This window comes from Pelmatolapia mariae, linkage group LG4, assembly GCF_036321145.2.
Source record: "Pelmatolapia mariae isolate MD_Pm_ZW linkage group LG4, Pm_UMD_F_2, whole genome shotgun sequence".
NCBI classification, from domain to species: Eukaryota; Metazoa; Chordata; class Actinopteri; order Cichliformes; family Cichlidae; genus Pelmatolapia; species Pelmatolapia mariae.
Window position 1 is genome coordinate 11,811,935 of NC_086230.1, and position 269,412 is coordinate 12,081,346.

General features: G+C 40.0%; 3 protein-coding genes and 2 long non-coding RNA genes across 5 annotated transcripts; 3 read left to right on the forward strand and 2 right to left on the reverse strand.

Moving 5' to 3' along the window:
- Window positions 1–11,968: 11,968 nt before the first annotated feature.
- ccdc97 (coiled-coil domain containing 97) lies at window positions 11,969–16,706 on the reverse strand. The gene is made up of 7 exons (XM_063470559.1): window positions 16,308–16,706; window positions 16,011–16,187; window positions 14,794–14,953; window positions 14,523–14,611; window positions 14,242–14,434; window positions 13,988–14,111; window positions 11,969–12,381 (listed from the first exon to the last, which is right to left on the reverse strand). The coding sequence occupies exons 1-7, from the start codon at window positions 16,461–16,463 to the stop codon at window positions 12,258–12,260; spliced, it is 1,023 nt and encodes a 340-aa protein (XP_063326629.1). The 5' UTR covers window positions 16,464–16,706; the 3' UTR covers window positions 11,969–12,257.
- Window positions 16,707–25,898: 9,192 nt separating this feature from the next.
- Window positions 25,899–56,007, forward strand: LOC134625738 (myocardin-related transcription factor A-like). The gene is made up of 19 exons (XM_063470988.1): window positions 25,899–26,028; window positions 31,773–31,838; window positions 38,700–38,755; window positions 39,263–39,338; window positions 39,457–39,606; window positions 44,987–45,162; window positions 46,250–46,357; window positions 46,679–46,744; window positions 46,896–47,074; window positions 47,221–47,401; window positions 48,203–48,404; window positions 48,497–48,654; window positions 49,690–50,625; window positions 50,894–51,091; window positions 51,642–51,755; window positions 54,328–54,471; window positions 54,582–54,665; window positions 54,810–54,858; window positions 55,460–56,007. Exons 1-19 carry the CDS (start codon window positions 25,899–25,901, stop codon window positions 56,005–56,007), a joined length of 3,621 nt encoding a protein of 1,206 aa, XP_063327058.1.
- A 6,385-nt stretch (window positions 56,008–62,392) lies between these two features.
- Window positions 62,393–204,232, reverse strand: LOC134626017 (uncharacterized). Its single transcript, XR_010093785.1, has 3 exons — window positions 204,144–204,232; window positions 177,213–177,308; window positions 62,393–62,492 (listed from the first exon to the last, which is right to left on the reverse strand). It is a non-coding gene; the product is annotated as an uncharacterized LOC134626017 (long non-coding RNA).
- On the forward strand, window positions 110,415–229,701 carry LOC134626016 (protein shisa-8). The gene is made up of 5 exons (XM_063471469.1): window positions 110,415–112,560; window positions 112,984–113,623; window positions 156,430–156,545; window positions 207,225–207,341; window positions 223,778–229,701. The coding sequence occupies exons 2-5, from the start codon at window positions 113,058–113,060 to the stop codon at window positions 224,272–224,274; spliced, it is 1,296 nt and encodes a 431-aa protein (XP_063327539.1). The 5' UTR covers window positions 110,415–112,560; window positions 112,984–113,057; the 3' UTR covers window positions 224,275–229,701.
- Window positions 229,702–255,011: 25,310 nt separating this feature from the next.
- Window positions 255,012–256,517, forward strand: LOC134625334 (uncharacterized). The gene is made up of 3 exons (XR_010093715.1): window positions 255,012–255,406; window positions 255,778–255,872; window positions 256,464–256,517. It is a non-coding gene; the product is annotated as an uncharacterized LOC134625334 (long non-coding RNA).
- The last annotated feature ends 12,895 nt before the right edge of the window (window positions 256,518–269,412 follow it).

The following is a 269,412-nucleotide window of genomic DNA, read 5'->3' on the forward strand; positions in this document are numbered from 1 at the left end:
TGGCAAGTGCCACCGTAAAATGATCTCTTGCCACCCCAAGTGCCACCCTAGTTTTTCACATAACAGTGTTGTTTATAAAAATACACTTTGAGCGTAGTTACACTTAACAGTGAATATAAATGCTAAAACCGAATATATTGCATAATGTTTCCCCCTTCCACCATTAACAAATGGTTCAGCCCATAGGGCAGACCGGCTTTTTTCTTGTTTTCGGTAGCAAAGATGCTTATGATTGTGCCAGAGCACATTTTGAACAACACCATGGGAATTTCAGATTTCACACAGGTGACTGGTGGTTGGTTGTTACACTCTGGAAATGGAATGAAGGTGAGTGTTATTAGCAGTGTAGGGACTAACGCGTTATTCAGTAACGTGTTACAGTAGCGACTTTATTATTGTGGTAACGAGCACGGTAACTAGTTATTATGCCAAAATCAGGAACGCGTTACTCGTTACTGGGATTTAGATAGGGTCGTTATTCGTTACTTCGTGTGGTGGCTATCGCGGAGCTTCCACAGATTCAGTAACATTAGCAAGTGGTGGAGGCCAGCAGGTGGATGAGGGAAAGGGGAGGCAGGAGGAGCAGAGACCCGAGGCGGCCGCCGGTGTGAACTGAACTTCAGGTAAGAAGTTATGACCTGCAGTCTATCTGGATCAGATATAAACCAAGTTTAGGTGGAGTTTATTTTCGTTATGCTGACTTTTTCGTACTGTGTACTAGCTAGCATGACGGAGTTTCTATAGAGCTGGGTGGGTGCTATGATGTTACTGATGTTGAACTTTATTTTGTTCATAAGGTTAGTTATTAGAGTTGCCAACCGTCCTGTAAAAAACGGAATCGTCTCGTATTCAGAGAAAATATTACGCGTTTTGTATTGAGGTGAAAAGGAACACAGTTTGTTCCGTACTTAAGCTACAATGAAAAAGACACAAAGGTGGATTTATTCTGTGTTTGCTGCACAGCTGCCTCTTCTTCTCTCATTCTCTCCCCCTCCCTCTCCTGTTTCTACTTCAATCATGAAACTGATCAGTGATCAGCTGATCGGCTGATCACTGACCAGCAGTTTTTACAGCCACAGCTGTAAAAGCTGCTGGTCATGATATCAGTTTGGTTATCTGGTGAGAGGGAAACGTGAAGATGAAACCAGGAGATGCCCTTACTGAATCATCAGAGCTGAACAGGTGATGGAGAAACAGGTTTACCTTTTAGGTCACATGAATGAGTTGAAGGGAAGTTATGAATTGTTTCTGAGAGACAAATAACACCAGGATCCTTTTCTAAGTAGCTGACAGCTGGTAACTGTGCAGGGGCGGGTCTAGCAAAGTGTTGCCAGGGGGCCAGGTAGGGCATTAACAGGGAGAGGGGGGCACAAAGAAGTACTTTTCTTTCTTATTCTCATTTAAAATATCTAGCTTTTAAAAAATAATTATCTTAATCTTACAACAAACGATTGATAGATTGATGCATATATACCATCAAAACAGTGTACATCACTGTCACAACCAGTAGCGGTTTTAGATACGGGCGACACGGGCGGTTGCCCGGGGTGGCATCGTGGTGGGGGGCGGCATCACGGGCATCGAGAAAAAATAAAAAAGCTCGTACTCATGCTGCCCCGACATCATGCCAGCGCATATTGGGAATGGCATTTCTATCGCCCATTTGCTGGGAGTAAGGGCGCCCTCCGTTTGCGAGGTGCGCCTGCTGCTTGCGGCACAGGGAGGAGAGGGCGGGGCGGCGGGGGATTCTCTAGGTGGCTGGAGCAGCATCTAATAACCAACTTGCAAAATAAAACAAAATAAAAACAAACCAACAACACGAAAACAGCAGTATATAGAGAGACGAGACGACGAGGCTCCAGTTACAGCAGTGGAACTAAACAAACAATAAATATAAGAAGAGTAAGAAAATAAATGTACACTGTAGGATTAGGGGTAAAGGGATCAATAACAATTTAAAATGTATATTTTATATTTTGTTGATTTAAAGTCTCACACAACCCGTTTTTAAAGTTTAAAAAAAAAGAGAAAAGAAGAGGAGGAGTGTAGCGACTTCCACAGTCGCTAGATGCTGGGGATGGAGCCTGCCTATTTGCCTGACGCGCTGTCAACTCTACGCAATAATGCGAGAGGTGGAATTGTTTGCTTGTTTATTAAAGTGCTTGAAAAGTTTACAGAGCAATGTGATTGGCTCGCGATTCAAACTCTTAAAACATCACAGCTCTAATGCAACAAGGGGAAACTCGTTGTGCTGCGGTCAACAAAAACTACGGCTACCCAGCCCTCCTCTCTGTCAAAATCAAACCAGTGAAAAACAGACTGACAGCGCCCTCTTAATGTCACCACTAGCACCCACGTGAGAGGGCGTGTTCGCCCGGGGCGCCAAACAGGCTAGGACCGCCACTGGTCACAACAGCGTTTGTTTTCATTCAAAGGCTTTATGATTTTTCCTATAATGGCGGGCCGGTCTCTAGTCAAAATGCCCGGGATGATTTTTTGTCCCAGTCCAGAACTGTATGCAGCTCATCTGCAGTCTGGTGTTACCTACATTTTCCTATTCGGAAGGCAGAATTTCCGAGTTCTGAGTACAATCGAAAGCACCACGACTGCAGTTTTTGTGTTGGATGTAAAAAGCGCACATTACGCTGTGACATAGGCTAGAATCATGGAGGCGGTCAACGACGGTCCAGGTGTGGGATTTCTCTTGTGGAAATATGCACATTATCTTTTCCTTTCTGTTGTTAGGTGGCACAGTGCACTTATGGCAAGTAAGCAAGCTAGAAGACTGGCCATCTTGCTGGGTATCCAGTTACGGAAGCAACACATTAACAAGAGAATTCAGAGTAAAACCAAAGTTACTTTCCCTAGTAACTAGTTACCTTGAAAGTAATGAGTAACTTGAAGTAACTAGTAATGTAACTAAGTTACTAATTTAAAGTAACTTACCCAACACTGGTTATTAACCCTCTGGGGTCCACGGACACGCTGCACCTCCAAATCACATGACTGATTTAAGCTGACACAGCAACAAGCTGCAGCCACGCTGAGTCTCTATTTCAGCCCATGTTGAAAGTTCGGACTTCAAAGTATACACCGGTTTTTAAATTCTAATTACAGGCCAGTAAATCCAGAGTTATGATAAAAATATATATATAAGCCATGCTTTTTTCTAAATACTGTTGTCACGTGTGTGCGTGTGTGTGTGTGTGTGTGTGTGTGTGTGTGTGCGTGTGTGTGTGTTTAAAGCGTTTTCTAAGGACAGCACGAAAACAGTAAAGAAAGAAAAAAAGCCACCTTTTCCCTATCGGTGGAAAAATGTACCATGTCGACCAATTTAAAAAACAGTCACGTAGGATTTGGTTGTTTCGGAAGAGGGGGAAGTGTTGGGAGTGACGGTAACGTCAGCGAGACAGAGCTAGCGAGTTTTTTTTTTTTACTGTCCCACCTAATTTGTGGGGCATCTTATTGCAACACCTGATTGTTCTCTCATGTTAGTTTTAGTAATATTTTTTAAATGGTTGTACAAAATAAAATAAAAAACGGCAAGTGTATTGGCTGCATAGATAACTAGTTGTATATGTTTACAAAATGTGTGCATAAGTTTTCAAAATGTACAATTTATATTTGCATTTCAAGTTATAAAAATTATAATTGAATCAACATGTCTGTGGGGTTTTTTTTACAGTAAAAAAAATACTACTAGGATTTTAAGTTTTTTGTGTGATTTCAGATCAGTAATATTAATACAGTATGAAAAAGCAACTAAATTCAGGCACGTGAGGTTGAGCTGAAAAGAATGATACCAAACAAGGCAAGGGGAAAAAAAATAAAATGAAACAATTTGAGGGTGAAATACAAATGTAAAATCAGAAGGAGTCAAAAATGGCCAATTATATTTTGGACCTCAAAGGGTTAATCCAACAAATCATGAAAAATTAGGTTTAAAGTTTTGTGTTTGTAAATGAACCGCCCCATGTTGTGTAGCTTTCTGGATTTTATACTTATTGGGCTACATATTTATTATACACACTATACAGTACATAGAATCAAATGTTTTATGTAACTAAAGTGTTTAATTATGTGGGCTACAGAAAATAATTAAGTTATAGACTATATTTATATGAAAAACATGTATACTTACTGCATTGGAGTCATTTTAACCATATGTAACACCTGCATGTGTTTGAAAAAAAGGGCTTTGATTTTGCCACCCTAAGAAAATTTCTCTAGATCCGCACCTGGAAGTTGCCAAATTTTGCTTATCAATAATAGAGTCCTAAGCATCCTCTGGTATTGACATGTTGATAAAAACTGTTGATTTGGGTTTCTATGTCATGAGCAGCTCCTGTAGGAATAATGTGTAGGTGGACCAGAACCTTTGTCCTTATAGTGTATTTCACTTTTGACTTTTATTGTATTTACATTAAAGTGTTCACATTAAAGTAGACGTAAAGTGTTTAGTGTGTTGGCAGCAGTTCGTGTCATGTCTTCAGATCAAAAGTTGCAAGAGAAAAACAATAGATGTGCTTTTACTTTAAAGCATTGTGAGTAATATATCTATCATGTCTGTGACAGATGAATATAACTGTTTAAATCCTAAAGAAATAAGACAAAAACATTTGTTTTTCAACCATAATGACAAAGTATGAAATAAATAAAGGAGAGTTACAGTGCTGTGCAAAAGTCTTGAGCCAGGACACATCATGCAGAGATATGTTAAGTGTCCAGCTAATAGCTCTTTGGACATCAGTTGGTTTACAATAAAAACAAAAAAAACAAAAAAAAAAAAAACAATTCCTGTCAAACTGTGTTAGCTTTGGCATTTTTCATAGATTCAACTAAAGAAATTGGAAGAAATTGTATGTTTTTGTGACAGGCTGCTAGTAACAAAGTACCTAAAGATACTATTTAATACTGGTTCCTTGCTAAGTTATTTGTTATATATACAGTGATATTTAGACAACACTGCATAGTCCCTTGAGTTAGGTGTGTTTTTAATGCTTGAATGATTCATAGGTCAGTGTTAAGGGGCCTAACAATCTAAAAAAACATTTCTCTGAAATATTCAGATACAAGGATGGCACTGAAAACAACTGAAAAAGAAGCTAATCCAACCTGATCAGTTCTTTAAGTTAATTCGCAATTATATTGCACTAAGGAATTCAAATATAGTCAGTAAATCCCAGTGAAAAACAGAAGACATATCTATCTGTCATCTATCTGATCAATTCACTGACTTGAAAGTTACAATGAGTTTTGTCAAATGAAGTCTAAACTGAAATAAAACAAAACATGAAAACGTTGTCGTCAGATCACAATGACAAAACCTCAAAATGATAATGCTGAGAATTGTTTTCCTCAAGACCAAACTATTAGTATCAGTGTCATGAGCTGAACTCGAGATCTGTGCAGTGGTCGGCAAACATTTTTCGTCTCTCGCAAAACAAAAGATGAACAAAGAATTCAGTATTCAGGTGTGCTATTTCTTTTTATGATCGTGTCACTCGGGTAAGGGCTCACAAATGTTGTTTCGGGTGGAAAGACCTTTTGACACAAATCAGTGATAACCCTGAAATCTGTTTAGGAAGAGTATATTTTCAGTTTTGAAAAATAAATGGAGAGGAAAAGATCTGTGGAAGGGGAAGACCAAGAAGAATATAGATTAAGGAAAAGATGGAGAGTTGAATACAATGAAACTTCTGATGATGAAGATGAGGAGGAGGAGGAGGAAGAGGAGGAGAATCGAAAAACCTGGAAGACAGAAGGGATACGTAAGTCCTTAGTTGTCCACAATTTCTTTTAGATATTTGAATATGTTTCTCTAATTTTATGGCATGAAAATACATTCATAATATTTTATTATGGAGGCATTGTTATTATTATTGTTGTTGTTGTAATTTTTTTCCCAAAATTTAGAGTTTTTGCCTGTAATCTGTGGAACCACAGAGGGCATCCTTGATTGTGAGAAGCTGGAACAAAGTGAGCAAACACAATCATCTGAGAAGCATAAGCACATTTCATGTAAACTGTTAAACAAGAAAACACTTTATACTCTTTGAAACTGTGCCTACAAATAAAAATCACATATATAAAAAATGGAACTTAACTTTCTCTCCAGCTGAATGAATGCATGAATGGTTCATTGGTGATTCTGAATTGCCTTTCCCCCATCCCATGACAGCTGTGAAACATGATAGCTCTCCATCAGTCATTTGGGAAAAGTAAATACAAACCTACATTAAAATAATAAAAAATAACCTTAGACTGGATTGCAGATCAGGTGCGAATATTTAGAACTTCTTTAAAGATTGACAAGAAAATAAAAAGAAAGCATGTTCCTTGTGCTGTTCAAATATACAATTTTTTAACAATGTGCACTGTTTTAAAGAGGATCAAATGTTAACTTGTCAAAAGTTAGCTTTACTTTTTAAGTGTTCTTTTCTACTTTCATTTCAATTTTCCTGTGTGTTTGGATGATCAATTTAGGTAAGGCGTGTATTGAATATAAAGGTGAATGGTATAATCCACCTAGCTTTGAGATACTTGCAGGGAAAGGATCAAGTAAAAAATGGAAATCAACAATTCTCTACGAGAATCAACCTCTGGAGTATTGGATTAAGGTACTTTTTTCCCATTTCTATTAATCAAAGAAAATCAGATTTCACTAAATAAACTGTCAAACTAACTTTTTACAGAAAGGTTACCTAAAAACCGAGGGATACAGAAAAGGATGTTTCAAGACTAGAAAGGTAACTGAGCATGAGAGTACTGTAATTCTTATTTTCAAAAATGAATTAAAACAACACGATAATTAAAGGTCATTTTTCTTGAACCTTGAATCAAAAGGAAATACAATCATCCGGCTCTGAAGAAACTGAAGATGGTAATGCTGAAGGTAAAGACCAGCTTTCAAACAGTGAGGGAATGCTAGTGGAAACAGAGCAGAGAGAGTGGAAGCTGAAAGTGCTGGGAGTGAAGAAGATAACGAGAAGAGAAACACACAGACGGAGAAATAGAAGATGAGACTGTGTCTGTTGTTGCCCCTAAACATACTGACAAAAGTGTTATTAATTAAATGATGTTATTTCCTGTTGGCATGTAACTAGCCTAACAAAAAGTGTCTGTGTATGAAAATCACTCTTCTTTTTTCAGAGAGGACAACAAAACATACAATTTCAGCTGCTGCGAAACATGCACTAAGGGGGAAAGAAATAAAGATTATGGTCAACAGATTTTTTGAAGAAAGACAGGTATATATATATATATATATATTGTGTTCTTTTAAATTTTAATACACTTTACTGTCTGGTATTTTTGGTCCTCATGTGAATCTTAATAACTTAAGATTACCCTTATTTTTTATTTAGGCAATATCATCAGGTTGGAATTTTAATGTAAAAAACACAATATTACAAATCACTGGTTACTCTAACCAGTAACTATTCCATCAAAGTTTCATTTCCTTTTTGCCTATCAGTGAACCTCCATATTAACAATACAACCATACAAAAATAATGCATTAAATGCTGAAACTTGGGAAAAAAATTATATAAAATATATAGTACTATACAAAAGTTTTGAACAAGCCCTCATTTCTTTATATTTTGTTTGAAAAATGGTAAAAGGCGGCATCAATTTCTTGAAACGTGCAAAGAAATACACCAATATACAGTATAAAAGATTTGGTACGGCCCCCTTTATCCTTCAACACAATTCAAACTCTTAGGCAGCTTTCTTGTCATTTCTTTAAGTCGTCTTCAGGAATAGTTCTCCAGGTTTCTTGAAGGACATTCAAAGCTCTTCTTTGGATGTTGGCTGCTTTTTGTTCAGTTCTCTCAAGATGTACTGCTTCAATAAAGTGTTTTTGTGTGCATTTCTATTCAGGCATGCTTTTACTGCCCTGGCAGTGTGTTTGGGATCATTGCCATGCTGAAAAATAATCCCTTTGCCAAACGGATGCTTTTAAAAAAGTTTTGGATTTCTTTAAAACAGAAGAGTAATATATACCTTGGGACCAGTGCCGCTCTTTACCACTCAAAATTTTAGTTTTCAATATTTCACACCCTTTCCCAATCATACAAGACCATACAAGCAGCAATTAAAAGGAACATTAAAAACAGCAAATGTAAGTTGTCCATTATTTCAGAGGGGATTTGTCAGTTTCTGCCATGTCACTAATTTAGGACAAATAATTTAAAAATGACTAACTGTTGTTGTAAATGTAAATCTAATTTAAATGTTTAATTTTGCCTCAGGGAACAGGTGCTTATCACCCCGAGGGGATGGACCATCCAGGAGAGTGCAGCAGCTCAGCAAAAGTTAACACAACCACTGCAGCAGCGACGCTCATTGCTCCCTCACACATACATGACCTATCCATCAACGGGAGTGATGGGGAAGGCAGTGAAGACCAGTTAACACAAAGCAGTGAAAGAAAAGAACAGGAAGCTTCCACATCTTTGGGGATAGTGAATAAAACTGAATCCAGTGTCTTAAACTCTGGTATTAAAACAGTTTAATATCAAATAAACATTTAATAGCAATGTGCATTTTTTCATATATTTGATTAATTGACATTTTGACTTTTACCACGACGCAGGGATAGAGGACAGAGAAGACGGCCATTTAGCGCACTGTGGGAATGAGAAAGAACAAAACAGAGAAGATCCTCTTTATATGCTGAGATCTGAAGTTACTGGAAATACCAGAGATGTGGCAACACAAACTGTGCCGAAAGGGCTACTGAGTGAGTTGCATGTGTTTTGGCTTTCTTTTTTTGTGTTTTTGTAGAAGACATTTCTACTAATTTTACAAGTCTTACTTTTAACCTCTGATTGTGTTAGATGAGTTAGGGAATACAGCTGTTGTGGCTCAGTTCTCAAATGATAATTGTTCTAATAACATTCTAATAACAGTGTGTGAAATCCTTCATAAGACTGGTTTACTGCGCACAAATGAAGAGCTTTTCCCAGTGTTAGCATTTACAAATGTTCTAGGCACACAGCTAAACTGTCTGCTCTTTGAATAGTTGTAGATGTCTTTGCGATTAAAAGACATCAGGTGTCGTTTCAAATGAATAGTTTTTCTCTCCAAAGTACACAGATGATTCACTTAATTCAGTATACCTATTCCAATGTTCACTGATGTGAAGATCTAATCAGCCAGTCACGTGGGAGAAGCTCAACATGCATTTAAGAATGTAGACAAGGTCAATACCATCTGCTGAATTTCAAACTGAGCATCAGGCCAAAATTAAGCTTTTGAAACCAAGTCCAAGCCAAGAAACCAACCCATTTAAATGAGCTCTACCAATTCTGTGCTACCAATAATGAGTGGCGCAAGAGATTGAGCAGTTCATCTCCTAATCTGAAGTTTGTGGTTCAGTCCCTTGCTGCTCCAGTCTGCATACCAATCAAGATACTGAACCCCAAGTTGCTCAATGTTTTAAAGAAAGCGCTTAGATAGAAAAAGCATAGAGCAAAGTGCTTGGATAAATGAGGTATGTTGTATAAGTTGAGTAAAAAAAGTGCTAAATACAAAGAAGTCAAATTACCTAAGAGTCACAGACCTTATGTGGATTGGAGAAAGTGCAAAAAAAAATTCACACTAACAATTCTTGTTATTTAAAGTCATGGAAAATGTTTGATGTACAATCGTTTCAACCGGGAAAAACTACAGTCCATCATTCAAAGCACATAATTACCATGACATTCATGGTCATAATGAGTGCATGTAAACTTCTGACCACAACTGGAAGTGACTTTGAACATGCAGGGCTGTTGGTGCCAGTTACACCGGTCTGAATATTTCAGAATCTGCTACTCGGGTTTTCCCAAACAATCATCTGTAGAGTTTACAGGGAATGGTGCTAAAAAGAGAAAATATCAAGTGAGCAGCAGTTCTCTGGTGTAAAATGAGGTCAAACAAAAATGGCCAGATTGCTTTGTGCTGATAGAAAGACAGTAACAGTAACTCAAATAATGACTAACTGCAGGTACGCAGAAGAGCATCTCTGAACACCAAACCTTTAAACAGATGAACTATAATAGCAAAAGATCACACAGTTTAAGTGCTGCTAACTTCACAACTATTTTGAGAAACGATTTGATTCTAACTACTAATAGTAATTACAAATAATTAAGTGTACATACATAAATCTAATGCATTGTTATCCCTATCAAGAAGCAGAAATACAGCCTGCAGAAGAAACTGAGGGAGATATTGTTGAAGATAAGGACCAGTTTCTAAGCAGAGGGCAGCTGGCAGTGAAAACAGAGCAGAGAGCTGAAGAGAAGGTCGGGTCTGGACATGAAAGCAAGGTTCTAAACTCAGAAGATGCTGGGAATGAAGAAGAGGAAGATGAAATGGAAATGGGAGGAATGGAATCTGAAGCTGTACCTGCTGTTGCCTCTAACCACACTAACAAGTGTGTTATTAAAGGTGATATTTCCCACAATTTTCCTAATGGAAAATAGTAAATACTTTATTTATGGGTGTATTAATTTCACTTTTTGGTAACATTTTGTCTTTTGTAAAGAAGGCTCAGCAGACAGGGGAGATGCACAGTCAGCAAACTGTGAGAATGAGAAAGAAGCAAAAGGAGAAGATCCTCCTAACATGCCAAAATCTGAAGTCACTGTAAAAACCAGAGATGTGGAAAGAAACACACCAATCAAACAGCAGAATGTGGAGGAAAAACCGGAAGAGGAAATGAGTGAGTTGTTCAAAAACCGAAATCACTAGCATGATTTCTTGGATTTTTTTTTAAGAGAAAAAAATCCAAGTTCAAGTATTTATTTTATTTTTTATTATTATTTTTAATCTTTTCTGGTCTTTTTCCCCCCAATGTTTTCTAAATGTACAGGTCTTTCCTGCAAACCTCTGGCTGTGTCAGATGAGTATGAACATAAAGATGTCCACTGCTCTGGCCACAATCTAGCTGAATTACAATCCATGAGGCCAGAGAGGAGGTAGGATGTAGCTCTCCTATCATTTAGGCAAAGATTTTTAATTTATTCACAGTCTTAAAAGTTTTTTTAACAGCATTTATTTCTGCAAAAACAGCTCTACTTGAAATAAGCCCAATATTCCTCTTAAAAGTTTAATTTTTTCCACAGCTCATCTCAAGCAACTCAAACCTCTGTCGGCATTAATTTCTCACACGTGTCAGAGGCTCTGTCGCCTGGGCCCTCAGCCAGCTCTGGTTTGAATACAATGGATCTTGATCAACTGAAGAGGGAAAAACTAAAAATGCAGCTAACGGTTTTAAAGTTACAAGAAGAGTATTACACTTTGATAATAAAAGAACTTAAAAAATGAAGATTAATGCTTCTGTAAAGCTGACATTGAAAAATTGCTGCGGTATGTCCACAAATGGCATGCGTTATTTGGAGGTTTCTTTGGTTGTTACTTTTGAGAAAAGCAACAAAATCATAAAACTGTACTTTTTCTTTGCTATACTGAGTTTTCCTTTCACACCGCTGATTACCGTGTTTTACTTTGTTTTAAAAATTCCACATACAGCTGATATTTTCTTCTTGAAATTCTGAATAAACAACATTGATGCTTTTTATCTGTAAATTGTGCAGATGTTATCAAACTGTTTTGTTTGGACTTTGCCCAACCTGTAATAATCATTGTAGGGAACAGCAGTGTAATTAGAAGAAATACATTCCTTGAATTTTTTGAAGTGGCCTTGAGCAAAAGTTCTCCAGGTTTTCTTAAAGTCAGCCAACACTGGCTGCTTTGTCACTCATTTTCAGTCCACATTTTTAAATGTGTACGATGATTTGTAACTTTGTAAATCACTCATGTTTCAATCCACACATAAATACAAAGCAATCTGACACGCGTACATCTAAACCTAAATAAATACTGATTATTTACGCACAATTTATTAGATTCAGCTTCACAACTACGCGTGCAAATGTCTAAAACTACATGTACCATCACTCTCGCTCACTCACAAAGCCTAAAATACATGTGGACAAATCACCTGATACGCACAGATCACGTCCCGTGTGGGGTTTTGAGACAAATTTAATGCTGAAATAATATCATAATTAGTAACACAGCAAAATGCCTTGTTTGTTTCTGTTGAGTTCTGATCAAGAAAGTCATATTTATGCAAATTTTCAAAAGACCCAAAAACATGTTTATTACATCTTTTGTGTTCAGGTTTCAAACTAAAAAATAGAATGGAAACTCTTTTTGTACATTCATATTTACAGTTAAGTCATTTATTAATAACACGGGTACTATTCTGTCATATTTTCTTCCTCCTCTTCCTCTTCTTCGTCATCATCGTCATCAAAATATTTATCCTCTGCATCTCTGTTGACAATGTCCAAGTTGTCATAGTCTGGATTCTCATCCACCTCCCTGTAACACAAACACATGAACACCATAAGTCACTTTCAAAGCCCACAGTGTAGGATTTTTCTCATTTTCCACTGAACTTCGCAGTTTGTAACTTTTCCCCCTCCTCTGGAGTCTCTTTACTAACTTGTGTTAACATGTGTAATTTCACAACAGCTTGTAAAGCACAGTCTCAATATGAAACAGAAAACAGTTGTGAAAAAGTTCAGTTGTTAGTAATGTATTTTCAGTACGGAGCATACTTTGAGCATGTGTCACGCAACATGCCCAGACAAAGTGGCAAACATGTCACTATGGTAACCATAAAACTACAGATTCAAAATAATTAGTGAGCGTTGAATTTTAGGCCAAACCGTGATCGTTTTCTAAACTTAACCCTGCAGCTTTTAATTCCTAACACCAACCAAGTTATTTTTAGTGCCTGCACATAACCATGTAATGCATTTGGTATTGATAAAATGATTTTACATGTGGAAAGTACTGTGGAAAGAAAAATCTGTATATATGTGTCCGGACAGATGAAAAATCGTGATCCAGGACACAAATGAATAAAATACAGGTAATCTGTACCTCATGAACTGCCTTTAAACTGCGCTGAGCTTTAGCAAAAATAACTTTGGCAGATTACTGAGTTCTGTTATTCTGTGAACTGATAAATCTATGAGGAATGATCATCTCAAAGCTTTAATAACAAAACTAGTTATTTTTTTCAGCAACATTCTCAAAAAGCCTGCTTACTAATTTGAAAATCTTACATTACAAACACCTACAAACATACACTAAGGCTACGTTCACACTGCAGGCGAAAGCGCATCAAATCCGATTTTTTTGACCCTATGCGACACATATCCGATCATGGTATGACAGTGTGAACGGCACAAATCCGATATTTTCAAATCCGATCTGGGTCACTTTCGTATGTGGTACTGAATCCGATACATATCTGATGTTTTAGAAAGCGACTGCTGTTTGAATGGTCAGGTCGCATTAAATCCGTCTTTTACGTCACTGACACAAGACAGATGCCAATTATCAGCGCCGGAGAAGACATCGTGAACGCTTCCTGGCCATCCAGTGTAGATGTCAATGAAACTGTTGGGGAAGACAACGTTGGAGAAACGTGAACATTTTATTTGTACTGTATAATCTGCAGATTTTGACAGGAATCTGCAACTATCCTTTGAAGCACCGCTCCTCTCTAAAACAGCAATAAGAATAATTATTAGGTTATTTACATTATTATGTAAATAACAAAATAACTTAAAGCAAAAATTGGGAAACGTAAAGTCCGAAGTCTTTATATTAAGGGCCATCAGTCAAACAATATTGTTTGCTCTGGGTCTAAACAGAGCGCGTTGTGTGTGACGTCTTCTTTTGCGCACGTGGGCCGCTTTGAGCGTTCACACTAGAGCGTGTTTGCTGTCGCATTTTATGTGTAGTGTGAACAAGCAGACAAAAAAATCGGATTTGATCAAAAAATCGGAATTGAGCATTAAGACCTGCAGTGTGAACGTAGCCTGAGGAACTTGAGCTGTCAAAGGCAGCTTTAGGTTGGCTACAACGCGATGAAAAAGCCTTTGAACTGCTCCCTGTGTGCTGTGTGACTGACCTATAGTTGAAATCCTTGTCTTTGCCATCTAGAAAACGCTGGTGCATCTGACTGATGAACTCCTCTCTGAGAAGAGCCTTCTCCTCCGGGGTCGGCTCCCATTCCTTCTGCTGGTCTCTGTCATCTACAGTATGAAACACAGAGCAGAATAAGAAAAGATGGAGGGAAAAGAAGAAGAAAAGAAAAAAGCCTCAATTTTCTTCTTTGCTTAACTTCAGTGTGAAGTTTTTTCTTCAACCCGAACTCTGACTGACCGTAGTCGTCGTCCTCCTCTTCTTCCTCCAGTGCGCCGTCTTCCTTCTCCTGCTCCTCCTGCAGACGATTTTGGATGAGTCGTTCCTGGTAGGAGTTGAGGAGCAGATTAGCGAGTCCTCCTGTACCTTGCCCTGGCTCCCCGGCTCCCCCCTGTGCACCATCCAGCATGGCCTCCTGGGAGCGCTGTAGCACCTGCAGCGTTCATGAAGGTAATTAGAAAAATACTCTGAAATATACAAAACCATAATCACATATAAAACGCAAGATAAACAGAACTCACCTCTTCATCTGTCAGGTACTGGCCGATATACTGTTCGTACAGCAGCGGCTCCCTCATTCGCATCTGTTCTTCACTGAAGTACTGGCCGTCTAGAAGAAGAGGCATGGCACAAAAAGAAACAAAAAACCAAACCAGGCCGATGGCGAGTTAGAGAGAAAAACAGAAGTTGGTGGGTTGGCTGCAAGTATCTCAGTTGACATTATCAAAGACTAAAGCTATCTGCACAAATACTGCATGGGTGCATTGCATCATTAACTGCTGCTGCCCCTACCCTTCTGCAGAGCCCTGAGGGCAGCATAGCGCTGATTCCTGACTCTGGTCCTGTCGGTGTGTCCTGCAGCCCGTCTCTGTATCACCTTGCTGTAGTGCTGTGCTCGTGGGTCTGAGCTGACATGTGCAAATGCTGACAGATGCTGAGGCTTCAGGCAAGCCTAGAAATTGTAAGATTAAAAACAAAATATAATAATGGAATTCTTCACTTCTTTACCAACACTACAATATTTAGTTAACAATGTATTTTGAAACTGGATTTTTTGGAGACCTGTAATGTAAATGTCCCTGTCTTTAAAGAACTTTTGGGTCAGATTCTGTTATTTAATGTGTTATAGGTAGACGTAACAGTCAACACACAGTCACAGTGCATGTTTGAGGTACATCTTTTCATTTCTAAACAATAATAACAGTTTATTCAAAACAAATTAGTGCTCTGCAAACTAAACGCAGAGGACAGAAGTATCAGTCGTACCGCACTAGTACCAACCCAATACCAATGCCGGCACTGGTATCAAAATGATATTTAGATCAATAGGCCCACCTCTACAGTTGGGCTCAGAGGAAGATTTAGTACTTAAAAAAGATATATAGCTCAACAACCATCAGCCAATGCTGTACTTTGCAAAATATACAAGGAAATTATTCCCACTGAAAGTGAAATCAAGACACACTTCTTTCACTCCTTCAGGCAAAAATAACGCTAAGTACAGCCAGGCTAAGGAGGAGATGCTAACAGCTGATGATGTGCAACCCAAATATCAACAAACGACTCCACTGTGTCATTTGAGCACTCACTGGTTGCACTCCATATGACAGGAACACTAAAAGGGATGTGGGAATTACTGACACTTAAAGCAGATGGTTACAAGCTTAAGTTACAATGTTTACAAGGTTGCAAGGTTAAGTTGTTGAACTGAAGCAATAAGCCGTCATTTTATACTTTTTAATTAAAAATTCCAAGGAAAGCACTAACTAGGCTACTTTTGTGCTTAAATTTGATTCATGCTCTGTCACTACTATTGTACTACAATGCTGGCACCTTGTTCCAACAGAGTAACACATTAATTGATAAAGCGTGCCCTCAATGGCAGCACGTCACTGAGAAAGAAGTTTGCCTTCATTTACTTATGAATGTCGTTGCCTCTAAGCATCTATATTGGGCGATGTTGCCCTTCACTAACACACACACACACACGTTGAACTGTGGGCACATACATGGTACCTCTCCAGGAACACCAGCGGCCTGCTGCGGTACTGATGCAGCAGCTCCTGTCTGCGCTCCTGCACGGTCAGCTCAGCCTCTCCGATCTGCTGGCTCTTCACCAGAACGCCGCTCACAGCTATGGCCTCCATCATGGCATTCACACAGCTGGACTCGCTCAGGTTTATATTCTGTATGATGAGCAGAAAGAGTAAATCAGCGAGGCGTCATAATGGCAGACAGCACCTGACACTGTGGTTGAAAATATAAAAGAAAAAACAAACAAACGCTGTTGTCGCTGATTGGTTCACCTGGATGTCCTGCACCACCCGCTGGGTGTCTTCAGAGCTGCTGGAGTCACATCTCTGTCTCCGTGGCAGTATTATCTCTTCTATTTTCCTCTCGTCTTCAGTCTCACACAAGCTTGGCTGTGTTTTAACAGGAGGGTCGATCTCTCCCCACATCATTAACCGCGGTGTCACTTAGCCACCGTCTTCCCAGGAGCTAACGATGGTTCACTAAGAAAAGCTCAGCCTACTGCCGACTTCCCCTGTTTGTTTCTTTTAAACGACCAATTAGTTTTTACAATTTAATGTAAAACCTCTTGGATGAGAAAATCTCTTTCATGGAAACCTCGCGTGTTATTTTACCTTTCACTTATTTTGTATAACGTTTCATCGCCATAACGGTCCGTCATTTTTGTGTGTCCCCTTTTCTCTGTGCAACCGAAAGAATTGTTCCTCCCCCACAGCCTTTTCTTTGATATGTCTATGTCGCCACCTTGTGACAGACTTTAATGCTTATAACTTTTTCCAAGATAGAGAAATATTTTAGAAATAAATATTAAACATAAATTGCACATGGGTCACCTCAGCTTTCTTTTTTATTCTTTTATCAATTATTGCTTATATATCATACTGTGGTGTTTAATCACTGTATAGTCTATTATTTTAAATCTATGAAATCTATGATTTCAAATAATATGTTAGGTGATATGACCAGTATTTTTCAAATATTATCAAGGTCAGGTTGAATTGTTTTCACCTTGAGGCTCTGTGCATGGCTTTGTCTTGGTTGAAGTGCTCTTCAGCAAGACAATGAACCCTAAACTGCTTCTGTGTGCACATAAAGGACTGTTCAGCTTCAGAGAGATAAGTGATAGGTCACAGCTGTCCTCTGTCTGAGAGCCACTCTGGAGAGTAAGAGCCTCTTCTTACTCTCCAGACTTTCAGGTGTGACTGTGAAGCATGAAAATCAAAGAAGGGAGAAAAGGAAGAGGAGGTACAGCAGGATTTGGCATTCAAGGCCAGTCTTTGAAAACAAACAAACAAACATAGCTGCTCTTGTAATGGAAATAATGTGTCTTGTGTCAGGGTTGGAATTACTATGTTGCATTTTTGCATAAGTGCATTTTACTATTAAGAGCTGTTGGATGGATTCATGGTTTCACCTTTGCTGCAACTTCTGAGGGCTGATAGATGTACATCTTGTTGTGGTAGAACTGAGGAACAAAATATTAATTTACTTTAACACTAAATGTGTATTATGCCATTTCTCCAACTAGTAATACTAAGTAAAATAAAATAAAATAAAATCAAGGTCGATTGCTGCTGCTATTTGGGTTAAGAGTGAACATTCATTTTTTTTATTGGTGAATGCTATGAGATAATGCTTGCAGAGTTTTTCTCTGTGTTTGGCTAACACTTCTTGTGGAATTCATTTAAAATAAACTGTTGTATGATTTAAAGTGCACCTCCGACTTTAACCCATTGGTGGTATTGGAGTTCTTGAGCCATGGGCATAAAACTTGGTGGAAAGTATCAGAGGGTTATCATCAACCAGATTTCAAAATATTTTAGCATACAGTTTTTGGATCAACCATATACTTCAATGGCAGGAGAAGAGGAGGGAGATGGTTAAAGAAAAAGAATCAGCGTGGATAATGTTTAACCCATAGTATCACCTTCTTCTCTAGCCTTGTTTTGGTGTTTCAGAGGTGTTACAGTGAGCTCACAGTAATCTGACACAGCTGTTCAAATGACTGTACTATTTAGACAGGAGTATGCTGCGGGCCCCTTTTCTAAATGGCACGTCTCCACCAGCTGGACAGCAGAAGTACTACAACTCTCATTTCTGCAAGATAGAAACAAATACGAATCTATGGTGTCTGGTTAATGAACACAGTCCTATCTGCTCTCTCTAGACAAGTGTTACTCTCCATCATGTCCCATTTTTAAATCTCTAAATAACAGCACATGTATGTGTGTGTCTGTAATCCCAGCACCTGTGATAAAGAGGTCCTGCGTATATTGATGTGGCCAGCTGGTCCTGCTATTTAAACCCATGGCAGAGAGTAAAGTAGTTTAGAGGAAAGAGAGATGTAATATCAGAGGAGGCGTGGGGGAGATATGAGGGCTGAGTGTTGACAGAGGAAAAGGGTTAAACTTAGGGGCCAAGAAAAGAGCAAATCATTTTAAAGGAGACTAAACTCAGCTAAATATATAGAGTCAAATTAACATTTTTTTTAGCCTTAAATAGAAATTCTCTAGTCAAAATATGACTTTTATCAAAAGTATTTCATTATATCGATCTCTATTTACAGCACTATAGATGCATACGTTATACATTAGACTGGTATGTTAGAGAAAAGTGAAAGAAATGAGGTGAAATAGACCATCCACACAACCTTAAAAAACAAATCACAAAAAATTATGAGCTGACTAAAATATGGAAAGCAAACCGGTGAGCATAAAATGTTAGGAACCCAAAGTGCAGTTTTCACGGTGACAAAACTTTGTGCATCTTTCTGAGCTGTCAAAGTAAGGTCCCATTATTGTGAATAGTTTGCAAAAAAAACCCTGACTCTCTAATTCATTCTGTTTGCTTTCCATGCAGACTTCAGGTTGACTGACATGTGAATCAATAGTTAATAACTGTATTTTGGTTTTGCAGTCAATTATTTCTCAGGGGGGCCCAAAGGGAGAGAAAGAAAGATACAGGTAAACGTGCCAAAAATGGATACCACTGAGTCAACAGCTAATTAAAAATGTAATTGCTCAGTAACTTTGTTACAGGAGACAATGGAGTCTTTATTTGGAAAGCAGAAATAAATAGAAGGCAGAAGTGGTTATGGTGCAGTCATAATAACATAACAGTACCACCAGGGGGAAGAGCAGCAGTCTGGATGATGAAAATGTAGAAGAGGTTGATTTATGTGCGTAGTACAGTTTAGGTTTCAAAGATAAAATAGACTAGACCTGGTTTTATTTTTTAATCCATTTAAAGAGTTTGTGTGACATGATGATGAAATATTAGACTTGAAATAAATAAACAGCATCCATCGACTAGCTACCTGGATACATATTCTTTTGTGTACTGCAGCCTTTAATTTCCTGTATTCATTCGAGGTCTGTCAGTAGTATTGAGTCAGCTTCTAAATGAACGCACAGGATGACTCATTAGATTACTGCGACCGCTTCAAGGCAATGACTTTGACATCTTGTCTTATAATTTCCTCTTTGTGACACAGCAGAGAATCATTTTAATTGATCCGTGGACGACAGGTATTGATGAACACATTGTGTTTGACAGTGACGGAGAGCAGAGGGAAGAAGGTGGCTCAGTAATTACAACTGCGCTGGTTGTAAGCAGCGTTTGGTTTATTTATTACTTATTTGGACTGCCACTTTGTTATTTTAGGATCTTTACATAAAGCGCCTTGAGGCTGCAATACTGCTCAGCATGCAGAAACAGTCATCTGAGACTATGGTAAACATAACAGAGCACTGAGCAGCTAAAGGGTTGGTTGAAAAAACAGGCCAGAAAGAAAGGAAATATCACCAGGTGACCAAAAACGTATCTAAAATGAACTAACTTCTGACTATGTCACAATGTTAAATGATACCTTTGAACCATCTAATGAGAAAGGTTATCACAGTTTGCTTCCATGTGTGCAGGGCCCAATAACAAGTTATTGCAGATTTTAAGGGTCAGTGGAGTTGTGACATTTTCCTCAACTTTTTGTTAAGAGAAATGTATCTCTCATTGTACGTGCCAGCTAAAATCCTTTTATGTACGCCTTTACATTTGCCTTTACAGGTGATGCACACAGTACTGTGCGCAAGTTATGAGCTCCCCTCATTTCTTTATATTTTGCTTCCAAGGAGCCAGACTTTCTCGTGCTTTTTCAAAGCACTCTGTATAGTTCTCCAGGCTTTTTAAAGATCTTCTGTTGGCTGCTTTTTTCATCCATTTTAAGGCCAGCCTTTGTACCTGACCATTTTCAAGGAAGCATAAAATAGGCCTCTAACTCAAGAGATGATTCACGGTTGTGTTTAAAAGCGCCAGTTTCAAATTGTATTCTTAGGTACTTTGTATTTAGCAGCCTGTTGAACAAGAAGATCATTTGTTGCAGTTTCTTTAGTTTAATCTATAAAAAATGCAAAAGATAAGACAGTTTGACAGGCAATTAACTTGTTGCTATTTTTCCACCAATAAGGTAATTCCCAAAGTGCTATAAGCATAAGCATTTCAACATGATGTGCAGTTTGTCCTTAAAAAATTTGAGAAAACTGGACAAGTGGAGGAAAAAAGAAGGAGGAGCAGCCCTAAAAGAAAACTATCTGTAGCTGATTAGCAATATCTGAAAGTCACGAAGAGGAAAAAATCTGACACGGGACCTGACAGATGCATCTGAATGCCCTACTGATAAACCTACTGTTCACTAAAGCCTCACCAGAAATGGTCTCAGCAGAAGGTTGGCTGTCAAGAAGCCATTATTATGGAAGGGTAACAGAGAGGAAAGGCTGAGGCATGCCACATTAGAGAAGAACTGGAAATCAGTGGCAACAGGTCTGATGGAGTGATGAATCAAAATTTCTAATATTTGTTTCAAATATTTGTCAGTATCTACAACAGAGCTCAGCAGAGAGGTAAAACAATAAGCATCGAAAGCCATCTTTAAAAGGCAGTGGAGGCTTTGTCATCGTTTGGGGCTGTATTTCAGCCAAAAGTACCATCTGATTTAGATTCACTGACCAATACTATCTGGAAAGCATCTGATGGCAACACCGTCATTTGTCATCATGACAATGATCCCAAACACCCTCAGAATGGATACCCGGATAGAAAAACACACAATGGAACACTATTGTCTGTTCCTCGACACAAAGTGTGACCACCCATGACAATAGTGAGGTCATCATCTGGCCTCCTAAGAGCCTGGACCTCAACGTTTTTGAAGCAGCGTGGGATCATTTTGAAAGAGAACAGAACAAAAGCAGCCAACATCTAAAGAAGAGCTTTGAATGTCCTTCACCAGGTCTGGAGAACTATTCCTGAACACTACTTTAAGAAATTATAAGAAAGCTGCCAAAGAGATTTCAGGCAATGCTGAAGAATAAAGGTGGTCAAACCAGTTGTTGAAGAGCTTATTAGAATTGTACAGCAATGTTTTTGCCTTGTGTACTGTATTTCCATATGTGTTTGCATTGTTTTCAATAATTCACCTTCACCTATTTCCCATTTTCCCAGCTAAATATAAATAAATGAGACATGACTCAAGAGTGATGCATAGAACTGTATTTCAGCATGGAGTTTCATTACTGTCCTTCACAGCAGTCCTTCAGACAGATATCTCCCATGTTATTATGCTGGCTGAGTTGGCACAAGGATGAAGGTAACAGCTCAAAGCTTTTTAGTTGAGTGAGCTAATGTTTTGTTGCTGTCAAACGCTGTAAAGCAGCACCAGAACGGAGGCTTCCATAATAGTGCTTTGTTATACAGCACTTACCAAATATACTTTCAGATCCCCACAGCAATACATTTACGACACATTGAGAATCTTTGCCAGCACAATATATCAATGTCTGATCAATTTTGAGATTTGGGAGACTTCTGGCACAACTTCAACTACAAAGTTCATGGAGTATCGACTAAAATCTAAAGAGGTGCAATCTCCAGTGGCAATTTTAACATGTATTTAATACATTTCAGCTTGTGGGTTTCATAAAGCTCATTATAAGCTATTACAGAAAAAAATAGGTTAAATGTAGAGTAGAAAAAACTAAATGATTAATAATAGCTGTCTAATATACTGATCACAAATGAGACATTATTGGATAATATGTTCATGTGGTTTAAAGACAGTCATGCTTCCCTGGCACTAGATGAACTGGAGAAGTGCAATCTTTATGACAAGCCCAATGAGGCCACAAGCTGAAGTCAGTCAAACAATAAACTTGTGCTATATACTTTTATACTTTTTGCTGAAGCTTTATTCTCTTTAATTTCGCCAATTGTTGATACTTTTCACCAAACCCTATTCTTCAAATCACCCAGGCACCCTCAAATACCACTCTTACCTCTATGAGGCCCAATGGTGATTTGAAAATCTGTCGCTAAAACATTCATCCTGGTTGTTCCTTTGTTCAAATGGTCAAGAACTATGACTTCTTCAAGAACTACTCTGAGATCTGTTATGTTTGTTAATGTTTTTTAATCCACAGATTATCATCTGCAATTATCTGGAACAACAAGAGATAGTCCTCTGTGTGGGAGATTCACAATTCTCTTTGCTGGCTTTCATCTCAGTGTTTATAACTGATATCAGGACACGCACTTTGTGCAGTTTGTGACTAATTCAGATATAAAGCAATGTAAACATATTTAGTCTTAATAATAAGTCTTAATCTTGCACTTACATTGCTTATACAGATACATTAGTGTCGAGCAGAGTTAAACAGTTTGTGCATGTAGATAGACTCTTTGTGACAGGAAACAATTGCACACACAAAACACACAAGCACATGCAGCAGAGCAGGATTAGCCCTGGCAGCATTTTGGTTGGAGCCTTATCTGAAGTAATGGTGGATGAGAGTCTTGATTCATTTTCCCCTCTCCTGTCACACTGAGGAGTTCTTTGCCTGGGGACAACACTTCTCGCATAATAACACCCTCAGTATCAAGAACACACTTGGGAGTCATCCTGCATGTTTAACACAAATATGCAGATTCTCACTAGTGATGATCTTATCATTTACAAATCCACATGTTTTATCATGTGTTTTCATCTTCAGCTTGCTCTTTGTTTTTGAAGCACAGGCAATAATATATATATATATATTTTTTTTTTTACATAATGCAAACATGACAAGTACCATCGGCTCCTTGTAATGCTAACTGACAGATGAGAATAGAGCGCTTAGTTTTTTTCACCTTGAAAGGGCTCTCTTTTAATGTCATGTCATATTAGTTGATGTCACCTGGGACAGGGCGTTAATAATGGAGATGAATGGAACTGTCAGTGGAAGGGAACAGGTGTTTTATACTGACACGCAGGCACAGAGAGGAGAATACAGTCGTGCTGAAGGAAAGTGATAAAGGCAACATGAACGGCTGCAGGCAAGTATACTGTATACACTTTAATTAGGCACTGGGAGAAAACAGATCATCTTGGGAAAGAGATACACAGCTACATATTTTCCAAGAGGAGTGTACCACTACACTCTCCTGCTAAATGTAAAAACCAGAACTGAAGACCCTTCAGTTCACTAGATGGAAATACAAAATTGGCAGCAATATTGGAAACAATTACAATGTACTTTAACCTACTTTGATGCTCCATATTTTCGTTTTGCTCTGTAGTTCATTTGTGTGAAAATTTCACCTGGACTTGCTCTTTGTCTGTAGTCACCCTCTGAAGTGGTAGTGGTCCAACAGGGCAAGCAGGGCAAGCAGTGCTTGTACAGTGAAATCCAAACCAGAAATTTCAATAAGGAGAAATTCATTGGAAAAAAATGACTAGATTTATTGAAGTACAAAGCTTTTATCATATTATATTAACATTATTATATCCTATTTGGCAACTGGACTCTATGCTGAGGTAGCATAGCAGAGCAGAGGAGGAAGCGGGAGAAGACCTGTGCAGTCTAGATGCTTGTGGTAGTAGAAATGGAACAAGTGCAAGATTGATCTCTGCAGTGGAGATGGGGAAGAGCTGAAGAAGAAGAATTAATTTTGACAACATGGGAAAGAAGTGATTAAAATAATAGACTAAAGCCCAAATAGCTTGGGATACAGGCAGGCAAGTGCATACAGATCTTTGTTGTTGAAAGTATGCACAAGTTTATCAATTTGAAAGTTCAAGCTTGTCAAGCTGAGAGGACAGCAGCTGTTTCTGGTTGTTGCACATGTGCATTGCAGATAAATCTCTCGTCTTTGACGGGAAATTTATGGAACACTAGTGAACTAGACAAGCTACTGTTTGCTTTGCTTTCACTGCACTGAGATCAGTTGCTATTCTTTGCAACGTGTAGAAACAGAGCCAGTGTTAGCAAGTAAATGTGTTATCATCAAAGCCTGGATGATAGAGATGGGACATCAAATGCAAATCTGCTCTTCTGCAAAAGTCATCACATGCCATGGCTCTGGGTGTAGCTTGAGCAAAAGCCACATAAACAGCTTGTTCTCGTTTGATTTTAAAGCAGTTTATAGATGAAAAGCTGCCCTTTTCCTTTTCCTTCTCCTCCTTTTGTGATAGCTATTATAGTTTTGCATTTTTTAATTTCTATTTATTTTTATTTAATTTTACATTTTCAGTGCAGTTTAGTTTAAAGCCTAGGTTATACTCTGTTGTGGACACAGACATGGACAGATAGACCTCTGATAGTGGAATAGTCATTCTTTTTATACTTCTTTGACATCCACTCCAGGTCTGCCGTCTGGGGACCATGTCTAGTTGGTGCCCAAAAACAGGCAGGTGCACGAACATCCGCACGAACCATCATGCTAATCATCTGATAATATAATTTTTATGTCACTGGGTCCTGAGTGGACCCTAGCAGACTCATAAACATGGAAAGCATAATCCCTGCTTAGTTCATTTTTATCATTCAAAAATGTATTACATGTAATAGTCATTAGTCATTTTCTAGGGTGTAGTTTATAGTTTAGTTTATTTTCAAAGTAAACATTATCTTTTAAGTGACTTTATTTGCATTATCTAAGGTGAGGGTTTGGTATCTTTCCATCATTACTTTTCGATTTTTGGTTACTTTCCTAATCTAAACTCCAAATAAACTCTGTCAAACATTGTGAGCAGAAAAAGAGGAAATAAAAGTCAGACAGCTGGACAGAAAGACAAAAAATAAAAATAAAGCTGACAAAAAATGATGACGGGCACATGGAGTGGCAGCAGCTGTTGAGATGTTGGATGTATCACTGACACCACACTGAGCTCAGATCAGAAGTGCAAAGTGAGAGGAATTTGGTGAGGAGAACGCGTGTGCATGTATTTGTGTTCGGATGCGCCTGCTTGTGTCTATCAACGGCTGAGTGACTGAGTACAGCAACAGCTGTGACAGACCTCTCGAGCACAGCTTCACTGATATACGACACACATGAAGGCATGCACACACGACTTAGTCAGTCCTGTAGCAACAGCAAATCCAGGAGACGCTCTTCTAAAGCACAGTATTAGAGTTTGTATAGTTTGCATTCATCTACTCTCTTTTTTAAAAAAAACTCTATTAAGGATTTTCTTCTAGACACTCTCTCTTTTGTTTTTACTGAATCTAATCAAGGAGTTCTTCAAAAGAAGTGGTTGGAAATGGCTGTTTTGATGAGAACAAATCTCTTTTGATCATGACTGACACCAGAAATGTTGCAGATTTCTTCTTCTTTCACTTTTTTCTACTTTGAAGGATATTCCTTCATTTCAGTCACAACAATGGTCTCCCAGAGCTTGACTCTTTAAGCGGATTGCTTTGTTTTGGGGGGATTTCAAGGCTGCTGAAATCCAGCACCTGGACTAAACTGATGTCCACCATTGGCTGTCGTTCCTATTGTGGTGTTTTTGTGGATGACTCACTCAGGGGTAATTATCCAGTTTGCTAACGCTCGCCATGCTGGAGCACCCTCCATGTGTCCGGATTGACCCTGCCCCTTTCAGGCCTCAGCCAATCAGATGCAACATGGATAAGCGAGATATGCGTTTTGAGTTGGAGCGCCAAGCCTGTCAGAGTCTCAGACAAGGTGGGATACCTGTTTCTAGTCACGTTTCCAGTTCACATACAGCACATGAACACTTTTAGAGCGGCACTCACACAACACATGAGGATTTGAAAATGTGTGTAGCTCAGTTTGATTGTATTAATAGTTCTTTTTAAGTAAACATAAAGCAATTTTGTGAAAATGTACACTGAATATTTGTAGATATTACATCAACTGTTTTTAAAACTTTAGGCTTTCCCATCAAAGAATAGAGGTTTATTTTCTGGGCCGAGGTGTTAATGGGATCAAATATTCTGCAAATGGCTTGGTTACAGTTGGGGCACAGCCAGCCTGGGCACAGCACACATTGCCTTGAGCAGATGAACCGAGCAACCTGTTGGCTGGAGGTCCCTGGGCCTTGAACCAAAGTATCTGGACAGAGAGGAGTGTGGACCAATTTAGACAAGGACAAACTCCAAGAGGCTTTAGTTTCTTTTCATTAAAAATTTAAAGGCATGTTATGGTGCATTGCCACAGTTTCAGTTATTGAAAAATATGCAATAACTAATAAATAGCAGAATGACAGCTGCAGCTATGCCTAGCAGAGACTGCCCCTGCATCCTTTCACCACATCGCTTCTCACGTTTTCCCATCAGACCAAGTGTGCACAACCTTTTAAGCTGTCCTTACACTTTATGTACTTGTGTGCGAGTTGGCAGTTTACAGTAATGTTCCTCTTAATTCACACGGCTGTCTAGAGGGATTGGGTTTCGAGTGGTTACAGCATGGTCAGAAATAGAAAACTTGTGGGGCGGGGGAGAGAGGGGGGACACAGAGGCAGACCACAGGTTAGGGGCAGACAAGAGAATCTGAACTGCCCACTACATCGTGTTTACCATATAGAAGACTCCTTAGGAAACAAAAAAAGACTGATGGATAAATACACACTGTAACTGACTGTCTCTCCACAACTTTGAAATAGAAAAGGTGGTCCACAAATCCATGCACATTTAATTTAATGTAGAAAGCACTCTGACTGAACTGTTCACACAGAAGTGAACCAGATGTGATACATCAGCTAGTCATTATCACTGTCACACATGCAAAGCGGTCAAATATGTGAAAATAATTGTATTATTGTTATATATATTTGACAACCTCCTGTACTTGTACCTCTGTGTCCTTAATGAGTGTTTTGGACACCTCATCATGCATCAATTAAGATGTGAACTGACGATCATTAAACAGGTTCTGTCAGGGAGGCTGTGTGTCAGGCAGGAGTTGGATCCAAGATGCAGGACTCAAAGGACAGAAAGTAAACTAAAAAGCAACTTTAATGCTGAGCCTGAACAATGCACACAATATCAAAGACTAGAAATGAGGAAACCAAAGCTACAAATCTTCTAAGAAACCACATTGGCAGGGAGGACACATCCATGAGGGAGAATGTGACAAGAGTCAAGGAAATACTGAGACAATATATATAAACACAGAGGATAACGAGGGAACAGCCAACAGGTGGGAAAACAGCTGAAACTAATTACAGGTGACAAGACAGGGGAAATAGAGCTAAATACAAAGCAGAAGAGATGTGAGACCGCCAAAATAAAACAGGAAGAAACAGAGCACGGGAACTGAAACACAGATAAGACAGAAGGGTAAACAACCACAGAGACAGACTGTCTTCACAAAAATGCATGGGGAGCACAGGAGGAGTATGATTACAGAAAAAACATAGAATACAAGCAAAGTAGAACCAAGATAACAAAACTAAGAAGACATGAGGATACAAATAGTAAAAAACAAAAGAATTACAGCTATAATGAGAACCAAAACCTGGAATAACCATCTCAAACTCACTATATTCAATAAATAAGAATTCAAAAGTCCAAACACAGAAGATACTGGGTCAAAGACCTAGGATCATGACCACTTCTAGGATACCCTAGTTGTACAGGAGATCAGCCTCACTAATTTCTGATAAACACTCAGTCTTTTTGTTCTGGAAGAAGAGGTTTGTGACAGGTGAAAATAAGTTGTAGCACATGAAAGGTCTCGTTTTACCTACATTTTGATACCAGGCTCGTCTTCTAGCAGTGATGCCTTCTGTGTAAAAATGTTTTTTTAATATGCCCACGTAACTGGCTTATGGAGTGGCTATGAAATGGAGAAATAACACTGGTGTTCATATGTTGCTCAAACAACTTTAAGTCATGAAGAAATCTCTTAGGCTCAGTGCAGTCTTTGCAATTTGTTGCTTCACTGCCTGTTCAGCTTGTGACAATTTTAGTTTCGGATAATGCAATTCAATTCACCAAATCAAAAACAGTCGCCTGAATGCTTTGTATTGTAAGGTAAAGACCCTACAATAAAACAGAGAAAACCTCAACAGTCAAATAACCCCCTTTGACATAGATCCCATGTTTCATTTTACTCAATGAGCTCAATGGGCTCTTTTGCATTGTCAAATTGCACAAAGTGCTGTGTGCATAAACTCATAAACTGTTTATGACTAGGCTAAAGCGAGACTTCCTCTTATGTAGTAGCGTTTGACCAGTGAGTGCACATTCCAAGAATAGATACTTTCTCAATACATACAGTAGCATCACTTTGCAAATGTAAGTGTTTGTCAATGTGCGTGTTTATGTGTTGATGTGTGATTACACTATGCCACCATAAGTGGAGATTAAAATGTGCATCTGCACTGCAATGTATGTTTGCGTGCGTATGCAAATATTATCCATGCTTGTAATGAGTATCTGTGTTAGTGTTTGCTTAGTGTGGCTGCCCATGTTTCCCTGCAGGAGCCAGTTAAATCTTTCCTGCTGCCAAGGGGAGAAACTGCACCATCCCATGTCAGCCAAGTCCTCATCACAGAAATCAAAGCGATATGAATGTTTTTGTAGGTCGCTCATAAGAACTATCTGTAGATTCTAATGGGCCACAGTAACACAGCATGGTCCCATTTTTTCCAACTCAGGGAAGAAAATGTGGGCCACACTCAAATTTCTGAAAACATTCACCTTATCCTTATTAAGTAAGACTTTTTACAGGTACAAAGACAGAAGACATGAACCTGGGGGCAAAAGGCAGGAGATCGCATTTGGGGTTAGGCATTGGGGCTTAAGAGGTTAACCTGATTTCAGTTCTCTAACAAACTGGGCAATAATATGTCTATTATTTATCATATGCAAGCAATTAACCCATACTCCTAAGGTTTCAAATGTTGTTTTCTGAAATTATGGGCCCTTTGTTAGTCATTGGTGCTACTTTCGGTCATTACACAAATGTACTGTTTATAAAGTGGGGGAAACCTGCAGTCAGGTGAGACTGAAGAAGTCACTTGGATGAGAAAGGAAAAGTTTCTTCCTCTATAAACACTATGACCAGATGAACCAACTTTCTTTCTATTATTTGGTTAAATGTCCCTTGGCAAGTTTCACTTCAGCCAGCTTCTTTTGGTTGCCACCAAAAAGCTTCTGGCTTGAGACTGTCTGGATATTTGGCCATTCCTCGTGAAGGAATTGGTATGGTTTCTTTGCATGGACCTGGCTTTTAAAGAATAGTACACAAATTTTAATAGGTTTGAACTTGGGGATTTCGGAAGCCTATTCCAGAAAATGGAATGGTCAGGCTAAATGTTAGCCTGCTTTATTCAATAATCTTTATGGTCAGACGATGCAAATAAAGGTATGTTTGAAAGAGTGAAGGTAAAGAACACTGTCCCAGCCATCAAGCATGATAGTGGTACGCCATGCTCTTGTTGGACTGTCTTGCTACAAGTGGTACTGGTACATTGCAAAAAGTGGATGGAACAATGAAGAAGGGGAATAACCACCATATTCTTAACCTTCATTTCAAATCAGCATACATCCGATTTGAGGCAAAACTTGTATATTTGGAACACCCAGTTGTATCAACTATGATTGAAGCTAGGACACAGTTGAATGCCCCAACAGGATAAAGATCCCAAAGATTCAGCAAAACTGGTTTTGGAATAGCTGAAGGTTAACATTAAGCTTCTGAAACTGGCTTCTGAAAGCTCCAACCTCAACGCTTTTGAAAATTTGTGGCCCATCATTCAAAAAATAAATCTTAACCAGGAAACCAACCAATTTAAATGAACTAACAATTTTGTCAAGAAAAAGTGGTACGATGTCCAGCCCAAAGTTTATTGATGGCTACCATAGGGTTCTGGTCGAAGTGGTACATGCTGAGGGACATTTAACCAAATATTAATGGTGGTGTATCTACATTTGAGTCTATATGTATACTTTTAACCCCGTGTAGAGAAAATCCATAATAAATTCAAACTTTTTTTTTACCCAATTCTTGTTTTTTAACATTGTGTCCATAGTCAGTTCCCCCCTGGAAAAAACAATTCGAAGACAGCCCAAAATCACCTACATTTAACCAAACTGTATTTCTACATTAGTTTATTTCTTTTACTTGTCTAAAATTGATGAAGGGCTGATCAAGCATACCCACATGGGGTCTTAGCCCATGGTGGAGGAATACTCTGATGAGGAAAGATGAGCTACAGTTTGAATGTCACTGGGGTGATCAGCTTCAGCCCAGAAAGTACAGCAGTAAATTTTCACTTTATGGATATGTCCTTTCAAACCACTGATCAGATATTATGGCTCAGCACTGAGTACTGGATTTGTACTTACTGTAGAAGGTTAAATTTAAACATTTAATAGAACCTATTTAGGAAAATGAGAACAAAATGTGACCAGGCAAAAAACAAAAAGAAAGAATATTAAAACACAGATATTCTGTTGTGCATTTCCTCACTTTGTCATAAGATTTTCCCAAAAAAACTATCAAAAGCATATGCACGCGCTTCATTTGTGTTAAAAGAAACAAGCTAAACATAAATGTCTGGCTTTGCTACATGGGAACCAAAACCTGCAGCTGAGACCAAAAGTAATTTATTAATCCCACTCAGTCACCCCATCACATTGTCATATTGCCTGATCTGCTCTGAAAAGACCTGTGATTGTAGGTGAAGTTATTTCTTATTGGTAGTCACAACTTATAACACACTGTGCAACACCTCAGCCACACTTCTGTGGCAACTGTGTGTACTAATACAGTGGATGCAGAAAGTCAGAGTGCGTGAAAAAGACCTTCACACTCAAAAAGTTTCCAGGTACTACATTTTACTGCAACTCACTGCTCAGATCAAAGTGCTGATGTGCAGAAAATCCTTTCCTGCCAGTCCATATTTTTATATCATCTTGAAGTTCAGCCCTCAAAATTTTTTGCAGATATAAATAAAGTTGTGTGAACAAATTAATAATTTATAAAATACAATAACAAGCATCAAGTTCAATCCAGGTGCTCTCAAAATGAGCAGTCTGCTGTCTTTTTTTTTTTTCTCACACTCTGTGTGATCTTGTAATGTCACGAATGTGTGACTGTGGGCTGCCATTTCATCAAAAACGTGAAACAGGAAACTGCCAGTACGTGTGTTCATGTGTGTGTCTGACTTCCCTTTGTAGTGTGTTACATAACCTTTGTGCATCCGATCATAAAAGATCACAATTTTTGTAACAGCTAATAGTGTAGACAGAAAAGTCCTCATAGAGTAACTTGGAATTATCACGGCAGCATAACTGCTTCAATCTACTGCTTTCATTTTGCTCATGGGCATTTGCTTAGTAATGTCTCTACCTTTGTGGCGTTCGGTGGGTGAGAACTGAGATAAACATGCATACACACTCAGTCTGATGATGTTTTCCATTCATTCTGCTGCTACTGACTTGCATCTTGGTGTTCAGTTCTTCAGCTGAAGTTGCAACAGAGAAGGAGCAGAGAGGAGCTCGTCAGCCAGGGGATCATGCCACGTAAGTTACAACAAAACACTTTTAAGAAATATTTTGATATGAACTGTAAAATGAAGCTGATGTAAACTCTTACAATAACCTTGTTAGTAGATACAACCGGCACATCTAGTACTGCGCCAAAGTTTTGGGTTCCACCGTATGTTTTTTTATATTTTGCTGCCAAAGAGCCAGACTTTGTTGTATGTTTTTTTATTTGTCCTTTTGAAAGCACAAAGTTTTTCTTTGGGCACTGGCTGCTTTTTCACTGATTTTCAGTCCATTCCCTGTATCTCGCCATTTTCAGTAGAATGCTTTTTACTTGTTTGTTTGTTTGTTAAGCCACTAAACACTGACCGATCAATCATTCAAGCACTTAACTTAATAGATAAACCAGGGTTGTGTCTACACATAAGGGGCAACTTATCAAAGAAGTCATTTTAACTTAAATAGACTGTTTGTTACTGGCAGCCTATCACAAGAACATCTATTTTGTTCCCATTTTTTCAGTTGAATTTATCCAAAATGTCAAACGTAGCAAATTTTGATATAAATAAAACTGAATTTCACATCAAAAAGGCAATTCTGAAAGAGTTATTTGTCAGTTATTTGTCATGACATATCACAGCATGATGTACAGAGTCTGAACAGTATCTGAATGTCATCTCCTAGGAAATAGGAAAAACTCCAGTAACACAGGACCTTTAAAATTTTCTGAAATTGTCATCAACACATACTGAGGAGGTCAGGAGAGAAGTACAACCATGAGTATCTACAGCCGTCTGTACAACACTCTGTCATGGTTTGGGGATGCATTTTAGTGAGTGTTGTTGTGGATCTTGTCAAAATTGATGGAATCATGTACACAGAATTATGATTAGATTTTGACTGACCATGCAACACCATCTGGAATGATGAAAAAGATGAAAAAGATCCCAAACACACTACCAATGCAGTAAAAGGATAGAAAAAGAGACTTAGACTTTGAGACTTAGAGCTTTTTATTGTCATTGTGCAGTTTCTTGCACAGCCAGATTGGGTAGCTGGACCACAAAGGTGCAAAAGTAAAAAGAGAAAACAATATACAACGAGGGGGGGACAAATATATATATGTATACATATATATGAGTGAAAAACACACAGTGGAACACTATCAGTCATGGATTGGCCTCCCCCGGACCTCAACATTATTGAAGCACTGTGGGGTCATCTTGACAGAGATCAGCACAAACAGCAGAAACATCCAAAGCTTTAAAGCCTGGAGAACTATTCCTGAAGGCTACTTAAAGAAATGACAAGAAAGCTGCCTAAGAGAGTTCAGACTGAAGACTAAAGGTGGTCATACCAAATATTGACTTTCAAGCTTTTTAGAATTGTACAAACTCTATCTTACCTTATTGCCCACTTTATTTCCATGTATGTGTGCATGTTTCAGTAAATTGCTGCGCCTCTTTCCCATTTCCCTATCAAAATATAAAGAAGTGATTCAAGACTTCTGCATGGTATTACACTCATTTATTCATTGGTCCATTAGATTCACTAAAGGTATGACATAACATTTAAGCGTGTAGCAGATATTATATTATCTGAAAGGTCATTTATTAAATTTTTTAAAAAATGGGATTTAAATTTTTTAAATTTACATTTTTTTTTTACATTTTTTAAAATTAATTAATGTCAAATCATGAAAAATAAAGAAAATTATATGTGTATTTTGCTACAAAAGAAGGACTAGTTTTGTCTATAAGATGACACAAAATGAATCAGAATCAAATTATCTTTATTAAGTGCAGTCCCTGCGGTGTCAGGAGAAAAAGGTTTTAATATAATTACAAAAGAATAGTATAAAAAAGAGGAATAAAATAGTCTTTCAGTAATAATAAAAAGAATCTTATTGCACATAAACACTATTGCACAGGATGTTACAGGCTGTCATCCATTGCACAGTATTCGTCAGGTTGTATTGGAGGTGATTACTTGTAATTCAAAGCCCTAACAACTATAGGGGAGAACTGGCTATTTAGTCTATTAGTCTTTGTTCTGATGCTCCTGTATCTTTTGCCTGATGACAGCAGCTTGTACAGATTATGAGCAGGGTGTGAGGAGTCTTTTATGATATTTCCTGCTTTCCTGAGACAATGAGAGCAGTGCAGTTCATCCAGAGGGGGTAAAAAACAGAAAGTGATCCCTTGGGCGATCTTTACAATCACACACAGAGGCAGTAGCATAGGATGCTCTCTACTGAGCAATGATAGAAGGACACCAGCAGCTTTTGAGGGATGTTGTTTTCCCTGAGGATTCTCAGGAAATAAAGTCTCTCTTGAGCATCTTTCCCAGCTCCACTGTGTTCACACCCCAGAACAGGTCATCCTAGATGTGAACTCCCATGAAGCGGAAGTCTGACACCATCTCCACCCCATCCCCATTGATGTAAAGTGGTTTAATGTCCATAAAATCCACAACAGTCTTCTTCGTCTTGGTTGTGTTCAGGAGCAGGTTGTTGTCCCTGCACCACGCTGTCAGCCGCTCCACTTTGTCCCTGTAGGCAGACTCATCCCCCCCATATGTTATAGAAAGCTTGTGCCATGTGTTGCAGTTTGCTTCTTTTTCAGATGCTTACATTTGAGGATTGCATATAGGCTCATACAAAAAACATGAAAGCAGCACAAGAACCTGTAACATATAAATCAAGTAACACGCAACATTGAACAGAGAAAGATGCATTTCAGCATAACAGCTACATTAGTTGATGCAAGTTAGTAATGAAATTAAAACAGAAGCGTCTGAGTGCAGTCTGCCGTGCCATTTTAGGTTTATTCTAAAGAGATCTGGATTGCAGTTAAAATGTGTCATTGTCTCCTTTCAGTCTTTACAGTGAGTTACTCAAGATCATACTGCAGCTGCCATCATGCATATCCGTAGCTGCTTCTTATCAGATTGTGAGAGTTCCCCATCTGCCATCCAAGTTAGCTGCTACTTTTGGCTCAGTTTTTAAAAAAGGCACTTTTTTTCTGTTTGGTTTATAGAGTCTTAATTATTCTGTTAAACCATTGAATGCTACTTTAGGGAGCATAATATGTTGGTTTTTTTATGCTCAGTGTGGCTAACTTTAGCATTTCCCCACATTTTATTTTCTTCAGAAAATGAGGCTCAGTCTTCCTCTGACAATGATTCTCACAGTAGGTCTATAAGCACACAGTCTGACACAGGAAGTGTGAGACAGTGTGTTGTGTGTCTTATCTGCTAATGATTCTAATATTTACCTGCTCATGTGGTAGATGTTTAAACTGGGAGCCTGAAAACTATTCATATGGACTCTGTATGCAAGTGCTTTACTGCTGCTGAATGTATTCACCGTCACAAATATGCACTCACTATTTTCCCTCACTATAGGTACCATTTCTAATACAATAATGTCATCTTATCTTTGTGGGCAGACAAACAACTCTAAAATGGAATTATGTAAATGTTACCTTTGTTAACATGCTGGTACTGTTAAGTTTCCATTTTATTTATTGGCAGCATTTCGTGCGTACCACGCTAGTCGTGGTCATGTTAGGTGTGACCACAGGAGTCATCACAGTTCTTATCTGCTTTCACTCTCCTGCCGAACGTTTGAAAAAAAAAAAAACTGACGTGGAGATCAAAGATGAATGTTATGTGCACATGTTTTAATTCAGTTATCCCATGCCTCTCTTTGCTTCTTAACAAAAGGTGTGTAGCTTTGTTAGTTTTTTGCAGTAGTATTCAGGAACGTTGCAGTTGAGCCAGGGTAGAGACCGATTAACCCTGCACAAAATCAACTAGTTCTTTGTTTGAGAAAGCACCTGAAAGTTAGCTTTGTCACGTAAAAGCTGTATTGCAGCTCCCCTGAACTCTGTGGTGTGCTTGCTGTTGTCATGTTCTAATTGACTAGATTTATGTGGTGCCTGGGAACTACCTTTAAGAGAAAAAGAAACTCATAAGTCAGCCAAGTTTTGCAATAATGAGCATGCAAAACGGCATTGCATCTGCTTAATATGATGTGGTTACATATTTCATTTATTGTTCCTACATGTTAGTGACTTCATGACCGCAAGATGAGTATATATACAGAGCCAGTACAACAGACCAGTCTTTCTCCCTGGACCATTCGGCCCAGTATGCACTGCACTTCGCTTTAAGCCTCTTTCTAACCTTAGTAAGGTAAAAACCATGCTACAGCCATGTTGTTCTTGTGGGGAAACTTGACACAGCACTCAGTGTGATGCCTCACCTAGTCTGTAATTTTTACACTTCTCAGAAAAAAACACTAAAAATAGTTTGTGAGTTCACACTAACCTACATGTGATCAGGCTGAGTTAAACAAAGGAGGCGGGGACCTTTTTTATTTCTAAAGAATTGTTAACACAGTCGATATTATGAGCACAAACACAAGAAAGAGACTGAAAGCATTAATTAGTAAACCTGCCCTAGTTGCATGGAATTGCAATATTTACTTTTGCAGATGCTCCTCCACTGATTATGAGCTCTGTAAATATCTGAGTATTGCATGTATACTTGGTGCAGTATTTGCAAATGTATCACACTTTACACAGCTGACCTGCAGGACAGCTAAAGACATTAAAGAGGAAGTGCTAGACAGCAGGAGACTGAACATAAAATATAGTTGCTGTCAGAGGAAGTGATGTTGTTCAATATTAAAATGTTTAAAGACTGTTGCTTAGCTCTAGCAGGGTGGTAAGGAACCACTCGTGCACATAATGGGGTCTTTTCTCTCTGACCCCATCTCAGCACTCTCTGTTTCCTCCTCGTCTTTTGCCCTTTGGTCTGTTGTTCCATTTTTCTTCCAGCTGCCTCCTCTCATTTGTCATCTCTCCCCATCTTCTCTACATCTGTTTCATGATTCTTCATCTTCCTTAAATCTATTTTATCCTCTTCACTTTCACTCACACTTTTAACCCCCCCGTGTGCTCATCCAGCCATCCTTCCCTCGATCCCACCACTCATTTTCAATGTAGCTGACTGACAGGCAGGTTTATACACCCTCAAGGTGGACACATAACCTCCTTGTGGATGGGTGAGAGGTCTAAGAGGGCTGATGTCTCCAGGGTGTGTGAGAGTGAGTGCGTACCGGCAGTGTGACAGTGCTCAGTGACGTGAACTGAGGCTTGAGCAGGTACCAGCAGTTCTGCCCCGGGTTTGATAATGCAGCCATACTGTGTGTGTGTGAAGTACAGTACAGTAAGACATTTTTTTTGTTGTGCTAGCTTTGGCGCATGAGATTTGAAACTATACTGTGACTAGAAAATGACATGCAGCCCTCATCGCACACACTGACAGCTTCATACTTGGTTTAAGACACAAGTGATGTAAACACATTGGGCTAAAGTTGAGTCTAAGACTTTGAGTGCAAATAATTCCAGTGTCCTCACATACATGTAGTATGGATATGGGGACACTATATAATAAATGTGCTGCCTGTATGGTGGCCCTGAGAGGTCAAATACACTGCAACTTAAAAAAAAACAAAAAAACACCAGCAAATAGAAATATTTTACTGAGTGTATCTTTTTGTGAACCAGATAAGATGGCATGTAGTCCTACACAGTATTGTGATAGATTGAATTCTGGATAAATTGCCATCACTAGCAGTGAAGCTCCCCCAACACCATCACCCACCAGTATATGCTTGATGGTATCTACACATGGAAAGATCACAGACTGAATCACTAATCACACATTTTTGATCAAAGTCCAAATTTTCAAGTCATTGCAAGACATGTGACTACTTGGTCATCCACAGTGGTGTTTTTCTTTGCAGCAATTTAAACACCAAGGCCTAAATTTACTGACAGTTAATGTGAGAGTCCGATTGCCAAGAACATGACCGAACTAGAGTAATGGTGTCAGTGTTGAGTCTAATAGTATGGGGAAGAGGAAGTGATGTAAAGAATAGACTAGCAGCCTGAACATCCAGGAAAACAGGAAGATTAGTGGTTACAGATCTTCCTCATTGAGCTTTAACATAAGCTTTACTTGGCCAATTTGGAAATTTGACACCTGGACCATTGTATTTAAAGAGAAGGTAAAATAATAATTGTGCCACTTGGTGGAATTTTACAGACAGTTTCCAAAAACAAAAGTCAGATTTTGGTTATTGTTGAAACACATTAGAGTTGGCTGGTTTTGCAGGTATTGTCAAATACATTACCAAAATTTGCTATGTATCTGGAAATCCACTTGTTCTTAAAAGTTTGAAACATTTATTAGAATATTTAAACAAAATTCTTTGTCTGCTGCTAAATAATTTGGTTCTCACATGTAGAATATTTATTAGGTCAAGATTTAGATCCTCTTTTTTGTCTTAGACTGCTTAGAAGCAAAGCTATATTGTAATGGTTGAGCTGTTGCATTTAACTCAGTATCACGGTGTCATGATTACCTCGAAGGTTTCCATTACCACTAATCCCGAGGCTTTGCATAATCACAAACCTACACAAGTCCTTCTTAAGTCATCTTTGAATGCTGAACAGTTTCCAGGAAATCCACTGCTGTAGAGAAGCTCATTGGATCGAAGCAGTCAGACTTCATCCCTTTACATTTCTCCTTTGACTTTGTGATTTTTTTAAGCTTTTTACAGCAGCTGTTGTTGGGGGCCAGTATCCCAGCCATCATTGTACTTTATGCACTACATTGAACTGGTACTCAGGAAAAAGCTTTGACTGAGACCATCAATAGACTTGATATTGAACTAAAGAGGCAAAGATCCATGAAAAGCTCTTTTGCTAACCCCCCACCCCCCCTCCCCCCCACTAGCATCAATACACAAACCGCCATGTTAACACCCTATCTCTTTTTGCCTGAATTTTTTTTCTTTACTATGCCCTCTTTTTATCCTCTTAGCACTGAAAACTTCAGCTGCCTTCCATGAACAGAGAAGGAGCTTGGAACGAGCTCGGGTGAGTATGTCATCCTCAAATCAGTCACTGATGTCAAAACTGATGCAATTTAAGCTTTGAGAGTTTTTAAAACACGTGGCATCATTACAGAAGCATTCTGATTTGTCTTTTCCTGCTTTAATGTAAGCCAAAAAAAGAGTTGGGATAAGACCATTGGCTTAGACAAATAGACTTAGACTTGTACAAAGCAATGCGAAACTATCCACCAAATCAGTGCTTGCCCAAAGAGCAACATCATTGGTAGTTGTGAGTACGTGGGAAGATGGATGAGTAGGTTAAAGTAATTCTCCATTAGTAACTAGCTAAAATGATTAGATAAACACAGGCCCTTTAGTTAGCTTAGGAAAGCACGGTCTACATTGTTAAGAGAAGGGTTTGTGGAACTACACCTAAAGAAGGAGAGGAACCACATTGTTTAACAGTGTACAATAAAGGGTTTGTGAGTGCAAAACTGAGAGATTTTCCACTCCTTCTTCTTCTTCATCTTGTCTCTTGGTCTCTCTCCAGACGGAAGACTATCTCAAGAGAAAGATCAGGAGTCGACCAGAGAAATCTGAACTGATCAGGATGCACATCTTGGAGGGTAAACACTACACAGAGCCTCATACCTTTGGAACTTTGGTCAGTCTAACGGAAAAAGACCCATTAGATCCATGCACACTCGTAAAGAATTGCCATGCCTGGTTTGTGTGTCTATGCAGAGCCGTTCCTTCAGGTCAAGCAGCTACAGCTGAAGAAAGCATGCCTCGCTGTTGATTTGAATGATAAGATTGCCCAGAGGCCAGGGCCCATGGAGCTGATCCATAAAAACATTCTACCTGTTCACTCCAGTATTAAACAAGCCTTCATAGGTAAGTGAGAATTATTTTTAGGCAACAGTTTCAGTATAAATAAACAGGACTCAGCTTGCCCTTTACATCATGTTTTTGCAATTTCACCAAATTGTTTATTGGGTTGCTGCCATCTTCAGCTGGATCACCATAAACCCCTCTCAGGATTACTTCTGCTGAGTGGAGGAAATTATTAGCTTAAATGTTATAAGTGCAGAATTATTTATGGTTGATTGCAATAAGCTGACCACAGAGAAAAAACCCACAAACAAAGCGTTGAGAACAGATAGAATGATCTTAAGCAGATAGATGCAGTTATTGCGGACAACTTGTGTAAGCCTCTCAAGAGCTTATCTGTAAGTCTCTATTTTCCAGCCATCAATACACAAACCAATACCAATGTTTCTTCACACAGTCTCGATATGTAGGGCTGTTGCACAATAACACATTAGTCATGCCAACTTTAGAAGGCCTTACTTTGCAAATTTTGTTTTATTATTTCTGCCCCCTCAACAATCAACAAGTGTACCATTGCTATATAATTTCCTGCACACAGTCTGTGTGGAGGAAGGAAGTGTGATATAGATTTTCATCAAAACACACCCACACTGTGAGGCTCCTGACAGGACATCCCTCCTGGCCCCTTCCTCCACCTATCATGAACGTACTGATGTTTCCTCCCAGATCCCAGATGCTTCAGTTGTCCTCACCAGGCACCCATACCTGTCAACAAGAACCACCTAACATACAAATTCTCCACAAACAGCGCACTGACAGGCAAACAATTCAATAGATCAATTCTATGAGTTTGGAAAGGTTGGAGTAGGGTAATTGTAAATGATGCATGACCTCTGATTCCCATTTTAACAGACAAGGGACGAAGATGCTGCTTCCTTCTCTGTTCTCTGTTGGTTTTAAACAATCACAGTGCCTGTTAATAGAGAATCACTTGCTAATTGAAGAGGTGACATTTTAAAATAATGGGGACCTATTAAGCTTAATTCAATTGCATATTAATATTTTCAGAATAGATCACTAAAAAAATAATCCTTAGTTGTTTCACACTGGCCGTTAATGGAGCTTCCTCAGTTCATCTATAGTCTGAAATGAGCGCTTTTAGCTCTTTTCCAGTAATTTTTTTTGAGGTAATTTAATAGAAAAAAAGAATGCTTTATTCATAAATATACATTGATTAGTGCGCAACTACATCTTCCAACAAATAGATGCATTGTCATAAACTTAGAATCAACCCATTAAAAATACACAGCAACGAACGCAAATTTTGATTTGTGTCTTTAGCTATGTTAGCGATATTTTATCATCTGAAGAGGGGTCCACTTTACCAAAGAAGCAAAAATGCGAGTCAGAGCTGTAACACATGAAAGAGTCCATAAACATGCTTTTTTATTCTAATATTGTTGCAATTACTTATAGTCAGCAGATCAGATATGCCACCCTTCCATCTCTGGACAGCTGACAATGAGGCAACTAAACAACACAGTTAGCTGGTTATATGCTAATGTTGTGTCAACTAATGTGAGATGAGCATCTTAACAGTCACATTTCCCCTCTGACAAACAGGTTGATAACTTTCTCACATCATATGAGAGTTTATGAGACCAACAATGTTAGATTCACTTCAAAAAAAGTTTCACTTGTGCAGGCTAACAGCGGCAAAAATAGCAGTGCTTACTGACATAAAAGGATATCCTCAGCAAAAGAAGTGACTTTCACTTACTCATTGACTCGTGTTGAACTCCTTTCACAAAGTTTTACAGTCTCCTCCAGAGTAAATAGACATGAACACTTCTCATCTGGCATTCTGTAGCTATCAAAGACTCTAGTTCTTTTGCTATAGCTGTTATGGGGTCCGGTGTAAATGCAATGTTTTGATCTCTCTTGGCTATCTGGAACATGTTTGTCCTACAATGGCCACGGTACCTAGGATTATGAACTTAAATTAGGAGAATTAAAAAAAACAGAGTTCAGCTGACTGCAGTCTACTGACATATAGCAGTGAGATTTTACCCACCAAGGTCATTTTCTATATGTTTGGTTGCCCATCGTAGTCAAGAGATTTGCGCAGCACATGGATTTGAATTCTGTGTTTGAGTTGGCCATATCAAGTACATCTGCTCCAGCCCGTTCTCACTCCCGACGCGTGATATATCGATGATTTTTCACGTCCTGAGGCGTTCCATGGTGACCTTCCCCATTCCTATGCTACGCGGCAGATTGTGGATGAAATTGAATAGAAGGAAGCTCCCGTGGTAACACCTGTTCCAGCCCTGTATTCCAGCCCTAGGTGTTTTCCAAAGCGATTTAGGTAAAATAAACGTACATGTGTAGATTTATTCCAAACGGTTCTCATGTTTCCTCATTTTTCAGAACTCGTAATATAGGTGTGGGTGGCCAAAAGCGTAATATACCGATGATTTGTCACCTAGCCTTAAATATTACACTTTGGGAGTGAGAATGTGTTGTCTGCTTTCACTGGCATCATACAGCTCCAAGAATAAAAGAAACTTCCTGAAATAAGGATGAGGATCATCTAAGTGGGATTTGTATATAGAACACTTTTTTTTTCTTTGTACTGTGGGAGCAAGGAATCGGTGGGTCCAGCTGCTTGATTGATGTGTAGAGGAAGAAGGTTGAGATTTAATAACAGACTGTGTCAGTGGAATATCCATCTCTGTCACTGCTACACAATAAACACAATTACATTACCGCCACTTTTGGTAGGAGCACTAGAAACTAGCTAGATGAGGTTGACATATGAGCATACAAAGCATGATGCACTCTCACACCCACACACAGCACAGCTGTAAGCGAGTCATTACATTATTAAATCAGCACCGTGTTGTCTTTTCATCATTACCTGCTGATGGTAAATTAATGGACAGCAGTGTGTTCTAAATAGCAGTGGGCTACTGCCCATAGTACCTCCAGTAATTTAATAACTCAGTTCTATTATTTAAAAAAAGGCTCTACAGCAGCCTGGGGATCCTAGCGGGTACTTTTATTCCTTAAATCCCTGTGAAGACTCATAAGTCTGCATAATAATGAAATGATTATATGATATGGCGCATGGGAAAGCTGGCAGGCTTGGATTAAAGCTATGCTGTAAGATGTCTTAACCTTCCTGTGGCTGGCTAAGGAAAGTTTGGGCATGTGGTTGACAATTTTCTTTGCAGTTTTTTACATTGCTGTATCTGATTTACTATTATATCACGCTCAGCTGCATTTATCTGTTGCATACGAAACATATTTTAAAGATATTTTAAAGAGAATATTATTAGTATAGCAGGCATAAACAGGGGAAGCCGTCACATAAACAGTTCAAATATTCATCGCATAAATTACACAGACGATCCTTCAGAATCCTCAGCACAACGTCATCCTTAGAGAGACGCCATCTGTTACATAAAAACTGTTATGAAAGCCTCGTTTGGCTGTGTGGGAAATGAACATAGATGAATGAAAAGCAATCGCTTGACAAAAACCTGACTCATCACAGGTGCATCTAGGACTGGCTCTGGTGGACATGATATGACTACAGAAAAGTGTTTAAGTAGTTTAGACAGCTCTCTCGCTCTCTGTGTCAGTTGTTGACGAGACACTGGGGACGAGTGTCTTGTGTGTATTTTTGTAGGATATTGAACATTAACAAATGCGAGCCTTTGATGAGTCACCGATACTTGTGGAGGAGGCACCGGTGATAATTTGTCTGACTTTGGAGGCAGTAGCGGTTTTAGATACAGGCGACACGGGCGGTTGCCCGGGGCGGCATCGTGGTGGGGGGCGGCATCACGGGCATCGGCAAAAAAAAAAAAATTGCTCGTACTCATGCTGCCCCGACATCAGCAAGCGCATATTGGGAATGTCATAGGCACCGATCGGTTTTCTATCGCCCATTTGCTGAGAGTAAGGGCGCCCTCCGTTTGCGAGGTGCGCCTGCTGCTTGCGGCACAGGGAGGAGAGGGCGGGGCGGCGGGGGATTCTCTGGGTGGCTGGAGCAGCGTCTAATAACCAACTTGCAAAATAAAACAAAATAAAAACAAACCAACAACACGAAAACAGCAGACATCATGATACAGACTTATAATTTGCACCGACGTTTTTTCGAAATTCTATACGCGAAAAGTGAGCGCGAGAGCCCTCGGTGCGCCTGCTCGCTGCTGAAGTCAAAGTAAACTTTATTGTCATCTCCGCTACATACAGTCCAGTATATAGAGAGACAAGACGACGAGGCTCCAGTTACAACAGTGCAAGTAAACAAATAATAAATATAAGAAGAGTAAGAAAATAAATATACACTTTAAGACCAGGGGTAAAGGGATCAATAACAATTTAAAATGTATATTTTATATTTTGTTGATTTAAAGTCTCACACACAACCCGTTTTTAAAGTTTAAAAAAAAAGAGAAAAGAAGAGGAGGAGTTTAGCGACTTCCACAGTCGCTACAGGCCGGGGATGGAGCCTGCCTATTTGCCTGACGCGCTGTCAACTTTACGCAATAATGCGAGAGGTGGAATTGCTTGCTTGTTTATTAAAGTGCTTGAAAAGTTTACAGAGCAATGTGATCGGCTCGCGATTCAAACTCTTAAAACATCACAGCTCTAATGCAACAAGGGGAAACTCGTTGTGCTGCGGTCAACAAAAACTACGGCTACCCAGCCCTACTCTCTGTCACCCACGTGACTCCCGTTACACATCACCATAGCAACCAAACAAATGAAAACCCAGTGATCATTAAAATTCAATACATTTAATTATGGCTTCTACAAGGAGAAACGAGCAAAAGATACAGGTAAGCAGATGTGTCATTGGATAATGGCAGGTCATGTTTCCTAAAACATTAAGAATCAGAATACTTTCTTAATCCCTAAGGAAATTATGTGGGTTACAGTTCCTCCAAGAAGAAATGGTAAAAATAGTAACAGTAACAGACTAAACTCCAAACAATATATACAATAATATAATATTAATTAGTCAGTGTCAATTGTTGATTTGTCCTGTTCTCATTGTATGACGAATTATGATGTCTGTTTGGTAGCCGTTTGCATACTATGCATACTCTCTCTCTCTTCATATATAGGGTCATATATGTGTGTGTGCGTGTGTGTGTGTGTGTGGGGGGGGGGCGCCAGAGGGCGTGTTCGCCCGGGGCGCCAAACAGGCTAGGACCGCCACTGTTTGGAGGTGCCCACAAGGTGTTAGAGTCACAAGCAGAAGTCCAGTGGCTCAGCTGTTAATGCAAGTGATAGTGTTACACAGGCACACAGACTTGGGCAAGGACGTAGAATCACTGGGTAGTACATTTATTTTATGGTTTAATTTAACTAGATAATGTTTATTTCCTTCCCTCGTCTCCCCCACAATCCTCCCTTCTCCTCTCAGAGACGCAGTTTCAAAGAGCCTCGGGAGAGAACTCTTCATTTGATGAGGACACTAATGACAGTCTGTCTCCAGAGCAGTCCACGTCTGTCAGTGAGGAGGGTTGTTCGTTGAGCCTGGGACCTCTGCCCTCTCCAAAGGAAACACTGACAGGCCATGGCATCCCGTCTCCTACACAGGTAGGATCACTGCAGAGAGTGGGACTAAGATGATGTGCAGAATGTATGCAAGACTGTAAATCCACAGCTTAAAAGCAATGTAGAGGCTGTGAATTAGTGCATTTGTCTGTGTATATGTGACCTGCATCAGATTTACCACTGGTGGTGGTGTAGCACAGTGTGGGAGAGTTTATAGTGGGTGCAGTTCTCACAGAGGGGATAACCAGGCTGTGGTGAGGGGAAAATAACAACATTTTGAGCACCCACTCACTCACACACTAGCAAGTTTAGCATTTCGCTACATCAACCATCTGATGCATAGGTTTAATCCGTGGCATGGAAAAGTACTGTTTTGTATCATTTAATTACTGAATAAAAAGCAGTGAAAACTACCTGGAGATTTATTCACTGAATAAATTAAAATCCAGTTCTTCCCTCATTGAAGTGCACCAACAACAGTACTTCCAAACCAAGCATACTGCAGTAAATACAAGGCCAATGTTGCTAATGCCAGTACCGATACAAATATTTCCAACTTACAAAGGCAGCTTATGTAGGGGAGAGCGGTGTGTAATGACTCACTGGATTGTAAATGTTCCTGCCTCTAAAGCACTTTGGATCTTCTGTTGTTTAAATGAGCTATAAATAATATACTTGTGACAGTCAACATATGGTTGTAGTGCATGTTTGAAGTTTATTTTTTCAGCTTCCAAAAAAATAATGATTTAGCAAACAGTGAGTTAGAGCTTAGAGGATAGAAACAAAATATCCATCCAATACCAGTGTCGGTATCGAGAGTATTTATATTTGGATCGATCCACCAGCCTCTAAATAACAGCAGTGGATGCAGAGACTCCAGACATCTATGGGATGAGTTTGATTGTCGTATGGACATTTGCCATGCGTCTGGAGGGGGGACAAATTGAGCATTTGTGAACATTGTGCGTTTTGTATGTAAACCATTCCTGCTATGTAATTTTACATTTACCACAATCTTCGATGTTCACTACTTTAAAAAAATGAAGACCTTTTCAAATGGGATGATTCTTTTTGACGCCTTGCAGTTTAGCCATGAATGATCAGCCAGTGTTTCCATCCAACCAATCAGGTCCCACCTACAGCTCCTTCTCTCCTACCAACCTCTGGGTCACCCATTTCACTCAAGCTGACCAATGAGAAAGGGGCGTCATCTCTCCTGAGGACAGGTGCCAACAAGGTAACATCTGTCAGTTCAGCTCTGTTAGTTGTTAGACACGCATACATTAGACTGGACCGCTTCAGTCCTGTCACAATGACGACTAAATTATGAGCTTTCGTAAATGATTATTTTAGCTGTTAGTGCTAATTGCTAAAATTATCATTGAGAGCTGTTCAGAACTGCAGATGATGAAGTGAACACGGTCTCCATAGATCACCTCTGGTGGTAACAGGAAATCTCGCATGTGTTGTGGGTTTCTCATTTTGCTTCCCTCATATTGTGGTTTAAAGTTTCATTTTACTCTCATTAAAATTACTCATCTTTTTTTTTTTTTTTTAGCCACAACCCAAACCAAACTGTGACCGCTCTGGCCTGAGACACAAGAAAACCAAGGACAAACCAAAGGTAGAAACTTCTCCTTCTCTGAGGAAACTATTCTAATGCTGGCATTCCAAATAGCCAGTGTAGCTACAGCTAAGAGGAGGCAAATATTTGTCTAAAATGCTGTACTGTAGTGCTGAAATAATGACTCGCTGTTAATGGGGGTGCTTTCCAGATAAAAAAGTTAAAGTACCATCAGTACATCCCTCCTGATCAGAAGGGAGATAAAGAGCCTCCTCCTCATCTGGATTCATCCTATGCCAAGATCCTTCAGCAGCAGCAGCTCTTCTTGCAGCTCCAGATCCTCAGTCAGCAGCAGCAGCGCTACCACACCATCCTCCCTGCACCAACTAAGTAAGTCCAGATGCATGCTCTTCTGTGGAGTCTGAAGGATTGCACGTTCAAAGGCCGGAAGGAACATGGGACATAAACTTCTGTTTTCAGAACTCAAGAGCACCTGTTAAGATTTACTTTTGTGTCACTGTATTTTTGCCCAGCAGATCCCAGACAGCTCAGCAGCCATCTTCCTCCTCTAAGTCTATGCACACCTCCTCCTCCCCACCTCGACCTGCTGGTGCACCTTTAGACTTCTCTAAACATTTCGTCCACACCTGTCTAAGTTCTGTCCTGCTAGGTGGAACCAAACCAGTGTCTCTGCCTCCAAACCTCGATGAAATGAAGGTAAATTGCACAGCGACATGCACATCCCAGAGAAACCTTTCTTACCTTATGTGTCATTTTTATAATATGAGTAACATGCATGACTGCATACTAAGCATTCAGTAAAGAATTAAAAGTCTAAATAAATATCTGTCTGTGCTATGACCTGTCAGAACCAAGCTAGGTTTATAGCAGGAATGGACGATTTATCAATAAAGGCTGGAGTTAAGTGATGTATTAAAAGTGTGTAGTAATGGTAGGGCTAAGTGGGTGGCTGTGGCCAGGTGGGAGCCACAGCAGCAATATGTTCAGGGAATCCAGAGATTTCTCTTGAAAAATATAGTGGCAGGGGGGCTGGAGGAGAGGCTGGAGCTGGAGGAGAGGCAGGGTTAAACAAGCAGATTTGCAGATTAAGTCAAAAGGCTGGAATGAGACTGACTGGCTGTAGTAGCTGATTCTACAATCTGGAGTTGTAGTGGAGTTGAAGGTGATTGGTCCATTCAAATGGTACACCTGAAACCACTCCTGAACTGAGACTAAGGTAAAGAGAAGAGGGAGGCTGGAGCAGCTGGCCTGACATTCGTACCCTTTAGATGGAGTAAATGGGAGATGTGATGTGATGCATGGAAAGAAAATCCTCAAGGTTTCTTTCATTCGAAGGAGCCAACCAGCTCAGCAAAGTTAAACAATGAGACAGTGATGGATTACTTTTTCTTCTTGTTTTCGTTTTGATTTCCCTTTCAAATTTATCCTAATCTCTTTGCTTTCCCCGTTTCTCTTTCTTCTATCTCAATTCTTTTTTAAATGCTGTCTTTACATCAGGTTGCGGAACTGAAGTCCGAATTAAAGCTGCGTAACTTGCCTGTCTCCGGCACCAAAAACGACCTCATTGAGAGGCTGAGGACATATCAGGAATTAAGCCGAGGCAGTGACACTACCTCCTCTCCAACAGCAGGGTGTACCACAGGGCCAGGGGCTGAAGGAGCAGGAAAATCATCCAAGAGCGCTGCAATCATCATCACCAGTAACAATACACGCATAGAGGTGATCATAGAAAGAGTATATAAACTTTCTGTTAACTGTCTAATACCAGTCTTTCTGGACATTTTTGTGTAGCTGAAGCAGGCAGCAGTGGGAGCCTAAATGCAGCAAAACCTCAACAGTTCATGACCTGCAATGGGAGCCTTGCCTCTTCAGCTGTCTCCTTCATTCCCTCACCGACTGCCATGAGTCCAGAAGACACCAGTTTTAACAGTGACCTCTTAGGGGAGCTGGTAATACCTTTTTGTTGCTATAATAAACCTTAGAGGACTTCAGAAATTTACTGAAGAAAGGCATGCATTACATATATTTAAGTGTCACAGTGATATAAATTCACTTCCTCTCAGAACTTCCTTGTTTGACAAACTCAAGATAAACTCAAACCAAAAACTAAAACACCACAAAGTGTTGATAATGAGACACTTATATTGCTAATGAAGTTGACAAGTGGAAGATGACAGATAGATTTTGGTCCACATTGACATGACAGCGTCACACAGTTTTTCTGGATGCACATCCATGATGTGAATCTGATGTTCCACCATAAAAAATGAATGAACATGAAGTACATTTGTATGACGAATTAAAGGAAAACCCAATATACATGTCTTTGTGAGGTGTTAAACCAGCAGACCCCAAAATGTTTTGCGCCACGGATCAGTTTATATTTGACAATATTTTCACAGACCGGTCTTTAAGGTGTCGCAGATAAATACAACAAAATAAAACCAGTACCGGTACCAAAAAAAAGATTTATTCATAAAACACAGGAAAAGACCCAGGGAAACAGAGTTAACGATAAAAACGCTAAAAAAATAATGATAAAAACCCTGAAAACTATAAATTTCACACCCGAGCCTCAACTCTCGCAGCCCGGTACCAAACGACTCACGGAACGGTTCCGGTCTGTGGCCCGGGGGTTGGGGACCGCTATGTTAAACCATGACATGTCACCAAAATTAGTTCAATTCTGTAAAAATCCTACAGCACATGATTCCTCTTATTTTCGTACTCATCAACTGTTCAGCTGCCCCTCTGACACTATCAGCCTGGAAGAGTCCCCGCTGTCAGGCAGAAATATTTAATGACAGAATAAAGGTGATCGTTCAGATCCCACACTGTAACAGAGGCACTGGACCATAGGTATTCAAGTTTTTCCTTTAATTTGTCAGCTCCTTGTATATTGTAAGGTGAACCATTATATAATTAAAACTGCAGAGACACAGTTTGCTTTACACTTATAGATTACCTATTTCTTCTCTCAATAGATGAGTTCACCTCTCAACCAATTGAGCCTCCAGCCATCTTCAGTTGCTCAGCTCTCCACAAACGTTAAAGAGGAGCCTCGATGCTCGACTCCCGCTCCTTGTCAATACTCTTTAAAGTCTGCCTCTCTTCAAAGACGCTCCTCAGTATCTTCAGGTGTCCCAGCCACTACGAGCACAGCTCCTCTACTGAGTGTTGATAAAGACAGATTGCTGCAGGAGAAAGATAAGCAGATAGAGGCGCTGACCAGGATGTTGTGGCAGAAACAGAGATTGGTGGAGGTGCTAAAAATGCAGCTGGAAAATGGAGACAGAGGAAAGGCTCCAGAGCCAATCAGTACTCTCGGGGTAAAGGAAGAACCTCTCGATGAGCCTGATGTTGCCTTCTCAATGGACTTTGATCGATCTCCCTCGCAAAAATCACCTATTTCACAAGCGATGGATATTACCAAGGTAATTGTGAAACAGGAAGTAATCGAGGAAGAAGAAGTTAAACCTGAGAAAACTTTCCAGTCCCCAATCACTCATGGATTGCTGCAGTCCTCAACCCAAACACAGGAGGAGCAGCTGGCTCAACAACACACCATACAGAAAGTCCTGCTACAGCAGCAGCAGCAGCACAACATCCAGAATCAGACGCTGGAGAATCAGCACGACCTGCAGAAACTTTGTCAGCAGAGAAAGAAAAAATCTCAAAACCAGCAAAAGCAGCTCCTGCTGCAGTCACAACAGCAGCATCAGCAGTCAAAGCACGTGCAACAGATGCAGCTGAAGCAACAGCTTCTGCTGAAGCAACAAAAGTCGCACATGTTGCCACAGCAAATGAAGACTAAACAACAGACTAAACAACTACAGCAAATCCAGATTCAGACCAAAATACAGCTGAAGCAGCAACAGGTGCTCAAACAGCAGGTGAAGCAGCAGCAGCAGCCATCTAAGGTTAGGACTGGGTTTTATCTATAGTGTGTGGGGTTGGAGTTTTATTTAACTGCATTGCTTGTAAAGTTCTGCTGTTAAGAAGGATCCTGAACAATCAGCTCTGGTAAGAATTTAGAATATTGAGAATAATTGTAACAATCATCATCTAGCAAGCACTGAGTATGATGAATCAAAACGGAAGTTAATTTGTTGCCATGCTGGTATGCAGTGAAGTGTAGACTAGACTGTGTAGGATCTTCCCATAAAAGTTCTCTTTTCTGTTGAACAGGTGCCTCAAGCATACCTGAAACAGCAGTCAGGCTCAAGTGCCTCTTTCTCACTGGACCACCTTAAGATTGACTCCACCCCAACCCTGGTCACTGACACCAACGGTAACCATTTTCTGATCGCGCTGACCAATCACCTTACTGGAAACAAAATAAAGGACCCTGCTGAGGGAAAAGCAACCAATCACATTACACTGCAGGTACGTAAACTCAGTGTGCATGCAATCTTGTTGCTTTTTGAGCTACAGAATTACAATTATAGTTAAATGTAAAGAATATCAAACAGTACTGTAATACTCAACATAATGTTTAAGAAAATAAATTTTACTAAGTCTTACAATGATAGCATTAGTGTTAAAATGTAGAAAGACTGACTCACAAAAGCTTTGTCAGTCATATTTACATAGATTAATTTATTATATAAATATATAGTGTGATATAGTCTATACAGCATTAATGTTGGCCACACAGGCACTGATCTCTGCATTTCCCGCAAAAAAGTATCAAGCTCAACTCAGCAACTCAGGGCAAAGCTGTATTCAGATCCTACAGGTGGATGTTGCACTTAAGGCTGGCCTTTTTGTAGAAGCATCAGGAAGCCGAGTAGCTTTTAGGTTGGTGGTGTACAAAGGCAGACCAAAAACAGATAAGCAGATCATTGTTAATTGAGCTGGACCGCATGAAATTTGTTTCATTGCTTTGCTGTCTGTTCACTTCTTACATTGATAACTACCTCATTTGTTCCTATAGCGACTCCAGTCTACTCCAGCCAAACGTCCAGGCCACAACCCTGTTAAGCTGACCAGAGCTGATAGTAAAGCTCAACAAAGCATGCAAGTGAAGTTTGTGAAAAAGCACACTAAGGTGAGGATTAAAACAAGACATTTCTGATATGACTTTGTTGCCCAAACTTAGGTAGTGTATACAATGGGAGAAATGATTCTTTGATTCCCTGCTGAATTCATAAGTTTGCTCATGTACAAAGAAATGGAAAGCGTCTAAATTTTATGGTAGTTTAATTTTAACAGAGAGACAGAATATCAACCAAAACTCTAGAAAAAACACATTACATAAAAGTTTGAACTGAATTGCATGTCACTGAGTAAAATAAGTATTTGATCCCCTACAAATCAGCCAGAATTCTGGCTTCCACAGATGTGCTATGTGCCCACGTGGAACAAAGATCAATCAATCGATCAATCGGTCAATCAATCGGTCAATCGATCGGTCAATCGATCAATCAATCAATCAATCAATCAAAGATATCAACTCGTTATGTGCATAAAACACACCTGTCCACAGCATCACTTTCTTCCATTCTAACCTTTTACAATTTTATTTATATAGAGCCAAATCACAACAACAGTTTCCACTTTATATTCCAAGCTAAAGGCCCTAAAATACTACAGAAAAAAACAGAGGAAACTATGAACAATAATGAGAAGAAAAAACTCCCTTTTAACAGGACAAAACCTCCAGCAGAACCAGGTTCAGGGAGGGGCAGGCATCTGCCACGATTGGTTGGGGTGAAGGGATGAAGACAGGACAAAGACACACTGTGGAAGAGAGACAGAAATTAATAGTAACTAATAATTAACTGCAGAGAGGTGTATAAACACATAGTGAGTCAAAAAGGTGACAGAAGAAGAAACACTCAGGTCATGATGGGAACCCCCCAGCAACCTAAACCTACTGGAGCATGACTAAGGGAGAATTCAGGGTCACCTGATCCAGCCCTAACTATATGTTTTATCAAAACAGAAAGTGTTAGGCCTAATCTTTAAAAGTAGAGAGGCTGTCTGTCTCTCTCCACCTCTCCACCACCATAGGCAAAGAGTTGTCAAATGATGTCAATCTGCACAAGGCTGGAATCGATTACAAGACTTGGTGAGAAGGTAAGGATCTGTTGAGGCGCCATGGAAGAAATCTAAAACGATCATCAATCCCTCTTGGTCTGCCACTCCATGTAAGATCTTGCCTCATGGGGTGAGAATAATTATGAGAAAGGTGGTGGATCAGCCCAAATCTACACAGTCCTCCTGTGTAGATTTGGGCTGATCTACTGCTTGTTAATGGTCTAAAGGCAGTTGGGACCACAGTCACCAAGACGCACATTAAGGTCATGGAGTACCCTAGGCAGTTTTCCGACTTCAGTCTTATAGAAAATCTGTGGAGAGAGCTGAAGCTCTGAGTTGCCAAGAGCCATCGAAGAAACCAAAAGGATTTTAAGATTTCTTTAAAGATGGGGGGGGTCACCTGTGATGTGTGCAAACCTGGTGACCTTCTACAAGAAATGCCTTACTGCTGAGTTAACCAACAACAGATTCTCCACTTTGGGATCAAGTACTTATTTCGGTCATTAACATAAAAATCAATGTATATTTCTGGATTTTTGGTTTATATTCTGTCTCTCTCCATTGACACAAAACTACCATAAAAATTAGAGACTCTTCAACAGGGGGTCAACTATTTTTACCCCACTGTAACTATATTGAAAAACTTAAAGTGTTACATTTCACAGCTCTTACAGTAGATCAGTATGATCAATATGCCACTATGAGTGGGTTTTAGCTCAGAGCATATTTCTTTCGTAGCAAAATTTTGTAATAAAAAATTGCTGACTCTGAGGTATATAGATTATCTGTCATATCAAGGATCTCAAAAGGCACATCATCTTCAAGGCTTTAAGCAATTCTATTTTTAAATATCATTTATCTCTATTAGACTACAGTGAGAGGAGAAAAACCCAAATCCTTGGGATCTTTTTATTTGGTATCCATGAAGTTTCCGTATAAAAGATCTGAAGTAATTTTCTTAAATATTTGTACCATTTCTTTTTATATTTGATGAGTTATACAGTTTAATCTCAATGAAAACCACACACCCCCTGAGCCATCTCCAGTGCTGAAACAAAAGTCTGTTAATGCGCCACAAAGAGATAGAAAAACATGAGAGTGTGAGAGAACTGCTCTAGTGAGTGCAATCGCATCGAAAATTAATGATGTATGCTGTTTGAGACAATGACAGCGGTCCTTGATAAGTCTCTGACACTAGCCTGATGCTGATTATTATTGCTTTGCTAATTACTCCTACGACATCCTCCATTACGATGATTTACGGTGTTAATGGATGAAGAACAAAGACTCTATCGCATTTTGGCTAATTGAGATGCACAGTATATCCTGCCGAGTGCAGGTGTGCTGGAGCGCGTGGTCACTGGGCCAAAGCCTGCCTCAAACACGTCAGGATTTAGTGGAACACTGTATCCTGATTAGCAATTTTTCCGTGTCTCGTTATGCCTTCTGTGACACTTGATTTAGAACTTGTCTACATCTTATGAATAAATTTACTGGTAACTACATCAGTACTGCTGACTTTTATTACTTTTACGGTGCTTACAGACCTTTCCAATTTTGTTCTTTAATTGAAAAAACAGAATGGAGTACTTCAAGTGTCTGTAGAGAAACCACACCAGGGCACAGCTCAGTGTTTGTCAGCACCACCCAGTCTACAGCCATTCTTCAGGGACCAAGAGCCTGCTCTCTCAGGAAAAAACACCCCTTCATCTCCTTCTCAGAGTGTAAGTAATCCAGCATTGATGTGAATAATTTGTCATGGTGGGCCTGGAACAGGACTTGGAACTTTTTAGTTCTTCATTCATTTTCGCTCACTTCCTCTTATCTCTACCAGGAGGTGTGCCCAAATCTGGAGGACTTGTTTAGTCCTGTATCTCCGGCTTCTGTTCAGACAACAGCCTCATCTCCCGATGACAAAGTATGATGATTAAAAAAGACATTTCAGTTGCAAAATGTACCTTTTTTTAAACTATGTTTTTGATCATGGGCTTTCACATGAGGCATTTGTATAATATAGTAACACTATATGTAGTTTAAAACATAACATGTTGTTTCTCATCAGGACACAGATCATGAAGATGATTTCATTGACATCATCTTGCAGAGAGGAGGTAAGATCTCAAGATAGATAGATAGATAGATAGATAGATAGATAGATAGATAGATAGATAGATAGATAGATAGATCATGTTTGAGTTTTTTGCCCTCAACAACATGTTCATCACCATTTTCAACTCAACCTGGAGTAGCAGGGGCACTGAAAAAGCTCAAGAGGTCCAAAGTTGTTGTTTTTTTTCCCCATTAGCTTTTTGTCATCACATTTTCATCACATCTCATTTAAATGTTCAGCAATTCCATTATGGAATCATGGATTGGTAGTTATCAGCAAATAGTGTATATCAGCCAGTAATATTGGCCCGCTGATTGGTCAAGCTCTAAGCTATATTTAGTTACTCTGTAGGTTTCTGACTTAATCAGTGTTTTGATTTGTTGTCACTAATACCTGCTGGGTTCTGTGTGGGGTCATGCTGTTGGTTTCACTGCCTTTAGCCTTCCATGGAGATATGCTCCAGAACAGAGCGAGCCACTAAATATAAATTACTGCAGATGGAAATAGAGAGAGATGTAAATAATCTTCTTTTGCCCCTAATACTTGGTTTAGAGTTCTTTCTATTTTTGTTGTTTTAATGTTATCTTTGTGTTTCCTTTCAGAAACTTCCTGTAAGCCTCCACCAGACCTCTCTCTGAACCGCCTTAATCGAGACTCCTCCGCTTGTTCACTTCCTCCCTCGCCACTCCAGGTGTTGCTGCCCCCATCTCCCCCCATTCCCCCCAGCTGTGGCACTCCACACCCTGACCCCTCTTTGCAGCCTGAGCTTCAAACTGTGGCCGACACCACAGGACAGAAGCAACACCTTAGTCATGCTGAAAGTGGGCGCCTTGAGGACTTCCTCGAAAGCACCACTGGAAGGCCTCTTCTCGGGGTGGAGCCCGGAGGTCTACTTAGCTTGATTGATGACCTTCACAACCAAATGCTGTGCACTTCCAGCATTCTGAACCACCCCCTTTCTCCCATGGATACCTCAGACACGGCGTCATGGGAGCAAGGGCTAGACAGTATGGACTGGTTGAATCTTACCACAGAAAGAGATAGAGAAGAGGAAAGTCCATCACTGGCTCTCCAAACTCCCCCTAGTGTCTTTTCCACAGACTTCCTGGATAGTTCTGACCTGCACATACATTCGGAATTCTCCTTATAGCCTAGAGCTACTGGAAAACTGATATCCTATGTAGATGGGTGCAGTTACTCATTATCCAGTCACTTATACATAAAAAAATGCAACTGATTGCTGAGGTTTCAGTATTTGATTAGGGCACTTAGTCTCTATGTTCTCATACATTTGGATATTGGATCTTCAAGAGCTTTGACCTTTGTTTATTTGTTTATATTTTGCTGCACTGATTTTGATGCTCTTATTAGGCAGGTCCTATATCTGTTAGTGCATCTTTAGCAAAGGTCTTGTTGACACTTTTGTGCTTTTAACTCCAACATAATCCCCAAAAATGTAAATTACTCTTATCTTGTCTTACCATAGACACAGTGTTCAAGTAAAGAGGTATGAAAACTTACTTGATATTTGTCTAATGACAATGCAATCTCCTAGCTTGTAATTTAAATAGTAATCAATAACCAAAGTTAAAGGAGAAACTTTTAAGATTGATACCAATATTGGGTGAATTTAAAAATGAGATATTCTGATATATCGGCTGATATTTTTTTCTCCTTTCAGGCACACAAAACACAAACAGATTTCCTCGATAGTTGCTATGTGTAGTTATTTATTTACTTGTTTGTACATTGGCCAACTCTGCTTGGACTAGTTGGACACCAATGCAACACTGATGTTGCAAACACATTTACTGCCAAAAGGGAAGTTGCAAGTGCCCTTTGTTGGGCAAACTATGCAAATTCAAACCCACATAACATGGTTGAAGGGTGTTTCTCCCTTCTCTTCTTTACTTTAAAAATTTTCAGTCATCAGCCAATAAATATAGATACCGATAGATCATCAAATATCTAATGCTGGCTAATAATAGTGGGATTTACAATGACTGTCGCTCCATGTTATGGAAATAACTTTGGATATTTTGCAGGCTACATCCATGAAAGTGTTACTACTGTATTTAGCGCTAGTCAAACTTATACACATTATGTATGTGCTACTGCTCTGGAAGTTTTCTCTGGATTTTTCAAGGATTCATTCCCATGAAAAATCAAACTGTTGATAATTTACAAGCATTTTCATGCTGGTACAAGATACATGTATCTCCAGAATTAAGTACAAAAATCATCCAAGCACAACATCAAAACTTAGGTACACATTTAGCTTATGCAAAATGTTTGGAACAATCATGAATTATTCCATCGAAATCAACAGTGTTACAATAACGGGAGCTTAAAGGCTGTACTTGGCTTAAGTCTCACAGTATAGTGGGGGGAAAAAAACAATGACAGTGTTGGTATTAAATGTTGGTTTTATAAACCCAGACTGCACAGCACTGTTTGGGTTTGAATTTATAAAACTATACAAAGAAAAGAAAATTGAAAATTGATTGTGACAGGAGAGTTATGGAAAGAAACTACTGAAAATTGTTGATTGTTTCATTCACAGCCCAGCTTCTCCTAAAGAAATATTATATAGATTATATAGAAGATTAACTGTATGCCAAAGACAAATCCCTGGTTTTGTCAGTTTTGAATGTATATGGAATGTGAAAACTGATATGTGAGCTGCTGGTTCTTGAAAATAATGAGGAAATAAACAATATAATAACAATGCCCCAATTTATTTGGCACTTTTTCAAAAGAAAATGTTGAACTGATCAGTGTTTTTGACAATATAAAGTGTGATGCCCAGTGTTTTACTGTTTTCTTTGGGTTTATTTTAGAGTTCCAAAATTATATAAATGTAAATACATGAAACATTATTTTAAAAAACTCTGAGCATTTTATATTTCTGTTTAATGTGTGAATCTGTTGGTATGATATGCTCACAGTGCTTCATGTTTATATACTGTTTGGTATTTATGGTATATTAGTGATCCCCAAAAGGATTGGAAATTGCCTGTATTCAGCCGCCTTTATGTTTGCTCTTGTTATAAATGTTCAATGCACACGTGATGATGAAAGAGAATAAGATATGATATAAAAGGAGAAACTCTTGATGTCTGATTCACTTTTTTTGGAATTCAATTATTCTTAAAGGATTTTTGCAATTATTTTGTTTTTTACTTGTTTAGTTGTCCTGTAGTGTATCAGTACTCCTACTGATATTGAGAGCTTTTAGTGCTGTAATTTCACATTTCAGACACTGAACACTTAACATTTTAAAGCACATTTGTTTCTAATTTTCTTCTTTTCTTCTTGTGTAATTCAGGTTTCTTGGTGCTGTTTGATCACAAATTAATTTGTCTTGAGAATAACAACAACAAAAAAACATTTGAAGGCAATGTAGACAACTATGACGATATCCATGAACACATATGTTGAATTTACCATGCACATGCAATCTACATGTCATTACATTTTTCAGTGCGTTACTATTTATATTGTACTAAATGTGTAATGTTCTGGCTCCTATGAAAGAGCTGCTACTGCATTTTGAATTTGTTTTATGCAATACTAATATTTTATAAGTGTTGTGGAAACTGTCATAAGACCATGTTTCCCCTGTGGGAAAAAAATATTTCAGGCACTCTGTTGTAGGTGGAAGAAATATTTATTGCATCTTAGTGCCAAAGAAAGGACAGTCCCAAAGGCTACTCTTTTCTTTTTTAACTATTCATATGTTGCTCTTTGTTTACTATTCTTTTCAGATGAAGAACTCGCTTCGTCTGTGCTTCGTTTCAGCTTGTCTAATCTTCAGGTTTCTACTATGGAAGGAGAGTAGAAAGTGGACAGTGGTCCTAAGGTCACACATACAGTCAGAGGATGGTGATGCAAAGACCCTTTAGACCAGCGGTCCCCAACCTTTTTTGCACCAGGGACCGGTTTATGTCTGACAATATTTTCACGGACCGGCCTTTAAGGTGTCGCGGATAAATACAACAAAATAAAACCAGTACCGATACAAAAAAGGAAGATTTATTCATAACACATGGAAAAAGACCCAGTGAAACCGAGTTCATGAGAAAAACGATAAAAAAAATAACGATAAAAACCGATAGAAACCCTGAAAATCATAAATTTCACACCCGAGCCTCAACTCTCGTGGCCCGGTACCAAACAATTCCCCGGCGGGTTGGGGACCGCTGCTTTACACCACACCATATGAGGTGTAGTGCTGGGATTGTTACGCAAAACAAATATGTAATACACATTAATTACTCCCTGGAGAATGTAATATGTTACACTACTTATTACATTTCTTTTTTTTTCTTTTCTTTTTTTAAATGTTCTTGTCTTTTATTTTTATTTTATTTTTTTATACTTTATTTTTATTGAAAGTTTTAGAATTTTGACAATCATCCACATCACATAAAACAAAAAAAAAAAAAAAAAAACATAATACACACTGACAATAACATATTGGCACAGTGAAACCCTCAGATCTGCCCGGTCTGGGGGAGCTCCCCTCCACCTCTTTTCAGGTCCCATGTCGTTAGGTTTTTGCTACTGTCCACGCAGCACTTTACGGTCCACCCCTGGTGATATTCGGAAGGATATTTCCAGTCTATTTTATGAGCTGCCTTCTAAAAACTGTGGCCGCGGCCTTAGCAGGCTATTCTTCTTCCAGTGGTTGTGTGAAAATACTTAGCTAATCTCTGGTTATATAACCCACCACCCATCATCCCACATTACCACCTTCAACAAATCTCTCCCACTTTCTCCAGTTTTTATAAAATTGGTCCATTTTGAGGTTCAAAAGAGATGTAAGTTTTTCCATTCTATATATTTCCTCCATTATTCCTATCCAATCTTTCTTTGTTGGGGGCTCTTTCTCCAGCCACTTCCTGGTAAGCGCTTTTTTGCCCGCTCCCAACAGGATATTTATCAAATATTTGTCCCTTAAGGAGACTGCTGATGGGATATCGCCCAAATACACAGTACAGAAATCCAAATGTAATTTGAGACCAGTCACCAAGTAAATTGATTCGACCATTTCACTCCAGTATGGTTGGATTATTGGGCATTTCCAAAATATATGAAAGCGATCTGCCATATTTTCCCCACCTTTTTGTTTGTATTTTATTTTGGGGGTTATAAAAAACCTAATAAAATTTTTCCATGTGAATTCCCTCCAATAACCCGAACTAGTAGTTTTCATCTGTGTTCCACATATAAAGTGGGTTAACCAACTTTCCTCTGATATGTTGACTTTAGCCTCCATCTCCCATTTAATTTTGATATAATCGGTTGATTGATTCTTGAGTGATTGTAGGTCAATTTATTTGAAATCTGACCTTTATAAGCTTCTTTTATAAGGGGGACTAGGCCTTCACTATGTTCTTCTGTAGTTTTATGTTACTATTGAAATAGGACCTGACTTACTTATTACATTTCTTTTGCATTAGTTAGTAACATGTCCTGAAATACATTGTCAAGTTAAAAATGGTAAATGGCCTGTATTTGTATAGCGCTTTACTAGTCCCTAAGGACCCCAAAGCGCTTTACACAACCAGTCATCCACCCATTCACACACACTTTCACACACTGGTGATGGCAAGCTACACTGTAGCCACAGCCACCCTGGGGCGCACTGAGGCGAGGCTGCCGGACACTGGCGCCACCGGGCCCCCTGACCACCACCAGTAGGCAACGGGTGAAGTGTCTTGCCCAAGGACACAACAACCGAGACTGTCCAAGCCGGGGCTCGAACCGACAACCTTCCGATTACAAGGCGAACTCCCAACTCTTGAGCCACGATCGCCGAAGTTAACAATAAGAACCTTGGGTTACAGTCCCACACACTGACACAAATCCCTATCCTAAAGAGGACACCAACACAAACCATCTTTCTTTGGTGTTTGAATGCAAAAGCTACAACACAAAGAAAAGTTGAAAACCTGCCCAAAGACATTCAAAACTATCACCACTGCACTCTTTTTGTGTACAGCGCTGTGTGACTGTCTATGAAAAGCACTTATTAAATAAGCTTACTTATTATCAGTGTTGGGCAAGGTACTCTGAAAAAGTAATTAATTATAGTTACTAGTTACTTCTTCAAAAAAGTAACTGAGTTAGTAACTGAGTTACAAGATTCTAAAAGTAATTAATTACTTGAAAAGTAACTATTGCGTTACTTTACATTTTTCCACCAACACGAACGGGCTGTTTTTTGTTTTGTTTTTTTATTTTTTGGTCATAAGCAGAGAGTGCTTGCTAGCGCTGTCCTTAGACAGTAAACTTAGCGAAACTATTCAGGAAAAACACGGATATATATTGTTTATCATGACTCTGGTTTTACGTGGCCTATCGACACAATTTAAAAACTGGTATACATCACCTTGTTGCTTTGTCATCTTAAAGTGGTCATGTGATTAGCTTACCACGACTACTTCATTCTTCCTCAGCCAAACAGCAGCACGCATGTGATTGTTTTGCCCCCTTAGCTCCAGGTGTTGTGCCAAAAAGTGATCATCTGCAAGAAAGTGATTGCCGTCGGCGGGAGCGCGCAGCTGCTTAAAGCTGCAGCGCCCAGATTACTTACATAGACAGCTACTTCCGTGCAACTGATATAAGGTGCAGTAAGCTGAACACAGCTTCAACCATCTGTTTGTTGAAAAATAGTAACGCGACCGCACCGCATTTTCTTGTTAGTAACGGTAACGGCGTTGTAACGATAGGAATAGTAATTAGTTAGATTAGTCGTTAATGACTTGTTACTTGTAACGCCGTTATTCCCATCACTGCTTATAATTAACTACGTACTTACTTAAACATGTCAGTCATGGTACTGATACTGACCATTGTGGACCTAGCATGAGTCTATTTTTATATAACTTTAACAATGTGGAAATAATTTGTTATATGTGGATCTTGAAATTCATAAAATAATCAAATAATCATATTTGTACCCACTATAATACATATGCTATAATAATATTAATGTAAAAGTAGACATGTTACAGTACATTTAATAAACCTTGAACTGTTCTCTTGCACATACGAATTGACTTCTTGAGATAATCACTACAGCACACTCACTCAGCAGCAGAAGCTTTGATTCTATAAGCCAGAATAAAACAGTTTTTCAGTGAGTTCATTCTTTGATTAGTTCCAGTTTGCTTGTTTGTTCCTTGATATTCTGATGTTAGCAAAGCCGATGATACTAAAGATAATTGCAGGCTTATCTTCACACCCACAAGAATCTCAGAAATAGAAATTCATAGAGACCTACAGGAGAGCGAGGAATGCAATCCAGTGTTCATGCAAAGCAGTACACATATACACTAGTGTGTGTCTCCTGAATGCATTTCAGTACTTGAACAGGGGGTGAATTATATGTTGTCACATCACTGATAACACAGATCACATATGAAACGTAACACAGATGAATACACACAGACTCTCACCATGAGGGAGACGGAGGTTTATTTGAAAATGATAACATACTCTATAGTCTAATGCAGGGGAGCGGGCACTCCACAGTGGGGGTCCATTGCCTTTCACTCAAACCCATAACATGGTGGCTGGTCTCCACCTTCATCATTCCTCCTTTTTCCTTTTCTCCTTCTTTTCATCCTAGAAGAAAAGCAAATATTACGGCTGGGTGTGCTCTTGAAGTAGTCGAGAAAAATGCTGAAAGGTTAAAGCTCTGAAGCAATTATGCAAATTATCACCAGGTAGCTTAAACTATACATGCACTGGCAGTTTTTCACATTTACTCCTCTTTATAGTATATCATTTTTAACTGTTTTAAAATTCACTTAAGGAAAAGTGGAGATGTGGTTCAAGTTTTGATCGTGACTGACGCCAGTGCAATCAAGCAGCTTGCGTTGTCACACCAGACAACTTCTTAACTTCTGGAGATGTCCTTAAAGCTTCCATCCCGGCAAACTGTCCCATTATCTCGCTTTCCCTGACATGCAGAGCTTCACCTTTGGCATATGAGCCACAGCAGGGGGTTTTGATATTAGACAGCCTGAAGTGATTCTGCAGATGCTTTGATGCATCTCAGCATTACAGTAGGGGGTCTGCTTGTGATGTGGAAGTATGTTAGCATTTCCAAACACAGACAGCAACACATGCATCCACAAATATACACAATACCTACATTTACAACACGTGGACTTCCAAGTACACAATGGTTGTTTTATAACACTCCTACAGGAGCACAAACTTATATTTTAAGAAGATTCAGAGCAATGTATGATTACAACATTGTGGTGGTAACAAAGGTCTATACTTTGCTAGGAAACTGATACAGTGATAGTAGAGTCTGTTCCTTATCCTTCTTGAGCAATAGCCCTCCAGGTTTTCTAAAGGTCTTTCTAAAGGGGATTTTTTTTGGACATTGGCTTCTTTTTCATCCATTTTTAGTTGTTTAATAGACACAATAGACACATTAGCTAAGAACCTATTTAAAATTGTATTTTTAGGCACAGTATCTACAAGCAGCCTGTCGTACAAATGTATCATTTGCTCCTGTTTCATTAGCTGAATGATCCCCTCCGAACTTAACCAGAAATTTCACATTTGCATTCTTCACTCCATTAGACCCGTTGCCACTGATTTTCAGCCCAGTTCTTGTGTAATTAGGCACAACAGCCTTTTGTCCCTGTTTCTCTTCATTAACGATGGCTTTTTGACTGCCAACCTTCCACTGGATCCATTTCTCGTGAGGGTTCAGTGAACAGTTGGATCAACTGAAGTACAGATGCATCTTAGGTCTGATTTTTTTCTTGTTCTTGGATGATTTTCAGGCTTGACACTTCTTCTTTGACCTCTTCCTGTCCAGCTTCATCAATTTTTTTAGGACATGCTGCCCACCATGCTGAGATATGGCAAGTTTTCCTCTAATACCTCTTTGGGAATCAGCCTGTTTGTGCAAAAATACAATTTTAAAGCAATTCACTAGCTGGACCCATGTCCTCATTTTAGGTTTGACAGCATTTTAGAAGGTAAAGGTGAATGGCTTGGACATGAATTGAGCAGCGGTTTGGGGAAGGCCTCGAAGGGGACTGGCAATGGCTCCCGGGCCTGGCAGATCCCCATGTACTAAAAGTGAAGAAGTTAAAGAATTAAAAGGGGAGGGAGGGGAGGGCACTTTATCTCTAATTAGAAACTTTAACACAGTACTACACTATGAGATACAGTTGAAGACTTCCTGAACCTTTCAGTCTTTGAAAATCAGGACAGAGCACATAGAATAGTAGACTACTAGATGACACAATAAATAGTTTTGGTTTATTCAGGAAGACAAATTCCTCAAAAAAAAAAACAAACAAAAAAAAAAAAAAAAACGTGGTGGAGATGAGTATAGGGTTGAAGCCAACACAAAAGTGATGCAATTGGTTGTGTAGATGTCAGCCGCAAACATCAAACATGACAATCACTGGTAGCAAGTGAACATGAAGATTAAAGAAGGCATATCAAACACTATTTCATCTGCAGACTGTTAACACCCACTGACTCAAACTGGATCAGACTCAGTCCATCTCCATCCGATGAGTCACTACTATTGGCTTAACAGTCTGTGTGTGTGTCTCCAGTTTAAGACAACAAAAGCACTGATGTGATGACCTCGTGACAAGCTGCTGTTGTTGTAGAGGACATTTGACAGTCCTTTGAAAGCTGAGGTTATTTCAGAGCCAACACCATGACTCCTCTGTGGTGGATGGAAGGGGTGAAATTAATTTAGGTTTAACAGATTGGGGTGAATATATGACAGATGACAAATAATATGCAAAATGTGGACCAGTCTGGAAACCATCAGTGATGACATGTTTAGTGACATACAAAGAGACACATTTATACTAAAGTGGCAGATTTCAGCTCCAGCTGCATGTGTAGATAAAAATGCTGACACGGGCTGTCAGATACACATGTGAATGGGTAAGACATGTCTGCAAGTACATGGACACACATATAAACACGCCAGCATTCACACACAGAAGTAATACACTTCAGTTCAGTTTTATTTTTCTAGCTCCACCTTACATCAGCAGCCATCTTAAGGGCTTTACGTTGTTAAGACCATGCAACTTCAGAGTTTACTCCCTCTGTCTGATCTGTACCCCTAAAGTTTGGTTAAAGACTGATTGCTGAGTACCACGCCCTGTTTGGAGAGCATGTAATGCAAATACCTCCTCAGACATCTATGTCAAGCAGTTAACAGATCTACGTGAGTGGGCAGTGTGTAAATGCTTTGCAAATGGCCCCAATTAAGCCACTAAATGCATGAAACCATCAGCCTCATTGTGCTCTGCAAGAGTGCTTTTTGTGCGAGTTTACTCTTCAGGAGGTTATCCAGGCTATACAATCATTCCTTAATGGCAAAACAGTGGGACCTGATGGTTTTTGTCCAGAGTTCTATAAGACATTTTGCGACATTCTTGCACCACTAGGGCTTAGGATGCTGCGCAACTCAAAAGAAGAAGGAAAATTGCCTAAAACTTTATGTCAAGCCAATATTACTCTCATTTTGAAAAAGGGAAAAGATATGACTGACCCTACTAATTTTAAGCCGATAGCACTTCAAAATCCTGACCGTAAGATAGTTACAAAAATCCTGGCTACTAGATTGAACAAACACTTGGCATCCATTATTCATCCTGATCAGACGGGGTTTATCCCTGGTATACTTTCCTTTTTTAATGTTAGGCGATTACTCAATATCATCTATTCTGACTATAAAAAGCCTCTGTTTTGGCCTTGGATGCACATGAAGCTTTTGACCAGGTCGAGTGGCCTTACATGTTTGAGTCACTGCGCAGATTTGGGTTTGGTGACTCTTTCATTTCTTGGGTGAAACTGATTTACACAGAACCAATGTGCTCTGTTTTGACAAATAACAACCAATCTGCCCCATTCCTTCTGCAGCGCTCGGTGCAGCAGGGCTGTCCACTATCCCCAGCACTCTTTGCCATTGTTTTGGAGCCTCTTGTTGTGGCTATAAGAGTGCATCCAGATATCAAGGGGCTCCAGGTTGGAGGTGTTGAATCACTAATTAGCTTGTATGCTGATGATGTAATACTGTACTTGCAGGATGCTGAACAATCAGTTCCTCTGCTCCTCAGCCTGATTGCAGCTTTTGGTAAATTATCAGGATATACCATTAATTGGTCAAAGAGTGAGTTTATGCCTCTTTCCAACAACAGCTCACCAGAATTTCTGCAGCAAGTTCCATTCAAAGTAGTTAGGAATCATCTAAACTATCTTGGCTTGATTATACCTAGAGATACCAAATTAATATTTAAATTGAATTTCACTGAGTATCTGTCAGGTCTAAAGCAAAGCATTGAATACTGGAAAACACTACCTCTGTCAATGATTGGACGCATTAATTCAATTAAGATGATTTCTCTTCCCAAATTTTTATATCTATGTCAAAATCTCCCCACTTATCTTACAGCAGCCATTTTCAAACATTTGGACTCACTCATTCAGTCCTATATTCGGAATGGTAAAAGGGCTCGAATCTCTAAAGTGCATTTGAAGAAAACCAAGAGAGAAGGAGGGCTGGGTCTGCCAGTTTTTAAACATTACTACTGGGCTGCTAATATCAGAGCATTAGTGTTCTGGCAGCAGGACTCCCCGGATAACCAGACATCGACGCCCCCATTGTGGGTTAGACTGGAAGCTGAATCAGTGAACAATTCCTCTCTGTCGGCTATGTTATTTACCAAGTTTGGAAAATTAGACTCTTACTCTCTGGGTTTTGTATTAAAACAAACCATTAGAATCTTGAATCAGATTAGAAGATTTTTGGCATTGCCAGACACATCTGTACCTAAGCCAATATGTTTTAATCATGATTTTATGCCTCCTTGGCAAGACAAGACTTATCATAACTGGAGAGACAAGGGTTTAGTGTCTATTAAAGATATGTATATTGATAATAAATTCTCGTTATTTGGTCAACTAAAAAGGGAAATATAATCGGGGATGAGGATGCCCGAATCTATGTGGAGTAAGTGTCTGTCCAAAATCCATTCCTGCTCTATAAACAGTAGACATCAATTAATTCAATTTAAAATCCTCCACCGGTTACACTATTCTAAGGTCAGACTGCACAAGATTTATCCTTCTATCTCTCCAATGTGTGACAGGTGCAGACGGGCAGAAGGTACGTTGTTTCATGCCTTTTGGTCTTGTCCCTCATTAAGAGGCTTTTGGTTTAAAATATTTGACTGGTACTCCAAGGCATATATGAAACCTTTACAGCCTGAACCTGAACTTGTAATTTTTGGATGTTCTCCGACGTCAGAGCTACTCCTGGTTAAACTGCAAGGGCCACTGGAACTAGGCCTGATTGTTGCCAAGAGACTAATACTGAGGGAATGGAAGTCTCCCACCCCTCCTTCCTTTCAGTTGTGGGTAACAGACATGATGTCCATAATACAAATGGAAAGGTTCAGTAAATACTCAAAAGACTCTCTTCTGAATGTCTGGAACCCCTTTTTGGAACACTTTGCAAAAGCCAGATTGGGCTAAACTAGATTTGTAAACTTTCATCAACTTCAGCTTTTTGTCTATATGTATATGTATGTATATGTATATATATGTAAATATATGTATGTGTGTGTATGTATGTATATATACACATATATATATATATATATATATATATATATATATATATATATATATATATATATAATGAAGTGGGTTTGTTTTTGTGTTATATTTTGAAAATTTAAAATAAAATTATCAAAAAAATAAAAGAGTGCTTTTTGTGAGTATGTGTGTGCATGAAAAAGAGAGCGTGTGAGTGCAAAAGAGAAGAGTTAAGATGCCGAGACAATCTGAAGTGTACTTGGTGCAGTGTGAGTGCAGGCCAGCGGGGAAGTGGAACAATTGTGCTTGGGCGCAAGAACAAGGCAGCCATGCCCAGTGTGAGTAAACCCTTAGAGGCAGAACCTCAACACTCTGCTGTGATCCTGAAATGGATCTCTGATTTTTGGAAAGCAACAGTAGGGCTGGAGAACTCTTTTTAAACAAGAAAACATGTGAAAAAAATGTTCATACAGGTTTATGGGTTTGTTTATGAACAGCTCTCTTAAGTCCCCGCCACAGCATTTCAGTCAGTTTGCAATTTTGTGTGGTTGACATGACGTGTTTGTGCTGACGTGCTGCATTAGGTTGTTTCTTAGGTGTCTACCACCTGTGATGCTATGTATTATTGCCAAACATCTCCACTTTGGTCTCGTCTGTCCAAAGGACATTGCTGCAGAAGTTTTATGCTTTGTTCAGATGCAACTTTGCAAACCTAAGCCATGCTGTTATATTCTTCATACAGGGAAGTGGCTTTTCTCTCAGGAACTTCTCCAAATGAGCTGAACTGTTCAGTCTTTTTCTAATTGTACTGTTGTTAACTTTAAAATTTACCATCCTAACTGAGGCCTGTAGAGCCTGACATGTAGCTCCTGAGTTTTTTGCAGTTTCTCTGAACATTGCACAGTCTGAGCTTGGAGTGAATTGGCTCGGATGTCCACTCCTGGGACGATGTCCACACACCTGAATGCTCCAGGCTTGCTAACTGCCAAAACCTGCACTTTTATAGAGACACTCACACTCACTGATGACCAATTAATCAACTGCACTCCATAAGCAGCCCCTTGCTGCTATTAACCCCTTAATTCCTGTGAAAGCAGCAAAGATGTATCTAATTTTTTTAGTGGAGTGCAGAGAATCCTGAGAAATCACTCTTTATCACATGACTGTACAAGCACACACATACGCTTGTAGGGATGGGTATCGAAACCCGGTTCTTGTTGAAAACCGGTTCCCACTGTTTCAATTCCTTGGAATTGTTTGCTATTTTTACAAACGATTCCCTTATCGATTCCAGTCGCCCCGAATAACATCACCACGTTGTGGAGCGTCATTTACCTGGCAGGAAACATGGCGCTTACGCACCACGAACGCTCAAAAGTTTGGTTATACTTTACGAGAACGGATGACAACAGGGCAACCTGCAATACTTGCAAAGTAGATATTTCATTTAAGGGAGGAAACACTACGAATATGCAAAAGCATTTGCTCACAAAACACACGATAACTTTAAATGAATGTCGTGTTTTTAATTCCGCTCCAGACTCGTGAATCTCAACCCAGCAGCAGCGGTAACGTTTGCACGTCCTCTCCCGTTAATGCGACAGGTAAATAATCAACTAACCGTGCATATTATGTTAGCGCGATCTGCCTTATTACAAAACCTGCCATTACTGTGCATTTAGGTGACCATGATGAGACAGACAGTCTGGCTGGCACTTCTCACTGCAGTCTACCGGTAGATCTCCTTTCAGGCCAGGATAGACGAATGTCACCGAGCAGTGACTAAGTTTGTGGTAAAAGGCTTGCACCCATTTGCCACAGCAGATGCCCCCGATTTTCAGTAAGTGAATGTGTTTAATTGTAGGCAGGGACATTACTGGATATTCTTGTGTAATTGCTACAGAATAATTTATGTTATACTTTGTTATTGCTACAGAAGAATATTTATTTTATTGTTTTACATTTACAATTTTTTTCCTGGGGACCCTGTGACACCCCATTGAAGAGCCGTAGGCTGTGGATCTCTTAAGATCTCACTGTTGGGTTTGTAAGGCCATGTTACTCCTAAATTTCTATCTTGTTCAAAGAGAAGATATAAAACAAAGTTCTAAGCTAATCGACCTTAATGTTCTCCTCTTTTAAAAAAAGAATCGATAAGAGAATCGATAAAGAATCGAATCGTTAAACAGAATCGAAAATAGAATCAGAATCGTGAAAATCTTATCAATACCCATCCCTATATGCTTGTATTTATTGCACTATTGTTTGAACTAAGGTGAAGGTTTAGAAAATGAGGTCTGGCAGTCGTGAGTTGTGTGGCTGCCATCAGACGAAAGTCACATTCAAGGGCAAACGCAGAAATGACTGATTCGATCTATTAGTGCTTAGTTTCTGCCCAGTGACTCGTGTTGCGTCTCACCTTAAAAGACCTGCAATGATACAACTATAAGAAATGAGAAGCTGAAATTAAATTCTGTTTATAACGAGTGGCCCTTATATTTAGGCTTCATTTACTACATTTGCTGATTAACTAAAACGGCACATCTCAGTATTGACACAAACTTGGCTTAAGTGACAAAAGGATCATCGAAATCTACAAATGCATTAGGCAGCAAACTCCATTTAGTTTTTAATAACTTCACTGGTTCCTTTTTATAACATCAATCAATAATTTTACATAGTGAAGGGGTTCTCTCATAATGCTGTACTCAACTGGAGAATTTTACACCAACCTTCATCCCTGTCAGCTCTGTTAACACTTCATCATCATTTGCATTTTAAAGTTTTTATGGCTCACAACTTTACTGATTAATTCTCTTCTCAAACTTTGCTCTAAAATAACATCATATGCACCTGTAGCACCAAACAACAGGCAGACACATTTAGAGACCAGCTGGTGAACACAGCGGAACATTTAGCAGCTAAAGAGCCAGATACAGATGCCTCAGGAGACCACAGCAGCTAAGTGAGTGTTTAGTTCGGTGGACAGACGCATCGCTGCTGATGTCACTCACTTACCCAGCAAAAAGTTGAGAAAAGATAACGAAAACAAAACTTTCCACCTTTTTTTACTTACAAACCAACTTTAAATGTCTTTTTAAAGGTCTGTGGACGTTTGGTGGTTAGAGGGGCTGCGTCTGCTGCATCTGTAATCTCTTGACTAACACATTCACCACATCAGCTTTGCAAGGTGACAGCACACAAATGCTGAATGTACTGTTTACTTCTCTGCAAGAGTAAGGGAAAAATCTATTTGCCAAAAGTTTTAACATGAAGTACAATATTTATGCATTTTTTATAGGTTTTCTCCTTTTGGTGGGACTTATTCTAAGAAATCTGGTGAAGTTTAGTTTACAGAACTGCCTGCAAGCCCTCTATTAAAGGCTATGACATCACCTTAATACACTCTCATGTACTAAAGTGCTTTTTTTAACACTGTGTATCTCAGTTGCCATCTTTGCCCCTTTGCAAAACTGTGAAAATGAGTGCTGCTTTTGGAAATAGTTGCAATCCCTATTTATACCTATAGAGACGATGCCAAAACAGACAAAGGGAACAAAGAAAGTGCAGTTTTGAAAGGTGAGAGAAAGAGCGATATGGTGTGAGAGACTCCAGGAAGAGGTGAAGGGGGAGAGATAAGAAAAGGGAGTGTGTGTAAGGACACAGACATGCATGTGTTGGAGCGTGTGCACTAGAACATTTCGGTCCCACCTGGACCAGCAATGAGTGTTTGGCAGTGAAAAATAAAAAGATATGAGCTAGTGAGAGAGACCGAGGGAGAAGACAGAGAGCTCAGGAGCAGGAGGGTGGAGAACAGAAATAGCTCCGGCCCATTATCATCACCTCTACCTGTCTGGCTGTCACACCTTTAATTACTGCTGCCACATAGCTGCAAATAGCACTGAGTGAGGGAGGTGTGTGTATGTGAATGCGTGCGTGTGTTTCTCCTTGCGTAGGTATATTTGCGTACATAGTATCTATATGTAAAATATGGTTTCCGCCCTATTTTTGTGCTTTTACACGACATGTCAGGCATGTCAAGTCTCTGTCTCAGTGCCTGCTTTTTTACTGCGTGTGCCTCTGTGTGTGTCTGCACACACGACTGTTTGTGTGCACGCGTACGGCGATTATACCTCTCCAGTAAACCACCTGATGAGACGCTGCCTGGTGACAGAAGCTTAATCTAATTTTTAATATGACAGCAGCATTTCTGCGAAACTACCGTCATCGCTAAACTGTTGATCTTCAGTGTGTGCATGTCTGTTTAAACAGACTACAGTCACACACACACACATGCACACACACACAAACATGCTCTTGAAAGCAGATATTTTTCAGAGAGATACAGTAAGTGTGACTTCATGTGTCGTCTTAAGCACACTGTAAGCAGCCAATGTAGGTCAGGCGTATTGCAAACTGTGTCTGTGACTGTTCTCTGACTTATGCTTGAAACCAAATTCTACCAGAGGGATTATACAGAGACAGGCCACCCACCAACCCACAAACACACACACACGTGCATCATCATATGAACACATAAAGGGGCCTTTTAAATCTAGGTCAGCCAACTGGTGGAGACAGTTACTGACCTTTACCACAAACAACACACATTACCTGGAAAAAACTACAGGTGAAGTAACAACACAGCAAACAATAAAGGAAAATGAACCACCAAGTCTCACAATTATTTGAGACTTTCACTGTACTGTTAATTTGTCTGCCTAATAATATCTAAATCCTCACATGTTGCCAAAAAACGTCTGACCCATCAGGGCATGAACCTTTGGCGGTGTCCTGTGGGTTCTGGCACAGGGACGTGGATCAGGCTTGTTTAGGCTCATCCCATGGAGGCTCAATACGCTCTCTTGTGTGTATGTGTGTTTCTTTCTTTTTTTAATATAATATTATATTTTGGAGGAATGATGGAGTACATTGTCTAGTTTTAAAGCTGTTGCTTACCTCCACCTTTAACCCTGTGTTTCACATTCACTTATCTGTAGGAGAACCCTTTTATGTCTCTGTGTCCTTGCCATCAATCTCAAGGTCTGTCTCTGTGTGTAAACTGCAGAGGCAGCATCATATGGCCACTGACAGCTTCCATACTTTCCCCCTCTGCTCAATAAAACTGCTGAACCCTTGCCAGAGCCTGAGAGCAGAGAGAGAGAGAGCCTGGTAGCTCTGCATCCAGGGCTCCCATCTGTTTACAGCAGTGTGCAGTTTTTCTTGTCAGCGTCTCTGTCAGGTTTATATGTTTGCTCTCAAAAGCCTTCATGTCCTTCCTTCCTCTGGTTGTGGAGTGGGCGCCTTCAGACATAAGGTGTGCTGTGTACTGTATATGACTGGCGTTTGTATGTAGCTACTGTATGTAAGTATACATCTAGTCTATAGCATGTACGTTTGTGTTTATAGTACACTTTAATGGAAGATAAATTTAAGCATTTGTTTTAATGTAATCATCTGATATGATAATGTGCAGTATGTAGCCTGTGCTCTCTGTCCTATGAGGTCACTGCGTGAGCAGCTAACAGATGGCAGCTGAACTTTTTGCTGTCTTCTCAACAGCTACTCACAAACTTAACTCATCTCACTCATCATTTTCACTCATGTTGATTTGACAATGTCTGTATTTGGCATCAATCCTCAAAAGCCCAAAATCTTAACTCAAATTTGTTCTATAGAGTTTATATTACTGTTTTTAAAACTTTCATTATTTTTGCCATGCCTATAACGAGTCACTTCCTTCACACATGTTACAGCCTGCAGTTGTTGAATCCCCATCACTTTTTGTATTCATTACTCACGCAGTTGAGTACTCAACTTACTCACGCAGTTGAGTAATGAATTAGATTTGACACATAAACATACATTAAATGCCTTACTATTACAAACTGATGGGATTTTATACAGTTTAAAAAGCAATTATTAAAAAACCCAGTCCATGCTGCCTAAACAACCCCTGCAAAGCTCTATGATAATAACTCATTGTGATGGCTGCACTTACAGCCACACAGTGGTAATATCACCATATTAGTGTAGAGGCTTTTACATAACATTGCATTCACATTTGTCTTTAAGTATAGGAATTAATTTATAGGACAAATAACTGGTTTGGTTCAGAATTAATTCACATATCCACATAACACTGCATTCTAAAATAGGTGCGCACATTTTAGTTTACACTGTTATGTATGATTAATCTTTTGTTTTCTGAGTTACCTTAGTTGCAGCTGCTCCAGTCCCTTGATTGAGGAGTCAAGAGGTGGAAAAGGGGCGGAGCGAGCTTTAAAGGAAGACTGCAAATTGGTTCATTCCATAAACCGGGACCATGGGGGGAATTGGAGTTCATTATGTTAGTTTCAGTTAGGTTTTGTGTGTTTTACCCCTTTGTATTTTTGTGGGCTGATCAGCCACTATTTAAGTTTCCCCTTTGTCTTGTTAAGTTAGGTCAGTTTGTTTGAGTTATCAGTAGTTTTGTCAACTTTGAGTAGAGTTCTGTTATTTTGACCTCTTTTATGGGCCCAAGATTTTGATTCTTTTTGCATGATTTAACCAATTGTGTTTTGGGGTTAAATAAAAAATCTTGTTTTGGGACTTTAACCTGTGCCTAAGGTTTCCTTCGCTGCTCGGTCCATCACACTCATACATGATAAAGTGGCCGACTGTTTGAAGATCTTACCATCCAGCTAATATTGAGTATTTGAGCAAGTAGGTCCTTGGTCAGGGAGGACTGCAAAGTCCTCTGCAGTGACGGAAGAAACTGTCAAAAGATAACTATTTGAGCTTCTAACTGTCAACCAGGTCTTTATGTTAGTGTATCTTGGCCCGAGGTATTCTGACTAAAGTCCACTTGAAGTTTATAATATTATATTCAAAGAGCACTCAAGACATTATGGAAACCATTCTCTAATGTGAAGAGTCAAAAACTGAAATATCTGAGCAGAACTCCAGGAGTCATACCCATTAAACACAGAACAATGCTCATTATGTGGCTACAACCACGGATACAGCGAAGCATGGTAGTGATTGCCTCTTGTTATGAGTGTGCTTCTCAACGGCAGTGAGAAGACAGGATGACTCAAGGTTTTGGTTTTGGTTCTCTGACATCACGAGAAAGAAAACTTTAGCCAAATTAATTAACTATTGGGGACCAGAGCAGCTAATTTCAAATAAAAACAATGATTTACAAATGTGTTTGTAACAAAGACCATGATAAAAAATATTTAGCAATTTCTACAAATGTACAAATAATGCAAAATCCAACTTGTGTGCTTTTCAGTTGTCTTTGATGTATTAATACTCGTAAAATATGTTACGTCATGTTTTTGATTCGCGGCCCGTCAAACATGCATTTATCACCAGTGCTGAGACAAACAGAGGGCCGAACGATCTCACCCTTTTATCTTTTTCAGAAGCAGTCTTTTCCTTCCACCCTATCTGTCATGTGACTTGCAAGATGCATGACTGTGGTGCAGGTGTTGCCTGACCTACTTTAAGTGGAGCACATGCACCCCCGCAATTAGAAAAAAAAGATGAGAACAGCAGAAGAAAACAGGGGGAAATCCTACCATCTTACTACAATGGGCAGTGCTGTGGATACTTACACTCTCGTGTGTTACCTAAACACCAGTCTGCAACTTTCTAATCACCTACTGTTTTTCCAAAGATCCCTTCCACTGTTGTAAGTATATATTTAATTACTAAGAATCAGCTAATTACAAGCTGAGACTTTGCTGACCCAGCCAAATGTGTTTTTCCTGTTTGTTTGTTTTTTAATCCTTAATTGCTTTAAGACAACAATAAAATTCTGCAGAGAAGAAGCCATTCAGGTCGAAGCGATACACAAGCTTGTTGGCAGGATAAACGTGTTCTTGATTTCAGTCTATTATCTCCCTGTCCAGATTTCCACAGTGTGCACCATCTTAAATGAACACAGAAGCAAAACCACAGAATGATGGGAGTCTCTACTTTACCCCCGGCCCGCTCACGCTCTCTGAAAACCTTCTGGCATGATCAATGAGTCAGCTGCGTTCCCTTGTACTCTCAGTCAAGGATATTAGAAGGCGTTTGTGATATTCCCAAAGAGTAAAGATCAAGGCAGAGAGCTTATCCTCCTCCTGTTCTGCAAATTCACATTTCCCCTGACAACAGCTTAAAGGTGGAGTTTGAATCTTATTATTTTTCCTCTGATCTCTTCTTTCTCCTCATGTCCAAAGTTTTATGTCATAACCACAGAGCCACAGAGTTTCTGGTTCTGGTTTTCTGTTGAGCTATTATAGTTTCTTGCATTTTCAGCTGCTTCTTTTATGCAGAAAGATCAACTGTGCAAGTATTATATTGTTTAAATACTATGCATGGCTTCACAGGTATTGGATTAACATTACAGTAGCATAAAAATGATTTGGGGAATTACATATGCTGGTAATTTAGGACAGCTGTGACATAAACCCTACCCTTGCTGGTGGTCTAATAAATTTGTTAAGCACTGCACATACAGATGTCTGTGTGTATTTGTCTGTGATTGATCATTTATCAGACCTCCTCACTGGGGAAGGAAAAGGTTAAATTGCAAGGAAGTGAGGTGAACACACGTGAATGACTGCAAATAGAAATGTGCTGATGTCGGCACTCCCACAAATATCCTCATTTCATGTCTTCCTCCATCTGAGGTCAAACTTACACTATGTATCAGACCCTCAGGCTCTTTGCTCATCCTCACAATCTCTCCTCTTTACCCGTATTCCTCACTCGTTCCTCACATTTCAAACATCTCCTCAGTTTCCTCCACCGCTTTTCCTCTGTCTGATACTGAGTCCAGACTTAAACCTGTTTCCACACAGATGCCAAAGAGGATTCTCTAACAGGAAGAGGTGCTGCTAAAAGATTAGATGCTGTGACTAACACAAATAGCAATCCCACAGAGCACGCCTCACTACACAACTTGCTCTAAGCTACAATTAACCTACCCAGCACCTATAACACTGTACAGTGAAATGGATAATTACAGAATTACTGGTCCATAGTTATTTATACACAGATATATACTGTGTACCAAACTCTAACCAGGAGGGATTTACTTAACCTACCTAAAAATAGCCAGAGATGCACCACTGTCCATTTTGCACCATAAAGCTGCACTGATCTTCCAATATTTTATGTAATACTGGGTGAGACATTTCTGACCTCGCTCTTAAAACTGGTCTGCATGAATTAGCAATGCTCTGATAATGTCGTTAGACCCATAATGGCCTGAAAAAACAAACAAACAGAAAAAGATCAATATCAGCGCAGGAGAGGCAGAGCTTTTTTCTTTTCTTTTTATTCTCAACTCATGGTCGTCATTTCCCGCAGAACAGACAGTCCAGCCCAGTGTATGGATGTGTTAGTTTAGTGCTTATGTCACTTACTTCAACCGGAGCTAAAGAAGCTCTAGAACCTTTGAAACTCACTGCGTCCACCTACAAGATAAAACCACAGCGCTGTGATTTTTCCTTTTCTTTCATCCTGACGTGTTCATTCTTGCTGCACTTTGCTAAAACAGGACTTACATAAATTTAGTGCAAATCAAATTTCACCCTTATCTGAACACAACATGAACTCAATCTATACTTAACTTTTCCCATTTTTACCAAATGATCCAGACACCTCTCCATAATTATTTTAACACTTTATTCATGTCCTCCAATTATAACTTTCTTCTTTTATAATTTAAAAACCTTATCTTTGCAAATACCATTCTGGATATTGTTCTTTCTCCTGTCCCAGTCTCTACCGTCTCATGTCGCTTCTTTCACCCTCTCTACACAGCATCATTTTGTGTTTTACTTATTCACAGATAACACCTGCCAGTTCTAACACTGTAAACAAAAATACAATGAGGGAATTTTATGTATCTGTGAAATACAACAAATAAGGAAATGGGTAGAAGCTGCGGTGATGAGAAAATGACATCTTGAGGATCCATCTTTCTAATTTGAGGTGAAATATGTGTGTGCACACACATACAGACACAGAGGAAAGCTTTGCATTTTATAAACCACTCATGGCTTTGCATAAAATGACACTGAATACTCTGTCAGTACATGAAAAACCCAAAGACACTGAAGGTATGTGTTCTTACACTGAATTCAAATGGCAATGTGGTTAGTCTATAACTGGTCCATTTCTTATCTATGGTACAGGTGTAGTACATGATCACAGAGCATGATCAAATGTTCTCTTCCATGCAGACTCTTTGGCATGCAGTCCATGCAGTACTTTTGTTGGAGATAAGACAGAAGGTGGTCTGGGATGAAAACAGCTGGTTTAATTAAGGAAGACGTGTTATTGAATCCAACCAAGCAGGGTCAGTGTTATGAAGGAGGGAGAATTAAAATGGAAATGTACGTTCACTAACAGGCACCACATTCTGAAATTAGACAGTGTTTCTTGAAAGACAATGGTGGATGGAACAAAAAATGGATCTAGGGTTGAGACTGTGGTTTGGGGAAGGCCTCAGTGAGGACTGGGCTGAGCCAAACCTCAGAGGTGTGACAACTGAGAATTAAAGTAAAACAAATAGGCTGCGCTGCAGAAAGTCATATACACTCTCAGAACCAGAGGGGAAGTGTGTGAGGTGTGCTCCCGACCCTGAAATTCTGATAAATTATCTTCAATTGTTGGGAAAGAGAAATGAAAAAGAATGATCTAATTAGATAACGGTGAACAAATAAAGGTATACTCTGTCTCCAAAAACATCTCGTACACACATAAGCAGTCATTGATTTTTTTTTGTGCTGTTTTTCTTTAACGTTCTGCTAGTAAGTAATAAACCTAACCTTACACTAAGTCATAATGGGATCATGCCCCCGCAGGGTATGACTGAAGACCTTAAGGCAGATGACCTGTGTCAGGCCATGCCTCCTGGCTGGGGTCAAAGGTCCCAAGTATTCCCAGAGAGAAAACACAGTCCTCCGGTAGCTTTGGCAATTCAATTCAATTCAATTCAATTTTATTTATATAGCGCCAAATCACAACAAAAGTCGCCTCAAGGCGCTTTATATTGTACAGTAGATAGCACAATATTAAATACAGAGAAAAACCCAACAATCATATCATATGACCCCCTATGAGCAAGCACTTTGGCGACAGTGGGAAGGAAAAACTCCCTTTTAACAGGAAGAAACCTCCGGCAGAACCAGGCTCAGGGAGGGGCGGCCATCTGCTGCGACCGGTTGGGGTGAAAGAAGGAAAACAGGATAAAGACATGCTGTGGAAGAGAGACAGAGATTAATAACAGACATGATTCGATGCAGAGAGGTCTATTAACACATAGTGAGTGAGAAGGTGAAAAGGAAAAACTCGATGCATCATGGGAATCCCCGGCAGCCTACGTCTATTGCAGCATAACTAAGGGAGGATTCAGGGTCACCTGGTCCAGCCCTAACTATATGCTTTAGCAAAAAGGAAAGTTTTAAGCCTAATCTTGAAAGTAGAGATAGTGTCTGTCTCCCGAATCCAAACTGGAAGCTGGTTCCACAGAAGAGGGGCCTGAAAACTGAAGGCTCTCCCTCCCATTCTACTTTTAAATACCCTAGGGACAACAAGTAGGCCTGCAGAGCGAGAGCGAAGTGCTCTAATAGGGTGATATGGTACTACAAGGTCATTAAGATAAGATGGGGCCTGATTATTTAAGACCTTGTAAGTGAGGAGCAGGATTTTTAATTCAATTCTGGATTTAACAGGAAGCCAATGAAGGGAAGCCAAAACAGGAGAAATATGCTCTCTCTTCCTAGTCCCTGTCAGTACTCTTGCTGCAGCATTTTGGATTAGCTGAAGACTTTTCAGCGAGTTTTTAGGACATCCTGATAATAAAGAATTACAGTAGTCCAGCCTGGAAGTAATGAAGGCATGAACTAGTTTTTCAGCGTCACTCTGAGACAGGATATTTCTAATTTTAGAGATGTTGCGCAAATGGAAGAAAGCAGTCTTACATATTTGTTTAATATGTGCCTTGAAGGACATGTCCTGGTCAAAAATGACTCCAAGGTTCCTCACAGCATTACTGGAGGCCAAGGTAATGCCATCCAGAGTAAGAATCTGGTTAGATACCATATTTCTAAGATTTTCAGGGCCGAGTACAATAACCTCAGTTTTATCTGAATTAAGAAGCAGAAAGTTAGCGGCCATCCAGGTCTTTATGTCTTTAAGACATTCCTGCAGTTTAACTAATTGGTGTGTGTTACCTGGCTTCATGGATAGATAGAGCTGCATATCATCTGCATAGCAGTGAAAATTTATGCTATGTCTTCTAATGATGCTGCCTAGGGGAAGCATGTATAATGTCAATAGAATTGGTCCTAGCACTGAACCCTGAGGAACACCATAATAGACCTTAGTGTGTGAAGAGGACTCTTCATTTACTTGAACAAATTGGAGTCTATTAGATAGATATGATACAAACCACTGCAGCGCAGTACCTGTAATACCTACAGCATGTTCCAATCGCTCTAATAGGATATTATGATCAACAGTATCGAACGCTCCTCTAAAGTCTAGCAGGACAAGCACAGAGATGAGTCCACTGTCAGAGGCCATAAGAAGATCATTTGCAACCTTCACTAAAGCTGTTTCTGTGCTGTGATGAGCTCTGAAACCTGACTGAAACTCTTCAAATAAGCCATTCCTCTGCAGATGATCTGTTAGCTGTTTGACAACTACTCTTTCAAGGATTTTTGATATGAAAGGAAGGTTGGAGATTGGCCTATAATTAGCTAAGACAGCTGGGTCTAGAGATTGCTTTTTAAGTAAGGGTTTAACTACAGCCACCTTGAAGGCCTGTGGTACATAGCCAATTATTAGAGATAGGTTGATTATATTTAAGATTGAAGAATTAATTAATGGCAGGACTTCTTTAAGCAGTGTTGTAGGAATGGGGTCTAAAAGACACGTTGATGGTTTGGAGGAATTAATTATTGAAGTTAACTCAGAAAGATCGATTGGAGAAAAAGAGTCTAACTTAACATCAATGGTACTAAAAGTAGCTGTAGATAATATTACATCTGTGGGATGATTATTGGTAATTTTTTCTCTAATGATAAAAATTTTATTTCTGAAGAAGTTCATGAAGTCATTACTAGTTAACGTTAAAGGGATGGTTGGCTCAGTAGAGCTCTGATTTTTTTGTCAGCCTGGCTACAGTGCTGAAGAGAAACCTGGGGTTGTTCTTATTTTCTTCAATCAGTGACGAATAGTAAGATGTTCTGGCTTTGCGGAGGGCTTTCTTATAAAGCAGCAAACTATTTCTCCAGGCTAAATGATGATCCTCTAAATTTGTGACACGCCATTTCCTCTCCAGCTTACGAGTTATCTGCTTTAGGCTACGTGTTTGAGAATTATACCACGGAGTCAGGGACTTCGGATTTGAGGCCTTAGTTTTCACTGGAGCTACAGTATCCAGAGTCGTACGTAGTGAGGAGGTAAAATTATTAACAAGATAATCGACCTCTGTTGGAGTAGCGTTCAGATAGCTGCCCTGCTCTATGTTGGTACAGGGCATTGAAGATGATAACAGTGGGTGGATTATATTCTTAAACTTAGTTACAGCACTTTCAGAAAGACATCTACTTTGATAAAGTCTACTCTCCATTGCTGTGTAATCAATCATTGTAAATGTAAATGTTATCAGGAAATGATCAGACAGCAGAGGGTTTTCAGGAAACACTGTTAAATGTTCAGTTTCTATACCATATGTTAAAACAAGATCTAGAGTGTGATTAAAGTGGTGGGTGGGTTCTTTTACATTTTGAGAGAAGCCAATTGAGTCTAATAACAGATTAAATGCAATGTTGAGGCTGTCATTTTTAGCATCTACATGGATGTTAAAATCACCCACAATAATTATTTTATCAGAGCTGAGCACTAAGTCAGATAAAAAGTCTGAGAAATCAGAGAGAAACTCTGTGTAAGGCCCAGGTGGACGATAGATGATAACAAGTAAGACTGGTTTCTGTTTTACAGCTGGGTTGGACAAGGCTAAGCATCAGGCTTTCAAATGAATTAAAAGTCTGTCTTGGTCTTTCGTTAATTAATAGACTGGTGTGAAAAATTGCTGCCACACCGCCCCCTCGGCCTGTGCTTCGAGGTTTCTGGTAGTTAGAATGACTCGGGGGTGTTGATTCATTTAAACTAACATAATCATCCTGCTGCAACCAGGTTTCTGTAAGGCAGAGTAAATCGATTTGTTGGTCAATTATTAAGTCATGTACTAACAGAGACTTGGAGGAGAGAGACCTAATATTTAATAATCCACATTTCACTGTTTTACTCTTTGGTTCAGATGTGGATTCTGTATTGTTCTTTCTTTTTGATTTTTTATGTTTAAGTTTTTTATTGCTGGTTTTTGGTTTGTTTTTTGTCTTTTTGGGAGCTGACACAGTCTCAATGGAGATGGGCTTTTGGGGGGGTAGCAGGAGGAGAGAAGCTGCAGAGAGGCGTGTAAGACTGCAACTCTGCTTCCTGGTCCCAACTCTGGATAGTCATATTTTGGGGGGTTTAATAAATTGGTCCATATTTCTAGAAATGAGAGCTGCTCCATCCAAAGTGGGATGGATGCCGTCTCTCCTAACAAGACCAGGTTTCCTCCAGAAGGTTTGCCAATTATCTATGAAGCCCACATCGTTTCTGGGAGTAGAAGTGGATCCAGTCCCAAAAGGCATTGCAGTTTTCCATGTACATCACCCCCATGCACCCTAATACAGTTTTGCTGCCTCAGGTGGTTGCCTATATTTCCCAGGTGATCACAAAAAATGTTTACAGCGCTTGCCACTTTTCCATTACACCTCCTCCAGACTTCTGCAGGTCAGTCAGCTATAAGTTCACCTACTGAGTGGCTCATATGTTCACCTGCTTATTGGGCAAAGAGAACTGTTGCTATGGGTTACCAATTGCAGGTCCAGGGCAGAGCACCTCATTTCCTCTCAGAAGTAAACCCTGCTTTAGGGGACATAATAGCAGCAATAGCTATCGAGGGAGGAAATAAACAAGCTGCTTAAGAGGAGACAAAGAAGAGGTGATTTAAAAGTCACTCTGTGAAACTCAACAGTTTCTAAGGTTTGGACTAAATGACACAACTTAACAAATTTTTGAATCTGCCACTGGGCCTGTCACTCAACCCCTGCTGCAGGGCTCAGGCACCAGCACAGCTCTCCCTAATCCTGACACACTGCGCTTTCCAGTGAACGTTCATAAAAGCATGTTAACTCTCTGAGCGGTGTTATTGTGTCTCATTTTAAACCTTTGACTAAATCACCGCATCATTAAATAGAGGTAATATCTTTGCTGTAATTTTGGCTACATTTGCAGGTAAAGAGATTTCTGCAGGAGAGAGTTAGAAGCCACAGAAGGTCTGTGCAACTCTGCTCTCCATCACTCTCTGAATGCTCGCTCACCCCATGAACACTGCAGGGAGAGAGAGAGCAGTTTTCCTGCACCAAGAGAGCAAGACATCATTGCAAATCAGTAGTCCTCTGTGCAAAGATAATTCACTAGGCCTTTTTTGAAAAAGAAAAAGAAATCCTAAAGAGAAAAGTGGCAAATTATAGCAATAATGAACGAAACTGAAGTACAATGATCACTTCTGTGAGTGGGAGGGATGTCAGATAAACAAATTGAGACAAAAACAAATATCCGAAGTCCGAAATTGAAAATCAGATAAATGAACAAACATCCAAGCAGTAGAATATTTAAGTATAGCTTTACTAAACAAGCTAAGAGCTCTCATTGTGCTGTGATTAAAGGCTACCTTCAGCTTCCAGCAGCAGAAGCCTGCTGCAGCTTTTATGCATTTGGCGTATTAGGCATGATCGGCATCTCACATTGTGAGATACCTTCGCTCCAGCTGGTTAGTTTTCGTCACCCAATTTTGTCTGCTTTTTCACAATTTGGATTTGACAGCCTCGTCTGTCCTTTCTTTTTGGTTTACAGAGCACAGGATGCATGGAGGGTTTGTAAATTAATTTTTGCCACCAAACTCTTCCTTCTAGGTGTGTGGTGACAATTCTGGAAGACATGAATATATGATAAATGGTAAATGGACTGGTAACCTACCCCTCACCCCAACCGGTCGCGGCAGATGGATGCCCCTCCCTCAGCCTGGTACTGCTGGAGGTTTCTTCCTGTTAAAAGGGACTTTTTCCTTTCCACTGTTTCCAAAGCGCCTGCTTATAGGGTGCAATATGATTGTTGGGGTTTTCTCTCCTATATAAAGCACCTTGAGGAGACTGTTGTTTGGATTTGGCACTATATAAATAAAATTGAATTGAATTGAATTAAATAGCACCTTTCTAGTCAGCTTCTACTGCAAGTCTCATTCATCCAGTCGCACACACATTCATGCAACATTTACACACACTCTCACACACTCCAGTAGATGCATCTGGGCCTGTTTCTGGGCAGTTTCTGTCATTTGTGCTCCATGAAGAAGAGGAAGGAGTTTTAATATCTGGTTTGCCCCATTGTACAGCTGGGCTCTGTGAATAGTAGCTATCAAACTGAGGGAACGGCCCACAGTATTCATACAGTCAGCATGAATACTGTGGGCCATTTAGCTTGAATATTCCCTTTAAACTTTTAAGCAGTATATTTTAAACCCAAATTTGGTCTAAAATAAGCATTCTGTAGTTTCATAACAGACAAGCAAAAGTAAGGCAATAGATGTACACAGGACAATGGATCAGGTTTGGCTGATCATGTTTCATGGATGTCATTTATTTTTGCCTGATTTTCTTGCATATTCTATCCCAAAAAGGGAATAACAATGTTTGATTTCCATCAACATTTAAAACATTTACCCCTCACTTAGCATTTATTTTGACAAGAATTTAGACTGGGCTTTCTTTAGCATAGCAATGGTATTTACCTCTTTAGCACATAAGGCAAAACAGGGACATCGGAAAGCCCCTCTCCTGTGCTGTATGGCTTGCCTGCACAGAATTGATTTCCAATACATGCTTCAGCAGGCAGGGTGATTTGTGTCTGGCAGCATGCTATTTAACTTGTGATCACAGTGTCAGGCCTGCCAGATAACTGCAGCAGAGCATGTAAATACAGAGGCTGCAGTGATGCTGGAAGTAAACAATGTTTTGGTATTTTCTGTAAAAATGCAGAGCCCCGTGTCACCACTTTCTTTGGGAATTCTTATAATATGAGGGTTATTCTCTAAATAACCATCTTCTATGATCATCAGCTGTCACAGAACATGCTTTTCCTACAGGAAAGTGGTTTAAGCAACAAACATTTTTTGCTTCAGAAGATTGTTCCCCACTCTTTCTGTTTCCTCTACCCCTCATCTTCTTGTTATCCTGATTACCACCGCAGCATCAACATATTGCAAATAGTAGCTGGGAATATCCTGCTGTACAGCAAAGTAAGAAAGGAATGAGACAAAATTGGATATATACAGGTAACTTGCCAGAAACCAATATCAATCCATGATGATATTTTTCTCTTTTACAAACCCTCTCAGAAAGGAACTAATCGACCCACATATTGTCAGTCACCCACCGAACAATCACGCTGAAACCTGAAGCCACTCCAGAAGATTATGATAACATTGAGAAAAATTAAATTATAAGAAGAATAATGAAATACAGGCACAAGGAATTATTGTATGTCATCACTTGGAAGAGTTATCAGCGGGCTCTTTCTTTTTTTTAAAGAAAAAAAAATTCAAAGAAAAGAAAAGATATCAAGTCCTCCGGCCATGAAAGAAAAGGCTGAGTGTGGATTCCCACGGTTCCATAAAGGGAGAATACAACTTCAAGCATTAATGTGATGGAAAAAGCCGTAATATCTCTCTCTCTTTAAGCGAGACCAGTTGAATTGCCTGTCACACTGTAAAATGACAATTAAATATTCATGACGGCATAAAGAGCTTTAAACAAAATGGTACAAAAAGAGATCAAAGAGCCTTTTATCTTTATGCGGGAATAAAACACGTGTCATCTCAGCAACCAGCTTGCTGATTGTGCTTTTTTGTAAAAATATAATCTAGAACACAATCAGACGAGAACAGCGAGACCTGCACTAGGACTCTCTTTCTGATCCATTTGAATAAAATGTGTCCATTACCCGAGCCTTTTGCTTCTTGCATGCAGATATTGTTGAATGTAATACATCCTTGGTTTTAGTGGATGTTGTTATGGAGAGAATCCTAAAAGTACTCTAAATATCATCTTTTTTTTTGTTATACTCTGTTAGTGATATCAATCAAGTTCAGAATCTTTTCAATGGATGTGAAAACGTCGTCTTTCTTCAACAGTTCTTTGTTAAAGTAAATAAAATAACTTACAATATTTAATAATGTTATTTTTCCTTGTAGACAGGTGTGCTCTTAATACAGTGAGCTCTCAGCTAACAAGATACATCAGTACTGGGAATAATGTCAACTGTTATCCTCACGATGAATGAATTTGGACACCAAAGAACTTAGCGAAGTGACTCAGGAAATCTATCTAAATGTTACTATGTAACATATTGAAAACACACACACACTTACAGTGCTATAGACAATACAGATTTCCAGTTGGTGTTAACATTTGCCTCAGTTGCCTGTCCCATCTTTACCAGTCATTTATGTATTGGAGAAGACAGAAGGAGCACGTCAGCATGGGTAGCGACACCTTGGCCTTATGTTTCCATTGTGGAGGTAAGCCGACACGGGAGCTCTCAGTTCTCACTTCAGCTTTATTCTTCAACTCACATCAACTGAACACATAGCGCCATAAAACTCAGCAACACACTTCCTCAACACTGGGTGTGAGTGGAGCCCTCTAGTGGTCCACCACACCATCACTATGTGTATATATATATATATATATATATATATATATATATATATATATATATATATATAAATTCCCCACTTGCCCCTGTGGGCGGTTAATCCTTCAAGCTCGGGTCCTCTACCAGAGGCCTGGGAGCTTGAGGGTCCTGCGCAGTATCTTAGCTGTTCCTAGGACTGCGCTCTTCTGGACAGAGATCTCCGATGTTGTTCCCGGGATCTGCTGGAGCCACTCGCCTAGCTTGGGAGTCACTGCACCTAGTGCATATATATATATATCTTTGCCCTTTAGTGAAACTTATCTGTCCCGTGTCTTTAAATGATTTGTGGCATTCAATATATCCAATACCCTACTGTTAATACTGGAGGTCACGCCAAACATTCTGTGTTTCAAGTGTCCATCACATGTTCACTGCTTCACTGCCGCTTGTCAAGTGGTTTATGAGTGGTTGCAGACAAGCCAGCATCTTCCATGCGAAAAAAAAAAAAGGTGACCGCAGCAACCAGCTAGCAACCAAAGCAATCACAAGGAGGTTTTTCGGTGCGGCACTGTATACCTCTTTGTGAGCAATTTCACGCTAGAAACTATCAGCAACATCCTGCAACCATTGGCAACCTTTTTGCCTTTCTTGACTGGTGGTTGCCCGGTGGTTGCTAGACTCTAGGTTTTTGTTACTGAGGCCTTATACGTCTCAAAAAATAAAGATAAAAAAAATTCCATATTTGGAAAATCCTTTTGTTAAAGCAGTTGAAATGATGTTCACAGTCCAGTTTGCAGCCAATCACAGGGCCAGCCTTCCTGATCAGTTTATTCAATCAGGTTGTTTTCACTGCTAGTCTCAATGTGTTTTTCTTTTAAGCTTTTTAATTGATTTTATGTTTTTTTTAATATAATAAATTAGGACTTATTGGCCTTTATCTTAACCAGGCTATGCCAGTGATGTTCCTATTTACCACACCTGAGTCTTCCTCGGCCCTGTCCCTGTAGGTTCATCTTTTGCTGATCATTCATTCTCAAAATGAAATAAATGTAGCCAGTCAAGTGAGCCTCTCAGTCTCGCTGAACTTCCCAAAGTACAGAAAACTTTGAAACTGAATTAAGCTCCCCAGGCAAATCCCAGGGCAGCAAATAAGGAACAGTCAAGAAACAGTGGAGATGTGATGAATACCTCACTGAAGGCAGGATTTTCTGGTCGAGTGCATTAAATCCGATCACTGGCAAACAGGTGCAGTCAAAACAAAAGCTTCTTCTAGGAATTTTCCTCATTGTCTCCTGCGTTATTTACATGGGTTATTGTTTGTAATTTCCTCTTCTTACTCTGTACCAGTTGCAAAAGGTTTTTATTTTGCTGTTTTGTTTGTTTGTTTTATTTTGAGATTTTCTTTGCTGTACTTTTTTAAGTGTAATACTTTCTTCTAAGGACTTTTAGTAATACACAAAATTATTCGCACAAACAAATATTTTTATAGTCACAAGCTATAATTTGAAATTCTTTCATTTTGGTTCCTGGACTTGAGTTTCACAAATGAAGAGCACAAAAATTCAAGAATATTAAAAACATCTTTATCTTCAGGTTTTACAATATTAAGTGCACTGTATTACATTTAATTACAAGTTTATATAAAAGCTCATCTGTCTGAGCTCATTTGGTGTGATGCAAAAAGACAGTAAATAGGCTGCTTAGACTGGCTTACAAGTAATATCATCCTATTACCTAACCTTAAGTAAAACAAGTGAGAGCTTTAACATATTAATTTCAATTAAAAACTGCAGCAGCAGCAGCAGCAGCAACATGCTCATCAGCTCTCACCACAGATAGGTGTGTACATTAAAATTAAAATTGGTAGCACTGTGCTTCATGTCACGTAGTCAGTACTGAGACAAACATTTAAAGATATTTGACAGACACACACACACAGCAAAATGCAAATGACATGCAGCTGAATCAGTTCGTATCGACAAGCAATCAAACTGAACATGCTTCCACCCATGCTTTCTCTGACACACACATTTCTCTTGGTGACAAAAAGCTGACACAGCGTGTGCTGGGGGGAAGCCTGGTAATGGGGCAGTGGGGCCGATTATAGAGCAACAAAAAAACATGCATTAAAGCCGTTCGCATCAGTGTGACCCTACTGCATTAGAAAGCTGAGCTCACAACAATCACAGCTCAGCAATAGTATACAGAGGGTCAGGACATATCAGGACACACACAGTCAGTGAGACAGAAGAAGTTAGCGTGCTAGTAATTTGATTGTAATACACTAGCATGGCTATAGCGTGCGTCAATGCATGAGGTCAAGCACTTGGCAAAATGTACAATACAGTATAAAGCAGCTATAATCTATATGTGCTGTGGGAGGTCAGCTGTTCTGACTACCCCTAGTACAGTTAGCAGCTAGCTAGGGAACAGAGCCATCTCCTGCTTAAATGTTAGCAGAAAGAAAATTTAATTAAAATTTCACTCATTCCTCTCTAAATCCTAGAAACAAGTAAATGTTTGCTAACAGGTTTGTCTTATGCTAATGTTATGCAAACAGCTTGTTCCCATAGTATAAAACACTCAAGGTTTTAAAAATGAAGCCAGCGCAGAAGTGCCTTAAATTTGCATTCCATCTGACCGCCACCAGGGGGCGATAGCTGTGGTTGTAACAATACTTCTCTCATCTCTGTAAACAGTTTCCTGAGGAGTCTTGGGCCCAGTCACTTATATTGAGTAATATTTATTAAAAAATGAAATTTGTTTTGTAAATCTTGGTCAAACTATGTTTCAAAATAGAGGATGTGGTGTGTGGTATGAAACACACACACTCACTGGCTAAAAACTTGAGACTGACAAGTTGTTAGCTAGTGAGTATCCAGTTTCACAGTCAGTTTCCTGCCTCTTCCTGTAAATCCGTTTTTTACAATCAACTTAGCAACTGCAGAAACACTCAGTTTGTGGCTTCAGAAAAACTTCACAAACCAGTGGGTGACAAGGGTCTGTCTTCTATGGTTATATGTCTGTGTAGGTTCTCAGTTATCCAGGTCATCATAGTAATCTAAGAAGCTTGAAAAGAAAAGCAACACACACACAGACGAGTACCAGTACTCTTGACTCCCACAACCCTCTGAAACACAAACTTGGAGCAATCAGGATCCTGCAACACCGGGCAGAAAACATCCCCTCTAAGCCAGAAGCGAAAGAAAGGGAACACACACATGTAAAGAAAGCTCTTAAAACATGTGGTTATCCAAACTGGGCTTTCATCAAATCAGCAAAAATGCCTAGTAAAGAAGGTCAGACACCAACTAGGGAGTAACAGTCGGACAAACGGAACAGCATTGTATTGCATCCCAGTGCACTTCAGACCCAGCCACACATTCTGACAAAAAAACAGTTCATCCCAAGGGCAAAACTCCCAAACACAAGAGGAGTGAAAAAAGTCATCTATGTTCACTGTGAACGACCATCTTTAAACAGAGGGGGTGGTTTTCGGCACCAACTGTCTGCCACCTACAATCCAGTTTTGAGGCCCCTTCCCAGACGCCTTAACGCCCACTCACATCTCACGTCAGTTGATCTCAATAAGTCACATGATAGGGAGAGGCAAGGTCTTGCTTCGGCAAGTGCGTACACTAAATTGGATTATGATACACAGAAGATTGACCCACACCCTTTTTCACACCTTGGTTCATGTGATGAGGCAAATGATCAAAAATGGGTCAGCCATCTTCTTAAGGGACAACTCCCGCTATGGATTAAATACCTGGGAGTCTCCATGATTTGGATGAGAGGTGAGACGTCTTTCAGAAACTTAAAGAAGTCCAATTACTTTTTTTCCAAGCTCCTTATACTATGGTTGTTCCCCAACTGTTGCATTTGTATATAATGTAATGTAAAATACACATTTTTATTTTAGTTGAAAAAACAAAACCATAATATGTCCAATAATATGAAAGAAAAAAACTTTCCATATTGTAGCTTGCTTTCTTTGACCAAAAATCCACAAGAGAGCAAAAAACATTTTGTGAGAATTCAAGGACAGTGAATGGTTATCATGGCCTCATAAAACCATATGATTATAAATGAACTATTATAAATGACTCTTGATCATTTTAATAAGTAGTACTTTTTGAGGGCTTTAGTTATGAACTACAGTAGAATGTAAGAGAGCAGACAAGTCAGTGAATCACCACAGTCATCTGGATTGATCCCCATGTGACCGCAGAAGTCGAAACAAATTTCACAGCAATCCAAAAGGATCAAAGTGTTGGATTCAGACCGAGCGTCCCTGGAGCCATGCCTCCAGAAAAGCTAAAAAGATGTGAGATTGCAAGGAGGAAGGATTGTGTTATATGTTAGAGAGATAAGAGAGTGTTAGAGAGAGGTGGGATGAAGAGAGAAAGAAGGGCGAGGTAAATTGCAGACGTTCTATATTTAGCAGAGGAGCTATTGTTTTCTGGCTACGGGGGCTGGGAAAGGCGGATGCCTTGCCAAACTGAGCTTTCTCACTAAACCTTTTTGCAGCGCACTGTTGCTCACTTATGCACATATAAATCCAACACATACAAACACCTACAACACATATACAAATGTCCCATACGCGTTGTGTAACAGCTCCACTCCAACAGTTTTAGTCTCCAAAGGAAATGTCCACGGGCTCTGTCTCGTGGCTGGAACTCATTATTATGAACATTATTCAGATGCTGACCTTATCAGAGTGTGATTTATTGCTGACTCCAGTACAGTATTATTATCATCCCCTCCAATCTTACAGATTTGGTGGCCTGGCCTCTCTGCATCTCATCAAAATCTTCTAATGAGGATTCCATATTTCCATATTACTCCATATTACCCTTGCATGAAGATATGTTGTTTGTTCTTTATATAACTTTGTCACGTATTTTCAGGACAAACAACTGTGGCTGGGACGATATAACCACTGATGGGTTTTTTTTTCCAACCCTTGTGAAAAAGCCAGTAGCCTTGCTTCAGTCTACTGTAGCTCATAGCAATCTACTCAATGGTACTGTGAGTATGTCTACATTTAAATCAAGATTTGTAGTTGCCACTGGCAACTTCTGAGTGACTTCTGGGTGACAGTTGAGATCATTAGGAATAAGGAATGCAGAAAAATACCATCAGATTTTGATCCACAATGCAATACCATCTGGAAAACTTCTGATTGGCAACAGCTTCATTTTTCAGTATGAAAATGACCACAAATGCACTGCCAATGGATACATGGATTGAAAAGCACACAATGGAACACTATCAATCATGGATTGGCCTCCCCAGGGCCCGGACTTCAACATTATTGAAGCAGTGTGGGATCATGTTGACAGAGAACAGAATAAAAGGCAGAAACATCCAATGAAGAGCTTTGAATGTCCTACAAGAAGCCTGGAGAACTATTCCTGAAGACTACTTAAAGAAATTAGCAAGGCTAGCCCAAGAAATTTCAGACTGTGTTGAAGAATAAAATGTTTCCATATTTTTCAGTAAATCATCTGATTGCTACGTTCCTGGCAAAATTTAAAGAAACGAGGGGAGGATCAAAACTTTTGCACAACAACAGATTTAAATAAACAACATATTGTATAGTGGTTGTGCAAAAGTTGTATCATGATTCATATGTAGTGTCATTAACATTGATCAGCGGCTGCAGTAGTCAATGGCCTGGTGGCAGTTGTGTGAGAATGACTTCACAGCAGTCAGAGGAATCAATGGTCAGCCACAGCCTGATGCTACACAACCAGGCAGACCTGTAGCAAGTACTCAGTGTTATCACTAGAGGGCTTTTATGTAATAGTGTTGTGTCTTAAAGCAGCATGTCTTATTTTGTTGACGAACCAATTAATGCCAACGGAGTCTCATTAACTCTGCTGTATCTTTCCATTTTCTCTTAGATTTTTTTGACAGAGCACCCGAAACCAGCTGCTTTGTTGACAAGCTAGACGATCGTATGAGAGAAAGCCTGCTGACATTTTACAAACGTATCGCAAATGAGAAAAATTAACAAAAGCCACCTGCTTTCGATTGTTTTTGACTCCAAAATCAGCAGTGAGTTGCCAGACTTGAAAGCAACAATACCGCAACTTTATGCCTTGAGGCAGAAATGCATCCCTAACATCCTGCTTAGTTAGCTCACTACCAGCGTTTCCCTCTCATCTTGGAGCTGTCTACAACAAGACGACATGTAGCCTGAGGCTGAGGTGAGCTGCATGTTGAGGAGCTGTTGCTTTGCTTTCCTCTTTTTTAATAATAATAATGATTTGAAGTGTTTGGAACAGGTGGCTCCTATAAATATACTTTTTCCATCTCTATCGTTTTTGCTTAAATATTTTTTTGGGAATCTATTTATATGGAAATAACATAAAGGGAAACATTCAAGTCAAAGGTTTCACGTATCATTTTATTTGTAATCAGTACATGTTACAAAAAACAAAAGACGAAAGCTGGACAACACATCTTCTTTTTTTTTTCTATTGTCTTGGTTTCCGTGGTTACCTGAAGGCCACCAATCACATCTTGGCCTGGAGGGCAGAGGGTGCACTGCTTCCTCAGGTTGAGTCAGGAAGAGAGATGACAGATTCAGCTCACTGACCCAAACATGGAAGATACCTCAGCTGCGGTTTGCTCTGCAGAGCCACCTGGCAAAACTAACGGCATTCCCATCAGGATCGTCTGTACTTTCTTAAATAACACAAACACTTCTTAAATATTAACCTCACATGTTAGCATTGCCACATTCATGTTAGTATTTAGCCAGAGACAATAATCTTGAATAGGAAAAAAGAATTACATAATGGCAAAGATGGCAATAATCTGTCTATTCCCCAAAACAGTCAAAACCAGAAAGCAGATCTTGTTGTTATGCTGATGCATGTGCACAGGAACAGGTTGTGGTGGTTTTTCTCTCTTACTCTGTGAGGATTATTTTTGCTCATTTGTGACGACGAGAGCACTTGATTGTGTCGACTTTCGGGATTAAGCCATTGATAAAGCCATATTGTCATGTAAGCCACAGAGGGAAGGGCTTTCTCCATCCAACCCTTCCAAAAAAGCCACAACGTTCAGTCTTCTAATTGTGCTGTCATGAACAGATTTGATTCAGCCATGAGGCAGTCTCCAACATCGGCTGCAGACTCAACCACCCCCACTGCTGCTGTTCCACCTCTGACACCTCAGACACTTCACACCTCCTCTATTCACCCTGCTCACTCCTCCCCACCCCCAACAACAGCATCCAATACACAATCAACACAAGGCTCCAGACTGTCTCTCTCAGCCACCCAGGTTAGGAGGGAACTGAGGAGGATTAATGGCAAGAAGGCAGCGGGTCCAGATGGCATCAGCTCGAGGGTCGTCAGGTCCTGCGCGGACCAACTGTGTGGTGTGATGGAGCACCTCTTCAACCTGAGCCTGAGGCTGGGAAGAGTCCCACAGCTCTGGAAAACCTCCTGTGTTGTACCAGTGCCAAAGACTTCACGCCCCAAGGACCTCAACAGCTACAGGCCGGTGGCTCTGACATCCCACCTGATGAAGACCCTGGAGCGGCTGGTCCTGGCTCAGCTTCGGCACCTTGTGAGCTCATCACTGGATCCACTTCAGTTTGCCTACCAGCCTGGCATTGGAGCGGATGATGCCGTCATTCACCTCCTACATCGCTCCCTCGCTCACCTGGAGACCGCTGGGAGCACTGTGAGAATCATGTTCTTTGATTTCTCCAGTGCCTTCAACACTATTCTTCCCTCGGTTCTGAAGGACAAGCTGGAGAACTCTGGAGTGGACCATCACCTCACTACCTGGATTTTGGACTACCTCACCGACCGACCACAGTATGTGAGGACTCAGGGCTGTGTGTCGGACAGGGTCGTCTGCAGTACGGGGGCCCCACAGGGAACGGTTCTGGCTCCGTTCCTCTTCACCATCTACACTGCAGACTTCTCCCACAACTCCACCCAGTGCTTCCTGCAGAAGTTCTCTGATGACTCTGCTATAGTCGGCCTCATCACTGATGGGGACGACAAGGAGTACAGAGGACTGACTCAGGACTTTGTGGACTGGTGCCAGCTGAACTACCTCCAGATCAATGCCAGTAAAACCAAGGAGCTGGTGCTAGACTTCCGCAGGCACAAACATCCTCCACTGCAACCACTGAACATCCAAGGTATGGACATTGAGACTGTGGACAGCTACAGGTACCTTGGTGTTCATCTGAACAACAAACTGGACTGGACTCATAACTCAGACGCCCTCTACAGGAAAGGGCAGAGCAGGCTGTACCTGCTGCGGAGACTCAGGTCGTTTGGAGTGGAGGGCCCACTCCTGAAGACCTTCTATGACTCTGTGGTGGCCTCAGCCATCTTTTATGGTGTGGTCTGCTGGGGTGGCAGCATCTCTGCTGGGGACAGGAAGAGACTGAACAGGCTGATCCGAAGGGCCAGCTCTGTTCTAGGATGCCCTCTGGACCCAGTGGAGGTTGTGAGTGACAGGAGAATGGTGGCTAAGCTGTCATCCCTGCTGGACAACATCTCCCACCCCATGCATGAGACTGTGACAGCACTGAGCAGCTCCTTCAGTGGGAGACTGCAGCACCCACGGTGTGGGACGGAGAGATTTCGCAGGTCTTTCCTCCCCACTGCTGTCAGACTCCACAACAAAGACTTTAACTGATCATACACACACATCCACAAATGTGCAATAACACAAATGTGCAATAATCTTTCTGGCACCGTTGTATTTTTCACTCTGTTGTATATAGCATTTGTATTCTATTTTTATCCTATTGTATATTTTATTCTATTTTATTCTACTGTATATAGTATTCTATTTTTATTCTATTCTGTACAGTTGTGTACTGTATTTATTCTTATTTTATTTTATTCTAATTGTCCTTCATAACTTTTGCACTGTCCACTTCCTGCTGTGACAAAACAAATTTCCCACGTGTGGGACTAATAAAGGTCATCTTATCTTATCTTATCTTATCTTATCTTATCTTATCTTATTAACATTTAACATGCTAACTGAGGCCTGTAGAGGCTACAGATTGCTGCTGATCACTCAATCAAGTGCATTTGATTGGAAAGCACCTGTCTGAAGATTATAGAGAGAGGGACATGACTTTTTTTTATCCATTTTAAATATTTGTATTGAAATTTTTTTATGTAGGCAATCTTTTAAATATTGAATGCTATGTCATAAACAAGAGAGAGAAGAAGAAATTGATAGGTGATACAAAACCTACAAAACTCCCACTCTACTACTTATATGAGACATGCCTATCAGTGTGGAGAGCCCCATGATCCTCCTTCAGTTCAATGAATCACATAAAACGATATGACTGAATTGAGTCCTCAGCATCAGTGCATTCGACACTGGGGTTCTTAATCTTTTTTTTCCAGAAAAGCAAAGCAGTAACCATTTTCTGAACCAGCCAATTCATTGTGCACTGACCCATTCATCTATATCAACCTGGTTATGCTGGCTGTAAAGCAGTCAGCAGAAAGTACCAGAGTGAGAGCACGGGGAATGAGATAGCTTTTAAAAATCAATGAGGATGTCAAGCAATATTCTGTTTCTTCGTCTTTTTCATTCCGGGTTTAATCTCGAGACAGAAACACTTAGAAAAAACCTTTGTAGCCTTGTTGGTCCTTAGAATGTCCTTAGGGGAATAATTTGGGTGGATGCACAAAGAAGAAACATAAAACAGGATCTGTTAATAGCACAAATGGGCAACACAGTTCAATTACAAAATGTCTCTATCAATATCTATATCAAATTTCTTTTTCTTAGGTGCAATAAAGACAAAGCGCAGGCAAAAATTACAGAGAAAACACAGACAGAAATTGATGGAAAGTAGGGTGCTAGAAGCATTTAATTGCTAATTAATAGGATAATGTTTGGGCTGCAACAAACTGTGAAGTCTTGTGGGACCTCTACAGTGGCTCCTTATGGCACTGCCTTTAAACTGCCTGTGGAACACTAATTAATTCACATCCTGCTGCTAATTAATTTGGCAACACTAATTAAACTGAAAGGCACCTTCTTTTCACCCAGTCCTTCCTCATCCCATAGCGCCTATGTTCTTTTCTGTTTTCTCATCTCCGTGCCTTAGCCTCCATTGATTCAAGAGTTCTTCCACCAAGCTGAAAGCTTGCTTTCCCCCACAGTGTCTTCACGGCTGACAACTGATGCTATTATTGTGTTATATGCCCCCAGCTTAAAGTGAAACATCTTGCTATTTGTACCTTTAAATGCTTTCACCACCAGGGGAATTGTTAGCAGGATGTCAAATATAATCACTCTCTAAGTCCCAACACCACACTCGGCTTATAGGATTCAACCTCTTGTCTCCCACACTGACAGTCAGCAGCAACGCATGTGGGGAATGGCTCTCACAATTATGCAGTTATACAAGACTTATTTTGCCATAATGATGAGAAATGCTGCTAATTGCTATGCCAGAAACAAAGCTGTTTAACAGAAATGTCTTCTCACGTCTTGTGACTTTTATGGGAATGAAAACCTTTACTTTTCGAGCCTGTAATTATTTTGTTGGGCACCATCTCTGTAGTTAGCTGCAGCACACTGTGGTTCAACTGCAGACACCGAATGAAAGAAACCTCCTGACAACAGCAGTCTTCAGTTTTGCACAAGAAACCTAGATGCACGACTGCTGATTTGTGAGAGTGCTGACTGGTGAGTCAGAAGACAGATGTAAGGGGATCGTCTGTGTTTCTGTGTGTGTTCACATTTTGGCTTCATGGCTGCTGCATAGTTTCTCTTAAAAAGGTACAGTCAGTTGTTTTTTGCTGTTATTTGATTTTTTTAAAAAAGAGAACTTTGTACTCATGAATATAGATTGGTTTATGAGTAACTACATCTTCCAACAAACTGGTATTTCATAAACTTTTAATCCATTAAAAATACATAAGAGAAATTATGGGTTTGTGGAAGCCACATGTTGCCCCCTTTTGAATAAGGTATCTGAGATGGCCATTGCCATTCTGTCCAACTGGGTTTACGTATGTGGCTAAAGACCGAACACATGCATAGTACATCTTATAAGTTATGTTATAAGATCACAGATGGCTCCTTCCAACTTTATATAACTATTGAACATTTCTACTTGTATATTTTCATCCTCTGTTTCTCATTATGTCTTTCTCCTCCTCCTCTTCAAGACTACACTCTCTCCTCCCTCATTTCTAGCTCATCCTCTTCTCCTCACACCAAGCATCAAGTCCTGAACTGAAGTCAGGGCTCTAACACATGGAAGCATGCACAAACATGTTTATTCATATTGCCACAATTAGATATTGTCAGGAGATTAGACATGTGACCCTTCAGTGTTCCTCAGATAACGAGTTTGATTACATTATCACATTGTATGACAGTTCAGTGTGTCTAACATGATATCCACTTCAAAGAAAGTTACACTAACTTGTGCTAACAGCAGCTAACAGCTGCTAATAGTGGCAAAAGCAGCAGCACTTACTAACATAAAAGTTCAGCATGTGTCAAAAACTCAGCTCAGTTGCATTGTCATTAAACAAAAGTGAACACAGTCAGTGTGGGAGACAAGAGGTTACAGGGTAAGAAATGTACTGTACACACTGTAACTTGAATAGAAATGTACTGAATGCAAATTTGTACTGAATGCAAATTTGACTCAGGTCCTATATCACACCCATCTATAGAAGTTCTCCTGGGCAAAACTTTTCTGTTTCAATATGAACTCAGACAAACTAAACTAAACTTGTCCATGTTTTAAAGATGTGCTTGTACATTTGGGTGGCTGTAACTCAGGTAGAGCATGTCACCTAGGTTGGTGATTTGATTCCTCGCTGCTCCAGTCTGCATGCCAAATACCCATCAGTAAGATACTAACCCCAAGTTGCTCTATGGTGCATCTATTGGAGTATGAATGTTGGACAGAAAGCACTTGCATTGAAAAGGATACAAAAAGATGGTAGTTGTGTCAATTGGTGAAACCTGTAATTGTCATAAACGAGCTTTGATGATAATTGTCACTTGACTTAAGGCACACATGTCCAGCTTGTGCTCAGTGTCCTTAAATTTTTTAAATTCCAATAAAACAGGTCTCTCTACAGCAAGTTTCTTTTACAACTTTTTTCTTTTAGAATCTCCAAAGTTTTAAATAATCAAGCTGTCCAGTTCAAACCTACTGAAATAGGTTTATTTCACACATAAAATCCAGAAAGCACTTATAGTCATGTCAGGTTTAATCTTTTTATAAGACACCAGCAGAGTCTGTTCAGTACTATAATTGGAATATTACAGTTTTCACAACGTATCCTCCCACCAAATGATCTTCCAGAAGACGAGTGCTGTGCTGTGCTTTAAATATCCATCCACTCACATCAATAACAATTACGATGATGATTATGATGATAAAGGATTGTGCTACAGTCCTCTCGGGCTATCGTGTGATTACATTAGCAATGACAAAGATAATGAAATTCATACACAATTGATTATATTTCCGATAAACCTTTATGGTGATGATGTAAAATTCAGATCATTATTCTGTATGAGAGAAAGTTTATGCGTGCTTTGGCTGACTGTGTCTCTGCATCAAGTGTCACTACAGATATAACAATGGCCCGCTAAGGACTAATAATGATTGTATAACTTAAGGGCTCGCAGCATGGAAAACGAGCTCTTCGTTTGTGCATGCATCTGCTTATTTAATGCATTTTGAACTTCCTGTTAACGAAAGCTGGTGAAATATGACACATCCCATTCACAGCATTACACCAGCATCATACTGTACACTGTACAGACATGACATATGGTGGAAGCGTCTCTGTGTGAAGCTGTGTTTGGGTGTGAAAACTACCAGAGGTATGTGTGATAGGAATAATGAGAATTGCTATTTAAAGATGTCTCAAATATAAAGTCAAGCAAATATTATTGTAAAGAAATACTATTTTTCATGTTCAGTTACATTCAGCCCTTTATGATGTGTCTGCACTGAGCCCGCTGGGAGATGTTAAGTCTGCATATAAAAAAAAGCATCTGCCTTTCTATCGCAGATGTGGCCTGGATCATTTTTCTCTGTCTTTATTTTCAAAACACTGCAATCCTTTGGGGAGGCCTCATTAGCAATCTCACAAAAAATAGCCTCAAAAGTTAAATAAGTGTCATCTGTATTAAACATTTCTTTCACACACTCAGTTCAGATGTTATAAGACAATAATTGCTCTTCATAATTTGGTCTCAGTTTCATACATGTCAGGGGTAGATTGTGATATAACCAGTCGGCTGCAATCATCCATTGTAATCAGTTTTAAACACATCCCGAGCCAGATGTTGTAAAAGAAAAAACCCTGTTGTGTCACATGTCTTATTAGGGTACCAAATACTTCTTTGAAACATGCTTTTTACATTTAACATTTTGAATTTTAGCCTATGATCTTTAAACCTCACCAAGTTCCTTTAGAGCCTAATGACCCGTTCACTCTAGAGTAAAAGTAAAATAGGTGATTGCACTCAATTTTCTCTTTGTGCCTGGCAAATGTTTGCAAGTAGTTACAGCAGCTATGTTGTCCAGAGATTGAGCGTCCAACACCTTCAACTCTGGGTGACCATGTTTGATTACGAAGCAATCGTACAGATCACCTGGTGGGAGGCTACCTGTCTCTAAACATTTGGACTCAGTTTAATCATTCTCTGACAGATTGGTGAGGGTTTGCAAATAATCACTAACTTGCAAATGCAGACAGATTGCCAGCATGTTGCAATCTCTCAATGTGACTCTTTGCAACTGGGGATTCAACTCAACTGGTTTTATTCTGGTTGTATTTCTATTTAAAAGTAAGACTGTTGAGCAACTATGATACAGTAAAATGTTAAATGGCCTGTATTTGTATAGCGCTTTACTTGGTCCCTAAGGACCCCAAAGCGCTTTACACATTCAGTCATCCACCCATTCACACACTGATGATGGCAAGCTACATTGTAGCCACAGCAACCCTGGGGCAGACTGACAGAGGCGAGGCTGCCGGACACTGGCGCCACCGGGCCCTCTGACCACCACCAGTAGGCAACGGGTGAAGTGTCTTGCCCAAGGACACAACAACCAAGACTGTCGGAGCTGGGGCTCGAACCGGCAACCTTCCAATTACAAGACGAACTGCCAACTCTTGAGCCACGATCGCCCACGTAATTAAATTATCATGCCTATAAGAATTTGAGATAAAATAGTAGTTGTTGTTGCAGTTGCCTCAGAAGCTGTTCAATAAACAACACTTTTGAGATATGGGAGATGTTTACAGACACTGAAATGAAGAGGACCAACACTGAAGTCTGTTTATTCTTGATTGCGTCATTGCTTTGCTGTTTTGGTGCACATTGTCGGTCTGTGTCTTCGGCTGGCTTTTCCTGTGCTTCATAACAAACATCCTTTAAATTTTCTTCAGTTTTATTTATATAGCACCAAATCACAACGACAGCCACCCCAAGGTGCTTTATACTGTCAGGTAAAGATGCTACAGTATTAATGAGAAAACCCCAGCAATGAGATGACCCCCTATGAGCAGGCACTAGGTAACGGTGGGAAGAAAGAACTTCCTTATAACAAGGAACCTTGCTGAGAACCATTCCAATGGACAGTCAGGCATCTGACTGTGTGAAAGAAACAAGGAAAAAGAAGCGCTTTGTCAACCTGTGCATCACTGGTGACCTTTTATTTTATAAATCTGGGTTTATCTGTCTATTCTCTATCTGCAACAACAAACTGATTGACTAATACAACCTGATATGCTGTCACCCTACTACCAGATAAATGGACTTGTGCACTGCTAACTAACATAAATGACTCCAACTCAGGGCTAAACTGAAGTGTCAGTATTACAGCTGAAGCAAGTGTCTGTGGTGAAATTTGCAGCTGCAATCTCAGGAAAAATTCATGTGGGTCATTTTAAGTGTTTTTACAGTTATTCAGCTTGTTTAAGGAATAACTGTAACGGTCAGGAAACCTATTCCAGCATATTTACAGTGAATTAAACTGAAATGTAATAATGATGCAATTTTTTCTCCCTTAGCTGCGATTCAGATATTCCTGTTCGCTACATATGAGGACATAATTTTGATTCAGATTTTTATGATAGGTCGAGATAGTTCTTGCGATGAACCCATTACAGAGGAGCTTTGAAACTTGAGTGGGATAATGAGGTCACTGCAGCAGGCTTTGATGACGACAGAGAAAACCTTTCTGTTGCTGTTTCTAGCTCTGAAGGCTAATGAGCTGCAATATGAAACACCAAAAGGAGACTTCACCTTGTAGGACTTTAATCCACTTTGACACAAGCTGGTTTGACTGTAGCCTAACTGTTTTCAAAGCTTTCCATCTGTCGGGAAAATGTGTTGTCAACATCAGGGGTTTATCAGAACTATGGTTCCAAGAAAGCTCTGATGCACTCAATGTGCTGCCAGACTGTTGGTAAAAAAAAAAACACAAAAAAAGAAATCTTTTTAAGGAAATGAATAAAACTCTTGGTTAAGTAGCTGTATTTGCTTCTCTTTATCATTTGAGAGCAATAAGAAGCAGACATGCTTCGACTCCTACTGCTCACTGACACCAGATGTATGCAAAATATGTTGCCTAGAACTGTTAATTACACATATATCGTGACTAAATCGGGTCTGTCTCATTGAATTATATATGTTGGACCTCTCTGAATGAATATTTGAATGGATACATTAAATTATTTGGGGGTAATTTTGAATATTCCAGTGTACAGCTCAACCATTAAGCATCCTCTGATCTAACCTCTCTTACGGAGAAGGGGAAAAAAAGTAACTCAGGCATTGCCATGAGCCTACTTCACTCTAGTTTCCCTTTGAAGAAGTTTAAAGAAGAGGAAGCCCTGACTTTGATAGTGCTATCTCAGCATGAACATTTTAGTTTAGATCAGGAAAAATATCCCCTCAGAGGCAATTTGTTTTCCAATATGCTACATATTTACACACTATATGGGATTTTGTCTGGTTCACCCTCCTTCATGAAAGCTTCCAGGTGCTCATGTGCTCTTTATGGCATGTATGTAACAGACTGCACAAGAGCCGGAATGCGTTTCTGGAAGTGTGGCGAGATGATAAATATAGAGTTGGATAAACAGCTCTGAGGAGAAGCACTGTGAGATGCATGGTGATGTCATAAGCGGGTCTTTTAGTTTAGGAGCCTGGGTGATGAAAACATCAGCCCTAAACTAGGCTAATCCACTGAAAGCCACAAATTCACTCACATACAAAGCACAGACGTTCTCTAAAATCAAACGAGTGCCTGCACAGATCCTTTCAAATTCGTTAGAGATTTTTTTTTCACATGTGCTAATGCATGTGATTTACAGTCCTGACACTGCATAGCTTATCAAACATGCTAATTTAATGACTTTACACCTCCAGCCATGTGCGTGTGCGTGCACACATCACTAAGCTGCAATGAAAGTCTAGTGGATTTCACAAATCCGCTTTGTGTCACAAAAGTTTAACAGAAACAGAGAGCCGAGGAGCAGGGAGAGCAAGTCGGGGAGCGTCGACATTAGCTCCATCCAAAACGAAAAGATTCAAAATAAATGCGAGGGCGTTACGAACACATGAAAAACAACCACAAAGAAATGCAAAATGACATGGGTGGACGTAGAAAGCACACACACACACAAACCCTGGAGGTCTTTTATGAAATGCATAATGAAAGCAAAGACACATAAAATGACAACATGCACAAAATAAGAGACTAAATTATCTTGAAGAAAAACACATTAGAACATTAACACATAGGTGGAAATCAATTTCACTCAAAGTCTAAAAACTCTGAACTTGATAAAGATGGATGGAAGTTTAATGAACTATTTAAAGTCTGTTGGGGGTCTCTTCTGACATTTGTGCATCAACTCTTCTTTATTTCAGCCTCTCCTGCCTTATTAGTTTCCTTAACGTCTTTGTTCATCTATAGGTGACCTTATTATCTTTTTCACACACACACACACACATACAGATTCTTTCAACACCCCTCTTTACTCTAACCCCTTTCTGAGGCACAAGCGAAGACAGATCACATCTCTGACTGGGTGATTGAGTTACTGTGTTTGTCCCCATTGACACATACACACTGTGGATGTGTGTGTGTGTGTGTGTGTGTGTGTGTGTGTGTGTGTGTGTGTGTGTGTGTGTGTGTGTGTGTGTGTGTGTGTGTGTGTGTGTGTGTGTGTGTGTGGATGGCTGTCCGGGGGATTCAGACTGCATTAGGAGGAAACAGAGGCAGACAGCTAATAATGACCTAGACCTCCTGTAGCGACGCAGCAGGATAATCCTCTCTGTACTGGCTGACTTTACAACTAGCTCTCGACCCTTGGTGCTCGTGTTGGATGATTAGGAGTTCTCAGTTCGTTCATTATTGATCACTGAGCAGCCGTCCAGTCATCCATTATCAACTGGAAGAGTCCAACTCACGAGGCATTCTTGCTGTGAAGGGCCAGTGCAAGCTCAATACTTATGCCTTCAATCAGTACTTTTGTAGTTATTGCAGAAACAAGCAAATTTCAAGTTGCTGCTGCTCAGTCAAGAGTTAAGCTTGTATATTGCATCCGGTTTGAGTGAATGTAGAGTGGTGTTCAGTTATTAGCAGAACACCGGATCATTGATTATCAGCTATAACAGCCAAATTTAGTTAATGCTACCACAAATAGTCAGAAAGTGATCTTTTATTATGGAGTTCACCATAGTTCTCACAACTCCACGCTACTAGTTAACTGCATTGCAGCCAAGCATTCATGTTTTATTTGAGCTTGTTGTTGTCTCCATATTTGCCAGTAATATCTTTTGCCTTGTTCATTGTACATCCAGTGACTTTTAGGTTCAGAGGTCTTGATGCAGCTGTTTTGGTCTGTTAATGAATTAGAGTTTGAATGAAAGGGATTAAACACCACAAGTGTGAAAACACTGTAAGACTAAGAAATCTTGTTAGAACGTTGAAACATTTTCACCGCAGGGGAACAGGGCTGGGAATTTATCTCTGTATCACAGTCTGACTGAAAGCAGTCAGGCAGTCAGTGTCGATAGCTCTATAGTTAGCATGTTGCTAGACAATGCTTTCATAGTTGTAGGATGATGTTTATACAAAACTTATAGTGTAACGGATGAAGCATCTGTTTATTGCCATTTCTAAAAAAGTGCTGTTAACTAGAACCTTGTTGGCCCGAAGGATGAATGTGGTTTTGCTGGAAGCCAGACAGGATGATGTTAATCTGCAAATCATACAAAAACTGAACTGCGTCAAAAGGTAAATATACGGAAGAAGATAAGACTTAATGCACACATGAAACTGGGTCAGAGTGTATACTTTTCTGTGCTGGTTTAAAATGTTTTGCATTTCTCGAAAAAAAAACAAAAATCATCAAATATAGCATATACTCTGTGTGTGTGTGTGTGTGTGTGTGTGTGTGTGTGTGTGTGTGTGTGTGTGTGTGTGTGTGTGTGTGTGTGTGTGTATGTGTGTGTGTGTGTGTGTGTGTGTGTGAAACTGAAACTGATCCACATTGTTACTGTGAGTTTAGCACAGGGCTCTCCTTACAGCGCAGACAGACAGGGCGAGCTCTCTGTGTATTTTCTTTTGTACTGAAGAAGAGCAGAAGCTCAGAGGGCTCCACACAAACAGTGATCACAGTATGAAAAGGGCCACAGCTGGGAATTAGACCCAGCTGGTCCACATGGGGGATTCTTCAACTAAAAAAAAAAAGAAGAAAAAAAAATACTTTCGGCTGCTCTCTTATTCACGAGGAGTCGCCACAGCGGGTAATTCCGTATATTTGATTTGGCAGATTTTTACATCGGATTCCCTTCCTGATGCAACCCCCAGAGGGATCTGAGATGCATTCTGCAAATAAAAATTTTATTTAAAGAGAACTGCAATGATAAGAGCAGAGAAAGACATTTAAACCTCCAGCGAGACAGTCTGAAATTTCTTATTTTTGATATTAAAAACTGCAAAAAAAAAAAAAAAAAAAAAAAAAAAACAGTAGAAAACTAGCTGTAATAGTAAACTGAAGTGAACTGAGTTTGTTAGCTCAGGCTGAATAACCGCTTATGGTGGTTTGGATTTGTGTAACTTGGAGTATCTGTTTTTCCGTGCATCCTCTCATGGCCTGGCCTGACTTGCTGTCATGTATCTCCATCCATTTACTCTGCCCTGAAATAATCCTTTGGGAGTGACAGTCAGTGACAGTGAGAGACTAAAGGAAGGATGCCTAGCTATAGCAAGCAAAAGAGGAGTGACACGGTGCCGAAAGAATGCTACATTACAAGGAAAAACAGAGTGGAAGTGACAGGAGTGGCGTGGTGCTGCACATGCACTGGAATCTGAGAGACACGGGAGACAGTTTGATGAGAGGATAAGAAAGAAAGTGAGGTGAGAGATGGAGACAGACTCAGGAAAGGACGAAGTAAAAGTAAAGAGGAGACGTGGTTTGAAGTGGCAGCGGAGATGGCAGGTGACAGAGATGAAAACCGAGGTTAGCTTTGAGGAAACGCTTCTATCCTCCTTAAATTTGGAATGAAATTTTGCAAAGGGTGAAGAAAAGGGAAGGAAGAGAAAGTAAAGAACGGAAGTGAATGATGAGGAATGTAAGGGAGAAAAAGAGGGGAAAAGTGAAAAGCGAGGAGGATGAAAAGATAGAGGCAAAGAGAAAAGTGAGAAGAGATGACATTTCTGCTGTCTTTGAAAATGATCCTTCTGATGGACTTAGGTTCATTTCACTATAGCAGCAGTTCCTGTTTATACAATGCAAACTGGAGCTACCAGTAACAAAAAAACTTTGAACCAGATGTTATGAATTCTTTCAAAAATATGTGACTTTCATTGTGGACTGCACTCATGTCTAATTTTATTGACCACCAACAAACAAACCGACAAATAAATGAGCATTCTGGAGCAATAATGAAAATGTGTGCTCCGCTGATTAAAACCCAAAGTAAAAGCAAATCGAGTGCTCCCTAAACCCGGGTCTGCCACATGCCTGCATGTGCCGGTCACAGCTCTTCTCTACACTGTGCAGCTTGAAGTTTCCTGGAATTTTCTGGATAAGTAACACTATGCAAAAAGGCAGACATGCAACAAAAATCAAATGCCTGGCACAACAGAAGGTGAAGCGCTTGTCCCTCGAAGCAGATCATCATCTGTTGTCTGCAAATACTTTGGATTTAGCACAAATGATGTTCACTAAGAAGAAATCATCTGCAAAGAGTGCTGCATGTGTGCTGCTGTGACATCGACTCAGACGCCCATGAAAGCGAGCCTGTACAGCATGTCAGCGTATTCATCCAGCTCACAAAGACGCACCGACAGCTGTTGATTATTTTGCTTACAGTTTCAATCACATCCATCATGCAGACACAATGAAATGAGTGAAGCATTTTATATTATTTGTCTGCAAAGACTATTTTACAAATTTTACAAAGACTATTTTAAGGAATTTAAGATTCCTTAAATGAAATATATAGCACAAAGTAAAGGTGACAGCAGCGTCTTCATGACTGAAGACGCTGCATTCTTTTTGGTAGCACTTTATAATAATGTCACACTTTTAAGCATTAGTAAGGTACTAGTAAATGTGGAGGGCGTGGTCTGCAGCGCGGCTGCGGGGGAGGTGGATCACCTGAGCAGCATCCACAACCACGCCTCGCTGGCTTAAAACAAGAATGAAGGTCTTGTGTTGTTGCTTATGTGTGCGCGGCTGGCGACTGAAACGCTGAACCCGAGAGTGTAAAAGAAAGACAACCAAAATAAAATATCCTGAAAAGTGTTGAGATGTGGTCAGGTCTGTCGTGGGTTTGTTACAGTAAGGCTACTAATGCTACGTAGGAATCATGCATTATAAATGAACAAATAGTTGTAACAAATGGCAACCAGCTGAGTCCACTATTGCAAAGAGATACACCAGATCAGATCGTGGTTGTTTGAAGCCCTTTTGCCTCCCATTAGGCGCTCTGCACAACTGGCTTGGGATTGAAAGTGGTCGCTCTGAGCTTGTGGGTGTTGCACTATCAACCAGTTGGTCCCGAACTCTCTTAACTCCTTCCAATTAAGAAAAACCAACACAATCACTGGGCAACCTATGTTTCCCCTAATCACAAGGAAGTTGCCATCCTGTTTCTACTCTAGTGTAACTGAACTAAGTAGCTTATGTGTATCATTGGAAACAATCAGGCTGCAAATTTTCCTAAAGTCTGACAGGTTTGCATTAAGCTAACTGTCTCCAATCAAAAGCTGATTTCCATGTTTTACACAAACTGCCCTGATTACTGTTCGCTGTGAAACAGTGCAAACAAAAAGAGCTGTTGGTTGGAAGGGAAAGAGAGGTTTCAAGCAGTGAGCAATGAGTGAGTTTGCATGAATGAATAAGGTTAAGTGATTAAATGAAAATTGCTGTTATTTGACTAAATCACTGTGCTTACTTTCACAGAATAAAACATCGTGCTACATTAAAAAAATGGCACGTTTTTAATCAGCACGGTGAACTTATTTTACATACACTGCTATATCTAATTAATGCTAAGGAGATTTTTAGTTCACAGACCTGAACTGATGGTCTGGCCACTTAACTTGTGGACTATCTTAACACACATCTGTATGGTAGTTGACAATTAAACCCACAAGTCCATGCGGTTACAAAAAATTGGCATCTTCAGCATCTGAGAGCAAAATTTACTTTAGTCGAACCCAAGGTTACCTGAGCAGATTCACCCAAACTGTAACACGGCAGTTCTGCAGAGATGTATTCAAGTTGTTCAATCAACACATTCATGCTGTTGTGCCATGCAACTTTCTGTAAATCAAATGTCTTTTGTAGAGCAGTTAATTCTGAAAAACAGATCTTGTCCTGTAGCAAATGTGTGCCCTGGCATTCTCAGTATCTGACACAAAGGTCCTTAAATGTTACTGTAAGACTGTCATTGTTAAGGGAGAAAATAATACATGCATATGCATCCTAGGTAACGTCACCAAAGAGCAAAACTATGCAATGCAGAAATGGGAGTCTGCGTGCTATCAGACCATAGCCATGCAGAAAAGGAGAGAGAAAGTGAAGTGATTTAAGATCTCCCATTCAATCTGTTCTCTGCCCTCCATCGTTCCCCCGGGGCCATCTTTGTACCTCTTCATCCATTTTCATCCCTCTTTGCCTCCTGTCCTGCTCTTCAGCCAACACGCTGTGCACCCATGTCTCACTGCCTTTCTGACCACTGAAAAGCAGCATCTTGCCTATCTGAAAGCAGACCAAAATTTCAATCACATTGACTTTGAATTTTTTTCTTTCCTTTTAATTAATGACCTTCTTTAAATGAGAGAAAATATGCTGAGGACACTGCTAGACAGGAGGACGGAGGAGGAGGATTAGCTGATTTGTGCCACATAGCGGTGGTGTGAAGTCACCGGAGCGTGCGTGTCGGCATGAATGTTTTCGTGTACCTTTGAAGTATGCACATGTGTGTTTCTTTGACATAACTCCTGACGCGCTTTGCCAGAGATTTTAAGCGAATTTAGGCCGAGAGGGTTGGACAGAGTACACACAGCAAGAGAACATGAGCCTTGGGCTTGCAGGGGCAAAAGAAAAAGAAAAAAAAACAAAAGATAGCGTGACTCAAACACAAGAGTCTGTAGTGAATGTGTGAGAGAGGGGAAAAGAAAATGGATGATAAGAAGATAAACAAAGATAAAATAGAGAGGGGGTGAGAAGGAAATTATAGGAAAGCTTTAAAGCTTTTATGCAAAAATGATGATGGTTGGCCCCTTCATAGCCAGACCCAAAGGCACTACTTCTTTTACTTCTTTAAAAATCTGGCTCACATTCCGCATTAAATCTGTAAGTATTCAAAATTCATAATCGTCTGCTTCGCCATCTCTCTCTTCGGTTCATCCTGGAAATTTTCTTGGAGACTGTCCGTCCCTGTTCCTCTCCTGCCTTTCCTGTTTCTTTCTCTCCACGCCCAATGTCACCTTCCCTTGAGATGGTTTTCCTCCTACCTGTCTGCTCTCTTCCTATGTATATCTCTTGCTCCCTCCCTCACTCCTACTATCCCTCTGTCAGTTCCTATTCCACTAGCTTTCTCAATGTTTCTTAATCCCCCTCCCTTTCCTATGATAATTCCTCTTCTCTTTCCCTCCCCCTGCTCTATTCTGTCAAGCCACCCTCTTTCTTTGGCAGCCGCTGTCCTCTTCTCTCCTCCCCTCTTTTCTCTCTCTTCCTGCCTCCTCCTTCCCCTTCCTCTCTGTTTATCTAAGTCTTGTTTCCTCTTCCTTCCTTCCTTTCTTCCTTACTTCTCTTTCTCACTTTAACCACCGCTCGCTCTTTCCCTAAATCAGCCCTAATAGACTGCAGTGCCACGCATGGTCCAAACATGCTCACACAAAGACGAACTGTGCAGAGGTATTAGCGCAGTAATTACGCTGAGGCACAAACACGCACACATTGCAGATGAACACAGCAGCATTCCTGCACATTACAACCTGCTGCTCAGTCAGCATCAATTCTTCCTATATGTTGAACTGTGGCATTTTGGAAAAAGGAAAACAGCACAGAGGAGGGAGAACCATGGAAAAATGGGCAAAGAGAGTGGATAAAGCATAGGAACAATGGAAGAATGAGAAAACCCAGGCACGGGGCACCGGACATAGATAAAAGAAACTGAAAAGGTTAGCAAGACAAAAGGCAAACGGAGATGAAAAAGGAGAGAAATAGAGGTAACCTGAAACAAAAGGGACAAAGAGTGAGTGTTGACGAGGCCGAGACAAAAACACAGGAAAAACCAGGAGGAGGGAAAAAGAGAGAGGGAGAGAGTGTCAGTGACACATAATGAGGGAGGGAGGAGGAGAGTGAAAGGGAGAGTCAGCAAGCGGGAGCTGTGTTCATTTGCGCACAAAAGATATGAGTGAGTATGGATGTGTATGTGTGTGTGTATGAGAGAGAGAGCGAGAGAGTGAGTGAGAAAGATGCTGAGAAGGAGGGGAGGAGTGAGCGAAAGAGGGAGGAGTGACTTGGGAGAGGGAGGAGTGAGAGAGAGAGGGAGAGAGAGGGAGAGAGTGCGCGGGATATTGTCATCCGGTCCTGCCAGAGCAGCAGCAGCAGCAGCATTGCGAGCATCACCAGTGGACGGGATACACGCGCTGCAAGCAGAGTGAGGCGACGAGGAAATGATGGAATACACGCTGATGAGGAAGCAGCAGCAACAAGAACAACAACAACGGGGAAACATGGAATAAAAAGAGCATTTATAGCGTCTCCTTTGCTCTTCACTTCTGTTTGGAGCATCCCACAAGCAGATCACCAGTGAAAACACATACATATGATATATATATAAAATTCCTATACATATATATCAAATTATGCCTGTTTTCAAAGAAGCTGCAGCCGGACAAAGGACTTAATTGACAGCAAAATGCATGAAAAATTGGGGAATAATGTGCAACATTTGTTTAAAAACTGTTGCATATTAATGCTTTAAGCTTTTTTGTAATTCATTCTTTTTTTTTGTTCTCAGTGGGGGAAAAAGACAAATTTAAAATATATATATATATATATACATTGATGCTAACGGAAAAATTGAAAGACCTGCCAACTGAATAGTTGAACCAGCAAGAGCGAAGCTCTTCTGCTGCACGCAGCTCTATATTTCCAAAAGGGGGCTTCTTTTGAAAACAGGATATTTTTTGATCTGCCCTCGGTGCCACTCTGCTGTTTGGCTGTCGCATCTCCACTTGTCTTTGTCATCCAGCTGGGCTGCGGGAATATTTATTCCAGCAAGGCTCGTGCAAGTGCGCTGGCTGAAAGTGCAAAGGGCAGTCCACGGGCTCTCTGACCTCACAGTGATATTTCCTCAGCAACAACAAACAGCCCTACTTAGAGGCTGTGGGGAAACAGTAAGGTAAGTTGTGGAAGAGACAGAAAGAGGGAAAATTATAAAATAGAGAAGATAGAGAGAGATCAGAGCGTAAAGAAAGAAAAGAAAAGACTGAGCCAAACAAAGGAGCAGACACAGCCATTAAAGAACAAGCCACTCCACTCCTGGTCAAGTATTTCCGACAGGTTTATCTTTCTCACGGCTTCTCCAGAGTCTCGGCTGCAGCAGCACCAAGACATTAAGATCACAACATCAGCCCTCCCCTTTCTCCCCCCCGCCCCCACCCCCCTTTTCTCTCTCATCTCTCCTCGCCTAAGCACTTGAAGGGCAGGACTGAGCGGGCTGATAGACAGAGTACCCAGCTGGTGTCCTGGGTCTGTTAGAGACCCTGGCATCCACGGAGAGGAGGGGTTTCAGTGGAGCACACACAGAGCAGCAGCAACAGGAGCCCGGTGCCCGCAGAGCACGAAAAACCACTGGACTCTTGTGGGTCGCTTAAAAGAGACTGACACTGACAGTGTGCTATCACCAGGGGGATTGGAGCTGTATGTGTTCAAAAAGTGAATGTGAGATTACGTGTACACGCCTCAGGTGCAAGAGGGACGCTTTTGGACTGTAATCACCACAGGATTTTAGCTTGACGAGAGCCTGGAGTAATTTCCCCCAAAAAACAGAACAGCTGTTGTTACCTGTTGGCTCTGACTGGAAATAGAAAGGAACTATCCAATACTGTCTTTAGTCATAAAAGCTGAATATTTAACATTACAAAAACTTCAGTGGATGAAAGACTGGAGCTGCGCTTCTAGGAGAGGAAGTAAACACCCACCAAAGTGGACTCAGGTGACAGCAAAAAGATGCCCACTACAAAAATAAAAAAGCTTTCTGTGAGCGCCGACAGTGAGAGTAAGAGGATGATGGATGCAAGTTAAATCTCAAGAGGGAGTAGTGGGTGACGAAGACAACTTAAGTGAAAAACTATTGATCAGAGTTTTTTTTATTCCCTTTTCTTTCTTTTTAATGATATCGAAACTGATTTGGCTCCATTGCTGAGCATTAGAGTTTTTTCCCCACACCGGAATATGAGTCCATCTTTGGAGTGAAAAGTTTTCCACGTGGGAACCCATGACTCCCTGCAGGTTTCAGAGATATCTGCCTTTCCAGCTAGCGCCATCAGGACCCCAGACTTCTCACTTTTTGCGGATTATTCGTTCACTCTGCGGGGGGGCTTACTGTCAGAAATGCCAGAGGCGAGTTCATTCGTAGGTAACGCGGCCTCTTAAACTGGATTCCCTCCAAGCCACCAGCTTTGGATTTGTCTACAACCGCCTCTGCTGTCTGCCGATGACATATGGCTTTGTAAAAGGTGACAGAAATTTTAGAATGCGCTTTGACACACACACACCTACACGTATTTAACTGCCGAGGACTATCGTGTGTCTCTGCATGTGAGTTTCCGCTCACAAGGGCCCACGTTTACTTTAGCTAGGAGCATGCTAAAATGGGAGATTCTTTTTCCTCACTTGTTCTGCTCCCACGGTGACAGTTTAGTTTTCTGTAAATCGGAATTTTAATAACTAGTTAATGAATGCTTTTTTTAATGCTTCTTCAGATTATCACTATGGGAAAAAACTCTTGATCTCTCCTCTTCAGTTTCCTGATTCACTGATACTGTATCTCATTAAGTTGCACTGCTTGCACAGCAAAAAGATTCATTTATTTGCTATAACTAACAGCTCTGGGCAAGGAGGATATTTAACTCTCTATTTCTTTTATTTCTAACACCTAGGTGCTTTCAGTTGGAACTGTCATTAACTCTTACACATCAGGACTAACATCACAAGATACTGGAGTAAGACCAAGATGGCTGCCATCATTCATCCACTCTTGGTGAACTTATCTTTATCCGTCCTCCTGGGTTTGATCTCTCTGGGTGGTCTGAACTTTCAGCCGTCGGGTCAGGCTTTGGCGCAGTTCTCTTCCAACAACCAGACAACAGAACCATCTACGTCACCAGAAGCAGCGCTAATAACCCCGACACCAGACACAGAGGAGCAAGCAGGTCCGACTGGGGATAACCGCTGTTGGGGTTACTATGATGTGATGGGCCAGTGGGACCCACCGTTTAACTGTAACGCAGGTATCTACCTGTTCTGTTGCGGTTCCTGCTTCTACCGCTTCTGCTGCCAGTTCAAAATCCACAGTTTGGATCAGACATCCTGTTCAAATTATGACACACCTGTGTGGGCAAACACGGGACGACCGGCGGCACCTGTTACAGAAGCCCAGGAGGAACCGGACCGGGATCGGACCCACATGATTGTGTATATTATCTGTGGAGTGGTGGCCATAATGGTGCTGGTGGGGATTTTCACCAAACTTGGGCTGGAGAAGAGTCAAGGAGGGCAGACCGACATGACCAACTCTAGGTAGGAACTGAGAAAAGTAGAACAATGAATGAAGTGATATGCAATAGATGAATGATACTAGGCATGGACTAAAGAGTTAAGTGAAAATATTTTTGAGGAAATTAAGTTTTTTGCCAAATGAGAGATAAATGTCTTTAAAGTTGCTAAAGCTAGCAGCCAGTTAACAAAGCTGCTTTTCTGGGTAGTATTCTCTATGTGAAGCTAAGCTAACCTTCTACTGGCCACACCTACATATTCATGCAATAAGCTGGTTCTGATTTTAGCAGACTATAGGGCTAGCATGCAACTCCAACAGAACCAAAGTAGCGGTGCAACCAAATTTTATTAGTCTCATTTTGGTAATTTCCAGTTCCACATTTTATCCACTAAATCTACTAGCGTAGCTTTGCATGACGGGGTATTTGTGCAACTCCCTACCTAGTATCCTCTCTCTTTTAGACAGCACTCCCTTTAAGCCAGCTTTTTCCTGATTGGTTGCTTCTTGCAAACAAAGATTTTGATGATGGGTGGGGTTTCTGTGCTCTCAGCCAGAGAGAAATGTCAAACTATGGAGTTGTATCACAGAAAAAGAAGAAGGTTTCTATTCTGTGAGAATAACCCTGCTCATTTGCAAACATGTCTTTGAAACTCATTTCAATTCACAGCCATAACATCCCATCTCCGTGTCCAAGTCATTCTCTGAATGTTCAAGTATTTATTCTCAACATATGTGAAATGGGAAAAAACATGGCTGAGAAGGTCACCAGTTCGGTAATGAATAAAGTGAGTGAATCACAGTGAGGTGATAATGGGTGTGAAGTTTGCAACCACGAGGGAGCAATGGATATGGTGATAGGTGGGAAAGAGCGAAAGACCACAGGATGGAGGTCAGGCAGCAGGATGGAGATTCCAAAGGACAGATGATTTTGGAGGAAATGACAGTGAGGTTGCGTTGTGTTTTCTCTGCATCGGTGTAGCTGTTTCACATTGATGGGTGATTGATTGCTGTGACACAACTATGACTGTGGCAATGTGTGGCCTCCAGAGAGCAATGAGAAGAGAGAGGGTGTTTTTTTTGGAAGGGTGGAATATTGAGCGGATCTGACTGGAATGCAGCCAGTGGCTAATTCTAGTACAGAGAACGGGTGGGGGTGTGGGTGGGTGTATGTGCGTGGATGTGTGGGTGTGTGAGAGAGAGGGAGTAAGATAGGGAGAGAGAGGGAGTGCTTGGTTTGACCAGATAGCCTGTTGGGTGTTAAGAGTAAGAGCTTCTTTAAAATCCTGTCATCGCCGCATTTCCCCTCAACCTCCCCAAAGCATGATGAAGAGGAGAAGAGGAGGAGGAGAAGGAAGAAGCAGTAGACATCAGCACTTGTTAATGTTAAACTGCACCATGCCACCAATAACACAATGAAAGATGGCATCGCTTGGCACATTTTATTCCCCGAATCAAACAACTGCGTGAATTTGAATTCTTTAGTTCAAGGATTATTTGAGAAATCCCTCAGAAATCTGGTTGACTGTCTTCACCACATTCAGGTCATAATGTGAAAATAAATGTTCAGAAATGTTATATGTATGCCTCTAATCAGCAGAATAGAAGTGACATAGGTTGATCACATAGTATTTAGCTGTCCATCCTATAATAAAGCAAACAACTTCATGGTAATAGTGCAAATTTTTCATATAATGCAAAATTTATTAAAAAAAAAAAAAACAATTAACTCAATTTTCTAAGTCTAAGCAAATATCACCCCAGATTAAAATACTTAATATTCATTTTCAGAATTTTTATTAACAAACAAACAAAACCACTAACTCCCTCCAAAAAAACCAAAAAAAAAAAGAGAAAAAAACAAAACAAAATCAGAGAAGTGCCAATTAGATTGCTCATTATTGGAGGCTCATTATAAAATAAAATATCTCATTTTGTTTGTTTAGGGTTTTGTTTCCTATGTTATGCCAGGAGATGGAAACATACTCATTATAAAAGTAATTTAACTGTTTCAAAGTATTTCTACTTTTTGCCACAGTTTTGCCAGACATAAATCAATGCAGCAGATAAACATCATCCACTGCTGTCTGTTAGGCTGATATCAGTAAACAAAGCTAATATCAGCCAAGACCAGTACTGCATACAGTATATACGTATTGTTACATAGACCGCCAACAGAAGATTTTTAGATACTACAGCAACATCACATTATCTCCTCTAATGCTTCAGTCCCTATAAGAGTAAACATAGGATAACCTCCTTGAGACCAGCAAAAATAAGGGGTTGCCTGTAATTGCTGTGAATTGTTTTGGATTTGCCAACCCATTTGGAGTGGTTATGGTGACCAACTGTACATTTGCAAAGGCAAAGCCATTGCCCAGGTTGTCTAGTCTGACCAATCACGTTTTGACTTGGAGTGACTGCAATCACTCTCACACCGATTGCCAACATGGTGCAATAAATCTGAGTCAGTCTGTGTGGATGAGCTCAATGTGTTTCTATGCGGTCCCCAACCCCCAGGCCATCAACCGGTACCGGTCCGTGAGTTGTTTGATACCGGGTTATGAGAGTTGAGGCTCGGCTGTGAAATTTATGGTTTTCAGGGTTTTTATCGTTTTTTATAGTTAATTCGGTTTCCCTGGGTCTTTTCCCTTGTGTTATGAATAAATCTTCTCCTTTTTTTGGTATTGGTACTGGTTTTATTTTGTTGTACTTATTTGCGCCACCGTGAAAATGCTGTCGGACATAAACCAGTCCGTGGCGCAAAAAAGGTTGGGGACCGCTGTGGTAAGGGACTTGATTGAACTGGTTGTATTATGGTTAAATTCATACATTAAAATAAGTTTCCGAGCAACAATGTAATTTTGCAGTTAAATGACGATTGTTCAGCTGCTACGCCACCGTTATTTCTGATTAATGTGAATTTATGTTTATGTGGATGGCCACAGATTTGCAACAGAAAGCAACAGATCTGTAGTTTTTGCACATTTATCACAGTTAATAGCTGTATCATAGCAAATACTGATACTGTTGGTACTGTCAGGCTATCAGGTTGTTTCTATGATGAGATATATAGTTTCCAGTTCACAGCAAGTCAGTGAACATGTCATATCTTCTTCTTTTATCAGATATTTTACAGGACATAATGTATTTATTTATCTTAGAGACAATACTGTATACCTTTTTCTTAAATGAAATATATATTTTTATGTCATAATATACCTTTTCTGAACCGAATAATAATTATCCAATATTTTGCCTGTGTACTTCAACTTATCATCCTTATATTGAAATAGAAAAGCACAGAACTGAAGAAGATCTAAATGTAACTGTAATAAACTTTGTTGTTTTTTTGTTATGATGTTTGCTGTAGGCCCATGTTACTTGATCTTTGCATTTTTGAATGAGGACTTGTTGTTTGGTTGTAACTTTATGCTCAGAATGTAAAACTTTCAAGGGTTGTACATGATTACAGAGACAATTAAAAAAGACAGGAAAAGATATTCTTATGTTTAAATGTCACATGAGCCTGACAGTCAGTGAGGAGGTAAAATTTCCATAATAGCGACACAAGGTGAACATTTGATTTGCTTTCTTTAACAGATTCAATAGTTTTAAAGTTTCACAGTATTGTAAAAACAATTCTGTCTTCATGTGTTTTTTTGAAGCACCTGTTCATTCACCTTAAACATGCTTGCCTTTAATGGAAGCACAAAATGAATGCAGACGTCATGGATTCAAGCAAAGGTCTCCAAGCAAGCTTGTTATTAACTCACAGGAAGAAGAGGTCAGAGACAGAGTGATGACCACTGCAGGAGAGGGACAAAACCAGGAGTGAGAACTATAAAGATATCCAGAGGGAACAGAGGGATGATATTAAGTCACACTGGGGACTTGCTCATTTTACTATCCCATTGTTAAACACAGCTGTTTACTTCATATCTGCCAAAGTATGTGTGTGAGTGTGTGTTGGTATAAGAGAAAGAGGAGAACCCGAGATATGATACATGAGCTAACCACTTCACTGATGTGACCAAAGACCAGTAATGAAAGGACAGTCTGTAGTAGCATTATTATGGGGTGGATGGAAGGATGAGAGGAACAAGCCATGGGAGAGGAAGCTTTTCCGATGAGTGAATGATTAATCCAGAGGGATTCCAAGACATTTTCACTCACAATGTGCCACGGAGAGACACTTGGTCAGAAACCTCATCTTGCCATATTTTAACACATAGGTACCCCTTTAATATCGACGTCCAGCGTGAGGTGGCATCTCCTACGATTTCACAAACCTACAATATTTTTTCAATTCTATAATTTCTATCTCTGTTTGCTTTTCTGACATTAACTTGTTTACCATGACACTCTTTGGTTAACGCTCCCTTATTGATGACACCAGCAGACCACTTTCCCCTGAGGTCAGATGTTGAGGGACTCCTGTCGAACCCTATTGAAAAATGACACTGAAAGGGAACTCACTGCGTTACAACGTAAAGGCAACAGATCCTGACCAGGGTTCAGTATGTGATAGTTTGGGAGTGTGAACAGGCTATGAGTCCTGCTGATATGCTACTGACAGTAGTGGCCACTATAAAGTATACCTTGCTAGCATCATGTTGGACTGTGATTTGCCTTTAAAGCTGCATATTACTTTGTGACGTATTCAACAAGGTGCTGGAAACATTCCTCAGAGATTTCAGCCTGTGTTGACATGATCCCATCACACGGTTGCTGCAGGTTTGTTAGCTGCACATCCATGTGAATCTCCCGTTCCACCACATCCCAAAGGTGCTCTATTGGAGTGTGCTGAGGCCATTTGAGTACAGTGAACTCAGGTTCAAGAAACCAGTTTTAAATTATTGGAGCTTTATGACTTTATGTTATCCTGCAGGAAGCAGCCATCAGAAGATGGGTACACTGTGGTCATAAAAGGATTGACATATTCAGCAAAAATATTTAGGCAGACTTAAACCGCTGTCTGAACCTCTGACACAAGGCAGTGTCAAATTCTGACCTTATCATCTGAATGTTGTAGGAGAAATCAAGACTCATGAGACCATACAAAATTTTTCCAATCTTCTGTTGTCCAATTGTTGACCATTCTGTTGCCCGTCTGATAGCACAAAGCTCTCTGGCTTCTGACCTTGGGCATCAGCAAGGTGTTTCTGCCTGATAAACTGGAACTACTTACTGGACCATTCTCTGTAAACCCTAGAGATGGTCATGCAGGAAAATCCCAGTAGATCAGCAGTTTCTGAAATACTCCGCCCAGCCCATTTGGCATCAACAACAATGTCACATTTAAAGGCACTTAAATCACGTCTCTTCCACATTCTTACACTCAATTTAAACTTCAGGTTGTGTCGAACATGTCTACAAGCCTAAATGCATGTAGACATAGTTATTGGCTGATTAGATATTTGCATTAATTGCACTTGAACACTTGTACCCAATGAAGCAGCCAGTGAGTGTAGTGTCTGTTTTGTCTGTAAAAGACACTTTTCTGCCAGGAAAGGCTGCGCCTCAGTGAAACTGTTTATCACATCGATTGCATGTCCATCAACAACTGAAAATTCATATTCGGCCTGCATACATTTGACCGAGAGACACCTTCACCTGGTTGCGGGCGACAAATCTATGCGTGTATGTGAGTTTGGGTGCATGTGTGTGTGCAGTCAACGAATAAATCCAGCCACAAAGCTGTTAAGGTGGTAATGCGCTGAAACCCTGGGTCAAGCAATCACAACAGCCAGTGGTGCAATGACAGAGCAGAAGACGCACATGTGCACCTGGGCATGCACACGCACACACACAAACCTCTCATTACGACCCTACAGTGAGCCCTCTCCCCCTCCTCTATTGCATAGCTTCTCGCCTCCCCAGTGGTTCTTGGTATTTTTGTTTTGCCCTCAGTCTGTCTGTGTCTGCACCTGTTGTGTGGGAACTGCTGCAAAGCAAAATTAAAAATGAATTGTATCTTTTGATACGTGATTCATCTGAGGGAATTAAAATACCACATTAATAAGAGCTCAGCTTGTGATTTTGTGGACTGCAGCAGCACTGAAGGCGCTGGAGGAAAACAAGTAGCTGTAGACAAGGGCCATTCATGGACCTGTACAAGATCACATTACCAAAAAAAACAAACCGCCTAAAGATATGTCTCCAAATAATCTATGCAGAAAGCATATTGGCTAACATGCTGATAGTGCCAAAAATTAGAAGGCACTTGTATTGGGAATGCCTTGTTGTAAGCCCACCTTGCACACTATAGTCAGTTTATTTGTACAGCATTAATCAAAACACAGTGGTGCATTAAGCAATTATCATAAAACAATACTTAACGAGCAACAGCATTAATAATCCGAGTGCATGTTGTGAATTAATGGCAGAGTTAGCAGGATAAGCACAGCATGAAAACAGGTCAAATAAAGTGTATTCAAACTCATAGACTCTCTCAACAATTAATAAATTTCACATATTTTGTTTATACATATCAAGTTTGCTGGGACATTTATATTGGCACCACTGTTTTTGCCAATTGATACTGCCTCACTGGTCTAGTAGTACAATTTTTATTTTACTGACATCAAACACTACGTTTGATGCCAATGCTGATTGGATGCAACGAAAAACCCTTTTTAACATTTCTGTGCCAATTTCCGTGAATGCTGGAAACAAAACATCCATCCATCCATTTTCTTCTGCTTATCCGGGTCGTGGGGGCAGCAGCCCAAGCAGAGAAGCCCAGATCTCCCTCTTCCCAGCCACCTCCTCCAGCTTATCAGGGGGAACACCGAGGCGTTCCCAGGCCAGCCAAGAGATATAATCTCTCCAGCGTGTCCTGGGTCTGCCCCGGGGCCTCCTCCCGGTGGGACATGCCCAGAAAACCTGGCCCAGGAGGCGCCCAGCAGGCATCCTTGTTAATGCCCGAACCACCTCAACTGGCTCCTTTCGATGTGGAGGAGCAGCGGCTCCACTCTGAGCCCCTCCTGAATGGCCGAACTTCTCACCCTATCTCTAAGGGAGAGGCCAGCCACCCATTTCCGCCTCTTGTATTCGCGATCTCATTCTTTCGGTCACTACCCACAGCTCGTGACCATAGGTGAGGGTAGGGGCGTAGATCGACCGGTAAATTGAGAGCTTCGCTTTTACACTCAGCTCCCTCTTCACCACGACGGACCGGTGCAGCGTCCGCATCACTGCAGCCACTGCACCAATCCATCTGTTGATCTCCCGCTTCCTTCTCCCATCACTCGTGAACAAGACCCCGAGATACTTAGACTCCTCCACTTGGGGCAGGGCCTCGTCCCTGACCCGGAGTGGGCACTCCACCCTTTTCCAGCTGAGGACCATGGACAAACCAAAACAGAACTATTCTTATAACCTTTTTATAAAGTCCAAGTTGCAGTTGCATTAAGTCAACTTTTGCTAGTCTTGGTCTGAATATCATTTAATGTTAATTTTAGCGAATATTAGAAAAAAATGAATCAACCGGTGTCTCATGTCATATTGTTCAAAAGTTACCGAACCTCGACCTTCGGTGGCACAAGGGTACGTGAAGTGCACATGAAACTTGGTGAAAATAATTATGGGAATGGCAGAAGAAGTGAGACAGAGTAGAAAAGTGCAGTTAAAAAAAAAAAAAAAAAGTAGAAACATGTTGCCCCCAATTTGTAAGGATGATAGATGTACTTACACACATACACACACACAGGGCACAATGCACCACTTGTCGGAAATTGTTCCACTGGAGGGCCGCGTGTTCAAGGTTACAGGTGATTGAATGACACACTGGGGATCTAAACAACCGTTTCCGTCGGCCATTCTCCTCCTTTACAGTATTGTGTTTCATCAACAGTGCTTTCAATTTCAGTTATTGTTCAGGCACAGTGCCACTTTTCATCATTGCCTGGCAGGTGTTTAGAGCCAATAGATAAATATGTGCACACAGCTCCAATTTTTTTTTGCTTTTCCTGAAATAGTTAAAGCAATAACCAGATGAAATGACACTCAGTGAGTTGTGGAGTGCAATTAGTGTAATTAGTTTGTTTCTTAGACTATAGGGTGATGATGAGACTTAAATTTGTTAAAATAACAAGATATATATTTTATTGATCCCCAAACTTAGGGCACTACTGTTTTACAGCAGCCAAAACATGAACTTTCATAGAACAAGAAAGCTCAAAAAGGTAAAAGAAAAAAAAAAGAGAGAGTTCAATGAATACAAATCTAAATATAATATAATAAGGGGGTCTTAAATCTCAAATTAATGCAGTTTTTGTTGTATGAGATGGTGAAGATTGTGTGTATCTGTCCTTGTCAAAGCACTGCTGTCTTCATCCCCTCACCAACAGCCAGTCATAGCAAATGGCTGCTCTTCTATTGTAGGGCAACTGTTGTTGGCGCTATAGACATAAAACTGAATTGAACTGAATACTAGAGAAAGTGATCAGCTGCACATCCAGTAATTAGAATAGGGGGTAGTCAGGTGGATAAGCCACTAATCATGGCTACAGTCATTTTGATGATCGCTGCATCAGCTGATGGAGGAATCCAAACCATGTGTTTACTCAAAGATGCCTCCTGTATGGAGAAACTAGTTGCATGCATTGCTCAGGTTTAAATTTGGCTTCAAATCCTGAAGGTTCCTTCTGAGTTTTAGTTCTACCCATAGATTTTCACTTGGATTCAGCTCAGGTGATTGGCTGGGTCACTCTAGCAGCTTCTTTTTCTTTCTCTGAAACCACTTGAGTTTCCTTGGCTGTGTTTGGGATTATTGTCTTGCTGAAACGTCCGCCCTGGTTTCATCTTCAACATCCTGGTACATGGGAGCAGATATTTATCAAGAAAGTCTGGGTACATTTTTCCATTAATCCTTCTATCAATTATATGAAGCGCGCCAATGCTGTATGTTTAAAAACAGCCCCTCACCATGATGTTCCTGCCTCCGAACATCACTGTTGGTATGGTGTGTTTGGGGTTTTATGCAGTGCCGTTTGAACTCCAAACATGGTGTGTATTCTGGCATCCAAAGAGTTCAATCTTGGTCTAATCTGACAGACTATATTCTCACAGTATTTCCTAGGTTTGTCTAAATGTTGTTCAGCAAACTTTAAAAACACTTCAGCATGCTTCTTCAGCAATGGAGTCTTGTGTGGTGAGCGTACATACAGGTGATTGAGGGCATTAGTTATTGTTTTTTTTGTTTTAAGATTTTTACTTACTGATTCCACCTGGTCATGGCCGATTTATAGTGAAATAATGTTCTTTCCACTTCTGGGTTATGACTCCAACAGTGCCATAATCCAGAACCTGCAGTACTTTAAAATTCTTCTCTAATCAGTGCCATCAGTATGTTTCGCAACAATACAGTTTTGAATGTCTTGGTTTTAACCATCATGAGCGGTTTCTTGTGTGACACCTTGGTAATAAGACACGTTTTTATAGGCCATCAGTTGGGACTGAACCAGCTAATAGGTACCTCCCTCTCTTCATGTGTTCAATACTGTTTCCCTGTGTGATTTCTCATTATTGTACATGAATTTATTTATGGGCATCTATAGCTTGATTTCTTTGGATGTGTGGATTGGATGTGTTGTTACTGAGAGCTGGTGAGAATGTCATGTCAATAGCACCTTTAGAAATATACTTACTTAGAAAATTGGTGACGTGTTCAATACTAATTTTACTCGCCGTATGTCCGGAATAACACCACTTTTCAATCACGACCGCTGCAATCCCTCCATATTTCTTTTTAGATTAACATCCCTGTCTTTCCAAAAAAGTCCTGAAGCTATGTAAGGTCACACTGTGGTCTGAGAAGTGTCTCGCCACAATGCTCCATGACACTTCATGCAGCTCCATGATAAAGTCATTATAAATAAAACATCCACAATGGAAGCTGCTGCAACAGGCAGAACAACACCAGGAAAAAACAACTTGATAACAAAATAATGTGTAACGTAGTTACCATGAAGATGTTTAGTGACGAAACCTGACAAACAAAGGGAATGCCTTAAAACCAGGTCCTTCCAATTGACGTGTCTGTAACTCATCACTGATGTAAAGCATGCAGCAGTGCTAATATCGCCTTTGTTGTCAGTGCTGTTGTTATTCTCACCTTTCATTAACATAAGCGTGTTTTGGTTTCTATCTTGAAAACGCAGCAAGGCTCAGTTGGCTCGTTAAATGCACGTCTCCCTCAATGCTTAATCTGAAAATAAATTCTTTGATGCTGCTGCGGTATGAAAAATAGACTTTGCCTTTCCCAAAGTGCACAGCTAACTCAAATCAGCAAGGAATTATTGTTTATCCGTTTTATCGGCTTCTTTAAGGGGATGCTTACAGTTGTGAATATTTTCTACCTCAGTCTTGTTTGTGCCATCAAAGTCCATTACTGACTTCACTTTATGTTTCTGTTCTTCACTTTGCCACTAAATCCACAGTTTAAAACACATAACAATGCCAAAGTTATCACCAGCAGCTCAACTCTAAAAGTGTTGAGAATATGCAAACATAAAAAAGCACTAAAGCACACATTTTGCTTTTAGTTGACTCTGACTTTTATGTGCCAGCCTTAAAATTTTCTTTCATGTGTTTCAGTTATTAAAATGCTGCTCTGAAGGATATCAGGTCCATGTGTTTTATCCAGAAACTAGACTGACACATTCAGTTTTCTGGATATCACTTCTTTATGTGCTTATATTTCCATAAAATTATGTATGAATATGTTTTACTTGTAATAGAGTACTGTTTTGTTTTAATCATTGCTACTCTTGGTTGATGCATCTTTCTGGAAATGCTTATCAATACTTTGCATTTCCACTTACACGGTGTGAATTTTTTACCTATTAGAGGCGGCTGTATCAGTTGCGTTGTGATTGTAACTCCACACCACACCTCAGTGCAGCAGTGAGACAGACTGCTGCAGAGCCCTGAAGTTCCTAAGCTCAACTGTTGCTGCAGTGGCTGTGAACCACATCAGCTGATCGCCAGACTTTCTCCGAATCTTAAACGTCCCCCTTCCTTTCTCTTTCACTATTTCTAATTTCCTGTTTGTCCTCCCATTTTTTCCTGTATTTCCTCCTTCTACCTGGTTCCCCTCTCATGTTTCATGCACAACATCAACACTCTTTGTGCCAAAAACTGGGCAGAAAAATGTGCATGATAATTGATATACAGTACTGGTGTGTACATTATGCACACTGTTAAAATACTGGAAACTGTTGAAAGAGTTTTAAGAAACGTATTTAACTGATTAGCACCAAAATATGTGAGACAATAAGATGGTATGCAAGATCTGTACATCTTCAAAGGTGCAATTTCCACATTTTACTTTAGGTTGATCTTCATGTATCTTAAGTTTCAAGATGATAAAATCTTTCTAATTTCTGTTGCACTCAGTTATTTATGCCCTTTCTCCCTCTTCAATCAATCCTACAGACTTATTTTCATTTAAATAAGCGCACCAACATTACAAGAGTTTACAGCACATTTACCATAAAGAGCTAAAGCACCACAGTTCACTGTCTGTTCAAAGAGAAACCACAATACAGATAAATGGAGTGTGATCACTTCATAATGAGAGGTTTATTTTTGAGCCTAGCTGTGGGCTGTTAACAACAATCTGTGTCACTTTTGACTTTGCAATTTGGAGGCTCTGTAGGAGGTTTGTGAAGGCACAATTGCAAGTGGATATACTTACGTCTATATTTTCTCTGAAAGTACTTCAGTTAAACTCCGCTGACTGTGTGAGTCGCATTGTGTGTCTCTGAGCTTCTTTGTGACTGTATATTTGTGTGGGTATATGTCTGTGTACAGTCTACATGGAGTTGGGAACATGCCGTCCAGCATGGGCTCTATTTTCACTCCAGTGATCCTAGTAATGGTCTTGTCCCACTGTAGACTGACGCTGGCTACAAGTCACCCTGACAGAATATCAACTGCTTACATGTAGCTGTTTGCTGAAGCGCACACAATAGAAAGCATTATCACTGCACCCTGTGCTCTGTCTATCTATCTATCTATCTATCTATCTATCTAGGTTTATAGAATATTTTCGAACTAACTACGGTATTTACAAGCATATTGCAACATGTATTTTTCAATGAAATAAATATGTGTGTTATCCTCAGTCACTTGGCCAGCTATGATATTTAACTTCAACACTTAAGGTTTCAAATAGTCTAAAATTTCAAAAGCCCAAATGCTGTCAATTTAAAATAATAAATAAGTATTCGTCTATAACGCAGCTACTAAACATTCCTATAAAGCAGAGTTCAGTCTGCTTCGATTATGCACTTTTTCAGCTTTCTGCAGGGCAAATCTCCATAAAGGGAAGGAAGCAACTCTGTTACATTGACTGAATTCAGCAGCAGACCCTTTCAAACTCTGATAGTTCTACAGCATCTTGGACCTCAGTTTTAAATACTAGCTGCACAATAACTGGCAAAGGCCTTCATAACTGTAGGATGTCACAAACACAGCCCAGGCATTTACCTGCAATTTAACAAATTGAAGGAAGAGGCTTCACAGCCTGAATGCAGTTAATTTCTTTTTTATTTAGTTAATGGTAGTTTCCACTGAAACAGCTGTTCATGGTGGTTTAATGAAAAGTTGGAAAGGAAGGCATCTGGATCCTTTGTGATAAATACTGCTACTAAACCACATATTAACAATATGCTGTGTAAGTATCTACTCATTTGCTAATGCGAATAAGTCAAGATATTCCAAATATATCTCAGGCCACTTATTTATTTTCACAGACTGGTGGCATTTATGCATGTAGCTTAGAGCTGGGCGATATAAGATTTTTTCATATCACGATATGTTTTTTTCATTTCAGGCGATAACAATATATATCACGATATAAGCCAAATAACTATATTTGTAAGATTTAAATGTGCCGTTGCTCACAAGTAAAATGTGAAATAATCAGCAGCTTGTCTTGATTTTAATATTTATTTCCCATAATAAGTTCAACAGGGTACTTAAGGAACATGAGACTTTTTCAGATAAATAAAGGCAAATATTGCAAACTACACAAAAGCCAGCCGCTAAAGCGTTTAAGTTTCAAAATAGAACAAACAAAACAGTCTACTAATTTGTCAATTCCACTTAGAAACAAAATGTTAATTCTAAAAATAAATCTTAGTTTGTTTTACAGAAGAACAGACAAAATTGACTAACTTTTGTCAATATCAAATAAACTGAGAACTAAAAGGAAATTTTCAATCTCTCCTTGTTGTATAGCTTTCTGAACTTTCTGAATCCTTTATCATCCGCAACTGAAAATAGTTGTGGATGATTGCTATACCTTTCTAATGTGACGTTGTTGTCCCTGGCTCTCTTTCTCTCTCCCGCTCTGTTCCTGTGCTACTGCGAGTGTAACTACCGCCCCTCCCCCCTCTTCCCAGCGCAAAGCACAAGGCTCGCGTGCGGAGTGAAGCGGAAAAAAAGTGCGAGAGAGAGGGTGAGAGAAAGAAAGAAAAAAACCCACGGCTCGCGATAAGGAGCCGGCTCGCGTCGTTCACGTCAAAGATCCGGCTCTAAGAGCCATTTCGTTCGCGACCGACACATCACTACGAAACACACTCATTTCCTCCATTACCAGCGGCTGGCTGCTTCCCAAACCACACATGCGCGGCTTGGCACTTGTGCTGTACGTAACAAGTCACGTGACGTGACGCTGCAGCTGTGATTGGTTCGGCTCTGCGCTACTTAATTTGGATTGGCTGTTCTTCTTTTCTTTTTTTTTTAAGAGAGCAAGAGAGAGATGAGGTCTATCGCAATAGTTTAATTTTTCTATCGAGAAAAAGTTATTTCGCAATACATACCGTTATCGTTTTATCGCCCAGCACTAATGTAGCTGGTGATATTTAGGTCACTTTAGCTAACAGAAAAAAACAGCCATTCATTTCTAAATGGTTAAAGGACAAAATCAGTATCATCCAGTTAGCTTTCTTCATGGGAGCTCTGTATTCGCAACTAGCTCACTACTGTGAAGATAGCCAGCTGTAAACAGAGCAAATTTGAGTTGAAAAATTAAGTTCATCAAATGTTTACCAGTTGACGAGGCCGCATAGATGATTAATTAGCATATTATAATGTCCTTGTTACTATATCATCAATCAATAACACAGGAACTTCAAACACTTTTATCACTGTCCTAATTATCCTACGTGCATGTCTGTGTGGTTACTAATAACAAGCAATAGGGATATACACCTTATATACACAATTATTTCATTCAAGGTGTTGTATTCTAATACAAACTTTAATTTTCTTTACTTTTCCGTTATAAATTGTGAGATCTCAGCCACTATTTGGTGTTTGAGATGTTGCAAGTGTTTTTTCCCCTTTCTTTTAGCCATCTTTTGATTTCTTCCATGGCCCTTGTCCTTCTCAGTAGTCACCTTTCAGCTCTTATCTTACAGACACTATCAAGCTTACACATCACAGAGGATAAAATAATCGAGAAGGACCTATTTTCTGTGAAATTTATCGTTTCCCCTTCATCATTCTCCTACATAAACTTCCCACTGTTCCATTTCTATCTGTCCGTTTGCTTTATAGTCCCAAAAATACCTTCCTTCAAATCTTTGTGCAGTTTTAACATTGTGCAGGAACAGAGATGAAATAAAGAGGAAGATGAGTGCCACGGAGGGGAACCACAAAAGGAGGAATGGGATAACACAGCAGGGAGGAATTCACTTCTTTGCTTTGCTATCTACATTCATCCCCTTCTTGTTCAGCTTCCATTTGCTTTTCTTTTGTGTACTCGTCTCATTCCATTGTCCTCTCTTCGTCTCAATCTTTATCCTTTTCACTTTTGACGTTTTTTCTTCCGCTCATTCCCATTTCTTCTTATTGCAAATAAAGACACCAATGCAATCATCATCTACTAGTGATTCTCTTAACATTGTAGCAGGATCAAAACACACAAATTAGTCCCATCTTACTGGCACGCCTTGCTTTAGAGAGCAGTATTGTATTGCTGCCAACTGTATTATACATGTGTTTTTTACACATGTTAATGAATGTGCTTTATCGTAACCATGTTTGTTTCTTGTCAGCAGTAGCAAACACTTACATACTCACCCATTCCTAACCTTTATAACGTTGTTATATATTTAATGCAGACAAAGTGAGCATGCAAATAGATTAATTTCCCCACAGCATGAGTTATGCAAGTGCACCTGCCTGCACAACAACACACAAATATCTTGTTAGAGACCATAGATTCCCGCACCTATATATGTTGTGACCAATCTATCCAGTAGTTTCTCACATTTTTGACTGAAAAGCTGGGTTGTCCATCTTCCTCCCACAGAAGCTCAAATTCAGAGAAAGAGAGAGAACGCAAGAAAGGGCGAGGGAAAAGTGGAAAGTTCCTACATTTTTTCAGTGCGGCAGTTTTCCTGGTATTTACTGCAGCTCAAGAAAACATGGTGTAACTATCAGTAAGATATGAATAAATCTGTGTAATATCCGATTCAGACTGCTTCAATGCTGTAATCAGAAACAAAACACTGCGGCTGCCTAAATCACGGAGAACTGACCTAGAATGCAGAAATGAATGAACTGAAAGTGCTGACTGAGACTGTGTCTCACAGAAAATAATGACACGCCTCAGTTTGCTTTTTAAAGTACATTTTTGTGCGAGATGCGAAATGCTGGTGCACTTTTGATTGTCGTTATGAGTTTGTGCAAAGCTAGATGGTTGGATATCTTTATAAAAAAAAAAGGACAGCATCATCTTTAACCTCCTAGGACCTGGCGTCAACATATGTGGACATCACATTGCTTTTGCTCTACAGGAGCCTGATATCCACCTACGAGAACATTATACTGCCACTGTTCTATTAAAATTTAAAATGAATGTCCTCGTATGTGGATCTCATTTTTCTCAGAAACAAAAATCAGGTAAAAAAACAAAACAAAACAGGTAATTCTTTGTTTTTACATCCATCAGGTCCCAATCAGCCCAAATAGCAAAGAGAAATTGAAAATCTATGCCATGAAAGAGTTCAGGTCTTGGGAGGTTGAAAAGAGAAAAATGTTAATCAAAATCCTCTAAGAAAGAAGTCTCTTCACCTGGAAGCCATGTTGGTAACAGAGCTTTGCAGTTATTCCAACAGTTAAGGAGAGAGCCATTAGATTAATTGGTCACGCAAAGACGATGTAGAACCACCAGATACGAGTGTGATGTCTCTTTCTTAAAATATCTTTTAAAAAACATCACCAAAACCTTTAAATGTTGTGAAAACCTTAGAGATGATACAAAATTGAAAGAAAGGAAACTAAACAGGGAACTGCAGGTGACCTGTCTGCCCCCTGAGATCCTCTGCGGCTCTTATAATGTTATCAGAATATTTTCAGCTCCCCCGAAACAGGAAGCCTTGTTAGTGCTGATCCTAAAGGAAAGCTCTTCCTGCTTTGTCTATTAATAAAGCCTAAACCTTGCCACAGCAACACCTGCGCCCCGATATTCTTACTTTAAAAAGGAGTGCTTAGGGGGCTGAGATCAGCTTGACTCTGCTCAGGCTGAGGGAGAGTAAAATGTATGAATACAAAATGAGCTACATACATAAATACACATCATACAGAATAATCAGTGTATTAATCAGACACATAATCTCTTCTACATCAAGCAAAGGTTATGAATCTGTTCAATTACCATTAAGCAGCTTAATAAGAATTCAGCTAGAGGTTACTGGTGTGTTAAATAGCCATTCAGTGATGCAATGGAACACTAAAAGAAATACAGTGTGAGATCAGAATCATGTGAGTGCTGTTCAGGCTGGTTTTTCTTCCTACAGCGTGTTATTTTTCTATGCTTTACTCTGTATATCAGAGGTGTAACATGCCGTATGATCGATGAGTCCGCAGAGTTTCGGGGCTTACAGTCGATACCACTCCTATATCATTTCTGTCTTTGGCTCCACTCCCTTTAACCTCTCCCTTCTTCCTCACACCCATTCACACTCATAAGAAAACAGCAGCGATCCACAGTAGCACAGACAGCACAGAGCTGTGTTTACCATTTGCACACTTGCTGTCTCCAAATAGAAGTTTCCTGTTTTACTAAAGGAAGCACTTTGTTCCTAAAAAACAAGAAAGAAAGAAAGCAGACTGGAAGAATACAAGCTGTTTTCCAGGGAATTGATGCCTTTGCAAACTAGCAAACATGTATCTGATTAGCACACACACTCAACCTTACTTTCTCGCTCTCTCTGCCTCTCTAACAAACACACACACGCACAAACACACAAGTATGCTCAGCCTTTAAAAATGCCTTGAAAACGAATTTGTTTTAAAAAGCCCAGATATAACATGCCCGCTCCATCTACCCCCGCCTCTTATTGTTTGTCACGCCCCACTTCTGTCACACATGCATACACAAACGCACCAAAGCACAAATCCCAGGAACAACACTGGTTCAGTTTATGCTGAATTTTCATACAAAAATTTAAAAATGTACAAAAGTCTTCAGCCAGACTTCAGCCAGCTTTTTTTTTACAAGACGTCAAAAACACCTTACAAACAAACAAGTGTGAGAAAGCGTCGCTGCCCTGACCGGGGCTGCATGGTTTTTTGCACTCAGGAACAATAACACTGTGTCTGCGCTATAATGAAAATCAATCAGGACCGTGCCCTGCAGTTACAGCACATGACGACACTGTCATAATCCGCAAGAGCCCCTGTGAGCAGGAGCTGCCGTGTCTCTTGCTCCGGCTAATGAGCCAAGTATTAAATTCAGTATGTTACCTGGCTATTTGGAAGTCTCCCATCATCACTGGAGACATGCCCAGTTCTCTAAAACTCTGTCATCTCTCCCCCAGTTTTTACTTCTATTTTGGTAGGCTAATGATAGCCAAGCTTGCAAAAAGCACAAGTGTGATAAATTTATCCCTTAAGCGAACGACTACCTTGAAAAGTATCGCATAAAAATTGCTGTTGACTGTTCTGCAGACATGTGAAAAAGCATACAATCGCACAGTCATATTTGGCAGCGGTGAAACGATTGATATACGTGTTCTAATTATACTGATGTTGTATCAACATTTCAATGTCAGCATGACGCAACACTGGTGCTGCCGGCCAAGGGAAACCTGGCACTGTGGGTAGAGCTGGGAGTGGAGTACAGTGGGAGAGACAGAGAGTGAGAGAGAAAGTGCATATTGGCATTTAGATAGACAAGGGAAGAATGAGAGAGGAAAAGAGATTATGATGTCTTGCCCTTGAGCTGGAGTGAAAACAATATAATACTCCCCATGGGCAACAGTGAAATAACACAAAGTCAATGGAAAATGACAGGGGAACTGAGAATTGTCGTCCCTACACGACAGCCCTGATGGTCAAAATATAATTCACCTTATCCATCCGCTGAACTCTTTCTCCAGTCATCTCTTTTTCCATTCATCACCTTCTTCCACGTTTTATGCTTCTTCGTGTGCTCCCCGTTCCCTCCTTTCCTCCCCGCCTCCTCTGTTATCTTTCTCATAAACTGTCTGGCCCTCTCAGGTGTCTGAGCCTGTATTACTTGCTAAAATGTCAACATTGAACTCACACGATGATCGGTAATCTTTAAATCTAAAGCTGCAGCTGTGCCTCTAAGTCAGTGGCCATCCCGTGTCCGTGTGTTTTAACACGTTTTCGTCTTAGACGCCCAAATAAAGAGGATTTTTCACAGACTTTACTTAAAAATACGCAGATCAACACATTCTAAAGTCAAATTTATAACTAAATGCACTTAATACACATACATTTAGCCTTGAGTTTAGCCACAGGAGCACTGCTGTTATTAACATTTACATGGTGCAGACTGTAAAGTCATCCATCTGTACAGGACTCTCAGTCGTGGTGGCCTGTTGACAACTTAATTATGAGTTTTTTCCTTAACCCTAAGCCTTGTTCTTACCCATACACTGACGACATCGCACATCCACAAGAATCAGAATTTAAACATTAATGAGTCGCTGCACTCTCTCATGTCAAATTTATCCATACTCAGAAAACCTAAGTAGTTGTTAGGCGAAACAAGTATGCAGGCAAAAGTGCAGGTGACTCAGACTAAGCAGGCTGAGTTTAAATGTTTAAATTAATGGCATTAATTTAATGTAACTAAGGGCAATATTTGCATTTACACTCTTTCAACGTTATATTAAGTACACCTTGCTAAGTACTGTGGAGGACCCCCTTAATGCTTGTGATGGAAACATCCCTCAGAGATTTTAGTCCATATTGATACGACAGCATCACACACTGGCTGCAGATTTTTATGGATGCACATCCATGATGTGACTGTCTCTGTACCATAGCTGCTCTATTGGACTGAGCTCTGGTGACTGTGGAGGCCATTAAAGTACAGAGAAGTCACCGTCATGTTCAAGAAACCAGCTTAAGATGATCTGAGCTTTGTGACATGCTGCTGGAAGCAACCACCTGAAGATGGCTACACTGTGGTCATAAAGGGAGCAACATGGTCAGAAACAATACTCAGGTAGACTAATGTGTGGAAGTAATGCATGATTACTTAGTGTTAAAGGCCCTGACCCTGCTATCAAAAGGTCAAAGCAGAAATTGATGCTCATCAGACCAGCTTCATTTTCCTGTTCTTAGCTGACAACAGTGCCACCTGGTGTGGTCTTCTGCTGCTGTGGCCCATCTGCTTTAAGATTAAAGTTCTGTCTGTTCAGAGATGCTCTTCTGCAAATACCTCAGTTGGCTACTGCTGCTTCTCTCTCAGCTCAAAGAAGTCAGACCATTCTCATCCTCTGAAATCAACAAGTCATTGTCAGTTAAAGAACTGCTGCAGACCACTATCTGTAAACCCTACAGATGGTCGTGTGTGCTGATCCCAAGCAGATTAGCAATTCCTAAAATACCCAGGTGAGCCCGTCTGGCACTAACAACCATGTTAAAGACAGTTAAATTACCTCTCTTCTCCATTCTGACACACATTTTGAACTTCAGCATCTCATCTTAAGCACGCCAGATACCTAAATGTATTGCGTTCCTGCCATATGGTTGGCCAATTAGATGTTTGCGTTAACAAGCAACTGAACAGGCTTACCTAACAAAGTGGCAGTTAAAAGTGTATATTGCAGCTGTATATAGCTAACTAAAATTGGAGCCCGCTGAGTAGAAAAAACACTTTTACCAGATCATTAACAAGCATTACTGGGCGCAGGCTCTCTGGCAGGCTCTGCTGAGGGCTGGAAACACAGATTTGAAATGCTTTCTCTGTTCCAGGTTCTGGTAACATCCAAAAACGCTGGAGGACAGAATGAGGTGCATACTCCTAAAAAGCATGTCTGGGACATACTCAGGCTGCTGTGTGTTAAGCCATTTGAAAGGAATTGGCAAGCAGAGAGGAAAATATTTGTCCAGATAGGGGATGCTATTTCTAATAATAATAATAATTTTTTTAATGAAATTTTCTACATGATGGATCCAAAAATACTAAAATTGGCACAACTGTGTGTTTGAGAAATAATTAACAGTTTGCTCTCCATTTTATTTTCCATTTACTATGAGTAAAATAAAGCCCAACAGTGCATCACAACTATTATAACACTCTACTGTGATGGGATTCTTGGCAGGCGCTACACAAAATCCACAAAGGTATGATATCTACGAAAAAAGCCCTTAATGTTATGACTGTCTTCTGGGTTTTGCAGAAACTAATGTGTGAAAAGCACTCTTGAGTGCAACTGCAATTCTCCAGCAAACAAAGACACTTCATCCAGCCTGCTTTGTCTTCAGGGAACGAATAAATACTGCTAAAGAAAGCTGCTAGACCCATAACCAATAAACCCTCCCCTCATTCAGCTTCACTGTTAAAACATACAGGGTCTTTATTATCTTGGTGGAAGTGGAGCACGAAAGCGAAGAAATACAGTTACATAACCCAGGACAGCCGACAAGGGTGTAAGAGAGTGAGAGACTTTGGGGAAAACACAAACAGGAGGCTTTATAGGGAATAGAGAGATCAGCAACAGAGCAATGAGATCAGTGGGAGGAGAATTTAGGAACGAGCGAGCTGATTAGTAGAAGTGGCAGAGACCATTTTGGTAAAGATCTGATATCTAGTAAATACAGGGCTGGTATTACCAATATCCAGGGTAGTACTTGAGTATTTATTTTTCTGACACCTTTTTTATTTCACACAAATACCTGTACTTTCTACAACTTCCATTTTCAAAGCAGGCTCGTTCAAACATCAAACTTAATTTGAGCCTAAACAGTGAAAAATGAAAGTCAGTCCTAATGCTGAATCACCAGAGTTATCAGAGTAAGGTTTTCTAAGTAGCAGGCCAAACACACAAATGGTTTGTGTGCAGTCTGCAACACACTGTGTCTGCTAGCTAAAGGTCCAGCTGCTATAAAGAGAGCTAACCTCATACTGAGATAGAGAAAGATAAGACAGGAGATGAAGAAAAGAGGTTATATTGAAAGATAAGGACTGCTCAGTGGCATTTGATGAAATGATGATGAAATTTGCCCAAAAAACCATTGATTTGCCAAATTGTGTCTTTTGTTATACTGTAAGTATCAAACATGGCCTGTCCAGCCTTTTTTTGACAAGAGGCGCAGTACATCCTGCACAGCTTGTTAGTCAACAAAATGCAAGTGGACGCAGGGTGCATGTTGCTCAGGAAGATGAGCGAGTCATCTACTAATCGGAAAGCAAGATACTGAATCCCAAACTGCACCATCAGAGTGTGAGTGTGAGGATGTGCATGATAGAGCTTAAAGGGACAGAATAAATTGTTATCAATGGATGAATGTGGTTGTAGTAAAAAGTCCTTTGAGGTCTCTGTTAGAGTACAAAAATATTGGCAGCAGCAAATGTTACCCCTCAGCCTCCTAGTAGATCCACTTATGGCATTAATCAAAATCCTAGATCAACCTGGTTCTCAAGTTGTTGCAGTCAGAACACTTGACCTCTGACCTTGAGGTCACTGATTCTGGCATCAGTCCGCTAGTCATCCAACATTAAAAATGAACAGGCATCTCCAGCTCTTTCATATCTACATCTTTCTACTCCCCCCCCCCCTTTCAGAGCCTTTTCTCCTCTGCTCACCTTTTTTGCACATCTTCCGTTCACTCCCTCGGTTACTCCGTGTTTGTCCGCGGGAAATGTGTTGAGACATTGACATTCCACTTACGTTCCCACTCCTCTTCACTTTGGGACAAATGAATGCGATAAATCTTGAGAGAGGAGGAGTGATGTGTGTGCTGCATATGTAAAAAAAGGTATTAGAAAGCTTTGTTTTTCTTCCCGTAGGAAACAAAAATGAAAAACTGCAACCTTCATTGGGTCAAAGGACGCATTCATATTCTCTCAGTGTTCTCTCTGTTGAGAATCTAAATACAAGACTGGTTTAAATTATCTTGAATCAAAGTTTTTTCTTCGGTATTTGCTGTTAGTTTTAAGTGTTTGAGTTGTGGATTTTGTTTCAGTTAAACAACCTTTCCTTTAAAAAAAAAAGTGCCCAGTCACTTGCTTTGCTCGCTGCATGTAAAAACTGATATTTGACTTGAATATTGTTAATGGGAAATGTCTGAAACGACTCACTGAATGCAACTGTCACCTCTCTGCCTCCCTGACTTTGCTTTTCCTCTTCCATCTCCAAGATACTTAAAAAAGAGACCATTTCAAAAGGCACGTCCACCCTGTTGACAAACCTCCAATGCTTCTAAGAGCTTGGAGATGAAAAGAGCAGGCCAGCCAGCAAGATGCACGACACTCAAAACATTATAAATTGTCAGTGCAAGAAAAAAAACCAAACACAACAAATGTCCAAAGCCATAATTACTCAGGGATTTGCAATTTTAAAGCACATTTAACCACAGTATGTTTGTGCATTGCTATAAACATTTTTCTACACCTCTAGCACAGTGGAGACATCCACTACATCGGGTACGCCCCCTCACCTGCCTGCTAACATCAAAAAATCTAATCAGCTGATCACAGCAACACAATGCAATTAGATGTGTAGACATGGCAGGGAGGAAAGGGGATTACAGTGACTTGGAAAGTTTAATGACTACTGGAATTTTCCCACACAGCCATCTCTGTGGTTTACAAAAATGGTCTGAAAAAGAGAAACTATGCAGGGAGAGGCAGTTCTCTCAGTTAAGATACCTGGTTGATATCCTGTCAGAGGACAGCAATGGCCAGTCAATAACTCAAATAACCAACCAAGGTATGCAGAAGAGCATTGAGGTACTGACCTTAACTGAGGCAAGTGATGGCTGCAGCTCTTTGCATGTTGTTTTGGGTTTTATTGTGCCCTTCTTCATGAGTTGTCGATGCACTCTTGGTGTCATTTTAGTATTTAGTATGCTCTTTAGTACGCCAATCCTGGGAAGGTGCACTAATGCTCCTAGTTTTCTCCATTTCTGTATTAAAGTACTGAAAATTTTGGTGTCAAACAGATACCAAGCAAATACAGGACCGACAACAAAACCGATACCAACACTTGTAACCTGTCAAGGCTCTCGTCCTTATAAATGGGGAGAGCAATGGGTCATGACTTATGAGATGAATCATCATTAATTTGAAAATTCTGTACAATAAATCACTGTGATTTTTATTTTCCAATAACACAACAAAATAAACTTTCAGCTTTTGATGGGTTTTTTTCTTGGATACTGACCGTAAATGGGCCTGCATCTTTAAAGGACTTTAAAGCTCAACTTCGGTTATGGGCTATAAATATGTGATAGACATGGCAGTCAATGCAAAAAGGTTCAGATGTTTTTCATAGTGCACGTTTGAGGTATATTTTTTCATTTCCAAAAACATTAATAATTTAACATAATTCAGTGAGCTACATACTAAACTTGGAGCTTAGAAACAAAGTACCTATTGCGCTGCTATCAATCCTATACCAATACCAGCATTGGTATCGATACTATCAGTATTTAGATTGACCTCTAATGAACTTTTAGGACCAGGTAGGCTTGCAGAGGTTTTTTTCCCTAATAAAACAAATCATCATTTATACTTTAAAAATTGTTTTTCACAGCACTGCAGTTGCTGGCTGATGTTAGGGTTGGAAAAATTCACATTATGTTAATAAGTGTCCTCATAAATCTATCTTCCTTCACTCATCTCTACTTCTGTGTAAGAGATAAGCATTTCAGACGGTTAGCTCATGCTAATATAGCTTCAGCCATTAAGGGGATTTATATCCGTCCTTTGCTCTGCCAGCTATAGGAACTTTACTACAACTCCTAATCAATCCATTTTCCCCTGCATATACGGCATGTAGGCTGTTTTGAGAGAAGAGCAACCATTAATGAGGTGAGCACAGCACAATCCCACATACACCCAGAAATGCTGACTTGACTCACTTCAATATAAATTGTTTAATTAAATAAATTATTTATTTTAATGAACACAATGATTAAATAAATGGAAATTGTTCCAAAGACTGAACAAAGGATCTGAAAGATTTTTGTAATATGAACAAAGACAGAGGAGATTAAAAGGAAAAGATTAATAAATGTGTTGTGACGGTGTGTGAAGCTGTAAAACATACAAACAAGCTCCAGGACACTCACTCAGAACACAAGAATATGTAACATCAGCGTACTATATGAAGTCCGCTTATAGCGACACAGCTGTACAACGGTACTACAAGAGCACTTATTTCAATTTACTGTTTCAGGGGCAGTAACCTCAAATTTCTCAAGAGTAATTCATAAAGCAGATTCTAAAGGTGCCACTAGAAGTAGGCTGGAAATTGTGCGTCACTGTATTATTGTGTATATGTCTGTTTATCTGTGCATCATCAAATAAACGCAGGGAGCGAGAGGTGGTTAGATCAGAGTTTGAGTCTGAGAAGACGCTGCATGCGTGTGCGCTTATATGTTCATGTCTGTGTGTGCATCTGTGTGTTTGTATAAGTGAATCAGAGGGCAGTTTGTCATGTTGCTGCTCCAGAGCCTTGATCCGAGCTGACAGGTGAAGCTAAGCGCAGAGAGAGAGAGAGAGGCAGCAGGAAAGTCCAACAAGCAAATAAATGGAGAATTTGACAGAGAGTGTGGGAGATGAGGAAAGAGGGATGACAATAAAGTAAGTGTGAGAAACAGAGGGATAGTCGTCAGGGTTAGAGAGCCAGAAAAAAGAAAACGGTGAGCAGGCACAAAAAGTGGGAGATGGAGAGTGAACTGGGGCAGAACAGAAAACTTGGAAGGAAAAGGCTGGAACTGAGATTAACTGGTGAAAGAGATTGGTTAATTGGCATTTCATCAAAAGAAAGAACTGGGCGAGTTAATTTTTCATCCCCTCGCTCCATTAATCTGGCTCCCTACCTCTCCTTTTGAATGTTTTCCTCCTTTCCACTCCTCTATTGTAAATGTGCTATTGTAAATGTAGGAGCAGATTCATTAAATGGTAAGCATAATGTGATTTTTAATCAGCATTTTTTTAAATGAAAAAGAAAATGAGAAACTCATAAATAAGTTCAGTGGAGCTTTTACCATGCAATGCAGGTTACAAAATATTTTAAGGTTAGAAAAATGGGTTTTGAATCAGTTTTTAAAACCAGGAGAAGTGAGGTAGAGTGGTCTTCCAGGTTATCTTCCATAGTATGAGAGAGGGGAGAATTGGTAAATAAGGTGTAAGGACAGAAACAGCTTTAGTGAAATGGAGCACCTCAATAAAATTCTGAGACAAAGACAGGTTGGGTACAGAGGTACGCAGGGAAAGCAAGAAAGGGAGATGTGTGTGGATGGAATTAAAAGAAGTCAAGCTGGACAGGTTGATAGATTAGACTCATTGATGTGACCCACCCTGCAGGTCGGCACTCAGTCATGTGAAGGGAAAAGTCAAGATCATACTTACAGACATGTTTGTGTCTATGCGTGTATGTGTGTGTGTGAGTGAGCGTTTGATTGATGACAAATTAGGGGCAAGTACTGGCTGTGAGAGCTGCTAATCCATTAGTATATTATACAACACTGTCAGAGTGCCCTTGCACTGTTTGTAGGTGTGTCCGTAAACCCTGTGACAAACTACGTATTGTGCATAGCCTTGCCACGCGTGTGTTTGTGCGTGTGCACAAGGCTGAACTTTGAGTTGTGAAGGAAATATCTGTGCATGTGTGAATGCGCTATGAGCAAAACATAGGTTAACTGCTGACTCCTGTTTCTGTTGTGCCGCTCTGCAAAGCTTTTTGTTGATTTCTGGTGTATTACAGCGCATTGCATCAAATATATTGAACAGCATCAAATAGAGCACGGAGTTTGTTTTTCAGTGTGTGAGCAACCCGGCTGCAGTCATGAGACGAGGTTAATTTAGTCTTTGGGGACTGAAGGCAACAAACCAGGAGAAGGTGGTTCATGTAGGTGTTATAACAAGATTACTAGTGAGATATCTGGTACACAGTTAATGTTTTCCAGGGTGTGTAAAGCTTAGTCCATAAGCAATAAGAGTACGAGTCCAATAAACAGATGCTAGTTCGTGGAAACTAAAAGACTAGTAAAATATTAGAAGTTGAATCACCAAACCTGAAGCGCGTGTTATTAATCTCTGGCTATCTTCCACAACACTCCCTGAGCCTGGTTCTTCCTGTTAAAAGGGAGTTTTTCCTTCCCACTGTCACCAAGTGATTGCTCAAAGGGTGTCGTTTGATTGCTGAGGTTATCCCTATATTGTTGTGCTTTAAGGTTGACTGCTGTTGCAATTTGGCGCTATATACTGTAAATAAAATTAAAGCTGGCAGCCGGCAGCAGCATCTGCAACAGACTGTATAGAAGTCTTACACAATAAACTGAGTGGCAGGCAGTGTTCATGTGCTTCTACATGTAGAAAAAGTAAATTTCGTGTCCAAGAAGACAAATCAATCTATTAAATTTTATGATTACTTCACAAACTACCATGTGACTGTGCTGTCCTTGGCAGCAGCATTGTATTTATCATTAGCTGAGAGATTTCTTAATTATTGTTAATTGAAAAAGCATTTCTGAGAGGGCACGAATCTGGAACAAGCATCTGTGCATCTGGATCCAAGCATCAAGCATGTCGATTAGATCAGAGTGTGCTGCGTGCATGTCCATTGACAGCTCGCACTGCTGGCTAACCAGCTGCATCCCCTCACCCACAAATAGCGCCCATCTGGGAGGCGCGGCGCTGCTGCATCTCATTGCTCATGCAAAGTGCGTTCAAAATGAGTTAAGATTTGCCATTCATCCATCCGTCCTGTTGTGTTCTTTGAATTGTCTGTATCTCACCTTCATGAACAGAGCACACAGCGCTCTGGGCAAACTGGCCATGCCAGTGCCATGTGTCCGTGCCTGAGGTTGCAATCCAAGGTCACTTAACTCCTCGGTTCACACGCCACTAACAGCATTTACTACAGCCTGTCACTGTGGACAGACGAGGGAGTGCTGTGGTGCTTCTAATTTGTCAGTGCTGCTTTAGCCGTGTCATATTTACAGTACATACCATGAACAGATGGGGCACTGCATTCATAGAATGGATAAAGGAAGACTTTATCCAATTTTAAAGGGTGGGTAGTAAACTCAAATGGCAGTTTTGCACAACTGCAAGTTGAATGTGTAGTTAAATTCAACCCTTACAATCGTATTAAAACCTCTTCATATGAGATATATAACTGAACCATGCAAGCAATATTATATAAGAGATTTAAAAAAAAAACAGTAATGAATGCATATTTTAGAAGCTCCTGCAGTGAGTGGTTCAAGATGTTTAGACAGAAATGTGGCCAAAAAGATCAATACCATCCAGTCTATGTCCACACAAAGATGGCCGGCGCTGAGTCGATAGCACGCTAAGTACCTGCGTATCGTCGGAAATATTAAGGCTTCACGGGATGATAGGTGTTCTGCTGACAAACACGCGTCTGTGTGTGGAGGTGTATTCATGCGTGGGTTATGTGTGCGTCACACTGATGAATGTTTGAGAACAAATCCCTTGAGGAGAGTGAATCTTTGTGCGTGCATGCGTGTATGCGTACGTGTGTGTGCACGCGTGTGTGCGTTTTGTTGTTTCTAAAATAAAGATGGCCCAAAATAATGAGTGCAGGCAGTGACTCAGAGGCTGACATATGGTATTTTTCTGTGACATCATCTTTAGCAACACCACAGCCTCAGCATTGAGATGCTGCCAGCAACTGGTTCATGCAGCTTGAAGCAAGAGGGCTTGGATTTGTTTCCTTTTTCAGTTTTTGTACTTAATTTCTTTTTATTGCCTTATCAAAGCATTTTAGCACATTCAAATTTAATTATCAATAATCATATGTAGCTACCAGGAATATCTAAGTATCGGAGAACCGAAAGGAGGTGATATGATGAACTGTATTTAAAGGCACCTCACATGAGAACTTCAAATTGTTGTTCTCAAGTTCTCACGCTGTTGATGTTAATCAAAAACGAACTCTACTGTTTATGGGTCAACACTCAGATTAAGAGGATAAATTACCAGCTCTATCAGATAAAGCTACTTGCTTCAGTTTAAAATTCAAACATTTCATTCAGCTCCTCCAACATTTCCTTGGTTACCACAGTTAGTGCCCTGCAGTTACCGCAGTTACTCGTTCCACCACATGGATGACCCCAGCAGAGCACTTTTGCACTCGGGCTCATCACATCTGCTTCAAGCATTCAGGGACTCGTACTGAACTCTATCAGCTGGACCCACAAGTTGACAAATGATACTAATAATCTGAAGCTGACAGATTCTAACCAACACACACCATCTGGTGTTAGAGTGTTAGGGGTTCTGTCTCCGGTAACAGCATTAGCTTTGCCATTTCTTCCTGAAATTTAACAGTCTGAAGCTATATCTGACTATAAGACAGGCCTGAGCTTACTTAACTAGATGTGAAGCTCATATTGATTAAGTAAGATGCGAGTTTAAGTTTTTGAGTTATTTCATTCAGCTCATTTCTTTTCCTCTTGCTTTAGCTCTTCATTCAGAAAGTTTTCAGTTTATTCTGAAGTTTGTGTTGCATCTCCGCACTGTGGCCCCCAATAAACTAAATTCCTGATTAAATAGATGTTTCTATTCAAAATATGATACCCATTAAAAAAAAATCTAAGTGGACCAATGACCAGTGTGTGGTCGTCCAAATCTACACACACGCTCATGTAAGCGGATGAGAGAGCGTGCATGAATGCAAACAGGCCCTGGCACAGCAGGCACTCAGCCATGCCAAGGGACATTATTTGGCAGCTGTCAGCTCTAATAGGAATATAGCAGGGTGGGAGACAGATCCAGGCTCTGTACCAAGCCTACAACGGCGCACTATCTGGCAGCAACGGCATGTTTGTGTGTCTGCTGTGCGCGTGTATACGTGCATGCATACGTGGCTGTTTATGTGTCAAAGGTACTGGGTTATCAAACACCCCTGTGATAGGATACATGCTACCACTTATCCCACTGCAGTGGCCTTTATGTGGGGGATCTTGTCCTCCTGCGTGTGTGTGTGTGTGTGTGTGTGTGTGTGTGTGTGTGTGTGTGTGTGTGTGTGTGTGTGTGTGTGTGTGTGTGTGTGTGTGTGTGTGTGTGTGTGTGTGTGTTGTCTTCCTCTGACAGCAGTAGTGGGATGAAGTGCTGTGAAAAACTGATGAAAAGAGACTTCAAGTATTGACTCTGTCATTTCATAATGCTCCAAGACAAAGAGAAGGAAGGGTAGATGAAGAGGCAGATAAATTCATGCAGCGCGCGCGCACACACACACACACACACACACACACACACACACACACACACACACACACACACACACACAGAGCTAGGTTTGAACTCCAGTAAATCTAAATTTCTGCCTCCTCCTGTTAGTTTCAAAGGTATCATTTTGCATTTTTTGCTTTAAACAGCCCGTTCAAAGGCAACACTTTAGAAACAATAACTCTGAACTTTATTTACATAACAATCAGCTGCTTAAAAAAAACCTACCACTACAGCAAATGTGAAGGAGTGTGGAAATCATGTGTACTGTAATCAATTTGCTTGTGAAGTTATTTTTCCTGGACATAAAAAAAAAGCAAAAAATACACAAGCACATTATGTAATATTCATCATGAAGCTGGGAAATGATTGAGAAGTGGTTTGTCTTGTTTAGTTTTGAGGTCTTAATTAATAATGACTTTTAAAAAAAAACTGTTTATGGGGTCATAAACCTGAGTAAACCCTCTTTTGTTCAGTTTTTAAATCTGTTTTCTGCCCCCCTGAAAGATTTAGGGTTTTTTTTTGTGAAATCATTGCTAACTACACACTTCCACTCGTACAATTCCCGCCTACTGTAACCTCGCTAAATTACCACCCCTGGGAATTAAGGGATGAGTCACATTTCTATGTGGCATCAATTAACTCCCCCTAGGCACAACTGTAGGTAGGAGACTGGCAGCTGCGCATGTGTGTGTGTTTGTGTCTATCTGCATGTGCGCGAGTGGACACAAATCAGTGTTTGTGTAGGTTAGTCAAATGGCACAACTGTAGGTGGCAAGCGCCATCACACACAATTATACAGCATACAGTCGTTAGAAACAGCAGGGCTTCAGCTCCGTGCTCTGTTTCATGCTAGGTTACTGGCCCCTGGAATCATCCACAGGGAGGGGGGGCCTTGTAATATAAACTAACCTGCTGTGACAGTGAAGAGTGATTCAGCCACAAAATGCTGTGGTAAAGACCCAGGGGAGTAAATGCGTGCGTGTGTGTGGAACAATACTGAATGTCTTATTACATGACCGTGGGGTATTTTTCTCACTTTATTTTTAGCATCAAACGCTCTTTGACAATTGAAAACAATAGTGCGGATTTAGTTATACAACAAGGACTGGGCCACGGCAGGGTTGTGAAAAACAACTGTACAGATGCAGTGAATTAGTTTCACAGTGTTTGACTCTATGGCCCTGTTTGATATGCAATTTGACCATGAAAAAACAAAATTGGCCTTCTTCCTCTCGGTGGAGGGAAAACTGTGTTTTCCTGGAAGCGAGAGCCGTGCGGTTTTGCTGAAATTGCCCACAGAAAGAGTGCGTCTTGAATATTTCTTTTCTTTAAAGATGGCAAATTGCACTCCATCACAAACCACTTGTTAAGCTGATGTTACAAATGCCCACGTGCGTGCAGCTGAGTGATTGAGACAAGCAAGTCAGTTGTGGCTTGATCATTTTGGACTTCAACACACCCGTTTGAATTTTCTGTCATGACACAACAGCGAAAGAATAATTGCTTACAAGAGCTTATAAAGATAGCCTTTAGCCGCTCTGCTGCTTCATAACTGTACAAAAGTCTTGAGCTGCACATTGTTTCTTCATATTTTGTTGGAAAAATGGGAAAGAGATGCAGCAATTTATTAAAATATGTACACATGCACACAAAATAGTGTTCAGGAATAGTTCTCCAGGCTTCTTAAAGGTAATTCGAAGCTCCTCTTTGGATGCTGGCTGCCTTTTATTCTGTTCTCTTTCTAGATGATCCCACACTGCTTTAATGCGTCATGATAAGGCTGATTACAGACCCAGTGAGCAGACCTGAACAGCAGACAGTTTTGGAAAGTTTACTAATAAAATAACAAGAGCAGCAATGAGAGGGCACCGGGGAAACCACAGTTTTACAGATTTACATAAGGTGAATCTGTCAAAGAGGAAACAGGGAGATAACAGGCGATCAGAGGGAAACAGGCACAATGTGGTCAGTGTAATGAGAGTCGCCTTTCCTAAGAGAAATGTGCGGGGAGAAAGGTCTGGGTGGCCCAGTGTGAGAGTGGGCAGGCCGGGACACAAAGAGGGAATACTAGTCAACTAGCAGAAGCAAGGAGAGACAAAGTTACTTTCAGTAAAGTTCTGGAAGTAATTGAGTACACCTTAAGGATGATGACGATCTGACAGGGGACCACTGCAACGTCTCCAGAATGAGAAACAGGTGCAAAGGTGTTACTCCAGGATAGCCCTTCCCACAGGTGGACTCAGCAGAAGGACTCATCCTTTCCACCTGAGACTACAAAAAACAAACGCAAGACCACGAGTCGCACCACGACACATTAATGTTGAGTTCTGGGCTCTGGGGAGGTCAATCCATGACTGCTCCCCTGTGTGTTTTTCTATCCAGGTATATTTTTCTTCTGGATTAGAAGTGTATTTGGGATCATCGATAATAATGCTGAAAAATTAAGCCAGTGCCATTAAGATTCTTTCCAGATAGTGTTGTATGGTGGATCAATATCTGATGGTACTTTTCTGCATTCATAATTACATCATTGTTGACGAGATCTCCAACACCACTGGCTGAAACACAGCCTCAAACCATGGCAGAGCCTCCACTGTGTTTTACTGATCGCTATAGACACTCACTGCTGACCTCCTCGGTTAAGATTTGAGCCAAAAATATAAATTAAAAAAAATCAAATAGAATCGTTGAGTAGATAGTAGATAGTTTGTTGGGTTTTTTTTTAGAACTGACACTTCTTTTTTTGCCCTCCACTTGTCCAGTTTCCTTAATTTTTTTAAGTGCACACTGTACACCACGCTGAGATGTGGCACACTTTTCAGTTAATATCTCTTAAAGAGTCACCATGTTGGTGCAAAAATGCTATTTTATTTCCATCAAACTGTATTATCTTTGGTGTTTTTATAGACTAAAAAAATGGGAACAAGTACCAAAAATTCCATTTAAAACTGGTCTATTTGTAGGCAGACAAACAATTGTAGCCATGACACTAGTTAATCCCTTGAATTGGTCCCTTTTTTATGCTTTAATGATTCAAAGCATTCCTCTGAAATGAGTCAGGTACAAGGGCTGCACAGAAACGAGTGAAAAAGCAGCCAAGATTCAAAGAAAACCTTTGAACAGACAGAACTTCAGAGATCACGGAGCATTATCGCTCGAGACCACTTTTAAAAAGTGCCAATAAAGTCTGGCATTATATAAAGAAATTAGCGGTGCTCAAGATGTTTCACAGTATTATTAAACACACTGATATTTTAAACCCTTTTTAACACAAATCACATTTTATATTAAATCCAAATATTTTTAATTCAACACATCCTGTGGGTTTGTTTATCTTCTGTTTTGAGAGGATTTTTTAAAGTTTTTTTGCAGTTGAAGACCGACTGCTGGAGCAAATAGAGTAAAGGGAAGCCTGAGGGATAGTTAATCTCAAAATATTAAAAAATCTGGAGGATAAGAGGAGTTCCATCAACAGTAGTTTGATGCCATTTCAGGTAAAAAGCAAAGTGGAACACCTTTCATAACTGTTTCCTGATGAAATTACAGCTGTGAAAATGAATATCTCAGGGACATGAAAATGAATTCTCTCTGCCAGTGAGGTAAAATAAGGCTACTATTTGAGAGTGTTTTTTTTCTTGAAAACTTCACCCACACACCCATGTGCTGCTTTAATTTAATAACTGAATATTGTGACACATCAGCAGAGTTGACCTAATAAAAATATACATATTTAATTAAAACTTGTGTGGCTTTCAGTGCAAACCTCTTATCAGCCTGTCAGTGTGTCTCACACCAAGATGTGATTGGGTTTAGCTTTCAGTAAAACAACGATCTCTTTCTATAAGAAATTACTCACATCACACACTCCTTGGTGTTGTGAGGTCTCCTTGATTCTAAAGAACAATACTCTATAAAAATCACAGTACACATTATTCTATATTTTTTTTAAAAGGCAGCTTTGTCAGTCTCCTCTGCTTCCATGTGTGTAAAATTAAAGAGAAAAACATTGTCAAACACACTGACTAATCAAGCGCCACATGTTTCACCCTTGAGAGGGTTCACGTTGCGTGAATATCAGCGCAATTTCCCCAGACTAATCCTTTTCCCTGCAAACGTCTGAATGATCACTAATTGCGCACGACTGAAAGGATTCTACGACGGTAGATGGCTGACTCCATTTGAAGCAATTACCGCACATATTAAACTGCTTGACTGGAAAACACACTCATGCTTGGTTGGTGGGCTCATAAGGGCTTTTAATTTGTCCCTCTTATCAGTCTGAACAGATCCACGCCTGCTAGCTTTTTAAAGTTGATTATGTTTTATCAAATATAATTTCGTGAGATATCAGGAGCAGCTTTTGTGTTTTCTTACTCTGCGGTGTTCAGGAAGTCCTGTTAGGGAACAAACTGGGCATGTGGTGCTTTGAGCCTATCAGACTGCCTGGAGATGTTTCTTTGGAGTTTTCCAGAAGTTCTTCCAAACCTCACTGGAATAATCTGTATTATCTGTAGCAGATATTTTTGTGCATTCTGCTATTTTTAAATAGCATGTGCATGAACTTTTATTTATTATTCAGGTTATATAACATCGTGTGTTGCAGAGGAAGTCCATTTGGAGTAATTAAGCTTGAAATTAGCAATACAGAGTTGCATACCTCTGAAAATTGGTATCAACAAAGGATTTTCATCCAGAGAACTGACACTCATTGGACATTTTCTCTTTTCCAGCCCATTCTTTGTAAACCCTAGAGATGGTTGTGTGGGAAAATTCCACTACATCAGCAGTTTCTGAAATACTCAGACCGTCCAATCTGGCACCAACAACTGTGCCACATTCAAAGTCCCTTAAATCTCTTTTCTTGCCCAGATGCTCAGTTTGAACCTCCATGTCTGACCATGTCTACATGCCTCAGTGCATTGAATTGCTGCCATATGATGAGTAGCTACTTATGTTAATGAGTATACCTGAGTGGATATAGCAGCTGTATATAGCTTACTAAAATAAAGATTGTCCTGATATTTGCTGAACAAGTGTACCTAAAAAAGGGGTGTATATGCATAGAATAGAACAATATAGCTACAGTATACACAGACATACAGATATATCTATTTGTTATTGATAAATATACCAGTCAAAATTGAAATACCACATGCCAAAATACTCTGAAATACGGAGAGAGGCTTTCCTAGACATTCCACCCAGCATGGATGATAGATGATTGACAGGTTGACAGGATGACAGGTGCACTCCCTCTCCCACCGCCTCCTGCCATTGGACAAACAGCCACGTTGCATGAAAGCCTCTCATGGGCAGATTAACCCCAGTTTTCAAACTAAAACCACTATGGCAGCTCTTTTATAATCTTTCCATAGAGCTAGTTCAAAGGCTTTTTGGGAGATTCCAGAGGTATCCAGTGTCATGCTGCATGAACATGGGCACAGCATAGATTAGTAGCACGTCTGCTAATTCAAAGCACAGTGGCTTAATACCACACTCTTTCAGCCTGCTTGTTATTGGGCAAGAAACCGAACTCCAATTTTCCATCACTGTTTAAGTGATGCATGATATATATAAAAAACAACATACACTCAATTGCCACAAGTATTCATTTACCCATCCAAATCACTGAATTCAAGTGTTTTAATCAATTCCATGCCCAAATCAAGCACACTGAGTCCTGACTAGTGCTGGGCGATATGACGATATATATCGTGCGGACGATAGAAAAGTGTCTATCGTGCCATTTGTCTTCTATCGTTTCTAACCCTAATTTTATAAATTATTACATAAAATATATCATTAATTGCATTAATGACTCCTACGGGAAACCGTAGGAGTTGTACTTACATCTTATTCCATTAGCTTGCCCTAGGTCACGGTTTCCTTCCACATATAGCTTTGCAAAAATTGCATAAAAAGCACTTCCAGTAACAAAAACATAATATTCCAGAAACAGGCTTTGCCGATCCGATCAGCTGTTCATAACACTTCCTACTTGGAATATAAGTCAGCGCGAACTATCGCATGTCCGCCATTACCTGCCCGAAACCGGAAGTGACATCATTTTCGCGGAAAATGAAGTTTTTTAGCTTCAAAGCCTATGTTGGTGTTTTTAAAAGTCATGTTTGACTTTATGCTTTTCTGTATCGTTTCTGGGATGCTTAGAAGTCAAATTACACTGTTGGAAATAGTTTATTTTGATGCACATGCTGTGTTCTTGCAAATTTGCATTTATTTATTTTCATTTTTCCTGTAGTATATAAAAAATTAGTGTATCTCAAAAATAAAACTATGAAGACACTCAAAATAAATTTCTCGTGGTTGGAAACTATTTTGTGCAACTTTTTTGTATTTACAGTTTTGAGGGATAAGCCTCTTAAATTTCTCTAACTAGAAATATATGTAAAAAACAAAACAAAAACGATTTTCAATTTTTTTGTAGTTTATTGCACTTTTTTGCAATTTATGTAGTTTCTATGGACTTAATGCATACATATTATTAAAATTTGGGCTATAACGGTTGTATTGATGTAATGTAAAGATAAGCTCTGGCAGACTTGGTTCTATGGTAGGTCTTAAAGGGTTAAATAGCCTGTGCAAATATATTAGTGTGGTCTTCTCACTATACATACTCTTAACTTTATGCAAGAGAAAATAAAGTATAAAAAAATGATATTTTTTGCAAAGAAACTCCGTCTTATGGTTTTGCGACATGGTGCTGCTTTACGTGCACCCAGATTTGCGACATGCTTTACAGTAACTCAAAACAAAGACTGCACCCTCTCCACTCGCTGTTTACAGACTGCATACTTTCCAGATGACCACAGGTCAGGTGGTATATCGTGATACATATCGTTATCGTGATATAAAAGAATTCATGTCGTGATAAATATTTTTTCCATATCGCCCAGCACTAGTCCTGACCACAACCTGATAGAACACCTTTGGGATTAATTAGACTGGAGACTACGAGACTCGTCCAACACCAGTGTCTGATCTCACAAATGCACTTCTGGAAGAAAGGTCAAAAATTCCCATAAACTTTTGGAAAGTCTTCCCAGAGGACTTGTAGCAGTTATAATAGCAAAGGGGTCAAGAGATTAATCCCTATGTATTAAAAATATGATGCTATTCAAGTTCATATGTGTTTGAAGGCAGATGACTGAATATATAGTGTGTGTATATATATATATATATATATATATATATATATATATATATATATATATATATATATATATATAATATATATACATATATATAGATAACAGTGTATATTTCATAGCATAAAGTTCTGTATGGCTGTGTATGTAAGAGTAGAAGAGCACTATATAAACACAAATTCATTTACCAACGTCATGCCTCCAGAAGGACTCACAGCTCTAGAAAATGAATGAATGAAGGAATTTAAAGCTCACATTTCACAGAGAATATTGGTTAACCTCCAAAATGCTCACTGTGGAAAAATAACCTTAATTGTTCTTATTCAATTACAAACTTAGGCAGGCACAGGATATAGTGTGTACTTAATGCTGTGTCATGTGTGTAGGCCTACCCACATGCATCTACCCACAGTGTGTTTTGTTTGAAGTCCTGTATGTTAACTCTTACCGCTCTTCAACTTATCACGAAAGGGCCAGATTTCCCTCAGCATACAGACTAGCCGTGCTGCTGTGATGTACCTCATACAGCAATATAGAGATAGTCAGAAGCAGGAATTAAACTTATGCCCTTAATGCAAAGTGCGATCAGTGTTTGAGCCCTTTTGTGAATCTGAATATGCAGCTCCGATGTCCTCGCATCACTCAGTCTCATTTCAAGAGTGCTAATATCGCAAGTTGGAATAGTTTGTGACAGTTTCCTCAGGGAGGGGAAGAGAAGCAAGGGAGGAAGGGCTGAGGATGCTAAAGGGAAAGAAAAGGCTGGAAAAGAAAGTGGGCCAAAGGGTGAGAGACTGAGAGACAGAGCAGACACAACGGTGAGAGAGTGCAAGACAGGCAGAATCAGAGGGCCGCGAGGAGAAGGAAGACAGAGACGATGGGTTGAGGAAGTGATACAGGGAGAGATAAAAGGCTCATAGCAATGAAAATAAAGATGTGGGAGAGATAACGGGTGTTGGGGGGAGGGGGGGGGGGGGGGGGGCAAAGTCAGACCCAGAAAGTTGGGGAGATAAAACAGAATTAGAAGAGAACAGAAAGAAAGAGACGATGTTTCCAGGGAGATAGAGGGTGCAGTGAACAACAAGTGCTCAACAATAGCCCTCATAAGCATTCTGCAGGGGGCTGAAGAAAATCAAGAGACAGTATGAGTGGGGGTGGAGGGATGAAAGAGGAAGACAAATGGAGTGATGGATTGGAAGTGGACACATATTAATGAGAAAATGTATTAGCTAGCAAGCGGAGAATCAAAGGGCAATTGAGATGCATGTGTGGATACATTATGTGGCATACACCATCCAGTCTGTGGGTACTGCTTATGCTTCCATGTCCCTTTAAGGCATCAGTTACACAATATCCCTGTGGAAATCTCATTCTTGTTCTCTAACTTCAAACTTTGTGTTTTTAGCCATGCTAGTTTCAACCAAATAATGCTAGAGATAAAGGTGTAAGCTAATAGTCATGATAAATGATGACAATTTAAGTAATAATTTCTAATAAAACTGCTGAGTTGCTCATTTTTTTTCCTTTGTTGACAGTAAGCTCAACCTAATCACATTCAGCCCAGAGAGTATGTGTCATACTTGAAATTCCACTAAGTTGAATTAGTGAAATTAGAAAAGTAAACTCAAGGTTTTTGGGGGAAATGAAGGGCCTCTGGCTCCTGGGCACCTTCCAACTTTGCCTGTATGGCCTTTCCTGTCATCTTACAAGGACTTTGATTTTAAAAAAAAGAAAAAAAAAGAAAGAAAAACAGAAAAGAAACAAAAAGTTATTCGGCTAGAAAATTATCCAGGGGAGGTTTGCTGAGCTGGGTGCAGCACCTTCCTTCATATTCACACCTGGGAGTAGCTGTCGTAGGCAGCCATCTTTAAACGACACAAAAAAAGCCAAAATGTAAAAATTGACAGCTCTCACCTCTCTGTTCTAAGCTCCTCCCACCAAACAACATTTGAGATTTAAGCCATGCTGTTCAAGGCTCAAGGACTCCATCTAACCTGTTAAGCCACCACAACATACTGCTTTAAATGCTTATCTGGCATATCTGTCATATTATTCTATAGTCTCATCTGGTCTGGTCCTGAGAGTCCTGTGATTGGCTAAAGTCTGTGAAACATCAAAGGTGAAGAGCAAGTTTTTAGGGTGATTTGCATATTAAAAGCTAATGAATAGATTTCAATTTAGATCACATTTTTGTGAAGTTAGTATTTTTGTTTGATTGAAATAGATTTTGCTTAAGATAAATAAACAGAAAAGTGAAGAATGTATTTCCTCAAGGGAAAGATGTAGGACTAGAATATCAGTTTTATAGATGTTCACTGCATGGCAGAATCAGATCAAGAATCAACATTACTGGTGACTGTTGACTCACTCCAACAGACCGCAAACTTCCAAAAGAAAAAACAAAACTACCGAGCCACAAATTTTATCAGTACAGTTACAACATAATGTCAAGTGTCAGATAATAAAAAGCTACAGTATAGCTAATTTTATGCTAAGTCTCATAAAGGATTCGGGATCAAAGTCGGGACACCGGACACTGAGTCAGGATGTTTAAACAAACAGAATAAAACTGACTAGAGTTTCACAAAGTCTGGCAAAGAAGTTGGGTTGAATTAAAAAATCCGGTAAGAAAAAATCAGTAAAACATTCAACCAAAGTAAATGTGAAAGGACAAACAGGATACAAATTCTAAAGGAATAACTAAACTCTATCGCTTGTTATTAAAGACTTTTGCTATTACTTCTATACTTTGAAATTCTCTTTTGAGTACATAAGCGTGTTCTCTCTGTCAAGTGCCCAAGAGCGTGAATGCTCCATGCTTACTGCTCTCAGTCCTCAGTTTCCCTCTCTTCTGATAGCAGCAAACACTTTTCATCCATTTGAAGGAACATTAGCACTGATAATGCTAGCGAGCTAACAGCAGATTTTCTTCAGGCAAAGCAACACACTTTATGTGCTGTAGCATTAATTAGGTTTTCGTGTAAATGAATTTACATTCACAACACGTTGCAAATGTTCTTAAAATGCCGTAGCTAGCACCACAATCACAGCCAACATTGCAAATGTTGTTGCTGGTAAGTGCACGGTTTGCTAAGAACAACCAGTGACAGTAGGGTTGCCAACTTTTTAGCTATCAAATGAAGGACACTGTGGCATGCCAGAAGCACAATGCACAACCAGCTGGGCATAATACAAATATGTACTGTATGTTCATATTTTTATAATAAAAATGCAGTAAAATGTTGGTATTCAGTAAAATCAATACCTCATTTAAAACAATCAATAAGGCATTTCCTTTGAAAAATAAGCAAAAAAGAAAAAATATTTAAATAAAATACTGTAAATGGGTACCCTGGTTATTATGCTACACAGACCAAACCGCACCATATTTTCACAAATGACGTATTACTCCTCACATCTGGTGCACATGACAGGCTGTCACTGAGGGCTGTGACACAAGTACTCGTCCAGGTAATGGTCAATATAAAAGGAATATTTAAGTTAGGATAAGGGACGAACCAATTTTACTCATTAGACGAGGACATCCTGGCTAAAACGGGACAGTTGTCAAGCCCAAGCGACAGTAATGTTTAAATTCAAACAGGCAGGTAAGTACCTGTAGGCTACTAGTTATAAGACTGATATACTGCATATACATGTACAGTGAATAAAGAAATAAGACACAGGTCACAGTAATAATGGAGGACCAGATAAACAAAAAAAGCAGGAAAAAAGCATAAACACAGTCATCACTCCATGTAAATGATAAATGGAGAATAGCCTCCTTCTAATATAATGTTTTTCTACTATGGTTGAGCACTAAAAGCATTTTATACAACAGGTCAGTTCACCAGACACTTTCCACCTGACCATCTGAGATTTGCCTGAGAATAATTTGTTTATATTGAAGCTTTTATATCTCATTTGAATTGATTTTAAAGAACATTATGTGTACTGTATATGTAAAGCTGCTTTATATAATATTTCTACAGGCCTCCAAATCTGCTACCAGAGATCAAACAAGTATTTCAGGGACTTTAAGCATCCACCAATCTGTGTCAACTGCTCAATTCAGATTCATAGAACTAAGTAAATCTTCTGGATAATGGAATTTCAAAATGGCCACAAAAATGATGCATGAAAAACTTGTAGAGTGTAGTCTTTATAATGTTTTGTTTTTTTCAGAAAATTAATAGTAGACATTAAAATTTTGCATAATTCCTATTAAGAAGTGCATCTTTCCATGTGACTGTCACATAAGAGTTTCCTTTTTTAATTATTAGAATTTAAATTTGATGAATTGAGTTTGAATGACCCGCAAAGACACACAAAGCTGGGTGCGTTCATTGCCTCTTGCACGTGTATTGTGTTTGATTGCACTATATTGTGCTGATGTTAATGTTTTCATGCTCACTGCTCTCATGACCACAGGCAACCATTTCACAGCAGGCTAATAAAAAGACAATTGCTTTAATGCATTTTGGGAGGCTGTGTGAAGGTTTCAACAGTGAGATTAACAGTGAGGAAATATTTATGGGTCTTTTGAAAGCAGCTCTGAGGTCACAGCTGATTTGTTGACTATGTCACAGTAATTTCCTCGTCAAAAACGACACGTTGATGGCGCGCTTTCTCCTGTCATGTACACAAAACACTAGAAGGTTTGTAAGAACCAATTATAGACTCCTAAGTCAGCAGTGGCATAGTGTATAATTCAGTGAGTGTTTCTTTTTCTTTGGCCTTATTAAAAGCAAATAGTGGATTTTAGCAATTAAACAGTGATCAAGCGGGGCAGTAATCGTAGTTTTGAAACCAACATTTTCCATCTTCTCCGTCATTTTTCCATCTTCTCTGCCATTGCTTCTCCAAAAATCTTTGCTTAGCTCTTTCAGCCTGTTTGTTCCATGTGACTTATTCTGGACTAAACCTGTAAAACTCTCATTCTTGCAGACATTACATCACATAAGGTCCATTAATTTAAGTTAAAGTTAGAAGTGGGATATTTAGAATCTGGTTAGGCTTAGCATTTTTAATGAATTAAATGTATGCACACTACTGAGAACAGTCTTCACATATAATATACTGCATGTAAACCCTATAAACAGTAGTATACACGAAGCCCTGGCTGTCATAGCTGACTCAAGATGGTTTTTTCCAAATCAGCTGTGCATTTCCACAATTTTTACATACAGTACGTCCTAAAGCAAGTAAGGAAGTACCCCCACGATGTAGTACACCAACATGGCCATTATCCAGTGTCTTTAAAACATTTAAAGTAGAGTAACGTCATACTGTGCATCAGATATAACACTCAGTCCAAGTCCTTGTTTGCAGCTGAAGTTCTGCGTGCTCCCAAAGAGTTAAATCTGCAGGCCTTTTCCTGCCCGTGTTCCAGTTTTCAAGCGGCATCAGAACTTGTTCAAAGGCATCAAACAGTAAAAGACAGCAAGAGGGGAAGCTGTCTTATTTCTTATAAATGATTGACGCTCCCAGCTGGCAAACAACCAGAGACTCATCCTTTTTATCTTCACTTCCACTGTCTTGAATTGAATTCAGAGCATTTTGTGTTTTATTGATGTAAATAATCTTTATCCGCAGGTAAAGCTGTTGAGATAAAGTTGTTTTGCTACTTTAAAAAAAAAAATGGCAGTTCATATTATATGCACATCCATGTTTTGTTTTGTTTTTTTTCCAATTTTTATTATTTTTCTGACAGTCCCAGCTAAGCAATCTTTCAAACATTCTCCCTCTGGTCCTCTTTGTTTCAGCGCTCTCTCTCTCTCTCTCCTTCTTCTATCTTTGCCTCATATCACACTTTTCTCCTCTCTTCTTCCCTTTTTGTGGATGTGCGTGAGTGCACTTGTGAAAGCTCGTTAGACAATTTGTTTGTCTACTGTCTCAGATTGTGTGCAGGATGCTCAAAGTGTGTAAATGTTGTTTTTCTTCTTCCCTCCAGGACTTTGACAGAGCTTCTGAAGCAACCCGGGGAGGGCGGAGCAGTGGATGGTACTGGTGTTCATCATCCTATAGGCACAAACGGCATCTCTGCCAGAGCACTGCGCTCCAACAACGGCAAGTTTTGTTTTTTGGCATGTATGAGTTACCATACAAGCAAACTGAGCTGACAGAACATGGCTGATAACATGATAACATGGCACTACCGAACTCTTAACGCTAGCTAAAATTTTCACCAATTCAATTTTTAACTATTTAGCTGTAATTTCTAGATTTACTTTGTTTTAAAGATTTGTACACACTTTAAGTTACTATTGATTTAGTGTTACGATTTCATTACCAGATGGAGACCCCAAAGAATTAACTACTAAAACACTGAAGTTTTTTTTTCACTTACAATAGTGGATGCAAATAATAAATATGGCCATAGTTTTAAATAATGAGATGAGAATTTCTGTAATTGCTAAAGTCTGGAAGCTAAGATAAAAATTCTGGCTTCAGACTTCAGTTTTCGCTAAATTTGGCTCTGCACAGTGGTGATTCTAGGGTTTGTTGGGACCCGGGGCAAAAATCCCTCCCACCGTCATCACTACTTTGTTATAAATTATCTGACACCAGAAATAATAAAAGTTGATAGGCAACACATTATAATAGAAATGGCAGAGACATTAGTTTTTTTGGCAATAATACCTAAACCACACTGACTGGTTATGAAGTGTTAATGCTGCTTGCCAGCAAGTGTAGCTAGCTAGCTACAGTAACAAGTGGATTGCTGGTATCGTGTCTCTGACTCCTGGATGAGCATGCTCAGTTTGGTCATACTCCAGCTAGCAGAGCTGAACACACTTCCTGCTCGGCTAGCTAACTTAACTAATGCTAAATGCCAGAATAATCTACATGAAATAATGTGATTCTAGTGGAAGTTGCATTATTACATCCTGTCTTTCTCCCATAGTTAAGACTAGACTTGCAGCATTTAGTTATTTAGCATTAATTTAATCATTATTATCTGCTCCACTCACTATTTGGGCTAGGTTAGGCTAGGCTAGGTTGCTTTATTTGTACTCTAGGTAGATTTTTTTCTACAGCAAGTAAGGTTATTTCATCCTCACATGCACATTTTAAAACAAACACAGACAATGAACAAAAGATAAACATGATGTAACATACTGAAGAAATAAATAGCAAATAATAACAGAGAACCCACACAGCATCATGCGGGATAGCAAAACTGTGATTTCTTTTCTCCTCTTTTACCTTTTTCTACTTTTTTTCTCTCCCTGAAGTATAACTCTTTCATCATTGTCATTAGGTTTGTTTAAACTGAACTAGGTTTGCCACTTGCAAACAGAGTGAGTGGAGTCAGGCAAAGTCCCCTTAGTGAGGTCAGGTCTCTCCTACTGTCATTGTAAACTTTGCACATTGCCTTTGCTGAAGTTTGAAGTTTGTCAGCCCTCAGGGTCTCCCGTATTGACCTGGGGCCCCAAGTTGTTTGCCTGGTGGCAAGCAGTGCCTCTGGCTCTGCATAATGTCAAAAAGACCAGAAATCTTCAGGGAAGCTTAGTCCTCCTCTGACTGCTGTTCAACAGCAAGGGTCAGCCAATCAGGTAACAGAAACTGTTTCAGCCAGTGGATAAACTAAATGTGGATTATTCTGAACCATGAACAGTGCAAAGCTTCTAACTACAACTAACACAGAGGTGGAAATGAGCATAGTATGTTTGCACTTCTTTTTCAATTATGCAATCGTGTGCACAAAATAATAAAATCTTTATGGAGGACTTGTTATGTTGTGTCCAGATCCATACAGTATATCTAGATCGATCAGATTTTTTATTCAAATTTTATCCTTTTTTTAGCTAATCATTGCTATTCAAGTATATTGCCTGACAAGTTCCCTCTAAATTACAAGTATGTCCAGGAGATTCAGAAACAAGGGGCTGGATCAACTGGAAGGATTTGAACAAAGTTTAACACTGACTGTGGCACTCATCACCCTCAAACACACAACAAGCTCAGGAGACACTGAAGTTCAACATTTAAGCACAAAGTTCATGGAAGCATAATTATACAGATATGCACACACGTTTACATTTCTGTGCTGCTCTTAATTTCAAACTAGTGAACAAGAAAAGACACACATAAACACATACATGTCTTTCATGGGCGGGGACGTGCAGGGACAGACAGGTCATATTTAATTAAGATTTAATTAGCTGTTCCAGCTCCAGACCCACAGAGGGAAAATTGTGTGACCCATCTGTCTGCCTTCTTCTCTAGACACTTGGATCACACACACACACACACACACACACACACACACACCGTACACACACACACCGTACACACACACACACACACACACGGTATACATGCTTAATATAACCCTCTGCTTCTTCAGTGGGTTGAGACCTAAATTAGTGGACATATTTCCTGAGGGCTCATTTGTGACAAGACTGATGGTGTGTTTAAAGGACAAAGGTCCCTGTTGGCTCACGGTTCTGCTCTCACTGTCGAACGCAAAGAGAAAAAGTTGCCTTTTTATCCAGTTGTATTTATATCCAGGTTGGCTCTCTATCGTGTAGTTTTGCACCAGAGGCAGATGTGAAGCCATATGATGATAATAAACACGACTCACTAATGATAGCTGCTTCATTGGATGTAAAAGCATCTATAGGATGTCCCAGATGTTCCTCTCTGCTCTAGTTCCCGTCAATTATTTGCATTTCAGAGTAAAAGTCTGTTTGTTTCTCTCACAAACTATAGGGGCAATATTCATCCACACAGCTACAAAGGGGAATTAGTGGGACTTCTCCCTTTACTTTCATCTTCCCACCACTGATGTAAACAAGTTTTAGCCAGCTTTTTCACCACATACTGTGCTTATTAACTCTCAGCTTTATTCTGTCATCATCGTCTCCTTCTGTCACTGTACTCTAACACAAGGAGAGACAATCAAATGAACAAACACAAATACAGGAAAGCACTGGATCACCTTGACAACACCTACTGGTTTTGTGGACTCTAATATTTATATTTTAATCTAAATGAGATCCGAATTTAAAAAGTGGACATCATGCTGTCTTAAACCAGTGATCAAGACTATAAAGGCATCAAGACAGCATCTATTAAGATCATAAATCCTGTAAGCAGTAGGTCCACTTTCTCATGGACTTGGATTTCTTTTAGTAACAAGACAATTTGCCCCTTTTTGCTATTTTTAAAACAATCCAGGTTTATAAGGTACTTCTGTACTGATATCAATCTTCTTTTATGTAACCTGTGAGATAAATACAACCATACAACCAACTAAATGACCTAAAGAAACAGTGCAGGTGTGAGCGTAAACCAACTTTAAACCACACGACAAAAGGGATGTCAAACATCTACACAGGCATTTTGACATTAGCCCGCTCATATTAGCCACACTCTTTTAATATTTCATGTGTGCAACATCACGCACAGCACCACATGTTTTAGCAGCATTTAAAACATCATTTGATTATCAAGGAATAACAAATACACATACAATATGTACAGCACCAGTGTTTAACTTCGCGTATTGCACTGGTCTCAGTTTTAACTGTTTTCTGAGTGTTTTTGCTAACTGGTAACAAAGCACACACTTTCAAATCAACCCAGAGTGGTTGACTCTTAAGGGAGTGAGAAATCATTTAGGAAAAAGGACAAACCAGTGAATCAGAGTTTAAATTAGACAGCAAGCTAACAAGGGGAAGGAAAGAGAGGTGTGAAGTAAGCACAGACATATGGAGACATGGTGTATATCATCTAGAATGGGGTACAATAAAATAAAGCCTTCCTGATCCTGCTGGGTCAGCTGTCACATAATCACCTCTTAATTAAACACTTTTAATCCTCCCGGCCACTTAGACAGGGACAGCGACAAAGACAGAGAGAGAGGAGAAACTGGGACCGGATGCTTAACAGAGGTGTGAAAATTCATAAGAAATTACTGGAAGTTTGAGTAAAAGAGCTTTCATGTATAATAAAGCTATTTTGTTTCATGGTTTGAATTTTGTGGAACATTAATAGAGCTTTTCATTCCAATATTATTCAATCTGCTCCTTTTCACTGTGTTATAAAGAGTCAAATTCACACTCAAGAAGTACTCACACAGACAGAGTTTATTTGTAATCAAATCTAATCAAATTCATTAGAATCTCATCTGTATCCAGCCATTGAAACATTTTAGCAATGACAGCAGTCTGTAATGTTGATTCATTGAGTGGGTCTATCACTTTGCTCCAGAGTGAAATAACTCGACAGCTATTTTGTCCCCTGTGGGCTCCACTATAACCGTTTTGTGACCTTTGCTGTAGTGCGCTTACTATACTCACATATCAACTTGCACAACTAACAAAATCCTGTGTCAACATTTATATTTGCGTGGAACTGCAGATTTTGAACTTTGACAGAAATTTAAACTTGACACAATAAATAAATAAATAAACTACTGTGAAAAAAGTCTCGAGCCACCCCCAAATTCTTTATATTTTGCTTCCAAGGAGTCTGACTTTCTTGTGATTTCTCCAGGCTCTCTGAACTTCTTTTGCAGGCTTTCGTCACGATCCTGGGTCATTAGACCTAGCATTTTCAGTTTTAATATATTTTGATGCTTATGGTTTATGTTTAGGCTCATTAGGTTTTCTAAGTTCATTTCTATTATGCCTAGGTTGCCGTTATTTTTCATTCATTGTTTCTTAGATTCCCCTTGTGTCTTGACCCTCTGTGTTTAAGTCTCCCTCGCCCTTCGTGTGTTGTCATGTCTGCAAGTCATTATGTTTCCTGTTTTATTTTGAAGAGGTCTGCTGTCCCATGTTCATTGTGTTTAGTTTCGCTTCCCCTGTCATGTAATTATGTTCATTTCAGTCTGCTGTTTCCCCATGTGTTTCCACTTCCCCTTATCACCTCCTGTGTGTATTTAGTCTGTGTGTTTTCATTCATTCCTTGTCAGGTCATCTGTTGTTTCACACCATTTTTCCAGGTCTCATGTATTCATGTCCAGGTTTGTTCACTTTCATCTTCATCTTCATGTCAGGGTTTTTCATGTTGTATTTTAGTTCACCCAGTTTAGGTTAATATTTAGTTTTGCATGAGTGTGCCTTGCCCTTTGTTTGTACCTTTTTATCAGCCTTATTAAACGGCTCGCCTTCTGTTAATTCGAGGTACGTTCCACGTTCCATTGTGTCTGCGTTTAGGTCCATTATTCACACTCCACACAGTCCGCTTCCGCACACTGTGACAGTTTTCTTTGGACACTGGTTACGTTTTCAATAATGAGAAATTATTTTTGTTTTTTATTGTTAAACCAGTTAACACTGACCTACGAATCATACAGTTATAAAAAAGACACTTAAATCAAGACATGAACCAATATCATATCTACATATAACAGACAACTTAGAAAAAACAAACAATTTAAAAATGTTTCTTTACGCACTTTGTTTAATAGCACCTTATTATAATAATTTGTAATTAGAATAATGTAAAATAATACAGTGTGCCCCCATTTCTTTCACTCTTGACATGGTGTGCAGCGTGTCTTTAAAAAAAACTGAGGAAAATGAAAAAAGGAAAAAATCCTCCAAAGACCTGACGCTGATCCGGAGAGATGCATCTGGGCCTCAACTGGATCCATCTGCTGTTCGGTGAAGCTTCAGCACTGATGTATTGTGGCGGTACTGTCAGAGTGCACCTGAATACAATGCTAATCCAGCTAAATCATGTTTTCTCCTCTACGCTTCCTCATTTTCAATACAGCTATAGTTTTAATACCATATAAGTCATGAAGTAAGACATAAAAGTGTCAAGATGTAAAGTGAAAGGCTGCTATATTTGAAAGGAAAGAGGAAGGGGAGGGGGAGAGGAGTATCACGGTCTGTTTTCAATGATTGAATGAGTGAAAGTGCAGAGTAAAGAGTTCCTGCGGGGTTACCAATGACAGCTGATATTGCGCAGGGAAAAGAACAAGAAACTGCTGTCACTTCTTTAATTTATTATAGCAACACTGTGCTATTAAAAAAAAAAAAACCACAGTATTGTAACATGTATTATAGGATTCAGCAATAAAAAGTCAGGATTATGGTGCAGTATAGAAGCGTAGTTTGCCAGTAATAGACCACAGTTGTTCTGCACCGATGCTTCAGTTTTCAATAAGACTGCATCTGAGAAAGAGTTCTTCACATTAATGTTAATAAAACTATCTGAAAACTGCAGCGATGTGCTATAAATAACAATGGGTACTTAATAGTAATGGTCCACTGTTAATGTCTAAAGATTCTCCTCACTACAGTTTCAGTAATGAATAAAATATAACAAAGTCTACGCCCTGTCTCAAAGCATCATCGTAGGCGTTTAATGGTAATATCCTGAGCTGCCTTCCAAACCAAATGAGACTAAACATGTGAAACTGATTTAAATTAGAAAAAAAAGTGATGACGTGAAGATTTCTTGAAACCCCTCTTTGGATTTGGTTTGTCTTCTTTTCTACCTTTTTGCTTTTTCTCTAACATAATCCCAGTGAAGCACCTACAGCACGTAACTCCACTTAAAATCGCCTGAACTTTCAAATATCATTGAAGTCACCTTGCTACAGTTAAAAAAAAACATGCTTGGATTGTGATATCTGACAAAACAATCTCAGGATCTGATATAATCAGAGCATATGGGGGGGGGGGGTTCAAAAGCAACTGTTATCATGATTTACAATGCAAGTGGAGCAAAGGGAGTTTGTTTACCAAACCCACTTAATATTAACGTACTGAACACAAAACAGAGCTGTGCAGGTTTATGAGAATAAGGTTTACAACATTTAGACATGCTCTGCAAGCTGCTTGCACAGATCACACCAATTACAGTCAGCAGAAGTGAAACTTAGATCTTAATAATCTTAATCTAAATGTTACCGGCCTTTTCAATTGATATTATTTTTCCAGTAATATGTAGCATCTCTTTCCAATCCTGCAAGCAATACAGTCACCTGTTGTGTGTGTGTGTATTTAGCTCGAAAAGCATCATTACTTCCTCCATTCAGAAAGGGTGTTACATTAGTGTTAGTATGTGTAGTTTTTGAATGTATTACAGGAGATAATCATTGTATGAGATTAAGAGAGGTCTAAATTAGTGTTAGCATCACCGTGACAGAAGAAGAAAGGAGGATGAACACTAAATGAAAGCGAGAGGATGGAAGATTTTGTCAATGAGAGGTGTGTGTGTGTGTCTGTGTGTGTGTGTGTGTGTGTGTGTGTGTGTGTGTGTGTGTGTGTGTGTGTGTGTGTGTGTGTGTGTGTGTGTTTGATAATGAGAAACAAAGCCTTGGAGTGGAGAAACTAACAGCTCTGTGGAAAATAAGGAAGTATCCAGTGTACAGTTGGGTCAGAACAATATTTTTTTTCCAGAACAATGTGTGAAAGAGTGAGAGCAAAGGGAAGAAAGAATAAGACGGTGAGAGGTAAAGGTAAAGAAAGGTAGAGGAAGGAAGGATGAACACACTGGTACATAGAGAGAAGAGACAACATGCTGCTAGCTGCGAGGGGGACAGCTGGTCAGCTGCTGTTCTGCTCTGTTCTGGTGTGGAGAGCTGCCCTGAGGACAGTCACCCTATTCTGCACACACACACAGGGCATGCACAGGCCAAGCACATACATGGCTTTGCACGACATTACAAACGTGTGTGCAGCGTCTGTGCCAACTGAGCATATACCGATGTACCCACTGTGGTATGAACTTTCATGGAAATTTTCTTTGTATTTACTGTAGAGATGATGAGCTGACACGGAGGGAAGACGGTGGTTAACAAATTGGGAAAAGAAAGCGAAGAAATAATGAGTGACGTGTTGAAGAAATGAGGGAGAGGACAAAAAAAAGTGGGGAAAGTAAAATGAAAACATAAGGTGCGTGTAAGCGAGCCAGTGAGCGATTACATAAGAGTGAGAACCAGAGTGGAGAGGGTATCAGGCGATGGAATGTGAATAAGAAAGTGTGGCAGGGGAGGAGGAGTGAGACAGGAGCAGATGGCAGGGAAGAAAAGGAGGGAAGGAAGATGGAAAGCTGGGAATGTGCGTACACTCCCTGATCACTTATAGCTGCTGTCAGCCATGCAAATGTTGCCTAACTGTAACAGTGACTGCAGCACAAAGAAGTAGAGATCTTTTTTTTTTTTCTTTTGTTCATCAAATTGCAATCAGCTGAATTCAGCACCACTTAAAACAACATGAAGCAGGAACCAGTCAGCTTCAATCTAAAGCATTTAAACATATTATACATTTAGACTTTAATTTAGAGACCTAGCATGTATAAGAATTTTACAGAGCGGGGTGTATTGTATTTTGCATATACTATATTTTCTGGCTTTAACAACAGAACTTATCCATGAGAAGTAAAAGACTGGCCCATAATAGCAACAGATACTGTTTTAAGCACTCTTTTTAGCCCCCATATTTCTTCCAATAATAGCATGACTGGCACAAAATTTGAGTCAGCAAATGTCAGCCTAAGAAGGGGAACATCATTTTTGCTTAGAATTGCATTTTCAGAAACCTACCCATACAAATGGATTGTTGCGCCATTATAATAGAAACATGTGATTTGTTTCAGCTACAGTACTGTACAAGGTCTTTAGCAAGGTCTTTTCTTTCTGTTTTGCTAGGAAAAAATAGAAAATGGGTCCACTGATTTCCTAAAACATGCAAACATATATAGAATTATATAAGGCTAAACAAAGTTTGCACAGTTCTAATGTGCTTGAAAGTCAATATTTGGTATGACCACCTTTATTCTTCTACACAGTCTGAACTCTCTTAGGCAGCTTTCTTGTTGTTTCTTTAAGTGGTCCTCAGGTGAGTGTAACAGGACACAAATCATTCAGAGAGTTCAACTTTTATCTAATCATAATATTTTCCCAGAAGTCTTGGAGATCATCAAGATGTTTTTTGGCAAATGTGAAACGAGCCTTTGTGTTGTTTTTGATCATCAGTGGTTTTCTCCTTGGAACTCTCCCATGGATGCCCGTCTCTTATGTGTAGATATAACACAAGTTCATCCCTTGAGTTTGGTGCCTTTTTAATGTTTGAATAATTCATAGGTCAGTGTTAAGTGGTTTAACAAAACAAATGGAAACAGTCAGGTGCAAGGAGTGGACTGAAAATGAGTCATAGTCGATGTAGAAAGAAAACTTTAAAGGACCTTCAGAAAGCCTGGAGAACTACTGCTCAAGACCACTTTAATAAATGAAGAGAAAGTCCGACTCCTTGGAAGCAAAATATAAGGAAATGAGGGGCAGCTCAAGACTTTTGCACAATACTGTACATATCTATAATGTTACACCTGCTTTACAATAATTATGTCCTGCAATTTCAGACTGGATGACTGATGAATCTGTGCAAACACAAAGAAAACGCCACCTATGTCTGTGCTCTTCTTAATATTCCAACACGCTTTTAAAACACATTAAACAATCATGCTTTGTTCCGTCTCAGTAATTCAAATGCACACATGTGATTCTTTATTCAGAAGTTCTCACAGGTAACCTTGTAACAAAAAAAGTCCCTGTGCTATAAAAGGATAATATTTCATGGGGAAATATCTAAGCTCTTCTTCTCCACTGGAGGTCTCTTCTGACATGGGTAAGGTTTTGCATTTGTGGGGCATAATTTGCATGTCAGTAGCCTTCAAGAGAGGCCCCAAAAAAAAAAAGGGAGGGGGAGGCATAGATAGGGAAATAAAAACATTAGAGGGAAAGAGAGGCGGAAAAGAGGAAGAGAAGAAGAGTGAGAGAAAACAGAGAGAAACAAATGGAGCAGGAAGAGAAGGATTGTGCTTTTGATGCAGAGGGAGTCGGAGAGCAAGAGAGAGTGGAGGGAGAGATGGGATCAGTCTGACATTGAAATCAAAATAAGGAAATGGTTATCACTGCAGCCTGCAGGACGGGTGCTAAGTGAAAACACGTCCTATAGAGGCAGGGGGATAGTGTGTGTGTGCAGAAGTGTGTTAGCATCTGTGTGGGTGTTTGTTTACTTGTGTGTGCCCTTGATTTCTGTGGATCGTCACTACAGTGCCACATGGGGACGGTGCCAATTATAACCGCGCTGAGCGTCAGCAACACACCACCAGAGACGGAACGAACGAGAGAGGGGGGTTAAACACAGCAAAACTGAATTAGGGCTATATTAAGAAGTACGTGCGTCTGTATGAGTCAATATTCATACAATCACAGAAACGCGCACTCGTGCATGAGTGTATTGTATACCGTGTAGATCAGGTGGAGTTTTCTTTTAAATTAGTTTGAAATATAACTCCTGTCAGGCGTTGTGTTCAAACACAAGACAGAAAGTTCCTTGCTGACCTTTTGATGACTGCTGTAACCTTTGACCAGCTTTCAAGTTCTGACCTCATGAAACCAGATTTAATATTGAAGCGTAACACATTTTATGAGATCTGGAATATGTCTAATCAGGCTTGGCAGCAATAATACAGGAACAGAAACGGCAACCCACTAAATATTGCTGAGGCCTGTGCACAACAAGTTAAAAGGATCTAGTGTAAATTTGCATTCATCTGCCACTTCATTAGGTTACCTGTAGAGCTCCTCATTAATGCAAATATCTAAATAGTCATATAGCAACAAGGTGGACATTGTCAAAATAATCCGATAAAGTTTAAAGTGAGTGTCAGGATGGAGAAGAAAGGTGATTTTGAACGTGGCATGGTTGTTGGTGCCAGAACGGGCCGGCCTGAGTATTTCTGAAACTGCTCACCCTCGCATTTTCACACACTACCACCTCTACTGAAAATATACAGTGAGAATCAGTGTTCTTTGTGAAAATGTCTTATTAATGTCAAAGATCAGAGAAAAACAACTCATCATAAGGTCAGACTGCTTTGAGCTGATAGGAAGAGAAAGGTCACTCATACAACCCCTCACTACAACCAAGGTATGCAGAAGAGCACCTCTGAATGAACAACACATCGATCCTTGAAGCAGATGGATCTTCGTCAGCTAAGAACAGATAACATAGGCTATAATTTGCATAAAAGTAATAGTACAATCAATACAAGGTTGAATAAATTTTACCTGGTCTGATGAGCCTTAAAAATTTGAATTTGGCATAAAAAAAACAGCATAAAAACATGGATCCATCATGCCTTCCACAGTTCAGGCTGGTGGTGGTGCTAGAATAATGTGGGTACCTTAGCACCACCTGAGCATTGCTTAAACACCTATCATGTGATTGCTGATGGCCGTGTCCATACCTTTATGACAACAGTGTACCCATCTTCTCATGGTTGCTTAAAATAGGACATGTGGATGTCTAGAAGTTCAAATCACCGCTGGGATGTGGTGAGAATATGACATTTTGGATCAACTATATGATGCTGCCATGTTGCTATAATGGACCAAATCTCTGAGGAATGTTTTCAGCACCTTGTTGAATCGATGCTGTGAAGAACTGGGTCACTTGTGTGGAGTGTGCACTGTGTTGCATCAGGTTCAAGTCAGAATCTGAACTAAAAGCATTCCTTACATCCTCAGCTGTGCAGTTTATGAATAAGTAACTTGATAAATAATGTGATAAAATTATGAATATCACATTTTAAAAGTGAAAGGAATCAAATATTAAAATGAACTAAATATTGTAAATATTAAAAGTGTTGATTCCAAAACCTGCAGCATGACACAGCACAAGCCTTTTGCTGTATTATCGATGTCAAACCTGTTTATTCCTATATCTGTATATGAATATGCTATTTTCTTTAGTCATCTTCATTCTCCCAGTTTTGCTTTCGCTCGTTCTTACAGCTTATTCATTCTTCTCAGTTTTTCTCTCTTTCTCTCGACCTTCATATGGTGAGAGAAAGAAAGCAATGATCTATTATTGTCAGCAGAGAAAGAGGGTTAGGGAATGTGATTCTGCATTTCCCCTATACAGAAACTTCGAACGCCTCATTTTCTCTCCCCTCGGGCCAAAATATCTTTATCTTCCCCTCGAGCTGAAATTATACCGATGCTGCCAAAACTGCCCGTAATGAAGTACTTGAAAAGAAAAATCCCAGTTATATTTTCTACCAAGTTGCAGGTGGTTTCATGAATTTATTGAATATATTGACTTGAATGTCTTTTACACTGACTTTCACTGTTTTGTGAAGAAGAACTTTCCCTTCTTGGCTGTTTCAAAAGTGTTACTTATCAGTCTCTGACTTATTTTGTTAAAAGGTGCACAGCAGAATTAAGATATCCTCCCTGATTGCTGGGCAAATCAGGTGTAAATCAGGCTAATAATGCAATAGTGCTTCAGTCGCTCTGCTCTTCCACTGCAGTATCATTTTATCTATCTCAGTATTTCCAGTTCCCTCTCATTAGTTGCCAATCTTCTCTGATCTCCCGCCTTCTTTGTGCTCGCAGTCCCACTTCCCTCAAGGCCTCTCTTTCTTTTTTGGTATTTTCCGTCACTTCTCTGTCCCCTTCGCCTTTATCTCATTCTTCGCCCTGCTTCGCTCTTTTGCTCTCTAAATCATAGCCTCGGTGTCTGCAGACTGAGCTGTGTTATCCGTCATTTTCTCACTGAATTCTAAAGTCACCCAGAAATGATCACAGAGCTTCAATAAATAGATCTGATATCCCCCCTGGTGATTTCAGTTGTTCTGGAGTTGAGTTGCATGGAGTTGAAAGCAAATTTGTTGGGGGGGGTTACAGGGCCAGAACCTGAAGGTAACAGCAGTAAAGCATAGGGATAAAGCAGAAGAAAAGCCATGAGTTTGTAGGAAACATGTAGTATTTTTGGTTTATCTCATTTAAAAGGAATTATTTTTTAAAAAGTGTTAAAGTGTAAAATTAATACATCTAATAAAATGAACTCATATAACAAACATATGAACAGGTTCAGTAGTCTTATTCTATCCATTCTAGTTCTGTGTTGATCTGTCCGCTGACACTGCTGAAAGTCAACCAACTCACAGAGGAGAAATATCCAGAATAAGCTTATTAACAAGCCAGGGCAGCAGCAGATTACAGCTTTAGCGAACGGCCAAAACAATGACACAAAACTGACAAACAAAGTCACACAGTCGGATAGACAGAAACCGGACTGGAGGGTCAGTGGTCTGAAGGGAGAAATGAATACTGTGTGGTGGAATTCAAATCTAAAGTTAAAGTTTTATTTAGATAACAACAAAATGTATCCTAGATTTATTTCTTCATTCTGTATTTCTAGTTGCTACTAACACATTTTGTAACTTTTTATGGCGTCCTGTTTTAATCTTCTGCACAGGTTAGGTTAATATAATTAACAGTAACACAGTATATGCATCTCTAATGACTTCTGATGTGCAAAGCCACCATATAATGGAGAGAACACAGCTAATGAAGTTTTAGTTTCAACTCAAAATTTCTATCCAACAACGAATCCATCGATTTTCTTTACTGGTTATCCAATTTAGGGTTGCAGGGAGGGTGGAGCCTATCCCAATCCCTATTGCCTATATATGGTGAGTTTGTGCAGCCACAGTCTTTACACACAGCTGAATTTGAGTGAGTTATCTAGATTAATACAAAGGCATTCCCGAAATGTTCGGCCTGTTCATGCTGCTGGAAAACTGTTATACTTATTGCACTGAAAAATATGTGCTTTAGATGTGGTTTATTTGCTAAATTGATTATTTAGCTCATCACTAGTTAGCTGCTACGCAGTGTAATGGTGGCCGAAATATATCATGCCTTTAAAACATATAAATGATATGATACTGTCAACATGATGACATCATAATCTCTGATATTAGTATGATCCTTAAGGGGCCTTGCATCTACCTGTGTGCCAAGTTTTGGTACTTAGCGCTCAGTGGTCTAGGAGACGTTCTCGAACAAAGGAACAAACACACAGACGGGTTTTGTGTATTATTGTAAGGTGTTTCCCACAAAACTTTCACATAGGTGGTGTTTTGAACTACATACATGCAAAGATTTGCAGACTAACACAGTGGAGATGTTATCGGGCATGTTGACTGTTTTCACTATCTTAGGTTAGCATGTTAGTATGATAGCATTAGCGAATTAACACTGTTGAGGTTTTGCTGTTGTGTGCTCGCTGACCAGGTGACTTTAACTTTGGACTTCTGACAATCACAGTGCCAAAGTTGGGTTAAGTGAATAAGGCCCAAGTCACACAGGATTAGAGACCAGTCTGCAGCCAATGGCAACCACGTGGTTGTGAGGGAGAAATGGGTATTCAATAATCAGTTGAATATTCATGACATTTTAGTCAAGTTGGCATCTTCCATCGAAACTATGGGCAACCGTAACAACTTTTTAGCAACCAAAATAATCATAAAGAAGTTTTTTGTGCAGTGTCCTCTTTGGACATGTTTTGAAACACTTGGTAACCAGTTGGGTAATACACATGTATCCCTAGCAACCACTGGTTGCATCACGTCGAGTATGAAAGACAACTCTTCAGCATGACATCGCATGTGAAACCTCGTATGATGATTAAGGACGCTGTGAAAAAGCTAGAACAAAATTTAAAGGTTCACAGGAGCCGTAATTCGTTAAGACATTTTACACATTAACAAACATGTTACCCTCAGAAAAGAACACGTTCACGCCTTGATATTTAACCATACAGGAAACCAAAAAGTGCTTATGATGTCCAAACAGCCACATTTAAAGCTGGAGTAAAATTCAGCTGCCACAAAAAGAGCAGAGTCACAATATCACTTAAATCGAATGATAAAACATTTTTCAGTATTTGCTGACATACACACTGTAAGTGTTGTTGTACTGAAATTCAATTACACTCAGTTGTATATGTAAAAAAAAAAAAAAAAAAAAAGTAGTTACGCAATGAATGAAAAAAAGATCCCAGGTTATTTTCCCACCTTAGTTGTGTGGAAATGGGTGGAAATTACAGGTTATCATTTTCAAAAATAAAGAGAAATTGCTTTGTGTTGAGTGGTGGTTTTAGAGGCTTTTCAACCCTGAAGCAGAGGTCCGTACAGCTTTATAGTGGCACAAAAGAAAACATCTGTAGGATGCATGCCATCAGTGTCTGTACAAAACTTCATGTTAATGTAACGTGAGTGGTTTTCTGTGTTCTCTGCTTTCAGTACAGTGTTCAGGCCTCTGTAGCTGCTGCAGAGGACGTGAATTTAGAAATGTATATAGCACAGGTGGGGGGTTGGGGGGGGAATAATGTATCTTTAGACACATCTCTATTTTCCCATGTGTGTGAAGAGTGAAGATGCTTGTTTGTGTGAGTGTGTGCAGCTGTGTGGATTGCTCCAGTGTTGTGCAGTGGACATTTTTTTTCATCTCTGTCATTTGAAGGACACAAGAGTCCACTCTTAGCCACCGCACACCGAGCATTCATAACAGCCCCTTCCACACGCAAACACAGCTAGGCCAAGCATCGTGGGTAGCGTGGACAGACGTTCTTATAAATTGGAGCTCAATGGAGACAAATGACAACACCTTGCCAGTGTGTACTGTCTTAATGTGCAGTTTATCGTGCATGAGTGTGTGTTGAGTATTAGAAATGTCAAGAGAGGCTTAGGGAGGCTTTGTTATGTCTGTCACCACCTGCCTCGAGCCATCCCTGGGGTTAACCATTATGAATTGACACATTTTTACACATTTGACCTTAGAAAAAGCGTAGCAGTGTGAGTTAGCAGCACTGCATGTGATGACTTGTGGTTGTGTTGTCCGTATTTGTCTCCCTAATACATGACCAACATTTTTCAGTTTTCAGTGGATGTAAAATCGTCTCTCTGGTTTAAGTGGAACAAAGCAATCCTCATGACATCATTTTTGGAAGGCTATTAAATATCAGCAAACCTTACCATTGAAGAAATTGTGAGAATTGTGACGTCTTTGTGTTTGCAGGTTTTATTTGCTCAGTGAGCGTGCATGCAAAGACACCTACTGTAGCTCTACTTTGTAAGCAAGAAGTGGTTGTTTTCTATGTGCTAGGTGCAGTGAGGAGTAAGGCAGATTAAAGAGGGATGCATGCATTTCATGGATGCAAAGAGCTTGTGAATGTGTGTGCATGTGAGTATTTGTGTGTGTGTCTGTTGGATACTGATAGGAGCCTCTGCTGAGCCCCTGAGTGAGGTGCAGTGTGGCTATACATTAAATAGCCAGGATTAGCCGTGACTGCTGCAGGCTCACTGATAGCATTACTGTTATGAAGCGACTGGAAGGAATCGGACTCCATTTTGGCTCTGTTATTCTGTCATAATGAGGCATAACCCCTGTCAAAGAGGACTCAGTGGCTTCCTGGTTAATGCATTAGGGCCAAGTGCAGCTCTGGAGCTGGCTACCAGAATAGGAGACGACACACACTGAAAATATTCCAGCAAAAAGAAAAAAAAATTACAGGAAGCAAATATATATTCTATTGATGGTCCTTATAATTGGAAAATAATTTCAGTAATTTCCAAGTGTACCTGGCTGTTAAATTAAACTAAAATAGAATATATACACACTAAAAAAGCAGGCTAAATATTGAATTTGGGGACTGGTGCACAATCAAACTTAAGACAAAATACAGTGTCTGTCCACACTTCCGCAGTGAGACACAGAACTACTTCTGTTAAGTGGAAAACCAATACAAATGAGTTAAAGTTCGTTAACACGAGCAGTTGTGCTCAACATCCTCCTTATGCAAACTTTGTCTCTCTTGCATTGGGCACAGGAAGTGTAGCATCACCTGCTAGTTTTTGTGGAAGACTTTACTGAAAGGTTCAGATTTGGAAGATTGGCCATCTTTATTTGTTTTTTGTTCTTTTTATTGGACATGACAACGATTGTGCGACGAGGGCAGCACTGAGGACTTACACGGGCCGCTTTGGAAATAAAATATGTTTAAACAGTTGAATATTAATCACAAATTATGAACTGATGTCTTCTCAGCTGTTTATGATCACTTCATATGTTAATATTTTTAAGCCTTCCTGATTATATTACAATTTTAAAAATCTATGTAGAGAAGATTAAACATGAAACTGAAAAGCATAGTTTCTCCTCCTTAATTCCTCTAAAAACTGCACAAAATTATTATTAAGGGCCCAATGTGCAGCAAGACCAAGATTTTTCTAGGTTGGATGTTGAAACACACAATTTCATAAATTATACAGAATACACAGGGTACTATGATGACAAAGATATGTTGGTTTCATCACTTGGTTCCATATCTATCTATGGATGTTCCCACAACCAAATGTGTTTATTATTTGACAATGGAGGGCACCAAAAGTAGAAAAGCAAAAGTTACAAAAAAGTTGTTTATTCCCTAGAGCAGGAATATCTTCATACAGTATACACTCTATCAGGTCTCGGGTTTAACATATCAGGAGAGAATTTAAAAAATAAAATATTTAGCTTTAAAATTAGGCAAATACAACCTCACATGAATGACAAAACATGTCATTATTTCTTTAACAAAGTCAAAATGCAGAAGTCGTGTGAAAAGCTAATTACAGCCCGTGATTCGGTAGCTTGTAGAACCACCTTTAGCAGCATTAACTTCTTTATTAATCGCTCACATTGTTCAGGGTATTTTGGGACACTCTTCTTTACAACTATGCTTCAATTCGTCGAGGTTTGTTTCTTAAGGTCCCACTGCAGCATTTCATTCAGGCTGAGGTCTGGACTGCCACTGCACCACCTTGATTCTTTTCTTTTTCAGTCATTCTGGTGGAGATTTGCTGCTCCTGTTGCATGACCTAATTTGGGCCAAGCTTTAGCTGTCAGACAGATGGCCTCACACCTGACTTTAGAATATTTTAGTATACAGAGGAGCTCATGGTCAACTTAATGACTGCCAAGTCCCCAGGTGCTGCTGCAAACCTCCACCACTGTGCTCGAGTTGTGGATGTATGCTATGATGAGCTAATATTTTTTAGGTTTTTTTTTTCAAACATGGTGATGTGCATTATTGTCGCAGGACATGCAGTTTCTCTGAGCATTGCACAAAATTGCAGATTCCCTGCTACTAGGAAGATAAATTCCAAGTTAAATGGTAAATGGACTGATTCTTATATAGCGCTTTTCTACTCTACCCGAGCAGCTAAAACAACATGCCCAATTCACACAAGCACTTTTTTTATAGATGTAAGTGCTTTGAACTTAACATTCACACTCCGATTGATGTATCATAGAGCAACTGTGGGTTAGTATTTTGCCCGAGTATATCTGACATGCAGACTGGAGCAGTCAGGGTTCAAACCACCAACCTGCTGATTAGTAGATAACCTGCTCTACCACCTGAGCTGCTCCACCCCGTCAGAGTAGAGGTCAAAATGTAAAACACAGATAGCATCACTGAAAACTGTTTTTCAAACTTGTGATTCCAGTTCAAACAAAATAACACACACACACACCCGACAGTCACTAGAAATGGTGTTGTAGGTGAGCTAGCTACCACCAGATGCTCTAAGGTGTTTGTGGAAGAGTGTGAGTATATTACTTTATTCCTGCTGGCCCTGATAATGCTTTAATTATCTTAAATATAAGAACACTGGTAGGGTCACCAATAAGAAGGTTGGTGAATCGATGCGTGGCTCCTTCTGTCCAGATGTTGAGGTACCCGTGGGCAAGATACTGATGCATCCATCAGTGTGCGTGTGTGAATGTTAGCTTTTATTAATCTATATGCAAACAGGTAAAAGACACTTGCAGTACACAGTGGTCCTTCGCTATAACGCAGTTCACCTTTCACAGCCTCGCTGTTTCGCGGATTTTTTTGTGTGCAATTTTGCATGTTTTTTTTTTTCTACAGCGCATTGCGTTCTGCGTCCTGATTGGCTGTAGACCATTGTCAATCAATCTCGTGCCGTGTCTCCTTGTCATATTTACATAAATCTTCGATCGCTAGCAGTGTGACTCTGAAGTGCAGTACCGTATGTTTGTAAGTTTTCTCCCCAACAGACACAACAATGTTGATGAAACGTTTTGCATTGTCAAAGGCAACCGCGCGTGCCTTTGGTTTCATTCTATAATACTGGACTTATTTTTCCACGAAGGTTTGAACTTTGAAAGTGTTTAAACAAGAGAGAAAAGTGTGAACATGCTCATGCCTGTCTGAGAAAAGTGTATAAAGCATGTAGTGAGAGGTTTTACAGCCTTAAAACATCTATAATAACTGTAAAAAACAAAGTTGGCTACTTCGCGGATTTCACCTATCGCGGGTTATTTTTAGAACGTAACTCCCGCGATAAACGAGCGAACTCTGTAAAATGTTTTGAGTGCTCAACTTGCATAGAAAGGCATAATTTAAGTACCAGATGATTAACATTTACCCACCATTCATTCAGAGTGACAGAGGGGCCACAGAATTTGGCTGAACTAATCTTTCAGATGCAATCCCTCCCTTTCATATTACACAGAAACATATTAAAAGTGTAAAAGCATTACAGTACATAACCAGAATTACACCTTTTGTTTTGTAGGGTTTTCTACCAGTGCATTCAGGGTTTTTAACCTGAAGCACATGTGCAAACTGTTAAACACCAAGCATACTCATTACGATTATGATTCTGATAGGATGGTGACTATAGACGCATCTACTCATGTGCCATACAGCCAGTTAATTTCCTTTGTTCCACATCTCTCAGAAAATCTCTACATGCATTCCTGTCATGTTCGCTGCCAACAAGAGTAATTTTTTCCTAGTCAACCAGCAATTTTGTACAAGCTCGAAATGTTGATTACAAGCTCAAAGATAAGATCAGACGAAAGGACAACCTTGTATCTCGATTCAGCGCTACCATACATCATTTGGCTTAATGCTGTAGCTATATCGCATTTTGATGGAAGATAAATTGTTACAGCAAGATTAAAGGTGTCATTTTTTACACAGGACACGACTGATTCATAAGTAGAAGTACGCAAGCAAAACCAATAAGAAGTAACACGGGGGGGTGTTTTACCGATAACAATGTCTCCTGTCTGTGAAGGTTGCTCCCGCTGAGAGCTTAAATTGCCGTAGTTATCACTAAAGAAACAGTGGCTGATCTGAACTCTACATGGTGGCTCTGTGTGTGTGTGTGTGTGTGTGTGTGTGTGTGTGTGTGTGTGTGTGTGTGTGTGTGTGTGTGTGTGTGTGTGTGTGTGTGTCTGTTTGTGTGCATTAGTGTGCCTGTGTGCCTGTGTGTTTAAGCTAAGTCAAACAATCCTGTAACATAGCTGATTGAAATCAGTCTCACACCCGAAACCCAGAGCTCTTGGAAACATGGGAGCCCTTGGACCACGCACACACACACACACACACACACACACACACACACAGAACAAGAGTGAGGAATCACAATCAGAAAAACACACTTTAGGGGCCTAATGACACACAAACCCCTCTTTGCACACGTGAGTCCATCACATGAAAATGACAGCACACATTAATGACACATACTCTTTCTCTCACACACACAGGCTCACGCACACACACACACACACACACAGTGCCACATCCCATCAAGTCATTTCAGAGAGCGTGTTTAACCTAATCACACTCAACCATGCGTGATCCTCAGAGGGAGAGTCAGGTCTGTTATGACAGCCGATGTGCTGTGTGACAGCCACAGGGTTTAGAGAGCACCGACCAGCAGCCTGTCTTCAATACACACACTGGCACAGTGGCTTTACATACACATGGCAAAGGCCTGTGCAGGATGACAGCAGAGGCGGACATGTGGACGGACAAAGAAGAAAGCCGAACAGACAGGACTGCAAGGCAACACTGAGTGACTAATTGTACGCTTCATTTCAATATCACTAACCTGCGAGCAAACAGACATCAGGGCAGCAGCTCTTACGTCTGATCAGATTTGTCCCGTGGAACTTCACAGGGGTTTCAGTGGATTCTGTGTGTTTACCTGTGGGGGAGATAATGGGAATGAGACAGGAGCGTGCATGTATTACATTGTAGTCTATCTGATGTGCTATTTCCTGATGATTTCAATCACTAAAACAAGTCCTGAGATGAACAATATAAAAAATAGAAACAATAGATAAATATCCAGAGATTCTGCTGTAGATGAGAGCGAAGCATATACAGAATGTGTCCAGACCACTTTTAGATCAATCAGCTGCATTATTAACGACAGCCTGTGATGATATGTGACTGACGATTGATGTCAGAGGGCCACACAACCTACACTCAAAGCCAAATGACACCCATTTCAAAAATATAAAGAAACCCATTCATACCACTGATGTATGACTGTCGAGTAAGTTATGTCCCCGTCACATCATGAGCTTGTTTGTATGGGCCTCTGGTCTGTCACAGTGCATAACAATCATCCCGCTGACGGTTCAATAGAAGCACTATAATGCTGGACTGAATATGTTTAATGCAACAGCTGGTTCACCTTGTTAGGAACCTTGTTAAGGTCAAACATACAATCACTGCGTGGGACATTCTGTTATTGTTCACTCTGTATTTAAACATTTAGCCATTAAAACAACAGCTGGGTGTCATCTGGACATCTACTACACTTAAACTTTAGAATAAAGTTTAACCCTGTCATGCCAAGTGCTTCATATTTGATACTTGATTTTTTTGTGATCACTACATCATCAGTGATTTTTTCTCTTTTTTTCCTGAAAAACCTGATGTGTATTCAGACTGATGCAGCGCTACTGCGAGCAATAAATGTCAGAGGTAGAAAAATGACACAAATTAAAGCTCAGAAATGTACATTTATATTTAATTTATTTTTCTCCTAAATTTTCTCAGCAGGTTCAACAAACACTATTTTTTTTCAATAGAATTTTCTGCCAATTATTTCATGGATCAGGCGTTAGAGGGTTAACATGATTTAAACCAGACGTCTAAGAAAACTGCTCTTTGGCTCTTTGTTAAACTTACAGAAAATCTATGTTTTGTCAGGATGATTTTTTTCCTCGAGCAATGATAGTACATTGTTCTAGAAGCATGCAGCTGCTGCACATCCTTATTTTATTGAGTTTGTGTAACGTCAGTAATATTGATTTATTAAACTAGCATTAAGTTATTTTTTGGTCACTTGAGAGCAGCAGAGACATGAACAAAACACCTACACATGATTGTCTTCTGAGATAATATAGCGATATAGCAGCACAAGCATTCATTCAAGGCGATCGCGTCACAATATTCATTAATTTTCTATTTTCTTAGTTATTTTTTGTTTTTTTATTTATGAGCACAGTTTTTGAAGCCTGTTTCCTTTCTACTGCTGCGCTGTGTTGTTGTTTTTGTTTGGGGTTTTTTTTTTTTTTCCCAGGGAGTCCTCTCTGTCTCTATAAAGCCGTATTGACTAGTTGGGTTCAGTAGTGTCACAGATACTACAATAGTTACATCAATCACTGGATTGAACCTTCGCAGTACACATACGTGTCTGTGTATAACAAGCAAGGTGAGACTGTCATATAACAAAGTGAAGCCATACAGCACTGCCAGTATACTGCTGTGTAAATGACAGATATCATTTATCTCCCAGCAGCCGACGGCGAGATGTTCGCTCTCTCGCGTTCTCTCTCCCTGTCACAAACACGGACTCGTAAACACTCATATTTTCATATCCTTATTAAAATGAAATCTCTCTCTTAATGGATATGCTAATTAACTACCATTAACTTAAAGCAACATTCTCATCCCAACACAATCACCATATGTCAGAGTACACTGCTGCAATCCCAACGTGCCAGTTACAAATCTGCAGCACAAGGACAAATCACTACATTGCTTATTTTATGCCCCAAACAGAAAAGTGTTCTACATCTGGGTGCAATTTTGATAATTAGCTATTAAAAAGTCATCCTTGTGTTCACACCTGGAAATTATATGCAGATGATACCTGCTACCCTGTGTTTGCTGTTTTTGCTTGAATCCAGATGACAGTACGGTAAAACTAACGATGTTGAGATAAGATTGTTACTTTATTGCTGCAGCAATTACTGATCAGCCATCTGCTCCAAAACAAAGATATAGTTGTCCTTCCATTAGCACCACGCTGTCACTGTCATTGTAATTCCTGTTATCAATCATCAGGTCTGTTTTGTTGGTTTTAGTCAAAGAAATTTCTTAGCAGTGTTTAAACACTCATGGTATTTGGTGCCACGGTTACCCATGGCACCAAAATACTTTTGGCCACATTCACGAAACTAGTGCAGCCACTTCAAAGATTAGGTGATGCACTTCTACAGTCTGTTTCTAGAAAAATGTGGCATTCTGACTGTGTGTGCAGCCTTTAAACTGTATTGGACTGAGATGGACACAAAAGACACTGTGACATTAAGTGTTATGTGTTTCTGTAACACTTTACTGTAATCACGTTGATTTTTTTTTCTGTAATGCAATACAATAAGATCAATCATAGAGTCACAGAGTAATCATGTATAGAAAAATGGATATGGATAGTGCAAGTTTTTCTGCCCACTTGCACTACTACTAGCTTACTTTGATCAGGTATGAACAGTACTTTAATTTTTATTGCACAAGAACAGGAACATGACAGCAAAATGCAAAGAGTGATCATGCCAGGAACATCTATATATAATTTGACAGGCATAAAATTGTATTTTTGCACCAACAAGCTAATTCAAAAACAGCTGTTAGCTGAAATTTAGCCTTGGTGTGCAGTGTGTGCTGAAAACATTTGAGGAAAATGGAAAAGTGGAGGACAAAAGAAGCATCTGCCTTTCAGATGAACATTATCTGAAAGACACATCTTTAAGATAGGTCTTTGATGGCTTTTTTTCCCCTAACACTCGACTTTAGAGATGTATCTGGCCCTTCAGTTGATTCATCTTCTGTTTACTGAAGCCTTATCAGAACTAGTATCAGTGGAAGGGTGGCTGTCACGAAACAATTATTTAAGAAGAGTAACAAGGAGCAAAGGCTGAGGGATGTTAAATTACACACAAACTTCACTGAAAATCAGTGGCAACAGGTCTGATGGAGTGTACAGAGAAGGTCAGAAGAGAGGTACAACAGTGAGTGTCTACAGTGGAGGCTCTGTCCATCTGTCACCTACCAAACAAGCATTTTGCTAACATTTGCATTAACACATGCAGTAGAGATGGAAGTACTCTTTCAAAGTCTTAAAACATGACTTACTCTGTTCTATTAGCATGTCATATATTTTCTGAATATATATTATATTAAGTTAAATAGTAAACCATTCATAACCAGTGAAATTACTGCATGTCTCACAGTTCAATCCAAACTGGTGTGTTGTGGGATTTGTTCATCCATTGCTGATCTCACTTGAATTTTGTTTACTTGTTTTGGTCTCTTTCTGTATGCATAGACATGCAAATATGGTAAGATTTTAGAATATCGACTTACTACATTGCCAAATATTTATATCTGCACTCTTTTTAACAGCATTGCTTTTGTCATCGGCTGTCAAGAAAATTTTGTTCACATCAGCTTGGCCTTTCCATGGACACAAAATCAATTTTTAGAAGTGCTTCACTCCAGCAAAGAAATTACCACTTCCCCAATATCGAGAGTATTTTGGAGCTTTTTCTCCCTTTTTTGTAAAATAGAAGCGAACAATCTGCACTAACCCAACGCAGTCACACAGAAGAAAACCGCAGTGGATATTTAATGTGCACTGAGGCGCTCCTGCTTGGGAGTGTGTGCTGGGAAAGAGTGGGAAGCAAAAAGAAAAAGACAATAAATAAATCACAGAAGAGCAGATGACAAGATAGCAAGAGAAGGCACAGTGTGGGGTTGAGAAGGTTGTTAAAAGTGACATAAAGATAACACAGATATAGACAGAAAGAACAATGACGGCGAGGAATAGTGAGAGAATGAGATAATCGGACAGGCAGAGAAAGCAGAAAGACCAACAGAGGAAACGGTTCCCTAGTGACACCTCACAATTGATCTTAGCTTGTTGCTCTGAGAGAGAGGCTTCTCTGACATCAGGCTGAGCACTGACACAGCCATCAGAGTGCATTATGGGGGATCAGACAGAGGCCAGCGTTGGCCGCTGTGCATGAGCTGATGCTTGAGGGGGGGCAGAGAAAGTGGGAAAAAGAGAGGCGGAGAGAAAAGGGGTGCGAAAGCGAGGAGGAGACAACGCTCTCTGCTAAACAGGATTTCCAATCACAGCCTGTCATTTGCTTGGCATCTCAGTCGTTACCATCTCAAAGGAGAGAGATGGAAGGGAAGAAGGGCAAGGTAAAAAACAACAACATGGAAGCAGCATGTAAAGGAGTGGTCACAAGGAACCTGAAAATAAAAAAACATATGGAAGAGACCTCCAAAAGTTGATTCTGTTCATCTGGACATTGCGTTTTGTGGGCGAAACGTTTCGTCACTCATCCAAGTGACTTCTTCAGTCTCAGCTGACTGCAGGTTTCCCCAATCTTATAAACAGTACATTTGCATAATGACTGAAACCAGCCCACTGAAGGAACAATGGGCTGGGAGGTCAGTTCCTTAATCTTAATTATGCAAATTCTCATGACCATTGATCAACAACCACTGACCAAAACCCACTGATCAAAGACCACTGATCAAAGAACACTGATCAATGGCCACGAGTACCATTCACAGAGAGCTGGGGAATGGCTGCAATCACAGCATTGTAAGATGGTGAAAGATGTACCCTTAGGCCCCCTCCTCGATTCAGAGATGGTCTTTTCCTTTTCACGTAAATGGCCTCCTTGACTCCGCGCTCAAACCAGCCTTCCTCCCTGTCCAGGATGTGTACATCCTCATCATTGAAAGAGTGTCCACTGGCCTGTAGGTGTAAATAGACTGCAGAGTCCTGGCCTGACGAGGTAGCTCTTCTGTGTTGTGCCATCCGCTTCGCCAGAGGTTGTTTGGTTTCCCCGATGTATAAATCCTGGCAATCCTCCTGGCACTTAACAGCGTACACTATGTTACTCTGTTTGTGTCGGGGGACATGATCCTTGGGGTGGACCAATTTTTGGCGCAGCGTGTTTTGGGGTTTAAAAGCCACAGAGACCCGGTGTTTAGAAAAAATGCGTCTCAACTGTTCTGACACTCCTGACACATATGGGATCACTACAGGTTTTCGCTTGGGCAGCGGTTGTCCTTCTCTCCTGGATTGGCTGGAGCTTTTTTTAGGTGCCTTTCCAGCTTTGACAAAAGTCCAGCTGGGATAACCACATTTACTCAGTGGTTTAACCAGTCCACTTACTTCAGTGGGCTGGTTTCAGTCATTATGCAAATGTACTGTTTATAAGATTGGGGAAACCTGCAGTCAGCTGAGACTGAAGAAGTCACTTGGATGAGTGACGAAACGTTTCTCCCACAAAACGCTACGTCCAGATGAACAGAATCAACTTTTGGAGATTTACTTTCCTGGATGATTGAGAATGCATCAAGACCATATGGAAGAGAGCGTGTAAAATAGCAACATGGTGTGTATCTGTGGGTGCAGATGACATGAGTGTGTGCATCTGTGTGTGACAGTTGGAGGCAATAGGGTGACAATGAGGTGAGAAACATGATGGGGCTCAGGGAGTGAGACTTAAAAGAGGAGAGATGGATAAGGCTGCAGTTACGAGGAAACAAGTGTTTATGTGTGGCAGTAAAACTACTTTAGACCTGTCCTGTTCTGCTTTCATTTATTTGATTCTACTATCTGTCACCATGTCCGTCCCTCCAACTGCTGTGTGAAATGTCACTGGACAGCTCACATGCACTGGCTGCAGAGTGAGAGAAATGTCAAGCATTGTAAAAGCCGCTGACTTGTTTGACTACATGAGAGTGTGCTATATAAAGTGTCAGGATGCAAGTCGTGCTGCAGAATCGCACAAGCAATGTTGCATGTAGCATGTGGGCAAAATTATAAAATCATACGGCATTAATGTCATCTTTAATTTTCCTGTCTCGTTGGTTATCTTGGACAAGTGGTTAGTGGTGGTTAGGAGCCATGGAGGAGAAAGTATGGTTGTAGTAACATTAGATAATATCTTTAATATCTATGAATCCAGTCAAAAACACTAAGCTTAGTGCAGCTATGTGGCCCTCTGTGAGTGTGTTTTATAATGTACCCTGAGGTGGTACACTTCACCCAGCCCGTCTCCATCAATAACAGGCTGAATCACATGTTACAAATGTCAAACTCCTGACCTTGGCATATGAAGTCACGATTCTTCCTTATAGAGTCTGGTTTTTTTTTAAACATATGTTTTATGTTAAATTTAAAATGGAAAAATATGCACAGAAAAGGAACTTGGAAATAGTCCAACATCTAATCTTAGACCAGTGGAGAAAGTCCATGAAGGTACAGTTGGAAACGTACAGTGTGGAAAACTTGACCTCTGCTTGTTCCAGTGGAGCTGATCTCTGACCACACAGTTTGTGCATCTCTCAGGAGTGGCTGGAGAATAAAAATGAGCAAAATGCTAGTAAAGTTACTGCAGTTACAGTCGATGTGTTAGAAACTCTTGGTTCGAAGGTGTCAGTGTGGATCGACATAGAAGCTGTAAGTTAGATGACCATTTTATGTTATGTACGCACTGCATCTATTGAGTGAGTGGGACACAGCCGTCATTATTGGCTGCTATAACTTACACCAGTTCTTTTTTTTCTGTGATGAGAACCATAATGTCTGCTGTAAAGAGGTTTACTTTATCCCTTTAAATGTGTTGGATAGGCAGCACGGTGGCACGGTGGTTAGCACTGTTGCCGCACAGCAAGAAGGTCCTGAGTTCAATCCCACCATCAGGCCGGGGTCTTTCTGTGTGGAGTTTGCATGTTCTCCCCGTGTTTGCGTGGGTTCCCTCCGGGTACTCCGGCTTCCTCCCACCGTCCAAAGACATGCAGCTTGTGGGGATAGGTTAATTGATTAATCCAAATTGCCCATAGGTGTGAATGCGCGAGTGAATGTGAGCGCAAATGGTTGTCTGTCTCTGTGTGTTAGCCCTGCGACAGACTGGCGACCTGTCAAGGGTGTACCCCGCCTCTCGCCCTATGACAGCTGGGATAGGCTCCAGAACCCCCGCTACCCTGAAAAGGATAAGCGAATGGATGGATGAATTGGATATGACATTGATTAAAGGCAGTAAAATTACATTACATTAGTAAGTGTTTAACAGTGTAGCTTAAAGGCTCTGCACACCCTTATGTGGGTGTGATTGTCTGATTTGCCCTCTAACCTAAACTGAACTGACCTCTGCACGGGATTTTTAGGAAACTCCTTTCAGTATAAACAAGTACTAAGAGGTCTAATTAGATGCATCTGTAATTTTAACTGGTGTAAAGACAGGATAAGGTTAATTACTAATTAAGAGAGCTGGCATTTACTCACCTTTAGATATAACCTGACAGGATGACAGCTCACAAGGAGAATCTTTTTATAGTAGACATTTTAGCACATCATCTGAAGTGTTCATTAACTTTTTTTCAGAAAGTGTTCTAAAAACCCTCTAATGCCAGGGCCATTCACACTACCTTGCATTCTGCTAACAGTAAGTGTTTGTCTGCTGTAATTCTGAAGTCTACACTAAAGTATTTTGACAGGATTCAGCTTGTGTTGTAGCTTGCTAAAACATAGCTAACATTCTCACAGCTAACTAGGCTGTAGGTGCTAAAATAATCATGTGGCATAGCAAGCTAATGTTTAAGCTAGGTTTAATAATTTCAGTAGTTTTAATAGTTTCCATCCTTAGTTGCTATTCTAGTGCTAACTGATTTTACCTGTAGAGATTTCTCATGTGATGTCATGGACACATTACCATATTGGACATTCGAAGTGAAAAATGCATATTCCCTAGCTAGTTTGCCATGGGTTTGCAGATATTGTTGGAAATCATTTGCAAAGATTGTCACACCATAAACCTTGTTTTTATTGCTTTAGCTGCTAGCAGATTGCTACGGTCACCCCTAAATTTGCATGGAAGACGCCAACTTGTCTGCAAACACATTACAAAGTGGCAGTGAAACTGAAAAAGTGCAACACAAACCAGAGAATGTTTGTCTCAGCACTGCAATCAACACATTTCAACAGCTGCAATTTGTACTCTGAAGGAGAAATGTCTGTGTTAGCAGTTTGCGTTGCACTTTTCCATTTTCCTACTCCTCTGTGAGTAGCTGGCGAGTGTTCAGAAACAAGTCCATGTGTCCCATGCCAACTATGGGTGCTTGTGGCAATCTGCTAGCAACCGAGCAATTGCAATTAGATTTTTTTGCCAAACTGTAGGTGAATACAAATTTTGCTTTAGCAAAACGGTGACTATCCTTGGGTTTTCTAGCCCTGTTTGTCTGAGGCTTTAGCAATTGATTTCAAAGCAGCTGCTATCAGCCACTCACCAACCAATCTGGGAATAGACTGGGAATATCCTTTTTTTCCCTTTGGTGCCAGAGGTGTATAGGCCTGTGTGATTGGAAATATTGACCACACTCTGACCTAAGCAGAGAGAATATGCCCTCTCTCAAAGTCCTTCTAGAAACAAGTCTTGTTAAATGGAATCCAAGTGCTTTATCCCTGTCTACTAACGTATAATGTTATAATGGAAAAGATTCTTCTGATGTATCAAAATGTCTTTGGTGAAAAAGTCCTTTTTCCATTTTTTCCTAATTTGGGGGAGTGGGCGAACACTTGACAAACTGTAACTGGCAGTCTCGATTTCAATTTTGCATTTGCAAGATCAGCACGACCTGCCAAATTGACCCTCTTGGATTCAAACCGTCAATCGCATTTGAAAAAGTATTTCAATTAAATGCTGGAATCATAAAAGGATTGAAGCGTTCCTTGAATATGACCATGGTTTCATAGGAAAGAATAGCCCGATCTTTTTAACAATTGCAAAGTCATTCATAAAAGTGAGAGCAAATCATCTCAACACTTTGTATTATTTTTAGTATGGTGGCCTACATTTCACACTACCTAAAGGATGACAGCACATGGACAGAGGGGATGTGTAATTATTCAGAGCCAGACCCTTTAAGTCCCTTTTATACCCTCTCTCTTTCTCTTTCCTTATCTCTGCCTCGGTCTCCTTCTCCCCTCTCTTAGGGGGACAGAAAAAGGATCCAGCTGCCAGAGTATGACAGAATCCACAAATCACTGCCTTGGGGGCAAAAAAGGGGGGAGAGTAGAAATAGATAGAGTGGAGGAGGAGGAATATGCAGGATGAGGAACTGGCGGCCAACATTGGCAGATTAGTAAATAACAGGATTAAAATTACTGATTTTAAATGTGATCATTTTCAAAACATTTTAAGGATATGTACATATATATACATGGGTTGATTTTCATCTTTATAACGTGATACGAGGACTTAAAGACAATGTGGCAATATTGAAAACATGAGAAGAACATTAAAACGACGACAGACTGCTTCACTGCGAGACAAGACAGCATCTGGATGCAGTGATGTCGTTTCCTGTTCTTTTGTCACCCTCATGTCATCCGTTCCTCATTCGAAGCCATCTGCTCCCTCTGTTTCTCTTCATGTGGTGCTACTCTCTCTTTATCTTTCTATCTCTTTGCTGTCACACCTCTATCCCAGGATAAATCGCAGTCTTTCTCTCTTTCTTTCCCTCAGGCCTCTCTATACTTCCCATTGTATAGCCTAAATCCCAACTCTAGCCAATTAACAGTCTGTGCAGAACACACTAATAACCCTCTACATTCATCCCCAACACGACAACACCAACTCCCTCCCAGGTGGCCTTTGCTGCACCAACCCATTGCACCGTGTTAACTGGGTGTTGGTCAGAGCATACCAAGACAGAGACACAAATAGGGAGGTTGGGAGACGGAGGAGTTGGTGGTAATACTGGGATGGAGGAGGACCTGAAGGTCGAACACAGGCATGCACACACGTGCACTCAGACTCACCCAAATGTACAGAGTCTGTCTGGGGGTGCGTCTGTGGAGCATCAATCACTGTTAGACATGGTGGGTGAGCACACTGGAAAGAGATTCATGCTTTAGGAAACACAGAGTAGCTGATCCAACAAGACAAAGGGAGAGAGGAAGGAGTGGCTTAGTGTGTGTGTGTGTCTGTGTGTGAATGTAGGACCATATAAATGTGTGTGTACATATATAGCTTCTGCATGTTGTGCATTTGTATGCAGTCCTCACAAGCAGTCATTGTGACCAAGTGGGAAGCATGTTTGTTTGCCTTGCTTCTAAAGCAGTCTGTATGGCCGACGAGTAAAAGAGGAGCTCAGGCATGTTTCAAACATTTTCTCGCCATCTGCCTCCCCAGCCACATGTCGAACATTTGTTATGTCAGTTATTTTAACGTAATGTGACATATTACATCAAAAATCTAGTGTCTGTATATGTATAATATCTATATATGTATGAGTGGACAAAACAACAATATATTATTGAATTTAGTTTAATATCACAGAGGCAAATAAACACGTGTTGCAAGTTTGGAGAAATCTCTGGAAACTGGCCTGAGCACTACAAATACCCATTTTGAAGTATTGGTGTCGCATTAAAAACGGCATCTCAAATTAACACGACTTCATTCAAACAAACTAAAAAGCACATCGTGTGATGCTGTCAACCAGCGATTAAATAATGAGTGAGGCTAATTAAATAATTGCTTTGTTCACATTATGAAAGAAGGCTCATTATCACTGCAGACACATTTAAAGAAATGGTCTGACCTTAGGAGAAATGTGCCTCATTGGTTTCTGTCTAAAGGTTAGTTGGGGAATGGATGCCGCTTTCATGTCCTGCTTGTTGAAAAAAGAAAAAAGGATTCTCCTACCAGTAACACTAAAGCCTGGTTATCTCTTGGTTGAGAGAAATGTCTTTCTGAACTAGTCACAATAGTGGAACCAGTAGTGAAGTTACACCAACAGTCATATAGAGGAAAGACAGAGGGTATCAGAGTAGCTGTTTAGCTAGTTAGCCAGGTCTTTGAGCTAGACTGTAGCCTGTAATCTATGTAGTTGTAACAGGAAGCTCTGCTCAGCCAATTCCTGGCAAAAAAATGTGCTTTTTATTATTAGTAGCTGGCACGATGGTGTGCTGGTTACTGGTACTGGAAGAGACGATTAACAGATGCTTTAAGTATGTTTGGAAATGCTTTGAGCATCACAAATAAAATCCCTTTTACCTGTTTTAGTTATTATTAATCTCTGGCTCTCTTACACAGTGTCTCTTTTGCCCTGTCTCCCTCCCCTAAGTTCAGTCATGGCAAATGATCGCCTCTCCCTGAGCCTAGTTCCTGTTCTGGGGGAAGTTTCCTGTTAAAAGGAAGTTTTTCCTTCCCCCTGTCACCAAGTGCTTGCTCATAGAGGGTCGTCTGATTGTTGGGATTTTCTCTGGATTTATTCATTGTCTTTGCATTACAATATAAACAACCTCCAGATGACTGTTGTTGCGATTTGGCGTGATATAAAAAAAACATTTAACTAAAATTGAATTTACTGTTTTGTAACAGAGTAGAGATCACTGTGTCTCCAAGTCCACACCCAACTCAACTAAGATGCCACTCGGTGATATTTAGACTGAAGCAGTCTGTGGCAATATCAAGATTTAAATGAACAGGTGTCATTAACATGGTTAGCACAGATCTGATGTTAAGTTCTCAAAGTTTCTTTTACTGCTGCATTTACATTAAACAGGATAAGTGTCACCTTGAGAGTTAAAACGAAAAGAGGAGATAGAATCTGTTTCTCATGTTTGAGGTTTTTGGATCTGTGCTAGAGTCATTATTCACCCTTACTTCCATCAGTCCACGTCCCCATCCGAGGATACAAGCTGCCCGGGGAAGATACATATTAGCGCCTATCCACAAAATATATAGGGATTACAGAAGCTTCATCACTCCTTACTAGCTGTCAAATACATGCGTTATACGTTATATGCTTGCAGAAACTGCTGCTTCAGGTGTCCTGCCTTCCTAAGAGTAAATAAAAGTGAAACATGTGTATCAGAATCAGAGTAAACGCTGGTTGCATGGCTTCCCTCTAATGGCTGCCTGTGTGGAAGATTTAAGAAGAGATTCATGTGATTTAGCAGTGAAGAGAGGAGAGTGTATGCAGAGATGAAAAATGTGCAGCATTTTCCACCCTTTTGTTACTGACTTGGGTGTAATTTTAAGAGGCTGGATGAGTGTTTTTCCCCCACTAAAGGTTTGCATTTAATATTCTTAAACAGTCACTCCTTGCCGAGTGTTGTAATGGGAGCTGTTTAGTGAAGGACGACGCTGGCTGCTGAGTTTTTATGGTGCTGCATGAAGTCAGTGAGCTGAGTGATTTCAGCACTGCTGCTGCTGCTGCTGCCTGGAGAATATGGATGAGATCATTCCTACTCCTGCACACACACAGACAGTACACACGAGACCCGGCCGCACAAACAAATGGCCTCAGACGCACCTGTATATATAAATGTGTCCATATACACACCCAGAGAGAAAAGGGCTTGGGTTTGACACAAATGCAAATGCACAATCAAGCACAAGCACACACAAGGGAATTAACATGATGAAGTATGTGGCTGAGTGGTTAGAGAGAGTAGCAAGGCATATCGCCTCTACAATCACATTACAGGCCTGCCACAATTAGTCAGGAAGCACCAGCACTCCACGGAGCTGAGGGGAGGCAGAGCCAGCAGGACGAGACACATCTTCACATATATGCCCACACACTCTTTGACAAGCAACTGAAGCAGCTAACCAGTTATCAGAATGGATGAAATAGTCATATGTTTGTCAATAACTGATCAATCAGCTGGTAAGTCTCCATTTTTCTCAAAAAGACATTTTTTTTCTGCCGAATGAAATCGTCCATGGAGGTGTTCCCAAAATGACACAGGAGTGTTCCCACTTTCAAAGAGCAAAACGAATCTGTGTTCGGGCACAGGAGATGAGCAGAGGAGGCACAAACACAATTACACTGTTGCATAATGACTAATGTCTAAACCTAGTTTGATGTTTACTTTAGTTTTCGTTTGCAATTTGCTTAAGATTAGGGAAAACAACTACTTGTTTGGTAGGTGTTTGGATTGGCTTTTATCATGTTGAACACACGTTTTCTACATTACAAAGCTGCTATCGTCAGTCCGATAGGGGTCACGTGATTTTTAACCACAGGAAAGAACAACAGCTTGTGCTTGGGAGCACAGTTTTGCTTTTCTTTCCTCTGATTTTATCATCAATTTCCATTAAATCGCAGAATATTTTGGCTTTATTGCTGTCAGACTCACATTCATTCTAAACCTAAATATCTTAGACGTGCAATTTAGAAAATGTCTGGTTGTTAATTTCCCCACATGTCAGTGTAAGTGTGTATTTTTGCAATGTGTGCCGGAGCATGACTGGGTCATGGAGTCATTCGTGTGTGTGGCTGCGCGTTCTCGAATCTTTACGTGTACGAACGGATTTGATGGCCGTCCAGTAAACGAGCAGCAGAACAAACAGGAGCTCACTCAGCTCTCTGTAACAGGCTCACCCACAGACACGCTGAGAGAAAAGCACACACGGACACACGCGTTTGTGTATCTCTGTCATCAACCATTATATATCAAATTAGATCAAACAAGAGATTGTGCCCATTTCAGTAGCCAAAGTTATCAAAGTGACAGAGAGAACTGAGCTCTTGTGTAATAATGGCCTTGCAGCATGGACAACAATCTACTGTATACACACAAACTCTTACAGGCACACATGTATAAATATAAGTGCAGTGCATGCCCTTTCATCAAACCTGCGTGTGACTCTCACGTCAGTCTTTAGCTCTTAACCAACCTTTGAAGTCAGCTAATGTATGAATTTTCCCTCTGCTTTCTTTTATGTTCTTGTTGTTGTTGTTTTTAACTTTTTCTTTGCACTTTATTTAAGCTGAGCAGCAAACTTATTAAACATCCTATCACTTTCTTTTACTCCCTCTTCTCCATGCTCTCGCTCTCTCTTAGCGCTCCCTCTTTTCCTGTGTATCTCTTTATTGCCTTCCTTTGGCTGCATCAAAGGTCTGTTCAGTAATATTTCATAGAGAGACTAATATGCATAGCCCATGCCCTTTCTTCCTGTCTGGATGCATACATAAATAATGAAGTCCACGTGTGATGCGCAGGACCTTTCAATGAGTCTTTTCACTGACCTTGATAGTTGCTCATTATGCTAAATAACCAAGAAAAGAAAAGCATTCTTTAAATCGACCTTGACGATCTCATAAGTATTTAAAATGAGCCTACTGTGGTCACTAATGATGCTTCTTTTTCTTTTATTAATCTCACAAACCTCAACGTTGCATTTTAAATTCAGGCTGGTCACGCATGTCTGTAATAACAATAACAAGTTCCAGCCTGCAGCTAGCAGACTAAACCATTAAAATCACTCATAGATGTGCTTCCCCCATGGTGAATAAAACCTGTAAAAAAACAAAAAAAAAACCATTCAATTTATTGACTATATGTCCTAATTAATTTTCTTCCTCCCCTCTTTTTATTGCTACAACATTAGCCCCTGGCTACCATGGACAAGTTGAAATGCACTAAATCTCTCGTATCCACGCTGGCATTGGTTATGATTTATATTGCTGGACAAAATATGACAGAACAGTAAATTACAAAGCAGATCCTTTTTAACAATGGTGACAATTAAGTCAAAATTACCATTGGCGCTCTTGTTACTTGTGTTTCTGGAAAATTATGAGTTCAGAGACACTCTCCTCTGTGTTATTACTCTGTAAGTGCAGATGCAGGATACTCTAATAAAGCGGTGTGAAACATAAGGCCTGGGGGCCAGAATTGGCCTGGCAAAGACTCCAATCTGGCCCACTGGACAGATGCATTGTGGGTTTACAATTTTAAAAAAAGGATATTTTTCTGTAATTTCACACATTTATTTCTTACTCTTTAAATCACGGTGACACTTTTCTTTCATTTTCTACAGCAGCATTTCTTTATCATGTAGAAAACTAAGAAATACTGTTGGCTATCTTTTTCTTTTTTAAAATGTGTAGTTAAACTTCTTTATGCTGAAAGAAAGGGACTTGACTGGGTGCATTTTACATGCTGGGGGTTATGTGCCCCACCATGTACAGTGAGTTTGACATCCCTTTTCTAATAAAACTCTGACTGTCGAAGATGCTTTCAAGTTCTCTTATTGTAGGAAGGTTAAATCAAATACTATTTATATATGATAGAGTTGATCTTTAATCAAAAAGAAACACAAAAAACTAATTTACACTAAACCTGCAAGCAGGTATGCAAGGATTCAGCCCCAAGGTGCAACTGAACTACAAACTCGGGTCAATGAGGAGTAAGCCAGTGCTAAATAGGACATAAAAACAGCTGAAAGTAACACATCTGAGGTGAAGAGGAGAGAAACCCAGGTGGTCTTATAAGGATCCTCCCCGAGGAGCACTGTACATGGAAGCAGTAAGGGGGAAAAACAAGTAACAGGAAAGCACAAAAAGAAAGGAAAGCACCGCAACCAATGCAGTAGCATTGCAATCTGTATGCCTTTTTTTTTTTTTTTGGTTTATGGCAACCTCATGAAGTGTAGCTGCAATGTGGCAATCGTGCAACTTTATTGACAGTAGATTGAAAGATGCTAAACTAGAAGAACAGCATGTGTAACAATAATGAGTCTTTCAATACTTCAGAAATTCCTGAGTTTAAAGTGAAGCCGTTGGCATGTTTGGGAGTTTGTTTGGGAGCATGCAGCAGTGAGCTTGCATGACTTTAACATCTTTGTCCTGTGTGGAATTGTTGATAATGAAGTGATAGGAAGTTAGAATATGAGTTTCTAAAGGTTTATAAAGTCCTGATTTGGGGGAAGAAAACACAAGTTGTATTTACAGTTAAACAGATGATTTTCCCCAGCCGCCACTTTGTCCTCCACACTAGTTAGTGTAGTATGTACACTTCATGTACCATTGCAGTGGTAATAAGTATTACCTTTGACCTGTACTGGTCCCTTCAGTAGTTAAATCTTGATATTATTGAGTTGAATCTTTTATTTTTCCAATTTCCTGTTGGTAGCTGACAGCAGTGGTGCAGCAGTGTGGTCCTTTGCTGCTACTGCACATCTTCTTTAAGGTTCAACATGTGCATTCAGAGATGACCTTCAGCATACCTTGGTTGCAACACGTGGCTATTAAAGTTACTGTTGAATTCCTATCAGGTCAAAGCAGTCTACAATTACCCCAAAAACAAAAAAGCATTTTTTTGCAGTAAAGTGCTGCTCAGTGGATATTTTCTCTTTTTTGGACCATTCTCTGTAGCCCTGTGGTTATGTGGGAAATTCCCAGCAGTTTTAAAATACTGAGGCCAGCCAGTCTGGCAACAGCTGCCATGCTACATTCAAGCTCTTTGGGGCACTATTAAAATGCTAAAAAGTTGCCTATAAAGACTTACAGTCAGTCTCACTTTCGAGACAAAGACGACCTGACTTTGGGAGTCATACTTAAAGTACGCCTTTAAGTTCAAAGGAGTGAGCTAGGTTGTCGATTATTTGTCTTTCATTAATCAACATAAAATCAGAAAGGATGCTGAACAACCTCTGTCCTGCAATATATTTTTCATAAAAGACTAAAACCGGGAAATTATCTCTGTGTATGAGACCCAAATTGTGAGCCCTGTTGCATAACAAGGGTTTGTCTACCTCTCCTAATTTCTGCCGAAGAAGCTGCAGGTGATTATGCAACACACTTATACTGGCGCACACACATAAATCACATTTTATAAACGCAGACATAAGATGAGAGAATAAGGCTACAACATCAGTAAATTTCTGTGGGTAGGCGACTTAGTTTTAGATAACAGTTCAGTACAATTACCTCTTCTGAATAATTGAATCTTCTGAAGTTAAGAAGTGGTGACAAGGGGGTTTGCTTTGTTGTTCCTTGAAGAACAATTAGAGAGAGTGAGAGAAGGCGTGAGGGAGAGCAAGAATGAGTCATGGTGACTTTGGGCGTGAAGGGGCTGGGGGGAGTAGTCGGACTTCAGACGCTTGAGTTGAAGCGCTTCTTTGTAGATAATGAATAAAAAATAATGGAATAAAGAGATTCACTCACACTGTTTGTTTCACTGTTACATAACGCACAAATGCAACCAAAAAAATAAGGAAAAGAAATACACATACCCCCTCTTGCATGCATACAAGCACTAATTATCATGCCCAGAAACCGTCACAGCAACTGCAAAGAAAAGCAAAGTATAAATGCTTTAATAAAAGGCTTTTAATTAATATTCAGCTGTTTTACCCTTTGTTGCTGCACAACTTTTAATGTTTTGCTTGACAGGTTAGCCAGCCAGAGTGAATTAATAACATTTACATAAAATGAAAATCTGGACTGTTTTCATGAGTAAATGAAGGGAAAAGGGAAATGAAAGGGTTTGTTTGGAGGAGGGGGTAAATTAAAACAAGATAAGAAGTTTGACTTCAGTTAAATCAGAGTCTTTCCCCCCTGTGCTGCTCTTTCCTGCCAAAACTCTCCAACAAAGTCCAAGCAGTGATGGGTCAGATTGAGTCTTGTTCTGTATGGATAATGATGCTGTCCATGGTGCTGAAAAGACAAATCCCGATCTCAGTGGGATATTTAATGGCTCTGTCCAGCTGAAAAACAGTCTGGGAGAGATGCTGCAAACCAAGAGGGACGTTCACAGCCCTCGTCTGTTCCCTTTCCTGTATCCTGTTGCCATCTGTTCATCTTTCCTTTCCTCTCCCTGTCAATCGTTCCCATTTACCTTCCACCAGCTTTTTTCATTCCTGCTATCTTTTTAATTGCTTTTTTCTGTACATGTAGAGCTTTATAAGTTAATAATAGAATTTTAAAGTGGATTCTGAATTTGACTGGAAGCCAGTGAAGGGAAGTATCGGTGATCTGACTTCTTTGTCTAAGTATTCAGCTAACTGAAAGTTAATCAATGGAAGTGAATCTCAAACCTACCAGTCAAACTGTGACTGTGTATTTACTGTTGTTTTGGTTGCCATGATTTGTTCTTTGATTCATACATTTTTCATACATTTAGCCATTTCTTATATAATTTCTGCTATACTGCTGTTTGGAAAGCAGTGTTGCTGTGAGTATGTCTGGAAGTGGATGGCTGCAGCACCAGCTGACACGAGGAAGACTTTTAGTTTAGTTTGGAGTGCTTTTGAATAAAGGCTGACTGGGAGCTGGATTTAATGTGATTAAAAACTTGAAATGCTCTATCCTGTTAATTATCAGTTTTATTTACCTGTGTTGGCTCTGCATGTCTGTTTTATGTGAATATGTTTTATATCTGCAGAATTCTGCATGTAAAATTTCTGTTGGGCTTTATGTTTTGGGGGTTTTTTTCCCCCACCGAGTGTATCTGTACTGACTGAATGAACTCCATAATTCACAAGCATTTACTGCAAAAGGCTCAGTTCAATTCAATTTTCTTTTATTTATACAGCACCAAATCACAACAACAGTCACCTCAAGGTGCTTTATATTGTGACTGGATGACACTATCGAATTTTTTAAGAGGCATTTAAATTGGAATTAAATGTGTTATATAGGGATGGGTATCGTTTAGGTTTTATCCGATACCGGTGCCAAACCGGTACTTTTGAAACGGTGCCGGTGCTTAAACGGTGCTCAAACCGGTGCTTAAAGAATGGAGAACACAAAATTGGTCCAAAAACCTCTCATGTTCAGCTGTTTTTTTGGGGGGTTTTTTTGTAAAAAGATAACAATGTAAGCCTTTTCTTCAGCTATAGGGCATATATGGTATCACTCTTGGCTGGAAGCAGTGCTTAAACAATGAAAAAAACACAAACTTTGTCCAAAAACCTCTCATGTTCAGCTGTTTTTTTGTAAAAAGATAACAATTTTAGCCTTTTCTGCAGCTATAGGGCATATATGGTATCACTCTTGGCTGGAAGCAGTGCTTAAACAATGGAAAAAACAAACTTTGTCCAAAAACCTCTCATGTTTAGCTGTTTTCCACTTTTTCTTTGGTCATTTTAGCCTTTTTGGCCAGGGTGAAGGGAGTATCTGCCATCAAACAAGAAGACAGCCGCATGTAACTACGACGGTGTTTGCTAGTTCACCTTACATGCATTAATTTACACACGAACAACATTAAGCTACTGACCCAGACAAGAACGGCTGCTGCTGACATCATCATCCTCATCATTTCTGCTGCACTGGCAGGGCTAGTAGGGGCCAGGACTCTACTCTTCGGGTTTTTGGGGGATGTTGCTAACTCCGGGTCCGATAACAGGCACCACGCCCGCAGTAGATGTGCACGGTGTGAGGTCTCACAGCAGGCTATCAAACACGGCGCATTTCTCGGCTTTAAAAAAAACCGCTATGCGTTGCCAGGTGTTTCATCGGATTTGAGGTGTTACCTCCTTTGACAGTATCACAGTACCAGCTTAAAGCACTTGTTGCAGGCTGCTGAGTTTGCATCTTTTGCTGTGAAGTGCAGCCAGACTTTGACCGCTTCATCTTGGGCATTTTTAATCTGTAGCTCTGCTCTAAAAGAACCTACGTACCTGGACCCGCCTACTATCCTCGGAAACGTAAAATGATTGGCTAGAATTGGCTCAGGAAAAAAAAAAAGCACCAAAATAAAGCACCGAAATGTGCGCTGCTTTTCGGTCTGGTTACTACCGTTTATATCAGAACCGGTGCCATCATGGCACCGGACACCGGTACCCATCCCTAGTGTTATAGTTAGTACGTTATATATATATCAAAGTACTTCTGACAACTGCAGCTGTTACAGTAGTGATGTGAACTGCTGACACGTCTTTCTTGTAGTTTTAATGAACCTTACATGATTGAAGACTGCATTTCAAGTGTTGTTTAAGTGATGTGACATCATCGTTTGTCAACACACATTAGATCATCTTTACCTCACCTCTAATTTACCTCCATTTCTTTCATCCTTTCTTCTTTCACTTTGCTACCTCTGTTTATTATTTGGACTACTCTGTAGTCAACATGCTTTCCACAGCTAATTCTATTTATTTAGATAAACCGCTCTGTCCATGCATGAGCATGTCGGTGTGTGTGTGTGCGCGCGTGTGTGTGTGTGTGTGTGTGTGTGTGTGTGTGTGTGTGTGTGTGTGTGTGTGTGTGTGTTATGCATAGATGTGTTCACTGCATTATGTAAAGCAATGAGCAGCAACGTTCAGCACATTCATTGTCTGTGCTAAAGGCAGAAAATAATGGTGTTATCCTGGGATAAGCCCTCATTTATCCTGCAAATAGAGTGTGAGGGGTAGAAAAGGGGGGTTGGGGGGTTGGCGTGCGGAGCAGTTTTTAAAGAGACTTCAACATTGATATTAGTGTGCTGAAATGACTCCATTTACTCTATTTAACACAGAGGAACAAGAATAAGAGTACAAAAAATGTAAGAGAAAAGCAGTGATTTGCTGGGCAAAGCAGGGCGTGGGTACTTCTAGTCATTCATCAGTCTCTCTTCATGTTCCTCTTAGTATTAAGACAGTTTAGAAGTATGGCCACCGGACAGTCAGCAAGTCAGTGAGGCAAAAATTATTTCATCATTGAATATTCACTGAAGTGTTTTGCTCATAATGGTAGTACTCATCAGTACAACAGTATTGCCGTAGATTATATGCTGTTAAAGAAAAGAGTGAAATGTAGAGAAACACTGAGCACCCACTTCACTAAAACTTACGGCAGAGAAAAAGAGGCAAGAAAATCAAAAAGAAAACATAAAGGTAGATGAGTCTTTCTCACATATTGGTTTCACTGCTTCGTTCCATCGCAACAGATGGCCTACCGTCACAACCAAAGAGTTAGACAAGACAGGGTTGTGGAGAAAACAAGGTGTATGAGGAAGGAAGGAGGAAGGATAGGCGGGAAGAGGCAGGTGCAGAAGTAGAAAGAGGCGCCTGAAAAGAAATGTAACAGAGGAAAAGTGACAGAAAAAGATTTTTAAAAAGATAAAAGCGTCAGAGACTTTGAGAATCAGAGGAAGAAAGAGAGGACACGCACAAAGCTTTGCTAAGCAACAACTCAAAGTAATGCTTGCGTGTATTTTTTACAACACACTGAGACAGGAAGAGATATTAATGAAGGAGGCCCATATGCTGCACACATGGTACCCACTCAAAGCTTTAACATGTAAACAGCATCCAGTTTAACCTATTCTTGCCTAGAGTTACTGAAGAAGACTGTAAGTACCATGAAATATTTTTTCTGCCATTTGCAGTATATGTTAAAGGTTACCTGGCGCAATCAAATATTTTAAATGTGAATATGACACCATGGGAGGCAAATGGTTAGCTTAGCATAGCAATAAAATAAAATGCTACCAGTCCAGCACATAACCCACATTACCCACTTATAAAACAACAAATTATAGTTTCTACATATTTTTGTACTGATTAAACAGAATATAATAATGTATATAGTACATATATGTAACATAATATAACAGACATAATATGTAAATTCTATAGGTACTGTTTGGTCGATTGTATGCCCTTAAAATAAGTCTGCAGTCATGGCATACATCTTCTTACTTCTATGTCAGAGAAAATATTTCACAAAAAACAATGAACTTTTTTTTTAAATATAAGCAGACGATCAGATTAGCTTAAAACAACCCTTCAGACATAAAATCAGAAATTGCCAAACAAACTGAAAACAACAACTGATGTTTTTGATGTGTGTGACAGTCTGTGTTTGGAAGGATTTGTGGATTGAGAGAGACCTCGCTCAAAAAAGGGGAAAAAATGAGAAAACTTCTGTCTAAAAAGCTACAACTACAGCAGGAGCTCAAGAAGGACATGTACAAACAGTGTGTGTCAAACAGTTAAACCCATACAGCGGGCTGAGTCACTCACTGGAACAAAAATCTATATAAATGAGGACTTCACAGATGCAAAAGAAGGAAAAGGAAGGAGCTGATGCAGAGTTTAATCCGGAGCTGATAGCTGCGACGGCGAGGGGGAAATTTCATATGTTCAAACTGATTACAACAACAAAAAACTCATAGACTTATAATGACCAATCTACAATCTACAAAGGTTTGCTGTACAATATGATCTAGAGCTGAGCACTTTTCATTACACTGAACATCATCCACATGAACTGGAAAATCACACTGATAACAGCTTTTTCCTCAGCACCACTAGCTGTCACACTGATGAGCAGTTTAACAGTATTATAGCTAGATATAAAGAAGTTATAGATGGTGTTAATAAATGTAAAAAGAAAAAATCAAGTGACTGTAATGACACAGATGTAAAAATTGTAAAATGTGTATTTCAGGCGATTTCCAAACCACAAACTCAAAACTTCAACTTATCACACCAAACTGGACAATTTCCTGACAGCATGAAAACAGCAACACTCAAACCTGGTGACAAAATACCACCTCACAAATTACAGGATTGGGTCTCTTCTCACACTCATAGAATTTCAGCTCAATTCAATTCATTTATATTTATATAGTGCCAAATCACAACAACAGTCGCCTCAAGGCGCTTTATATTAAAAGGTTAAGACCCTACAATAATACAGAGAAATCCCAACCATCACTCAGCCCTGTATGAGTAAACTTGTTGGTGACAGTGAGAAGGAAAAACTCAATTTTTAACAGGAAGAACCAGTGAAGGGCAGCCATCCTGTCAGGAAGGGTGACAGGACAAAAGACACAGAACAAAGTACTAACGCCAAAAAGAATTTAAAAAAAATGTGCAGTTGGGATATTCCTTTGAACTAAAAACAATAAATCTAAAAATAAATCAAACGCCATGAAAACATTCTGCAAATGTACAGATCAAAACTGATCTTAGCAGAGTGAAGCCAGCAGCATCTTGTCTGCCTTGCTAAACTTCCTTGAGTTTCCCATCAAACACCAGAGTTTATGCGGTCATTAACAAGACACCCCCAATGTAATCGAGTCACACTAGATTTCAGTGGAATCAAAGTAAAGTGTGCAGTTGTTCTGTGACAACAGCTATCTTCATGACCACAAGGTGGCAGTAATGCTTGGAAACAGCCTTAACGACACACCGCTTGAGATGAAAGGAGAGGAATCGCATTCAATTTAGTTTTAATTGATGTTTATTTTCAGATTTCATTAGGCAACTGCAAAGCACTGCTCACCTTATTTGTCCTGACAGAAGGCCACTGATCCAGGTGGCCTGCAGTATGTGAGGCCACATATATGATTCTGTACCTTCTGCTCTAATAAACTAATATGTACATCACCATACGTACAAACCAGTCCCTTGAACAGCTGGTGCGTTACATTAGAAACATGTGCTGTACACAAAGTATAAGAGATAAAACTTTAGGCCTCCTCTGGCCTGTCCTACATCTGAATCCTCATTTTTGTCTTTACTTTCCTTCTCTCACATAAATGAAACAACCACAAACACATCCAGAGTGCTCTACAGTTCCACAGATGATCTTATATCACCCTGCACATCACTCAAACTGCGCCCTGCTAGTGTTCTGCACTGTGAAACATCAGACAATAAATTTAACATAAATATATTTATACACATTGTATTTTCAAGTTATGGTATAAAGGTTGAAGTTGAGACAACGGCTTCTGTTTCATGACGAGTCTTTGCCATTAAACAACACCGAGCTGTCCTCGTCTCTCTCCATCCCACACTGCTGTTCTTACATTTATTCCCCTTTCTTCCTCCCTCCCTCTCGCTCTCTGTCTCTCATTAGCTCTTTGTGTGTGTGTGTGTTTGTGTGTGTGTGTGTGTGTGTGTGTGTGTGTGTGTGTGTGTGTGTGTGTGTGTGTGTGTGTGTGTGTGTGTGTGTGTGTGTGTGTGTGTGACAGTAGTCATTTCAGAGTAAGACTGGCTGAAGCCCTTGCAGCAGTCAACCTCTTTGATGTTGAGCCCTGCTGAATTAGGCCATCACCCAGCGGTGCTCTCCTGCCTGCCTGCCTGGCTGCACACACACACTCTAGTCACAAACACAAACAAGGTATGCTTCAAAGTACACACATACAAATCAAAACAAATACACGCTGGAGGGAAGCGTGCACATGCCAAACAGACATTATTTGCTGTAGCTGCTCACAAAGGTATTGGACACACACACACACACACACACAGGTCCACAAACATTTCGTCACTTTCACAGTTTTCACCTCTACACATTGTGAATTACATTCATGTATGGTAAAGTCCTCATTTTCTTCTCTGCTTCCATTTAATAAACATAAATTTGAATTCTTATCAGCGCTTTTCCTCCGAGGCCTCCATACTACAGTACATCAAAAACCGCGCGCAGCCTCGTGAACACACATGCAGAGGAAATGTGGGACATTCAGAGAGAATTTATTCACGAATACAAACTGCAGGAAATAATTTGTTCCTTTTCAATCTCTCTCACACTTTTTTTGCGGCGGTATGAATCGTATCGCGACGGCTGAGGGGTAACATTTGCTAAATCATTAATGAAAACAGACTAGAGACCTGATATTTCATAAATGTGAAAATGAAAGGATAGCAGAAATATTTTTGTTTGAAAAAAGGTGAATAAAGAGGGATGATGCAAACACAGGACACTTACAGAAGCAGACAGGTTACAGAGAGACAGGGAAAAAAAACCTCAAAAGCAACTCAGTTTAAAAGTGTGTCAGGTGGAACCCAGGAACTGGATGGAGCAAGTGATGTCCAAAAAATATTTTAAAAATACAGTGACTGAGAAAAAAACAAGAAATATGCCCTAGGGCCACATAACCTAACAAGAAGAACACAAACAAACACCAAGAGAAAGGGAGAACATGGGGGTTGCAGATGAATAGTCAAAAAAAAGAAAATCCTCCTGTGACTTCTCCTAAAAACGCTTTCTTTACCTCAGTGGAAAAACATAAACTCAAAGAAACATGTGAAGGAGGATCCGTAAGGAGTTACATGCTCAGAGAACCGAGCTGCACTACATGTTGACAACATGTTTGATCAAATCAAACAGCTGATGAAATCAATTCAAGTTTATTTATCAAACACATTTTAGAACAATCAACATGCTGTGCATATTACAGGATGGAAAATATTAAAAAATGACTCAAAAAATGCAAAACGTGTCATTTTTCTTAAAAGTAAAGCAAAATAGGACAAAAGAGACCATAGAGACCAGTTGGCGATTGCCTGGTAACCACCAATAATTGGGAAAAAAACTGGTATTTGCTGACTGGTTATCGAGCAGTTGTGGGATTTTTTATTCTGAAGGTGTCGCAGTTTTTCAAGTTTCACTGCCACTCTGTGGTTTGTTAGTGGGTGTTAGCGGACAACAGTTATTGTCTTCAGTGTAAACAACTACTCACAACAAAGATTTGGGAGCAACAACCTCTGCGAATGGTTTCACCTACTTAACAACTCAGGAAATACATATTTTTCCCTCACAACGCGAGAAATCTCTTTGGGCAGCAAGTTATGCAACTGAGGGTGGAAACTATATCAAAATGATAGCAGCTAGCTAAAACATTAGCTTTTGCTATGTCACATGAGTATTTTAGCACCTAAAGTCTAGTTAGCCACTAGAACATTTGCTATATTTTAGCATGCTACAACAACAGCTATGACCAGTGTCCAAAGTATGTGGTACAGTCTGTCTGTGTGCTACTCTTGTTTGTGCTGCTGTTTGTGTATCGGCCATGAAAAGTGTGTACTGCAGCCACTGACTTTACTTTTCATGCTGCCTGTCACTCCCTCCCCTTTTTGCCAGCCAATCAGCATTATCCACAAACTTACCCACAGCTGAGCTACATGCCGTTAGGTTGTTTGAGGGCTGCACAATAGCATGAACAGACACAACAAGAGTAGCATAAAACAAGCATTAGATACTTTTCTTTGTTTGTTTGTTTTGTCTTTTTTAATGTGCTGCTTCCTGTGTGCTATGTAAATGTCAAAAACCTTGATTTCCAAGGCTGGGTTTTAAAAAATTACCTGTGATTGTCAGACTGAAAATGATGTTCACCCTTCTGCGACTGCTCCCTCATATTTTTTCTTCCTGTTCAATTAACCAGTTTAACTCCTGCTTTTAGTAAGGTATTAAGCATCTGTGACTGATGCAAAATTAATTAACAATTATTCTAAAGGCCAACAATGAAGCAATGCTTAAAATGAGGACACAGCTAATCCAAAGTGAGTTAAGCTACAATGTTAGATTCGCTTTAATCATTTTAATAGGGCTAATAATGTTTATTTATAGACCACTTCTCTAAACCCTTTTATTACAAGCAGATTTTTACTATAGCAGTGTGACACGGTTTGGCTTTGGGTTTTAACATATTGTTAAAGTTATGACATAAAACTGAAGGCGTAATAGAAAAGGTGTGGCACTGTGGATAATATGGACCCGGCTTTTACAGCCTTTAAAAGGCTCCGCTGCTTTCTTTTTTGCTCACTATTACTTATTACTTATCTTCACTGTTTCTTTTGGTGAAAAATGTGCAAGAGAGAAAAAAAGAAAGGAAACAAATCCACTGCATTGCACGGATGCAGATACACTGATTTCTATGGCTTTTGTTGCTCCACGCTTGCTTGATGTTTAGTTGTTGCTGAAAAATTGTATAAACTCTGTATATGGGTCTAATGGTTAAGCAAGAGCAACGCTCCTGAAGTGCTTTTTGAAATGTCATTTGTAATGTGTGACATGTTGTTTTCGTGCCCTTCCTTATCACTGAAGGGCAAATGGCTTTTTACTCCAGTCAGGGCAGCAGCTATTCACCATCTCTAAGGACGAACATGTTCATAAATCTCGCTCTAAATATAAACACATGCATCAAAAACTATTTGAGAATAATAACACTAACACTAAGCTAAACTTGTCTTACCCGTATCCTGCATTTCGTCCTCTGTCCTGTGCCTCAGCATATTACCATGTCTGTCATAACGTTGCTGAAGGAGGATGCTAAAAACTCACTGAGCAGAAAAAGGACAAAACTAGTATGCGCACTGTTACATGTTATGCTGGCGTAACACAACAAAATCTTTCAAAAATAAACCTCTTTGTCTCACTCTCTCACTCTCTTTCTGGTGGCCGGGAACAGCCCTGTGGTCAAACTGGAGAGTGGCCAGGGATCTTTCCATCAATTAGCTGTGTCTGCCTTCAACTCCCTGTCTTTCTGTCTGACCCTCTCATTATTTCCACTGTTGTTGATTCACAAAAGGAGTGCTTGAGAACAAGGGATCCAAATGTAGGGCACTTAAAGAGCAGGAGCTATTGCTTTGAATGTTGTGCAATCGCTCACAATTCCTGCATAAATTAAATAACTAAAGCAATTTTAACTGTAGGTGGGTTTTTGTTTATTGGTTGATTGACGGATGCGCTCCTTTTAACTCTAGGTAGGCGAATGAGTGATGAGAGAGGCGGCATACGTGGTTCACACAAGACATTTTACATACACACACAGCTATACAACGCATACACACGACTGGGCTTCCCTGCACTCTGTGCTACACAGCGTGTCATTACTGCATATCAATTACAAGGGGAAGTGAAGATCTATTTCTAATTCAATCAGTCAGCGCTGGTGTCACATCCCTCGCTCTGGTTTCTCTCCCTGCGTCTCCCGCGCTCTCCGCCTCGCTCTCCTGTTTCCCCCTCGCTTGATTCCCATCGATGCGTTTCAGCTATTGTGGGGCTGGTGGATGCGGGAGTCAGGTGTGTGTGTGTGTGTGTCATCCTCTTCGGGAAACAGTTTTAGCTAAGTTTTGTACTTCTGGAAAGATGACACTTTCGAAGAAGGGAGGTAATCCTGGCCTGACCTTGTTTCTCCAGAAAGCTTGCAGAGTCTTTGAGATGCTGTGTTGTTATTGTCAAAGATGAGTGCAGTTGCTTTTATGTTGTTTTGAAAAATGTATTCCATTCATTCCTAAGATTAATTGCAGAAACAAGTACCTTTGGTGATTAGAGCTGGGATTCTGTCACTCATTTTCCTCTAAGATTATTTTTTAATAACAAAAAATGATTTTTTTTTTAGGTCACCAAAAACCACATGAGAAACTAACCTTGAACATAAAACAAGAAGTCAATTTTCTACCTTTAAATTCAGACATATTCAGGTTATTGTACGTTGCCCTAAAATCATCAGAAACATGATATCGAACCAATATTTACCCTGGATGGCATTAGCTTGATCTCCAGTAAAAATGTGGGAAATGACCAGAATATGTCCCTTAACATGCACATATCATGGACTACATCCTTTCATCTGTATTAGAAATAGACTCTCAGAGTGATGCCAAATTACTTGTGCCTTTGTTAGTTACAGGCTGAAGTATTGTAATTTCTTGTTATCAGCCATTTCTAAAAGTTCCCTGAGAAGTTAATCTAAAATGCTGCAGCAAGAGTAGAAGAGGGACCCGGGAGATCATGTTTCTCTCATCTTAGCTTCTCTTTAGTGGCTTCCTGCTAAATCCAGAATTGAATTTAAAAATCCTTCTCATATTCGAGGTCTTGAATAATCAGGTGCCAACATATCTTAAAGACCTAATAGTATCATATTACCCTAACAGAGCACTCTGATTGGTGGTTTAATTGTGGTCCGTCCTGTGGAACCAGCTCCCCCAGGTTAAATTGGGGGATAGAAACCATGTCTAGTTTTAAGATTAGAATCGAGACGTTTTATTTTTTTTTAAATGTTTATAGTTAGAGCCAGATCAGGTGATGCTAAACCATCTCTTAATTATGCTGCTGATCGTTTCCACTTCCCTATTTGCACTCCCATAATGCAAAGAGGGGGTAAGACGAATAAGACGAATGGTTTATACCACAGTGGCCTAGAGATTAAAACATGTGGTTTCAGTGGAAGTGAATGAGGCACTTCTGGCCATGAAGGTGTCAGGAGGGAGTATCTGTTATCACACTTTGCTGATATTTGACATGTCCAAGACTCAGCGATGCCCCATCCCCCGACTATTTATAATATGGGAAATAATTTTTTCGTTTTTGTTTTGTTTTTTTAAATAATGAATAATTAAACTTGCATTTAAAGAGTTAAAATCCTGAATGTTTTGATCATTTTATAAGGGCTCAAGCTGATTAAGTGAAAAAAGGGGAAAAAAATGTTGATGTATGAAGATTTTTTTATGGCAGATTTTGTGTGTGTACATTTTGGTCCACCAAGGTGTCGAAAGGGTAAAAATTTGAAGCGGGCATAAGGGTTAAATAAAAATATACATGACCATTAAATCGTCATAATAAAATACCAAAACTAAATAAGATGGAGGTTGTGGTTGGGTGATGAGTGTCTCAGCTGAGTAGCTGTCAAGTTACAGTTGAATGCTTAGCTGTACGCCTGCAGGACTGTGAGCGGGCATTTTCAGTTAGCCGATAGCGATGCAGCTGTGAATGTGCAAGTTCATACGACTTTCAGTGCTGTAAACAAATCTGTCAACTTTTCTGCAAGGTGTGTTTGTGTAATTCAGCTTGAGTTTTGAGTGCTCAATTTCCTTGTCAGCTGTCCTTGTTTTCACTCAAACGGGAGGCATATGGGAAGTGGTGTTTTCTCGTGTCCTTGTTGACCTGCAGATGTAAAAATAACAAAAAAAATAAAATTAAAAAACAGCTTTTTGAATATATTTGAGCAGGAAATGGACATTTTGTAATGTGGGCTGAAAGAAGTGCACAAATCACGCCCGCAGCTAATTAGTTCTTGCATTCCCGACTAAAGAGCTTAAAGAGCTTTTGCATCACTTTCTGGAAATGGAAACATTTAAAAATCATCCCCATCCATTCATAAAAAAAATGTCAGCCAAATAAGGCCAGAGTTATAGAGAGGAGAGCTGCTTTTCTCTCTTTGTATGGTTTAATGCTCTTATTCCTCTTGAGAATATTCTCCCAATTTGCATTTTCTTTGATCAACTTCTAGATATTTGTTTGATATTTGCTTCTCTCTCTGTGTCTTTCATAGATCACAACCATTTAAACAATGCAGCTTTATCTCCTCTGGGTCCAGCCATGGCTTTGTCTCACCCTCACAACAACCTGGGAATTGGCTTCAACAAATATGCTTCACTCAAGGCTGTGGGTGAGTAACACATACTAAACCTGACTACATGCATACATGTTTACAGCTGTATGTTTGCATGTTTGCATGCTTACTCATGGATGCGGCTACTGGTGTGCACATAACAAGTCACTTGCAGAACACAGACTTACTGTACAAAGGTCAGCGAAGCCAAATGTGTACGGTAGTAGATCAAGTAACTCTTAAAATGATGGGTTTTTTGTATGAGTCTGACTCTTATCCAGACATTCTGAGTTATGAATCATGTTTGAGTGCTGTGGTAGAGTCTAGATTTACCCTGTTACACCAGATTACAGCAGCTGTGATGTAAATATTATGAACATATGAGCCCACCACCATGATTTAAATAATCACCCATTCTCAGATATTGTTCTACCAGTTTGATATTACAAGGATATAATGTTGGAAAAATACTGCAGGCACTTACACAAGAGAAGAAAATTGGCTAAAGAAAATGAAAAAAATTACCACAATATCCTCACCACCATGATGCATAAATCAGAGCTGCAACAGAAATTGAAGAAGCTACTTTCTTCTATTGAGTTTTTGAGGAAAACAATGTTAGTAAGGCTCTTTCATGCACCGTAGCACCATCCAGCTTAAACTTTCATTTTGGTCTCTGCAGCTAAATATTAGACACATTATGCCGAGAAGCTGTCACTGCCGAGCAGGAGATTAGAAGCAAGGTGCACAGATGCGCACACAAGGCTGATAGCAAAGCTTGGGTTGGTTTGCGCTGTCATCAATAATACACACATAACACACATAACTTGTCCAAATATACAGCAAAAACCAGTGGAAAACCCATCAATATGCATGCTGGATTTACAGAGACAAAACATAAAAGTCAGTTAAATTAAAGAAGACAGCAAGCGCACTGTGTGCAATGGGTGAGTTCAACCAGTATAATACTGGCAGGTCCTTCCTGGAAATACTGATCATAACTCAGCAGTGTGAGACTGGTAAAACCAGTAATGATGATGTACTTGTACTTTTACTTGTAGTGGAATGGTAACTCAGCTGGTTCACATTATAAAAACCAAAGCTGTAACGTACGCGTGCACACACGACAGAGACTGGCTGAGTGACAGTAGAGTCTGGCCAGCAGCAGGGTGAAGCGTCTAGTTCACGCCTCAAGCTTGCCCTGTGAAAATACATGAATAAACCAACATATCGCACACTCGTACACACGCAGGATGTTGTTCATCCAAATGCAAATGCACACTTGAGGGAGGGAAGTGTAAACGTGTAGATGCAAACAGGGACACGCACACAAACGCCCACACACGCACCTTCTTCATGTGATCACTTCAGACAGATAAGGACACTGTGACAAAGATGAGGAACAGCAGCTTGGCACATGTGCATGCATTGTTTATTGACATGTAAACGCAGATGTTATTGCAGTAGTTAATGTGTGGATTAAAGTAACTAAAAAATGTGGCAACGGATTGACTGGTATCATTATGCAAGTTTTCAGTGTTTAGGAAATCAAAATAAACGAATTAAATGATTTTGCCATCACTGGCTGCAGATTTGAACTGATTATTAAGTATAAAACATTTGGAATAATGCTATGGTGTAGGACTTCAGGCTTCTGCAGGAGCAAACCTCATTCCCCCCTCACACTGCTGATTCTAGATGGGATCAAATGGTGGGATGAGCTACTGTGATTGGCTGTTGTGTTGTTTAGCTGCATACACTGGGAGTGATTTGAATTGACGTAATAGCCAAAAATTGTAGAAAGTGGTATTTGGGGACTTCAAGTGGGCGGGATCTGCAAAAAACTCATAAGTGAGTGACTGAAGAGACTACCAATCAGAATGAAGAATACCATTAATTGACGTATGACCATCTAGTAAATATATTAGAGGGCCACCTAGGCAACTGAAGCCCTGCAAGTGACCAACTGTTAGTTTCGAAGTCATGTGTGACTTCCAGAGTGTATGCGATTTTAGGCATTATGGCAGCCACACTGCTCTGTTGTTAGCCATATCTGGCTACTCATTTACCTAATCCCCAGTCAAAAGCAAACTAGAAACGCAGACCTTTCACTCTACATGCACTATTCATTCAAAATAATTTTCAGCGGTGTTGCACTCTTTCACTCAGTGTGACTCTTACTGGAGTTCATAACCAAAAGTCCAACGTTAGGCTACCTGTTAGCAACAAATTGGCAGACTGATAAAACATTAAACTAACAACTAAGCCAAGTTAACAACTGCAGCTTTTAGCATCATCACTTGCCGAACAGAAGACAATCAAACCGTTCAGACTTGATCTAATCTAGCTCCAGTCCAACCTTGGAAACTTACACAACAAATATTCAAACTGAAGTCTGAACATTTGTTCAGTAAAGGTAATTTTGTCTCAGGTAACATTACAAGGTTGTCGAAAATGAATAATACATAGTGGCTGTAGTCTTGCCTAACTCATACATATGCATATACACAGACAGTAGTTGTCTAATAATGTGCCTGTTGGTAGGGCTAAAATAAGACACCTCACCCCAAACTCTCATATATAATTCCCAAAACTAGGCCTGTTGTTAAATTATAGTACATTTAGTGGTCAGTTCACTCAATGCAATTTCAGGAGCTAAAATGTTGCTTTGAACAAGAGAGAAATATTTACTTTACTTTACTTAACATTACAAGATTTCTAATTGCAGCCATCAAAAAATGTGATTCCTTGCAGCAGAGACCACGTGGTGCTGACTACTGTTTTCAAGAATGAAGAAAAAGTTGATAGTTTATATTAAACACATAGAATTAGGACACTAAGCTCGCAAAAACTGAGGCCAGCAAAATGTGGTGTGACTGTGGAAAATGACTGAAGAGAAAAAGAGCAAGAATGAGACAATCTCATCTCATTATTCTGCTCAGTACTGGGAGACAAAGGCCGACTGCAGCAGCAGCAATCCCCTATCCACAATGAGCGTCAGCCACATTTCCCTGAAAAATACTTCAAAGTATCACATCCTTCACAGACGGAGGTGCAGTAACCTCCTCTCTCACTCGATGTCTAGGTATTGAGTTAAGACTCTGTTTGATGACCCATAGGCTCTTCTCTGTTTTGTAACTGCTTTATTTCTGTCTCTCTCTCTCACACACACACACACACAGTTTTAGAGTGCTCTGCTTTTTGTCATCAGCGATGCTGATCATCCACGCTCTCTAACTATGTACCTAAAAGCTTACACAACACACGAACAACCTACGACCTCTGACAATGCCCTCTATATCTTCTCCAAAAGCCCTGTGAGCACATCTGCTTTAAAAATAAATCTGTTTCTGTGACAACATTCATGTGAGATATGAAAACTGTGTGTGTGAAAGACTTGCATATGTTATAACGCTCTCATCATCACATTGTGTCAGAACATTTCAAGCAATTTGTTTCTTTTCAATTCATTCCTCCACAATCACTGGATGTGGCGCATAATGAATAATTTGACAAATATGGAAATATGATTTTTTGTTTTCTTGCCAACAATCTAATGAGATTCACGTCTTTCAGCGAAGCTCAACTTAAGAGCTGCTGGTCAGCAGATTGTGTTTTACTCGGACAAAGCCAGGCTAACTGTTTCCTCCTTATTTCATTCTTCACACTGCACAAAAAACAATCCTATCAGCTTGTGCTGTTTCACTTTCAGAAGCTTGTTCTCTTAGAGTTCTCTATTTCTTGTCATTTCTTTAAGTAGTCTTCGGGAATAGTTCTCCAGACTTATTGAAGGACATTCAAAGCTCTTCTTTGGATTTTGGCTCCTTTTTATTCTGTTCTCTTCAAAATGATCCCACACTGCTTCAATGATGTTGAGGTCCGGGCTCTGGGGAGGCCAATCCATGACTGACAGTGTAACATTGTGTGTTTTTCTATCCAGGTATGCTTTTACTGCATTGGCAGTGTGTTTGGGATCATTGCTGATAAAAGTTAAGCCTACGCCAATCAGAAGCTTTCCAGATGGTATTGCATAGTGGATTAAAATCTGATGGTGCTTTTCTGTGTTTACACATTCTGTCGCCCCAACATGACTGCCTGAGATGCAGCCCCAAACCACGACAGAGCCTCCCCCGTGTTTTATTTATGGCTCTAGACACTCGCTGCCTCCTCTGGATGTACTGACAAAGATTTGAACCAAATATTTCAAATTTAGATTTGTCACCCCGTCAGACCTGTTAACACTGATGTTCTGACCACTGACAGTTCTTGTGTAATTTGGCATACCATAGCTTTTCTCTGTTTTCCTTCCTTAAGGATCGGTTCTTGACAGCCACACGTCCACTGAGATCATTTTTGATGAGGCTACAGTGAACAGTAAACTCCATCTCTCAGGTCTGGTGTCAGGTCTTTGCTCATTTTTTTTCCTATTTCCTAAGCACATGACTTTCTAATCCATCTGCTGTAGATACTTTTTTTAAGACTTGCAACTATTTATTTTGTTCTCCACTGGTCCAATTTCCTCAGTTGTTTTAAGGACACACTGCCACCAGGCCAAGATCTGCCATGTTTTGCCTGTAGCTGTGTGGGTATCATCTTGTTGGTATATAGATACTTATTTTTGCCTGTCAAACTGTTATCTTTGGTGTTTTTCATAGATACAACCAAAGAAATGGGAACTATAGCCTCTGTTGCTGCTAGTGACAAAGTGGCTTGAGATACAAGCTCGAGACTTTTGCACAGTGCTATGCAGTAAATGTACTCAAACCAATCATCTTTTCACACATGCTTATCACTTCTCTTACTGTGCAATAAACAAGCCAGTGGGTCCAGAAATCCTTCCTGTGTGGGCAAAGTCATAGCTAGGACACCCAGCAATTTGGATGGGACAGCTGACCATCAGCCAGGTGAAACAGCATGTATCTGAACTAAGCTGCTTTGAAATCTTTATTAACACACTAGGACTTACTGCAGCAGGTAAAGCCTCACTTTTGCTTTTTAAAATTTCTCCTGCAAAACAAGACACAAAAGATGATGTTAAAAAAAAGGGAAAAAAATTAGGTTTTAAAATTTGTGTGTAAGAGTGAAACATGTCAAAGAGGTCCGGAAACTCTATGACGTCAAACCATTGCCAGGTGTAGCAGCAGGACTGAGGATCAAGCAGCTCTGATAACTTAATTAAAGTACTGGAGGAAGTAAGGGTGGACTGGCAGTGAGAGCACGGGACAAAGATGCTAAAGGTGAGAGAGGGAGAACGCGATTGGACAGACACCAGATGAACATGTAGAGGAGACGCTCAGAATCGAGTGTGAAGGCAAGGACTTTTTTGTTTTGAATTAATAACCTCAGTAAGCAGTCTGAAAATATAAACAATTACAAACCTATGTGTGACTGACAGAGCTAAATCCAAGTCAGTGACCAGTGAGCGTCAGGTTTACAGCAAGGAAAAAAAACACAAGACAGAAGGTGGAGGGATTTTCTCAAAGAGGCTGTGAAGGACTGTTTGCCAAACCACTCGGTCTCCAAACTGCGGGCCAAGACTGCCTGACGTTTTTAATTACATTTTAACAATCCTGCAGTTTTAAAGGGGAGTACAGACAAAATGCTGTCAATCTGAATTTTGTTTTGATATGCAAGTTACAACACTTGTATAAACTGGAATGAATTTATTATCCAGTGAATGCAGAACTAGGGTGGAAACAGGAAAATCTGCTTTCTGAGAAGAACAGCATAAGATTACAATTTGGATTTTTTTTTTCTCTTCGTGGTTGTTGAAATTTTCAGTATATGCTTCAGGATACGTAATGTAAATAATAATGAAAAAAAAAAGGTTTTGTGAATTTTTAGACACATGAACTGGAGGGATCTCAAAGTCTGGCTTTGAAGATGAATCAGCTCTGGTTTAGCTTTTTCTTTTTTTTTACGTTTTGCACTTCAGGATGCAATTTCTCTACAGGCAGCGATTAGTGAACAACCTGTAGAGACTAATGAGAAAAAGCATAGCTATCTAGTTTTTAACATTTTCTTCAGCAATTTTTCTATAAAGAGGAAACCTCCTGATTAAAAACAAATGGAATTTCTGAGCTATGATGTTCTGCAGGGGGGATTTCTTTCTTTCTTGTAGCTTATTCAGTTTTACCACCTCAGCTCTGCTGGACTTTCCTGGTGTTAAATAATTAAAAGCTGAATACTCTTAAGGAAAGTATTCCTTAAAATCTACAGAACACTGCTTTGGAGAGCCAGAAGTTACCAATTCTGTCAGTGAACTGAAATGTAACTTACATGGTGAAAAGGGACACGCATGATATTTCCATTTGATGTTATTCATTAAAAAAAAAACTATAAAAATATGAGATTTTAAATAGTTAATTTAATGCAAGGCAACTCATCAAACCATGAAGCAGATTGGCTAGAGCAGCAGAAGACCGCAAGCTCTACTGTCCATAAGCAAAGAATAGGAAACTGAGGCAACAGTTTGGACGGGCACAACAGAATTTTTGTTCTTGCTGTAACACTTAGATGGGCAGAAACATGAAACCACGAATCCATCCAGCCGTCTGTCAACAGTTCAGGGTGGTGGTGGTTTAATGTTGAAGGGGGATATTTTCTTGGCACGCTTTGGGCCTCTTAATACTAACTGAACTTTGTATAAATGCCACAGATGATTTGTTGCTGACCATGTCCATCCCTTTATGTTGACAGTGTACCCATCTTCTTCCAGCAGGATAGCACACCATGTCACAAAGTTCAAATAATCTCAAACCGTTTTCTTGAACAGGACACTGAGTTTTCTGTACTCAAATGGCCCCCACAGTCACCAGATCTCATTCCAATAAAGCATCTTTGGAATGTGTTGGAAATGAAGATTAACATCATGGATGTGCAGCCGACAACTTAGCAGCATTGTAATATGATATCATAACCCTCACAAACCTTGTGGTGAGAAGTTTCATCATGTCTCTTTTACCCTACAACACTTGCCAGCCTATGTCTGCAATGTTGCCTTCTGGTAGTTTGATCCCCTCAGTTCTGACTACCTTCCCTCTCTTTGTTACCATCCGACTACACTTGCCAGCCATACCACACAATAATTATCTGAATAATCCATCTGACTTTGACAACAGGTTTGTGCTACAGGTAGCAAAACACCTCCATCCTAAACCTCACCCTATGTAAAAATGCTCACAATAACATTTCTAGGTTTAGGTTTTAGATACGTTTGGTTGGTTTGATGGTTGATTGATTGTGTTATGGGGTCCTCTCTACTGGATAAAGACAGCACTGCAGAGTTTATATATATATATATAATTTCTTTATCCTTCAAGCTCGGGTCCTCTACCAGAGGCCTGGGAGCTTGAGGGTCCTGCGCAGTATCTTAGCTGGTCCTAGGACTGCGCTCTTCTGGACAGAGATCTCTGATGTTGTTCCCGGGATCTGCTGGAGCCACTCGCCTAGCTTGGGAGTCACCGCACCTAGTGCTCCGATTACCACGGGGACCACCATCACCTTCACCCTCCACATCTTCTCGAGCTCTTCTCTGAGCCCTTGGTATTTCTCCAGCTTCTCGTGTTCCTTCTTCCTGATGTTGCTGTCATTCGGAACCACTACATCGATCACTACGGCCGTCTTCTTCTGTTTGTCTACCACCACTATGTCCGGTTGGTTAGCCACCACCATTTTGTCCGTCTGTATCTGGAAGTCCCACAGGATCTTAGCTCGGTAATTCTCCATCACCCTTGGGGGCATCTCCCATTTTGACCTCGGGAATTCCAGGTTATACTCGGCACAGATGTTTCTGTACACTATGCCGGCCACTTGGTTATGGTGTTCCATGTATGCCTTGCCTGCCAGCATCTTGCGCCCTGCTGTTATGTGCTGGATTGTCTCTGGGGCATCCTTACACAGCCTGCACCTGGGGTCTTGCCTGGTGTGATAGACCCCAGCCTCTATGGATCTTGTGCTCAGTGCTTGTTCCTGTGCTGCCATGATTAGTGCCTCCGTGCTGTCTTTCAGTCCAGCTTTGTCCAGCCACTGGTAGGATTTCTGGATATCAGCCACCTCCGCTATCTGCCGGTGGTACATACCGTGCAGGGGCCTGTCCTTCCATGATGGTTCCTCGCCTTCCTCCTCTTTCTTGGGTTTCTGCTGCCTGAGGTATTCACTGAGCACGCTGTCAGTTGGGGCCATCTTCGTGATGTATTCGTGGATGTTCCTTGTCTCATCCTGGACTGTGGTGCTGACACTCACCAGCCTCCTTCCTTCCGCTTAGCGTACAGCCTCAGGATGCTGGACTTGGGGTGAAACCCTCCATGCATGGTAAGGAGCTTTCTTGTCTTTATGTCAGTGGCTTCTATCTCCTCCTTTGGCCAGCCTATTACCCCAGCAGGGTACCTGATCACGGGCAGGGCGTAGGTGTTGATGGCCCGGATCTTGTTCTTACCGTTCAGCTGACTCCTCAGGGCTTGCCTGACCCTCTGCAGGTACTTGGTGGTTGCAGCTTTCCTAGCGGCCTCTTCATGGTTCCCATTCGCCTGCGGGATCCCCAGGTACTTGTAACTGTCCTCTATGTCTGCAATGTTGCCTTCTGGTAGTTTGATCCCCTCAGTTCTGACTACCTTCCCTCTCTTTGTTACCATCCGACTACACTTCTCCAGTCCGAACGACATTCCGATGTCATTGCTGTATATCCTGGTAGTGTGGATCAGTGAATCGATGTTTCGTTCTTGGCATACAGCTTGATGTCATCCATGTACAGGAGGTGGGTGACAACTGCTCCATTCCGTAGTCGGTATCCGTAGCCAGTCTTGTCAATGATCGCACTGAGGGGGTTAAGGCCTATGCAGAACAGCAGTGGGGACAGGGCATCTCCTTGGTAGATCCCGCACTTGATGGTGATTTGTGCTATGGGCTTGGAGTTGGCCTCCAGTGTTGTCCGCCAAATCCCCATTGAGTTCCTGCTGAAGGCTCTTAGGGTCCTGTTGATCTTGTACAATTCTAGGCATTCCAGGATCCAGCTGTGGGGCATTGAGTCATAGGCCTTCTTGTAATCAATCCAGGCAGTGCACAGGTTGGTCAGTCTGGTCTTGCAGTCTCGGCTGACTGCTCGGTCTACCAGTAGCTGGTGTTTTGCGCCTCTAGTATTCTTGCAAATCCCTTTCTGTGCCCCGCTCATGTATTGACCCATGTGCCTGTTCATCTTAGCCGCTATGATGCCTGACAGGAGCTTCCATGTGGTACTGAGGCAGGTTATTGGTCGGTAGTTGGACGGGACCCCCTTCTGGGGGTCCTTGAGGATCAGGACTATCCGGCCTTCGGTTAGCCATTCTGGGTGTCTATCGTCAGCTAGCAGCTGGTTCATTTGTGCTGCCAGGCGCTCATGGAGTGCAGTCAGCTTCTTCAGCCAGTAGGCGTGAACCATATCAGGGCCTGGTGCTGTCCAACTCTTCATACTGGAGACCCTTTCTTGGATATCTGCCACTGTGATGATTACTGGACCCTGTTCAGGGAGGTCGCTGTGGTCTGCCCTCAGATCCACTAGCCACTGAGCATTGCCGTTATGGGTTGCATCCTTCTCCCATATGCTCTTCCAGTATTGCTCCGTCTCCAGCCTTGGTGGTGCTGTTCTCATATTGTTCCCCTGCCACTGAGAGTACACCTTGGCTGGTTCCGTGGAGAACAGCTGGTTTATTCTCCTGCCTTCTATCTCTCTGGTGTACCTCCTCAAGCGGCTGGCCAAGGCTGTGAGTCGTTGCTTGGCAGTTTCCAAGGCCTCAGGTATGGACAGCTTCCTGTACTTCTTAGGCACCTTCTTCATCGCGCCTTTCTGCAACTCCGATAGTTGGCTAACCTCCCTCCGTGCTACCTTGATCTTAGCCTCTAGCCTCCTTCTCCATGGAGGGTAGTGCCCCTTGTGGCTGTTCAACTTGTAGCCAAGCATCTCACTGATCACTGCTGCCGTATTGTAGATCAGCTTGTTAGTGTCGGTAATCGTAGTTGTAGGTATTGTCCGTAGTGCTGCATTAACATCATCTAGCAGACCTTCTGAGGGTACTTCACGTAATCTTGGTAACCGGCTACGGGGGATCCAGGTTTCAAGTTTGGCCATGATCCTATCTTTCAGGTCAGTTCCTCTCGCACTCAACGATCCTTCTCCTATCGCACTTGGGGCTTGGTACCCAATCTCGGGTGATATCTCCCCCCTGACCTGGCGTCCTGGCTCCCCCTTGCCGTAGCATTTATGTTGTACCTCGTCAATCTCTAGCTGTGAGAGCAGTCCCTTCTTTCGAATGTTGGAACACTGAGCTACTAGTTGTTTCGCCGTCATTGTGGATGTTGGGTATCGAAGAATCCATAGGTCCCTCATCCTATTCATGTAACCCCTTCCGCCAGGGTTACTTGCGTAGTAGCATTCCAACAACGCCCTGTTTTCGTCTCTTGCCCACCGATGCCTTCTTGTTCCAGTAGCCCAACAACAAGCAAACACAATTGAGTTCTATTATATCACAGAGAAGACATCTCTAAAGCTTGTATCTCCTAAAACTAGGCAAAGTTCTCTATTTTCATGAATAGAACTAGGGCTGGGTATCGTCACTGATTTCTAGAATCAATTCAATTCCGATTCACAAGGTCCCGAATCGATTCGATCCACGATTCGATTAAATTCGATTCAATTCAATTCAATTCAATTCGATTCGATTCGATTCAATTCAATTCAATTCAATTCAATTCAATTTGAATCTGGGAAATTTTGACAGTCATAAATATTATAATTCAGATCAGTACATTTACATATTCTTGTATCTATAAAAAGGAAGCTGACACACGCAAGACTTTATCAAAGGTGTGAGCGTCACAGCAGATGCTTTTGTGTCAAAGTAGCTGAAGATAAAACACAGAAAAACATGAAGGTTTTCCTGGCCTGGGATTTTATAAAAATATTCTCCAGTACATCAAAAACCAAAGAAAACCATTAATGAACATATGAATGTTACCTCTGACGTTACAGCAGTTTTATTAGAGACACAGCTAAGCGTTTTGCATTTTGCATAATTTTAAAAAGTTTAAATTTGTTCAGTATTGAACGGCAGAAATTAGGTTTTCTTTTCAGAAGTCTGTAAACGGAAAAAAAACAGCGGCCGACAGCGCTGTAAACAACGGTAGACTTGTGCGTAACAAGCAAGCGAATAATGCAGAAAACAGATTTTTAGACGGGAAACTGTTCTTGAAGTACAGAGAGAGAGAGAGAGAGAGAGAGCTATGCATGAAGTGTGATTTTATCGTGGTGGAAGCAAAACAGTAAAAGTCAGAGGAAATTCATGACGATGTTTATGTGAAGCGTAGTTTGGATCTTCTTTTGCTGCTGGTTCGGTCAATATTGTTTGGAGAGAGATAAAACTAACAGCTTTAGAATCAGCGCAAAAAGGGCGTGAACACAAAGCACGGACCCGCCAACAGATCAGAATCAGCGAGCTGTCGGCTTTCAGCCCCGACCGTGTCCGTGCCGTCAGGTGAGAAAGGCGACATCTCACTGATTCTGATCAGCGGGTCCGCGCTGTGTGTTCATGTCTTTGTGCAGAATCCGTGCACCTGCTATCATTTACTGTTTTAGCTGTTTGGTGGTTGTTGAAATTTTGTGAGATTTCACCAGAGATTCTGGCATTTCGGGCAAAATAAATTTATATAAAAAAATCGATTCAGGATTTTAATGAATCGATTTCATGTTATCCAAGCCAGAATCGATTTTAATCGATAAATCGATTATAAAAACCCACCCCTAAATAGAACCACAATCTAGAGGAAAACTAGATGCATCTGACTTTAGGATGAAATATCCCTTTATTTTGGCATGTGTGCTTAGTGGGGTTCTTTTAAAATGAGCTTTAAAATTATGAATTGCATAGTGGAAATATGTGTGTGTGTGTCTAGAAATAACTGGATCTTGGATCTTTCCTTCCCACAATGTCAATATGTTAATAAGCCCTTTATGAAGCAGAAATAACTGTGTAAACATAATGAAACGACATTGAAATAGACCACACAAAATGCAGCACATTGTCAAACTGAAATCATTTGGAGGCTCCAATTTATGCAGTTATAATGCAGTGGCCCAGATTGGGCCCATGGGCATCACTTCAAGCTGCCACTGGATAGAGAGCAAAAGCTTATGTTGTTGAAGAGTGTGGAATAAATGAAACAGAGAACGGGAAACAAGCAGATGAGAAAGAGAGAGAGAGCAGATGGAGAGTGTGTGGAACGGACAAGATGGTGGGTAATACTGCCACAGAGGACCCTGCTGTCAGGTGCTTCTTCTGGCAACATGTGTGGAAACACTCAAATGGACAGTAACAGCAGTTGTTGTGAGAAGCAAGGGTGTGTTTAATTCATTGTGTCCCAGTATTTTCCCCTTTGTGTGCAACATTTGAATCAGTGTATCTGTCAAATTCTGCTAGCCTCATGCTGAAGTGTTTTATACCAAGGGCAGGGATACTGTGATTATAATCAAGAATCAAGAAATGGAGTATTCAAGGAGGCGTGTCATTTTTAAAATCTACAATCAAGAGACGCCCTCGTTAATGTAAATACAGAGGGTTTATAACTGGTTACATTCAAACAGGAAGGCAAGGTTAGACTTTGCCAAAAAACAAACCATCTAAAAGAGCCTGCATAGTCCTGGAATAATTTTCTTTGGACAGGTGAAACCAAAATGAATGATGAGGGAAAAGTCTGGATAAGGAGAGAAACGGCTAATTATCCAATCACATCATCTGTCTACCATGGTGGAGGTAGTGTTATGGCATGGGTATGTATGGCTGCCAGTGGAACCGCATCACTAGCGTTTATTGAAGATATGACTGCTGATAGAAGCACCAGAAGTTTCGTCAAAGGGCGTGGCCGTGGCACCAGAGTAAATTTTGGTCATTCGCCAAAATTTTTTTACTTGTTCTTATTAACACATACATGGTCCAGTCTGGACCACACTTCTCTTTAACTGCAATATTTGACAATGGCCACAGTGCCACCTAGTGGGAACAGGAAATGTCATGTGACACTTTGAGATGCTGTTTCAAGGCGGCAACAACCTCAAATTTGTCCAGGAAAGCCATAATCAATCATTCGCCATGAAGCAGGAAACTGTTCATACTCTACCAGACTTCACAGACATGATCAAAGTCTGGACCTGAACAGGTTAACATGCCTTAGTCAGCAATAGTTAGAACGCCACCTAGTGGAAGGAGGAAATATTCAGTAGGCTATAATCATCATCCAATCTAGATGAAAGTTTAATAGGTTGTTCCACACATGACATACATCAGTGTGACATACAGTTAACTGCGATACTCAATTCCCAAATAGTGGGCATAGGAGATGTTCAGCGAGGCTGGACCGCACCAGAGAAAAAGGGCCCTCTCGTGGCTCCTTGCAGCTTTAATTAATTATGAAATTGAATACAGACAAACCAAACAGGCAGCAACTGAAGGTGACTTTAGTAGAGGTCTGGCAGAGCATCTCAGGGGAACCTCTGGAAATGTGTATAAAAGTGGCTCCAGTTCCTAAAGAGTTAACTGCAACATTTTGTTTAAAATCTTCTGAATTAAAGCTGAAAGTCTTCACTTCAATCAAATACTTGACTTATTTAAAATGCCCTGGTGGTTTGCAGAGGCAAAACTAGAGAAAAGTTTTCTTGGTCCAACAAATTATTGAGCTAAGTGTGTGAATCCACACATACAATTCACACTTGTGCATATTTGCCGACAGAGACACAGAAATGCAGACTAATCCTCATCTGTATCGCGCCAAAGTTAAATAAAAGCAGAAATCTTCTGCTAATCATTTGTTATAAATAGCCCCCAGTGCCTGTCCTTTACTCATTTCTTGTTCCTGAAGTATTTTCTGTGCCTCTACAGAATTAACAGACTGAAAATGGCTGTAGTGCTGTTGGAATACTTGATGGTGCACTGAGAAATGCTAGAACCTGTTTAAATCCTTGAGCCAGCATGGAGAATTTTTCTGAGGGAGTAGATAATTTCCTGTAACTCTGTCTCCGTCGCCAACAGCTGCTGTTGAAGTACCCTAGAGTTGCACAATGGACGCACAAAAGGGTTCAATAAGCAATTACAGCACTGTGATAGTGCTGGACAGCTTCCTGACATGTGTGAATGTGAGACTCGCCCTCTAGGTGTTTTTCTGGAAAGGCAAACATAAGGAAATGGTTTTAGTCATCTTGGCTAGAATATATTATTGAAATTGACAGATTTAGCTATGGAGCAGAAAAGTGGCCCTTGGCTAAACTCTTCATACAGTAAATAAATCAATAAATTTGGGGTCTGCAGCCACAAACGCCCACACACAGCCATCCACTGTCAAATTCAACTCGTCACACATGCTCTGACTGGACTGTTGACATTATCCAGTTTCTTTTTGGAACAGGATAACGAGAAAAACAGATGCACAAGACTAACTTGGTACAACAGGGGCTGAAAGCATGATGTTACGTCACTAGGAAAAGAAATGTAAATTTAAGAGACAGGCTGATTTAGAGCAATGAAGTCAGAAAAGGTGAAGGGGCAAGAAAAAATCATAAAAATCATACAGCAGAATATTTTTCAAATATTTTTTCTCTCCAGGAAAAGGGACCGATAAAATAGGGCCAAGCAAACAAGGTTGTAAGTGTCTTTAGGGCAGAGCATGTATGAGGGAAGTGGTGGTGGTGGTGGTGGTGGTGTTGGGGGTGGTGGTGATGACCAAACAGCAGAGTCGAGTTCCACTCAGAGAGCTCACACTAATCTGACTCGACGTGCTGAACCCGGTCTATTTTTATTCCTTACAAATCACTCCTTTTGCTCGGGACTCGCTCATGCCACTTTTTCCCCATAGTTTGTTGCTTGTATTTTTATTTGTCTCTTCTGCCTTACATCTATGGTCAGCGGGCACACGGATCAAAGAGCAAATAGCAATCATACAAATGCTCACAAATTCTCTCTTTTTATTGGCTTACCTGTTAATTTATCTGGAATTTGGTGACTGATAATAAAAAGATATTCTCTGACATTACAAATCATATACCTTCTTTAAAACAAATGGCAAAAAATGAATAAATATTTGAATGCTCAAAATATAAAAATATATGGGGTGGGTGGTGGTCTGGTGGTGGTGGTGGGGGTCCACATTCATATATCAAACCAAAAACAGTTTGACAATTTGACAATTAAAATCAAAAGATGTATAAAGTTGATTGTTAGGACCAACTTTGAATCATCTATATCCACACATGTATAATCACTATATTTACTGGAAAATTATATGCTGTTACATGGGCACAGTTACATAGTGATGATCCCCTTGCAAAGAATCTAAAGAGAAACTTGATGACAATCAGGGTTAATTTTATCATTTCCATATGTCCATGTTCACTCTTGCATATAGTGAAGTGACTGTAATAAAGCGCCTTGTAAACAGTATAGATCAATAATGAATTTATCGGTCTTTGATTTACTTTTGTTGCTGTTACTGATCAATTGGACAGCCTGATACAAATGTTTAGGATAGTACAACACTATCCGGTCTTTAAGTCTGACGTCATTAGCCATGTCTAGGCCCAAACTCCGCTGCAGGTCCCAAAGTCAAACAATCACTGCGGCATCACTGAGAGTTGAAGAACTGTCTAAATTCTTTCATCTGTAATAAAAGGTGGCTTGTCTACCAGGTGTAACAATTAAGTTTAACATCCAGGCATCCATGAAAACAGAATTTGTTAAATTTAACAGAGTTAGAAGTTAGCAGGAAATCAGCTCGCTAGTTTCCACCTAAACATGATATACCATGTTCTGACTGAGGGATTTCAGAAAAAAAATTAAGACATACAGCTCTGCTATCACACTTCTGACATAAATGAAGATAGAAAACTAAATAGCAGTGACGTTTTGTAGGATTACTGAAATTTGGCTAGCTGGTATATAATGATGTGCTACGTGATCGCTAGCAACACAGCTATGTTAGCATAACATAAACACAGTGAAGCTGGAGGACGAATGCTAACTTTTTCCACTGGACAAAAGTTGGGGGTTCCCAATGGTTAGGGACAAATGCAGTCACATGGCAGGATACTCTAAACGGACCGAACTTCAGTCAGGAGAACAACTGAGATAATCCATCCACAATACGAGGTTAGCCATTAATATACTGCTGGCATGGGTTGGGCTGTAGTTACATCATAAGGTTTTAAAAACTGAGCTTTAAAATGAATAGCAGTAATAAAAGCCAAGAGAGGCCGACAGTGATGACTGTTTTAGGGGCTTGTTGAGATTAAATAGAACAAAATACAAAGCATTAAAACATGTTAAAAACACAACAGCCTTATTAAACGCAGAGTTGGTTGGGCCCAGAAGCAGGATTATGTCATCACTTAAAGACCGAATAGAACTGATTATGGTAATATTGTAATTATATAATATCAAAATATAACCACCTCTTTGTCTTGTTCTGTCATTTTCATCTAGACACAACTCCAAGAGACTACTACAAGAGCTACCCAATGGTAGACTACACCCACCGCCAGTCTCCTCCCACCTTCCAGCCTATCAACTTCCACCCCAAGGACAAGCCCTTCCTCCCACCACCAGATGTCCATGCACCTTTAGCCATTACCATCAACGCCTCCCAGATCCCCAAACCTAAGATCTCCAAGACCAACACTCACCCACTCACCTCCAGCTCAGCCTTCAAAGCTTGGGACCCAAGTAAGAGCCACATTCAGCACCCGGCAGCCTCCCACATGGGCCTTGGTGGGCAACAGCATCACCCTATCCAACAGCAGCAGCACCAGACACTACACCAACAGAACAGCAGGCGCCAGGCCTACTCCAACAAGAGGCAGTTCAGCATTGAAACGCTGCCCGAGCTCTTCTCACAGCCGTTGGGTTACGGCCATTCGCCTCATATGCACCCCAAGCACAAGGGACTGGCCACTAACAGCAAAACAGAGGTCACTGTGTGAACATGGGGCAGGATTGATGAACAGACAGAAGACAAAAACGGAGCAGTTGAGGGGAAATGTTCTAATATCTTTTATATCCTCAGTTATAATGGTGTGCTGGAGCAAGCAAATATCGTATCTGGAATTTTTTTAACTCTGCATTTTCCTTGTCATTGTTACCAAGAATAACAATAATGTGAGTGATATTTGTGTACTTTTACGACCACTAGAGCAAAACAGATAAGTTGCAGATAAGCTGTGAAGGTGGTGGATTAGTGGATTATTTGCTTTGACTCTTTGAACCCAGCAGCGCCTCTAAATAATTGAGTGGCAGTTGGCACAGCTCTCTCCTCCGTCTCCTCTCAAGCCCCTTGTACCTCGGTGACATTTTGCTCAGGTGCCGAGTGCCCTTCCACTATGTACAAATGTTCAAATTCAACTCATACACGCTTTACCCCTCAAACTAGCCCAGACTCTGACACTGTCAGGAGAGTGTCCCCCAAGACTCTAGCTTCCCATCAGTAGACACAATGCCATTGTGTTGTCAGCACTCATTGCCCTCCAGCCCTCCAAAGAATGAGATATCAGCCTCGCAATTCATACTAGAGTGGAGGGCAGGATAGTGTGGGAGGGATTCATCTCATTCCAGGCGCAAGTGAGATGAGAAAGATAAGAAAAAATGAGGCATGCATACACATGCACATACTACACACTTGTCAAAAATTATAGAAGGTTCCCAGCAGTGTCAAGAGACCACAGAAAACCCCACCTCCATCCGAAAAACTGGGCAAATGAACAAGCCGGCCCTTTAGTTATTTGTGGCAGCATGTTGAACAGCAAATTTCAGTCACAGTCTCTTGTGACGTAGTGGATATTTTTACCTCTACATGAAGCCGAGGATGTGTTACAATACCTAGAAAAAGGGCAAAGGGATCATCCAGAAATGTCATTGCAAAGTCAGTGAATTCTTTCCATTTCACAAATGCATCACAGAAAAGTCAGCTAATCCTGCACATTAGTACAGACATGGATTTTCTCTGACCCCAGAAATCCGCTTTGTTATTTTTGGTGCCATACATTTGCAAAGATACATTTTCATAATTAGACACTAATGATTAACATAACTCTGGATGTAGGAAGAGAGTGATGTGATGCATTCAGGAACCTTTTTCCCTGCTGTTTGATGCATGGAGATATTTATGCAAAACTAACATAATCTGAAAGGCTGAAACCAATTGTACATGGTACACTGCAGTTTACTTCACTTCCTCTTAACGAAGTGCTCAAACACTATAAGTTAATAACTGCTTCCACGTGCATACACAGCAGCGTAAATCATTGGATTTCTGGGAGATAACGCTTCAAACTGTTGAATACTGACATAAAAAACTGGCCAGGTCTCGATTTATACCAAGGGCTAAAAGTAAAAGTAGAAATTAATGCCCACTGATAATCATATGTGGTAACGTAAACAACCCATCGATGCTCATTCTACATTTTAATAAATAAATTATATCTTTTCAACTTAGAAAAAATCCCTTTTTGTTTCAATTTGGTTTGCTGTCTCTCTATGTTTGGTGAACACAGGAGTTCTGCACCAGCTAATTGTTAATTTGTCTTATTTATAGGTTGTGTCTTCTTAGCTAGCTTGCTAGCCACGAATAATAGCATTTAAAAAAAAATAATACATTAAACAAAACAAATGTTATTTATCAGCTTTATCATGAGTGTAGTTAGCCATCAACTCTTATTTTCACTTTTAGTTAATCTTAGAAAAACCTTTATGAAGATTTTCACCAAATTCTTGCAACAATGTCAGCTAGCATAAATTTGGCATGACCCTTACAGGCACAATAGCTAAACACAAGGAAATAATGGAAATTTGCCAATGTTAAAAGTTCCAACCATATAAGACACCTTTTGTACCTTTACCTAATTTCTATTCCAGAGGAGTAACTAGAAATACTGTTTGTTAAAGTAGAATTTCTTGAGTAGTTTGCCAAATAGCAGTTTTTTGATAGCTTAAGTATAAAAAAAAATGCAATAATGCTTTCAGCCTTCAGAATCCCTTACTGTCGCACCACTTATTTCCAATTCCTCCTCCTCAATATAGACCAATCCAACAGCCAGTCTGACTCACTGATTGAATTCACCTTCATTTGTTATCACTGGGACACCAGCTATTCCGCAGTGCATATGCCTGGCTCATGCTACACCGCATCCGGCAGGTGGTGGAACCTCATCAAACAGCACTGCTTAACAGAGTCGCACATTATTTGGCACTTTTTCTCTCTTTCCCTCCCTTTCTGTCTCTCCATCTATCTCTCTTCTTTCACTCTGTATCTCACTTGCTTTCTCTTACTTGTAGTGTCCTAGCAGACTTTCTTCTACTGCCCGACCTCCCTTTGTGCATCCATATCCAGGAAGGGTTGAGCAGTGGGTACGAAGCACTCTCCCTGATGTTTGAAACCCACTGCTCCAAGCTGTTGTAAACCGTGATAGCCTCACTGGGTCTTCATAGTGAGTTTGAGCATGTACAAGGAGAAAACTATAATTAATGACAGAGCCAGTCAAAGCATGGCAGGCTCCAGATTCATTCTCACTACACCACACTGCACAAGCACTCACACAAAAACGATTACATTCATACGCACATGCACAAGCTAGCAACCACAAACGCAAGCTGTGGCATCAATGACCAAATGCTTTGCAATATATTATTCATATCTGGAGATTTGCTGATGCCAAGCTTAAAGAAGTAAAGTGGATTTTATGTAAGACAGATTTAAATTTTTGAGAAGATTTTGTTTGTTTGTTTTACTTGCCAGCAGAAATGTCAGTCAGCCAAATTCCCCAATTTGCATCTCAATTTTATTGGAGCTGTGAATGTACACAAGCAAATAAAATGAGCAGCAGGGTAAAACTTTAACGAGCGAGAATCAAGTAGCAGTATAATGCTCGCTTGTAATGCTGCAATGGCTTCTCCACTTTACCTCTCCAAGATGTGAAAAACCTGTTAGGCAAGCTGTTGGAGTGGTGCTAGGGGATGCTGGCATGCTTTTGTAATAGGGGATCAGCAGAGAATGGGGATCATGAATACAAAAGCATCAATGGGATATGCATGCTGTGAATATGCATCAAACACATCTGTGCTTATGCTTTCGCCAGTGCTGCACAGTATTCAGTGCACCACAGTGCCGCAGCTTCTCTTGCGTGGCTTCACCATCTCGTTGACTTTTATTTTCTCGAGGTGCCACATTTTTTAGTGGGTCACTTCATATGAAAAGCTTTCTGGCCTCTAAAATCCCTACCAAACCGTTCTGTGGGCTCTCTCCCTAATCAGTCGGAATGCATAAGAGGTTGAGAACAAATAAGGAATGACAGCGAGTAAACAAGCAATATGCATCAGTGAAGCAATAAGCGCTAAACCTCCTTCGCCCTATCCTTATCTCTCTCTTTCTGTTTGCCTATTTGGAGCCCTCCTCAGAGTTTAAGGATGGGTGCTAATAAGGGCACGAGTGTCAAAAAGGACGCAGAGCTGAGTGAAAGAATGAGCTGTGCAGAGGGCTTGAGACAAAAAATGAAGGCAATGAGATGAGAAAAGAGAAATGTGGCTGTACGGACACAGCCGATATCGCGACGGTTGTTTTTCATTCTGACTTGTCTGGGTGGTCTAAAAACATTCATTCTGGGTCTTATCTCTGTGCATTCAAGCAACCAGCTATCAAAAACGCTTTGTGACTGTAGCTGGGAGTTGAAGATGGTGTTTACTCTGATTTGCACAACAACAAAATCAGGAACTGGACCTTGTACTCACTGGCTGACCTCAGAGGGCGTGAAGCTTGTGCTACCCAACAACACGGAGGTTGAACAGAATGCCAACACAGGCTCCAGGATTTGCAATTAAGGAACAGAGTTAGTCCTTCAGGACAAGCAAAGCCTGAGGACAGGCTACCAGCAAAGTGAAAGAGACTGGCAACTTGAAAGCTTTGCTTGGATTTTGTTAGCTGTCATGTCTCGCGGAGATTGGCTGACAGCGAGCGCTGTGAACGGCTGCTTCTTGAATTGTTCATTTTGTGAGATCCGCATCACAGCTGCAATCTTGCTGATGTACTGGAAAACAATGGCACCTTTCAGTGTTAATTTCCTGATGGACAGCAAGCAGTGAAGGATGGGTTTTTACATCAATGCTGGATGGACCTTAATGACTCCCTTCAAGCAAATGACTTAACTAGACTGAAAGATCCTCTGATGAGCTACAATTTTGCCTCTGTTGTGGACAACAGAAACATACATCTACCAACATCCACACACACCTGAAACAAGACACAAGAGCCACAGAGGTATAACGCTACTTATATCCTAAACACAAAGTCTCCAACTTTGTGATATGAAGCAGGACCAAAAGCCTTGAATCAGGAGAAACTGAGTACACCTAACTGATGCTTGAACATCCAAAACGGTGAGAATGCTGGGACTGCTTTGGATCATCAGCTTAGAGTGAATATACTCAATCTCTCCTGATTACGACAGACTGTGGCATTGCTCGCTCAAGTCAGAGCTAACTGACTGTTGGTTGTAAAACTTCCTCTCTATAAAAGAATCATCAAGTATTCTACGGCAGGTTATCTGAATGCAACCTGGTAGACATACTTGGGCTCCAAGATCCCGAGCAATATATAGATTATGTTGTATGGTTCGATTGTTTCTTTGTTTTCTGTCCGTTTTTGTACGGTGTTTTTCAATAATTGACCAACGGAAAAATTTTGAAGTGCTTCCAGATTTCATGGCCGCACCCCTTTGCCCCTGCCCCTCGCAATCACCTAGCACATGCCATACAATGTAACGTCAAGCAGATGAATTACATTATATGCCATGTGTTTGAAGCTTGTACGGTATACATGCACTCATATATTTAATGTTAAATGATATTGCATTGTATCCAAGTGCTTTGCCAACGCATTCGCTGAAAGTGAAAGGAAGACTCGGCAGTTTCTTGTACAGCTTTTGCATCTGCCAAAAAAAAAAAAAGAAGAAAAAGACAAAAAAAAAAGTAATGCGTCGTCTCATAATAATTTGTAATAGGCAGCAATAGGCTGCCTTGGATTGCTATGTAATACTTGTGTTTATATGTATCCTATACCATTTGTCTGCTGTGAAATTCGTTGACTACTCAGCTTACATAAGGGCTTTTTATAGATATATAAAAGCAGACTGGGCAATCTGACGTCACTCTCTGTAACTCAAGACAAATTTCTCCAGATTTTTTTGTTTTTATGTTTGTTTTTTTAGGGATGAAGGGATATGAACAGAATTTTCACGCATACAAAATGCTATATAATAAAGTTTTGACTGCCAAACTACAATGTCTATAGGCACTCATACTGCATTGGCCCATGTGTCTTGTTTGAATAAATCTTTCAAGAAATATAGCATTTGTTAATCGTACCTGTGTCTGCTGGCTGTTTCTTTCTAAGAGTCATGTTGCTTTAGGAAACTGTTTATCTCACACCTTTTAGCACCATTATTTGCCTAAATGATATAACAGGTATGGTAAAAATACAGTTAATTCTAAAGTTTTACCTATTGGGATGTAATAAAAATCATCTGGTCCTTAAAAAAGTGCAACCTCTAATGAATGATGGACTTTCTAATACTTGGAAATGCCCATTTAACCTTTCCCAGATTGATGGGTAGTAGACTGCCTCACTAGGATCATTGCTAATTTCTTCCCTCCTTGGCATAAAGCTCAATGCTCCAGCAAACTGCCAAAACTTCTGCTTTTATAGACATGCTCACACTTGCTGATGATCAATTAATCAAGTGCACTTCACTAGCAGCATCTGGCTGCTACTTAGCCTCTAAATTCCTATGGAAGTAGTGAAGATATTCTTGGTTCTTCACACACTGATTCGACATCTTGATGACACAGTGTAATATGTTTTGTATTTACCTAATTTAGATTATTTCTTTTCTGTCCTTATACATAAAACTGAAAGAGCATGTAGTTTTCTTTTTTTAACTTTGACATATGGAGTATATACTACAGTATAAAAAACTCAGCAGCAATTTAGCTTAACTTTGCATAAAGACAGGAAAAAGTTAGAAAATCCAATATCTACCACTGACCCTTGAGCTTGTTTCTTAGCAATTATAGCATGTTTGTTTACTTGTACACACTTGTATGTATGTAACATATAAAATCCTCAGTTTTTCTTTTGGTACTGCCAATGATTTCTTGCACAGATAAAGAGTCCATGAAAGACTCCCATATAGATTCCCATATTGTATCCTTGAGTTCGACATTTTGGCTGTCAGCACCTTGGGTTTTTGAAACCTGATGTATGAGGGGTGGATCCAATGCATATTCATCAGGCAGGCACTGCTGACTCATCAGTATCAAAGCAGTCACACAAATTAAGTATACTTTTAGTAAGTAATTTTACCGAAGTTTTGGCCACAATTTATGAAATTAAGTAAGTAAATTAAGCAATTAACTAAGAACATCGATTTATTAGGAATGTGTTTACTTAATTCACAGTGAGCAACACTGTTTTTTTTTCTCATCAGCAAGAATGAAGAATGAAGATTGAAGATACGTCCACATTTTTCACAACCAGAGTCTACATCCATCTTTTGTTTGGTCAGAATAGAGCAGGAGCTTTCAAAAACTAATGTTCTAATCTAACAGAGTCTAAGGTAGCCCAGGCACAACAATCCATATGGACACAGAGTGTGCCAAAGACCAAAGACTAGCCACAGTAGCTTAAAAGCTAGAAGCTGTCTGTGATGCTATATCTATAGGTAGCATGTCATTAGACATCCATCCATCCATTCATTCTCCTCCACTTATCCTTTTCAGGGTCGCGGGGGTTGGGGGGGCTGGAGCCTACCCCAGCTGTCTTAGGGCAAGAGGCAGGGTACACCCTGGACAGGTCGCCAATCTGTCGCAGGGCTATATCATTAGACAGTTCTTGCAGTTTTGTAATTAAAATAGAACTTGCTTCTAGTACCTGTCAATTGACAGGATGAAGCATTTCACTAACGTCACATCTCAAACAGACCAGTAGCTGTGACCTTACTCCCCAGTTTAATCTGGACAAGATAGATTGATTTGTGACTGTGATCTTGGAATTCTTGACAGAATCCAGCCACTTTGTGACCAGTACACTCATCAGGCAGTTCAAACTGACCAGCACCAGACTCTTGGTGTATAGCTTACTGTAACCATCCATCCATTTTCTTAACCACTTATCCAATTCAAATAACAGGGTGGGCTAGAAGCTATCCCATCTGTCATAGGGCAAGAGGCGGGCTACATCCTTGACTTGTTGCCAGCCTACAGTCTATTGCAACTGCTGCAGCTAATCTATCGGAAAACTGAACAAGGTCATGGTTGGTGCAGGTTGTCAGAAAACATCCTGGGATTTGCAAAAACTAAGTCACTTAAAGGAGAAGGGAGGGAAATGGGTTCAAGAGCAGGGTAAATTATAGCACTTCATCACCAGCGTAACCCTTATAAGCACTGAGTGTCATAAACTGATGATGAAAATAAGTATAGGATTACACAAGAATTAAGGTTTCCCCCAAAATTTCCTGCTTAATTAGTTTTGACAACAACACTCATGGCAGCTCTAGCAAGGAAACTGCCAAAAGATCTGCTTCAAGCTTTCATATGACCCAGTTTAGAGTTCCCAAGCATGAATCCCTGCAGAATATTCTCTCAGGTTTATTGGTAAATGACACACATCCAAACCTCCAAATACAGAAAGTCAGAAAATCTAACAAAAATACATACCAGCAGGACAGAATGTAAAAAAAAAGAGTAAAAAATCTTTACCCCATCCTTTCACATATCTGTATTTTCTGCCTCTCTTCTCTGTTTTCTTGTCACACACAACCTAAAGTCTGGGTCTCCCAAAGAAGCGTGTTGGCATTTAATTTGTTCTGACATCGTTTGGGATCTGACTATGTTTGCCGTGGGTTATAACCGAGCTGGCAGTGCTGTGTTTTAAGCGTGCAACGTCATCTGACTGCATGTAAAACCGTTTGCATTGCCTCGTCTCTTTAAGGCTGTCAAAAGATCGATTCTTTTTGAGAGCAAATCTTGATTTTTAATACAAACTACTCAGACCATTATCTTCAATTACTAAAAGCTAAGTATGGCTGTATGGGAAAAGCAAAAGGTGAAAAGCAGCTATTCAAGGTTGTGCCAGTGCTTTGGCTCACCTGGAGGTAATATCAATGTCTTTACCACATCAGGTCCTATTTCAGTTAGAGCAACCCGGATAGGATGACCTGTCACAGGGTTTAACACAAAAACAAACAGAACAAAAGAGACTTGCTGTCAAAACAGGAAAGCCACGCTGTTTCTGAGAAGACGACAACAAAAAAACCACATCTGTCACAGCAGGGGTGTCATGCAAACAGTTACAAACTAAGTTTTGCTCATAAAAGAGTTGTAGAAATATCCCAGGCAGGGCAAAAAAGGGGCATTACTAAATTAAGGGTTTATCTTTTCTTTAATTTATGGATTTAAATAAGGCTGACTACTGAGGAGTAGTGAACCCTTTGTTTTTAAACTACTGCTCTGTGATTGTTTTGCATCTTTAAATCAAGCAACACCCTGTTAAACATACAGTGTTTTCATTAAATGTGAAAGACGCCAACAAATTTAAAGCATTCCTGGAATTCACGTTTTCATTTTCAATATTTAATTGGAAATATTCATAAAAGAAGGTGTTTAATGCAAGTGAGGTGAACAGAAAATAATCCATATATGCAAAAATAATCCAAGTCTGCCCTTTGATCAACGATTCAAGATATTTTATTGTCATTATGCAGTTGCATTACAAAATTCTGTGCAGTAGTTCTCAACTTAAAATATCAACAAAACACAACACAAAAAATAGACACAATAAGGAAATCGATTAAAAAGGTTTTATTGCATTAAGCATTGTAGAGTGAAGCTCTCAACATATGCTGAGTCCACTCCTGGAAGAGAACTTCCCACAATCCCCTGTGCTGTGACCGCCATATTTAAGCCTCCTGTGGGAACGAGCCTTTGCTGGGCCTTCTTTACCAGGTGAGATTAGCTGTGATGTGACTGACCAAGAACTTAATGTTCAGCTTGTGCAGCTTCATTGCTGGTTTATCTACTATTACACTCAAGGACTACTGTATTAAAGGCAGAGTTAAAGTCAACAAATATCTTCCTAACATATGTGTTAGGAAGCTGCAGGTGAGACAGGGCTATGTGAAGACCTGTCCTTAAAGTGTTTAAGAATGATCCTCTCAAAGCACTTCATAATGTTCAGGGTCAGTGCAACAGGGCGAGAGTCACTGAGGCAGGTGACAGCTGACTTCTTAGGCACAGAAACAAAACTGGAGGATGTGAGGTAGACAGAGACTGTGGCACGCTGAAGGGACAGCTCTAAAATGTTCAGAAAAACTCCTGCCGGTTGGTCAGCACATGACTTCAGAGCCATTTCTCTGATCCTGCAGCCTTTTTGGTGTTGATTTTCCTCTCTGTAGAGCAGGGGCACCGCCAGGATTTTTTCATAAGGGTGGCACTATGAGGGCCACAAAAAATATTGGGGTGGTACTCCAGTAACATTTCCAGTTTTATTAAGCTGTTGTGAAATATAGGTTACTTAAAAAATATGGGGAAAAAAAGAAAGAGAGAGAAAATATCTACTCACGTAGTTAATTTCCTGCTATTAAAGTCGATATCACTGAGAACAGGTACATCTGAAAACCTAATAAATTTTATACAGGAAGACATAATAAGACAATGTTTGAGCTCATTGTCGGGTGTCTTCCTGTCTCTTGCGCTCATGTTTATTAAAATTATTACCAACACAGGACAGTCGTGTCAGGGAGGGACCACTGAGAGGGCCAGCAAATTTTGGTGGATGACCAGTGCCCCCTCTGGCCACCCCTTGGTGGTGCCCCTGCTGTAGAGGTCACCTGGTGAAACTCCAGGGCGAGAGGCCGCTGCTACTCCTCAAGCTGGGGAAGGTGGATGTACTCGCTGGTGACAGATGTGTCGAAGCGTGCAAAGAAATGGCTTAACTGTTTGTCACACTTGTAGTCACTTATTTTAGTATTCATTGAGCTGTTGTTGTCAGTGTTCCTGAACGTGCTGTTTGTATTTGTGTTTAAATGAATAATTCAGTAGGAATAACTGATGAGAGGAAACATAAAATTAGGAAAAGAGCAAATATTTATTTAACTAATGACCACTGAAGATGGTTTTACCCTGGATGAGTGTGTGTGTGTGTGTGTGTGTGTGTGTGTGTGTGTGTGTGTGTGTGTGTGTGTGTGTGTGTGTGTGTGTGAGTGAGAGAGAGAGAGAGAGAGAGAGAGAGAGAGAGAGAGAGAGAGAATCCCACTGATGAAGGCTCTAACAGGAAAGGTCAAAACCCTGTGTTCTTCGCATCTGCCACCCACCTACTACTACTGAGCCACTGGACCAAAGGTAATAAACAGGTCAACACAAATACACTGAAATGTTTTGTTTTCACTGTTACTTATTGAATTTTGGTTTGAGTGTTTGTAAGTATTACACATTTTGGTGTACAGAGCCTATACTCTTTGTTTATTTTTAGATTAGGCAATGTCTTGAAATCAGAATGGTAAATGGCCTGTATTTACATAGCGCTTTACTAGTCCCTAAGGACCCCAAAGCACATTACATATCCAGTCATTCACCCATTCACGCACACATTCACACACTGGTGATAGCAAGCTACATTACATTGTAGCCACAGCCACCCTGGGGCGCACTGACAGAGGCGAGGCTGCCGGACACTGGCGCCACCGGGCCCTCTGACCACCACCAGTAGGCAACGGGTGAAGTGTCTTGCCCAAGGACACAACGACCGAGACTGTCCGAGCCGGGGCTCGAACCGGCAACCTTCCGATTACAAGGCTTGAGCCACGATCTCTCTTGAGCCACGATCGCCCCCAATGACACAAAACTGTTACTCTAACAGTTTCACATGGTTCGACTGTTTGGTGGGCAGCATAAAGAAGCAGGGGAGGACAAGCCAGTCATGGTAACAGACAATCACTTTAATGAAATAATGAAGTGTGAAGGAACCAGAGCTACAGACTAATATTTCTAATGTCGTCATTTAATGCAATGGCATTAAATACAGTACTTCATACGGGGTTATTAAATTATCACTTGTTGGAATTCAGTGTTTGAAACGGGTTCATTATGTGGACACACGTGTAAACCTTATGTCCCTTGTAATAGATTTTTCACATCAAAGCAGTTGCTTTGTATCACTAATAAACACTAATGCTATAATATCCATACAATATAGGATCTGCTTTCTGGGCGTAGCATGCCAGGAAAAGGAATGTCATGCCAGAGGAACAGCTCCAAAGGCGACGAGAGAGTAAGACAGGGAGAGAAAGGTCGCTTACTGTAGCTGCCTGGTTGTAGAACTAGTGCCTTAAGCGCAGAGCTGTGACCTTTAACAGTGGATCAATCACTGACAGTATGGTACATTATTTCAAAGAATATCACTTTAATTATTCCATGTTTTATTTGCTTTACCCTTTTTATTTTTTGGGGAGAAAATGTATTATTATGTCTTATAATATGAGTGAAAAGGTTTTTATTCCTATTAGAGTGTCCTGGATTACTCTCTGAGACCTATACTCTAACACTTCTGTAACTCAGAAATGGCAAACCAGATTTAGTTGAAAAAAATAAATGTTCATTACATAATTATATGAATTAGAATGATGGTGTTCTTTCTAATTGCTAATAGTTGGGAGTATTAACAAGTAAAAACAAAATTATCTTTTCTGATTGTCTGGGGTTAGAGTTTGGTTAAGGGCTGAGGCTGACACTAATGATGACTTACAGCTCAGGGGGCGCTGATATATTCTAGCATACCTGTGTTTATGTGGCCACCATTTATAAAGGTCCAAATTGCATTAATGGAATATGGTGGCGATTAATTCTTATGATGTTATAGCCATGTCAAAATTGAGCAACTGTATAAGCTGCCTTTATTTATTAGTGGTACCTTAGAGACATTATGACTTTACACATTTTCAGTAGCCTGCATGCATTCTATCAGATATCGATCAAAACATTAGACACACGCTGCAGCTCTGTCACATTCAGCAGGCACGTTAGGGAGGATTCAACCTTTCATGGTAGGCTGCCTGGTGCTTCTGCGAGGAATGGTTTTACCGTGTCCGTCACAGTGACAACAACCAATCACTCACAGGACGAGCTAACCGAATTTCAATTAGCAATTTGCATGAACTGTCTGTTAGCTATGGTCAAATAAAACAGAATGATTCTGCACTCCAATAACCAATTTTTTCTTCATTTTGATACCGAAATCCGAATGTGACCAACTCACTCTCTTTTATGTATATATTACTTGTTTTCATCGCTTTTGACCGATTTGACCACTACTTTATTGTGGTGAGGGGTTTGTGTGTCCCAGGGATCCCAGGGGCTATGTTGTCGGGGGACTTTCCGTGGTAGAGTCTCCCATGGAAAATTGGTACCTGGGTGAGTGACCCAGAGACATTGGGTGGGGAAGGAGCCAGAGCTAGAGCATGAGGTTAAGAGGTACATCATTACAGATGCAACAGCACTTCTTCCTATAGTTGCTTGGATCCAGTCCTCACTATATTTAACTGACAAACTGTAACCAATTGCTTCTACAGTAGGTTATGTCCTTACATCCTCAAATCCAGTTAAGAATATCTGATTCAATTTATTTTCAACCCAAAGCACCCACTGAACATCTTTTAAATTAACAACTTAATTAATTTTGACAGTGATAATACGATCGCTCATTTATCCAGGGAAAAAGGACATAATGTAGATTAAACCTTTCATTATTTTCGACCTGAAGAAATGTGTTACAGTACATAAAGAGGATTAAAGTAACTTAGAGAAAAACAAGATTATGACGACATATGGTGGGCAATACTCTAACAAGATTTTGTATTCATAATGTTGCCCCGTGTGCATACAAACATTCAGCTAATGTGGTCCTTTATGTACAAGGCCAAAAGAAATAGAAGAAAATAAGCATATCAAATGCGTAAGTAGCAAAACAATCAATCAATTCCTGCACCAAGTAACCCAGCCGAGAGGTACAGCAGGATGTAGATAAGTTACTGAGGGGCAGCTAGTCTTATAAAATAAATGAAGTTTTAACAAAGCACTTTCCACAGAGATAAATGACTTCCTCCTCCTGCTATTCCAAAAGGCTTATAAAATTTAGTCATAATTTATTTACATTAAGTGCTGTTAACCCTTGTGTGGTGTTTGGGTGCAACTAACTCTTTGGTTAGTTAGTAAGCAAAAATGGCTGGTTTGTTCAGATACACAAACCAAACATACCTAATGAGCTACATTCCAATAAAGGTAAATATTTGGTGCACTTGGGGAAAAGTCAAGTGTTTGATGTGGGCATTTTTTCTGTGCAGCCCTCAGTCTTGGCGTGTGAAACTGGAACCCAGTCCTCAAAACTGAGACTCCCTGTTTAAATCTTCATTTGTCAAATCATTTTTTAAATGTTTCTCCCTGTATGTATATAATCACGTAAACTCAATCCCCCTTTGACTGATTTTACGTGATTATGTTTTTTTCCCTTACAAATATAACAAATCAAACAAATTTGACTTTTATCTCTATATGTGAAAAAAATGGAAGTTATAGGAAACTTTCATATTAATGAAATCAGAGACACCACATCTGTGAATATGACAACACAATAATAACTCTATACAACTGCAATCACAAATAATAATTCACATACAATATAAGCGCTCAGTGGATGTCTGTCATCTAGTTATATTGCTACTAAATAAAGATAAACATTAGAAACATTCAAATATTCCACTGTCACATGGCCAAGTTAAACTCGAGGCTTTGAATTAGTCTTAGAAATTGAAAACAGCTGTCCAGAGATAAAATATAGTGGGTGTGTGTGAGAGAGAGAGAGAGAGCTGGCAGGGCAGTGGGCATCATCTCCAGCTGTCATAGGTGTCACAGTTCATTTGTGTGTCTCAAGGGTTTGGACCAAATCCATCACAGAGAGCAAAAAGCCAAATGCCACAAACCATGTCCACAATCTTTCTCTCTCTCACCTCTCCTGCTCTTTCTTTCGGCCCTCTTGCCCCTGGCAGTCATCCTGGGGCTCAGTACCAGTGTATAAATGTTCTTATTCAGGTCAGAGGATGCTGGAATATTACATTACCATTACTTATTCAGCCGCACTGCTAATGCTAATGCAGGGACTCTGCACTCTAGCAGCAAAAGCGAAACTGTGCAGCGACCCTTTTTCCACAGCAGACGTTCAGAGCGGTCACAGTCGGTAAAAGTACGGGTGTTACAAATATTCTGCTCAGTTCAAGTGTCCCATGTAAGCCACAGTGAGGCAGCATGCACAGCGTAAGGACAGCAAAACAGAAGCTATCGTTAATTTTATCGTTGAAAGCTTTGCTTTTCCTGGTGTGACGTGTCAGTTTGTTTTCTGTGAAAAAGGACACTTATTTTAAGTTTAGTTACAGAATTTGTTGGGCATGTTTGTACAGAAAGGTGCATTGCACTTGCTACCGGGTGCTCCAAAAGCAAAGATTGCTAGCTCAACACCAAGCAACCATAAGTAGCTCAGTAACATGGTTAACGGCTTTTCAAGTTGAACTAGTAAGTACTGTTAGGCTATATTATTTTTAGACATCTCTCCGCTTATTGTTTTTACCTTTACACTCCACAGCAGCACTATTTTGGCTGTTAATCTTGCTATTGTCATCCATTAGCAGGCAATAAGCAAAATGTTAGCAACAACATGATGATTATCTTTGAACATTTGGAGAACAAAGTTTCTGGGGCTTACATTTGTCATATATTTACCAGAGACATGGCTGAAAAGCAATGCAAATATTCTTAAGACCCGGTAAAAATACGTTGTGTTAACCTTGCATTTTGTCAACAAACTATTAGTTCGTGCTGGATAGCTGTTGTAAGGAAAGCCAATGTAGCATTCATATTTTTACATTTATGGGTAAACTTAAAAGTAATGGAATGCCTAAGAGCACATCAGCAGGGATACAGTAACAGTCTAAGAATTGATAGTCAAATAAAAAAGACTGAAACTGAAATAGAAAAAAACAAAGGAACGTTTAGTGCAGTATGTCCAGCCAAAATAGTCTTCCCATTGCAATATGGAGGCGGCACATGGCATTTTACCAGCTCACCTTTGTGCATCCCACCAGAGAATGGATTTTAACCAGCACCTGAAAGAACCTGATAAGACAGGAGCTGTCACTCACCACAGCTGATAATGACTGGACAGAAAACCAAATGAATGAAGTGAGGGGAAAAAAAACATCAAAAGGGCAGAGGAGGTGGAGAGAAGGGCGGGAGGATGAAGTAGAATGGGTGGAAATACCCCCTCTCTGGAGAAATATTGTCAAAAAAGAGAATGATCTCAGGAATGAAACTGTGTCAGATAATAGCAGGAGACTAAAGGAAGGACAAAAGAAATGTGAGAGAAAAGGGAGATGACATTTCCAGCTCTGTAGAGGGGAAAAAGGCAAAGAGGCATGCAGAACTAACAGAATGTAACATTAGAAAGGCAGAAAGAGGCAGACATGAGAAGAACCAGAGGAAAGATTTAAGTCGGGTGCTGCAGGAGAGAGACAGACAGCAGGAGTGTGTAGGTTAATCCAGCTAATGCTGTGGTTTAGTGGGGAGTACGCAGCTGGAAACAGGGCCATGGAGATCTGAGGAAGTGCTGAGCCTGGTGATTCAGTAGGCTAAGTGAGAGCCAAAAGCATGTGGGTTTTAGTGCCTTTCATTTCCAATCAGTGGGCAGTCAACAAAGCTGTTTCATAACACCTTCAGACCCGTACTACTCATTTAATTTTTTTTTTACTCCCTCTATTCTGTTTTATCATTAGGAGCATAATTATGATAATTTTGCCTTTTTTGTTTTGACTGCTCGTCACTGTTTTGTAAGACCCAATGAAACAAAGTTTAGGTTTGAATGAATGCATATTGGCAACTGCTTTATCAAAGCAAATGTATGCAGTGCGGAGCCCTATAATCACATGAGCAGCAGTGCGATACTGTATATCATCATCTGTCAATTCATGTGCACAAACAAAAAGAAAGACAGTCAGGGCAGAAACGTTGGCATTTCACACATACATACACACATTTCCAGCTCTTTTATTCATGCAATATGCACTCATTAGCATATCATTTTCCCTCTTTCTGGCCCACACATGCATTTCTTTTTCCTTCTTTTTCTTAAGTCAATCTATTTTTCTCTTGTAAAAGCCCACACACAGCCCAATCAGTCTCTCTCTCACACACACACACACACACACACACACACACACACACACACACACACACACACACACACACACACACAAGCATCTGCAGCTCTGCAGGCCTGTCCAGTAAGTGCTCCATCAATCTGGTGTGTCTGCAACCAGCTGTCAACACACAGTCTGGAGGGTAACAAGCTGACAAAATAAGTTCAAGTGTGTGTGGGTGTTGCATGGATTTGTAATATTACTGCAAAACAATACAGAATAAAATATAGCAGTTATTCAGTACATGTGTTAAACAATACAATAATGAAAATACCTAATGGAGACCTATACCGAAAAAATATCATCAAGGAAATCTTTTGTGATTACACGTTACACCAGTATACAAGTTTCACAGTACATCATGATTTAAAAAAAACATTTTTTTTTAATTAAAAAATCTCTTCTTTTTATTCCTTTAATCCTGAAATCTAATCAGAATAGGCATTTTTTGTTTGGAAATTATTTTGCCATGTCTTGGCGATCAGGTAACACAGGGGAAATTCTCATTTTTTATAAAAATCTTTTTAGCCTTTCTCTAAACTATAAGCTTTGCTTCTGTATTAGGAATAAGGTTTCCAGCTATGATGACTGAGACCTCAGGGGGTTGAGTGTCATTATACGTGATAATAAAAATGGTAAAATTCTGTAATATCATGTGTAAAATCAAATACTAAGAATTATATACCTATAAAAAAAAGATTACTTTTATTACAGATTATAAAGAGAGGACCTTTGATAGTCAAGAGCGCAGCTGATTGAAAAAGTATAAAAATGTAATGCACCGTTATGTGTGTATCTGAATCCATACAAAGGACACAAATAAAGCTTGACAGATATACACAAAACTTCAAAATCTGCACTAAAAAAAGGCAGGACAGTAAATGAGATGAATAGTGCTAGAAAAGGGAAAGTTAGCAAAAAAAGATTAGGTGAAGGATGGAAAGTGAGAGATCAGAGGTCTCTTAGATAGATGTCCCCCATCAATCTGCTCCATCCACTGCTTCATAAACTCAATTAAACTGCAGGCCTCCTGAGGTGGAACGATCTCTTACTCCATCTATCAGTCTAAATCTCACTCTCCAGCCATCGCTCCGCTCTAACGGGGAAATCTACCGTGCTTTGCCACTAAATCGCTGCTCTATCCCTCTTCAACGCCACACCATGCTTAAATTGTCAGAGGGACTATAAGATAGGGGATTAAAAACATCACTAGATCATCTGTTTGATACTAATTATCAAATATTAGATCCTGTTTGTGCAGCAGCTCAGTTCTGATGTATGACCGTTTCATGTCTTTAACTGTCACATTAAGGAGTTTATATTAAGGAAGCTGGATTTTTATTTCCACTATGAAAGGTCAGATTAAATTTGTATTCAGGAGTTGATTAAAAGCAATATAAAAGAAAAATAGAGACAAGCTCTCATGACGACTGCATAAAAGGTTTAAAAAAAGAAGAAGCTAGAATCTATACATGTCCTTTAAAGGAGAAATGATAGGAGATGGAGAGGTGGGCAAAGGCAGCACATAAAGCCTGATGGATTGATAGAGTCAAGACTTACTGCACAAAATTAATTAAACTTAAGGAAATTCATGGCGATTGGACACATCCATAATTGCTCTGGCTGGATCAGCGCATGAGCCAGCAATGGTGGAGGCTTTATCACAGATACAGTGTAAGAGGGTTTGTGTGTGTTTTTGTGTGTCTCTCTGATGGATGCTCTTTTAAATCAGCTCTCCAAAGTGCCTTATTTCCAGTCAGTCAGTCAGTAAACCACCAGGGAACAGGCCACTCTCTGTGACCTGATTGTCAGCTGGAGGGGTTCTTCCCATATGTTACCGGTTATTCTTCCAGTAAAGGTTTTCTCAGCATCTTTTTTGCTAGCCACTCTTACTTCACACTCATATTGTGTGACTTCCTGCTGACTAGCTGGGAGTTCTGTCCTGGCATCCTTGAAGTTGCTGGTAAATCTCCAGCCTCTGACTTCTACTTGACCTTCATGACTTGAAGCTTTGCCGGCAGCGTGGCTTTAGGGATGCGAGTCTGGTCCCAGAGGATGAATCCTATTCATTTCTGATTCTTCTAGTATCCGCATTATGTCCACTTTTTTTCCTCTAGATGAAGCTGCCCGGACAGAATTTTATTTTGCTGTATGTACCCAACTACCTGCCATGCCTCATTATATGCTGGTGTGCATAAGTACAGCATCAGCCACAAAAACAGTTGTATTCTCATTTATTCTCTTATTTCTTCACCTAAACACTTGCCTCGGTACAAAAGGTACAGCATAAAAATTTATTTGATACATCTCATTTACTTTACTGCTAATCCTTAAGTAAAGAAAAAATAAGGAAAAGGCTGGAAAAGTTCATTACGACATCACTGCCTGAATGCAAAGGTTCTTATTACTAATGTTAGCAAAAACTGGAAACTGGAAACAGAAAGAATCTCTCAGATTTAATCTGAAGATTTAATCTAAATGTCTTACTTCCTTAGATTTAATTTAAAGAGAGACCCAATGCTTTTACTCTCATCTAACCGACAGAGCAATTCAATACATTCAACAACAAGTAAAGACAATGCAATCATAATTGAATCCTGCCAATCTCTGCAGTCTCTTTGTATATTAGTCTCCTGGTGAACTGATATACCACCACTACAGTTCCTCAGTATTGCAGGAGCAGTGACTTTTCCACTCAATTGCCACCATTTATCAGCCTCATCTGAAGCTTTTATGTTCCTTCTCCACAACAGCTAACCTGTCTCCTATAATGATTAGCTAAAACTGCTCTTTTTAAAGACTAAAGTGCAAATTACAATTGACTGAATAAATACATTTAAAAAACAAGTCAGTTTACAAGTCAGGGGTCAAATCACAGTTTTCTTTTTTTCCCCTTCTTTTTCCTTTTCTCTCACTAATGATTTGCTGAGACCACCAATTTCAGCATATCAAGGTTGTAATTAAATGAAGTGGAAAATAAGTGTGCGTATATAATATTAATTATCTTTTTAACTACCAATGAAATGTACAATATCATACATTTACCTTCTTTTCCTTTGATCTTAAAAAGTATTTAACGAATACAGCGATTAAATGTGTTCTTCACATTTGTCCAAAATGTGTAAGTTATAGAAAAACAAATAAAAGTATTAAAAATAATCATGATCATAATTAAGTGTTTTTGCTTCATGTCATCATTTAATGTCACATTTAGAGACATAGCCATATTCTCTATTCCTATTTGTACTTTAAAGATAATTAAAATTCAACTTACACAAATCAATATTTCCATAAATACTAATTCTATCACTGTTTATTACTTACATTTGTGTTAACACAAAAAAAAATGTAATTTTGTACACTTAAAAAACATATTTTTTTCAATATTCTTCACAATATTAGTTATTTCCATTTATGTCCAATAAAGAAAACAAAGAATAATAAACACAATCTACTTTGTGCAAGTTTTTTAAAAAACAACATATGTTATCAAAGCCAAAAAGCCCAAAAGTGTGGAAAAATGTCTCAATCTAACAGCTAAAGAAACTGATCAAGACAAAACACAGTTGTAAGAGTTTGTACTTGTGACATCAAGTGGCCAAAAACCTCAACTGGAATAAGTTTAACTTCATATTTTGTCTTGGAGTATATCTCTTTCATGGTCTTGTGTTTGTATAACGCAGAGGTTTGGTTTCTGCTTTGATTTTATCGTTTTACCTTATTGTGTTTCTAGTTCTGTCAGTGTTTCGAGTCACTCAGTTTAAGATTAGTGGTATGAAATCACAGACGGCTGTCATCACTCCTGGAACATTCACTTTCTTTCTGCACTTCACACATTACAATAACTTGTGAATTGGAATTGATTATGAGCCAGATGAACATTCAGGCTCTCAACCTGACTCTGTGCCTAAGTCCTTGCATTAGACTTCATGAGGGTCTCCACCAAACAATGGTCTAAAGCAGCAACTACAACCCACTGCAACAAGTTTCAAAAGCCAACAGGAAAGTCACAAAAGCTAAGGGTCATCCATATTGGCTCAAATAGTCGAGGAAAAAGGTCTGCTTGGTAAATGGAAAGGCCAAAGTATGTGGAGGCGGACTCAGCAAGTTCCTAAAGCGTCCCATGCATTTCTAGTGGTTTTATTTTTAACAGTTAGCAAGTAAGTTAACTATAAAATGATTTGAAAACTTGGTATTTAGCAGTACAAATACCACACTCAAAGCATTATTGGAAAGACATTTCCTAGAATGACATTACAACTGCTTTCACATCTACTCTTCCCTACTACACCTGCACAAGCATGCAATAAAAACGTCTGCATGAACATCAGAAATCAGTAACTTCAGTAAAGAAGCAAAAAATCAACTAATCAAGAGTTCTGAACACAGGGCTGAGAGACTGTAGGCTCATAATAAACCATCTGTCACGTTTCTTCCACACATTTTTCATTCAGAGCGCTATCTGTTTTTAATGGTACGTCAGATTAGATTTACATTTAGATTTACAAAGTGCCGTTGCTCTGATTTCCCATGCAGGTCCCACCTTTTAATCAGCCACACTTGACAATACATTTGGCACCTGTGAACAGCTGAATTAATTTATTACACTCAGCGTTGCCATTAGTTGGCCTGCCGCTCCGTCTGTGACACAATGAACAATCCAATTCACCAGAACAATCAATTCAGGCCAACTGTCTTTGTGATTGCTAAATGGGAAACAATATTGCCAAGGGTTTCAAGCACATAATTATCATTGTTTTAGAAAATAAATGGATGCCATCCCCTCTCATAGTTGTGGATTGGGGTTCAGAACACTTTAATACTTGATGCTTTAGAAAATGGATGGATGAATGGATGGAACATGCCATTATATAAGTCGAAGTCGGGCCAATACTATTGGAGCAGTCATCTAAAACACGGAGAGCTAGCAGTGAGTGGAGTGGAGGTAATAAATTACTGCCATCAAATGTAGCCATCATCTTATCAGCTGGTAAATCCTGCTATACGTTTGAGTTTTTTCCAACTTTCTCTCTTCGTCTCCATCTTTCTTGACTTCTCCGCCTGTCTTCTGAAGCGCGTGAGTGCAGGAGTGTGGGGGCGGCTACGTGTACAGGCTGAGAGAGTGAGTGTCTGCTGTTTTGGGGTCAGATTGAGAAGAGCCGGCTGCTGCGTTTGGCTGAGTTCAGTTCCAATTAAAACAGCAGCATTTGACAGCAGCAGAATACAAAGTCAGAGATACTGCAGCTCACTGCCAGTCGTATTATCCCCGCCATCCGATTCTCTGTTTGTTTGTTTTTTTTCTCCACCCTCTGTCCCTGTAGGAAGATCGGTCTTTCATGATCTTGGCTTTGGTGAGGGGGGGAGAGAGAACGCCACAATGCAGCAGCAACGAGGAAATGACTAATGTGACTAAAGCATGAACATTGTTAGAAACGTTTAAAGCAGGGAGCCACGTTGATTAAGGCTTTGGGAAAAATAGCAAAATGACAAAGAAATGTGAAGATGTGCGGGGTGATGAAAGAGCCATGCAGCGTGCGGGAAGCCTTGCATAATTACAGACAGCCAAACATAGCATGAAGACTTGAATCTGTGCAACACTGGCTGTGTTTTTTTTACATATGCATCTGCCCCCTCAAGTCTGTTTGTATGTGCGTCTCTCTTAAATTCTGTTTGTGTGTCCCCCTCTTCTTGTTCTCTTGACTCAGCTCCCTTTTTGCCTCTCTCTCTCACTCCCTGTGTGTGACTCTGTATCTTTTGCTTGCTGGGCTGACACTTAGTTGCTCAGGGCTACTTGTTACAGCTCATAAGGAAAGTCAACTGTACAGCACAGGCTCGCTCTCTGTGGCTCCCTGGCTCTTTGCTCACATTTGAGAAAACATCACACATCTCCATGGAGCCGGTTTAAAGTTTCATACATTCTGGGTAATCACACCACAGTTTCAATTACCTTGCTCAGCTGTCTAAAGTGATGGCTTTCAAATCCCTTCCCTTAACCAGTGATTCTGCAGTCATGGATCGGTAATTTAGAGATGCTTTATTTTTACCAGTGCATAGTGCAGTGTGCTCTTGGACGCTTCTACAGGGATAATGTTCGGGGCTCTAACCTTGCAAAATGTTCTCTGTAGCTTATCTAAAGGTGGAAGATATCTTAACCATAACAAAACATTGGAGATATTCCTAAACAATCATATTTTGGTGATGAAACTGTTGGGAAAAGAGTTTGAGAGGAATAATTAATGGAGGATTCAATAAAAGCATATCCAATTTGGTCTACATTGTTCACATAATGAGATTCCTAATATGATTTGTGAGGAAATTTTGAGTAACTACCCAATTTGCACTCCTCTTTCATTGATAGTTTATGTGAGAAAAAATGCTTTTTAGGCCATTGTACATCTTGAGATGAATGCAGTCAGCAGCCACTGCCCTTAAATCACTTCAAAGCCCAGTTTTTGGGGCTTTGTTGTCATGCAAGAATGAAAAGCTAAAGATGCCAAACAGAGTAAGCAAAAGGTGTTTAGAACAGGGTCAGTTGTCTGACTGAAAATATATTTTGGCTTCATAACAAAACTTTTCTCTTGTCAGTTGAAAAGTGTCATAACGTTGACAGTGTGGAAATGCATTCGTCTTGACTAAAGGAGAAAGTCTTCAAAAAGATCAAAGTGGTTGTGAGATCATCATCACTCATTCATGACTGCTGGAAGCCTGTCTGAGACTTTTTCAAATGATACACTTTGGTATACTTTGGATTAATGCCTGTGCGGTTTCCTGTGGTAAGACGATTGTGGCTTGTAGCACAAGAAGATACATATGAGACTCCAACTTTTCTAACCATATTGTTTTGGAGTTTATACTCAAGAAATTTAGGATTCAGAAGAATGTAGACTATCCATTGGGAACAGATGTTCTCAAAAGTTGTTTTTTTTTAATATTACAACTTGTCTTTACACTATTTTGGGAACATACTTTGCCTCCAACAGCCAGAACTTCTCCTCCTGCTTCTCACTTTTGCTTTTTTGTGCATTCTTTTTTTTTTCTTGTCATAAGGATATTTCTTTATCATGAATTGTTTTCAGATGATCTTTTTAATGTTCTTGTGATCAGTCTCTACTGCTTTTTAGAATTAGTTGCCTGCCACTGCAACCCATGTGGTACCCATTTTTGCTCATTTGCTCATTGTCTTCTTTGCTTTTTCAATTTTTCTTCCATATTGTTTAACCTTTCAACTCAGCACCAGGACTCGCTACTGTAATTTTTTCTCAAAGGTCAGAAAACTCAGTTTGCTTGAGTAGTCAAATGCTGCACTTATAATCCTCATTCCACCTGCTGGAAATGCAGAGCACCAACCTAGCAGCCTCTCACCCTGACTCCAGGATGGTACAGCTTTCCAGCAGTTCTTCTTTCAGTTCTCTGTTGACCCGGTGAAACGAATTCTGTCAGGATGTTGTTGCGTGTCATGCCCTCATCTCTCCAATGGACAGGCTCCAAAACGCTCCACTGCCCACCTGCCCATGCAAATGATTACCTTTGGTCCTAACTCGACCTACCTGTAACAGAAATTGTGTGTGTTAGCTCTGAGTGAGAGCGTGTTCAAAGGCTATAACACTTCAGTTAGCAATGATGTTACTGTCTTTGTCGGGTTGACACTTTCTCTGTGCGTATGTGTGTACTCGTACACTCTACTAGACTTGTAGTCAAGATCCACCTAAACTAGGACAATACCAAGACCAGAGGGTATCGAGACCAAGACAAGACCGAGACCAAGACCGAGACAAAAAGTCTTTAAACTGCAGCCAGATGCTGCTTCGTTTACGGGTGTCAGGCATATTTATGTGTTTTTGCTTTCGCACAGCCCTCCTCACCACTGTCTACTGTCTCACTCACTTACTGAGAGGACAGACGCACGCGCCACTTGACTGTCGTGTTTCTCACCCTCTCTGTTTTTCACATAATGATGTTATCCTATATCCTCGCATGTGATTGGCCACAATATGGAGGGATTGGAGCATAGCTGAGCCACTGTGTGAGAGCTGAGCAGCGAAAGGAAATTAAGTGAGGAGCCGGCTCTCGCTCAATGGGAGTCGACTCTTCTGATTCACTACAAAGCACTCTGTAAGCACAGCTCTTATGGTGATGCTTTTGAAATGAATGAAAGATTTATTAGGCTGTGTTTTGAGTTTTGTTCAAAAAAGAATGACTTCATATAGGGAAAAATATATATCACATATGCAGGACACCTTAAACTATTTTTTTAATTAAGCAGCAAGGCAGAACAAAGTCAGGGCTGTATCAAGACACGAGGACTAAACCCCCTTTCAACCAGACCCAGAACTGATCCGGAATTAAAACAGGACTACAACAGTTCAAAATCAGGGCTACTTAGGACTTAACCAAGACAGAACCAGAATCAAAACTAAATGATAGTAGCACTAAAAATCATCATAGACCTGCACTACACTTATTTTTTTAATTCTACCAAAGTACACTATTTAGATTCAGAAAAGTTTACATAATTATTTAGCCTTGTTGTGCAAACAAGCCTGCATAACTTAATAAATATAGAATTTGAAAAGTAACAAATGGTATCTAAAAAGATACACTAGGTACTAGATACATGTTCTGATGAGTTTTGGCAAACAACCATTTGACTAACATGTCTGTCTCACCTGGCTCTTGTTCCATCTCTGCTCTGTCCTCATTCTCCTCTCTCTCTCCCTCTCTGTTCCTCTCTCTCCCTCTTTGTGCTGACAATCAAGCCAAACACCAACATCATCAAATATACAGTTGAAACCAGATATTTACAAACTCTTCTGATAAAAACACAAACACTTTTTTGATTGTAACATTAAATCAGATTAAATGTTTATTTTTTTAGATTGATAAATATAAAAAACATATTTGTTAAATTTAAGAGTAAAGAGATAAATTGTCTGTATTTCTTAATTGCAAATGGCACCAAATTGTATTCAAAATTGAGCCACACTTATGGAGCTCCACAATTCTTTTCCTGGTGTTTTGGTTGATATCTCTTGATTTTCCCATGTCAAAGAAACAGGCTCTGTGTGTTGCCTTATATGCATCCACAGGTGTGCCACCAATTTACTCACATGGACTCTTAGGGTCATAATTCCTATACTGTTCACCTGATTTGGATGTAAATACCCTCAAATAAAAGCGGACAGTCTGCAGTTAAAGCACATCTTGTTCGTTTCATTTGGAATCCATTGTGGTTGTGTATAGAGCCAAAAATGTTAGAATTGTGTCGATGTCCCAATATTTATGGACCTGACTGTAACTATGAAACAAATTACATTCCAAAAGACCCCGGGCTTCTAAAAAAAATGACCCCGGCTTGAGTAAAGCGCTATACAAATACAGGCCATTTAAGCCCAGTAAGCCCCCCCCCCCGCTCCGCCGATGGTTGACTCCAAATCTCCCAGACACTATGTAGATCTGAGACAGCAAGACCCAGACAAGACAAAGACCACGTAAAAGTGGTCTCGAGACCAAGACCGGTCTCGGGACATCCAACTCTACACTCTACTGACATTTTTTTAGGTGCATGATGCTAGGGTTGGACCCCTTTTTACCTTCAGTACTCCAGTAATTTAGTGTGGCATAGATTCAACAAGGTGCTGGAAAAATTCCTACAAAAGTGATGGACATGATCATCAGACCAGCCAACGTTTTTCCAGTCTTCTCTTCCAGCCCGTGTAGCATTTTTCCTGTTCTTAGCTAAAAGTGAAGATCACACAGTCTGGTCTTCTGCACCTGTAGTTCATCTCCTTCAAGGTATTTGGAGATGCATACCTCGGTTTAATGACTGGTTATTTGACTAACATGTCTTCCTTCTTTTGTCCCATCTTCCTCTCCTCACCCTCAACCGAACACGGCAGATTGCTGCCTCTCCCTGAGCCTAGTTCTGTCTGAGGCTTCTTCCTGTTAAAAGGCAGTTTTTCCTTGTCCTTTCCTGGTTGTTTTCTCTGTATTATTATAGGGTCTTTACCTTACACTGAAAAAAACAGCATGTTGGATTTACTTAATTCAATAGTGGACATTAGTGCTGGGCGATATGGAAAAAATATTTATCACGATATGAATTCTTTTATATCACGATAACGATATATATCACGATATACCACCTGACCTGTGGTCATCTGGAAAGTATGCAGTCTGTAAACAGCGAGTGGAGAGGGTGCAGTCTTTGTTTTGAGTTACCGTAAAGCATGTCGCAAATCCGGGTGCACGTAAAGCAGCACCATGTCGCAAAACCACAAGATGGAATTTCTTAGCGAAAAATATCATTTTTTTATACTTTATTTTCTCTTGCATAAAGTTAAGAGTATGTATAGTGAGAAGACCACACTAATATATTTGCCACAGTCTATTTAACCCTTTAAGACCTACCATAGAACCAAGTCTGCCAGAGCTTATCTTTACATTTTACATGCTGTAGTGCCATTTGTGGGAGCATTTCAAGTTGCTATACAACAATGCAACCGTTATATCCCAAATTTTAATAATATGTATGCATTAAGTCCATAGTAACTACATAAATTGCAAAAAAGTGCAATAAACTACAAAAAAATTGAAATTCTTTTTTTTTTTACATATATTTCTAGTTTCTAGAAATTTAAGAGGCTTATCCCTCAAAACTGTAAATACAAAAAAGTTGCACAAAATAGTTTCCAACCACGAGAAATTTATTTTGAGTGTCTTAATAGTTTTATTTTTGAGATACACAAATTTTTATATACTACAGGAAAAATGAAAATAAATAAATGCAAATTTGCAAAAACACAGCGTGTGCATCAAAATAAACTATTTCCAACAGTGTAATTTGACTTCTAAGCATCCCAGAAACGATACAGAAAAGCATAAAGTCAAACATGACTTTCAAAAACACCAACATAGGCTTTGAAGCTAAAAAACTACATTTTCCACGAAAATGACGTCACTTCCGGTTTCGGGCAGGTAATGGCGGACATGCAATAGTTGGCGCTGACTTATATTCCAACTAGGAAGTGTTATGAACAGCTGATCAGATCGGCAAAGCGTGTTTCTGGAATATTATGTTTTGTTGCTGGAAGTGCTTTTTATGCAATTTTTGCAAAGCTATATGTGGAAGGAAACCGTGACCTAGGGCAAGCTAATGGAATAAAATGTAAGTACCACTCCTCTGGTTTCATATGCAAAAAAAATTATTGCGCTACCTTACGTGGTTCCAGTTCTACAGGGATTTAAAAATAGTTAGGGAAAACGGAGTGTGCCTGCTCCGACTGGTTGTAAAGGGTTAATGATATATTTTATGTAATAATTTATTAAAATTAGGGTTAGAAACAGTGTTGGGTAAGTTACTTTAAAAAAGTAATTAATTACTATTACTAATTACTTAGTCAATATTGTATTTAAAATACTTATCTAATTACTGTGTCAGAAAAGTAACTTAATTACTACATAAGTATTTAACTAAATACTTCTTAAAATCCATATAAACCTTGAGTGGACAAACAATAGAAATTAAACTTTTTAAATAATAAATAAATTTTTTTAAAGACGGACACGCTACAGTACGCAGCGGTAGCATCTGTTCCACAATGTAGCCTGGCAGGGCTGGACTGGGACAAAAAAAATCGGCCCGGGCATTTTGACTAGAGACCGGCCCACCAGGTATTATAGGAAAAGCCATAAAGCCTTTGAATGAAAACAAACGCTGTTGTCACAGTGATGTACACTGTCTTGTTGGTATAAATGTATCAATCTAATAAACTTAAACCTACACCATCCTCCCTATTCTGGTATTGGTCGAGTTAACCTCCTGAACTATCTACAACACATAGTGAAAACCTGAAAGTAAGACAGAGAAGACTAGAGGTGAGACATGATCATTACTGATTACTGATGACAGATTTAGATATATTTTCATAAATCATTCATTTGCCACATCAATAAACAGCATGGCAGGGCAAAATATTTTTTCTAACATGGCAACCTTTAAAAAGTGAAAGGAGACAGAAAGACAGGTGAGAAAGAAAAACTTAATTGACTTTTTGATGGCATTTCACACACAGTACTGGTACAGAATCTAGAAAATGTGGGAAAATACTGGCATCATAAACAGTACTTAGCTACTTCTGAAGAAATTATGATGGGACCCTAAAAAATTACTATGTACAATAATGGATTTCTATACATTTTACATCAGATGAAAACATTTGTTGTAAGATTCAGAGCGATAAACAAACAAGAGAGAAAAGCCGATCAGCTGATCACTGATCAGTTTCATGATTGAAGTAGAAACAGAGGGAGATCACCATCGGCCCACCGGGCAAATGACCGGTATGCCCGATGGCCAGTCCAGCTATGTAGCCTGCAGTCATATTTTAAGCTCACCTTCAGACGCTTTCTGTGCTGCTGAAGTAAAATCACGTTTTGCTGCTTAGCAGGAGTTGCTGCGGTGTTATCCATGGATGATGAACAAGGATCACTCAGAAGTGTTCGTCTATGCTCTCGTGTCAGGCGCTTCAGTAGATTACTCGCGCTATTAACAGCAGCCGATAGTTTTTTTCTCCCCAGCACATAGCTTACATGTTGCTGTAATATTCTTGTCTGCTTGTTTCAGAAAAGTGAAGAGACGGGAATATGTCCATTTCGTAAAACAGCCACACGCTTCAGCCGAGTCCGACATCTTCCGCTGTAGAATACGACTATGCAGCAAACTGGCGCGAAATGACGTGAAGCTACACTACAGCGATGTTAAAGTGGCGGAGTTTACTTCTATGTTTAGAAGATAAATTAATGAAATTAAATAATGATATTCAGCGAGTTTAATTATTTTACAATGTAACGCAAGTACATTGTAAGTAACTGTAATTAAAATACCTAAAAATGAACAGTAATTAGTTACTCTACTTTTTCAGTGGAAAAGTATTTTAATTACGCGTTACACCCAACACTGGTTAGAAACGATAGAAACGATAGAAGACAAATGGCACGATAGACACTTTTCTATCGTCCACACGATATATATCGTCATATCGCCCAGCACTAGTGGACATTGGTTGCACACAATTGTTTTGCTTTGGCAGAAACTTAAACAACTTAAATCAACACAACTTATTCATATTCAATAAACCTGTGCATTTTGTGTTGATAAAACGTGATTGAAACATGTTTAGATGAAGTAAGTTGAGCTCTTGGAATATATTAATCCTTCACAATTTTGTCATTTTATTCCAACACTATTCAATGACTTTTAGCCCAATACTACTGGTCACTTAAATACTACATGTTGTCTTCATATTACATAATGTTCAACAAAGTCTAGAGTCTGGTTAACATAAAAATTGAATGGATTTACGACTTCCATCCTCCTATCTTTATCCAGGTTGCAGGGGGGCTGGGGCATAACCCCAAAATGAGGTTAAGAGGCAGGGTACACCCTGGACAGCTCACCAGTCTATCACATAGTGACAAACAACCATTTGCACACACACTGAAAAAAGGGGACTGGCCATCTCTTGGATTTATGCAAGCATCTTGCATGAATTTAACACAATTGCCTCATGTTTTAAGGTTAAATGTAACTATATAGTGTAAAAACTACATGATATGCAGAAAGGGTGTATTCAATTGTTCATATCATGTTCAGTTGAAGTAAGTCAATAATATAGCAACGTTAAATCTCGTGAAACCACGCGTGATTTCATCTCGCGGGCTTTGGATCGTGGTTTAAAAAAGGCATCCAGCTCTGTCAAGTCGAGCAGTCAACTCTATCTTTTTTGGTATGTCTTGATTTTTTGAATTAATATTTACCATATTTCAGCCAAATATAGTTAAACGTCTAGAGTGTCGCCATGTAACATGCTAAAAAAGAGCCGTTAGCTTATTTGCTGTTTTATCTGTTGTCAAAGAATTGGCGCTTTTTCATTTGAATTTGTCTTTGGCACAAGAGCCGTAATATCACATTAAACCTAATTACCAGGCGCTCATAACATAATTTGGTTTTCTTTGTGAATAGATTTGCCAACTTATTCTTCAGTTACATTGTGTATTTACTGCACCGTGGTGTTAGTGATCTTTAGCTAACATCATCAGCGGCATTATGCTAGCTTACATCCCTACCCCTCCTGCCCTCACCTGCTGTCCTTTTGGGGTTTTTTTTTTTTTTTTGCTGCAAATTGAGAGACGACCTCTATTCTGCATTTCACCAGGAGTCAGCTGATGGATTGTGGGTTCAAGGTGTTATGGTGAGAAAGTATATTCTATTTTTGCTTAAGGTTTCTGCAATTTAATTATAATAGATTTTTTTTTAATTATTAGGTGCATGCATACTCAACAGACCACCCTATAAATACAACTGAGAAATCCAAAATCTGCCATAGGTTTAACTTATACCTCTATGTATTGTAAGAAAGGTGATTACTGGACTCACATTAATGCAAACTTGAACTAAAATGAGGTTGTAACTTGTGGGTTGTTGGGTTGCAAATCAGAAACAAACAGCTTTGGATTTTTTTAATCCCATAAGAGCTAGAAACACAGGTTTTATTCAACAAAACATTACTGTTTAACCAAGCACAGTGCCTGCTGTTATTTCAAAATAATTTTATGTCATTTCAGATAAAATGCAGCATTCCAGTGCATCCCAACCATGCCTTTACAGTCAAGGTTTCTGACGGAGCTGAGTTTCTCTCTGACAGTCTGCTGAGAGTGTTTGCAAAGTGATCGGGGCAACAGGGCACAAAAGCTAAAGGATGTAGCTGCCATGATGACAGTAAGAACTTTAATATTCTTTAACTACAAAGTGTATATGTATTGTATTAGGTCAGTAAAAGATTTTTTGTACTGCATCCATTGAAACAGTCAACTATTACCTGTGAGTACTGATTCCACTGAAAGGATGCCATAATTTTCATCATGCATTTACTGCCCCACTGAGAAAAAATTATCTTTTTAAAAAAATATATGTTCTGGAAACTATATATCCATAAAGTTGATGTCAAACAGGAACTTTTGATATTGCTTTGTAGATGCTGGTGTTGCATGTTGACTGGTTTAAAAAGTCAAAAGTTTTTGTCTGGCATCATTTTCTTCTGTGCTACTGAAAACTTTGAGTTCACAAATCTGTTTTCTTTGTTATAATAGTTAAGGATGACATTAATGCTCGAAGGGAGTCCCTCATCAAAGTGCTCCGCATCTGAGTGAAAGACAATTGCAACATCTTGGTGCAGGAGTTCATGGTGAGTGTTTTATAAGTAGATTGTGGCTTTGCAACATTTAAAAATGCATTTAGTTATCCACTTGATCCTTATTGGACTGGTTAGGACCAGTAGTCCTCTTTAATCATTTGAAGTTCACATGAGGCCTGGTAGTGAACTTGGCCGCCGGCCCTTGAGGCCCCACCCCTGTATTAGGGGTCACATCAGTGTGAAAAAATTTAAATTTGTCATTCTAGTGAACAAAGGAAAATCCCACCAATATTTACATTAGCTTTTGTTTGGAAAAAAAAAGACCAACTGACTAACAGCTAACCAAATTGTGGGGCTGAAAGTCAAAATTCTAACATCTTCTGAGTGACATAACCTGGATTTCTGATGGGCCGGTGTCTTTCTAACAAAAACTAATGTAAAGCATTTGAAATTATTATGTTTTTCACTCTCTCTTAGAAACTCTGTTAGCCCATGAATGGCAGCATGGCAGGCCACTCTTTGGCTATAGCTATTTACTATGTTGCTTGCATTGGTTTAAATTACTCTAACATTAGAACTGGTAGATTAAAAAAGAGATGAGTTTAAAAAGGAATCTTAAAGAAATGTTTTGTGTTTAACCAGGACTTGACTGAGGCCACTGCACAGATTGAGAAAACCACAGTGAACATCTATCTCCAGAGATGCGCCAGGCAATGACTTTTCTGATGTTGGCATCATCATCAAGGGTATAGTAGTTCTTCAAGATCTGGATAACGTGACCTTTGCAGTAGCCATGCTGTTTGGACCTTTTTTATTCCTTCAATATGAGTTACCCATCACAACTCTGCTACACTTTTGAGGTTATTCAAAGGATGGTAATGGAGTTGGATGCAACTCAGCTCTCAAGAAAAGCTCACAACTAAGACAAAACTGCTCCTGCAAGGAAAGCTCACTGTTATGCATGTGAGGGGATCAGCTCTAGGTGAGAGGACATGTAAATCTTGCACTTGTTCTGCTGCATTTTGGAAGCTCAATTCCAGGATCAGATCGCAGGGTTTATTTTTATATACTCTGCAACTGCCATGAGGACAGGCCCTTTTTTTTTTGTTGTTGTTTGTTTTTCCTTTTGCTCTGTACAAGTTCTCTGTTTGTCTGTTTGGCAGCATTTTTCAATTTCTGTTTGTATTTTTTCTTTCTTTTACTAGTGAAGAGATGTAGCGTGAACAGTTATACAGTCTAAATATCCCATATGGGTCATGTGAAATGGTATTTTCAGTTTCATTAAGTTGAAGTAAAGAACGTTGAATATTTCTAAGTGTGCTGTGCTGTTTTGAACCAAGATGTCACAGTATGATCAGTGCTGTAATTTTTGACAGTCACTGTATCAATGTTATTTTTGCATCTCTTGAATAAAGGTTTTGACCTGCAAGTGCTAATTTCTTTAGTTATTGGGGTAAAATGGGTAATGTTAATAGGAAGGTGTTTGCCAATTCCGTAACCTAATTTAATGTTAATGGAAACTAACACTACCTCAAATTGTTTAGTTATAATTGTTGTTTAACTGAATCTTGACGTCAGAGGCCTTAAATAGAATGTTTTGTATTGTTCTTCCACAAGATGGTTACCTGTAACATTTTTCAAAAGAAACAGTCTAATTTCTTTGCTGTGATTGATTCCAGAGAACACGGAAAAACTGACATTATTTAACTGTTGATTTATATAGATTCGGTAGAGGAGTAATGTCAGTTTAATTCTTTACCTACTGTCAATGCAGTGAAATTAGGCATTTTGTTTTGAAAGGTTACTGGTGGATGCCAGCAACCATCTTGGAAGAGAACAATACAATCTGTTATAAGGCCTCCATTTGAAAATTGTGTATTTGATACTAGAATGTAATAGCAAAATGTAATTTGAAGATAACATGTAGTATCTAAGTGACCAAGTAGTATTGGGTAAAAGTTACTGAATCGTGTTGGGATAAAGTGAGAAAATTTTGAAGGATTAAAATATTCCAAGAGCTCAAATTACTTCATCAAAACATGTTTAAGTCACATTTTATCAACACAAATTGCACAGGTTTATTGAACATGAATAAATCGTGTTAATTTAACTCGATTGTTTAAGTTGTTGCCAAAGCAAAACATCTGTGTGCAACAAATGTCCACCATTGAATTAAGTAAATCCAACAACATATTTTTTTCAGTGCACATTCATGGGTAATTCAGAATCACCAATTAACCCAACTCTAATTGCATGACTTTTAACTGTGGGAGGAAACCAGAATACCCAGCGAGAACCCACTGCAAACTAGCCAGGTTGTGGATATGAATCTAGGACCTTCTTGCTATGAGGCAACAGCACTAACCACCACGCCACCAATCCAGGCTGAATGAAAGTAGGAAAGCTATGATTTCTGTATGTTTTTGTCCTTGACAGGTTAAACCACAATAAATACCAATAGCATACATTTGGTGTGGGTGTAGTTGTCTGCGTCTTGACTCCAGTGATTTTCTTGCAGTTTGAAATCTCATGTGATCTTGTGAATTTCATGAGTCCAGCAACTAACCACTCTGACTAGATTGTATCACGTCATCTCAACAAGAACAAATTAAGTTGTTAAATTTCTTACAGATCCTACACGATTTAATTACGTTCACCATAGAAACATGAAATTATTTTATTCAAATTACAAGTTAGACTTTTGTAAATGTAACAACCACCCAATGTCCTTTTTCGGTATACCGAAAAAAGTAGAGACGGCTGCTTGACTTGACTGAGATGGAAGCCTTCCTCAAACCACGATCCAAAGCGCGCAAGACAAAATCACTTTTGCTATATTATTGACTTACTTCACTCGAACATGAACAATTTAATATACCCTCTCTGCATATCATGTAGTTTCTACACTATATAGTTACACTTAACTTTAAAGCATGAGGCAACTGTCTTGAATACACACAAGATGCTTACATAAATCCAAGAGATGACCAATTCCTTTTTTTCAGTGTACAGAATAAAGTGCCTTAAGGAGACTTATTGTGATTTGGCTCTAGTCCATTCTCTAATGGCTGTTTTCTCTTTTTTGGACCATTCGACTCTACAGATGGTTGTGTGTAAAAATTACATCTAGTCAGTACATGATGTGATTGGCTGATTAGATATTTGCATTAACAGTTGTAATTACACCATGTCAACTAACCCTCAGTTTCTGACATCTGCAAAGTTCTGATTGAGAGGTTAAGACTTTGTAGGTCAAGGTGTCCACTGTACCAACAAGTGTGCCAACACAGACAGGAAAAAGTTGAAACACTGACAAGGTATATTTGTTAGCATTTATTGATGTAGTAGACTAATACTGATTATAAAACATGACTGAGGCCACATTACATCCAGCAGTGTTTGATCTATCAACGTTATGAATGCAGTTTCAACACAGTTAGGTGTGCAGATTTTAAATAACGTCAGCGTTCAGCATGAGCAGATACTCTGAGCTGAGGCATTAGGGTTGGCTCACTATGTTCCCACTTGGGTTCATGATATGAATGATGCTACGGGTCATCAAGAGCAGTGAAGTCCCAGAATCAACCCCTCGAGAGTTAATTAGAAGACCACTGGGTTGTGTCATGTTGTGACATGGATGCAAAATCCTCTCAGCTAAATGTAATGGAGGGAAAACTTGTGATATCATCTTTTAATGTTTTACAGCCATAACATAGTGACTCCCATTCATATATATATACATGCATACACACAAACAGTTGGTACAAAGTTTGTTTGAAAAGTTTCAATTACTCGTAGCCGTTTCTGTCTTTGATTGTTTTGACAGTTCGGCATGACAGTGATATCTTTTGTTACTGAGGCTGCAACTCACACTACCACTTACAGAAGAAAGAAGAGCAGCGAAAAAGTGTCAGCGTGGATGGTTTTTATTTGCTACTTTTCTGCTTTTTTTAGTTGGTGATGACAAGCACAATTACATATCTGAAGTCGCAGCGTATATGAAAAAAGTGTCTTTGTATTCTTCATAGAGGATCTGAAATGTAAATGCGCTCTATCACTGACAGCGACAGACAGTCTATCTTTCATTCTGTTTCCCAGTCTCGGTGCTGAGGTGTATTATGTGAGCTGTCAGATTCTGTGACCTCATTTTGGAATTAAAGCTTTATTGCCTCCAAAATATCTTTACAATCGTCACACACCGGCGAATCGACTCTGACGCAGCAATGCATAATTTATTCCTTAAAAGTGCGTGCTAATCCGTACGCCCGTGTTGGCACCTTCCATAAAGTGTGGTAATTACAGGTTGGGGACTTCTACGCATTTGTAGGCAGTATTTATGTAGCGGATGCTGCAGGACAAAAGGAAGCACAGTGTGCAATTTTTCATCCTTATTCTATTTTCAGTGACAATTTTTTCCAACCCTTCTTAAGGTTTTTTCATATGCGGGGTTGCAGAGATTGTCCTCAAGAGGACTCCTATCCTACTGAACAGCTCATCATGTCTCCAAAATCTTGTAAATTCTGTCTTTTTGACTCTGGGATGTTCTTCCTGTCAGAGATTCACTTGTCTTCAGCTGTTTTTCAAACCTCAGGGCTCAGGGAACATTTTCTACAGCTCCTTCACTGTATTTCATATATTTTTACCAGTCATTACAGGATGACTCATCAAACTCTCTACATGTTTTTGTGGTAATCCACCAGTCCACAGTTAACTGTGGAGAGACAGCTGGATCAGGTGGTCAAGTATATGAAACCATGCTACTTAATGTCCTGCATTAGTTACTGGTTCTTATTTGCACATTAGCCTTCCCTGTGTGGTATGATTCAGTTCAACTTTGCATGTTTTTGGTTGTAATGGCAGCAATTTTCTCTATATTCCTTCTGCTGCAGACACTACCCCCTCAGTGTAGGTGGGAATCTTAGCTGATCGTCACTGCAGCACTGTTTGAAAATGTCGTGACATAAACACAATCCAGACAGGAAAAATGAAGGTTATTGAACAGGTGGTGTTCCTGATTCGCGGTCTATGGCTGTTTATCACAGTAAACAAACAAGAAAGGGTGAAGGCAGGAAAACACAAACACTGGAGTTTGATTTCGCATATCACACATCCCACACATTTAACAGCAGTCCACTTCTGAATGACGATTCTTTCTGTCCTGCCGATGGTCTGCAGCTGCACCTAAAAGCTGAACTATAGTGGTGCCAAAAAACAAGAACAAAAATGAGGGAGGAAGCAAGCCAGCAAGCAGATATGAGGCAAAAAAATGTAAGCTACAATGCTACAAATGTGATTATTTTATAGCAAAGTTGCTGTCAAATTTCTCCTTTTTTGCCTTCTCTGGCCCAACCTAGCATCATGTTTTACCGGGACTACTTCTACATTCAGAGTGCCTGCTTCTTCTTCTCCCAACAAATAAAGCATCTTCACAGCTGACTCTCCAGTGTGCATTCATCCGATGCATTCAAGTTGAGGGTACATGTGTCACATCTTTTCACGGGGTCTAAAATTTGTACTGACATCCCTAGTTACAGGTTGCATGAGTGCAAAGAGATCTTTCTCAGCCTCTCTGGCTGCATCCACATCAGTGAGCACAAGGCATGAATGCTGTTGATGTGTCAGGTTATGGCGTTGCTTTAGAATGTAAGTAAGAAAGGCAGCCGACTTAAATGAATAAATACTGTGCTCTTCCAAATTTAATGCACACATGTATAGAACTGTTGTACTGTCCTCTCTTAAAAGAACAGGCTGGCATTTTTGGAGACCTTTTCCCCTTTTTGCTAAGAATCAGACAATAATGTTCAAAATACATTTAAGTCTATGGGAAAAGTGTTTTCAATTTCAGGCTCCAGCTGTAATATAAACATTACCCTGCCGGGTTGTTCTGTCCTTTAAATCTGCCTCCAAAAGCATTCAGTGGCCCTTATCAAAGTAGAGATTTTACAAATCCCGAGGACACATCGCATCTTATAATGATACCAGAAAAACACAACCCTGTTCTAATGTAACGATGACTATAGCAGCTGCAACTTCTGTGCCCAGAACATTACATGTGGGAGCTACTGCTCTGAGCTGGTGCCATCAAGTGGAAAATGAGAGTAATGAAAAATGATCTGCTGCTCTAATCCTACAAAGTTACTCTGTGGATTAAAGCACATTATTACTGGGTCGACATGGCTGATACTGTCTTGTTATTTATTTATTTTTTATCTCTATTTAACTACATAAAACAAGTTGTTATGTATTGTTGGTTAGTTACAAGGCAAGTCTCAGATACTGTTATGCTTTCTTTTTGAACTGCATTGGAAGTTACACTGTATATTTTCAAAATAAATGTTATTTTCTTTTCAAAATAAAATTAGCCACATACTGTATTTAAGTATAGACTGCACATAAAAAACTGACCCAAAGTTTGTGGATTTTACTCTAAATGATAACTGAGGTTATAAATTAAGTGAGCAGTAGGGTCATTTAACTTCCATTCTTTTAGATGTTTCCAGCCTTTTGTAGCCAACAGTCACCTCTTGCTGGATGCGCAGAAGCATGCAGGTTTAAAGCACTTTCACATCTTTGAAAGTATATCCATCTTTTATATGCAGTCTGTGACTGACTGAGTGTTTATTCTACCCTCGAGCATTTCCCCCTTGCTCTCTGTCTACTTTCCTACTATTCTGCCAAATAGAGGCAATGAATATGTTTGACATAGTGGGAAATTGGTGCAGAGCTACATGAGGACATGCTTGCCCATTTATTAGGAAGTCTGTTGGAAGCTTAGCATAAATAGTGGAAACAAATAGTGCTCAAATGTATCAAGCTTCACTAACCCTCATATCCAATGCCCTCTTATTAACACATTTATGTTTTATCTGTAGAAATACGGAGCAGCAGCTGACTGGCTCCTGGCTGAAGCACGTTATCAATGATTGCATCAGTATTATTTCTTAAAGCAAGATTATGATGATCAAATTTCAAGATGGCAAATAGGACACAAAGCACACAGAATTAATCTCTTGCACACACGGATGGGTATACAGGTAAAAACACCTGAGTTCATACCCATTTTCCACTTGGGACCAACCAAGGGCGTTCAAGAAACCTGACTGATGCAGCAGAAGGCCTTGAGGACACTTCACATGTCCACGTCTTTATGCATCTATGTATTTATGCGAGGACATGGCACTTATCCTGGCCTTGGTTTTACATAGACAAGGAGCACACAGATGCTGTTGACCCAAGTGATTTCAAATCCGTGACCTGGCCAGCTGGTGGCCTCCCCCCTTTGGCTGCCCTCAGAGGGAGATGACAAGGTGGTTAAGGAAATAGAGAAAGGTGGATAGAGGTGGATTCAAGAAAACCTAGAGACAAACACCATCAGAGCATGATGGGTAAAAAGCAAAAAGGTCACACGTGTTATTTGGCTTTCCTGTGGAACACTGTGTCAAACTCTGGCAACATGCTTTCATTTCAGTGTTATTCTAACAGAAAAAATGAATGTCTTAGCACATTATGCAAACACATGAGGCGCAATTTTGTGCAGGACTCAGAAATGAGCTAACTCTGCATTTGACCATGCGACAGACATAAACCCAATGACATGCAGAAACTCCAGACCTTAAATGCTTGCACTTTGCATAACTGCATTTCTCCGAGTTTTCTTTAAAAAATGGTGTGCTCGAGTACTTCGTAATGGCTGAAAAGGCTTAGGCCATTAGAGCTACAAACCAAAATGGATGATAGAAAATGATACAGGTTAAGGAACAAGGTCAAGGAAGTTAGAGGAGGAGAAGGAGGCAAGTAGAGGAATGAGAGGAGGCTCAGAAAGCGAAGGAGGTGCAGCGAGGCAGAAACTCACAGGTAATTAAGGATTTTGAGAAAAAGTCAACTAGGATGGAAAAAGAATGGAGTAGGGGAAACAAAGCAAAGGAAGGGAATGAAGGTCTGAAGAGAAACAGGCAAGAAATAAAGACTAAGAAGGTAAGTAATCCACTGTTTGCTAAAGGTAGGAGAGGTTATTAAAAAAAAGATGCCGGTAATAAATAGATGACTGATGAGATGCTGAAGAGCGAATTCAGAGGGAGACTGTTGTAAACACAGGGATGTATGGTAGAAAGAAAAGAATTGGAAAAGTGGAAAGAGGGATATCCAGTTTTTGTATATGCCAACAGGGGCTGCTGCGACAAACTGACAGTCATTTAAAGTGACACTTACAGCAACGATGAAACCATGTCTGGTCAAGTGTGGCCAGACAAGAATAATCATCGCACTTACTGATGTGGCTACAGCATTTAGCCTGATCCCTCTGAGAACAGCCTAATAAATGTGGAGAAAGCTGTTGTAACCACACAATAAAGTACCTACAAGCAATACACATTTTAATGAATAATTTCAACACCAGACACATTTATTCTACTGCCTCAGCTGTGTATAAGTAATTTGGTCCAGTAATGCAATATTTTGTTGTAGGTGTCCGGAAATACTTGAGCCTGTCGCTGGAATGTGGTGAATCAGAGATTCAAAGCTGCGCTGTGCAGATGATTTTGCAACACGTTGTGTTTTTTAAGTGCTCCAGATAAGACTTGGATTGCCTTCCTGCAAAACACCATATTCAGTTACCCCCAAAACCAGGAACTTAGTATTCCGCTGCTATGTTCATTAATTATTTCTTGTAGGGTAACCTTCAAAAATGGTACATGAATCCCTTAATTATGCATACCAGTGCTAAATGAAACATTAGGCCATGGGGATCTCCCCTGCAAAACCTTCAGGAGAGCTTTTACAAACTTGTTCCCTGTCTCTTACTTTTGCTCACACCCTGATGCAGACATCAGCTCTCACGTATACTTGGTAGAGCAAATCAGGGCCCTGTACTACAGAGTGAGTTCACCATATCCAGTTATGGATAAGCAGTCACACAAAGTTGGGTATCAACTCCCAACTTAGATTAGAGATCTGATCTAGATTATCATATTAAAATTTTTAGTTTTCTACAGTTTATTTTCTTCTATCTATTCACTGCAACTGAGAAGTAATACTTACCTCTTTAACATTTATGGAGCCTCACTTCTTCAAAGGGATAGAATAGATGATAGAGAGAAGTAAGACAAAAGGGACAAGATAGGAGAGAGCAGAGAGGAGAGCCGGATCTGGCTTCCCACACCTCCCCCTGGATCGGGCTGTACGCCCTACCTCCCCACTGCCTCCCAGAAAAGGGAAGAAGAGCAGAGGGGAGAAGAGCGGAACATTTTTCTTTTCTTTTCTTTCATTCCTCCTTTTAGTTTCACTACCATGAGGTTAACAGCACAGTCCCCAGGAGGCCCTGAGACATCTGTATCAGTCAACCAGCAAAACTTCTAATGTTATGTTTTACCCTTTTGACGTCCCCTGTTGAGGCAGACCCACCACGGGTTGATCAATCCTGGGCATGTGTCTCGCGGTTTGCTGACTGCCTTAGCTGCCCAAGTGATGTCAGCCCTTTTTAGCCATAGCCAGTGACTGGTCCTCTCAGCAGTGTTAGCTAATTCTCTTATAGCCTGCCGTTGCGCCTGTCCTCTGATCCCAATCTCTCTAAGCTTAAACATCACAGATCTGTAATGATCTGTGATGTTTAAGTCTATGCAAAATCAGTTCGTGTAGTTTTACATCTTACATGTTTCATTTGCACTTTACACCTCAAACTGTCAAAAAAGCAATTGAGAAAATAGCGTCATTATATCTAAATAACTTTATTTTTGCACTATTTGATTAGCGAGATTAAACATTGTCCTCCTCTCATTGTCATGCTGAAAAAGAAAGCCATTACCAATCAGACATTTCAAATCTAATGGAACTACAATTTAAAATCAGTCAAGTTTTCTGTTATATGACATAACATTGGTTCATCCCTTGAGTTAGGTGCCTTTTTTTTATGCATGAATCACTCATAGATTGCTGTTAAGTGGCAACCAGAAAATGATCAGGTACAAAGATTGGACTGAAAATGAGTGAAAAAGAAAATCAACTGGTGCTCAAAGGAAAACCTTGAAAGAGCTTCAGAAAACCTGGAGAACTATTGCTGAAGATGACTTTAAAAAGTGACAAAGTTTTGATCCTTGGATGCATATTCTGACAAAAGGAGGGGTGGCTCAAGTCTTTTGTGCAGTACTATATAATGTGTTACTTTATTATAAGTCATATTCTCTTTCTTTTTTAAAATTTTATCAGCCACATTAAACATATTAGCTTGTTTGGCTTAAAATCTTCAGCCTTATCATTTCATATTTTAATGGTAATGGTAAAATGAACAACTCACAGTTAGAAGAGGATCTAAAGAAAGAAAAGCTAAGTCACCCCTGTATGCCATGGAAGGATGTGTCACTGCAGCAGGAGGTTTGGTGTGACTCACCAGCTTTTATCACACAGGTGCCATGCTTACAACTTTGGCCCTGCCTGAGAGTATCCTTGAAGTAAAAGAGAAGGTTAACGTTTGTCAAATGTCACACGCTCTCTTATAATCGTGTCACTAACTCAACTGATTCAGCTACTCAGCCGCAGGGAGCAAGGACGGGCTAGGTCTGCATGCATTTATTTTCCTCTCACTTAGGAGGGATGCTTGGTCGAAAGGCCATGGAGAAAGTCTGCTGCACATCTGTTTGCACAACAGTTTTGCTCCACAGCGAGAAGTCGGCCATCTGGAAAAGTGATATCTTTTTTGCCATCGTAACATGCAGCACAGGGGTTAGCTGACAAACTGACAGCACAGTACAGAGGTCTTGTATATTTTTGTGCTGATGGTTAAATTGCTGAAGAATGATGAACTTTAATTGTTGCATATGAGTTTTGTTTAAAAGTTAAAAGTAAATTACCGTAGCGCTTTAGGTGTATGAAGCTCACACATTACACTTGAATTTAGAGAGAAAAGCGGTGTTCTGTGCATTTTCCCTTTTTTACTCTGCGTTTTCCAAGAAATGACCCACAATTGCTGAGGATTCACTGACCTTCAAAGCTCACACTTATGATGGAGAGCTTGCTCAGTAGGACAAGTCATTTGTTAGTGGTTGAGGGCCTTTTACAGCAATTAGCAGTTTAATTGCCATGCTCACCCCAACGCTAATTCACTTGGCAGATGCTTGCATAACTTCAATGAACTGCAAGAAAGCAATTTACTTTAAAATCTGTTCATTTATTAAATATATAATATGTCCAAAAATCATTAGCATCACACCTGGGAGCTTTAGGAAATAAGTGTATAGCGATATCTCGCTGTACTGTTGGGTCAGTGGGGGTCCAGCAACTGCCGGGGGTCTCCATGGAAGTTGATCCCGCCATGATGATGATTGTGGGTGAAGAGAAATGGACAGGAATCCAATGAAACATTTAGATGAATTCAAACATTTTAATAATGGATTGCATTTATATAGCGCTTCTCTAGGTACCCAAAGCACTTTACAATTCCACTCTCACATTCACACACTGGTGCAGGCAAACCACAGCCACACCAGTAGGTGGGAGGGTAAAGTGTCTTGCCCAAGGACACAACAACCAGGACAGAGAGAGCTGGGGGATCGAACCGGCAACCTTCCGGTTACAGATGAGCTTCCCAACCCCCTGAACCATGGCCGCCACAATTTTACACCACAAACTGAACCATCACCGAATGACTTTGATAAGCACTGACATAGATGGTTTTAAAATAACTAACCCTCGGGTTGTTTAATCTAAATAAATACACTTGATTCTTTTAACTCATGATTAGGGTTTCTACAAAAATATTTCCTCTAAATCTTATGGGTGGCTGTCAGAGTGCAGCTACACCTGCTTGAGATCAGCTCCTCCTCTGTCTCAACAGCAAGTTCCACTCATGGTTGCTTCCATCACCATGCTGCCATCTCACATGTACAGTCAGGCAGGCACAGATAGCCAGGGACAGGTGAGACACTCAGAGGTAGTGACAGGTGTCATTAGACTTTTATTGATAAAGGTGCTTGAAACTGTTGGATGCTTCTGGTCAAATGAAAGAAAAACTTCTTTTTGAGTCTAAAATCAATCTGCTGTTACCTTCCTTGTATTTTACCTTTGTGTAACTGTGCTGTGAAGCTTTGCTGATCAGTGAACTTAATCACTTCCAGTGAATCATAATTCCAAAGACTCAGGCGAGCAAAGTCCAAGTAAAGACCAAATGCTTCATTAGGAAATTATCTCCAGAGGAACTGTTATTCCCTAGGGTTTAATATGCCAGCTCAGCTCTTCTGGGAAGGCTTTCCACAAGGTTTAGGAATTTCTTACAGAAGCACATTTTGATGTCAGACAATGATGTTGGACTAGAAGCCTGGCTCACATGTGCAGTCAGGTTCCCAAACTGTTCCCACAAAGTTGGGAGCATGAAATTGTCCAAAATGGTATCCTGAAGCACTAAGAGTTCCTTTCATTGGAACTAAGGGCCTGAGCCCAACTCTTCAAAAACAACCCGAGACCACAATCCTCCCTCCACCAAACTTTACACTTGGTACAATGCAGTCAAGTACTGTTCTCCTGGCAACCACCAGAGCTTCGTCCCTCCAGAGAACGCATGTCCCCTGCTCTACTGTCCAGTGGTAGCGTGCTTTACCAACAATGATAGGTAGTGAGGAAATTTCCCGACTGGATTTGGACAGGTAGCATCCTATTCTGGTATCATCCTGGATTTCAATGATCTCCTGAAAGCGACCCATTCTTTCATAAAACGTTTTTAGAAGCAGTCTGCATGCCTGATTTTATACACCTGTGGCCATTAAAGTAATTGGAACACCTGAATTTAATGATTTGGATGGGTGAGTGAATACTTTTGGCAATATAGTACATCTTTGCTGTGAAGCATCCAAAATACATGAAAGCAAACTGAACAGTCGGTGTAGCATGTCTTAATAGAAACTTAAATGAATGTAGTTTCTGCACATGTTCTCCTCCCACTGATCCCTTTACTTTGCGTAGTTCATGCAAAGAGATTACCAAAGGTTTAATTGCTCCACACTTTCATGTTTCTGTGGCGTTTATCATTATTAGTCTTTGAAATGCCGGCCTAAGTGTCAGTATTACGGATTTATGCACAACAGCAACAACAGTAACTGTTCTTTCTACTCCTTCAAACCCAGTAAGCTCCTGTTCTCACACTGTGGTCTCCCAGCATTCACATGAATGTATATTATTGCCTCAGCAGAAGCATTCAGGTAAATTATCCACCTGCATGTCTCCCTCCTCCAGGTGTGTTTTCAACTCACACATGATCAATTTTTATATGTAAAAGAGGGTAAATTCTACCACCTAGTGAATAGATGATAGCATTGCAGCTTGTCTGATAGCCATCATCATCGTTTCAAGCGCAATGTGCTGAAGATTGCTGACAACATGGTCCAGTACCTGCATGCTGTTAGAGAACTGTACGTAAAACACACAAACACACGAGCGAACACAGCTGCTGAACATCTGTATATTCATAAACTCTTTGTTATCTTCTCCCATCTGTGTCTCTGCATGTGTATAGTCAGAGTCTGATGCTGTCTGATTTTGCCACTCTGGCTCCTCCACCCAACAGTTTGCTCTGCTGCTTTTTCTCACTGCTCTCCAGGTATCGGTCATT

What these genes read in the sequence shown, in the direction of transcription:
- ccdc97 (XM_063470559.1), bottom strand. Translation starts at nt 16,463, where the DNA reads ATGATGTGGGGAGAGATCGACCCTCCTGTTAAAACACAGCCAAGCTTG. An exon ending in CCTCAGGGCTCTGCAGAAGG is followed by an intron (nt 14,612 to 14,793) that starts GTAGGGGCAGCA and finishes CTCTTCTTCTAG; the next exon opens with ACGGCCAGTACTTCAGTGAA. An exon ending in GACAAGGATTTCAACTATAG is followed by an intron (nt 12,382 to 13,987) that starts GTCAGTCACACA and finishes TTTGTGTTACAG; the next exon opens with GGAGGTGGATGAGAATCCAG.
- LOC134625738 (XM_063470988.1), top strand. Translation starts at nt 25,899, where the DNA reads ATGCTGGAGCACCCTCCATGTGTCCGGATTGACCCTGCCCCTTTCAGG. An exon ending in CGCTGCAATCATCATCACCA is followed by an intron (nt 48,405 to 48,496) that starts GTAACAATACAC and finishes ATTTTTGTGTAG; the next exon opens with CTGAAGCAGGCAGCAGTGGG. An exon ending in CATCATCTTGCAGAGAGGAG is followed by an intron (nt 54,859 to 55,459) that starts GTAAGATCTCAA and finishes GTTTCCTTTCAG; the next exon opens with AAACTTCCTGTAAGCCTCCA.
- LOC134626016 (XM_063471469.1), top strand. Translation starts at nt 113,058, where the DNA reads ATGGCTGCCATCATTCATCCACTCTTGGTGAACTTATCTTTATCCGTC. An exon ending in ACCGACATGACCAACTCTAG is followed by an intron (nt 113,624 to 156,429) that starts GTAGGAACTGAG and finishes TCTTCCCTCCAG; the next exon opens with GACTTTGACAGAGCTTCTGA. An exon ending in TGCTTCACTCAAGGCTGTGG is followed by an intron (nt 207,342 to 223,777) that starts GTGAGTAACACA and finishes ATTTTCATCTAG; the next exon opens with ACACAACTCCAAGAGACTAC.